The 279,721-nt window shown below is 48.2% G+C and overlaps 18 protein-coding genes and 2 long non-coding RNA genes across 45 annotated transcripts; 8 read left to right on the plus strand and 12 right to left on the minus strand.

Moving 5' to 3' along the window:
- Positions 1–2,114: 2,114 nt before the first annotated feature.
- LOC120835568 (Krueppel-like factor 15) lies at positions 2,115–10,489 on the minus strand. The gene is made up of 3 exons (XM_078092443.1): positions 10,268–10,489; positions 7,682–9,159; positions 2,115–3,808 (listed from the first exon to the last, which is right to left on the minus strand). The coding sequence occupies exons 2-3, from the start codon at positions 8,923–8,925 to the stop codon at positions 3,640–3,642; spliced, it is 1,413 nt and encodes a 470-aa protein (XP_077948569.1). The 5' UTR covers positions 8,926–9,159; positions 10,268–10,489; the 3' UTR covers positions 2,115–3,639.
- A 3,509-nt stretch (positions 10,490–13,998) lies between these two features.
- On the plus strand, positions 13,999–21,067 carry fbxo2 (F-box protein 2). 3 transcript variants are annotated; one of them, XM_040202801.2, is made up of 7 exons: positions 13,999–14,877; positions 15,773–15,878; positions 16,996–17,061; positions 17,332–17,458; positions 18,330–18,422; positions 18,511–18,649; positions 19,746–21,067. In XM_040202801.2, the coding sequence occupies exons 3-7, from the start codon at positions 17,025–17,027 to the stop codon at positions 19,878–19,880; spliced, it is 531 nt and encodes a 176-aa protein (XP_040058735.1). In that variant the 5' UTR covers positions 13,999–14,877; positions 15,773–15,878; positions 16,996–17,024; the 3' UTR covers positions 19,881–21,067. The 3 variants fall into 3 exon arrangements, with proteins under 3 accessions (XP_040058735.1, XP_040058734.1, XP_077948375.1); XM_040202800.2 differs by lacking the exon at positions 13,999–14,877 and adding an exon at positions 15,012–15,238; XM_078092249.1 differs by lacking the exon at positions 13,999–14,877 and adding an exon at positions 15,023–15,121.
- Positions 21,057–28,682, minus strand: LOC120834672 (zinc finger protein ZXDC). The gene is made up of 10 exons (XM_040202796.2): positions 26,054–28,682; positions 25,643–25,795; positions 25,249–25,327; positions 24,517–24,647; positions 24,170–24,340; positions 22,907–23,694; positions 22,443–22,527; positions 22,179–22,336; positions 21,961–22,062; positions 21,057–21,637 (listed from the first exon to the last, which is right to left on the minus strand). Exons 1-10 carry the CDS (start codon positions 28,035–28,037, stop codon positions 21,551–21,553), a joined length of 3,738 nt encoding a protein of 1,245 aa, XP_040058730.2. The 5' UTR covers positions 28,038–28,682; the 3' UTR covers positions 21,057–21,550.
- Positions 28,683–29,400: 718 nt separating this feature from the next.
- LOC120834673 (copine-9) lies at positions 29,401–84,842 on the minus strand. Of its 2 annotated transcripts, XM_040202797.2 has the most exons (20): positions 84,641–84,842; positions 78,384–78,424; positions 74,047–74,093; positions 69,377–69,480; positions 61,717–61,756; positions 60,947–61,026; positions 47,023–47,086; positions 46,219–46,322; positions 45,834–45,938; positions 44,913–44,954; positions 43,665–43,740; positions 43,369–43,422; positions 43,188–43,249; positions 42,382–42,428; positions 41,408–41,589; positions 39,951–40,078; positions 36,011–36,113; positions 34,827–34,884; positions 31,712–31,785; positions 29,401–31,560 (listed from the first exon to the last, which is right to left on the minus strand). In XM_040202797.2, exons 1-20 carry the CDS (start codon positions 84,715–84,717, stop codon positions 31,327–31,329), a joined length of 1,722 nt encoding a protein of 573 aa, XP_040058731.1. In that variant the 5' UTR covers positions 84,718–84,842; the 3' UTR covers positions 29,401–31,326. The 2 variants fall into 2 exon arrangements, with proteins under 2 accessions (XP_040058731.1, XP_040058732.1); XM_040202798.2 differs by lacking the exons at positions 74,047–74,093; positions 78,384–78,424; positions 84,641–84,842 and adding an exon at positions 61,320–61,374 and having other exon boundaries at positions 60,947–61,023; positions 69,377–69,399.
- A 1,599-nt stretch (positions 84,843–86,441) lies between these two features.
- mtmr14 (myotubularin related protein 14) lies at positions 86,442–100,919 on the minus strand. Of its 2 annotated transcripts, XM_040203309.2 has the most exons (20): positions 100,725–100,919; positions 99,016–99,954; positions 98,406–98,554; positions 97,729–97,837; positions 96,605–96,680; positions 94,951–95,005; positions 94,320–94,442; positions 94,019–94,092; positions 93,828–93,898; positions 93,669–93,743; positions 93,403–93,469; positions 92,919–93,004; positions 92,708–92,784; positions 92,390–92,426; positions 91,879–91,949; positions 91,628–91,686; positions 91,422–91,554; positions 90,320–90,496; positions 89,838–90,044; positions 86,442–88,990 (listed from the first exon to the last, which is right to left on the minus strand). In XM_040203309.2, the coding sequence occupies exons 2-20, from the start codon at positions 99,145–99,147 to the stop codon at positions 88,810–88,812; spliced, it is 1,959 nt and encodes a 652-aa protein (XP_040059243.1). In that variant the 5' UTR covers positions 99,148–99,954; positions 100,725–100,919; the 3' UTR covers positions 86,442–88,809. The 2 variants fall into 2 exon arrangements, with proteins under 2 accessions (XP_040059243.1, XP_040059244.1); XM_040203310.2 differs by lacking the exons at positions 89,838–90,044; positions 100,725–100,919 and having other exon boundaries at positions 99,016–99,834.
- A 17-nt stretch (positions 100,920–100,936) lies between these two features.
- lhfpl4a (LHFPL tetraspan subfamily member 4a) lies at positions 100,937–111,311 on the plus strand. The gene is made up of 5 exons (XM_040203311.2): positions 100,937–101,905; positions 106,425–106,661; positions 108,069–108,085; positions 108,505–108,558; positions 109,380–111,311. The coding sequence occupies exons 1-5, from the start codon at positions 101,500–101,502 to the stop codon at positions 109,431–109,433; spliced, it is 768 nt and encodes a 255-aa protein (XP_040059245.1). The 5' UTR covers positions 100,937–101,499; the 3' UTR covers positions 109,434–111,311.
- A 1,430-nt stretch (positions 111,312–112,741) lies between these two features.
- Positions 112,742–140,392, minus strand: setd5 (SET domain containing 5). Of its 9 annotated transcripts, none has more exons than XM_078092253.1 (25): positions 139,252–140,392; positions 128,546–128,807; positions 126,764–126,866; positions 126,154–126,416; positions 125,500–125,558; positions 125,222–125,409; positions 124,970–125,008; positions 124,317–124,607; positions 123,881–124,029; positions 123,654–123,771; positions 123,460–123,569; positions 122,993–123,227; positions 122,279–122,362; positions 121,982–122,143; positions 121,517–121,894; positions 121,168–121,428; positions 120,652–120,769; positions 120,261–120,490; positions 119,852–119,908; positions 118,945–119,430; positions 118,464–118,556; positions 115,096–115,364; positions 114,550–114,671; positions 114,351–114,439; positions 112,742–114,147 (listed from the first exon to the last, which is right to left on the minus strand). In XM_078092253.1, the coding sequence occupies exons 2-25, from the start codon at positions 128,614–128,616 to the stop codon at positions 113,623–113,625; spliced, it is 4,500 nt and encodes a 1,499-aa protein (XP_077948379.1). In that variant the 5' UTR covers positions 128,617–128,807; positions 139,252–140,392; the 3' UTR covers positions 112,742–113,622. The 9 variants fall into 9 exon arrangements, with proteins under 9 accessions (XP_077948379.1, XP_077948382.1, XP_077948381.1 ...); XM_078092256.1 differs by having other exon boundaries at positions 126,154–126,386; positions 139,252–139,924; XM_078092255.1 differs by having other exon boundaries at positions 126,154–126,407; positions 139,252–139,717.
- Positions 140,195–140,529, plus strand: LOC144388955 (uncharacterized). The gene is made up of 2 exons (XR_013453216.1): positions 140,195–140,286; positions 140,387–140,529. It is a non-coding gene; the product is annotated as an uncharacterized LOC144388955 (long non-coding RNA).
- Positions 140,530–141,369: 840 nt separating this feature from the next.
- On the minus strand, positions 141,370–145,989 carry LOC120834925 (putative peptidyl-tRNA hydrolase 2). Of its 4 annotated transcripts, none has more exons than XM_040203313.2 (7): positions 145,581–145,989; positions 144,650–144,763; positions 144,315–144,386; positions 144,129–144,203; positions 143,562–143,659; positions 143,051–143,165; positions 141,370–142,765 (listed from the first exon to the last, which is right to left on the minus strand). In XM_040203313.2, the coding sequence occupies exons 2-7, from the start codon at positions 144,755–144,757 to the stop codon at positions 142,679–142,681; spliced, it is 555 nt and encodes a 184-aa protein (XP_040059247.1). In that variant the 5' UTR covers positions 144,758–144,763; positions 145,581–145,989; the 3' UTR covers positions 141,370–142,678. The 4 variants fall into 4 exon arrangements, with proteins under 4 accessions (XP_040059247.1, XP_040059248.1, XP_040059249.1 ...); XM_040203314.2 differs by having other exon boundaries at positions 144,872–145,889; XM_040203315.2 differs by having other exon boundaries at positions 144,129–144,200; positions 145,581–145,856.
- Positions 145,990–146,175: 186 nt separating this feature from the next.
- plxnb1b (plexin b1b) lies at positions 146,176–207,082 on the minus strand. 3 transcript variants are annotated; one of them, XM_078092250.1, is made up of 39 exons: positions 206,742–207,064; positions 185,326–185,445; positions 174,957–175,048; positions 172,594–173,740; positions 169,419–169,601; positions 165,347–165,475; positions 164,948–165,048; positions 164,374–164,506; positions 163,068–163,224; positions 161,913–162,021; positions 161,170–161,278; positions 159,576–160,529; positions 159,010–159,144; positions 158,780–158,902; positions 158,574–158,667; positions 158,309–158,475; positions 158,049–158,200; positions 157,775–157,880; positions 157,547–157,683; positions 157,283–157,459; positions 157,001–157,196; positions 156,676–156,918; positions 155,889–156,068; positions 155,586–155,734; positions 154,268–154,368; positions 153,749–153,966; positions 153,480–153,658; positions 153,337–153,403; positions 152,734–152,880; positions 152,456–152,621; positions 151,794–151,897; positions 151,608–151,692; positions 150,879–151,045; positions 150,482–150,642; positions 150,177–150,324; positions 150,020–150,084; positions 149,118–149,193; positions 148,968–149,042; positions 146,176–147,845 (listed from the first exon to the last, which is right to left on the minus strand). In XM_078092250.1, exons 4-39 carry the CDS (start codon positions 173,728–173,730, stop codon positions 147,741–147,743), a joined length of 6,735 nt encoding a protein of 2,244 aa, XP_077948376.1. In that variant the 5' UTR covers positions 173,731–173,740; positions 174,957–175,048; positions 185,326–185,445; positions 206,742–207,064; the 3' UTR covers positions 146,176–147,740. The 3 variants fall into 3 exon arrangements, with proteins under 3 accessions (XP_077948376.1, XP_077948377.1, XP_077948378.1); XM_078092251.1 differs by lacking the exon at positions 185,326–185,445 and having other exon boundaries at positions 206,742–207,082; XM_078092252.1 differs by lacking the exons at positions 185,326–185,445; positions 206,742–207,064 and adding an exon at positions 180,106–180,322.
- A 3,803-nt stretch (positions 207,083–210,885) lies between these two features.
- Positions 210,886–214,221, plus strand: ube2v1 (ubiquitin-conjugating enzyme E2 variant 1). The gene is made up of 4 exons (XM_040204446.2): positions 210,886–211,035; positions 212,384–212,532; positions 212,977–213,102; positions 213,324–214,221. The coding sequence occupies exons 1-4, from the start codon at positions 211,014–211,016 to the stop codon at positions 213,468–213,470; spliced, it is 444 nt and encodes a 147-aa protein (XP_040060380.1). The 5' UTR covers positions 210,886–211,013; the 3' UTR covers positions 213,471–214,221.
- Positions 214,222–222,132: 7,911 nt separating this feature from the next.
- LOC120835614 (transcriptional repressor scratch 1) lies at positions 222,133–225,796 on the plus strand. The gene is made up of 2 exons (XM_040204691.2): positions 222,133–222,783; positions 224,529–225,796. The coding sequence occupies exons 1-2, from the start codon at positions 222,633–222,635 to the stop codon at positions 225,338–225,340; spliced, it is 963 nt and encodes a 320-aa protein (XP_040060625.2). The 5' UTR covers positions 222,133–222,632; the 3' UTR covers positions 225,341–225,796.
- Positions 225,797–233,067: 7,271 nt separating this feature from the next.
- Positions 233,068–235,352, plus strand: LOC120835615 (transcription factor 15). Its single transcript, XM_040204692.2, has 2 exons — positions 233,068–233,802; positions 234,214–235,352. Exons 1-2 carry the CDS (start codon positions 233,236–233,238, stop codon positions 234,277–234,279), a joined length of 633 nt encoding a protein of 210 aa, XP_040060626.2. The 5' UTR covers positions 233,068–233,235; the 3' UTR covers positions 234,280–235,352.
- A 5,605-nt stretch (positions 235,353–240,957) lies between these two features.
- On the minus strand, positions 240,958–242,282 carry LOC120834616 (uncharacterized). The gene is made up of 2 exons (XR_005714482.2): positions 241,555–242,282; positions 240,958–241,302 (listed from the first exon to the last, which is right to left on the minus strand). It is a non-coding gene; the product is annotated as an uncharacterized LOC120834616 (long non-coding RNA).
- LOC120834612 (casein kinase II subunit alpha) lies at positions 241,392–249,496 on the plus strand. The gene is made up of 13 exons (XM_040202687.2): positions 241,392–241,768; positions 243,007–243,336; positions 243,441–243,552; positions 243,646–243,747; positions 244,652–244,702; positions 244,881–244,940; positions 245,487–245,570; positions 246,090–246,200; positions 247,209–247,310; positions 247,440–247,540; positions 247,709–247,857; positions 247,950–248,039; positions 248,225–249,496. The coding sequence occupies exons 2-13, from the start codon at positions 243,236–243,238 to the stop codon at positions 248,335–248,337; spliced, it is 1,176 nt and encodes a 391-aa protein (XP_040058621.2). The 5' UTR covers positions 241,392–241,768; positions 243,007–243,235; the 3' UTR covers positions 248,338–249,496.
- slc2a10 (solute carrier family 2 member 10) lies at positions 249,466–255,539 on the minus strand. 3 transcript variants are annotated; one of them, XM_078092263.1, is made up of 6 exons: positions 253,996–255,539; positions 253,000–253,074; positions 250,841–252,102; positions 250,486–250,608; positions 250,184–250,319; positions 249,466–250,097 (listed from the first exon to the last, which is right to left on the minus strand). In XM_078092263.1, the coding sequence occupies exons 3-6, from the start codon at positions 251,802–251,804 to the stop codon at positions 250,001–250,003; spliced, it is 1,320 nt and encodes a 439-aa protein (XP_077948389.1). In that variant the 5' UTR covers positions 251,805–252,102; positions 253,000–253,074; positions 253,996–255,539; the 3' UTR covers positions 249,466–250,000. The 3 variants fall into 3 exon arrangements, with proteins under 3 accessions (XP_077948389.1, XP_040058616.2, XP_040058618.2); XM_040202682.2 differs by having other exon boundaries at positions 250,841–252,106; positions 253,996–254,328; XM_040202684.2 differs by lacking the exon at positions 249,466–250,097 and having other exon boundaries at positions 250,198–250,319; positions 250,439–250,608; positions 250,841–252,106; positions 253,996–254,327.
- A 144-nt stretch (positions 255,540–255,683) lies between these two features.
- Positions 255,684–257,342, minus strand: mrps33 (mitochondrial ribosomal protein S33). Of its 3 annotated transcripts, XM_078092269.1 has the most exons (4): positions 257,202–257,342; positions 256,922–257,094; positions 256,212–256,431; positions 255,684–256,043 (listed from the first exon to the last, which is right to left on the minus strand). In XM_078092269.1, the coding sequence occupies exons 3-4, from the start codon at positions 256,424–256,426 to the stop codon at positions 255,938–255,940; spliced, it is 321 nt and encodes a 106-aa protein (XP_077948395.1). In that variant the 5' UTR covers positions 256,427–256,431; positions 256,922–257,094; positions 257,202–257,342; the 3' UTR covers positions 255,684–255,937. The 3 variants fall into 3 exon arrangements, with proteins under 3 accessions (XP_077948395.1, XP_040058625.1, XP_040058626.1); XM_040202691.2 differs by having other exon boundaries at positions 256,922–257,282; XM_040202692.2 differs by having other exon boundaries at positions 256,212–256,448; positions 256,922–257,273.
- Positions 257,343–257,383: 41 nt separating this feature from the next.
- On the plus strand, positions 257,384–258,944 carry tp53rk (TP53 regulating kinase). The gene is made up of 2 exons (XM_040202690.2): positions 257,384–257,827; positions 258,015–258,944. Exons 1-2 carry the CDS (start codon positions 257,542–257,544, stop codon positions 258,494–258,496), a joined length of 768 nt encoding a protein of 255 aa, XP_040058624.2. The 5' UTR covers positions 257,384–257,541; the 3' UTR covers positions 258,497–258,944.
- Positions 258,945–259,744: 800 nt separating this feature from the next.
- On the minus strand, positions 259,745–268,147 carry serinc3 (serine incorporator 3). Of its 3 annotated transcripts, XM_078092264.1 has the most exons (12): positions 268,021–268,147; positions 266,757–266,833; positions 266,533–266,621; positions 263,799–263,960; positions 263,415–263,608; positions 262,516–262,595; positions 262,300–262,437; positions 261,916–262,085; positions 261,605–261,695; positions 261,327–261,528; positions 260,859–261,086; positions 259,745–260,744 (listed from the first exon to the last, which is right to left on the minus strand). In XM_078092264.1, the coding sequence occupies exons 2-12, from the start codon at positions 266,791–266,793 to the stop codon at positions 260,609–260,611; spliced, it is 1,527 nt and encodes a 508-aa protein (XP_077948390.1). In that variant the 5' UTR covers positions 266,794–266,833; positions 268,021–268,147; the 3' UTR covers positions 259,745–260,608. The 3 variants fall into 3 exon arrangements, with proteins under 3 accessions (XP_077948390.1, XP_077948391.1, XP_040058619.2); XM_078092265.1 differs by lacking the exons at positions 266,757–266,833; positions 268,021–268,147 and having other exon boundaries at positions 266,483–266,600; XM_040202685.2 differs by lacking the exons at positions 266,533–266,621; positions 266,757–266,833; positions 268,021–268,147 and adding an exon at positions 265,306–265,545.
- Positions 267,375–273,200, minus strand: LOC120834613 (P2Y purinoceptor 1-like). 3 transcript variants are annotated; one of them, XM_078092267.1, is made up of 3 exons: positions 270,861–273,200; positions 268,584–268,645; positions 268,025–268,102 (listed from the first exon to the last, which is right to left on the minus strand). In XM_078092267.1, the coding sequence occupies exons 1-2, from the start codon at positions 271,867–271,869 to the stop codon at positions 268,602–268,604; spliced, it is 1,053 nt and encodes a 350-aa protein (XP_077948393.1). In that variant the 5' UTR covers positions 271,870–273,200; the 3' UTR covers positions 268,025–268,102; positions 268,584–268,601. The 3 variants fall into 3 exon arrangements, with proteins under 3 accessions (XP_077948392.1, XP_077948393.1, XP_077948394.1); XM_078092268.1 differs by lacking the exon at positions 268,025–268,102 and adding an exon at positions 268,133–268,147; XM_078092266.1 differs by having other exon boundaries at positions 267,375–268,645.
- Between the last annotated feature and the right edge of the window lie 6,521 nt (positions 273,201–279,721).

Raw genomic sequence — 279,721 nt, forward strand, 5'->3', positions numbered from 1 at the left:
AAAAAGCTTGTTTTGTGCATTTGCTCCACCATCCCGGAAGCTGCTACCCGACTGAACTAAGACCTAGTAGCCCAGATGCAGTTTCTAAATTGTTGATACCTTTTGCATATGTGCATGAGGTGATGAGTTCAAAGCGAATATGGATTGTGAGCAGCCCATTGTCCATCTGCTTCCCCTCTAACAGGAAAACGTGGTTTCCTCGTGGAAGAATGGTGCGTCTGTGCCGGTGGAGGAACCTCACATCGCTCTGCAATCTTGTGGACACACACCGGTCCATAGATCACAGTCTGTGTCAAGTCCATCGATCATCTAGCTCCTGCCAACCGCAGCTCTGCAATACCCAAAGCCAGTTAATCAGCCCGGACCTCTGAATCCTGGCCCACTCCTCTAAATTCAGACATAAAGCACCAACCGACAGGCTATCAGCATGTGACCTTGAGCCTGTGTGAACATGAACACCATGAAGCCAGCCGGAGCACTGATAAGATACTACATGTTAACGTACAACATGCTGCGTGCCGGGCGTGGTGCTGGATGTAATGGAAGACGTTGATTTTTTAGTGCCAGTAATTGCTCCTTGCCATGGCGACCACTAAAGAATGACACTGCAGCCGTTGATACCTCCATGTATTAAGCAGCAGAGGACAAAAAACGACAAGACTTTTCGTACAAATGCACTTGAGGCCATCTATACTTCCCAAACGCAGAGAGAGGAAACATTTCAAGCGAGGATGATACATTTTGCATGTTAACTTATATGACTCTCATATTCTTCCATCCATTCGATCCATTCAATTGTTTCTTTAGAAAAGGACTTGTAGGAAAGCTTCTTTTGATTGTTAACTGTCATTGAATGCTGTCACTGAGACCTCAGACAGGTGGACACCCCTCACGAGTATATTTCAGTTAGCACAGACGTTAATAGCCTCAAATGTACAATAGCCTAATACATTTGACACCCAATTTTTTAATTATTATTATTTTAACTTACTGCGCGCAGTACATGCTAATCTTTGAAGAGATGTGCTGGGCAACTTCCAGTGTAAATGTCAGACAATTAGCGTGCACTGCTAACAAAATCATTTTACATACACTCAATAGCTGCAATCTGTGTAACGCGTAAAGAGCACAACTCTTGGTGCGCGCTTGTTTTGTGTGGAAGCTCTAACCAGGTGCGGGCTGCACAGTACGTCTTTTTGAGCTGTTGTCAAAGTAAATGCTTCCCCAGTGGGCCGGATCACATGGGATGAATTAGCTGTCACTTCCCCACCTCCCTGCATGCTGTGCTCTCAATAGTCCCTCTCCCTAAAGTTATGCACACACACACACACACACACACACAGATGTTTACCACTTGCAGACTGTACATCATTACCGATGTGCAGGCTCCAGGCGAGGCCTCTGAACCAGAGCCCATAACTAGTTGCATCAGTTGCAGCCTTCTTATCTAAGGTGAGTCAGCAACTTCTTTCATTTGCACCTTTAGGTGCAGAGTAATTGTCCTTGACTGTAGTATTTGGACTCTAGATGAAGGAAAAACAGACGGTAATATTTATTAATACTCATTAATATTATTTTATTATTTTCAGGAGTGTACGGATGTCTGATAGAGAAGGTTTGTACGGAAACCAAGTACTCAAAGCACCCTGGTGTGAATAGCGTACTAAATAAACAAATCAGAACCTAAATGACTGAAATGGAATCATTTTTGAATGGATAGTAATTTCTCATTCCTCCTCTTCCTGATATTAATCTTTAATTTCCAAGACACAAGTGTAACTATCTATTTGTGTTACATTGTGCAGCGACTAAACCTCGCTTACAGTTTTAAAGGTGGAATAAAAAATTGTTCTTAAAAGACATGACATATTAAGAATAGTGCAATTGTAACAATTTCTGTGAACACTGAAACGTGTGTTTACAGTGCTTCATTAATTCCATCTGGAGCAAACACATCCTCATATATTTTGTACTAAACAGGCGTGAATGGATGAGGGCCTCAACCTCAAAAATCATGCGACTCACTGTCAATGCAGATCTCATCAGACAACATAGACATGTGTTTTTTTATTTTCATTTTTATTTGTAAATTAATCTTTGATAGAACAAAGAAAAAATATATAATATATTTATTTGTACTGAAACGGTAAGTTATGTACACATTTAGAGTTTAGACTAGAAATCTTCACAAGCACTGATCCATGATGTGGTATCAGAGTCGTCTCTCTGGGTTTCCTGGATGCCACAATGTACACTGCTGAATATTTACATACATTCATAGGATGCGATAGAACACCTGTGTTCAAACAAGCATTCAAAATTCAAAAATTGAATGAAAGGAATGATGCGCAACGTTGTGTAGACCCCGGCCGGCCTCTTGCATGAACACATGCGTGAATTACACGTGGACAGCATTGTCATGACATAGCAATAGCTATCCGCTTTCCAGAGCGAGTCCAAGGCGTGCCGCCAGGAGGAATGACATGACTTCATTTCCCAGAAGCACACTGTCCGGGTTGTTCAGCACCACAGCGCGTCCATTGACGTCGCCTTAAAGTGACGGCCGGCTGAGGTCAAAGGCCGTCGGGGTCTCTCAGTAACAAATGAAGCAGAGATGAGGCAGATTCGTGTCGTCGCCAAAAGAATAGTCAGAGTGATTGTAGCAGACTGACACATTCAGGCTGTGCACCAAGCTACACGGGTCATTTATACGCTCAATTAAAATATGGATCACTGGAAAGTCTGCTTTCCCAAACGGTTTGGCTCTCCAGTAAGGACTTTGCGGTAGAGTAAGGCCAGAGAAGAGATACAGGTAGAAGACCAGCGTGGAGATACGCGTGACTTCATGAAACAAACCTAACGACGATCACATAACACTGATCCCAACATTCATTCCTCGTGTCACATCAGCTTTACAAAGTTTTTGTAACATCGCTGTGTGACTCTGCTGTGAGGGACACGCCGGTCTAGAACGAGGTTGGATGGAGCTTTGAAGGGGGGGGGGGTTGCTGGTTTTAGGACCAAATTTGAGTTTCAAGATTTATTCACAAACCCTTTTCTAAGGGTCAAATATTTGTAAAACCCATAAACACATTTAACCGGTGAGAATAGAAATCATGTATGAAAAATACAAAATACAAATGATGAAATCTGGAGATAAGAGCTTTCAGTGCCGAACCAGTTTAGACTTTGGCGAGATCCCACGGGTCTTGTCATGTAAATCAAAGTTTAAATGTATTCAAGTCTACTGTCAATGAAAAACGATACTGGTACTGATACTGATACTGATAACGACAATCCCAATGAACTTCCCTTGACTTCCTAAACATTGCGTGAGAGGAGGAACGTCCAAGACGTTGTCCGGTTCCAGGAAGATAAAAGGCAGTTGCTTTGATCCATGTCGCGTGTGCTGTTACCAAAGATATCAAATAATCCCAACAGGATGAAAAAAAAGGCACCAGCAGCACCAAAAACCTTCAGCTGGACTCTGACAGGACGGCAACCGGGCTGGTTTACTTTTTGGACAATAAATTATGATAAAACAAACTGCTGAAACAAAAAGCCGGGCCGGCTTCCACGCTCGCAATCGAGCGGACTTGCAGATATCTGCGGTGACAAATCGCAGCGTTCCCCGCAGCGTCAGTTCGCCGTGCGGACCGTCCTGCTGTTCCGGGGGAAGCGGTGGACTTTGACGTGCTTCGACAGGTGGTCGCTGCGGGCGAACCTCTTCTCACACACCAGGCACTGGTAGGGCTTCACTCCCGAGTGGGAGCGCCGGTGTCGGGACAGCTCGTCGGACCGGGAAAACCTGAGAGGAGAAGAGGAAGGAGTGTTTTAGTCAGTGACACGGGTGATGACCTCAGACATAACTTAACCACATGCATTTTGAATTTGACTTTTGAAACAATGTGTGACTTTACAGCCAGTAGCAAGAGGGAAAATTGAGCTGCTAAAACGTCTCTTGCTCTGCTGCAGTTGGCACATGTAAAAGCAGTTTCTAAATACGAGCTGTATTTTGATACTTTCACTGGGTTGAAATAGAAGCTCCGGCTGCTTTAAACTAAAAAGAAAGATGGAAATCTCAGTTTCTACAGTATTGGAACGTTCAAACACTCAATTATTCACCTTGAGCGAATACTTGCTTGTGACTTCCAAACCCATGACTTTCTCCCACCCTCTTGAGAAAGTGATCGATCCCTTTGTGTTCTTCTTGCCTTAAGCGCGTGATTTTATCTGCCACCCTAGTGCTATTATTTTCTATTTAGCTCTGGTAACTGTTGGTGCTTTGCGCTGTGCACACAAGTCAGAGCACTGCGGAGCATTTAGCCGCCATGAGCGTGGATCCTCTGAACGGTGAAGCTACAACTCTTTCGCCTGTAACTCATTTGCAGCAGCGTGTGAGTCATGAGCTACTTGGCGACGGCAGCTCCGGGGTGCTTCTTCCCAGTAACCTCGTGAAACGGTCCGTTCCCCGCCAGGCTCTGCATTCCAGATGTTGCTGCGCAGATCTGACAAGATGATGAATCGACGCAATCACACCCTGCAATTATGCCGAACGCATAAGGGCCTGAACTAAAAGAAGGAAGTATCGCAACGTAGACGTGCTGAGAAGCCGAGGAGGGAAGGAATTGCTGCGGCGCTGACAAGACATGATTAAGATGCAACATCTGACAGTGGTTTACACAGGGAGACGGCGCCGATAACACCTGAGGCAAAGATACACCTCGATTAAGTGTATAGAGGCACTTTGCTGGAGGAATCAAAAGGCTGAATGCCCGGAGAGAGAACATGCAAACTCAAACGCAGGACCTTGTTGCTGTGCGGCCAAAGTGTCTCTCTTAGTGTGTGGACACATTAGTCCCCCGGGAGTCACCAGCTTCATACCTCTGACAATTAGCAAGAAAGGGTTGAGCCTCCGTGAACGGGCTCCAACGTTTCACTTTAAGACCAAAATATGAACCCGACCACCCAGTGTGCTGGACATCTACGTGAATACGGCTCCAGGCTAACGATGAGGTGCTCATTACATCCCCTTGTTTTATAGCTCACCACTGCTAATTGTAATGTTATGAAATGGCCTTTTTCATCTGCTAACTTAAAATGAGTCGTTTTAATCTGTGAATATATCAGGTTTTACTGCTTAAACGGTGCCACCCAGTCCCTCCGAGTCCATGTGAGGGAACCTTGACCGATCCGTCTCTGTCCTTTCATGCAGGCGGGCAGCCGGGACGTTCCCGGCCCACCGTCATGGTAACTATTCAGCACTTTGTCTTTGTCGCTCCACTCTCTCACTGCTGCTCCCCTTCAAGTGATCGTGTGCAAAAGCCTCTCCAACGCCCCCAATCCCCCCACAAACGCCACCGTCGTACCTTTTCTCCCGTCTTTTCTTCAAAACAGATCTCAGTTACATTCTGCTTCTCGGCCATTCGCTTCTTTCCTTCACAACTTTCCCTACTTTTTTTTTTCTCCTTTGGTCGGCCCTCTCATTTACCCAAACACACACACACACAGGTTTTAATACACACTTCCATCCAAACTACATCCTGCCCCTTTGTGCACAGACAAGAGCCCTTTGTTTGGGGGAACGCACAGACTGGATTACAACTGCACACATTTCTGTGCCTCCCCCCGTTTGTTAGGACGCTCCCTGCATCACAAGTACAGTGCACGAGTGGTGGCGGGTGGCCAGGTCGGTACAAAAGTCCAATTGACCAACAGAAAACTTTTACATTATTGGTATAAGGTATATTAAGGTATATTATTGATCACTCAGTGGATGCATACAAACTGGAGTCCACCAATGAGTGGATGGTTAAAGGAGGAGGACCTTTCGAGACTAATCTCTGCAAGCTGTGGCAGCTGGAGCCCGAATTACACAACGGCAAGCTGGCTGTGGTTTGACTTATGTGTCACGCAGGTATACGCAGGCATTCCATTTGGATAGACGCACACGTAGAGCACGTGAAAAGCACAAACCATGTCAGTAGATCCTACCGAGGGGCGGGTCTTAGGGCTCTGTGTGTGTCTGTGTGTCTGTGTGTGTGTGTGTGTGTGTGGAGCGTTTAGACCAGTGTTTGTCCAATGGTCCGGTGCCAGGTGTCATATTTCACCTCATTCATTCTGAATTTAACTGGAATTTCCCTTGACATCGGAAATAACTTCCACTACCGATCCAGTCGTGTGAAAAAAACGTGTCTCTGGTCCAAATATCGGGTTTCACTGCAGAATGCAGCACTGACACACGGTTAACGTGTTTGCTGGGTTCAAGGAGCAAAACTACTTGGTGGAGTTTAGAAAAAACATCATATTTTTTTTGTTAAGCCTCCTATGTGACAACGCAACGTAACTGTGGCAACGCGCCCCGCCAACACAACAACGCAACGCATCGCATCGACGTGACTTAACAGCTCATGGGAACAACTCAATGGAACAAGCTAAAGGAACCCCTTCACCGAAATAACGTAACCGCCGGTCATAAAGAGCGGTGTTGTAGGTAGACGTGTTCCTTTGACCCGAGCTAAGAAAACGACAGAGACCGACTTGATGCAGCTCAACACTGGCAAACTCTGTGCTCGAGTCACACGCCATCACGCTCACACATAAACACGCACGCACACACACTGTGAGAGTGATGATATAAAAAGGCCCTTTCTCTAATGAGCAGTGAAACTGCCTTACTGATGAAGACATCCAAGTTATCTTTGTGCCTTTCTCCATTACACACAGCAGGCTCCGAAAAAAGATATGGCCGCATCATACTTAGCATACACAAATACACGCGCACACTCACACTGCCCCAGCAACCGCACAGCTGTCAAGACGCAACAGGAGGCGCCCATGTTGCGCTCATGTGACTGCAGCTCACATGCTCCGTCCCAGATTTAGTTTGCCTCCTCAAAACAAGGACGCACAGCTATTCTTGCACGGATCTGCCCGACGAGAAGTGTGATTTTGCAACCGTTGCTATTGTCGCCGCGCCACATCATTCCAAATAACGCTCGGGAGGCTGCATGAAAGCCATTAAGATCTATTCAGCTCCAGAGCTCGGAGATAATAAACGTCGATCTTCAATTACAGAACCGAGAATAACTGTCTCATTGCTTCAGCATGTGGCTTCAATGGTGATGAACCCTATTACTAATCATGACATTCGTGTGGTTGTTGACATTCATCTAATGTTTAGTTGTTTGGAACTTTGATAGCGTGTGTGTGTGTGTCGTGTGTGTGCGGGTGTGAGGGTGGAAGGATTTAGCTCTCAAGACGCTTTAAGTCCCCTCATCAGTGCTACTAGATGACCCACTGAAAGAGGTCAGTTCAAGTGTCAGTTTAAATCTGCACCACACTTGGTTCCATGGAGCAACATGACACTATGCAAAGCACAGACGTGCCCCACTGACATATAATTACTGCTGCTTCCACAAAGCCCATGTGAACAAATGGGGGATAAGCCCTTTTTAAATCATACAGGCGCATGCTATTGCTCATTCCTGCAAATAAACAAACATTTTAAACAGTCATAGCCAAGAATCGAATCTGGTAAGATAACGTAAGGTGTCCCTATTTTGACGGGGCAGAGACCATTGCGTCAATGAGGCGAATGTTTGACTTTGTCCCTCAGTGGCTTGTATGTTCAAATGTAACAAAAGGTATATTATTTCAGTCGATCAAAAACAATACCCACCTCCATCCACAGCCTTGCCAGTTGCAGGCAAAAGGCTTTTCCCCCGTGTGCCTCCTCAGGTGAGCTTTCAGGTGGCTACTCTTGGTGTACATTTTGGTGCAGCCAGGGAAAGTGCATTTGTGCATTTTGATAAGATCTGCCACCGGGTTCTTCTGGAACTTTTGACCTCCAATGAGTATCCCTGAGCCCTGGCCGGCTGAGCTATCCCCCAGTGGTTTGGCCGCAATGGGGACTGGAGCAATGCGTACAAACTTGGAGGAGACGTTAAGGCTAGTGGAGGGCAGGATGTGGGGCACCAGGGCAAAAGTCTGACCATGGATGTTGACCAGTAGCTGTGCAATTTTGATGTCTGAGGCTGGGGTGGACGGTGGGGGCTGTACAACTGGGGTAACAGGTGCTACCGTGAGCTCCTGCTTGATGTGAAGGGGCTGAATCTGTACGACAACGGGCATCCCGCTATCGTTTGGGACGCTGTCTTCTGACGAAGTTCTGTTGTCCGTTGACTTCCTGGCTGCTGTGCTGGATTCATGGGTGGGGTTAACTGATGTAGTCTTGGTCTCACTGGAGGCAGCAGTGGCCAGGCCAGCACTGCTGGAGGTGGGCACAGTTTGGTCTGAATACTTGGCCTCTGGCTCTGCCTTAGCCTCAGAGGAGGCATCCCTGCACCACTCCAGGTCAACTTCTAGACCAAGAGCCTTGTCCAGTCCAACTCCAACTCCCGGACAACTCTCTCGGATTTCCTGCTTCATCGTTACCACCTCCATGTTTTCCTCTAGGAACTCTTCGATCTCCTCCAGTGTGGGCTGGAAGGACCCTCCAAGTTGTTCCTCAGTCTCTACATTGGCCCAGGATAGAAAGTCAAAATGTTCCTCTTTCACAGGCTGGCGTTTGGGAAGCATGTCTCTCCGTGACTCCCGAAAGAAAGTGGATAATGGTATAGGTGCAACAGACCCCGCCAGCACACTGTTGGCACCCCCTAAAGAGGCCTGGGACAGCAGGTGATCCAGGATGCTGTCCTGGCTCTCGGCACTGGAGTTGCTACCGTAGCTGGAGCTGAGCACCTGGGAGTCGGGGCTGGAACAAGAACGAGGGCTGGATGACTCGCTCCGGTCGTCCTCCGAAAACGGTGACGGCATCACCTGGTAGGAGCTCAGGTCTGTCACCATGTCTGACAGCCGGTAGCCCAGCGACGAGACACTGTAAGGAAGAAAAGTCTCCTCACTAAATGGGGAGTTGTCCACCATCCTTGGACGGTGACGATCAACCAGCCGTCTGTGGTTGGGACGATTGGTCAGAAAATGATTCCCTCCACTGATGGGAAAGTAAGGCCAATTAAACCAAAGGTAAATTAGACCCCACAGAGGCCACACCTCCCAAATAGGGGAGATATCAAAACATCTGGTGTTTCTCTCTCAGAAAAAGTAGGCGTCGCGGAAACAGTCTTACAATCCAAGGTCTTCAGTCCGGATACAGTGTGTCTAATAGAAATAAACAGAGAGAGAGAGATGGTGTTAATCCCACATGTGCTTATTCTGCTCAAATTAAAAAAGGACAGTGCCTGTCTTTACAATAGTAGAGGGCAGGTGATTACATATGGACAGAAAAACGTGTCCTGCATCTGTCAACGTATATGACATGGTAGTTGCAGTCTCTTCATCCAAATCCTAAAAGGCTGCAGAGGAACGAGGGCCGCAGAGCATTTTAGGCGTGCAAGTTGGTAGTTGAACTATTGACGGTCACTTGAGATCAGCCACATGACCATATCGGTGACACACAGCGGAAAAATAACTTAACTTAATATAAATCACGGTGTCATATCTCATGTTCCGACTTCATAAGAAGGCTGAGGTTATTTTCCTGGAGTGTTGGTCATTCTCAGTCCCCTCCCGCCTCTTTCCGTCCACCCATCGAGGGGCCCCTGCACAGTAAGAGTGACCGAGAGTAAACCCGGCCGGCAGGGGGGGGGGGGACTGTCCACATTATTGTCAGAAAACACCGCCCGGGGCAGTCGGGAGCTGTGGACCAAATCACCTTGTCTTCTTGTTTACGGGACAATTAAAGGGCACTAAATCCGTCACACCGCGGCCTCTGTGTGGTTAGAAGATGTCATTAGATACCTCGTTAAACGTGTGTTACTGTCGCCTCCTGCAGTGCACATTTGGATTCATTTCACATGTTTCTCGAGAGGAAATGACTGACTTTTATATTCCTGCACAGCCGAGGCCTCGTGTTTCTAACTACAGCTCAAAACAGAATGTTATAGTTTTTATGCACATAATGAATACCGTCACATCATTGGATCACAAACTTATAGAAACCAAACGCGCGTCTGCGAGCAGGAAAACAAAAGTAAATTCAACTCAATTGGATCCTGCCGAACCGAACCGCGCAGTACCACTCCGTCAGCGTCGCGCCGTGTTTTCGTCCCCCCCGCGGTGCGTAACGCACGAGTAGGTGCGCGTCAACGTCAACGTGTTTTCGTCCAGCCTGCCGCAACTCGTACAAGCGCGCGCGCGCGCCCCTGAAACCCCACCGTTCCGAAAATGAAAAAACAAACAACAAAAAAACTCGAATGCACCGTCTCACCTTGTTCGATGAGGCGCGCGGCGTGATGTTTCCATCCGTTGCATCCGACGCGGCGGTCCGAATGCCAGAGCAGCTTGTGCCCGCGAGACTCGCCATGCAGCGCGGCAGCAGCGATCCGTCTGGGCTGGGAGCTGCCTGAGTTGTACTATATGACCGTCACTTGACTCCCGGTGTGCGTTACAGCGTCGGCCTACTGTAGCGAGAGACGCGGCGCCGCTGCTGAGGGCTCGTCTCCGCTCTGCAGCCCCATTGGTCCGTTGCGGTGGGGAAGGGGGCGGGCCTTGCGCCGCGTCACTCACAGCTCCGCTGCGTAAACGTGTGGGACGCTTGTCGGTGGAGAGCGGCGGTTCTTCGCTTTCACGGCCAGTAGCAGCCACGAGGGACTTAAAAACACTACTGTTGTTGTTTTTGAAATCGGAGGGGAAATATATGGATATATCTTTGACTTGAAAGTGTCCAAATAAAGAGCACGCAAAACTGAATTGACCGTAAGCAGCTCTCCTTAAATCAGTCAGACCAACTCGGATCTTAAAGACTCTGTTTCGGGTCACAAAAACAGGGCTTTTTAAATGTATTTAACTCACCATAATTAGAAACTATGAGGTTATCATGCTGAACAAGAAGTTCTTAATAGTGGCACAATATTGTCTCCACAGAGTGCTGCAGAATTAGTCCTAAAGCCATGGATATATAGAAGAAGGGTCACTAGACTTGCTGAATTTAATTAAATTCCTAAAAGAAGGAATTTAAAGAAATTTAACTCAGAAGGCTATGAAATGTGTGCACAGGGGACTTCCTCGGGTCGGGGCCCCTCACACCAGTACAGGAAGTTATCTCTAAATGTCTTGACTTCTACAAGCCCAACAAGGGTCACCATGATGTAGGAACCCTTCCTTCTTATTTGTTACCAAAAACCTCAAAATGAAACATCATTTTTGCACTTTGGATTTGTTTGTTTTTAAATGGGTTTTACTGAAATATACTGTATTATGATACCGTTATAGTACATATTCTATGATATTTTTTTTTAAATCAGTAAATACCCCTCCTGTGAAATATGAAGCTTTCAAACATCTTAGAGAAGCCGTATGCAAACAGGGGTTCAGGATGACTGAACGTCCTCACTACAACTTACTCATGTGGCTCAGTGGAGGTTACGTGAGGCATCGTGACCACGTCTACTTCCTTTACAGCCAAACATAAGCGTTTTAATTCTGCCGACATCATCAACTTCCAAAATGATAAAAGGGGTGTTTATTTGTGAAGGTTATCTTAGCGAACATGTGTATATACCCTAAATCTTTATTTTGATTATTCTCTGCAATAATCCAGAATCCAATGGAAAAAAAACAGTGGTCTTTTTTTGTGTCCCGTGTGGAGCTTCGACTTCCTCGTTGGGCCACACAAACACATCATCCCCGCGGCATTCTGTTGGAGAGCGAGATGTCTCGTACACTCGTGCTGCTGCCATGGGCCTTAAACGCTGGCCTCATTCCATTCGGTCCGCCAGATAGCTATCACACTCATCATTGAGCTAGATGGAAAAGGGCAAAGGTCACCAGAATACACAGGGGCCGGTTAAAGATCCCCATTCTAACAGGGGAGAGCTGGTGAACGGCCGCACAGCTTGAGGTCAGACGCACACATTCTACAAGCCAGTTTCCAATCGAAACCATTTACTGTGCAAATCAAAATTGCTTTTCTGTGAAAGGTCCGGACAGAAGGAGAGGATCTCTGTGTGAAACTATCTGTGACAAAATCAACATTTTTAATAAAAAAGGTATTGACACAGACTTTTATTGCATGGAAAATAATTGCCTCCGGTGTGCAACAAAATATATAAGAAGACAAACTAACGTCAAAGGCGTATTTCAACTTTGGTGCTTGATGTAGAAAATAGCAAAGACGTAGACGAGTCAAGGGGACATCACCAATAACAATCAATCTAATCCCATCTGGGTAGACGGCACCTCCAGAGGAACATCGTGTGATATCAGAGTCCAGAGAGCAGTTACATGTGATGAATCGGATTTTTGTTGACGGCTGTTTCAAGGGGTCAGAAATCAACCTCGGTATGAATCTGTCTTCCCGCTGCTTCTGTCCCTGCGCGGCCACAACGCAACATCAGCTCGCTTGCCGAGCGGTCGGCCGGCCTATCCGGAGCATTGGCTGGGGGGGGGGGGGTCACCAGGGGTCGTGGCGGTCGAGCATCGGAGTTGTTCTTTAACGCGCTCGAGCAGTTATGTCACGATTCTGACTTACAACATGACCACGGGGTTAGTGATTCTGGGAATGGCGGCTGAGATGGAGTTTGGCTGCGAGGTGGCAGCCGGTTCTTCCTCACACTTTCACATATTGCAGGAAAGGGTTGAAAATAGACTGTGAGGCGGCGTTTTGTTCTGGCTGCTTGTGTCTTTGTGATGGTTGTGTTAGTGACTACATGGAGAGTCTGTCTCTTCTGGTGGGGATTTGTTCTTGAATCCTGTAAGGTTAAATAAACTCAATAGAATAAAACATTAAACCACATTATACAGACTGAGACAGTATGCAGAATAAAATACGTTCTTATTTCATTTTATTTTGGTCAAAAGTGGTGTAACACTAATTAAGTACTAGTTTAGTCTTTGCGACATTTCTGGTGGGAATGTTTACTCCATCTTAGTAATATACTAGCAATAGTACCTGATTACTTTTCCAGATTGAAATTCTACCTGTCGAAATATGTGATCAGCTTGTTAAACATTACACAGGTAGTTGAAACTAGATACAGCGCCAATGTCAACATTAAAGAATGGGAATTTATATTCTAGTCAGTTCTCGGAGGAACGACATCATGCGCACGTTTTGGAGTTTTAATGGCAAAGCAGAATGGAATCCAACCATATGGAATCAGCGCTGAGCGGCATGAAACGTGGGCCGATACTTTCTGAATGACACGTGCAATTAAAAGACGCCAAATGGAAAGTACTGAAGACAGCACGCTGGCTTCAACCTAAGGGAATTACCCACAATTCATAGCAATGCGACGTTAAACAAGGGATGGAAGAACGGGACAGGGTGGGTCGAGGGTTTAGGGGTTGGACCTTTGATCGGGTTAGATGACCAAGGCAACCTTTGCTTCTTCTACTCTATTTCCTGCCGTCATGCAGCCATGCGGAGCCTTTAGCGCCGACCACGTACAGCCCGGCTCCTTCTCTGCACGCGCAGTTGAAGGAAATTTGCCCAAATCGGTTTGGTTTTGTTTTTCGAAATTCCACTCCAAATGTACTTGAAATGGATTGGAAACACTGGCTGGTGTGCTCTAGTTTTTGGATGACTGGTGCACGTCGTTCATCTCTACCGTTGCTCCTGCCCTCTGACCCCACGCCGTCTCCATCCATGGATAAAGGAAAGGACTCACTGTAGTGACTGGATGTCATTAAAGCGCCTGATCCCACTTGACCTCTTGATCCAACAGCTGGAGCCCGGAGCCACGAGACTGTCCCGGCAGTCTGGGTCCGGCTCACAGATCCGGGGCTCAGTCTGGACGGGAGCGATGCTGAATGGCGGACTAGTCGCGTGCCTTTGCCCTACTTCTTTGCCTCCATCCTCGCTCCCTGAGGGATGTGCTCAGGCTTTCATTTTTCCCATTTTCAGCTGGCGGATGTCACAATCTGGCTGCTCTTTACCTCTGGAGGAGTCTGGAGAGGTCAGCTTACTCTGGGATGGACGATGCTTCATTACAACCAGATGCATTTCTTTGCCCTTTGTACCACATTGGCGGTTCTATTGAGGAACTTCTTAACACATGTCTCTTAGTTTCAACACATAACTTTTTAATACTCTCTTTGTCTGATTGACTTAAGTTACCGTTCCAAGACACCACCTGTCATGCTCTGACTATGTTCCTTTCCATGAGGAGAGACTTTTACTGGAGCAAAACAATCATCTTCAATCAACTTCATGCCCACGATCGGACGAAGGGTTAGTGTTTGGAGTTTGGACTCCACGCTGATGGTATTTTAAAAGTGATGCTGTGCTTAAATCAGGGCTGATGGTGAAGATGTGACGATGGGATGAGCGGTGTGATGGAGCCAGGAGCCGGATGGGGTGGAGGAGGCTCTGAGGAGCCTTTTATAGTTTTACAGGAAGGATGTGATACGCTCGGGGGGGGGGATTGTGGCAGAATCGATCAGCAGTGCAGAATAATATAGAGAGCGTCTTCTTCAGGGGCCGAGCGACAACTTGACAGGAACCCATCACTGGTGATGAAGCCCCCCACACGTATCGCGTGCAGTAACCCGGGTTTGCTTCAGATCGCGTGGCGCCATCTAGTGGACAGGTTGCATCCAAAGTAAACATCAACACGCGAGGATTCATCTCGAGTCTCCTAATCAGTGTGGACTCCCACGTGGGGGAGGTGGTGAAAGCTTTTCCCGCTACATGAAGAGCAGCGACCTCATTGTGCCGGTAAACATGAATGTGTCCTCAGGCGAACTCCTGTGGACACAAACAGCTGATCTGACTGCAGACGAGCATGGACTTTGTTGAGTTGCCTCTCCGTCCTCTGCAGGCCGCGCGGCTGGAAACGACCTCCGTGTCCGTGGGACGTTTACGGGTCGGTGAAGTTGGTAAGATATTCACAGACTCCCCGGTTCAATAACCGGCTCACCAGCGGGACGCTGTTAAAACACAAACGACACCTCTGTGACCGCAGTGACGTCACCAGCCAGCGGCAAGGAGCCTGCGCATGCGCACATCTTGTGACTCCGCAGGACGTATCCGTACAGCGTTGAGCGGTTATGGGACTCGCGGGGAAAATACTCCGGTGCAGCTGATGGAAAAGGGGGGCAGGTTCCCTTTAAGGGAATGGAGGTAACCATGGTAACGCAAGTTAATGGGTGGGGTTTACGGAGGAGGTGACGTCAGCGTACCGGATGTTTTGCGAATGTGTGATTAAAAGGCCATAACGTCGATCCATGCGCTCCCACGGTACTACAGTTTTGACTTATTTTATAAATGTCCCTGCCGTCTTCATGTTTATTTGACTTTAGTGACATACTAAATACTAAAAGGGATGTGGCTTCTCGACATGCTATCAGGAATAAGGAAACCTTTATTGCCAAAATATGTCAAACATACAAGGAATTTGTTTGATTATAGTATGTTTTTTAAAATGTTATTTTGCAATACGATGAAGTAATGAAGTAAATGGTCATTTGTTTTATTATATACAGCCTTTTTATGACATAGGCTACTATGCATGTTTTTGACTGACTATACATCTCATTGTGTCGTCACAGATCTGTCAAGTTGACTTGATGTATAAGTGCATGTTTGCTCTCACTCCCATTTGTGCTGAGTGTGTGCATGTGTGCTTCTGCTGAGGTCTGCGGGATGGATGCGCTCACCAACCTGCAGATTGGGTGTTTTATGTCCTCCCCCCGCTCCTCCTCTAACTCTCTCCCTCCTGTCCTCCCCCTCCCTCACTGAATGTGTGTGTGTGTGTGTGTTGGTGCTCCCCAGCTTTAAAAGGTGCTGCTGTCTCGAGGGCGCTGTTCTGCAGAGGAGCTCAATTCCGAGAAAGACAGGCGAAACCGAAGAGTGTCCTCGCCCTTCCCCCCCCTCGGCTGTGAGTAACATGTTTGTCCTCTCGTGTGTTTGGATCGAGTGTTGTCCTTTACAGCAGAGTTTGGCCTTTAGTGCTTTTGCATTCCTCCTTTAATGGTTTCGTATGCGCGGGGGCCGGTGACTCAGCGGTTTTCAGGGGGGGCTTGAAGGGCGAAGGACGTAGTTCTCTGGGGCTCTGCTAAACAAACACCAACATCATCGTGGATACATTGTCTGTGTTTGGCTTATTTAAATATCACAATCCAGGAAGTACACAAATGTTGGGCACACAGGTGTAAGATGCATGTGGGTTTGCTGTCGTGGATCCGAAATGCTGGAATGAGCTGCCCGATGTCATCAGGGCAGAAGGAGCCACCTGGGTACCAGGTAGCACTTATTTATAGCACTTTGTAGTTTGGCTGTCTTGAAGAAATTGTGCTTTCTTGATTCTCGTTGTTCTGGTTCACACTTATTGGAAGTCACTTTAGATGAAGGTCTCAGCTGATTGAAAGATTGTAAATGTCATGATCGAAACCAAGAAAGTAAAAAATAAAATTCTTATAGTGAAATCTTTTCATTTCCTATATTGAAGCATGTCGAATAGACTGCATTACCCTGAGGAACCCGTCAAGGCCCTTGAACCTCGGCAACGTGCTCTCCAAAGTTGTTTTCCTGCTGACGGACGACGGCTTGATCCTCTGTGATGCCTCCTATTCAGCATGTTCATCCGTTGTGCTGTGAGTCAGCAGACTGGGCATTAGTGTTGTGGGGAGGGACTCGGGGAGGGGGGGGTTGATTTTGGACTCTTTCAATCCTGCTGGAGCCAAATTGATCCGGGATTTGTTTTTCATTTAACTCTCAAACATTTGAAACTTCTGCCTTTATTGTCCGATGATCCTTGTATGATTGTGAGTGTTTGGCGGGTTGAGGACGTGGTCACGTGTTCCTGCAGAGGGCAGAGATGCAGTTTGTACAGATGGGATCATCACACAAATCACACAAGCCACAGAACCGCTTCTGGCTTTCTCGCCCAGTGGACACGCTGCCTTTCAACTTGGCCATCATTTTAATCGCAACTACGCACAGTCATATTGCTGCATCTTCTTCTTAAACTAAGTTGCTGTTTGGTGTTTCTGCAGGCTCCGTCTTCTCTGTTTAAGCTGTAATCATGGGCAGAAACCTGCTGAAGAATCCCAGCGGAGAAGGTAAGAGGTCAAGACAATGGATCAGTCTGAGATCTGGACGGGTCGGTGGCCACAATTTAAACATTTAAACTACATTTAAAAGAGGTGTGTTCATCTTCTTGAGTCACTAACAGAAACTATTCTTGCGTACTGACAAATTGTTAATGATCGTCAAAAGCAGCCCCTCGAGATGCAGCAGTAAAGGTTAAAGTTAAAAGTATGCTGGTCAAAGTACAAGCCCAAGATCAAGGACGTGGTTATTGGCAGACTGACAGACCGTTTTCCTAACAGACCAGCTGGAATTCTGGGACATTACGGAGAATGGAGGGAGTCAGTGGAAGGTGGAGGACATGCCGGGAGACTGCAGCTACGACTTCCCCACGGACGGAGTGACCAGCTACTTTGCAACTTCCTTTGAGTGAGTGTTTGTTGCTGTTTGATGTTGTTCTATCCACCGGCTCTCTGCAGGCGTTGTTCATGTTCACAAGCTAACATTTTTATTAAAAATACAATTTTGAGATAAATAAATAAAGACTCATTGTACTCCAGAGATAACCATCAGAATGGAGTGATGTAAGTTTATTAATCAGTTTTAGATGTTAAAAATACAAACATTGTGTCATGTATATATACATGTATGTATATGTGTATATGTATACATGTATGTATATGTGTATATGTATACATGTATGTATATGTGTATATGTATATATACATGTATATGTGTATACGTATATGTGTACATGTATGTGTGTATACGTATATGTGTACATGTATGTGTGTACATGTGTGTATATATACGTACATGTATATATACACACGTATATGTATATATACACACGTATATGTATATATACACACATGTATATATGTGTGTGTATATATGTATATATATATGTGTGTGTATATATATATACGTGTGTATATATACACACGTATATATGTGTATATATACACACGTATATATGTATATATACACACATATATATATATACGTGTGTATATATGTATATATGTATGTATATATACACATATACATATGTGTGTATATGTATGTATATATGTATATATTTTTATGTGTATATATATATATATATATATGTATATATATATATATATATGTATATATATATATATATATGTATATATATATGTATATATATATATATATGTATATATATATATGTATATATATACATATATATATATGTGTATATATATATATATATATATATATGTATATATAAAGTTAGTTTTCTGAACGGAACCCGGCCCATTGTGTGTCCCAGGCTGTGTTTGAAGAGACAGGTGATCAACCTGCTACAGGAGGACTATTCCAGCGAGCAGCTGGACGCCCAGCCGGCTGTCACAGTGGAAGACTGGTGAGACGGAGCCAGACGGATGTGCACGCATGCGCGCACCTTCTACAGGCAGCGGAGGTCGCTGGTTAACAGGCGTCTTGTTGCACAGGTACTGCGGGAGGACGGATTGTGGCTGCATCTACCAGATGACCGTGTGTCTGCTGGATGAGAACGAAGAGGTCATACAGGAGTTCAAACCGGAGCCGGTGACCCTCGACCCCGATTGTGACGACTGCTCATGGAAGCAGGTACGCGCTCCACAGCCCTTTCAGGACAGCCAGTGGGCTCACATTCACTACAGGGGGGAGTAATAAGTACAAATATCCGCATACGGACAGAGACCATTGTCTCTGCGTAGGTAGACTTCACTCCACTACATCGTCGTTGATGCTGATACAATAATGCTCTGAACATGAACGGAGACCCAGAACACAACATTTCAATTTTATTTCAAAATAGATTTAGGGAAAGACTATAGCTTTTCTTTAAATGAAAAACCGCCCAAAGTTTATTTTCTTGTGTTGGTGTGACTACAACACAGGAAGTAACAGATTCATGCATCTATCTATCCATCTATCCGTTTTTCTTTCTATCAATTCGTTAATTCTTTGTATCTATCCAGCTTTCCTTTCTTTCTTTCCTTCCATCTTTCTTTTTTCTTTCATTCTTCTATCTTCTTTTCCATCTTTCTATGTTTCCATCTTACAGCATTGAAAGGTGTCCTGGTGGTAACTATCTTTCCTCACACCGATCTTCGTCAACAGCAGCAGTTTGGTTCCATCGTTACAAAGTATTCCTGCAGGAATGGACGCACACACACACACACACACACACACACACAGAGCTGTTTGGCCAGATGACCTTGTATTTGATGCCGTGCTTTGCTGAAGGACTGGCGCCATTGAGAAGAAAGAAAGCGCTGTGTGTTGTCCTTGTTCTTCTTGGTCTGAATGTGGCCTTTGTTAAACCCGCAGTCTGGAACTTTCAACCCCCCCGTGGCTGTGGCATTAATTACACAAACACTGTTTAATGAGTGCACAAACCGAGTCGGCCTCGTTCACATTCCAGAAGTTCAGCACCGGAGCCCCAAAACGCGAGGCATCGGCACGGCGCTTTGTATTAACGTGAGGATGCGAGCAGCGGCGTCAGCACGATACCCTTCACACCACATTTTGCGGACGTATCGCAAAACGGAAAGCGCGTTCTCCTGTATCTAGATTAGCTCCATCAGCAGAGTAGGCAGCCGTGAACGTAACGACTACGTCCACGTTCCGTAACGGGCCGTGGTCACGGTTTGACCAAAATAACGCTGTGCTTTTCTGTCTCTGTCCGTTTGACCTGCAGGTCAGCCACACGTTCACCGACTACGGGCCTGGAATGCGTTTCATCACCTTTCAACACGGCGGACAAGACACCAAGTACTGGGACGGTTGGTTTGGGGTCCGAGTCACCGCGAGCTCCATCACAGTCGACGTCTGAGCGGGAGGAAGCAGGCGGCAAGAAAGTTGTTTTTGAGAGGAGGAGGAAGGTGGAGAACTGGAGGAGCACGGCTTTCCAGGTTTTAAGCCTTGTGCTCATCGCCTGCACCTCTGTGTATCCCGCATAATGCTGAAGCTACTAATACAGTACTGACAAATACAGCAGCTTTACTAACTAACTAATTAAAATAACTGCAACAATCTAATAGTTGGTTGGGTGGAGGTGGTGCAGCACCCAAATGGAATTAAAATGATGAAATACAACCATATCATTGCCCGTTTATTCAAGCTGGAGCTGCTATTTAAGGATGTGGATGTTACTTCGTGATCAGTGGAGACAAATGTTTAGACATTTGTCTCCACTGATCAAGCTCCAAAGACTGGAACTCATTAGTGATTTTGCACGCAAAATATTTTAGTGTTACATTATTTTTTAACATTCAACTCTACCTTGAAGCCCTTCGCCATTATTCTCGTATGTAATCCAAACGACTATCGACTTTTCAAAGGTTTTCGCCTCAGATCTGTGGTATCATACGATGAACATAATCATACGTGCATTGATTACTGTAATTCACTTTTCTCATCACGGAGTGTAGCAGCCGGATTACTCACCATCACAAATCCATCTGGCTTTCAGGATTCACTTACAGTGTATGTACCTGATCTACGACGCCCCTATTTGGGGTATCCACATGCAAACCCAGCCCCTATGAGCTGTGATACTCCATCGGACAGATGTATTCAGTTTGTCAACATTATGCCGCCTCTGTCCCTTTGCAATAAACAATCACGGTGTGTTCTTATGTTAGTTTATTGTAATAATTTAAATGATTTCATCTTATCTCGAAGACTCTTGTTATGACAAGATACTTGCAAACGTTGTGATAATTGGAGAAATGTTCATTTTGTCAGAAGAGATATTTAAGACGCTTTTTTTGGACTCCACTTTTTAAAAATGACACCAAGATCACTTATCCACATGAACGTTCCCATTTGCGACCAAATGAATGCACTGTTTTTGCTCTTATGGCGTTTCATGCTCATTGAGTCTTAGAGATGTTTTTATCTGCAAGGTAAAAATATATTAATTATATGAGAGCTTTACTCATTTGTACTAATTACTGTTTATTAATTGATTTTGCTTATGAAAACACATTAAAGAAAGAAGCTGATGGAGAACTTCAACTGATTGTGCTTTAATTCAGCCGTGTTTGGCTCTGCCATTCTGTAAATACACAGCTAAACAATAAATAAAAAAACAATTATTACAAGAAGGTAGTAATACATACGTACAGAAAATGAAATCAAACAGGGCAACAGAAGTAAGCTAGAAGGAATGCACAGCGCAAGCTGTCTGTAAGGCAACTGGAGCGGAGACAGCGCACTGTGTGTTTGTGTGTGTGTGCGCATGTATGAGTGGCAATGTGACACCATGGAACAAACAGTTACTATGGATACCAATAGGAGCCCCTCGCATGTGTCTTTTGCATGAGAATGTCCTCAAGTTCGATTTAGGTACAAAGAGGACTTATAAACACTAAATACTCTCCTGAAGAAACAAACCCTTGTGTCCTTTTAGTCAAAGTGCGTTGTCAGTGGCCTCCGCCAGACGCGTGAACCACGCGTCCCAACCGGCGGCCGCATGTCGGTGTAAACTGAGCTTCGTCGTCACTCCAGGTCCTGAAGGTTGATGGTGCTTCCTGTGAACTGGGAGTTGTCGGAGCCGTTGTCGTCCTCCGTCATCACCGACGGTTCCTGTGGAGGAAGAACACACACAGCTCAGTTCCTCTCCATCCGAACATGGGAGGAGTTTTCCTCCACCCATGAAGGGAGCTCTGATAGACGGAAAAGGAAAAGGGAGAATGCTGAACTGATGTTCAAGGACCCACAGGTGCATAGCCCCAAATCCCCTTCCATGGGGGGTAAGGGAGGAAACCTCCGGGAGAACGTCAGAGGAGGTTCTGCCTCCCGGGATGGACAGACAACAAATGTCATGTGAACAGAATGAACCATGTAAAAGAACATACGACTCTTCTTATTCGTTTTCAAGTCAATTGAAATAACTACACTGTGCCCACCTGTAAGATGTTGACAGGTAGGTCAGCAGTGAGCTGAGAGTGGGAGCTGGAGGGCTGAGAGCTCAGCTGGAAGGCGAGGTCCCCGTCACTGGCGGAATCGTCCTGGAGAGAGACAGACACACACACACGGTACCAGGCTTAGTCAGCCGGTGCAAGCAGAAACACACGCGTACCTGTAGGAACTATTTGTATTATAGCAATATTTCTCGGGGAGTCACCTGCAGCAGCTGAATCTGGACGTACTGGGCCCCGGTGACGGGGTCACGCAGGGTCAAGCCCCCGTTGGCTGCTGCCGCTCCTTCACTATAACGGACAGCAGAGGGAGCCAAAGCTGCCTTCGGCCCTTTAGTCTTCCTCTGACTGGATCCCGAAGGCCCTGGATGGATCAAAAAGAGGACACCCCGATGACGCGCTGTAGCCCAGTCCCTTTGGTCTCCTGTCCCGTCACAGAGCATTAGATACGAGACGGGAGTGTGTCTCACCAGAAGAGGCCGAAGGACCGATTTGCTTCCTCTTTTTGGCCAGCTGGATGGCTCTGTAGTCTGTCCGAGCCGAGCCGCCACTCTCCTGACAGACAAAACGGGCCAGAGTCACTTCACTCCGCCGCCAATACCAACATCAGCCAAGCACACGGGTCACTTTTTACTTTCACAGGATGAAATACGACAACAGATGACACATTCCAGTGTTTCCCTTACCATTAAGGTGGGGGCGCGCCAACCCCCCCACTCCCCTGAGCTGTAAACTAGCATTTTTTTCCCCTTCAAATTGAACTATTACCTGTTTAATGTATAGTGTAAATATAAATAAATACAAAATACTTGGCATCAAACTTTTTAACTTCAAACTATGAACAATATATTAGCCGCGTACAACGTTTCCCTGCTGTAAGAGCCAGAAGTGTCTAGTGGAATATCACCAATATGCCGAGTGCATCAACACTCACCAGGAAGCTGCTCGGTGAAACTGCACCGAGTTCCTGTTCCTTCTGTGGGCTGAAGCTGCTGCCGTGAGCGGGGAAACCAAACTGCGTGAGGACTTTCCCTCCTTCCTGAGATCCAAGCACCTCCACGCAGCCCAGCAGAGGCCCCGCTCCGCCTTGGACCACAACCTCCTCCGCCTTGGAGGGCGAGGCCAGCAGCTGGGTAACAGGAGCCACCGCCATGGACGCGGTTGGCTCCACGCTCAGGGCGCTGGAGATGCTGAGCGGGTGCTGCAGGGTGGGGTCCACGGAGGTGCCGGCACCCTGCATGGTCAGAGCCGTGAGGGGTCCAAGGGCCTCCGGGGTAACTGTCTGCACGTCATTCAGATTGAGAGTGCCTTGTGGGGGCAGGACGTCACACACTGATCCTTCCAAACCGTGGTGGGGGCCCATGTCGGCATTGGCGGCCAGGATTAGAGGATCCACGGCTTTGGCCAGTGCCGTACTAGTCCCAGAGACCAGAGCGGGGCCGACAGAGGGGTCGATGGTGAGGATGCCTGAGCTGACCAGGGAGAGGTCCATGGTGAAAGGGCCGTTACAGCTGCTCCCCGACACGGGCATCCCCACCCCGATGCCGGCACAGGGTGCAGCACCACCAGGCACAGCAGAGAAGAGAGAGCTGAGGTCCAGGTTGGTCAGCTGGTCAACCCCCGCAATGCAGGGCCCGGGCCCGGCAACCGTTGTCGGGGTAGAGCTGATGAGCTCGCTGCTGGGGGTCAGGGTGGGCGTGGTCTCCATCTGGCTGAGAACATCTGGGATGGAGAGAGAAGAATGAATTCTACTCGTTTAATACGGTAATATACCGGCATGTGTACCACAGTAGACATTGCAATGAAGTAGAATTATTAAACGCTAATTTGTGGAATGATTATGGGTTCAATCATTATGAAGATTGACTTAAATATCCCGATTTCTATTCATACAACTACAACAACAATCCTTTTTCAAAAATATTATGTGCATCTTTGTGGCTGAGACGGTGTGTAAACATAGTGGTAATATAATCTCCAACATGGGGGGAATGGACGTGTGTGTAGATCCATCTGTCCAAAGTAATTTGCATACTGCTGCACCAAACTGATGATATGCGAATACCATGGCAATTATATCACACAAATTTTATGATCGTGATAATCCTGTAATGAAAATGAGACATTTCATTTCACCAATGCATGCGTGGGCCACCTATGAGCTGCACCCTTCTGCGTTACTGTGGTGGTCACTAACCAGGACTGAGGTGGTGGTGTTTGAGCATGTGGCTCTTAAGGCTGCTGCGGGTGGAGAAGTGCTTGGAGCAGTTGGCCACAGGGCAGCGAGTCCTCAGGGTGCTGGCGTCCTGCTTGTGCTTCTTGGAGTGGATGTACAGGCTGCTGCGTGCTGAGAACTTTGCATTACAGCCTGAAGAAACATAAAAGGAAACAAACGCCATGGAAATAAGCCCGCAGAGAAACTTATTAAATACAGTGAACAAAATAAAAAAAAACTTCTACATGTGCAACTGATCTAAGTAACTACTACCCACCTAAAACAATACAACATGTTTGACTTTCTCTCTGTGCGATTCCTGAACGTACCTTCTGCATGGCACTGGAAGGGTTTTGTACCCAGATGGGTGATACTGTGACCTTTGAGGTGCTCGGCCCGGGTGAAGGATTTCCCACAACCCTCCTCTGTGCAGACAAAGCGTCGGTCATCATCGTGTTTCCTGACAAACAAAGAAGGACACAGGTCAACTTGTGCACTACATTAAGACAACAAATCCTTCCACTTGAATGCGCCTGTATCTAAACTGTAACGACAGGTGATACATGAAACCTTCCAGTATAATGAGGACACATTTGGTTTCCTGAATCCGTTAGTAATGTCCATCCATCCATCCATTGTCAGACCGCTTATCCTGCACACAGGGTCGCGGGGGGGCTGGAGTCCATCCCAGCCAACTTCGGGCGATAGACAGGGTACACCCTGGATTGGTCGCCAGCCAATCGCAGGGCAACACAGAGACACACAACCATTCACACAACTACGGGCAATTTAAAGTCCCCAATTAACCTAATCCCCAGAGCATGTCTTTGGACTGTGGGAGGAAGCCGGAGAACCCGGAGAGAACCCACGCAGACACGGGGAGAACATGCAGACTCCACACAGAAAGGCCACTGGGCGGAATCGAACCCAGGACCTTCTTGCTGTGAGGCGACAGTGCTAACCACCACGCCACCGTGCCGCCCCCGTTAGTAATGTCAAAAAGTAAAATACTCCGACTTCAACTGATATAACTGTATCCACCCTGTTGTCTCAGCACTCACCGTTTGTGTCGGAGCAACTTCGACATGCTGGTGAAGGACCAGCCGCAGCCCTCCGAGTCACAGACAAATGGCCTCTCACCTGGAACACGGACGTTACATGTTCATTTATTAGGGCACGCCAGCATGGAGGGGGACTTTGGGCTTAACCCGGGCTTTCTGCTGTCACGCAATTATCTGGGCGGAAACGTAGCCCTCGCAAAGTGATCGCGCAGACGGCGTTTCCCACGTAGTTCCGTCTTAGCAGTTTACAGTGACGATGTTTTTGGTCAAATGTGAACAGCGGCTCTCATTTGACATGAGGGAACACATACATCATCCTTTAAGAAAACAGCCTCTCTGGGGAGAGTATTCTATCCCTCCCTCCCTCCCTCCCCCCATCCACCCATCAGCTCACCGGTGTGACTTCTCATGTGGATTTTGAGACGACAGGCCTTGTCATAGGTCTTGTCACAGCCCGGGTAGGTGCAGGTGAAATGGCCCGTTTCTCTGAAGTGAGTGCGATTGTGAGAGAACAGGGCACTGAAGGTGATGAAGGTTTTCTCACAGCCTGCACATGACAAGAGGGAAACATGAACCAAAACGATGGCAGACGGCCTTCGGCGCGGAGCATCAGACTGCTGAGACAAGATGAACACGGTGGGCTGTGTGCATCTTTAGTAGCATCATCAACCGCATTAGTGGCGGTTTTGTCTGCTTCACTTCCAACGTTAAGCCTTGTACTTGTACTGGTGTACGGGATAACATACAAGCAAAAATAGTTACAACAACAAAAGAAAAGAAAAAAGTAAACATTAAGTTGTGTTACCTGGATATTCACACTTGTGGGGCCTCTGCGGCTCAAAATGGACCCTCTGGTGATTGGTGAGTCGCATGGCACTGCGGAACCTCTCGCTGCAGATCTCGCAGATGAAGGCGTTGTCCTGCTCGTGGACTTTGACGTGAGCCTTGAGGTTGTAGACCGTGGTGAAGCACCGCCCGCAACCCTCGAACAGACAGGTGTGCGGCCGCTGCTTGTCGTGGGACTGCAGGTGGCGCTTCAGCTTGTAGGAGGTGGCGAAGGCCCAGCCGCAGCCCTCCACGGTGCACTGGTAGGGACGCGGGTCCTCGGCGTGGTGCAGGAGGTGAACCTTAAGTTTCTGGCGTGTATTGAAGATACTGCAGCAGGCCGGTTCGGGGCACCCGAAAGCAGCCACGGCCTCCTTCTTGGACCGCACCAGCGGCCCGGACTGGAACTCCCCGGTGTCGCAGTCTGCCACGTTCGCTTTGGGGGACAGTGTGACCGCATCAGCCTCTGTTACGGCGCACAGCGTCCCCACCTCCTGCTTAACCAAGGGACAGGAGTCCAGAGATGTTCCGAGCTCCGATAGCGAGCAGTCGTCCACCGGAGCCAGCTCGCAGTCACTGGCGGACAGGCCGGGCCGGGGCTCTTCCTGCTGGCCGGCGCTGGACACCGCCAGGGTGCTGATCTTCCCGATGGATTTAGAGCCACTGTCATAGTTGAGAAGAACAATGTCCTCGTGGTCTTTCATGCCCAGGTGCTCCTTCAGGCTCACCATGTCGTCCTCCTTGTGCACGTAACCCTCCGGCGGGGCCGCGAGAGTCAGTATCCCGTTCTCGATCGTCACGATGATGCTTTGGTTGTTGATGGTGATGGTGCCGGAAAAGGTCTCGCTGGCGGGCGGGCTCGCGGAGGCCGCGGCCGGGTTCGCGCCGCCCCGCGGCCCCGCCGACTCGAACGCGAAGTCCGCGGTGTCCATGACTTCCGCGGCGGCCGAGCCGCCCGAAATCAGGGCGCCGCTCTCGCCCACACGCGAGTGCTGCGAGAGCTCCCGGGCCGGTTTACCTCCATTGTTTTCGGTGCAAATCTGGCCACAGATCTTATCGCCATATTTGTTCGTCAAAACAACGTCTTCGACGGTGTGGTGAAATGCCGTCTGCTTGGCGGAACCCGCGGTGCCGCTGTCGTTTAGCAAGTTTAAAACATGGTCGGCTTTTTTCAGGTTTAGGGTCTCGAGACAGCTCAAGTTGTCATTGGCTTCATTAGGAATAACGTCGGTGCCGTTTACAACCTCCATGGAGCCGGAGGGACTCGCATTAGACCACCCGGGGGGTTTGACGTTACCTTTCACTCGGTCGCCGCGCTCCGGGGACACGTCCGGTCGCCGTTTACTCGCTTCCCCGCTGACATTAGAAACAACACACGGCTCGTGGGAGGTTTTATCCGCCCCGGTGAAGCTCCCGGGCACCGCAGCGCCGTGGCTCAGCAGGGAGGGCTGCTTGAAGGCGCCGTCCTCGCGCTGCTGCCGTAAAGCTGGATCCGGTAACGTGAAGCCTCTCTGTGGCGTCGGCTCCTCTTCCCCGTCGAACAGAGGCAGCGCCATTTGCATTACGCTGTCCCCGCTGTCCACCCCGTATTTCCAGGCAGTCCTTGCAAACGAACCGAGGAACGCATCCAGCTCGTTCTCTTTCTCCGCGTTCATGTTATGAAGTCCGTCATTCGGTCCATTGCCCGGTGCGTTTGTTTTATCGGTGGCTTGCGGTTTGCAGAAAGGCGAACCAGCCGCTCCGCTGCCATTTTCCGCCAGTAGGTGAAACGGTGACGTCCCCGGCCTGGTGGTGTTGTTGTTATTGTCACTTTGTGGCTCCGGCTGCCCCAATAGTCCATCCGCTTCGTTTCTGGTTGAAATAAAGAAAGGTATCGCTGATTGGAGAGGAGGCAGAGCGGTCCTGTGCAGGGCGCCATGTTGAATGTGAATGTTTGGGGCACCAGAAAGCCCCTGGATTTCCATCTTGGTATCCCTGTAGCAGCGGACAGGAAAGGCCCGCCCTCGTGCACGGGGGGCGTTCCAGAGAGCCTGCGCGCGGGTCACGGCAGACCGGAAGCTGCCTGTCAGGCGGCGGGGACGTTCTTTGGTGCCGGGTGGAGGGAAAACGCTGATTTATGAGAGGCGTTTACACCACTTTACTAACCACCAACGGCTCGTGAAACTGCGACTTTCCTGCCACACAATCATTCGTGGTAGATGTTTTCAATCTCTGATGTATAGGAGAATAATAACATCACTGACATCAACCATGTGGCAAAAAGCACACGTCTTTGTTTCAGTCGAGTCAACCTCAACCTGAGCTCCCAATAAGACACTGGTGATGCGCTGCAGACTGGTACACTGGGAAGGTTGGGCTGGCTATGTTGTAAATACTTCACAGAGACAATATTGACGCTTTTGTTTTTATTTTATTTTGACAGCGCTACTGTTTCCACTTCCGGTGGCGCGAATAATACACGCAACACGGACAATAGTGCGATCGAGTCATTGACAAGTGATGTTACTTCAACTCTGTACCTGTCTGCCAAACCGGTTAAGTTTGTTGGCTGTACACAGGTGTGTTTACTGTCAGTGTTGGTAAAAGCATTTAGGGGATACAAGATGCCTACGTACACAGCAAGTGGAAATGAAAACTTCCAGTATAAGGACATATTTGGTTAAATAGAAAAATAAATAGTAAAATAGTAAATTCCTCACCACGCTCAGAGATGTAACATTACAAAGTTTGAAATGTTCTATAATATGTAGGCAATTAACTGAGCACAGAGAAACTAATTAAAAAAAAAGTGGTAGATTTTCTCCACTATGTTTGAGGTTTGGTACCATATTAGTGCTCAGAATTAAAAAAAAATAGTACCTTCAGGCTGGCGTAATTAATATAAATTTTTTAATTAATACAATTAATTAATTTAATTAATTAATACAACAGCTACCAATGCAGCCCATAAATTACAAGAATTCACTGAACGTCCTATTTTTTGAATAAGCAAGAAAATAAAATGAGGACAAATAATTCTGATAGTTTACTTTTAACCCATATTTGACACAATGCAGATTGCACACTGAAATACAATACAATGCTGATGGCTGGATTCATAGGTGAATTGTTACCTTACCTGCAGTGCATCAACAGCTCCACCCGATGGCAGCAGACGTGTACAGGAGTGTATGCGACGCGCTTTTCGGGAAGGGATTGCTCACGTTAGTTACGTGAAGGTCTCTGAAACTCGTATCAAAGAGGATATAAATGTCGCTACTGGGTTGAGCAGTTTTGTTCTGTTCCCAACATGACCCTACTGTCAAAACAATAACAGACTACAAATGAACCGAACACATTATCTTTATTTTGGTTTCTATGCAAGCGCTATAAAACACTGACAGACCTAGAATTTAATTTTGACTGACACAAATCAAGACGGAAGGACATATTTAGAGTGTCTAGAGAGCAACAAAATGTAAGGAAAGGAAGACTTTCACAAAATATTCTGTACATTACTTTAGATGCATTATTTACATGGTAGCCGAGGAGGCCGTGCGGATCACACTGGACGGGGGGAAGTGGTGAGCAGTATTCCATCTGGGAGTGTCACTAAATAATACTGTGCACACTGTACACAAAGCTCCACATGCGTCATACAAAAGTATCCCGTACGTTTCTGTGGCCGTGTGTTGGCGTACTGACACACGCATGCATGTTTCAAACACAGTGTGCTACAAACCTAAAACTATTGGCGTGGCTTCTATATGTTTGGGCTCATCACATCGACAGTCCCTTCAAGTACGCTGCACGCAGTACAAATAGAGCGCTCCCGCACAGATCACTAGTCAACTCATGTAGGAAGGTTGTATGAAGTCCTGTTCCACCTGTCATCCAATATACAGTAAGTGTTTCCTTTTTTTCTGAACAAGTTCAATCATCGGCAGCATATTAGCACAACAAGCATGCAAAATAACATGTTTTGTCATATAAAAATCCTCCCACGTAACACACTTTTAGGATTATGACAGAAATAAGGCCACATATCCATTTCCTTTTCTGATACAATATGACACATGCTTGAAAATTCATTTACTATTGTTATATTTGTCTCTAAAGACTGGTCACTTATTTGCTAAGTGCCGAAGGTTTTAACCCGACTGCACAGTATGTGTGGATGTGAGGAAAAGATCCCCAATGCAGAAATAACACATTTAATAGAGAAAGAAAGTAAACGTCTGCGGAAAAAAAAGTCCAATTTGCAAATCCGTCTGTTTATGCAGCAGCTGGCGAAGACCAGACTGTGCACACATCTCACACTTTGGAGGAAACCAAACCTCACTCTCCTTTTGTTATCCACGGTGTAAGCGGTGACCTCTGATTCTTTCGCACGTTCTCTGCTACATACCAAGTATTCTGGGGCGTGAAATAAGTGCTGACCAGCTCCCTTTACTTTAAACAGGTCCAGACAGCTGGAGAACCAGAGGGCACCCACCTCATGAATGATTCATGCCAAAGGACGGCCCCACAATATAGAGGAAGAGGACGGGGGAGGGGGGGGGGGGGGGGCAGGGGGGCACGGGCATATTTAAGCTTTGCTTTGTGACCGGGGCAGAAGTAGTCTCTCGATATTGTTGAAGCGTACGGTGGCTTGTAGAAAGTGGGGATATTTCAGTCAGTTCTCCATCCCGAGCCAATTTCATGCTGGTATATATATATATATATATATATATATATATATATTTCAAGCTTTCAAGAGGGGCTCGAGCGCCTTCCCTTCCAATCCAACCGGGATTAGTTTCCACTCGCCGAGGCTCGGTGTGAATGTTGACCTTGAAACGTGGAGCCCCTCCACACAACACATCTAAACTTAACTTCCCGTTTAGGATTTTCACAAAGCAACATGAAAGAAAACATTGGCTCGCAGACGCCACAACCTGATATATAATATCGGACTCTGAACCCTTTTTGTGGCTGTGTTGACGAGTGAGGGAAACGCCTTTGATTGAAATGCGGTTTGTAAATTGTCGTAATAGTTGTTTCGTTAAATCGGTGCCGGGTGCTGGAATGTGTTCAGCACATTTCCAGTTCCGGTCTTCTTGGAAGAACCCATCCCCACCAGTTCTTCTGGTCCACGTCTCCTTCCATTACGACTCGGCTCCCACCCCCCCCCGCAACCATGCAACACATGTAGCAAATACACACACACGCACACAGACACACACATGTCACTTTGCCCCGATGTCAGGACCACCGTCCTCGCTGCCGTTCGTCTCAGGCGTGCCTGTTGCGCTCCTGGGGGGCCGGCTTGGTGGATGTGGTGGTGGTGGTGGTGGACATGGAGGGCGAGTCCGAGCAGGCGGGCAGAGGGGGCCGGGGTTCGATCCCTCGGCTCTTCATGAAGGACAGCAGCTGGTCGGGGATCTCCGCCAGGACGTCCTTAGCCAAGCGGGCCATGCTCAGGACCTGGTTCCCCGACCGGTCGATGTAGTCCCGGAAAGGAACGAACTGGAGGGCCGGAGGGGGAAAAACGGATGGTGAGATTTCTATTTTGTGAGTGTTTGGTTCCTTGTTTGTTGGTTACAGTTAAAAGCGACAGAGGCTCCGAGCACCAGAGTCCCTCTGAAGAACCTCAAATGCTTCTGCGGCAGTGTCTTACCTGGACGATGTCTCTCTCTGCGATGCGTCCCCTGGAGGACACCCTGACTTCATCCCCGTCCAGCTCCTCCATAGCTGCAGACAACACGCACATGGTCTCATGTACTACCGAACCACATTGAGTCCACAGCTGGAGTCCATTATTCCTTCATTTTCTTTGTCTCATTCATTAGTAGAACTCAGCACCAAACCGACTCACTTCAGGGGTAAACAAAGTTAATCGTGTCCCGCAGGACAAACGTCCCTCCTCCACCAGAACATCGTTGGTTGGGTTTATTCCTCTAAACGCTCTGCTGCTTCTATATAACAAACACTTGTACATGCACGCGGCTGCTCATGTCCGTATCGTATATAAAGGTACAGGAGAAGAAATCTCCGCGTGCAGACCCAGCTGCTGCCGACCTCAGGGACTCGCGTGGAGTTCACACTCTCTGAGGTTCAGACAGGTGAGCGCTTCCTGCAGCAAACAGTCCCTCGTTCTGTAAACCACCTCACGAAGTGAAGCTTATACAGGTGACAGGGAGGAAGAGAAGGTAAAGAAAATCATGAAAACAGAATCGTGCAGTATATTTAGAGTCTTCAATGAACAAAGAAAATCAGAAGAATAAAGGGACAAATCCGTGGCATTTTCCCCAGAGGGACTCTGAATTTCAAGGGGAAAAGGGGAAGGATGCTGATGGGAGGCTCACGGAGGAGATCAGATGAAGCAGCAGGGGAAAAGAGGAGAAGAAGAAGGAGCAGCAATGAGAATCATTCGATATGCTCGTATAAGAGGGGAAATAGTGAAGATATGTTAAAAGAACGTGGTAGTGAAGGAGGGTAATCCTGGGCATGTGTGTGTCTGTGTGTGTCCAACACATCGTTTGTAGATGACGTGTAACGTGGTTTACTGGGATCTTTTCACAATTGTTACTTAACATTATTGATCGTGAGAAAAATGCGAAAATTCCAATTTCCAGTCAGTAGTTTTCCTGAGACGCCACATTCACACGACGCACGACGCCTGTGCCCAGCAGGGAGGCATGAAAACAGAGAAAAGAACAATAAACTACATATCAGAAGCAGAATCCCCTCTGCTGGCCATGTGTGCGTCCGCATATCAGCAGTTTGCACATCCACACAAACGAGACAAAACAAAAACAGTTCAGTGTCTAATATTTGCAAATGGTTCCCATGAATCTCTTCAATTTCCTCCACGGTTTTGCCATCTAGCAGATGTTGACTTGACTAATGGGAAAATGAGGATCACCGGAGTCAGCGGGACTCCCCCTCCGGGTACCACCAATAATCCGTCCCTCTGTACAGACATCATGCTATTGATATTCCCTCATTGGGTGTTTGGATGTTTCATTCTGGCACAAAGTGGCGGAGGATCTGACAGGAGGCTCCCAGTGGGAGGCTGTTGACTGACATGGACAAGATGCGTATGATTACACCTCATCATCTGTGTGACGTTCCCATTCTGACAGCCACACAATCCCGGATGAGCGGCAGAGTTCTGGGGTCCCTCAGAATCCCGTGAGCTCGAGAGACGATTCCGTAGGACTGATATGAGGACGACACTGGAACTGATAGGCCGTGGAGGTCATCGAGGTCACAAGTGACTTTGTTGTTCTGACTCAACCTGGACTTGAGTGAGACGGGTGATGTCATCCAGGCACTGAAGTGCAGGAAATGTCTTCTTTTTGTCGGAGGGCCCCCAGACCCCCGTCAGTCTGATCCTCCCTCATTTTCAATGCTCCAAACTGCATAATATAAATATTAGAATATTCTTTTTCATTTCCTACAGTCCCAACGGTTTGTGTGTTTGTGTAATATCGGAGCCACAGACGAAAACCCTTGAGTAGCCTTGACGCAGGACATATGTGACAATTCTCATCCTTGCAAGTATTATTTAATAAATGTCATGTTTTATGATTTTACAACAATGTCGAGTAAGAATGTTCTATCAGAAATGTATTTTTAGCAATGTGGGGAAGAAAAGCAGTCAGGCTTGAGGGGGAAAAGGGGGGGCGAGGAGATGAAACAAGCCGGAGCAAAAGGGGTTATGATCAATTTCAATTTCAAAAGGCTGATCCCCCCCAGACGGGGATCCCAGAGCGGCTCGGCTGCGGTGGGGAGGGGGGGTGATGTAAGAGGAGACCTGTGCAAAAAGAAAAACAGGCTGAATACATTTCGAGCACCAAATCCAGCGAGAGGGGCGCTTGATTTAAACCTCTTTCTACTAGCGATGCGTCTCGCTTGCGAAAGCAAGACACGGGGTGGAAATCCGGCCGCATGAAGCCCTGCAGGTTGAGCGACGGCGTGTTTAGCCGCGGCCAGGCTTAGCACCGGCAGGAGGCGAGAACAAGGAGTGACTGAAGACGACCCATCAAGCACAGCGGCTCTTCAATCGAACGTTCGGCCGGATCCTTCGTGGCCGCCATTAAACGCCATCAGCTTCTTCTCCCGCAGGAGAAAAGCTCTTACTTGGAGCTCAGATGTGCACATCATTCTGTGTAACCAGTGACTGAAAGTGACCATATTGTAATGTCAAGATGGTCCTTGTGGCTGTGGTGACCTACTACATAGTGTCCTCGTCTTCACAGTAATCTAGATGCCAAGCAAAGCGATAGATAGATAGTTAGATATAAACTTGATTAATCCCCAAGGGGAGATTCGTGTGCAATGACAGCAAGAGAATAGCGCGCTCAGCTTGTGAAACAACAGGCCGTGTACTCATCCCCATTTGCATTCAGCAGGGAGATGCAGGTACCTGTTGGCTTTTCATTATTAACTGGTTGGGTTTTCCAGGGAGATGTTTTTTATTTTTTCAGGTTCTGCAGCTGATGCCATCTCTCCGTCCGCAGACTAACAAAGTCTCCGGGGCGAATAACCAAACAGCCTGCTGCACTGATTGACACTGCAGGCGTGTGAACGGTTTGGTGGGCGAGGGGGGGGGGTGAATTGAGGCAATCCATGTCTGCGCAGCGGAAGCTTTGAGTGGCTGACATTTGCACGTGTAGCTGACCTACTTCGACAATGCTGCAACGCGAGTGGCAAAAGAAAGGAGAATCCATGAATGCATTCTCTCTTTACTGAGCCGATAAGACACAAACACACACACACAGACTTACCATCGAACTCAGCGGGGCCCACTCCTACGATGATGATAGACATGGGCAGGGAGGCTGCCTGTGGAGACAACACAGCACGGGTGAGAGACGGTCTACTGCTCACCCTCAAAACACACACACACGCAACATCATGCTTGAATGTCCCGTAAACGGAGGACACGTCCCCGCAAAGAGAACAAAATATGCTGTGGATTCTTTTCATATCCAGGAGATACAGCGATGAGTAAATTCACATCCACTTTATGTTAGGAATTCAGCTGGCAAAACACAATAATAACAATGGTTTTATATATATTGCCATTTGAATGCACTGGTCAGTACGCAAATGAAGAATAGGTGTGAAGAAAGAATAAATAGTATTGGAACATCTCAGAGTATGATATGTTGTTGTCAGTTCTGCCGGCTCCAACTGATACAATTCTGAAAACTTGTAAACACCAATTTGACTTACAACCCCCTTTGTGAAATTATTTCATGTTCCCCAACTTAAGCTTGAACACAAGCCATGATATTGGCCAACAGATGAATACGTGTCATTGTGTTAGCTCTGTATTTGGTCTCCACCAACTCCACCAAAAATATCTCTAAAGATCTCTTCTAAAGAACTTCTAAATGCTCCGCTATGTCCAGCAGCCTGTTGTTCTTGTATGTTTGTCGCCGATGTACCGTCGGCCTATAGGAGATCTTTTGTTGGAAAAGCTCCCTGATGCTGCTGGAAAAGAAAAAGCTATTTTAGATTGACAAGCGGAACCAAAGCATGAAACGTTAAAAAGTTAAAAGACTCGTTAATTGTGCATTGATTCGTGCAGGTTTAAGGTGTATAAAAAACTAAAAAAGCAAATTGAGAGAATAGTACAAAAGTCTTAAGAAATTGTATTATCCCCAATTCAAACTTTGAATCCAATAAGTAATGTTGCATGGTTTATAATGAACTACAACTAGTTTCCATGCTTGCATTTCCTTTTACAGACATTTGCAGTTGACTCTTCTGTCAGCTGGTGAAATGAACTGTCTTCTGTTTTCAGATCGGCTGCAGTTTTTATCACATCTCTCCACAGTTCAAGGTGACACAGGGTGAGTAAATGATGTACAAAAGGTCATCTCGTGGATTAAGAAGTCCTTCAAGTTGATGGCGCACACACCCGTCAGGTGGAGGCGCTGCGTGCCGCGTTGTGTCCACTCACATTGACCACGGCCTCTTTGGTCTGAGCCATGTCCGAGATGACGCCATCCGTGATCATCAGCAGCACAAAGTACTGGGAGCCGTCAGTCACCTCGGCAGCACACCTGCCATCAGCACACACACACACACACACACACACACACACACACACACGCAGGATTTATAGGTTGTGCGTAGAACAAGAGCAAAGTAACATCACGTTTCTCAGTTGATCAGTGGCATATTTGTGTGTTTCGTTGACGCGTTTCTCTGCCTGACTTTGTTTTACTCTTTTTGAGTTTCTAATAAGTATTTAACAAAAAGACCAAGATCAGCCCGCAAAATGTTCTCTAACATGAAAAAAGTCCGTAATACAAAAGCTTGTGCCGGTGGTTCTGTTAGCATTAGCCACACACAGCATCCCAACCATGAATTCACCCATTCACACCCATTCATACCGCGGTTGCAGGAGCTACCTGCAGCAGAATGCCGGATTAGCCTTTAGACAGACACAGAGGTGGAACTTCACAAAAAATCAAATGCACGACCCCTGACGAAAACAACGACGCGGTGCATGTGACGAACGGGAACTGACACGCTGTCCCTGCAGGGTCGCGGTCACCGGGGGCACCGTGGTTTGAAGCGGGGGGTCCACCGAGCAACTCTTGACCCCGCGAGGTCTCTGCGCCGGCGCGCCCCGTTTTCGGGCCGTGTTTGATGCTCAATGTCCCGGTAAGCATGCGACCGTGTTTCAAAGGACCTCTTCTCCTCGTCGGTATCCTCCTCTGTGAAGGTGCACCTCGTAAAGGCTCCACAGAGACTCATAAAGGGAGGAGGCTCCGTCATCTCTTTGAGCTTTTGAATGGGGGGCACATGGTGCTCTGCAGGTCACTGTGCAAGCGTCAGATACTCGGGTGGCTTTGTGCCGGTCGTTGAGTATGAATACTTTGGTTCTGCATTGGTTGATGTGTGTGTGTGTGTGTGTGTGTGTGTGGATCCCAGCAGGGAGGAGGAGGACCTGCTGTCTGACTCTGTTTGATTGGCTCCTGCTCTCAGTCTCCCCCCCGAGGCAAAGCTGGTAAAATGGCAAAGTGTCTCTCGCTCCTCTGCACCTTCCTGTGCGCTGTATTGCCGTCTGTCCCCGTGCACGTCGGTTACCTGAACAAACACCTTTTCCAAACAAAGCCAGTGACGACAAAGTTATGGTACAGCTGCTCAACGCCGTAGTGAAGCCGGGTGAAGGGAAGGCGGTTCGCCCCAAAGTGGGATTTTAATAAATGTGTCCTCACATCACTGACATCCTTGTTTATGGACCTCTGGTTTGTTGGAAGTTATTTACAAGGAAATGGGAATTTATCAGAACAATAAATGGTAGCATCCATATATTTGTATATGCAAGAGATCAGAAGTATTCATTTAAGTACAGGCCTGTTGTGAAATGAAACAATCTGTGTTATTCATCTTATTTGCTCACAATGAATGGTTCATACGTGGACTGATTCCAGTGTTGTGTTGGTCAGACTGTAGAATGATGTATTGCTCGTGTTTAGGGAATAATAACACAGCAGCCGGCATAGTTTTAATCTTCCTGACTGCAGCACAAATCAAAAGTTATATTTAAATAGAACAGCAAAGAACAAAAAGTTGGACCAAAGAAGCAGTAAAAATAAAACGCGTTCAAAGTGTTGGAGAGGAGCAGCGTACTTTCCATTGGCGGTGACAATATGATCCTTGTTCCAATAAGTTACATGCGCTTACATGTGGCTGTGTGTATTTACGTATGAGTGGATGGAACCATGCCTCCTCCTCCTCCTCCTCCTCCTCCTCCTCCTCCTCTCTCCTCCGACGAGGACGAGACAAAGTGGAAGCGAGGAGAGCAGATGAAAGTGAGGATGAGAGGCAGCCGAGAGGGAGGAGAGACTCGTCTAAATTAAAACATAAAAAATGTATCAGATGCGACGGGAGAAAAAAGGACACGAGCCAGGAAATAAAGTTTGGGATCTCTGAGGCTTTTGAGAGGAGAGCAGAACAACACGACACTGCTACTCTCTGCTTGTGCAACCACAATCACACGCAACGCGGGCGCAATACATGAGTGATCCCCGCCGGGCTAAAAACACCGCAGCAGGTAATAACCAAAACCCACTTAAAACTTAACGCCGGCTTTTGTTGAAATGGAAGTCGCTTTTTAAAAAGTGCTCGACGGATGCCGAGCTGCAGGGCTCGTCAGGAAAACACCGTCTGATGCAAGATTCATGCCACTTATGTGACTTTGTGGGGGAGTCAGATCGGCTTCACATACTTCACGGCGCCGCTGCATAAGCTGCAAAGTGTAAAACAGGTCCAACATCAAATGGATCCCTAAATACAAAATGCAAAGGATCCCTGCGTTAGCTAATGGTCACTGCTGCCGTGACAGTGACTACTGACATTCAACGTTCCACGTTGGCAGTGGAATGGGCCCCGTCCCTGTAAGGTGGGCATCAGGAATGTTTGCCAGGGGTCTGTTACACAAATGGGTCTGGTGCTGTTTGTTTACCTGGATGTGTCTCACGGCTCCGCGCGTCTCTTTACCAGTTCATGTTGAATACGGTATTTGAAATGTGTTCCGATGAAATGCATGAGGGGAAAATGCTAAACGGATCCCCCCGCTCACACCCATTTATTCACCCTAACCAGCATTCACAGCCAAACAGCCACTAACGGACACGTCCGTACGGAGCCTTCAAATCCTCGGATTGAAGGACAAAACCGTTCTGCCACTGAGCCACAGGCCCCCCGCGAACGTCATGATCAGAATGATGTTTATGGGATGATAAAGAGGTGCCTTCACACGGGAATAACCTGTTTGCCATTTCAAAGCGGCACAAACCCGACGCGATGCCATTGGGGAACCGGTTGTGGCCCCCGGCGGTAAAAACCACCGGGGCTTTGTGTAGGTGATCTGAAGGCGTCGGCATATATTACAGAGCAGGGTATCATCGACCTTTACGGTGACACTGACACGCTCCACGGGGAGAGTGTCCGAGATAAGACACTGGAATGAGACGCGGCTTTCTGCAGGAAGCCACGGTGATTGTGGTGATGTGCACGTGTGTTAGAGGAGCTCGCTGTTCGTTGTACCCAAACACGCTACACGAACTAAGATCGATGGACGCAACCTCTTCTCTGTGCAAGCAGATGAATGCATTTAACATTCGAATGCACAAAATCCTCTTCTCGGAACCCCCCCCCCCCCCCCCGGCTGGGTCAGAGGTCCTGTGGGAAACACTGCTTCTAAGTGTTTCTAAGTGTGTGTCATTTATATTTCAGACCACACAACCAGGCAGGAAGATTCACAGAGAAAAAAACGTTTCTTTCTGGATAAAACGCCAAACGCTCCACCGAACACTGCTTTTCTGCACTAAATGGACATTGGAGACCTGTTGGAAAAACTGCAAAAACGTTAGTACGACATTAGAGTCTGTGCTTGATTGGCAGGTCAGAGCACAGACTCTATGCTGCTGACCTGAAGCAGAGAAACGAGACCTTGGAGGAGAATCCCCCACCAGGTAAACATGGATTAAAAAAGCTTCGGGTTGGTTCTCTCGTTAGTTATGAACTCTCTAAGCCTCTTATTATGAGCTTCATGGTTGCATCGCTGAAGAGTAAATAGTCCCCTGAGAGAGGATGTGGGTTTGTATGGAAGAGCTGGAAGGGAACTGAAGGAAACGGCGGTTTAAATTGGATGTAAATATAACGTGCATTGATCCTAAAGATAAAAGCCAGCAGTGATTCCTCTACAAAAACGAGGATGATTGACAGAGAGTTGCTCATCACGTCTGTGTGTGCATTCATGACGCGTAAACATAACCAGCTGCAGGAAAAGTAACGCATGCAGATGAAAGTCATGCAGATTTTTATGTATGAGCAGCATTATGCATGAATGGCTTCATGCGTGAGAAGGTGGACGCGTCTCTCACCGAGCCACCTGGTTGACCACGGGGGCGAAGTTGGTCGGGCCGTACAGCTGGACGGTCCTCAGGCTCTGGAAGTAAGCCTCCAGTACTCCCTCGATGCCCACGCAGTTTGGGGTTTCTGTGTTTGAGTTCTGCAACAAGAGGGAAGCGAGCGTAGAAGAAGAATAGAATCAACGCTATTGAAAGGAGGCCAATGACGGGTTCTTTGTCACGGCAGGATGAGCTCCGCTCCTCAGCACAGCAGGTCTGCTCAAATATCAGACCAAATATGAATTGCACAGACTGAGTCCAGCAGTTCTAGGTAGAAGAGCCCGGCCTCGTACGGAGCGCTTCATGACGGCTCCGGGCTGATTGTCCTCGGTGTGGAGGGCATTGACCTCCTCTCAAGAGCAAGAGGATTTGACACTTCTGCCGTTCATTTCATTCAAATCCCCCTTTAGTGTCTTCAGATCCTTTTACATTAAGGTGCCCTTGGTCTTCACAGCACGCGTCCGTCCGTCCGTCCGTCCACACTGAAACCTAACGAAGGTCTGTGAGGCTTCGAAAAGCTGAAGGGCGGAAACACATTTCTTCTTCTTCTTTCTGAAGAATAAATACATCTCCTTGATCACATTAACGCTCTCGCACAAAAAAGAGGCTCCTCATATGTGTAATAAAGGTCTGTTTAGTACAGCAATAATATCTTATATGTTACATATCTGGTAAACGTTCCTGTATCAGACATTTAAGTTAACACATTTTTGTAGAAATAATAGTAATCGCAATTTAATATATATATATATACAAAAAAGCTCTTCTTTTTGTTAAAGGCACGTTTGCGCTCTGTGGCTTTCTGTTATCTCCCTCGCTTTTTAATTATTTCCCAAGCGACTGTTTTGTTTTCTAATATAGATTTATCTAACAGTATCAAAAGCACAGTTAATTAAGCACTAACAGAGGAGCTGCACTGTAGGGAACTCTAACACAACCAATATTGGATCTAATAAGGTACATTTACTCTTATTCTATTCTTCATTCTTCAATTCTTCATTACGAGACAACACAGTGGAAGTTAGTGTTGGTGAATTCCTAATTAGAGTTGCCTCAGCATGACGCGTGTCACGCCCGGGTGAGCTTTAATTGGTAAAGCTGATTGAGCGGTCGCTCGCCTGGAAAGCTGCTTCAGAGCGATGAATCCAGACGAGCCGGATGCCGGCGCTGGTTTTTTTTTTGCTTCACATACATCAAAACGTTGACACACAAACTTTATTTCTCCTTCCAACCTGGACTGAGGCGGCGCGGTCCAGATTCACTGCTTCTGCTCTCCCCTTTCACAATAAAGGTCCTGCACATGTATAATCCAACGACGCCTTTCTGATCCAACCGATCGACGTACCTCATATTTAAGAAGATCATGTAATGTATCTGAGAGGAGGGTTCAGCGCTAAAGCAGAAGAAACTTCTCGCCCTGCGTCTCTCACCAGAGGGAAGGCGTGGGAGATCTTTCCGTCCGGGGGAAGCTTGGCGCCGAAGCCATATGCCGGGAAGTGTTTGTCGCTGTCGTAGTCCTGGATGATCTCCCCCACGGCCTTGAGGGCCATGGCGTACGCGTTCATCTGGTACGGACTCATGTAGTGCAGCGAGGTGGGCTGGGACGGGTTCCCTGGGGAGGGAAGCGCCACAGCAGTGACGTTTACTCAAGTTAACACACGAGTACAATAAGTCTACAGCGAGAATACAGGACGTTTTATGATATATGAATTATTAAAGAAAAAGAGAAAACCAAAACTATTCCTAGTGATGAATTGTTGTCTGAATATAATTTTGTACAGCAATTAAAATAGAGCAGTGTGGCAAACTTGGTGGTAACACCCACTTGGGACGGGCAGCGTGCAGTGTGCAGCCGGGTTAAACAGCCGTAAATGCTATTTCCTTTAACCTCCTTTAACTGGTCCCACCATTGCTCCTGGACTCATGAATGGATGAAGCGATGTAACTGATATATCTGGTCGGCATGTAAAGTTTGCTTCAAAGCACCGTGGTTGGAAACAAAGCTGAAAGCATTTACATGTTTCCTTCCAGATGAGCTTTGATCTTTGTGTATTAGCAACGCTGTCAATTCTTTCTTTTTGCATGCTGCATATTGCATCCTACTCTGTGTTTATCTACATGCACGTCAGCCTCTTATCGGCAGAATATGTATCGCCAGTAACAACCAACCCTGTAAAATAAGGCATAATCACAATGGAGAAAAACATCCAGATGTAATGTGCACCAATGACATGACACAGAGGTGCAGCATCTCAGACAACTTGACAGATATCTGTGCAGTAAAAATGACCCGTACAAAGATGAAAATGGGTTCCATAATAAAAGCAATAACTGTGACGATCACAGACGCAGTACGACAACATATGCGCGGACGCGTCTCGCATGCAGACGGACGCCGTCCTACCGTTGGAAGCTGTGAAGTCGATGGCCACGGTGAAATTGAGTTGTGTCCTGGCGGAAGATCGAGCACATCGGTGTCATTCAAAGCAGACACGCTAGGGCCACCATCAACTCCAGATGGGAGCACCTTTACAGATGTGCGGATGGAGAAACCCACCCGCGGCTCCCTGCTGTCCCCTCATATGTCACAAGGCGGGGGGCCCGCACAGTAATACGGTCCGTTACGTTGGCGTCCAATTCATGTGATCTATGTAAAGTAATCAATGCTTTGTGTACAAGCGTGTGAATGATGACGCGAGGTGCTAAAGCGCTTTGAAATGGTCTAGAAAACACTCTGATGATATAGGAACATAACAAATTGTAGCACTTAAATTGTACTTCTAACGCCACTCATCTATAGCAAATTGTAAATTGGCTTATTTGAGGAAATTGCACTTTCTTGTTTCTTGCTCTTCTGGGTTTGTGTCCTTATGGTTGAATGCACTTAATGTAAGTCGCTTTGGATAAAAGCGTCAGCTAAATGACACGTAATGTAATAACATTACTTGATATTGTGTATGTGGGATGGTGATGAAGTTGCCTCCCCCCTGAAAATCTAAATATACATCTAAGGATCAAACTGTGTTCTCTCCAATTGAAGAAAAACTTTGACATAATGAAGAAAATACAGACAAGCTTGCGTGCACGAGAGGTAGCGCGGCCGGTTAGCGTGTTAGCTCACCAGCCACACACAGTGTGACGAGGCCTGAACACCAGCAGAAACCCCCCGCTGAGTCACCTAAAGGCAACGCCGATGAAACGAGCTCTTACCCTCCTCGGATGAAGTCGACAAACGTGCATTCTGACTCCACTTTGAAGGACAGCAGAGTCACCTTGGAGACGGAGACAGAGTGAAGGGAGGAGAGGCAGAGCACACGGAACAGAGACGGATCACAACGAGGGCCGACGGCAGACAGCGTCCGTTTCACTGGCATGTGGCAGCAGCTCTTACCGTCCCCGAGTTGACGTATTTCTTCTTCTTGCCTTTCTTCTTAGGGTTCAAAACCTTGACCGCAAAGCAGGAAACAACAAATTAGTTTGCGTCGGTGCAGAAATGTTGCTCGTTCCTGTGGTTGGATGTTTTTAATAGATTGTCCTCAGGTGGGCGGATGGAATCTATAGCACAACAAATGAATAATATATAACACCGTAAAAAGAAATATTGATGCGGTGGCGAGTTCCCCCGAGGTCCTTTGCACATGCAGGAAAATAACGTTTTGATTCCGTTTTAATGAAGTTTCTTTTTACCTCGTAGACGTTGAACTGGCTTTGGCCTCTGGACACTTCTCTGTAGCTCGTGGTGAACTCTCCGATGAAGTCATGACTGCAAGAAGCGTTGATTTAGACGGGAACACACACACAACGGGGAGGGAAATCCTTATTAAACATCAGCAACATTATTTGTAATTAGCTTTAACAAAGAACAAAGACAAGAGAGAGAAAACAGACATACTGTATGTGGTACTTAATAAATAAAATAATTGATTCCTCAGAGAAAGATGGTTCAGCACATGATTCTTCATCAGAACAGGAAAACGAATCCACTCCCTCCCTGCAGGCCCCCATCATCTCTGCACCCAAATATATCCCCACCTGAAGCTGTGTGTGAGTATTGGTGTGTGGCATTTAGAATCATCAAGGAGAAAACCACAAGCAATCATCTCCCAGTGGGGGAGAAGGAGGGAGGTCGAGACATAAGGGTGAAGGAAAGGAGACGGTAAAGTAATGAGGCGTAGGTGAAGAAAGCGTCACAGAAGAAGAAAAGGAAGCAGAGGCAGTTTGTCTGTATCTTGTCTCTTCTATTGAAAGATGTGTCACTTGTACCCTTAGCATTTTATAGAATGATGATATTACTGCGGTATCCCAAATGAGAGATGGTCTGTGATGATACGGACTGATGAGGAACGATTAAAGATGCTTACTGAGAACACACATTGTGTCAGAGGTTTTTGGGGTGAGCGGTTGTATTTGGCCCGTCTGCTGAACCGTGGCACGATTTATTTTTTTACACATGTTAAATGCGCAGAATGTTAAAATGTTTGGCATAAAGAGGTTACTAAATGATAGTTCTCGTCACAGTTAGAATTCCCTCCAGGGGGCTTTTATTTTGAAACAATGTGTGTTAGAGGGCCAGAGGTCGGCGCGGGGGTCAAGGCGTCAATGTCAGAGGTCATTAGAAGCAGAAAGCTTTGAACGTTCAGGGAGATTTGACAAGTTGCTTCTCAGAGATTCAATTTAAAGAAAAGTACAAGAGGTAGAAACTTGAAATCGGCGACATGAGCTGATTAGACAGACAGCGTAACTAAGAGAGTGCCACCAAACATATGGAAGAAATAGAAGAAGTATGAAGATGTGAAGAATAATACTTGGAATGCTGACTCTTTATTATTCTAACAACGTCCTTTCACCTGCTGGTGATCTGTTACTCAGTGTGTGCCAGGCGGGTGGAGCCCTCCATGAAAATAAAAAAAAGGGAAAGCAAAAGAAAAGACTCACCTCCCGTCTCGGTCCCAGTCGTACACGTCCACCTTGACCGTCCTGCAGGGAGGTGACATGGACAGATGTAAGAATCACAGGGGGGGGGAGAGAAAGGAACACGTCAGAAAGGTTTGACTTTTTAACATATATCAGAAGGGAAAAAAAGGTCACGAGGGTTACAGCACTAATCCTTCTATACAGCTCAGGTTTTCTGTGGATCACCCTGTTCCTACTCGACCCCGGTGTAAAATCATTAAACAGGACAGGATTTATTACATAATGTCTGCAGGACAGGAGACGGAGTGGACACACAAGTCATGCGTCAAGGCTTCTTCTGTGTACTGGAAGGATGACGTGATGAAACAGGGGGGGGGGGCTTTGTGCACAGCCGAGGGCTGGAAAACGCCACCTCTCCTTAAGCGGTTATTGAATCCCGGCAGCGCTCGTCATGGAGGCTACAACACAGGGATAAATCATGCATCCTCTTGAAAATGTAAGCTGTAAAAAGTCCAATAATTCCTGATAACGTGACACACACGAGCAGTTGGCTGCTTGGCCTCCGTGTTGGACTCAATAACACCAGCGCTGGCCTGAGACGGACAGCATGGCCGACTGCTGGCATTATTCTGACCAGCACGGGCTCCCACCTGCAAATGGAAAATCACCAGGAGACAACTGTGGACAACAAGTCCCCCTCTGTGACTGGGGGCAATTTGGTCGCCTGCTTTTCCTGTTGACCTTTTGACCTGTGTCATCGGATGTGCTCACCCCGACATCCCCGTGTGACTCTCTCCAGTCAACAATAAACGCCTTGCAAACATTACGCTTTCCACGATCTTTGTTCCTACGATCTGAATTCACCACAAATCCATCTTTTTTTTTAGACATTCTGACGGATCACAATAGCATTGACCTCTGACCCCCGTGCTGTTGCCTCACCTGTCATAGTCTCCGTTACACAGAGCTCGGACAGGGATGGTGAACGGCTGCCAAACGGGGTTCAGATTGTTCTTGATCACCTCGGTCTTGTGGCAGATGGTGAACCTGGAAACACAGAAGAGACGGCTCAACGCTTGAACGCGAGCTGGGGCCGACGGGGGGGGCGGGATTCATCTCTACGTGTAAACTAAACGATCAAAGCGGCTCATTCGGACACAACGTCGTTGTCCATCGGATGTGCGGGAAGCCTCAAAACTCCCCGCTGGACTGGGACCAACGGAGGACGCCCGGCGACAGAGGAGCAGAACACTCGCTTCGACCCGAGGACGAGCAGACGTTCGCGTTCCAACAGACAACGCGCGCCTCGCCGGAAACGCACACTTACGTCCCATCCTCGTTGCTCCGATAGAAGACGAGGAAAGGGTCGGACTTGCCGAAGAAGTCCTTTTTGTCCAGCTTGTTGGCGCAGAGCTGCATGGTGGCGATGTCCTGCAGGACAACAACAGCTGACTGATGAGTTCACTTCTGTGTCCCAAAGCACACGGAATTAGTATAAAGTAGACTTCATTTAACTAACAGTGCATTAGAGTGCATTTAAAAGGATTCAGCAGCAATGATTGTGCCTGTAAAGACAAAGTGGAGTAATATCTCCCTGTGCAGAGGACGGAGTGACCTCTCTGTCACTGGTAATCAGTTTCTCTTTCTCTGTTAGCTTAGCCACGCATGCTTTAACTGGACGTCACTCATTTTGTGGGAACAAATCCGTGCTGCTCACCAATCAGCAGCAGCATTCATGTCACTGTGTGTGTTTGCATATAGAAGTGAGGACTGTGGCACCACAGGAGCAGGTTGGTCTGTGTGTGTGTGTGTGTGTGTGTGCGTGTGAGCACATCTCTCTGCGTTTGGTGTCTTATTATTTACCAACCGGGGCAAGAAGAGCGAACCCTAGACTCGGTTAAATGATTCATGAGCGGCTCTCATCGTCGCTGTGAATGAAAAGCACATATTCACTTTCCCTCCGTTTGGTGGCCACAAGAAAACGATTGTGTGTGCAGTCGGTTAAGCTCAGTTGGCGAACCTAAAGGTGGCAACACGGAAACTTGACCGTCGTGAAATCTGCCACACTTTCTGACCCGAGCGTCGGACTGCTTTCATCAGTGTGTGTGTGTGTGTTTATTCTGGTACGAACCCGGCAGTTGCTGAGCTCCTCGGCGGAGAAGAGGATGGTTCCACACTTCTTCCCTGGAATCCCACTGAGACAGAGAGAGACAGAGAGAGACAGACAGAGAGAGAGAGAAAGACAGAGAGAGAGATGTGCATAAGAGTAAATGAATTAAAACAACAACAAACCTTCAAAGTATGACGGAGTGAGTTTTAAAAAATGCTTCCAATATCCAACCCACACAAATCCACCCACTCAATGTAAATGATGCGAGATCCCACAATCAGATCGCAACCCTCCATCCGAAGCCGCTGACAGTTCATCCTGGTGATCTCAGCAGTGACAGAAATGCTGACCCCGGATCAGATCCCCTCCACCGGCAACTGTCATCTGCTCGCGAGACACCAATCGTCTGCCTGATCGCGGCTCCGCTCCCGGCCCCCGTGTGTCCCTCAGGGGGGGATTTCACTTCTCACTTGGCGGCGAATCACAGGACCTTCTTGGTAATTGTATTGAAATTGGACCTGGGTTAGAGAAAGGAGGGTTGGACTGGAGCCCGGTCCTGTTTCCACACTCATGGATCCGCTCCAGGAACCTTTCACTTCTCCGTGGACACAACGAAGCTGGTAGTTTTAACACGTTCATCTAAATGGATCAACGTGTTAATCATTAAACCTGCTGAACATGTGTGACCCGTGTGTTCCCCGTGTGTGACCCGTGTGTTCCCCATGTGTGACCAGTGTGTTCCCCATGTGTGACCCAAGTGTTCCCCATGTGTGACCCGTGTGTTCCCCATGTGTGACCCGTGTGTTCCCCATGTGTGACCCGTGTGTTCCCCATGTGTGACCCGTGTGTTCCCCATGTGTGACCCGTGTGTTCCCCATGTGTGACCCGTGTGTGACCCAAGTGTTCCCCATGTGTGACCCAAGTGTTCCCCATGTGTGACCCGTGTGTTCCCCGTGTGTGACCCGTGTGTTCCCCATGTGTGACCCGTGTGTTCCCCATGTGTGACCCAAGTGTTCCCCATGTGTGACCAGTGTGTTCCCCATGTGTGACCCAAGTGTTCCCCATGTGTGACCAGTGTGTTCCCCATGTGTGACCAGTGTGTTCCCCATGTGTGACCAGTGTGTTCCCCATGTGTGACCCGTGTGTTCCCCATGTGTGACCCGTGTGTTCCCCATGTGTGACCCGTGTGTTCCCCATGTGTGACCGACACGCCAACAGGACGATTATAAAAATAACCCATTTCAGACTAATTTGGAGCTGAATTTGGAGAGTTGGAGAACGTTTACCCCCCGTTTGGAAGTTGTTGGTGGCTGCGAGTCACACTCCGCCTCACAGCACTGACATTCGTTCCAGCCGCTCCGCGTCGGGCCATCGGCCCCGATGTGGCGCCGTGATTAAAACCACCGGCCCGAGGTTCAAAGACGCTGGAGACGTGCGCGGACACACCGCAGGCACGCGCACGTGATATCCATTACCGAGTAGCTTATTCCACACGCACAACATATTCTCCCCGAGACGCTGCTTCTGTAACCTTGAACCAGGCGCTCTGCCTCAAGTCGCTCTGCCGTGACGCCAGGTCGAGTGTGAAGAAGTAAAACAACTTCAGCTGAAACTAATTCATCTGTGCACTCCTGACTCCCCGTCACGTCGGGTCTCTCTTTAATCAATCTAAACAAGAACGCCAACAGTGATGTATGAGCGTCTGCAGGCTGCGACCTCTCCGATAATGACTTTAGCGTGGGGGGGCGGGGGGGGGCATGGGGATACCTGCACACACACACACTCACACCGCTCTCAGGGACCTATTCCCATTCCTGTCACAACTCTACTGCTAAAAGCTGCAGCTCCCTCGGACACACAGCAGGGCGGAGGAGTCGATGAGGAAGAAAATAACTCGATGAAGACGGAAGTCACCAAGGAGAACGCGTGCAGATGTGTCGAGTTCTTCAGCAGCAGTGTTTCCCACACATAACTTGTCCCTCCTCCCACACCTCTCACTGCCCACTCACGTTATACAAGCTCACACACACACACGCACACACACACACACCGCGGTTACACAACTCTTTAAGATGTACAAAACGAATCCAAACTCTTGCAACTAATCTAGTGGCGAACCAGAAGAAGACGTGTCGAGTGTCACAGTGTTTGTGTAGACAACCCTGTTTGTCAGACACACAACCGTTGCTCCCGCTGATGTAACTGCAGTGTGTGAATGCTGGTTGGTGCTGTATGTAGCTGCTGTCAGCCACATATGAATGGGTGAATGATGATGACATGCAGCGTGAATGCGACCGTTCTATCTTCATCGGCTTCATCGGCTCGTTATTCGATCGTCCTCATCAGCCGACAGCCACACTCAGTGTGTTTACATGGTGGTATAATTGGAATCTTTGCTTAGTGGGACTGTGCTCTCTTTCGGGGGGAGGTGCTCTTATCCCCATATACATGGCAGTGAATAAATCCAATCATTGGCCGAAAGCATATCGTCATATCCGGTACGATAGGTGGCGCTGTTTTCATTTCAACTAGTTGTGATACAGCCATTTCCGCTTGACCGCTTCACCACTACCAACAACAACCAACAACAACATTAGGAGAAAGATGGCGAGCGGAGAGCAAGGTGAAGCTACGTCCCTCTACTATGTTTGCTTCATCCGATTCACCGTTACATGCAGCAATAGTCGAACCATCACCTGGATCGGATGGAGTTATCCAGGGGTGTTAGTCGGATCGTCGTCGGACCGCACATAGTCGGACAAAGGTGTTTACGTGAAACGGATCATTCGATTTCAGTCCGACTGAGCCAGTTATTGGAATCCATGTAACCACGCTGTATACTTATAATATATAAGGTAAGCTCATTTAGCCACATGATGCCATAACAGACATTCATTCCACGGAAATGTCTTCAAGATGTATAATGTCAGAGAGATATTCATTTTTAGAGACTCAAAGAACAGAAGTCCTGTGGGAAATAAAGCACACATACAGTCTCCTTAATGTAGGTGTAAATCAGATCAGAAGGATTGTTCTATGAAGCAGAGAGACGGAGACGTCTCCCTGAGACGGGCTTCATACATCACAGCGGATCGTTAACAACGGCCATCTAATATTCACGAGCAAAGATTAAACATGACCTAAAATGCTACCAATGTGATATCGGTGCTGATTGCCCAGCGACTCTGGGCTTTCATCTAATAGAATGACGTTTATTTTTTTATGAGAGAGACTTTTAATGAAGATGACTTCAACACATCTTCCTTAACTGTTCTTTTTTCCTACAGGTTTTTAGGAAACATATTTTTCACTGAAAATGTTTGGAATATATAAGTTAATATATTCTTGATTTTACTATTCATCATATGTAAATCAGATGCATCATGTGAGTGGGAGTCCCCTGCTATTTTAACTTCAACCAGGTCATTTCCTGGGGGTTTTAATATAAATGTTGTTTTTGAAGGAAATCCAGGTCACGGCATCAGCATCACAATAATAAAGCTGATGAGCAACACGTGCACGACAACTTTAGCAGGCGAATGAGGTCAAAGCGACGGCAGATGGACGTAAAACATTTTCATTTGGCCAGGATGTCTGCCCATAAGATTCTTCATCATCATCATCATCATCATCCTGTGGAGGAATTCCTCTGCACAGTTCGCTTTGCAGGACAAAAGGTAAGCAAGAGGCAGCTTATCCTGCTCGGCTCTGCGCCACAGAGACGTGAACATGAATAGGATATGCAGGAGTACGTTTGCGTACACATACATGTGCACGCCGCTATGTGCAACAATCACATGTGTGTGCGTGTGTGTGTGTCCCTCAGTCAAAGTGCGTCTCCCCTCTGTGATCTCAACACGGGGAGGACGATGTTCACTTTGATTACAAGGCGGCGAATAGGGACTGACAGCATGAGCAGCTCATTCAATTAGACAGCTCGCTGATGGAAAGCTTTCATGTTCTCCAGAGAGAACACAGGATGGAGGGATGGAGACATGTCAGCCACGAGGAAAGTATCATGCTGTCTTAAACGGAGCTGTTTGAACTGTTCTGGAGGGCGTTTGGCCAGTCCGAGTAACACAGCAGAGAAAACCATTAAAAAGCGGCGTGGAACAGGTTGAGTTACGTTTTTATAGAATCAAATGCAATATGTCAAACGGCAAAGAATGGAATGTGCAATTCAGTGAGTGATTCATCAGAGCTCTTCTCTGTGCGTGTGATAGTTTTTGGATGAGATGAGAGTTAGAGCCGCTATCAGATTGTACATACAAAGGTAATGTGCTACTAGAATAACGATTCTATAGGTTTTGGGTCAGAAAAGTAAAAAAGTCGACCAAAGTCGACTCCTCATCTTAGTTCAAATATGTGGAACCTCACACAAACACCCCACAAACATTTGAAGGTTTGTTTAGTGTGTTAGTTGATTTATTGCTTCACCAGTAACATATATTTATATTTATATATGTGTGTTTACAGATCAGAACACTCAGAGAGGTTTCCACTTTATTGTACAAATAAATTGACAAATATACAAATTAGCTCCACTTATTGCACTTTTTATCATGCGTGAGCCATTTTCAGAGGCCAAAAAATACCACGGCAAAAGGTTCAAATGTTTTCCTTGCGGTAACTAAAAACATGTAAATGGGGAAGACACCGTGACACCGTCGGCATTGGTAGTTTTAGGTGAAGATTACCGACTTTAAAATGAGGGCGGGTCATTGATTGTGGCGGGTCGGGAGTGGATGTTAATGTGGAGACTGGAGAGAAAGTGGCAGGAGGCCCAGTGCAGCTGCTGTTGAGGTAACACGATGGTAAAGTCGCAGTGGAGTAGTGAATATCGTCAGATAGCCTCCCTGACCCACTGCCAGTTGGGTGGACGCCATCGAGGTGGGCAGGCAGCTTCCAGAAAAAAAAAATGGAGATTATCAATAAAAATCCACGTTTGAGGCCGCGCACGTTGACTCGGCAAGTCGTTTACACCCCCGGGTGTCTCTGTGCAGTGCTAGTAAACCTCATTCAGTTGGTTTTGCATGTAAGAGGAGCTACTGTGGCTGCAGCGTGACGAGCGTCATCACTGAACAGACAGAGAAACAACAGCACGAGCAGCTGCAATGGGATGAAAAGCACCGGGAACTCATGATGAATAACACAGCGGCTCTGCTGTGTGGATGTGTGGTCGGTCAGTAGCAAGTTAATCAGGTTACAGCATACTTTAATTACCTCCCTGCCTCTTTCCTGCTCTCCCTGCTGGTGATTAAGTAATAAGCAGCCACCTGCTACACAAGATGAAATGCCTATCGAGTGAAAATAGAGCACGAGAGCCGTGTTCTCCACCATCCAACCACAAAAGACCCGATTCAGGAATCATGAGAAGAGCAAATGCGCTTTGTGTTCCTGACGGTTTTTAAAGCCATTTCCAAATCACCTTTTTATCATCTTCATTTACTTTTATCAGTGAAACAAAAACATTGTGCACTAGTTTTTCATTTTAGACTCAATGTCCTTTTCATCGCAACTAGAACGGGGCCGTCGGCGGTCCGCCCTCAGACAAAACCCCTCACCGGTCTTCACCAACACGGCACGATGTTCGTTCAGTAATGATTAGACCGCGAAGCAGGGTTTGCTACGGAGTGTGAATCCCGGATGATTGTCTGCCCTGGTTTCTGCAGACGGAGCAGGATAGCGGACCGCGCTCACAGACTGAGGCTGAGCACACGTGTGCTGCACAGACAGTTCGTCTGTATTTAAAATTGAAATTCTTTCCACAAAGATGTGGGTGAGAGAGACGGAGCAGCAGCGGAGATTAGCTGAGGCCGCGCGCCCTTCTGCAGCCCCCCCCAGAGACGGACACGCAGTATAAAACATGTACATCGGGCTTTCTTTGTGTAAAAGTGAAGGAAGTGCATTATGCATGTTTGTGTGTTAACACTCTTGCAAAACGTGACAAGAAATTTCACACAGCAGGAGAGCTTTTCAATTTGCATTGTGGGTAATTGTCTTTACGCTGGTGAACCTGAATGGATTATTGAGGCGTTTCGGAGCATAAAACAAGAGGTGAAGCTAAGGAGATAAAGACATTTGTCGTTTTTCTGTATGAAAGCTTTATAATTTGTTTGGCCTGCAGACAAACACAAAGTGTTCCACGAGAAGACATTTTTATGAAAGTCAAAAAAATATATTTTTGATGAAACCGGTTCAATCAGACAAATGCAGCTCAGTCCAGTAAAAGCAGATACTGGTCCTGCCACGGTCATGGAAGCCCCACAGATCTTTATGGCAGATGGGCTGCTTTCCCTTTTGCATTAAAGAAACATTAGTTAAAATAACGTTAACATCTAAGAGTTTGTATCCAAGTATTTCATCGTCCAGCAGCACAATTCACTCGTTATACAAAACGCACCTCAGATCCAAAGAGACAGAGCCTTTGGTTGAGACACCATCTTATCTGGGTTGGACCCCCGAGCTCGGCGAGCAGCCATCGGCTGGCTTTCAATAATAAATGGCCCGTAGGATTGAGGCTGTGCGTGTAGGAGGGACTTTGAAGTAGCGCGTGAAGCGCTCACCGGTAAGCGCTGCGACCTCCGCGACGCTTATCACCCTCATTACGCTCAAGGAAATTGCTCAGCAATGGCTGAGCGGGATCGTAGAGGAGCGAGGAGCCGCAATTAACGTCCCCATGTGGGCAGCTGGTGTCATTTGAGAGCGTTTTAACTTTCGTCAGTTCCAGCTTAGCGCGCATTTACGTTGACTATTTTAGGATCAAGTCAATCAAGAGCTCAAGAACACATTTGGGTTTTCTGATGTTAGATGAAGAAGTCATCGACGGACTGCACGGCGAATGTTCGTGCTAACTGGAGGGTTATGAGGCGCTGGCGAGGAGCTGTTAGCTGGATGTGAGAAGACAGAAACGAAACTCCAGAGACGCTCTGACCTCCTTTAGCTGCTCCTGTGTGTGTGTGTGTGTGTGTGTGTGTGTGTGTGTGTGTGTGTGTGTGTGTCTGTGTGGTGGAAGCGTGACAGAGGGAGACACGGAACGAAGGTTCCCCTCTAATCCAACATGGATCTGGTCTCAGCCGGATCATTTTAGGTTCTCTATTTAGAATCCTCCGCTGGCCGGTCTGGTGATGAAATGACATTTTTAAAGAAAAGCATTTTAATTAAAACATTTGGACCGTTTCTTTAACTCATAGAAAAGTGTATTATTTTGATGATTACTCCTGTGAAATCAAAAAGAGAAGGAATGTTGTGTTACCTTAGCAGATGTCATAAGAAGACTCACGCATTTCCTGCATTGATTTTAAAAGGCTTTTCAAAGCGTTGTTCTTCCGTCCTCCCGCACGTCACGTCCCGTTTGGCCGAGATGGACGGCTTCAGTCTTCCCTGAGAGTGGATCAAACGCTCTTCCAGCTACGAGCGGACACGAGGAGCGCGCTGTTCTCTACCGAGCGGCTTCACAGTAACCCGAGCGTCGAAAGTGGCGACGAGATTGCTGCCTCGCTTGGAGCCGAAGGGCCGACGTGCACGGCAGACCGGCGGGTTGTAGATGTGTTGGGTCAGAAACCTCGCGTGTCATGTTTAACGCCCTACTCGTGTCCAAGCTGCAGGCCGCGTCGCGAGTAAACCAAGTAACTGGAGAAGAAGCCAGGATGCTCATCCTGCACGCAACACGTCACGATCTAAACACATGCTCTGGACATCTCCGCCCCACAGCCGCCCAATCGGGGGCCTGAGAGAAGACTCATCGGAGAACTGTCCTTTAGTTGCACATGCTGTCAAACAGCAGAACCTTTGCTCGTCTCTACGATGCTGTGAGAACTGCATTCTGATACTTGGTTCGACGTATTGAGCACATGATGTCATTGCAGAGCGGAGAGGAGCTTCAGAATCTGGTGGAAAAAGAGGCTATTTTTTTCGTTGTTTTGGTAATTAGGAAAGGTTGTACTGATTATACGAGAATCCAACGGACTTGTTTTTACCCGAGAGTGAGACAAAGTCCCATTAACTCCCCACCCATCCGCATTCATGTGGCGATGTGTAAAGAAAGCCGACTGAAGGACTCTCTCTCTCTCTCATAACTGCTCATAACTACATCGTACTACTCCCGCCCCTAATACTACCACTCATACATACCACTACTACAAATAATGTTTTTACTGCTAGTACTACTATTACCACTCTTATATGTATTTCGCTGCCACAATGGGAAAATGTCTCCCCATATTTCTGATCACTGCGTTGTGGACCAAAGAAAAAGCTAATGCAAGAAAGATGAAACACCTTTTCAAGTATTGGGTCACTTCTGTTTCCATGGGAACAAAGTTAAGATGAAAACAAAGTCATTATGAAAATGGGCCCTTCGGGATCAGCTGACAGAATGTGATGAATAGTTGTTTCATTGCTAATGAGAACGAATGTCACGGCTAAAGCATTTCACTGTTAATCCCGACGCTCGTGATACTCGTCAATCAATCAAATCATTTCTCCATCGCGTACCAGTTGTGCTGATTCTAGATGTTGAAATGCTCCCAGAGAGGACTTGTGATGTTTATAGTGCCTGCTAAGCCAAATCAGATGAGAACGTTGCCTCACGCTAACCAACGACCTCTTGATCTCATCCACCGACAGGTGGAGGCGTTGATGTAGAAGGAGATACGGTTCCTCACATAGTGATTCAACGGCGGGAAACGTACCTTGTGACAATCTGACTGACTTCTGGAAGGTGAAGAGGGGAAAAACAAGCCAACGCTTAAAAGTGACCCGGGGATTCACAACCAATCACGTCTATCAAGAAGGAGCATCTGATAATGAAGCAAAGCGTTCTGATGAAATCACTGCACAACACTCAAAGTTTACAGCTCTTTCTGCCAGAATCGTTGTTGGCGGTTGCCCTTGTGCCTCAAGGACGCCGCTGGATAATGACAGAACAACGTTTGTGTTAGTATTTGATATTACAGAGAGGTGGTAGGAGGCGTAGGCGTTTAGCGTGGACGTTCTGGGGATTATACACTAATGAAAACGTAGTTATAAAGATAATAAAGATAATTTCGTCTGAGTGATCATTCATTTCCGTTTAGCAGAGTGCCGTTTGTTCCGCCGTGGGTACAGAAACAGAGCGCAGACGGCTTTACTTGGCGACGTAGACTCTTTAAAGCCTTCCAGCTTCCAGCGAAAAACATATTTCTATTCTCTTTTCTGAAACAACCTCAGCAAAATGTCTCTTTTAAAAGGTTCACATCTTCAGTTAGAGCCAATGAGCGACAATAGAAACGTGACAATAGAAATATTGGATAATCCGAGGCATGTTCCTTAATGATTAATCAGTACGGCGAGGACGGGCTGCATCAGTTGTAATTAAAGTTTAAAAAAATCTCCACGTAGTACCATTAGGAAAAGATAAATGCTGCAACGGGAGACGGGTAATGACATATTCACAGTAATCCTCTGTGATTTCACTCAACATTCCAGTCAGCAGCACTTTAACAAGTAGGATATACATCAACGGCGGTCTGTAATAGTCAATAAGACGTATTCTAGGCTGGAAACCCCAAGAAAAGCAATGATAAAATCAGTTTCCTTGTGCACGGTAGCGGGCTGTTAGCCGCTCATTTAGTGGCTCTCGGGTAAGAGGCGGAAAAACGGCTCGCTGAACTTTAGCTGCTCCCTCACGCGCCTCGTAAATGACGAAAAGACGAACGTGATCCCAACGGAAGATACGAGGACGCAGCGAAGGATCATCCAGCCTCTGTACCACCCAGTCAGTCAGTGAGCGTAAATAAAATATGCTGATCACCTGCAGGGTAAATGCCGCTATAAATAGCCCGGAGCCGCCGCAAAAACCTCCACCCCGAAAAACTCTCAAGAAGGCCTCGAGATGTCTGCCGTGTCGGAGGAGCCGGGCCTGCTGATGGGAATGGATCTGTTTGCATCTACAGCGTCTCCTCGCAGCGCGGGTGTGAAAGGAGACCTGCTAATTATCTATTTGGAAACGGATCAAACATCCGACTGTAGAAATCATGTTCTCAGCATCGGATGTGCCAAAAAAAGTGTGCTTGCAGAAAGAAGGAAGGTCGGCAGAACACAAGCTGATGAGGTGTTACATGCAAAGTCCACTGCAAACGCTCTCTGGAGATGCAAACTGTTTGTCTGGATGAATCAAGGCCGGATTAAACTGTACGTCAATTCGTATCCGTCTCCTAAATGCAATGACATCATCTTAAACACGCTGGGCTGCAAATGTTTTGATTAAATGTGAGTTTATTTCATGCAACTACTGCCCCACTGCATATTATTCATAGACAAATAATAAGAGACACTTTTTTAATCGAATGAAAAATGGAAATAAATGACTGTGTTTTATCTCATGTATATTTTGCCCCAGTGGGGTCCTCTGGTTCTGCTGAGTAACGTCTCTTTAATGACCGTCAGGGGACGACTCCTGATTGAATAGAAGTCTATGAGAAACACATTATTTCTCTAATGATTTATTCCCCCAGTAAACATTGCAAACATTAGCTTATGTCTCTATTTTCAAGTCTTCTTCAAATAGACGGTAACGCGTGTTTAGGCCGGGTGTCTAATAGCAAATCTGCTAGTCCTTTCTAAAGAAATGTAAAGTGTAAAAGTGCACCTAGAACTGGCGACAAGATCAATCCTTATGAATATTTAACCTGCCGTGCAGGTGTAACATGTGTAAAACTCTCTAGAGGAATAGATTAGGCTTGTCCGTTGGGACAGGCAGCTCATCCTGCGTTCAGTGACCCGGTTGGAAGGCCCACGGTACCTTCTTGTAAAGTCGTTTTAAAACCCGCTGGCTGTTTCCATCCACTTCTCTCTCTGGCTTTGGGTTTTGTTATTGGGACACGGCTGTAATACCTTCAGTCACCCAGATTGGTACATCCACGTCTTCTCCTAACTGCAAAGACAGCGCGGTTTAATTAAAAGGCTCGTAGACAGCGGTCAGTGATGAGAGGGGGGGGGGGCACAACATACTTCACCTGAATCCTAACCTTATCGAGGCTAAGAGGCAATCACAGTGTGGAGCGTGATCACAGGCTTCTACCTTCATCTACCTTCTCCCCCCTGCGCTGATCCATCTCAATAAAGCACCTGCAGAGCTCATTCTGCTGTGAGTTGATGTTTGCTGGGTATCAGTCATTTTAGGAACGTGAGCCTGTACTCCGCATGTGCTGGGAATTATGGAAACAGAGGGAAGAAATATCCCTGAAAAGGTTCTTTACCTCCGTCGCCCAATCAGCAATTACACCAATTCAGCCTCTGCATTTCTGAGGGACGTCTTTCACAGAAACGTGATGGACGTGCGTGGCTGGCCGCACGAGTACAACTTGTGTATTTGCACCATTATTAAGCAGTTTGTTGTGAAAATAGAAAACGTTCCATCGCGCGAGTTTACCGCAGAAACTGTTAAAGCGAGAATCAAGGCCACCGAGCAACTGAGCGTTTCCTCACAGCAACAAACACAAGCATGACCCAAAATTCAGGGCGCACACCCAAACACGTATTCTGTGACGCCCTATTTTAGATCAGCCTGAGAAAAACGTACCACGCTGACGAGACGAAGACCCGTAAAGCGACTTTCGCGTCGCCCCGGAACCCCTCTGCCCCCCGGAGGGCTTGATTCCCGTCGCCCTGAGGCGCTGCAGCTGCAGGCGGACGACATATAACCCGTCCTACCCGCGCGGGAGCTCGAGTCTCCTTCGCCATGGCAACCCTCCTGCAACGAGCGCGAGTCAGACCGCCACGAGGACGCACAGACGACGACAGTCGCGTCAAATGTCAAAACGTGCAGCCCTGTCGAAGCCCGACCAACGTTTCAAAGACCCCGTCGAGGCGCTTTGATGTTACGCTCAGATTGCCATCGGAGCAGAGTCCTCACGATGGCGTCGGATGAGCTGACGTTAAACACGGCGCCATGCAGCAACGTGACAAGTGAATGCAGGGCTCCTGTTGACAGGCGGGAGCGATGGGGAACGATCAGAGAGCCGCGCGCACGCCATCAGTGGCACGCTGGACGGGAAAAACATCAAGCAGCCGTCTACATGTGGCTTTTTCATTTTTAATTAGACGGACTGCAGAGATTTAAATCGAATGGGTCAAGCATGTGACACGTGGGCAGCTTATTAATACTCATTTTGTCAAACCTCGGACGAGTGCACAGAACGGCACAACTGGGTCACGAACTGCTCTTGAAGAGCAAAGTGGAATCCGACGGACCCCCGCAGCTCAGCACCGAGAAATCAATCGAGTACGGCTCAGAGGGGCCCGGGGCTTCCAGAGGGGACGACGGGCTCAGAGCTGTCCTCCAGAGGGGACGACGGGCTCAGAGCTGTCCTCCAGAGGGGGCGACGGGCTCAGAGCTGTCCTCCTGAGGGGACGACGGGCTCAGAGCTGTCCTCCAGAGGGGACGACGGGCTCAGAGCTGTTCTCCAGAGGGGGCGACGGGCTCAGAGCTGTTCTCCAGAGGGGACGACGGGCTCAGAGCTGTCCTCCTGAGGGGTAGACGGGCTCAGAGCTGTCCTCCAGAGGGGACGACGGGCTCAGAGCTGTCCTCCAGAGGGGACGACGTTCTGGAGCAGCGGAGGCCCAAAGAGGACGACACCAAATGATTTACAAAAAACACTTTTACGTAAGCAGAAGGAAGGACGTCTCCGGAAAGGAAAATAAAATCTAAGTGATTTGAATATTTAAATCCTGTAAAGGTCACTTTTTGGGAGACGCCCGGAGTCACTGCTGCATTTCCTGAGAAAAGGAAGTCACAGGTGTGTCCTCCGTCTGCGTTCACGACTGCTGCGCCGGCGGACCTGATGGCGCTGGTTGCTATGGATACCACTCAATCATCGCAGGTCACGGCTCTCTGAGACGCCTCTTGATGTTGGTGGGTGGTGCAGTAAAAATAGAAACAGAGAAATTAAGTTTCCATGGGGCTTCTTATCCAAGACGTGCGCCTGGATTCTCCTTTCAAATCTGACATGAATGTTCATTCGTACGTCACAGTCATATGGGAAACATCCAGGTGGAATTTGGTTTTAGAGAAACCATTAAATAGACTTTAAAAACCTATTTTTTCAATCCACATCTTAAGAGTTTGATCAGTTTTGACTCATCTTGTCCTTTTCTTGCTTTGAGTTACTGTTGCAGGTTTAAAGTATTTCAATCAAATCTGTGAACCGCGTCGCGTCGGGGCAGATATATTATGGTCTGTTTGGATTCCCTAAACGTCCCGCTCACCTGTCCTTCACTGAGGAGCCACAGCTGCCTCACTACTTGTGCACAGCTGGACTGTTGAGTCCGCGGGTTCGGTTTAGCTCGGCCAGCGGCTGATTGCTGTTACCCAGCCGCCATCACTCAGCTGCCAAAACAGAGGGAGTGTGAGTCGTGACTCGGGGGGGGGGGGGGGGGGGCTCAAGGTGGGCTTCCCTTCCTAATCCTGTCCCCCCAGCGCTAAATGCCACGGCGCTCTCTGCCGCTCCCCGATTCAGCTTCCCAAAATAGATCCTCGCAGCGCTCCCGATGGCTTCTTAAGCGCAGCAGAAGAGGGACGGCTGGACTGCTCAGCACTCGATGCTCCCCGTTGCCCCGGAAACCCACGGACAACGAAAGAGCGTTAATGTGCTTTCATAACTTCCGCATCGTTGTGCTCGGTGTCGGTGTTCTGAAAGGCATCTGCTGAAATGCAGTTCGTTGAAATCTGCGTACGAATAACTTACAATATTTCCCTCCGACGAGAAGATCAACATGAATTCCATCTATGCCAAAGGGGGCTCTTCATGTTACTGTCACGTGACGCACACATGACGCCCTCTGCCAGGTTGTCTTGCGTGTTACCGCCAAAGCGCTCCAGCGTATTTTTTAAAGATGGACGTCAACACGATCTTCCCAGAGCACCCGGGGGTTTCTCCCACATGTGGTCACATGCTGTACTCACGAGAGAGTCCTTTCCAGCCGGCTGCCGGTGGAGCCAATAATCTCCCCCAACGTGCAGAACATCTGACCGAGGAAGTCCTTCAGAGGAGAGGAGCACATGGTTAGCGTTCTGAAATCTGTCACCAAATCCAAGTGTACACGTGCAACTCGACATCGGCCCATTGGTCCCTTTCTGGAAAGCATTGAACGGTGATCGGTGTGTATTTATTGAATTGTGGAACATTAATAATCCCGTCGTTTACACAGAAACCAGTTTATTTGTCGCAGAAACGCAATAAAAGGTTATCGCACATTTGTTCCCAATCATAATCTGTTTGGGTAAAGAGGACATTTGTGTTTGTGTGAATACGGGACTTTCATTGGGCGCAACTTACCTTCTGCTCATCCAGACGGGTAAGCAGTAAGAAAAGGTCAGACACGTGTTAGAGGCTGAAAAAACAACACAAAAAATATATACAACAATAATTATTTCTGTATTTTGTATCCAAAACTGAAGTAATTTACAATTTCTACATTGTAGTTACTCTGACAAAGTTTGTTTTCTTTCATATTCAATTTGTTTTTCCTAATTAAGAGTGCTGTAGTTTTAAAAAGAGTGCTTTTTAACAAAAGCATTGGACACTTTCTTTTTAAACTACATTTGAATTAACAAACAATATAATTCAAGACCTTTTTTTATTTTTTTTATTTTACCTTTGCAGTTTCAGGCCTCCAAACCAGTTTGCTTCTCATTGTGGAACATTTGAATAACATTTCTAAAAAGCTGCTTACATGTTTTGAAAGGTTGGAGCTCCTTGTGTCCACATTGTACCTGCAATGGAACCAAAAACACCAGACTTAACTAATGAAAGCCAAGAAAAAGACAAAAAAGAGAAACCTCTTGTGGTTAATAAGCATCGGGGATAAATACTGGCACGCTGAGAACCACGAAGGTCCTGGGTTCAGACCTTTTGGCTGGTTCGCACGTTCTCCTCGTGCCTGTGTGGGTTCTTTCCGCGTGCCGAATAGGAGAGCGAATGATTGACTTTCTCTCTCAGCCATTGACTGGGAGACCCGTCCAGGGTGACAACCCCCCCCCCCCACCCGCCCCCCCGAGGATAAGCGGCAGAGAAGGCGACTGGCACGGAGATAATGGATATCTCTCCTGGGAATACAAAGATACAAAGCTTATATGCCAATTCAATAATTGGATATGATGTACTTAGGGGGGATGAATAATACATGTGTGGATCTGCAGCTACATTGCTAGATGTCGAACCCTTGGATGCAGATAAATCCACTTCTCTTTCTCTCTTCAGCTTACTGTCTCCCCAAGGACGTCCTCTTGTGTCGTGTCATTTTTGAAAAAGCATTCCATTCACGTTTGACGCTACGCAGACGTCATGTACCCTTCAGCTCGTCGTCCCTCTTGTGGATCTCTTCCCCGGAGGACGACACCGAGCTCCGCTGGTATCTTTTCACCTGTGTTCTGGTCTTACACAGCCACATATTCAATGTCCCAGTAAAACCCATCCCGAGTGCTGCAGCAGCTCCAGAGCTGCAGTGTGCATCAGGAGGGTGTAGAAGTTCCTCGGTGTCTCAGAGGAGCAACAGCTCACAGGGTTCACAGCGAGCCGCCTCCGCTTTGGGGTGAAGATGCTCTGCAAATCTCGGCAGCGCGTTTTCTTTAAGCTTTTCAAGGCTACAGTACAACATCTTTATTTTAAATACACACGTGAAACTGGAGAAGTTAGATATTATAACATAAGGAGCTAAATATTGGTGGTAACCATATGAATTTGATCAATTTTGTTGGCGAATTAACTTACAATCAAAGTTATTCTCACAATCAAGGTTAGTTAGTTACTTATTTTATGTTTAACTGTACATTCTAAAGTAATAATGATAGTTATTATTTGTCATGACATTTCATAAGTGTCATTAGTGGAGGTTGTGTGACTTGTTTGAATGAACGAACACATGCGACCGTATCAACTAGTCACCTCTCAACCGGACCGGAGAGTCAGCGTCTGGAGCTCTGCAGCTGGACCACACTGGTTTGGACTGGAATCATTGGATGGTTTTCTATAAATTATGCAGAGCACCCACATGATGGATTGACATTTCCAGTGTGACCCTGGGGTGAAATGTTAAATGTGTGCATTACTCCGTTTAATGACCAAACGATGACAAACCAGAGATGCCAGAAAAACGCTCAAACGAATTAGCTCAAAGCACCGCAGGTCTTAAGTACTGCCTTATACTGCTATACATATACACAGAATCTATATATATATAATATATAACGTCAACAATTATTTTATCACACATCTCAACCAATGAATGCACCTGGGGGCGGGTCCTAAGACGGCTGCAGCGGCTCACATGAACACACATTACTCGCAGAGATTCATGCCATTAATTGCATTTTAGAATATAAGCTGTTCCCCACCACTAATATATATATGTATGTATATAATTATTGAGTATTTCTCTATCCCTCTGGTTCTGTTGGATATGCTTCTGTAAACTAGGCAACCTGCTGTGCTGCTTGTCAAGGAGCTTTGCAGTATGAAAATCGACTTCAAACTTACTGAATTTACTGAATGAGTTTCCTTCTTTTTGTTCGTTGTTCAGGTCCGTCGGGTTCTTTAACAACTAAACCCACACTGTTAAGACGCTATAGGTTTATCTACTGCGTGTTTGTTTCATTTCCACCCAAAGCGGCTCTATTGAAAACAAAATTTGAGGACAAATCTTTTTTATGACCACCTCCGTTGTTCTTTTCACCAAGTGGGAGGAATTGTTCTTGTTATAAATTCTTAGTCCCACCGACTTGGAATTAGAGCCACAGAAGGAAGCGAAGATCAGCGTGTCCTGTTCTGTGCTTTGTACATTAACACTGACCTCCTGACCCCGACCCTTCCTGCAGTAAAACACAAGCGTCCTGCTTCGCTATGAATATCATCCATGGATCTAATTCATGCAGCAATTATTTCTTTCCTCACAAAAGTATTTGCGTGGTCTTGCAAACACTGCTGGTTGCGCACAGTGGCTCCCGTCATCAGAGTGTGTGAACGGGGGTGAACTGATGAACTATGACATGAAGTGTGAAGACAGTCCTTTTACCATAAACCTTCCCTCGTCTCCTGGTTCTGTGATGGACAGAAAGTGGACCGCTGCGGCGTGACGGGACCGAGCTGCGTGACGAACTGACCCAGCTCAGCCGGGTTCTGCAGGAGACGGAAAAACCAAAAAACGGCACACAAAGGCTCTTTTCCCAGCTGCGCCGACTGAGGTGAAAGTTATTTAGGAGACATAACACAACCACAGCGCCCACTAAAATCACTCAGACCGCCTGCTGCTTTCCTCGTTTCGCCGCGTGCCAAGAGGTGGGTTATGAGAGGCGAGTAAAAGCCGGGGTCTGATGGAAACGCCGGAATTGAGAGGGAGCGTAAAAGAGCCGGCAGCTGCACGCGGCACCAAACTTGGCTTAAAAGCAGCGAATGCTCTCTGCCATTTAAAACGGTCGCTCCACGCACCCCACACACGCTTCCATTAAGCCTCCACGCTCGGCGTTTCACCACCAGTCTTCACACTGTACTCTCCTTTATTGCAACAAAAAAAAAAAATCTCCGCTACACCTGCTTCTCCGGCGGTGTCAAACTGAGCGCTGTGCCGAGCTCGGGTAATGAAGTACACACAGTCGGATAATGAGAATGAGATTTGAATGCGGAGAAGCAACAGAGTTGCAGAAAGATCTAATGATGGTCTACGTGGTGGGCAGCAGGAAGGCCGGAGGGCTCCTCAGAACAATAACGCTTTGTGTTTCAATCACCTTCATCGTGTTTTGTTTTTTGCGCGTATTTCTTTGTGCGGCAGGATTCAGATTTCACAGCGTGAGACTACGTGAGTCTTTTTTAGAATTGAAATGCACATATTTAGTCTGTACCAAATCAGAATATGCATCAGGGATCCTTCGTAGCGGAGATTCCCGAGGTTCTTATTCATGAAAAGAAAACGGAATTCCTTCCTCTTAATGGCCACACGGTTACTCAGACTCAGGATTCGCCGTTAGGAGCTTTACAAACGTGCGGTGAAGATACAAAGCGGATTCCTGCAGTCACGGTGGGGGTGACTATCATTATGTAAGTGTCGGGCCCTTGAAGGCAGCACTGCTATGAGAGGGGGGCTGTCTGTCATCAAAGAGGCCGTCGCCCTCCTTCAACAGTGGGCCAATTAAAAAAAGGTTGAAACCATTAATCACAAAAAAATGGAGGAATGAGTCCATGTTGAAAAATACCAAAGCGACTCTTTAATGATTCTCATCATCATCAGATGGGTCGTGTCACTGAGAAAAGGTGATGCAAGGAACAAGCTGACCCTTCCCACAATTAAAACTATTTTAGTTTATTCAAACTATAAGTGGGAAAGTCCAACTGTGATTACCAATCACTGAATATTACAAGAACAATTTCTTTCTGTTTCCGATTGGTTCTATGACCACACATGAGTGACTTTAAACATTCTAGACAATTATTCCAAAATGTACTGACTTTTGCGAGAAGGTCAATTTAAGCCAAAGGGCGAAAATGGCAGTTAAATAAGAATGTATTCTTACTTGAATAAGAACACCTATACATATGTGGCCTGGTGGAAATGAGAAAATATGAACATGGTTCATGGTTCTGAAACTTGCATTGCAATTACAGAAGAAAGATTGAGATTCTGGGTCCAATGGACAGTAGATCAAATGTGTACTGAAGATTTGAAAGAAAGCTTTTCCTTCCTGCCGGGTTCAGTTTTTTAAACGTTTAAATGCTTTAAACGGTTTGTCATTTGTACCGTACAGTCTGTGATTCTATCACGATGCTCACTCTTTCTTCCATTTGCTCCCCGCACGTTGCTTTTGTAAAGCGACGGCAAAAGAAAAGGGGACGCTGTATCACGTGCAGGTTGCAAAGCGAGAACAGTGTACAAAGAAAAACCTAATTACGTCCACCGCGCCGCGTAAGTTACGGTCGGATTCATTCCTTAAGGCTGCAGAAGCAAAATGTAGAACGGCATTAGTTCATTTTTCTACAATAACCAATGATTGCAACACCTGTGCTCTTCTTTGGTGAGTTGCATTGATTCATTTCTTCACCAGTAACATATAAACTGATGTATAAAAGTGATTTTTACGCATCAGAACACTCACAGGTCCCCTAGTTACAGAGTTATTACACTTTTCATCATCGTTATGTCATTTTCGGCGCAGAGGCCAAAAAGCAGGCCGGGGGTCAAAGGGGATTTATTAACAAAGCGCATTGGTGACTCAGAGATGTTTATAAGATCAATACCAGCGTAACCTGCGTGACGCCTTTTAACGGCTCCTGTAGGATCCATTTACCGTCCCGAGGAAATGAGGACAATTCTACGAGGGTATTTCATCCGCGTGCCTATTCTTGCCATGTTATTGTGTACAAGTGGTCGATGAGGACAGACATTTTTTTAAATTAAAGGAGGGCGCCGTAAATGGCGCGCTGCCACAGACACGAAAAGAAGAACCTCGTCGTTGCCTAGCGACAGACATGGCGGCAACCTCTATGCACCTTTACCGTCAAATCCCACCAAAAATGAATGTCGTTACTTACAAATATTGTATGTGTGTGATTCATTATTAATGATAGATATCTTGAATGCAATAGTAGATGTATAACTACAAACTAAATCTGGCATTCAAACAATTTATTCAATATATTCAATACTAATGACGTCCTGATGAGCTCAGTTCATTTATCGCCCATTCAACGCATCGCTTTGCTTTACATCCATCGTCTATTGTGACTGAGTGAGCTAGAAATGACCTATTTTGAGAGTTGTGTGTGTTTAATAATTGATTCCCTTCCCTTGAAATGCTCCCTTTCATTGGAATTCCCTCCTATGACTTCGCGTCAGGGAGAGAACAGCAGTCTGCTGGTCAGGTCCAGAGTCGCTGCTTTCACGTGAAGCTGTTTCTAAACGACGGATATGAAACGACGGCTGACTGCTTGACACGCAACACGCGCCCCATCCGTCAAACTTTTTCCATCTATAATAAATAGCAAGTAGTGACCAATTAAATATGTATTTATACATCCTCTCCTAGCATTAATTAACGGTGTTTGGTTGATTTATAGATGCCGCGAAGTGAAATGAGGGAAACTCACCTGTAAAATATTTAGTTTGTGGCACAATTCCTTGTGTGTGTCTTTATTTATTGCATGAAATATTTAGATGACATCTGGAAGGTGAACTTTGCAGGTTTCCCTTATAGGCTTTACACCATCTACCGTTTCCCCAATAGTCACTGCTGCTGTAGAGCCAACTCGTAACATATGCACATTCTAAGAGAGACTCAATAATTCAAACCACATTAAATTGTTTTGTCAAGAGATTCAGGGGCTAATTTAATATTAGAGGGCTATGAAGGTGAGTTTAGAGAATTGGAACCACAGAAGGAAGCGAAGATCAGCGTGTCCTGTTCTGTGCTTTGTACATTCACACTGACCTCCTGACCCCGACCCTTCCTGCAGTAAAACACAAGCGTCCTGCTTCGAGTTTAGAGAGTCTAATTTGTAAAAATAATGAAAAAGATATGAGTTGCCTTGAAGAATTATTTGCATTTATATATATATATATTAAATTTATGATTAAAACACCTCATATTTAGATAAATGTGGAAAATGCAAATAAAGTTTGACAACGCTTTCATCAGGAATAAATATTTTATAGTTTTATGTGATTAATCAACGATCCACTTCTAAAATTACGTAAAAATTGCTTCTCACCAATTTCCCTCCTGTTGGAGCACTTTGTGTAATGTTAGTAATTACACACGTAAGGAAAAATGTTTTCTGCAAGATGGACATAACCGCTAACAAACGATTTGGCTTTGGATTCAGGAAGCACCTACGATAGCGTGTGTGTGTGTGTGTGTGTGTGTGTGTGTGTGTGTGTGTGTGTGTTTTGACATTGTCTGACTTAATAATTCAGCACTAATGATTTACTTTGTCAGATTAAGACAAGTCCCGGAAAAAGAAGCCTCGACCCTCAATGCCATTAAAAACATAATTTCCACCTTATTCCTTTTCCCCTTATTTACTTGTAATTGCTCTGGAAATACTGCAATTAATATTTAAAATATTAGGTTTTCATGTCCTCAAGCTCAATGTGAGTATTTAGAAAAATAACGGATGAGAAAAAAGCACCACACATATTTGGATAACTAAACTAATAATTCAAAACAAACTTCAAGGTGTCAAAATTGGGAACATAATTTGGTGTGATAAAATTTTGAAACTGGCTGAAATTTTTTTTTTGTATTTTTCCCATATTGGTCATTTTGCATGTTCATTTTTTGCACCAAAAAACCAAAAGTAGTTGATTTTGACTTATTAACCGGTTAACATCCCTTTAATGAATCTCTCACTGGCATCTACACTGGACACAGATGTCCTTCAGACGCTCGGACTGCAGCGTCTCTCGTTATTGGCTGAGGATCAGCGAGCCGCTGTCGTTGATGTTTACAGGCATCCACCATCCGGCGGGTGGAGAGCAAAGCGTTCGACTCCTTGGCCTCTGGCAGGACCCGAGCCCATGCTGGGCCTCTGTGAGCCCCCCGTCGGGGCTTAGTGCTCCATAAAGGGGCTTCGATCCCCTCTGTGGAAGACCGGGTCTCCCTCCCCGTCTGCCTCCTCGGTTCGTGGCTCCAGGTCGAAAGTTACTAATGTAGAAACCGTTCAGCTTTTCGGGCAGCAGAGCTCGTTGTGCTGTGACTTTCTCTTTACGTGATCCTGATAAATACTCGCGTGAAACACTCGAACCAAGCAAACTATTTGGAAATGAATGAAGCTCAGAGGGAAAGTAGATTGGGCTGAATAAACACTGCGTTCTATTGAATGCACCGTGTATTTAGTGATGACTAACTGTGCCCCCGGGGGTGAACTCGGGGGGCTAAATGGGAACACAAATGGTGGGAAAGTCCAACTGCAGACCTTCAAAAGGCCTCAATATTCCTCTTTAATAGACTACATACATTTAATGAAAGGCGTAATTTCTATTCTTAAAGGCTTGATTAAAACTATTAAAAGTTTGATTTAAAACAAAGATGATATCAGAATGTCCATGACTCTGTAGTAGTTCTTGTACATGCAAGAACAAGAACGGCAAAAAGTAAAACACTGAAGGGAAAAGATTCATTATAGAAAACTGAGTTATCCAACATTGACTTTCCTTTATGGTTGCTGGGTGTTTTTCAACAGACAGCCAGAGCTACAAAGACACCTGTAGCTACTGAACGTTTACTACTACAGAGTCATGCAGTCAAACAGCTGACTGGAGGCCTCCACAGCGCATATGAGCCAGCAGGCCAACGGAGGAAACAGACCGCGGCGCTGTGGAGGGAAAAGACGGCGACGTTCCAACTTACACATCAAAGCGCAGGTTCTGCTTCTCTTCAAAGAAGAAATCGAGGACAAACTTCCTCACGAAATCGGGGTTCAGCGTGTTATCGATCACTTCTGTCCGACCGAACTGGTGGAAAGAGCAGAGAGAAGAGAAGCGTCATCACGGCGATCAAACACGACTGTTGGGCCGCTTCCTTTGTAGGTCTGCAAGTCGTCGACCAGAAAACATCTGAGAGGGAGAAGATCAGACGGAGTCAAAGATGAAGATGACCCAGTTACTAGGGGAGGGAATCTCTTGGCACCTCACGATTCGATTCCGATTCAGAGGTCAACGATTCAATTCTAAACCGATTATCGATTCTAAACCGATAATCGATGCATCTCGATTTTCTAAATTTTCTCAAATCTGAGTTTGCTACTCAGAGGTTGCTAATCACTTCCTACTTTATTTCATAATTAAAGAAAGTCAACAGATGAATTACCTTCTCTAATTTTTTATAAGAGAAAAAAAAATCTTTGTCACAAATATGATTTTCTATCAACAATGAACCAACGCAGCTTGCATTTCAACACAATATGAAGTAGCCAGTAGTTGTAATAAAAATATTAAACAGATTCATTATTCTTTTAAATGAAGAAAAAGCTGCTCTTAGTCTCAGACCGGCCCGTATTTGTAAAATACCGTAAAAAAGTCCAAATCTGTGAATATCTTGTCAACTTTCAATACGGATCGACTTTTTGGAAAATGTAAATAATGAGGGAAGATATGCGCAAGATCCTCCATAGTTCGGTAAATTTATTAGATATTCAGATTCAGACTGACAGACCGGTCTGCGAGCTGGACGCATTGGTCTTAATGTGCCGGTAATGATGGTAAATGATGGTTGTAGCTGGTTGTCGTCTACGCTCCACTACGGTTACCGAAGGGGGGCGTTTGTTTTTTGACAACGTTTTATCTCATAATTTCTTTTTATCCCCTTTCATTAGTGCGGAAATGGGCTTCTATGGTTGTGTGAACGCATCACTCCAGCCAATCCAAAGACGCGGTTTGTAACCAATCAGGTGTAGAGACCGTGGTGACTGGCTCCGCCCCCTTACTGTCAAAAAGAACAACAGCGAGCGCGTAGAAAACACCTTGGAGCGCGAGCAGAGACTAACCTCGAGCGCGAGCGAGCAAATATCTCGCGCGAGACAAACTTTTTTTAAAAAAAATTTATTCCGATTATTAACTTTTCTGAATCGAGACCGAGTCCTTCTAGAGACAATCGAGAGAAATCGAAAAATCGACCAGTTACATTCATTCGCTTTCCTTTCTCTCGCTGTAAATGTAAATGAGTCGGATGGTTTGGACCGATGTCACGGTTGCTCTGGATAAAGGCACATTTACATAATGAATTATCCCTTAATGAGAAAATGAGTTGTTGTACTTTCTGAGAGGATTGAGGTAAAATAAGGAAATGCAGTGATTTATATCCAACTTGCCATCATATCCAATCAACACCTTTGGTTCAGATCAATCGTTGACGTTGTATCACTGGAGCGTTAAAAAGGTTCCAGATACACCGGCGCTGCATCGGGCCACTGGAACAACCTACGATACACACTGACTTCCTCTTAACTCACTACTTCGGGACAAACTGCGCATGCGGACAATAGAACATCTCGTGATGAACGCACAATCACACACTCATTTCCCCGCCGGCCAGGTTGACAGTGATGAGCGGTCGATCGGACGGCTTCCTCCGGCCCGGCGCCACCTACGCTTTCTGCCCCCCGCGGCTCCGTCGGAAGGCAGAATCTCCTCCAGCGTCCACTTTCGACCCCTTTGGCTCAGCGGTTCAGAGTTAGCGAGTTTAGACCGTGACGCTACCAATGTGCCGTGTTTGTCTAACCGGTCGGTTGTTACCGAGTTTGGATTTGAGCAGAAAAGAAAGAAAGCACTTTTTAACCCACTTCACAACAACTTCTCCGAGGAGGTGCCTGTAATAAGCTGTCAGGGTTTGTTTTTCTTAGGAGGCAGAGAGAAACATCAGAGGGGAGTTCATGGGAGGCAATAAATGAAACCCGTAAATAAAAAGGTCTCGGATGCCTGATATTGGTTGAAAGAAATTAAGTAATTTCTTTTTTTTTTATCAAAGTAGAAAATGCATCACCAATTTCAAGTGGAGCTACGAAGGAAAAATGTAATAACTTCCTAATACAGCACACAGGTGTGTGTGTGTGTGTGTGTGTGTGTGTGTGTGTGTGTGTGTGTGTGTGTGTGTGTGTGTGTGAGAGAAGAACACGTCCACGTCCTCTTTGTTTGAAACATGATGTCTCTAATAATATGAAGGAAGCATAAAACACAGGTCATCTCACCAGTGACCTGATCCCAGTTTGCCGTATTGGTTAGAAAGACCCGGGTTCCATCACTAGATAGAAGCAAACTAAGCTTCTTCCCAGCTGTGATCATTGATAAAGTACATAGTCTGTAGAAGAAAAACTAACTAAATGGGAAAAGAAAATTGGGGTTGTAGTAATTTTGTCAAATAAACACTGCCTGATGTGTCAATATTGGAAATTGTAACGCTTAGGAAGGTATTTAAAATGTAAATTTAAAGATAAAACCATTCTGAATAAAAATGCACACATTTATTTCCAAAATACGGATATTTTTAACTTGTGTTAAGCACAACTTTTACTTTAAACCCGTCATAATTGTTTGAAACTAACAATTGCTGGAAATAAATAAACATCAATAATGTCTAACAACTAGTGACAACTAGTGATTACAGCAGGTATATATGCCTTAAATGTGTAACTATGTTGGATTGGTTTTGCCACGTGGATACTGGGAATGATTTTACCTTTTTACAGTAAAGTTTACAAAAGCAAGCGAGGAACCAAAGGGAGCAGATTGTTTCTCCTTTGTGGACTCGTTTGGAAATATCTCCAAACAGGTACAACAATCTGACTTTGTACTTACATCCCTTGATTGGATTTCCTTATAATACAGACTCAACACAACAAACCTCTACGGGATGAAAATATAAAGTGTGTCATGTAATAAGATGAAGGGGGATGAAATGGGCCATAAAGAGACAACTGCCCCCAATAAGCTAAATTATTTGCAGTTGGAGATTTCATAAAGATGGAATGTGAGCTGTGTCACACACACACACACACACACACACACACACACACACACACACACACACACACACACAAGAAGTCTTTCTCGATTCGATTCTCCTTTTGTTTACGTTGCATGTGCAGTTTTCACACACAACAGTCTTTGTTTTTTGGCAGAACTGGACAAATAAAAACATTCTCTGTATTCGTGTGATAAAATCTCTGCTAATTGCTTCAGAAACGTCCTCGAGCCAAATCCGCCGATGTGTGGACGCGGCCCACGCGCTACAAGCTGCTGACAATATGTGTGACACGGGGAGGAGGCCGGTGACGGGCAGCTACGAGCGAGGAGGAGGAGGAGGAGGAGGAGGAGGAGGAGGAGGAGGAGGAGGACCGCCGCGTCCTCGCTAACGAACCCGTGGAGACCACTCGCCCGTCACTGGGCTCACGCGCTCAGGCAACGGACCGCCGACGGGCCGGAGGGGACCAGATCTGGCCAACTGCTGAGAAGCGTGAAGCGTTAACGTCTGATGGGGGGATCAGGGGGGGATCGGGGGGGGAATCGGGAGGGGGGATCGGGGGGGGGGGATCGGGGGGGGATCAGGGGGGGAATCAGGGACAGCGCGGTGTCACTGAATCGGCATTGAAACAGAACAGTCAACAATATTGAGCTATTTTAACACTGCAACGCAACGCAACTGTTGTCTGATGGGGGGGGCTCACTGGGGTCCGCGGACGCGTTTGGATCCCTGCCGACGGGACGCTGATTTCCTCTGACGGCAAACAAACAACAAACTACCGCGTGACGGAGAGCGAGCGGCGCCGAGGAAGAGACGGAGGTCTCCGAAAGCGTCCCTGCAACTTTTGAGTCCCCGCGTTTGGCTGCCGAGGCTCCACAGCGGCGTTTTCGTTACGTCCTGTTTGCTACGAAGCTCCGTGGTCACTTCGCGCCGGCTCAGACGCCGCTGCCCGCCTCTTTGCGTCTGTGTGGGGAGCACGACGACGCCCAATGGGGTGACTTTCTTCTCATCGTTGCTGCTTTCATTTCGCCAGCAGCTAAAAGTGTTTGCGTGCTGCTTCTCACTGGAGACGAGCGTACCGGTGTCATTTCACACCACAAAGTGTTCATTTGGAAATACAAAACTTCCGACCGGAGCCATTTTGCAATTTATACATCTTACAAAGAGAATCAGATTAACTAGGTCACACTTTTAAAAGAAACCAATTTCTTTAAACTTGAGCTATTTAAGTATCCGTCTCATCTCCCTCATACTGTCGGGCCATTTCTCCTTTGTGAGGTGTCAACTGTTCTTAACTCAAACTATGTGACCGGCCTGCTTCCCTCTCTCGTCTTTAAAGACTGACGAGTTCTGCATTTCAGGATCAGGAATCAGGAAAAAGTTATTACCAAAATATGCCAAACATACAAGGAATTTGTCTTGGCGGTTGGTGCGCGACAGTAGACAGACAAGACAGCAGTGCACAAGTAATAAAATAAAGTAAAATGAAATGCTAATGCTATTTTAACACAACACCACCATTTCATCCAAACAGGAGAGAATTAAAAAGCTTCTCGACTCACCTCTCTCCACTCCTTGGTCCCCAGGCCCTGCACGTATAAAACCACCACTGAGAAGACAAACAAAGAGAATCTGTTCAGGAGCAAAGCACTTTTTAAATGTTCTGAGAACGACGGTCCACCAGCAGGCTCAGGGTGCTTCTGGTCAAAGAAACAACACAATCCTCGCTAGAAGCACAGAACTCCAACGTGTCTTTGGTTCAGAATAACACAGCGGCACACGCCATGGATCACACAAAGAAAAAAGATCATTTAACCAGTGTAGCCGGTGTAACCAGTCGCAATAGAGGAGCGCTGCATATGCTCCATAAACGCCGCGGCTCAGCGGAGAGGCCGGGTCGTCGTTTCATCGGGCGCTTCGATCTCTGACATCACTTGTTTCCATGGCGATGTTGCTCCTGTGGCTCAGATTGCGGTTTCCCGAATCGCGTGAATGTTAAGATCCTGCTGATGGGCGGGTGTCACTGTGTGTGGTAGCTCCTGTCATCAGTGGGTGTGGACGGGTGTGAATGGGTGTGAATGATGTAGCGTCCGAGTTTTAGTCACCTGACAAACTCACCAAAAAACCTAGTTTTTATGTTATTTTATGGTCCAAGTACTACGGGCTTCCTTCAAAAGAGCACATTGTAGGTTTGTGAGTCCTGCATTGTTTGGTCACACGTTTATTGGCCAGCAGTTCTCACTGTAACCAGATACCAGCGCCGCCTTCCATCAGCTGGTGTTGCTACGGAGAATGTGGCTGCATGGGGAAGAGAAATTGAAAAATCAAGCTTTCCGCGACACGGTCCGTTCCTCCTCCCACAATCCCCTCGCCTCCCTTCCCCGCCATCGCCATGGCAATGGCCGTCCTCCAGCACGCCCTGGTTCTGCACGAGCGGGACGGCCGGCCAGTCAACCACGACGACCCGTCTACCGCCGGGACCCGCACACATCCTCCTTTTCTGCAGGAGCAAAACAGGGTCACGCTAAATAAATAAATACCACTACGAGAAGAAAAAGGCTGAGATTTAGGGACGGTCGGCTAACGTGAAATATTGAGTGAGTGCGTAAGTGCGCCTGCGAGTGCCCGTCGGGACGTGTAGGCCACAGATGTATAAATATACATTGTGTGTGATGCATATCGACTCTGTTTGCAGCCTGTTCATAGTGTTCACAAAGATGAATGCAGTGAAGTTCATGGAAACCCCACAAAATGAACTGAAACAGGAACGTCATTCGCTTGTCACACAACTGACTTAAGTAATGTATTTTTCTCAAATTAAATTGACAGGCAAATTCACGGAGTAATATTAAGGCACTCAAACACATTATAGTTTCCATTTGCACTCGCCAGTGTTTAGCTAACAGCAAATGCTGCATGAAGCTGCATGAAGCTGCGTGAAGCTGCATGAAGCTGCGTGAAGCTGCGTGAAGCTGCGTGAAGCTGCGTGAAGCTGCGTGAAGCTGCATGAAGCTGCGTGAAGCTGCGTGAAGCTGCGTGAAGCTGCATGAAGCTGCGTGAAGCTGCTTGAAGCTGCGTGAAGCTGCTTGAAGCTGCTTGAAGCTGCATGAAGCTGCGTGAAGTTGCATGAAGCTGCGTGAAGCTGCTTGAAGCTGCGTGAAGCTGCTTGAAGCTGCTTGAAGCTGCATGAAGCTGCGTGAAGTTGCATGAAGCTGCGTGAAGCTGCGTGAAGCTGAAGCGGAGTAGATTGCGGGATCAGTTGACGGACTCCTTTCCTGTAGTGAACCAAAATAGAAGAATACTTATTTCTACTGTCTCCAACGCCAAAACTCAGTATTGCAGGATTGAGCTTTTCCTCTATTGCATCTATTGCCTATTGCATCCTTTCCCGTACGGTTCTGTGGTGTGCGAGTAGGCTGAGCAGTATTCCAGACCAAGAAATACGCTGAATGATGCACAGCAGAGTGAGAGGAGAGAATGATTTCACATTTCCTCAGGAGCAGCTCTCTCTGGCAGGTGAAAGCATGATATGCGATATATGATCTGTGGCGGACTCACAGAACTAGTCACCCGCAGGAAATCAGTGGCAGTAACTATACTTTAAATACGCAGATGAAGACTTGTGTGATGAACCATCAATGTGAGTGGAAACGTATCACGTGGGGCTGTGACCGGACCCAAAGGATTTGTGCAGACGAGACCGCATCTGCAATCAGGAACTGCGTAGAGACGTTATAAACGTCGTCTGGGGGGACGCGTCCCACACGGCGCACGGCCTGTGAGGCCCGTCCTCCCTCGGTCGTCACACTACAACTCAATTCATCCAATTCTGGACCTTAAAAGCCCGCCACAGTGCTGAGCTTGTAATAAGTCCCAGCTGATGTATGAATGGACTCTCAAGGGGGGAAATGGTTTATGAACTCTATTAAAATGAAGAGAGATAATGTAGACTCCCAGGGAAAGGCCTCCATTCAAGGTGCAAACCCTTGACCGCTAACGGAGAGCTAACAATTAGCTCTTAGCTTTCCCTGTGTGTTCATTGTGTGAGCCACTTCCTGTAGCTAGACAGTCTTGCCCTTTGATCTCTCCACTAACACAAAGTCGTATTTGAGACACGTTGACCTCTGACCCCTCTGACACACGGCCAGTCGAGTCACTCAGCCAATCAATCAATCTGTGGCTTTAAACCGAGAGGCGTGGATGGTGGACGGCGAGCGCTGCGTGACCTTATCGCCGCGCATCGAGCCGTCACGCCGTGGGTCGGGCGGAGGGGTCTGAGCGGAGGGGGGGGGGGTCATCAAAGGCCGGTACGCTGATCCCCTCTGAACTGGTTTGAAGCTCAGGACCCCTCTGACACGACCGTCACCCTCCATCGTGGTCCGCGACCTCTGGCCGGCGCAGGAGGGAAGGCTGATCTACGGGGGCGTGTCAATAAAGGATGAGCCTCCGATCACCAAACGGTCTCTACCCGGCGGCATCATCTACCAATAGCATTTCAGAGCTGAATATTAAACATAGTTACATAACATAGTTATGTAAAAGCCCCCACGCCAACTGATGGTAAAAACACCGCTAAAATGAAGTTAGGCATGAATCTGAGTTAAGAGACAGAACAATGATAAAAACATCTTTCAGTGTATTTTGGATGATGAGTGAAACATCAGCACATTATTATTATAAGATATCTTTAATGTCGGTTGATAGCTTCCATAGTTGTGGGAATGCATAATTCTAATGTTGGTTAGTGATGATTCAACTCAACGGAGATGTAATGAGTCTAATGTGAGCATCTGGGCGTCTTGCCGCTCCTTAACTTTCACACTTTACGTCACATCGACCATTTAGTTTTTCCCCCCTACAAATCAGACCCAACATCCCACTGTAAGAACACACAGCACTTCTTCTCACCCAGAGTGTTCTGACTTCCAAAAAGAGAAGCTCCAGCTCAGACAGATTCTAACGTGCTACAAACGTTCAAAGGGAACCGCTTTTATTTCCGCGTCGAGTACTTCAACACTGAGGCTCCTTCATCTGTGCTGCAGAGCGTGCACACGCACGCGCGCAGTGCACCGCGGCCGTGCACGCGCCCACTTACACATTTCTTCGCTGCAAGATGTACAATCAGAAAATGTTGGCGCGTTAAACCATATGGCCGGAGGATGCAGACAATCTGCTCCTCGTGTTCAGCTTGATTTGAGACGGGAGCAGAGGAGGTGTCAGCCATGTTCCCGCAGCGAGGACGTGGGGGGGGGGGGGGGGGCGGACGGATGGTTTAACTAAAGCTCACGCTGCTTTGTTTCCCGTATCCCACCTGCAGTGGACGCGGACCACGTGACATCATCACATGACCCCCGAGCACGGCGTTATCAATGGAACCGAGACAGCAAAGCTCCTTCAACGCGAAACAAAGTGGCTTTAACCACCACGTGTCCAGAAAGAGACGAGAGAAAATATCACTTTTAAAGATGCTGCCAATACTAATTGCAGATCATTGATTACCCACATTGGCAGATAAAAAATGATTTGTTTTTGTCGCAGCTCGTCTTCAAGGACGTTATCCTGCTGTGAAGTCATGTAAAGATTAAACATTTGAAATTAGTTTTACTTTCACTTTGTTATAATCACCTCAATGCATTTTAATAGAACATCCAATACAATAGATTATGAAATAAAAATGCTATACTAACATTTTGTCATTATTAGTTTTAAAGTGTAGCGTAATATACGCTGTTAAAAGCTACTGTTGGGAGATGTATTTTCCTTTTCATTAGTTTAAAAAATGTCTGATGAGGATGATGAAAAGGTGAAGAGCGTGGATGCTAAATGCTTCTCTCTCCGTCTCAATCACAACAAGTCATCGCCGCGTCAAATAAAGAACGAGAAAACGGCAAGCGGTTACCTGGATCCGACTTGGAGAAGGTGTCCATGTCCAACAGGTTTCTGCAACGAAAGGAAGGAGCTCGTTATCACCCGATCACTTTGCATCCGGTCATATCAGCCGATGAACGGTTTCATTCACGTGGGATCTGCACTGCAGCGGTTGGTCATGTCAGGGCGTCGCTTAATAACCACTGCCTTCCCTTCAACTAGCGTCCATGTTCCTTACTGGGAGGTCAACAGAACATCTCAAACATCTGGCTGTGGTATCTCATATCAAACGATTTTAACCAATAGCCCTTCTGCCATGTGAGAAACCCTCTTCCTAAAGTCTAAAACTGTGATGCGACCTCAAAAACACTTTGTTCATTGTGTCTCATTTAAAACGTTCCTGTGCTCCTGAGCTGAATGGCAGGTGGACTCGTGGTTGGACAGCGCCGGTCTTCCTGCCACACAGAGCCAGGACGTAAACCTCCTTCTGATGACGTCTGTCATGTGTCAATGGTTCAATAGAGAAGTCTTTTCTTTTTTTTGAAACATTGGCGAATTCCACTGTTCATTTTTTTTGTGAAATGGTTTATTAAAGCTCGTTATCTTCTTCATGGTTTATGTCATTGTGACTGGGTTATTCTGCCGTGTTTGAGTTTCTCTTTCCAGCGATGACTGATCCGTTTCCAGAGGTGCAGGATTTTTAAATTACAGCGAAAATTAAAGCGTCAGAGAGAACAGAGCAAAACAACGTGCTTTTGCTCAGACAGCAACACACCCCGGTATTGGAAAGGGGAGACTGGGCTTCTGCTCGCACCCTGGGTTCCATCATGTTAGTGACTTTTTCTCATTTTGTAGCCGCGTCGAGAGAAATGATTCATACAAGCGCAAACAAACACAAAGGGGCGTCACAACACAGACGTCAGATGAAACCAGGAGCATTTCCTCCAAACAACTTGACACATGAGTGAGAGTCGAGTGGGATGTGGGGGGGGGGGGGGCACACGTGAGATGTTCACGCGCTGGCAACTAGCTGCTCAATGACGTTTGAATTCGGGGAGGAGGACTGGAGACCCGTCGCCTCCGTTTGACACTAATCTCACTGAGGTGACAAGGTCTCTGCTTTTAATGTGTCCTCGTGCCTGAGACCGTGGGGACGTGATGTGAGGGAAGCTGGGTATCCAATCAGTGCCCCCCCCACGCCCCCCCACGCTGTGATTGACATTCTCCCACTGAGGAGTCCTGGCTCCCCGCGCTCGCTGACCTACCTGGCATTTCACTCGAAAAGCACAGCTGAAGTAACTTTTTAACCCCACCCGCCCCGACACACACACACCACCACCACCACCACCACCACCACCACGCTGTACAGCCGTCACCACTATGGAGACCACTAGAGACGGCGTCATACACTCGGTTACATCACATCCTTGAAGCGTGTACACTGCTTTCACAACAAAAGGGTCACGTCTCCTTCACTGGGTCTGTCCCACACAAATAACCGTCCGGGAACAGGACCCACGACTAGTTATTCAAAAGCTGGTACAGAATGTAAGTCCAACTACTGAGGAGTACTGTGAAAATGTGAACTCTTTACCGTTAATAAAACAGTCTGAACACAGTAAAATGTAACTGAATGCAGTTACATTTTAGTCATTGAAGTCATTTAGTCATTGACTGGATCTGCAGGAGCGGCGTTTGGGTGAAAGGTCGTCTGGCGGGCCGCTACTGTGAGCCTCCACATTGCCATTAATAGGTGATCAGATCACATTTGGTAAGTCTGGTGAACAGCGATCTGTTCCATGGGCGGCCGTGGTCGGGCTCAGCTGCACGGGGGGGGGGGGGGGGGGGGGGGGCGCGAGTGGGTCGGCCAAGAGGCGTGTGAGTGGCCTCAGCTGTAATCGGCTTTAACGAACGTGTTCCTCCCGCATTTACGCGGTGGGCTGACGGGGGACGAGCAGCGGGGAAGACGACGCCAGACGAGACCTGTACAGCCCGAGCATGGAAGATAAAAACCCTCATACCGAACCCAACGGGTAACAGGCATTTGTTACAAGGCTGGATGACGCCCCTACGGTGGGAGGACGCACGTGAACTGTTACATCGTTCAAATTGCGTTCCATACGAGGAGTGCGTTTTGTTTGGCGTCGGTGCCCTTGTGTGGCGGTAAATGGGCCAGAAAATATGTTTAAAAGGGCCGTAAGTGACATCCGGATCCAAGAGAACGTGATAAATAAACATTTCTGGCTTTCTGGCGACAAAACGCTGCAGGGTCTCTCTCGCTTTCAGCCACGACCCCCACGAGCCAACTTACACTAACTGATGCTGTGGCTCTTATTGTTTAACTGAAATTAGGCCGAAGCAAACACAAACATCTGGCTAATTTATAGACATGAAGTAGAGACGGGTATGTTTTAGTCTCTGCTAAGATATTCCCCACATGTCCTCGACATCACACCGTACTGCTGTTGTTTCTTTCCATCGTCTCTGGTGTCTCCGGTTCCAGACCTGTGACCAAACACCATAGATTGATGACAGATACTAAATGAAAGCGCTGCACAGATTTTCACCAGGACTCTTTTATTTTTTACTTTATCAAAATATTGTGGAAGAGGATATGATCACAGATGGCGTGCAGCTTTGAGCTGTTTGCAGTAACAGTACTCCTTTATAGATTTATTTTATTTATTTTTTGGCCTATTTTGGACGGTAAAGAAAACTGCGGTTTGTCGCCTCACCTCAGTGAGTCCAGAACACATCATCTATTTCTATTTCAGACGCTGCAGATTCTTCTTTCCATCACGTCAATACTCATTTGTGTTTTTGTTTATAAAATACTTTCAGGTTAAGGGAGTATTCTGATCATTTCAAGACTCGCTGTAAAGGTTCACTATATATTACTTACAAATAGAGATCCATTTTCAATAAGATTTAGGGCAGACCAAATTATAGAATTACCTTTCTCACCTAATAAATTAATGTTTCAAAAGGTCGAAAGATTTTTTAATTGAGCAGAAATGAACATTAACATCAAGAAAGAGAGTTAGGACACAAAGCGCTTGGCAACAGGGTGTTTTTTCCTCATCCTTAGTGAGTAGAACTCCTGAACTCTACAAATATAAATCAACATAAGCAGCGCGACGTGCAAAACACTGCCTGCTTCGACGTTAATAAGCTCATTCTGTGCAGGGACATGAATCCATCCGGCTCCCGCTTACTCTCACGGGCACCTTCTTGTCAAGTGGCTCGACCCAAATGGGGAAGCGATCCCCCTCACCACCAGCTGGAGTGGCTCTGGGCAACAACAGGACGTCCGGGCTGAAACCGTTAATGGAAAAGAGACGCAGGGCAATAGATCGAGTGGGACACGGCGTGCGTGGAGACAGAGGAGTCACCGAGCAGGAGACCCTTTCATAACGACGCTCATCCATTCCAAAGACATTTGGATCCAGATGTCAAGTTGCATTCTCATGCTCACAACGTAGACGTCGTCCACCTTCCGTACTGCTCACGTGCAACGTGCGCAGGAATGAATGCGCGTCATCGTCAGCGGCACCAGAGAACTCCACGTCCACTTAAAGTTACTCATTGGTCAGCCGACACAGGGGCACCCGCTGCCTGCTGTCAGATCAAGCCACACCTCATTAAACATCGGTGTCTCTCTCCGGTCAGGCTCCCTCTGGGGCCTTACTGAGCCGACCCCATTGTGTCAGCGTCGGGGAGCTGAACCGGTCCCTCTCTAACCCCTCCGGACTGCCGGGGCCCGGGGACACTGAGGACAAGCAACACATGTCACGTTCAGCAGCTTCCACCTCTATTCGTTCATAGACACCGACCAGGACTGGGAGGACGCATTTTGCATTGCATACGATGGTTGGGGGAAACGCTGAATTCGTGTGGTTGGGGAAAAAGCTGTGAGTTTGCTTAAATCCGTTATGTTTGTATGTTTTAGACATTTCATCTCCACTTGTGGTAATACGTCCTCTTTGATGCTGTATGTGGAATCTTTGCAGCGTTTCTGCAGCAGAACAAGCCGAAAAGACATACGGTTGCTATGGTGAATGTGTCTGCAAACGATCGCCATTCACACATGTGTCAAGACGCAGTGCAACCCCCTGACCTTCTAACTGCACCGCTATGTTCACCAGCGAGTCGCTAACATTAGCCGGCCTGCTGTTTGATGGCTGCTGCTGGGAAACCGCCTCTAAACAAAAGATGTTAACTGGAAAAAGGGCCAAACCTGTTGTTAAGTTGTTCAAATAAATGTCGTTCACATCTTGATTGATTGATTGATAGATTTTGTAAACCTTGACAGACTTTCTTCATTTTGGTGTAAAGGTAACAAGTCAGCAACGGGGTCTCGCAGTTCTCGCGTTGATTGTGACATTTTCGCTTTAGACGCAACTTAATGAGCGCAAAAGTACTGGTTTCCTCAAGTATGGCGGCGTTCTTTAGCTGTAACCGTTCTTTTTATTTACAATAACAATGTCGGGTTAAGTAACTTGTAACACTCTTTTGTAAAAAAAAATTATATATTTCTCAAACACTGCAAGTGGCTGTATTACTCCTTAAATAAGACACTTTTATTCTCACAAGTCAATAAACATAAGTCTTTGGGTTTAAACTGTTTAGAGTCTAAACAGTTTAAACCCAAAGATTTATATTACTCTCCTTCTTGATGTGAATTTTTGCACAATAAAAAAAATACTTCTATCTTTGTTGACCTTTTGAAACACTAATTTGTTAGGTGAGAAAAGTAATTCTGTAATTTGGTCTCCGCTGGCCAACTTGCTAACTAGCTCACAACTGGCCGGCGAGTTAGCTAGTTAACGTGTTAGCTACTTAGCGTGTTAGCGGGTTGTGGCTGCTTGTGTTGCCACCAGAGGCTCGACAGACTTTGAAATGCATTGTTTTCTGATCCAACGTAACTTACGCCGGATCAAAAACCCTCCAAACGCACGCAGCTCCTCTGGTGGGCACAAGCTGTGTTGGTGCATCTCTGGTCTCTCCTTGTTCCTCCTGTATCGCTCTTTTCCTGTTTTTATGTAGCAACAGAGTTACTTCTTGTGTTACAAATTGTTTATGTGTCACAAGCTGTTTTACCCTGTTAAACCGTGTTTATTGTGGGTTATTCATTGTCGTCATAGACTCACATAAGACAAGTAGCTCAGACCGCCGGCCGCTTCTCCAGGACGTGTAAAAATAAATTCTGCCGCCTGCCTGAAGAGCAACGCCAGTTGTTGTTATTGCGTAACACCGGTGTGAACGGCACGTGTAAGTCTTATACCGGTATGCCGTAGGAACCGGCACACCGTGCAGCCCTGGAGCCTCCTATTCCTGGTACAAATCAGCAAACCTGCATCCAGACCAGACGGCAACCTCGGGTTTTGTTAAGTGAAGCCGATGCTGAAGTGCATTAAAGCTGCATTCTGTATAACGTCCACCGGGGGGCGACTCCTCCGACTGCATAGAAGTCTATGAAATGACTCTTGACCGTCATGAATTATTCCCCCGGCAAACACTGTGAACAGGGGTTTAGTCTCAATCCCCAGTTTCAATTCCCATAAAGCAGATTATTTTATTTATTAAACTCATTTATTTTTATTTTACGACTGTATACAAGGAAAACATTAATTAATTTATTATATATATATATATATATATATATATACAGGCAGAGTAACATTTATATTTGATTAATTTATTATATATATATATATATATATATATAATTAATCAAATCTAAATATATATATATATATATCATAAATTAATCGAATCTAAATGTCACTCTGCCTGTGATTACTAAAATGAGTAACGGTGTAGTCCTACATTATTCGTTCCCTCTTCAGACCTTATTAAAATAAGCCTGGTCGTTCAAAGCACACTCGGATCTCTCCCTCTGTGTCTTTTCTTCATTGTCAGTGGGAACATCTCATCTCCACGCACTCGTGTGATCTCAGAGTTGCGCTCTCCACGGCACTCTGAATAAATCCTGCAACCCTCCCCCCCCCCCCCACGCACTTTTATACACCCACAGCACATGCAAATTGTAAAAGAAAAGCAGTTGCTGCATAAACGTTGAAGACACACAATGCTGATTGAAAGCGGGAGGAAAACTCTGACTCACACACACACACACACGAAGACGCACGAGGAGACCAAGCGACCTAAAATAAATGACCACGACAAAAAAAACAAAAAAAACTAAATGCAATATCAAGTGACCAGAAACGTGTGAACGCGTGAAACGAAAACGCGTGACAGGTGAGCGCGCTTCCTGCGACTTACCTGCACGAGACGGTGATTTCAATCTTCGTCGCAGGTACGGTGGAGTTGAGGGGGTCGAAATCCCTTATTGCCGCCATGGCTTTTTCTTTCCCCCTCTTCTCAAACGAGACTTCTCCTGCGCCGCGGTAAGTTTTCACTCAGCCGCTGTCACCGAGGCGCGCTGCTTCCATCCAGCCGGGAGGAGCGAGGAGGAGGAGGAGGCCGCCGGAGCGCGGCGCCTGGGCACCTGAGGAGGAGGCGTCCGTTCATGGCGAGGGAGAGAGACAGAGACACAGAGAGGGGGAGAGAGAGAGAGAGAGATCTCGCTTCTCTCCATCCGTCGCCAGGTGGAGGCAGAGACCTCCACGCGTTTAACCCGTGGCCCGCTGGGGGAGAAGATCAGGGAGAAGCAGAGCGGCACGTGGAAGAGGTTTTATTTCAAATGAGCCTTTACATCCTCACACGCTTTGATTTATTTTTTTTACACGTGACTCCACCACGTTGCAGATGGACGGACGCACGTGACCCAAGATGGCGAGAAGAGGTCGTGGCTCCAAGCGACGAGTTGTCATATGCGGTGTGACCTTTGACCCGAGGGAAGGCTTTTTTTGCGTCTCTTCTTGCGTTTTAGTTTTGGCAGAATTTCCTATTTTAAGCCGAGCCACGTTTCCTTCACACTACACAATCAACGTGTTTTAAAACCGCTTAAATCTGCAACTGTAGAGAATACGTTTGAATTGATCACCACTCGCGCTTTGTTCCTTATGTTTACATTAATGTTAGAAGCCCACACGTTGCATGTGATGGATCTTGTGTCGCGGCGAGAGGACCTGCTCCTCCTCGACGCCAGTTTAGGCCCAATAGAAATCTTTTCTTTTTTATCGAACAAAAAATACTAAATGTAATGTTTCTCCTGATGTTAGCGAGTTGTTGTTCCGGCCTGCGGGCCGACAGAACTGCTCCTGCCTTTGCAAACGCAGCGCTGATACTCGACCTGTGATCTGACAAATAAATCTCCCAGAACGAGAGAAGTCGTTTGGCTGAATCCTTCCAGATGTCCCCAACCAGGCTCCCAATTTTGTTCACCATCTTTCAATTATCTCTAAATGAATAACCCGCTCACCAAGAACACGGTGTTGACATTAAGGCAAATGAAAGATGCAGGAAAGTGTTCCAGAGCGGGGAGGCAAAATAAAAAGAGAGAAAGCTCACAAAGAACAAGAGGCAGCAGGAGGAGACGCACGAGGAACCCTCGGTGGAGGGTCGTGCCCTCGGGATGTCTCCCCCACGTCTTCAAGGCCATTACGTCTTAACAGTTTATCCACATTTCATAAGCAGCAAGAATAATTTAGGCCTGTCAACAGTCGATTAGCAGGATGAATAATTCATGAATCAATAATTCATGAACCACCGAAACATTTTAGCATTCACACCTCCGAGGCAGTGGGAAGATGCAGCGGATTAAATAACCACGAGCTGACTGGGTTCAGGCCGGTTCCATGCGAGCATCTGGCCCAATGGGGGGGGGGGTGGGATGACCTTTGACCTCAAGCTTTTGAGGGAGAGAAAGCAGGTCTTGGTCGTCCCCTTAGGTTGTGACCGTCCTTGAGCTTCACCAGGTTGACTTTCCTTGGAGGCTGAACATCTAGTTTCTGATCATGTTGCATTTGACCGTCTTGAATATTCCAAAGCGCATGTCGAGGTGTTAACAAAGCCCCTTTGGTGTCAGCTTAGGCGCTAAGGGCCGAATCTCTCACCACGATAAGGAATCAATCGGAAGCGACGTCATCGAGGAAGGAAGAAACAAGCAAGGCACGAAAGCTTCTTTAAATTGTCGTTTATTCACAATTGACACCTGCCGCTCGGTTCACTTTCCATTTGTCGCGCGTCGCCTGCAAACAATTCAGAGCAATTAATGACAAAAAAAAAAAAATTACTTAAAAATGCCTCAACATTACAAAAAGGACTTTTCACACAGATCAGTGCAATGCAGCATTTTCAAAAGAGATTAAAACAATTAAAATGAATTGGAGATAAACGTGGGAGGATGTCACGCAAAACCGGCGAGTGTAAAAGTATTTACCTCCAGAGAAGGGTTCTCTTTTCTTATAATGCCATTTTTCAGCAATGTGAAAATGACAACGTTACCACAGCCGTCTGGTGCCGGCGGACAGGAGACGTGACGCCAAAATAAAACAAATCATATGAAACCAACTGAATTAGACGTCCTGGGCAAAATATGTTCCAAAGAAAGTATAAAAGCCGGTGAAGCTGAGACTGAAAATCAGGCAGATTGCTTGTGTGGGATGTTTAAATAAAACCCATTTATGCCGACGACAGACACACGAGGCCATGAGAGCCAAGATGTCCTTGACGCATCAACAATACAGAGATGACGCCTCTAAAACACAGCAGATGTTTTTGGTACAGAAAACAGAATTTGGTTCAGAATGCACCAGAACAGAAAGAACACGCCGGCCGAGCGTTCAATACAGAGGCGGAGGTGGGAAGTTGTTAGCCTAGCTTAGCATAAACACTCAACACAAGTTGAGCTGGTTCGGAGCGGTTTGACTCTACGGGGAATTGGCTTCAAATGGAGCATGTTTGAATTGCGCTCGGAGTAAATTTTGTTTTGTGCGGCAAAACCACGATTAAGGAAGTTTGATCAAATTTAGCCGTTTCCACACTACTTTTCTTTTGCAACACCGCAAAATGTAAATATGCGAATGGAACCACAGCTTCAGGGACGTACGTGTCAATCTTCCCGGTGAACACATGTCGTCCCTAAAGGTCCCACTACAATCGTTCCTTAAGATATTCTTCTTTTTAAAAGGCAGAAATGAAAAAAAAAAAGCTCTCATTAACCTTTGCGGCCTGTAAGACTCGACAGCTTTACGTTATTGCAAAAGCTTCACTGAAAGGCCAACGCTGCTCATGCAACCCAAACTGTTACAACCATTTAAGAAATGCAAATACACCCGACCAGAGAAAGATCTGCCCCAGTGTTACTGAAGATAAAAAAAGGCACGACAAAAGGTCCTGAGGTACAGCAGCCATCATCACCGGTTTGGCAACACTGACAAGCAAGTTCCAGATAAAAATCTCACAACAGGATTCTCTTAAGAAAATTACTCAAATGTGAATCTACGCTAAAGCAGCTCAGATAGAAATGTCACGTTTTTTTTTGAACAAACCGCGGTAACAGCTGGGCGTCGCTTCACACATCTGCTACCAGGAAGCTCGGTGCCTCTTGTGCTACCAAGAAGAGACGGCCTGATACGGACTCAAGTAGAGGACATGGAGACGTTATTAATGGCGTGGAGCGAAAGACGGACGCCCGGGTACGTTCATCGCTTCACTTCCGGTTAGGCCATCGGGAAGAGCCCCTGCAGACGGGAGCGATCGGGTTAACGGATCGGATCTTCCCGACGCGCCATCTGGAATCCCGCTTTCCATACAGGCTCCTGCCACAGCCAAACCAAGTCTGTCACACCAACGGGGAACCGGCCAGGGACCTTGACGAGTCCGATTAAGACAAACCGCTGAAGCCTGATATCACAAAACTAGGGAACGAGGAGGTGCTGTAGGTCGAGTAGCCGAACATGTGATGGGATCCCTTCACGTGGATGGAGGGACAACTACCGCATGGACTGTGGGCATCGCATGAGGACAGACTTTTAAAAGCCCGTCCTCGTCCTTTGAGTCTGGACCCCAAAGCTGTGAAACGGACGCTCTTAATCGAACGGTGATAGTTCTGTCAGGAAACAGTAGGTGCAGTGTTTACCTCATTTTTAAAACCCACCATTGGTACACAAAACCACCATTTGAACCAGTAATGAAGCATAAGTGTACCTGGTCTCTGCAGGGCCTCTGAGGAGCAGAGAGGCTCCATGTTCTCACACAGTTACATCTTTCATATCCCTTTTTGATACTGTGGCTGAAAAAACATTTCTCTCCCTGAATTTGACTGACGAACATGGAAAATGAAAAGGAGAAAACAAGAGAAAAGGTGGAGCAGCATGGGAAAAATAAAAACAGAAGGTCTGAAAAACCAATATCAAAAAGGAACAGAAATGAATGCGTCACCCCTGAACTGAGCAGAGATGTTTGGCACTTTTGAGTCCAGGCGCGTCGCGTCGACTGCGGATGGATGGAAGCGGAAGGAGGGTCTGATGTCACATTCGGAGGGTTCAGACGATGGCGTTTGTTCCCCGCAGGCCGACCCCGCGGGCAAACTGCTCCAGCAGGCCGGAGATGGCCCCCGAGGGGCTGGGCGCCGAGGACTTGAGGCCCACGGTGGAGCTGTAGGCCGCCAGGAAGACTTCCCGCACCGCCTCTAGGCGGGCCTGGCGCTCGGAGGGGAAGGGACACCTGCGGAGGAGACGAGTGGGGGCGGGATTAGACAGGAAGAAAAAGGTTAGGGAGGGAAATCCCATTTAAACGTGACTCAGACGAAGCCTGGCAAGATTTCACAAGAACAGAGCGACAGAAGCCGCTTGGATCAACGCCGCAAGGCGCGTCTGGATTAACCACAGAGCTCTTCATCATCGTCATCAGCACTCGGCTTCCTTTCCTCCCAGTTCCCTCCAAATGAAGAAGCTTAGCGGATATTACTGAGATCAAGCAGACATTAAAGAGTGACAGTGGGAGGTGAGGGGGGGGGCAGAACCTGGTGCAAATAATGGCCCGGTTCAGTGAGGGGGGGCAGAGAGTTCCTCTCTTTTATGGTTCAGTGAAGCAGATGACGTTTTGGTGAAAGTGCTGTAGCGTCTTGGGTGTGGTAGCTCACTCACAACACGAAGGCAATTGGACGTTCGGGAAGGATTCCATTTATTCTTTATCATGCACAGTGAGAAGCCCCCCCCCCCCCCCACCCCACCCCTACTTATGCATCCAACAGATGTTCACTTCTTTGCTCTCATAATTGTTTGTGTCACCTTCTATACTGTACTATCCAAGTCTGAATGAATTCCAGTAACCGTACAACGATGGAAAAAGTGAATACTGATGCACGGCTCTACACATGCAGCATGTATGCTGATCCTGATCATCCCGTCGCAGTACTTCACTGACATTGAGCAATCGGGGCGAGCTGCTTTTCCTCAGTAGGAACAACAGAAAACATGCACAGGGTTCGCTCGGGAAACCTGGTTGGCCGAGGCTTGGGATGAACCGGTCGAACCTCAAGGCTCCAGCGGGGTGGAACAGTGCTACTCACATCCGGCCGCTGGGTCCCTCGTCCTGAAAGCTGAAGGGCAGCGGGGAGTCGTAGGCGGCAGCCACGGCAGAGGAAGCGGAGGAGGCCGAGGCCAGAGGCGGAGGGAAGTTGCCGTGGTCGTGGATGCTGCCGCAACCCGAAACTATCTGCCAGCTCCCGTACTCCGTAGAGAGGGAGGACCCGGACCGGGTGTAATCTGCCGCTAACCTGAGGGAGACGGAGGGAGAGGGAGTTGGCCACTCGCTGACCTGCCCTTCAATTAGCTCTGAGAGCAGCACATCTGGACCTGCACCACAGCGCTGGAGCCTCTCTAACCCGCCGACGGCGAGCTGCACGGGGAAGCCTCAAATGAAACATGATCGCCCGACCTCCTACTGTCCCGACCGCAGTGAGAATCACGGCGTCATTGTATTTCCGCCAACGCCGGCCCTCTAGGCGGAGCTGCGGTCTCCGGCCGAGGGCGTAAAAACGAAGTGACTGACCTCCTGCCGGGGACGGCCAGCGGGCTGCTGCCGGTGCGCGTGGCGGCGTGTTCCGACTGGTTGGAGGAGGAGGAGCTGGAGGACCTGGCCTCGCTCAGGGGATGGAAGAGGTGCTCGTCCAGAGGGTGCGGTTTGTTGCACACCACCATCTGAGGAGAGGAGGCGGGGCCTTTCCTCCTGAAGGAGAGGGGGGGGGAGAAGGGAGAATTAAGTGGTATATTTTACTTTTGTTACATCAAGCAATAATCATTATTCAAGTGTTTTTCTTACTCTGGAGGATTGAGTACTATTGTGTGTGTGAAAATCAATCGCAAATATTTGAATATTCTGCGTCGCAAAGCTCCAGCTTGTTCAGAACGCTGCTGCTAGAGTTCTAACAAAGACCAAAAAATACGAGCACATTACACCAATTCTTAAATCTTTACATTGGTTTCCAGTATGTCAGAGAATTCATTTCAAAATCCTACTGCTCACATATAAATCACTACATGGTTTAGGGCCAAAGTACATCACTGATATGCTTCCAGTACATAAGCCTTCAAGATCAATTAGATCTTCTGACACCAATCTGTTAGTGATTCCCAGAGTAAATACAACTCATGGGAAAGCATCATTTAGTTACTACGCAACAAACAGCTGGAATAAACTTCCTGAAGATTTAAGACTTAAACTCTGCCCACGTTTAAAACAAGACTGAAAACTTTATGTTCAGCTTCGCCTTCTGCTAAATTTGACCTACATTGCACTTTTAACCTCTGCTTTTAATTTAAACAATTTAAATAAGATTAATTTATAATTTTATTTGCTGTTTTTAATTGTCTTTTAATTCCTGCATTTTATTTCACTTTATTGTATGAAATGTTATAATGTGAAGCACTTTGAGTCTGTCTTGTGTATGAAAAGTGGTATACAAATATAATTGCCTTGCCTAGAAGAAAAGAACGTGACATCATGGCTGATTTTTTTTGTAAACTACCGTTTACCCCGAGACGCAGCCTTCAAAAATAATAAGGTGCATCTGTTAACTTTATTGTTAACTAAATTAAAAAGATTTCTAAGAATTCTGTGAGGCTTTCGGTGTGTGTGTGAGAGAGACGCTGACCAGCTGGAGGCCTGGGGGAGGCTGGAGAACAGGTCCGCGGCGTCGTTGGTGAGGCTGGAGGCGGCGCCCGTCTCCTCGGCGATGAGGGAGAAGTCGCTGCTCAGGCTGGTCACGCTGCCGCGATCCCTCGGCTCTGAAAGCACAGACGCGTTATGGTTGCGGGCGAGAAGTCGCCTGCGCGCGGCGCGGACGCAGCGGGAACTCACTTAGCTGGCAGAGGTCTTCCACAGTGAAATCACCGTCTTTGACGTGGGAGTTCTTCCTCCTGACAGGTAAAAAAAAAAAAATGATGTCATGTTTGCTGCGTATTCAGACGTATTTTCGGGTGTTATTGTCAACTTTTAGCAACAGACTACACTGCAGCTTTATGATAAATAAAGCTTTAAGATACTCAGATATCAGAGCAGAAATGTTTAGTGCATACAACACGAGAACGGAGGTAAACGGCGGAACACACCTCGGTTTCCTAACAGCTGAGAACTTCTCTGAGACGATGTGCTTCAAAAAATTGAAGCAAAAAAAGAAAATCTGTGGGAGTAGAGAACATGTTGGACCAGAGGTGAAACAGATGTAGCACAGCTGGCTGACTGGACTCCATGAAGAAGTCCTCTCCTTTTGATACTTGGGACGGATCATCATAAGAGAGTAATGTTGATGTTTTACCACAGACGACCATTATTCCCTCTAAGCAGGCACTGATTGGAATTCCTTCTTAATTATATTACTAACTACAGCTTTGTTTTTCACAGGATTCTGCCTATAAAAAGTATGACCGGGATGCTTTTCCATGTCGACCATGGAACTGGGATCCCGTTCTCGTCTTTCTCTTTTGCCCGCGAGAAAATGAATAATAATGGCGTCTGTGGAGCGAGGAGGTCGAGTCGCCCTGATGGCGAAGCAACTGGGTCGTCCGCCAAAAGCCCGTCCGACGGACACGCCCGAAGCTTCAACAAAAACATGAAACTTACCTCCTCCCCTTTGGAGAGTCGATCTGGCAGCATGTGACTGGAAAGAGAAAAAAAAAAGAATAAAGTTCGTCTCGCTCACATTCTTTCACGTGAAAAACTCTACAGAATCTCACATTCTCATTTGAGCAGCGAGTTTTAGAGACATGATAATCAAACAGATGTAACTAGGGCTGAGATAGAAAAAGGGGATTTTGGAATTATGGCAAAGCGGGCGTCTAATTCAAAGACCCCTCCAGGGATCCTGTTCCTGTAGAACTTAAACCAGAGACGCACTCTGAAGTATTCGCGCCGCGCGCGTGCGGTTTGTCGGTTTCTTACCCAAAGAGGAACCAGTCGTAAGCGATGGTCAGGTACAGGATCTCGGCCGGCTCCAGGCTGGCGTGCACGGCGCCGTCCTGAGAAACAAACGCAGGAGGAGAGCGAGTGAGCGCCGCGGGACGTTTCTTATTCCGTTTACAAAGCGGCCCAGCGGCACAGTTTCACGGCACGCGGCGTCTCGAGGGGAGGAGAAGAGGAAGCCGGGACTTACTGCCCACAGGGAGAGACGCAGCAGGGACACGAAGAGAGGCGTCCTGTCCCAGCCGGATATGCAGTGCACCAGGAGGCCGCTCTCGTCTAGAAGGACACACAACATCACCGTGGGGGGCAGGAAGACACTCGGAAGGCCAATGCGGGTCAAACCACCGACAGCGGGAACCTTTGGTAGCGTTTCCTCGCCAAGAATATTGGGGGGGGGCGTCACAAAGGTTGGTTTTGACAGCAAGTGTAGTACAATGTCTGTGCCGCCGCCCCCGACGTCAGCAACCAAATTAAAGATTTCATCCAAATAGTTTATCTAAAGGTCTCGTTTAAAATTGACTTTTAAAAAAAAGTAACTTGGACTTTATTACAACGACATATGAATACAAGTGCATGTATGATGTATTTTGACGCTAAGCACATTGTGCCCAGGGAGCAACTCCGGGTTCAGTGATGTTCACAAATGTACCACGATCCTCACAGACGCAACCTACCATCACGGTTGATGATGTGGAGCAGCAGCTTCAGGTAGTTCTGGGTCTGCTCCACCAGGTCCCACGACTGAACACACACACACACACACACACGTTAGGCAGCGTGAAAAGGTTCTCATCACACCAGAAGTATTCTGCGTGTGCTCATCTGAAGCCCTTCGCTGGTTGGGCAACAGATGGCGCTGACACCACAATAGTTAGAGACATAGAGACAGAGACAGACAGACAGACAGACAGACAGTGGGGGGAGGGGGGGGTGTCGGTACCTGGTATCGAGTCCAGTCGATGTTCAGGTTTGGCGTAAAGCACGTGGGGATTGTCAAAGGAGCGTCCACAAAGTCCTGGAGGAGGAGACACACTCGTCGTCACATGGGGACAGAGCCGAGCGGCCGTTAAAGGACGGGACGGACGGACAGACGCTCTACCTGATTCCAGTTGAACACCAGACCTTCCGCTGTATAGTCTCGGTCTTTGTAGTCCTTAAAAAACTCACACCCTGAGGAGGAAGAACAGTTTCTGGTTTCTGAATGAAATGAGTGAATGAACATTTAGCTGCCGTTTCAGCGCCAGCACGAGTCTACACATGGGGGCCAGCTGCTTCACATTGGGAGCTCACCTGGGTAAGGCACAGAGAGCAAGGTGAAGTCTGCATAGCGTTGGACCTTGTCGGCCTTCTCAGACGATGTCACGCTGCAGAGAGACAGGTGAGGTACATTGGGTGAGTGTTATAATACACAACATGCCCAGAGTCAAGAAAAACTTATTTACTGCTGAAGATCAGGATTAGACTGGTTCACGACCAGGTAGAAGTTCCTTGTATCAACTTTAAGCTACAGCACGGTGACCACTGAGGCCTCCACAGCGGGGCGGCAGATAGCACTCGGGATGTGGATGAACTGGTCTGTTCTGCTCCTTACTTTAGGCCAAACTTAACCTTCTTGTTCTCCACCATCAGGTCGCAGATGTAGCGGACCGAGAGGTAACGCAGCAGCTTGATGTCGAGGCCTCGGACCTTGTCAAAGAGCTGCGAGTCCCCGTTCCTGAGAGGGCGAGAGAGGCGGAGCGGTACAGTTGAATGAGGTACAACGGTCCAAGCGGTGTCTCCCGGTTTAGAAGCTCCCGTGTGACTCGCACGCGTTCGCTACTCAACTACATTAGTGACGTTGTGGGTTTTTCCAAACAGAAACGCCCACTGGGCCGTCGGCAGAAAGCACCGGCTTGGCTGCCAAACGCTAATAAATGAGGTTTCGTGTAATCCGAATGCCGGCGAATGAGCATTGACATGTTAATGTCGCGCGGCGCCGCGGGTAGTGATTTAACCGCTTCGGGTCGCCGTCAGAGGAGGCCGTCCGGCGCCGAGCACCTTTCCAAAGACAAACAAAGAAATGACAAGGACACAGATGTGACCTCTGCTGGGATGTGACTTTCATGGCGGAGCTTCAGTGGCCTTCGGAGAGTCTGAGAGTCAGGTGACGTTTGGTAAAATAGAACTTTGATCGGTGTGTAAATGTTTGTATGTTAAATACACATAAAAAAACGTTTGATCACCTGACTGCACTGTCGTCCTCCAGAACCTCCTCCGGCTCCGTGTCATCGCTGCCCCCTGGAAACAGCACAAGGACCGAAGATGAGCGTCTCCGCTCCCTGCGAGACTCAAACCGACCAAAGTACCGCGTCAAAAACACACTAGTACCACTAGTAGTGCTGCTATTTTTTCCCTCTTTTTGGGTCCTTATTTTTTTGCGCGTTTGTCGCTCTTAAAATGTTTCAAATCCTCAAACTAATTTTTATATTAGACAAAAATAACCCGAGTAAATACAAAATGCAGTTTTTATTAAAATAATATAAGTATCCAAACCTTGCTGGCCCTGTGTAAAAGAGTAATTGGCCCATAAGCCTGATAGATGGTTCAGCCACAAAGGTGTGTTTGAGCACAAACGGGTTTTCTTTGTCTAACGAGAAATGTGTTTGATGATGAAACATTTAAGATGACAAATACGCCAAAAAATAAGAAACCAAAAATCACAGCAATTTTTTATATATATATATATATATAATATTATATATGAGGGCCCAAAAATTAGTCAAAACCGTACTAAAAATCACAACACTAGTTTTGTATGCAATTTTCCCAAAAAGAATGACATTCGACAGGTGCAACCATAAATATGATCCCTTTGAAACAAATGAAAGGAGACATGTTCCCGCTCTGCCAGCAGAAAAGCTAAAATTTCTGTACTTTGGTTCTATTGGTCGATCTGTGACGACAAACAAGCGATCGAAGCCAACAGTTCATTCCATTGACATTTTTGCTGTTTTTTTTTTTAAATGTTAACTAGATCAAAACATTACCAAATTGATTGAGTAGATGAATTAATAACGAATGGGCTCACGTTGTCTGCAAACAACACTGGAAAACTATTGTCAATTTACTGATTCTCCGGCTGCTTTAGAGGCTGCGCGGTCACACTCGAGCTATTGATTTCAGGCTCCAATCCATTCTGTATAGCCTAAAATCACTCATTTGTCTCAGAGGGCTTTGCGGTCCGTACACACGAGACGGCCACTGTCCTCCTCGCCAACTGGTAAGACAACGTGAATATCCGTCCGAACAAACAGACTAGTGTTGCGTACTTCCCTCCAGCCGCAGCGCTTTACATTTCTGAACGCCAGAGTTTGTTTCAGGATATTACCGTACGTGCCGGCGAGACGCACGTCTTCATACTTGTTGTACTTGTGAATGAGGCTACGAGAGCGAAAAATGAGGAAGTGCGATCGCCTACGGAAAAAAATAGGTCGGCGTGAACTTCCCCTGTTCAGGCCAAATTTAACTCCTCACGAGACCCGAGACTTCCGTACCGAGTCAACCGTAAACGTCTACGTCTCGGGACGAGAGAAGACGTCGCTGGCAAGACTTTGTTGAGGTGAGCGGGACGAGGGGAAAGCGAACGTTGGCAGCAGAAAAAAAACGGCCAAAGCGCCAGTGTGACGAGTCGCTTGAGCCACGTTCATCGTGCAGATACGCTTTTCACTCCAGTTCTACTCGAAGGTCGTCGCATTGTGTTGGATCCATTCTCGTAAAAGTTTTGGAAACTCAAAGACTTGGCACATAATCACAGATTTTTACTCATTGAATTGGGTCATTTTCGTGTCATTTAGTTTTAGAAGACTAAAGCTGGTGTGTGTGTGTGCGTTTGTGTACCTGAGAAGATGTAGTTGTAGCCCGTGCGTCCGTACAGCTCCCCCCATCCCGCCAGAGTGGACGACCGGCAGATGTGCTGCGATGTGGGAGCAACAACAGGGGATCAGACCGTCGCCTCTTTGCCCAGAACAGACCAGCCGGAATAAGAAAGGAGGTTCTTCTACGTTCTGGTTCCAAGGCTGATATCATAGCGGTTTCACATTGCGTTGATGGTCTCCATCTAAAACACGCCCACGTCAGGAGGAGTAAACGACAACAACGACAACAATCTGACCGTTTCACTAGAACTGATTCCAGATGAAAAGAGGCCGATTGACGTTTGAACGCCACAGGCCACTCGTTCCTGAACGCATCCCTTCAACCTCTGTGCCTCAAACGCAACTTGATTTGTGAGTCGCTGCTCTGATTGGTGCATGTGACATTCCTCAGGTTGACCGACCGGAACCGGTTTGTGTTTCCCGTTTGGTTGCCAATGCGGCCTGTTGTTGTGCCTGTGTGTGTGTGTGTGTGTGTGTGTGTGTGTGCGTGTCCTTGTGTATAGTTATGGAAACCTACTGGAGCAGGAACTACAACTTATAGGCCTGTAGTTGTGATCACAATGAAGGTCGAATTCTAAGAACACACACACACATGTGTTGAATTTGGACATTACCAATAAACACACAGTGTGAGCGCTGTGCAAAGACTGCGTGCTGGATACAACAACACACAACACGGCTCCACCACAAAACGCCGCCACACCAGTTCACTGAAACCAGCAGCGCTGCGAACACAGATTTCCGTTGTTGTTGTTCACCCGTAGACGATCGTCTGGATTAATCGATAAATAGTTTGGTCAATAAAATGTCCAAGATGACGTCCATAAATTGTGTGTTCAGAGAATTTGGTCTTTTTTCCCCTTTGAAACTGCCGTAAACTGATCAATTATAAAAAAATGTCCTGTAATAGTTGAGGGCTAATTTGTTCCTGGACATTGGGGACATTGGGGACGTTGGGGGACACCCAAAAGGAAAACGGAGCCACAACATTCTCTGGACGGAACGGTAATCTGATAATACTCATGGAACGGATCCCGAGGGACAGTAAATTGGGCGGACTCCTTTGTGGTTGAGCAGCAGCGGTACCTTGCCGTTGTAGAGGATGACCGGACAGACGAACCTCCCTCTGCAGCGCGCCAGCTTACTCCGGTTCACCAGGTCCTGCAGCTTACCGATCTGCACGGTGCTCTCAAACCTGCAACACAGAGCCCGTGAGAAGACGGAAGAACCACCAGTTAGTCCTCAGAATCCACCCATGAATCTGGACAGGCGGCGAGCTGCTGACACGCACGGCCGTCAGAGATAATCATCAGGCATTTTTGTGGGAACAACGCGTCCACATTAGCACTCCCTTGTGGTCTTTGCGGAGACCCTCTGACCAGTGGACCATCTGAGCAACATCAAAACCACTAAACAGTCTTCTTCAACCGTCTTTCAAGCGGGAAAACTGAAAATGCATCCTCGCCAACATCTGGCAAGCGGCTGGACGTCGCCGGGCAAAGTTCAACACAAATCCACCAGCTGAGCGGCACCGTTTTTCCCACATCCGGCTACAATGTGACATGTGACTAACCCGCCCCCCCTCACACCCCCGTCGCTCTGACGTGATCACAGCGGCTGGTAGATGTAGGGTAACCTTTGCTCCCTGTCCCCCAGTAAGTTGTGCGTGATTGGAGGAGGGACGCAAACAAACAATGGGTAACCGAGTGGACTGAACTTTGAATCGGAGAGCGATGGTTGGACTGAGGGGGACAGGGGGGTACCTGTCTTTCTCCACATCCGTGCATTGGTACTCCAGGAAGACGATCTGCCGGGGGTAATGGCCACACACTTCTCCGTTGGAGTTGTCGATGATGCTGTACTTGTAGTCTCTGGCGAACAACTCCAGGCAGCGCTTCTCGATCGCCTCCACCTTACGAAAGCAAGAATGGGAGAAGATGACAAACGTGGGCAGTGTTCGATCATATGGTCAAACGAGGAGGGATTTGCAAGAAGGGTAAATCCACAAAAATAAATGACATGCAAACTCAAAACCAGTGCCCCCTTTCCACAGGCAGCATGGTGGCTTTCTCATAACAACACGACAGGCTGTCATATCAGTGAACAGCAGCATCACGCACATAATGTCCACGAGTTGCATAAAAACATTTATGAATATTACGTGCATCTTAGTGCACCATGAGAATGCCGAAGAGCTGTGCGTCTTTAAAGTTGTTAACAGGTAAAAAAAAAAAATTACAACCTACAATATATTTCGGGGGGAATATTTCCAAGATCACTTTAATTGCCTTGATTGCGTAACACAGCTCGGATCATCCAAAGAGACGATGAACGGCTGTCAGGCAGCCGACTGACCCCCCAAAAAAAACTTACCCGAGGAGTGGCTTCCTTTGCTCTGTACTGCATCTTGGAGAACAAATCTATCAAATCCGCTATTTCCTCGCTCTTTCTGATCGACAGCCCGGGGGCCGCGTGGCCGCCGGCCGAGGCGAGAGACGCGGCCATCGTTGCACCGCGAGCCGCGGTTGAAGCCTCCAGCCGCACTCGACCGCCTTCAAACACCGCAGAGCCGTGTCCTGTGGAACGGGAGGACCGACCAGGCCATCCCCTCCCGGCCAGCTTCTGCCTGACGGCCCGCTTGAGGGGGCCGGAGCCGGGGACTCTTTCTGGATTCAGGGCACCGGCGTGCGGCTCCGCTGCCCGAACACAACCCGCGAGCCAGCCCGCGCTGCCCGGCTGCTGCTGCCGCCGCCGCTAGCGGGGCTAGCGCCGCTAGCTAAGAGGCTAGCTCGGCTAACGGGAGGTTTCCACTAAGTCAAAGCCCCCGGTAGCGTCATTTGAGATTATTAGTATATATTATATCCTCCGCCACGTTACCACAGTTTAGTTTTCGTTTGTGACATCGGGCGAACCTGTAACTGAACCCGGAGTCGGGATCTCTAGGGGATCTTTCCCGGCCCTGAGCGCGTTTCCTCGGTGTCACGTCTCCATGTCTCCCTGGTGACCACGGCGATAAGCGGGCTAAACGTTGTACACAAGTCACTCGCGGGGCAGCGGCTCCGCGACGCAGCTCCTGTTGTTGTGGACGAAAAGCCCCCCCGGCAGCAGACAGCGGTGTCGCAATGTGTGCGCTCCGGTATGAGGGCGCATCGGGCGGTAAACAGGAAGCGGACCCGGTCACGTGACGCGGCCGCCTCCCCTTTAAATGACGCGTGTTGTTGATCCGGTGAAGTCGGAGCGACTGTTTACTCGGATCCGTGTCCGCAGCTGCTTCTCCCACACAGACACACACCGTGAGGTGGTCCTTCAAACCTGCCGGTTAAAAACAAACACGATGTGACGAGACACAAGAGAAAACACCCTAATTCCCTCAGCAACCCACCGTTTTTTCCCAAAGTAAAGTGAAAATGAAAGAATAAAGTTCAATTTGAATATTGGACAATATGTTTTTTTTTTATATTACAATTCAAGAGCATTAGAAAAAACAAATACAAAATTGTGTACACAAACTAAAACAAAAAACAATTCTTAGGTTTAAGAGACTTATAAGAGCACGATAATAAATATTGCAGTATAGTCTAGAAGTAATAAATGCACTAACTTAATTTTATATATATTATACGAGAAAAAAGGCAGTCCTTGTTTGTTAAAGGACCAAGACACGTGCTGCTGGACACCAGAGAAATTCTATCCATAGAAACTCACTAGATAAGTGACTTAAGGCGCTCTGGGACGCGATGGGATGTGAACCATAACACTTTCCATCCTTTGGACGAAGAGGCAAAGTTCTCGATGTGTTTGTGGGACATCCAGTTATGGTGCAGCGGCTTTTTTTTTCCAATAGCTGAAAACCTCATATTCTAGATCGGATATGGGAAAGTATGTGAGTCTATGCACCGATCTGATGTCCCGTTGTGAGTTAACGTTAGTCGCTCATCACGCATCGGAGAGTGACACTAATTATACACGAGATTATCCAGTGTTGGTGTTATATTGATAAGAGAATCGGTGATGGGCACCAAACGCTGCTGAAACTGAAAACATGCATTAATTACACCATAATCACACATTACATTGATTACCGTTTACGTTCCAACGTGCAACCGAAATACAGCCAAGAACGAAAGACCACCTACTTCCTCCCCCTTGTCACAAAAAGGGAAATATAAATATTTAACAGTCGTACTGTGCAATAAATAGGGTGTCTTTCGTATTTCTCCAATATTTAAAATGAGTGCGCGCCGGTCGTTCCTCGGCTGCGCGCACGTAGAGAAGCTGGAGGACACGTGAGAGAGAGAGAGACAGACAGGGAGGGAGAGAGAGAGACAGACAGGGAGGGAGAGAGAGAGTGAGACAGGAAGGGAGAGAGAGGGACGAGAGAGAGAGAGAGACAGTCTCCACAACCACAGTCACGAGGTTCGGTTTCGAGTCCTCGGAGCTTTTCGTCCATTCGTCCATTCGGCGCGGAACATGTGGGACGTGAAGCCGCGTCACGGCGCGTCTCCCCCGGATGCTTCGGGCTCGTCGGTCCGGCGGCCGGAGGGCGCAGCGCAGCCGGCCGGAGACGTCGCCGCTGGGCCGATGTGTGAGCTTCAGTCACGCGTCGCCTCCGACTTGATTGACTGATCGTCGGTGGGGGGAGGAGGGGGAGGGGGAGGCACGATCTAGTTGAGCGACTGGGGGGCACTGGACCATTTGCACTTGGGTTTGTGGTGGAGGTCTTCTTCCTTTCTTTTTGTCTAAAGATAACTGCATTCCTTCCCCCAGGTAGAGGGGGAGAAAGGTGTGATTGGGGGAGCGGTTGGGGCTGCTGTGCGTGGGGGGTGAGGGAGGGGGGTTGTGGGGGAGAAAAAAAAAATGCTGCCTTCGCAGGAAGCCTCCAAAACCTACAATGACACCTACACGCGCAACTCCAGGGCCATCGGGGTCCTTTGGGCCATCTTCACCATCTGCTTGGCCATCATCAACGTGGTGGTCTTCAACCAGCCCTACTGGATCGGGGACAGCGCCAGCACCCCGCGAGCCGGCCACTTCGGCTTGTTCCACTACTGCGTGGGCACCGGCAACTCCGAGCGGGAGCTCACGTGCCAGGGCAGCTTCTCCGAGTTCGCCTCCATCCCGTCCAGAGCCTTCAAGACGGCCTCCGTGTTCGTGCTGATGTCCATGGTCCTCGTTGTCGGCTGCATCGGCTGCTTTGCCCTCTTCTTCTTCTGCAACACCGCCGCCGTCTACAAGACGTGCGCCTGGATGCAGCTGCTGTGCGGTAAGGCAGGATTCATCTGTTATGAAGCCGGAAGCAGCTCCACGTGAAGACTGTACTCGTATCCGGGGGGGACGAGATGATGTGTTGCTCCACACGCATATATACACTCAGTTGTGACAGACAGGTGTAGTAGCCGTTACCTGCGTGTACTCATGCAGAGGCATTGAGCGTTAAAAACCCATTGCATCGGTTCAAAGTGTCTCCGGCAAACCCCGGGAGATGGTTTCCATCGTGAAGATGAGGCCTTTTAGTTGAGTTTTCCTCCTCTGACCCACAAGTCCGGCGTTCTCAGTGACGGGCCGCGCAGTCGCGTCGGGGCGGAGGGGGATTGGGCATTGGTCCAGAAGGGCTGACATTATCTGGGTGGAGGCTCTGATGGATTAGCGCGGGCAGCAGGAGCCTGCGTGGATGGAAGGACCTTTAGGAATCCTCGACCTCCTCAAGCTTATTTTTAGGTCGTATCTCAGAGAAGAACATTCATGTATTTAGAAAAGCGGAGTGATAAAACATGGTGTTGGTGTCTCCTTCCTACTTTTTTGAACCTAACGGGACTTTATTTTAGCATGATGAAGTCAAAGCTGCAGAAATGAGTAAACCGCGGCCAGCGCGTTCGCGGGGAATGTCACTTGGTCGTGCATCTCTACACCTTTTTCTTTCCTTTTAGAAACAGGAGGTGTTAAAGTCTTCATCTTCAGTACTTCACAGGATCTCCCACCGTTATTCGTAGTGGCTTCAACGTGAACTTGTTGGTGTTGTTTCCGGTTTGGAACACAAGGCATCGCAGTAGTTCATGGATATTCCAGAGGAACTTCCAGATGATTGTCATCCCTCCTCAACCTTTTGGCAACGTGATACACCGTTATGAGCCAGCAGTTCCGTTGTAAAGTGCAGAAGCAACGGGTCCTGAAGTCCAGAGCGTAGCTTCTGATGACGGATGGCAGTAAGAATATAATATACATGTTGTTATCGTATTGTGTCATATTGCGTCAAAATGAACAGAGACGCACTCGAAAACGCAAAAACAACCGTCCTAGTGAACGTAGCGAAGGGAAACGCCATCTTAACGGCTGAACGCGAGGCTGCAATGTTCCAGAAAGCCTCCGTTCACGCTCAGATGATTCAAAAGCGATTTTTCCCTGTCTTGCCCCTTTTCCCCCTCAACGGCGGGCAAACCGTGTCTTGTTTGGGACGATTTCTAAATGCCACACAAACTCAGCTGTGGACTCAGTGATCTGTAGATTAAAGGCCCCATAGGGGCTCAATGGGTGATTGCGAGTTAGCGCGGTTTAGACAAGTTCTGGTCATCAGAGTGACGTTTAAGCGCTTCCTGCTTGGATCAGCTCTCTATTTCCACGGAGACAAGCCACTTGTCTCATACGCAAATGTGAGATATTTTCATCACATGATTTGCATGTGAGCACTGCGGCTGGATTTGAATAGTCCTTTTTGCTCAGGAAGGTTCCTAACCGGGTTAAAAGGTCCAGAAGTAGTGTGAGTGGTAAGAGCTGTTAGAATTCTCTAATGCTGAGGAGCATTCCATGTCTTTTAGCATAGGAACCACTCGACCATCCTTGACGAAAGGAGTTTATTCCCTTCCACAATTCCTTTATTCCCATATTTAAATAGTGACACATGAACCAACGATCACGGCGGCGAGCTGTTGGCAAAACTCATTTATGTTGCAACCGTGTTATAAAACAACCAGGTAACACTGATGTCGTCTGCATGACGCACCACCGTGACAACACATGAAGGCACCTAAGAGGCTTCTTTGAACACACGCGTGTTCCGCATCACTGGTCTCAGCTGGTTAACATAATAAACCCATTGACCGTAAATGAACCTATAGACAGTAAAACAGTAACACAAATTAACCAATAGACACACATAGATATGTATACCGTAAATAAACCTATGGATGTAAATGTATCTATTCTCTTTAATAACCGAAAGGCCATAATTACATCTACAGATCATAAATTAATATATTTCAATGCAATTCAAGGCAAGTTTATTTGTAAAGACAATATACATAAAACCATTAAAAGCATTAGAACTAAATGAGGATCGTTCATTGAAACACCAACAAAGGTCACAAAAAACAATAACACGCTAAAATGAGAAAAAATAGAATAAAAGTGCAGTGCAATATATAGTAGTAAAATACAGAAATGCAATAATAATAAAAAGCCACCACAGTTTCACAAGTATGTCGGTGACCTTCAGGAAACCTTCAGGCACCGTTCCAGTGTTTGGTTTGTCCGCTCTGGGCTCCCGTAGAATCATGGCAGCGCTACATCGTGGCCTCGACCTGCTGTGTCGATATAAAGGGCTCAGCTCACAAACACACTATTCCTAGTTCACACTTATCATAATCCATTTTCGCTAATAGATCCCAAAAATACATAAATATTTGACCTTTAAAATGTGCAGTAAGAAAATAAAGCAGTGGGGTTTGGAGAAGTGGAAAAAGGGGTTTGAAATGCATTGGAGGTCAGTCTACCAACACGGGGAGAAGGACGTAGAATATCGACGCTAAGAAGGAACGCTGCTCCACCAGATGGAAGATGAGGCCGGTTTCTTTGTGACTGTGTGAATGTTTCAGCAGGGGAGCTGATGCTGTCTGCTGTGTGTGGCCGTCTCCTCGGAGCCTCTCGCGATCACGTGACTCCTCTCGTCCGCGTGACAAACTGAGAGAAACACACTGGCTGTCCGGCTCACCCGCAGTCATCCCCTCCAGCCCCCCCCCACACACACACACACACCACCATCCCTCCTTTTTCATTGGTCCAACCAGTTGCCACGGCAACGTCGCTCTGCTTCCCTCGCAGCCTTCATGTGCCTGTACCTTCTTATCCTCATCTCCTTCTCCTCCTCCCCCCCCCCTGTGGTTCATCTAGACTCCTTACTCACTCCCCCCTCACGCATGCTCCTCCTGCTCCTGGTTTCCCCTCTGTCCTCCTTCCCTATTCACACTCGTGCAGTGATGGATTTAACAGAGCGGTGTACTATACGGTATGTCGCACTAATTGAGCAGACAGACGTGTAAATCACACACACACACACAGCATATAATGAAGGGGATGTTGTTTTTTGAAACGCTAAACAGCAACTAAAGTGGAATAAAGAAGAACATTTCATTGCATATAAATGTGCTACATTTTGAAATGGTATCTAAATCTACACATGTGAAGAAATGAAACGTTCTTGATTCTTGTTGTTCAGTGTCTGGACCCTCTTTGTGTAACGCACCTATTGCAAGTCGCTTTGGATTATTTATTAATCACAATTTTCTTTTACGACAAACCACCTTAATCCTTCTCTCATTAGACAGAAATAGAGCACAATACAGCAAAGCAGGATCTGCTGGGAAGTTCAGTGATAAATAAGTCAATTTTCAGCTTACAATAACTGGGAAATTGGCAGAACTCAAACATGTCTGCAATGTTCTATGTTCAGCAATGCTTTTTTTCCTCCTTCTCCAGTCGTCATCTCGTATAGGAGGTGCATTCATTCACGTACACACTGGATTTGTGCTCTGAAATGTCTCCTTCTGACTTGTTTGTACACTATGAATCCTTGTTATATTTAGTATGTTCCACAGTGTGTTATGTGCGATAGTCCTGCAGCTCCCTCAGAGACTGTGGGCCTGGACGTCGGCTGGGCTCCATTCTGTGCTGCTCGGTGGAGTTAATATGGGATCTGTGTGCCAGCCTGGTCACTGCTGGAGCCCTACACATCAGTGCAGACTGCACACACACACACACACACACACACACACACACACACACACACACACACAGTCCTTCCAGAGAAAATGGGATAATAAAATGTCAAGCAAAGGCCACCTGATGTAATGTGGAAGCGTATAATACACACATTTGGAATGCAGTTTGTGAAGAGGAAAAAAAGCATCAGAAGGAATCAACTAAATACCAAAGGCAACATTAAGAAACAATTTGTGCTGCATTAGAAAATATCTGCTTCTTTCATAAAACGTACAACCTTCAATCTGAGTACGTAGAAGAAGTTGGGGGACATAAAATATGAATGCTTTTGTTCATTGGTTGCAATTTGCAAACAAAACAACATTAAACGCAAGTCTACAAACCATCACGACAACTCTGTGCACTTGTTATACTGAGGCTGTGGTTCAAACTGTACTTATGAATGGATGCGCGGTTGGAGGGGGAATAGAAGAATAATATTCTGTGTTCTCTCCTCTGCTTCTCGTCTTTTCTCTCACTTTCATCTCGCTGACTTCACGTCACCGTTTGCTGTTACACCTCAACCTCCCGTATTGATTTTCTCTCCCTGCTGCTTTTCGATGGTACACAACGGCATCACTCGCCCTGCATGTCATTGCACACACGGCCTGACTCGAACCAAATCCCATTACACCGCTCCGTGTGGGACCGCGGCGCCCATCCTGCCACTGTCACTTCAAAAATTCATCTTTCTCTTCACCACTCTGTCCTTTGTCTCCTCGCTCCTCCGTACTTCCTCCTCTGCGCTCCAGCCGTGTGTCTGGTGATCGGCTGCGTGGTCTTTCCAAACGGCTGGGACTCGGAGGTGATCCGGGACATGTGTGGGGAGGACACGGGGCGGTACGTCCTGGGCAGCTGCTCGGTGCGCTGGGCCTACATCCTGGCCGTCATCGGCATCTTGGACGCCCTGATCCTCTCCTTCCTGGCCTTCGTGCTCGGCAACCGGCAGAGCGGCTTCCTGCAGGAGGAGCTGAGGGCTCATGACAAGGGTGAGTGAAATCTTTGTCAAAGTGCACTGGAAAGAAACGCCAAGTAAGTGTGTTTGGTGGTGAGAAAACAATGCCTAATGTAACAGTGCCTAATGTAACAGTGCTTAATGTAACAGTGCCTAATGTAACAGTGCTTAATGTAACAGTGCTTAATGTAACAGTGCCTAATGTAACAGTGCTTAATGTAACAGTGCCTAAAGTAGCAGTGCCTAATGTATCAGTGCCTAATGTAACGGTGTTTAATGTAACAGTGCCTAATGTAACAGTGCTTAATGTAACAGTGCCTAAAGTAGCAGTGCCTAATGTAGCAGTGCCTAATGTATCAGTGCCTAATGTAACGGTGTTTAATGTAACGGTGCTTAATGTAACGGTGCCTAATGTAACGGTGCCTAAAGTAGCGGTGCCTAATGTATCGGTGCCTAATGTAACGGTGTTTAATGTAACGGTGCTTAATGTAACGGTGCCTAATGTAACGGTGCCTAATGTAACGGTGCCTAATGTAACAATGCCTAATGTAACGGTGCCTAATATAACAGTGCTTAATGTAACAGTGCTTAATATAACAGTGCTTAATATAACAATGATTAATGTAACAGTGCTTAATATAACAGTGCTTAATGTAACAGTGCTTAATGTAACATCCTCATATGTACAAAACTGTTACTTTGCAAGATACACAACGAAATATTGTTTTAGTTGTTGTGTCCTTATTTATATTTGGATACATGCATGATCGTATTTCACCAAAATGCTGCTCAAAGTTTTTTGGACCCACTTTTTGATCCGTCCAGACACAACTTGAGATTTCTTAAGAAAACAAGCTAATTAGGATAATTTTCACTGCTCCCTTTACCGAAAGAAAATCCGTTGATGCCATTTACTGGTTTGTTTTAAGTCTGTCGTTGCTTTTATGTGAAGTTTAAATCCAATGTATCCTGCATGATGATATTTATAGCTGGGGTCTTACAGGAGATGTTACTCATCATCGTGATGAGAGACAAACTCACTCACTTCCTCTGGATGTATGGAGTTAGTTACTATGGTTACTGGTTAGATGATGCTGTGGTTTCTGCTGCTTGCTCTTTAATGTGTTTGCCTGTCTCACCTTCTCATTCCATTCTGTGTAAGTTATCTGTGGTGTTATGAGAGAAAATGTTGAGGCAGCACAAATACATGGACAGTCACTCCACAGCCCAGTCGTTGTTGTTTCCCCTTTTCTACAGACCATGGATGGGTTGACTGCTGATCATGTGATCTTTTTTAGTCTTTCTCCACCTTTGGGCATCTGGGTTTGTAAATGGAAAAGTCTTTGGTGGAGAAAAGCCGTGAGCACAGCAGCCTTTGTAGTCGATTTAAATTCAGCTAAAGGTCAAATATTAATCCCACTCTTTTTGTATTTGTTTACAGATGTTGATGTTTCAAGGGTAAGTTCACGTTGTTGTTGTTGTTGTTGGTGTGCTTTGTGTGTGGCGTCATTATTTCCTGGCTTTAGCCACATAATAATAATATTAAGAATTGATATCAGTGTTTCAAGTGTATGCAAAATGTTGCAAGTAAGAAACGTTTACTGTGTGATGCTTTATCATAAAAAAATGTATTATATTGCACCATTTCCTTCCACTTTTGAGTAAAAGTTAATAGGCGGCGTCATTGCCTCCGGTTCATCGTCCCGTGATTTTGAGATTGGGATAATATTGAGATTATTCTCATCTCATCACACAGAGCAGCTCCCGAGGTCGACAGTGTTACTAAATGATAAATTCCATCTCCACTGACTGTACAGACGTTACCGAAGATCAGAAACACGCGGCGATCTAATGTTACGACTCCTTCCTCCCTTCAGCTCCATCTCGGCGCCTCTCTACGAATGGCCGCGGTGAGACCGACCCGTTTTCCCGTACGTCGATACGACATGTTGATCCAGATGTGCAGCGCGTCGCCTTTGCCTGCGCTTGCATCTGTCCTCTTGTTGTCCTGTCCCGTGTCTTCATACAGAATCATCACTAATCAGCAAACAGCAGCACGGCCAGCGATGTTAAATATGCAAAATACAGCGGATGCTCCCAATCTAGTTCATGCAAAACTCAAATAATCTGACCAATCAGATGGCCTGAACGAAAAGAAAGGAAGAATTGTTTGAGACGTTGTTCAGAGTCAGATAAGATACCCGGCAAAAAACACACCTTCCTAGTAACTGCTGGGAGTCTCACACATTTAATAACTGTCATTTTTGAAAGTTTGCGGCTGGTTGAGGGGGGAGGAGTCAAGTTCAGCCCTTTAACCTTTTAATAATTATTTATATATATAAGTCAATTCAATGCGCTTCATGTAAAACATTGTTAAACTAATTGCATAATAACCTTAAAAAACACATATGAATACAACTGGAAACAGTAATTTATGGAAAATGACAGAAAACGTGGAAGCTTGAAGAGGCCGTAGCCAGAATAAGTACAATTGAATCACAAAGGCAGAAAAAGGAGATAAATGTGTCATCAATCATCGATGTAGTTGTGACCCCGTCAGCAGTGTGTATTGAATGAGCATCCACCTGCGTATACAGCACACAGCGCATGAATGAGACCCGGCCGTGTCCCTGTGTCCCCCCTGTCCAACGTGTCCCCCCCCCCGTGTCCCCTCCCTCTCACAATCAGCCACATTTCTTTGTCGGTTTCTCTCGGCTGAGATGTTGACGCCGTCTCTGTTCTTCTCCTTCAGATGGAAATCCGGGACAGTGGGGGGCCGGGCTTTGGAGTCCAGCGGTTCCACTGAGAACCAAACCCCCCCCCAGTTCCCCCCGTCCGCTCCTCCGCCCGCTCCTCCCGCTGCTCCTCGTCTCTACGGAGCGTTTCAGACCAAACCCTCAAGGCCGAACTCCAGCAGCTTGTGAATTAGAACAGGGGGGGAGGTGTGTGTGTGTGTGGGGGGGAGGGGGGGGAGAGAGGAACGCATCCTGAGAAGAAGTGTCCCATTCTGGGATAAAACCAGTCAGCACACGGCGCGATATGAAGGTATTAATAATGTCGCTGTGCAGTGGGTGCGTTCTGTGCACATTTTTATTTTCATGGCTTTTTCCAGCTGTAAACTGTAACATTATATGCTGTGTGTGTGTGTGTGTGTGTGTGTGTGTGTGTGTGTGTGTGTGTGTCGGTGCTACTTCTGATAGAAGATGATTTTGTGCAGCCACAGTGTCATTTTGAGGTATTTTTCAGGACAATTTTCCACTTCTCTATGTGTGAGACTCGTATGTAACTTGTGAGGGTGAAAGCATTCACGTTAAAGCACTGAACATGAAAATCCCTGTGAGCTGTGGAATAGTAGAACAGAAGGTGTGTGTGTGTGTGTGTGTGTGCACTGTGACCTCTGACCTCTGTGAGCCACCCGTCCTCCTCCACTTCATCTTCGTCTCGCACAGGAGGCACAACCGAAGGGCTGAAGAACGAGCGAGCGGAGTAGATTTTATATGCACCTTTTTCTCGATTCAGACTCAGTGTGGAAACTCGTTGTAGTTTCCCGCCGGGCGACTCGTCACAAACGAGACAACTTTTCGTGACTGAAATCCTGATCAACCTGAATCAAATGTCTGCAGACACTCATCGTCTCTACACACTCTTCACACACACATGAAGGCAAACACGCGATGGAAAGCAGTACTGACCTCAAACCAGCAGCACCGAGGAAATGAGCAGTTCACCAGTTTTATGGAATCTCAGACACATTTTACCTTCCTGTCCATTTGGAAAAATGTGCTAACTCACATTAGCTTCAGCATCATCATTACCCTTGAAAACAGGCTCCTAAAGTTACAAATGTGCCTGCAAATAAAGCTTCAAGGGGTGAAAATAGTTTCTCAGGTGTGAAGTTTACACAGATGTCTCCCAACTAACTGCCGATTGGTCTCATGGCATTTTGTCAGATGAGCAAACATATTTTAAGTTGACTTATTGAAATAGTGATTATTGAGCAATAAGGACGACAGTTAAACCGACTGCGCCTGACACACTGATAGTTATGATGCTTCGGTATCATCTCTTCTATCAGCTGGATTTCACATCTGTCTCTTTAGACGCTTCTCTTCACCAGCGAATAACGTCTGAGGTAAAATAGACTCCTGTAAAGTCTTAGGTGGGATTTTAGTTTCACAAAAAATGTTTCCCTTTTCAACATTTTGAGCTTTCATTTGAGGTTAAAACTGATTATCCAAATATTGGACCTGTAAAATAAATGCATACAGCTTGTGACCCTTGTGAGGGGCTTAAGGCCTCGACTGGGAAACACTGGAAAATAGTTATTTCTGCCTTTAGCAGCATTAGACGTTATTGTACTGGTTCCTACGTTGCGCGCTGGCCCTTTAAGACGTGTGTTTGGTCCCCCAGTCGTCCCAGAGGACTCCGTCTCTGTCCTCGCCTTCTTTTCTTTTCGTATCTGCCCACAAATATGTTTATTTGTTCATTCAGTTGTGCACTATAAATATAAACTGAAGTTTGTGATTTGACCTTTAAATCCCAATATGAGCTTTTCAGTGTGTTTCTTTGTTGTTGTTTACACTGCTCTGCTGTTGTGATGTTTTGTGGTCATGGAGCGCTGTGATACACCACCTTATCGTTATCGGTGTTTTATAAAGCAAATAAACGAATAGATTGACTATTATTGATCCACCTTTTCAATGTCCTTTATCCGTTAGACAATGTGAAGGGTTCTTCGTCCTTTAGCAGCACTGAAGGGAGAAAACCGCCTTTTGTTACACGCAGAGGCAGGAACACAACATCTGTATAATCAATGTCAGAATTATTGCCCTCACTGGATGAGTATTTTATAAATTGATGGGAGTATTGAAACATCGATGGATACTTACTGAAAGGGTAAAGATTGGGTGTGATTGCAGAAGTAGAAACGGACGTCGTTGCAGCGATTGAACTACACAACGTTACTGTTCTCATATCAAAATAATGCATTTACTGCTTATGTTGGGGGGGGTTAGTGTTTTCCATGTGTAGGAGATCCGGATGTTCAGCCCTTCACTACTCACACACATTAGGGGTTTACTGTGCCACCTGCTCTAAATGCATGTAGACTTGGGAAGTTAAAGGAAAGCGACCATGATCCCATATTTAGCCATAATGTTACATGCAAGTAACCAACTGGTTACTGGTTTCGTGGGCACATCTGTAGATTCAGCTCGACAGATTATTTTCTATCAGAGCCCAGATCGTAAGGCATCACGGCCGTAGAGGTCGAGGTTCCTCTCCGCATGGTGACGGATTGTACTTTTAACTACAGGTGCAAAACACTTGGTTAAGTCGAGTCCCTCAAAATGACAAATCTCAATTGGCAGTTTATCAGAATACTTTACCATCATGATTATTTTATTATCAAATGCATTACATCTCTCGTTTCTTAGAACCATTTGGAGGGAACAATTTAAATAGTTACTAATATGATCTGTGTAAAAAATAAAACCAACTGACAGCAATCTTTACAAAACAAAGAGAACGCGGCGTCAGCTGTTTGGAGGAAAACCAAAGACGAACGACGGAGCCTAAAAACAAACGTCATGCGGTAAATCAGTGTCCTATGCTTCCTCCGTACGAGTCTAGATCACATTTCTTTCTATACAAGTACACATCATACATATTGCCCTGTGTTTCTCTTTCATTTTAAGGTGCTGGTTAATTTGGGGGCTATTTTTTTTTTAATCAACCTGTCAAACATTCATGTAACTCGAGTTCCCCTTTGTGTGTTGCCTGACTTGAGTGGGGTGTGTGCAGGGGGGCGGTGGGTGGGGTCCAGTCTTGTTTTCCACATCTGGTCCAAAATAATAAAGTCTCACGAGGGAGGGAGGGGGGGGGGGGTCTCCAGAGACATAGTGACACATCGATTACACAACGATGCCGTCATCTGATCAACAATCACACTCTGACGTCCCTCCCACGTTTCGCTTGATGTCCGATGGAATGCAACGTGCAAAGTGTACACAGCGGAAGGAGCTCGACACTGGGTGATCCTCTCCGTCACTCGGGTTGATGGAGGGTTGATACGAGTGATTTCAGCTGTAATGACACGATGAATGCAGCCATGTGTGGGGAACTTAACTGGATTTCAAATTTATTGAAAAAAAAACAAAAAACAAAAACAAGAATGCAGCACCATGAATCATAAGACCTGTATGTCTCAAGTACAATGTGAGGTCGACAGCCGAGGAGTCCTGATGTGAATCAGGCAGAACACGCAGAGACAGACAGAGAGGCTGTTTTTATGTTGGGGAAGCTGGCAATCATATGGAATGATGGTTTGCAGGGAGACCCTGCCCCCCCTCCCCCCCGCCTCTCTAATGCATCTTTAGAACGGATGATTAACAGGTCGCTCTATTCCCCCCATTACCATCAAATACTTATTTACTGCAGCACAGACTCGACCACCCGCCAAATCAGAAAAACTGACAAAAGAATAAAAATAAAACAACTCTTGCTTTCAGTTACAGATGCATCTTTCCAACCTGGGTACCACGGCGACAGGTACGGCTTCTTTAGAACTTTGTACAGACATTAGTGTGGAAATTTTTACTTTCCGACATTAAAGCGCCTGTTTGCACAGTCCGGCACATGAGGAAACACTGGGGACAATTTCAAGGGACACGTGATGTCTGCTGCGCTTTGTGTATCCAAATCACTTATTCCACTGATTCTGTGTGTCCAAAGTCACTGATTAGCTTTGTGCACGATGTGCTACTTTGTTTTATTTTTTTTCTGAAAATAAAGAAAGCGAAAACGGAAAATAAGAAAAAGGAGAAATCCGTGAAGTCCTTGCTCCTCTCAGGTCTGTACATCCCCCCCCGCCAAACTCCCTGAGCCCCCCGTTCCACCGCAGCTTGAGGGGTCGAGGAGGTACGCAGCTTCATACACACACTTACATACATACAACCCCCCCCCCCCCAAACACACACACACACACACACAAGGTCCTAAAAGCTCCCTGACTGTGTCCTAACTCCGGGTCCCTGGAGGGGGGGGTGCTGGAACGGGCCGAGGCTCGGCCCCCTCTGCGGGTAGTGTTGTGTGGGTCCGCTGGCCGGCAGCAACCTGGAGCCGGCCTGCAGCGCCGCCTGGCTCGGGCTGCCCGACTTCAGCCCGGCGACACTCCCTCTGGAGGTGGGGGCGCCCGAGTCCGTCTTAGCCTGCGCGTGGGGCCGGGCCCCCGGGCTGGGAGCCCCCGCCAGGCCGCTGTTCAAAAGGCCGGCTTTTAAGTGGCCGTGGCCGCCGTCCGCGCTACTGCTGCCGCCCTGCTGGTGTAGCGAGCCCGCCGGCGGCCGGGAGTCCGAGGAGGAGGCGGGGGCGCGACCGGGGTAGGAGGGTGGGGGGTGGTCCTGGGACACGTGGCGTGGGTAGAAGCTCTGGCCCGATGAGGGACTGTAGGAACCCCGGAATGGAGAGTTGGAGGTCTGCTGGAGAAACGACGGGCTGTCGGTCTGCTGATGGCTCTCCGATGACTGAACACAGAAGAGGGATTAAATCAAGACACTCAGACTTCGATAGAGACCAGAGGAGTCGCCCCCTGGTGGACATCACAGAGAATGAAACTCACGAAGCGCTCACTTCATGTTTCAGACTTTGGGTGAGAAATGCTGCCCAACACGTTCATTAAAACCAATTGAAGTAAATAAACAGGAGGCAGAGGGGGTGTGTGGGCTACCTGGTGGGAGTACACGGAGGGACTGTATCCATGCGGACTCTTCATGGGGGAAGCCGTGGACGCTGCCGGCACCTCATACCGATCTGCATCTGAGGACACAGGAAACACGTCAGCTCGAAGCACAACACCAGCAGCCGGAGGTTCTCGTCCATCCACAGGATTCCTTCTCCTTTCTGTCCAGCGGGAGGCGTCGTCGTACCCGATTCCTTCTCCGCAGAGCCGTCGCTCCTCCTGTAAACCCGCTCCATCTTGATGCTTCTAAGCACTCGCTCCAGAGCCCCCTGACCTTCCCTCAGGCGCTCGACGGTGGTGGGGACCATCCTTGGAAGAAACACAAACCCAAAAGGTCACCTGCCAACTCGGATCACAACCAAAGCCACAATCTGCAAAAACTGCATCACGCAGACCGTGAAGTCAACGGTGACCAACAACTGTACGATTTAATACTTTATTCTAAACAACTAATTTCCTCCACTCAGAAACACTCCACGAGGGAGGTCCACGGAGGCACCGAGGAGGAGACACGTTGCACAAAGGCAATAGTTCAAATATTCAAAGCAAACATTTGTTCAAAACATTGGTAACAAATGGAAAAAAGGTTTTTTTATTACTTTGATCACTGCAAGCTGTGCTAAACAGCCCCAAAGACACTCGTGTTATTTCCATAGAGACGCACAACAAATGAGGCGGAGCCAGAATAGATTGCGTTGTGTTGCGTCGGGGGGGTCGAGAGGCGCGCGCTCACCACTGGTTGTTGCTGTCCTGGTGTCTGGGCAGCGGCGACGGGCCCTGGTGGTCCGGAGGACTGACCTCCTCTATCTGAGGGATGGAGGGGGCGTGGGCCGCCGAGGAGAAGGAGCTGTGCGGGGGGGCCGTGGGCTGCATCGGATGGCAGCGGGGCTGGTGGGGGTCCTGGCTGTGGTGGGAGCCGGTGCGGGTGGGGGTGCCGCCGCCGCCTGGCTCCGAGTCGCGGCCGCCGCCCTGCTTCCTCTTGCGGTACTCCAGTAAAGACACCTGAGGGGGGAGGGGGGGGGGGCTATTAAACACCTGGCGCTGAAGGTCTCGCGCGCACACACACACACACGTCATTCACTCTGATGTCCGCTGACCGAGTCACAGCATTCACCAACACGGCACTGAGTGATGGGCAGACGGCATGCACCACGCCAGAGGACTCACCTGACCGCGCAGCACGACGGACACAGCCAACAAAAACACACACAGCGGAATCACCATGGAAATCACCGTTGACATGAAAATGACCCCCGCGTTCGCCATCGGTGGTTCCATCCCACCTACGGCACACTCGTGGCCGCGAAGCGCGCGCCGCGCGTTCCGAATGCGCCGTTAAGTGACATTTGACGACGGCAGGCAACTTTGAACGCACCACCACGCCATGATGCAACCACGCCGACACACACACACGCACGCACGCACAACGGGAGGCCACTCATCCCAGCACAATGTCGTCATGACAGAGAGGAGGCGGAGGGGGTTGGGTGGGGGTGGGGGTGGAGGGGGTGATGAGCAAACGTCAGGTACTGACGTCTGAAACTAGAGATGATTCATGGTGAAGACAGCAAAGCTATGAAGAAACACAAGAAGGGGTCCAACCAGAATAATAGATATCTTAGACCTTTTGCTGTGATGGACAGCTTCACCTGGAGTGCTTCTCCATAAACAGGTGGGTCTTAAGTTCATTTGTTTTGTGCCTCCTTAATGCGTTGCGTTGGAATATTATTATGTGAAGAAGCACAGCAGACCATCTTTACTTCAGGACAGGAAGGTCAGTCAAGCGGGAACATCAACAACTTTGAATGGATCCTGAGGAGCAGTCGTGAAAACCATCAAACGCTGTGAAGACGCTGGCTCTCATCAGGACCCCCCAGGGACAGGACGAGCAAGAGTTACCGCTGCTGCCCAGGAGGAGCTCATTAGAGTTACCCGCCTCAGATTAGAGCGCACATACATGACGGCACAGTCACAGACTGGATGTCAAACCCGTGGAAAGTCCAGTTGAGATCTTTGGTTCCAGTCGCGTCTTTGGAAGATGCAGAAAAGGTGAGCGGATGGTTTCCATGTGTGATGTTCCCCCCGTGACGCATGGAGGAGTGACTGTGTGTGGGGGGGATCGGGGGGCAACAGGACGTAGACCCCAAACACACCTCCAGGTTCCGTAAGCCCAGCTTCACCAAGGAGAGTGACTGCGTCACATGACCTGGACCTCCACCACCCCCCCACCTACACCCATTGAGGGGGTCTGGGATGAGTTGGTCTGCAGAGTGGCGGCAAAGCAGCCAGCAGATGCTGACAAGCGCTCGGCACCCGCGGACCTTCTTCCAGACGGTGGGGAAGCATCCAGGTGACCTCATGGAGCTGCTGGTGACCTCAAAAGGTCCAAAATATAAAACAGATTCTGGCTTGAAGGGGATTTTTTTGTTCACATTGTTGTATTGGCTCAGGTAAAAATACAAAACAGAAGGAACGTCTAAGGATCGTGTTACTTATATCTGGATTGGTGGATCTTTTCTTTCCCCGATCTGATCTGAAGCTTCTGTCTGGTCTCTGTTCAGAGGCTCAGTGTGGATCGGGTAGCAGGTGACGCTGGTTGTTCCTGTGCAGCATGTAAGAGCTGATCCACGACATGCGCGCGAGTCCCAGCAAGCACTTTGAGCTGTAATCAGCATTTGTGACCCCGGTGGGTGTTTTCTTATTCAACCCCCCAGCACTACGTATCAAAGACACTTTGACTGTCCTGCTAGACGCGTTTTACTCAGTACTACTTACTGTACACGCAGTACACATGCGGTTTTATGACAGATGGTTAGCCCGTTGCTTAGCGCGAAGAGGGAAACACCTTCGACACCGTGGTGATGGCGGCGTGATCAACGCAAACAGACGAGAACTCCACTACGCGTTTAGAAAGTGAACCCTAGCAGCTGGCTGCTCAAGGACACCTTTCGACGTCTAGAAGCGAACAACAAGAACGTATTTTAATATCGTAGTCGACTGAAGGCCATTCGAGCGAGCGATCCTCGACCTTTCAGGAATGTTGACCCACTGGTTTTCCTCCACCACCATCAATCTGTGGGTTTACCACAGCTGCCCCCCGAATGCAAAACAAAGCTACAATCAAGGATTGAAAAGACACAACTCAAGTAAAACATTGGAGGTGAGAAACTATTATGTGTCCAGTGCTGTTGGGTCGAATAGTGATAAACCGGGAACGTAACTTTTGATCATCCGTCGATTCCGGTGGATCTTTAGTCTTTAGTCACTTCCGGCTGATATAACAATAAAAGAAACAATACGTTGATTGAGCTTAGGTCTGACTGTCACACACGTGAATCCGAAACACAAAAAGAAAATGAGTTTGTTCATTTGAAAATGTATCTGAACTACTTATCCAGGCTCAACAACATGAGGCTTTCTGGGCCTGATGGACGTCATCTCACCTCGGTTATTTGGTCGGACAGATCAGAAGATTTGGGCAAAACTTCAGATTCATTTACAGAAATAATGGTTATAAATGGCAATTGCCATTTAGTCTTGGCTGTTATTAGACGACTGCTCGGGTTTCTGACCCTCTTCCTGACCGGAAGAGTGGAAAAAAAACCAAACATTAAATGATGACCCCTGATAATCAATTGTTATGCCCAGCAGCAGCCTTTAATACCGTCCACCTTTTAGGGAGGGTTGATATTTGAAATATCTAGAGATCTTTGGTAGAGCGGTTTCCTTCCTCTCAGCCTGACTGCCGACTCGTTACACGAAGAACATCCTTCACGTCCCCTGAGGACACGCACGTCTAGCAGCGCTGCGAGAGGTACAAGTGAATGGATGACGTAGATCAAGGAGACGTGGGCTTCACCTGCACGGCTCGTGACCCGTCGGCCCTCTAAGTCCGTTACAAGCGCCAATGGATTTGACTGAAATGGCGGAATAAAGTACAAACTGTAGCTCAAAGCTATTGAGTTGTAATTCAATGCAGGTGAGGTGGACGGGGGAGGGGGGGGGGGCTGTCGGAGCATGGGGTGGGTGTTGTATGCAGATGCAAAGAAACAATATTTACATGCACACTTCTAAAGATGTAGTTGTAGGGAGAATATTCACCATATTTTGTACTGGCTTGTATTCACTTCTTACAGCTATAGCCTGGTAATCTGGCTTCCCTGTCAGCAGACTAATGGTATGCTGGTTGGCCCTCTGCCTTGGAAGAAAAGTGGAAGAGAGACTTGGCAAAAAGTGTCAAGGAGCAGCGAGGGGGGGGGGGGGGGGTGGGGGAGGGAGGAGGGGGGAGGGGGGAGGGCGAGGAAGGGTCAAAGCTACAGAGTCGAAATCATTTCAGGTAGAAACATAAACGCCGGCGGCTGTTGGGTTGGACGACTTGACACAAAAAGGGACCAACTGGTAGATTTACGACAAAGCCAAGGAGCAAACACAGAGCACGTCATGAGGTTTGGCTTTTCAGTTGGCACATTTCACACTCAAAAGTCATTCGTGCTAGGAGAAAAAAAAAAGACAACCGCTCATTTAAAAAGGAAGCAAAAACATATTTCACATTGTCCTCGTCGTTACGACGTGGAGAACTTGCCTTCTTCTTCTGCGGTGGGTTGCTGGTGTGAGGAGGCGTGCCACTATCCGGGTAGCCTCCTCCGTAGTGAGGCTCGCCGTAGGGCGACGTGGAGCCGGGGCCGGCGTCTCCCAGAGGCCCGTGGCCACTTATGGAGCTGTGGAAGGACTCCGCTGGGGAGAAACCGCCTTCGGACTGAGAGAGGTGGCGGTCGGTGGCCACGGGGTGGCCCAGGTTGGCGTTGAGGGGCGAGCAGGTGTATATGAGGTTGAACTCTGTCCTGAAGGGCTGCTCCCTGTTTTGGGAGGCCGGGTCTGAGGGGGGGCACGACGGTGGGTTCAGGTAGCTGGTCCCTACAGAGGATGGACCCTGGGAGTCGTGGCCTGAAGGGCCTCCGGGGAGGGAAAAGTCATCTGAGGTCAGCGCCACCGGGCTCTCTAGGCTGGAGGGGAGGGACAGGTCGGGGAACTGGGGGCAAGGGATGTCAAAGTCTGTCTGGAGACACGGCTGGAGGGAGAACAGAGTACAGAATGAATGACTGGTTTACAGCCTGCAGCGGTTATGCTGCGTTCACACCAAACGCAACGCCAATGTTTTGTGTTTCAGCTGAAGTCGCATCGAACTGTTCGCTCTATAATAACGCCTGAGTGGCTCTTAAAAGAGACGCCTGGACGTGCTTGAGCACATGGTGTCCTGCCCCGGGACAGTTCCCTCAGCCGAGAAGTACGACGTGCAGGAGCCAACGAGCTATCAAACGGGCTAACGGCTAACGGCTAGCCTCATGTACGGCTGGACGCAGTTCATGTAGAAAAAAAAGAAAAGAACAAAAAGACGACGGCTGCGAGTTTAGAACGTTTGAGGCGATGCAGAACCGTTGCGTTGCGTTTGGTGTGAACGCACCTTTAGTGCCAGTGAGACGGGAACGTACCTCAGGAGAGATGGACTCTGACCGGTGAACAGGCGAGGCCTCGGGGGACGAGATGTTCTACACAGCAAAGAGAAAAAACATTTAAATAAACCCTAAATATACTCCAGGACATGTTCAACTACTTAATATACAAACATAGCAGCCCAAATAGACAAAAAAAGCACAGTAGCCAACGGTGGTGATGCGTTTCTATCCCGTTTTATTATCTTTCTATTGGCTGGCACAAAGCCTTGCAGCCACTCCTCTGCCCGCTCATGACATTATAAAGCTCAAAAGGTCATTGTGTCCAGCAGCAACAACCCGAACCAGGCTGAGCAGCAGAACCGGGGCGCACTTGGATTAGCTCAATAAAATGAACATTAATTGTGATTGTGTGATTTACCAACGCTGCACCGTGCGGCGCGCTCACCTCAAACTGCAGCGGCGTGTTGCAGCGGCTGGCGGGCAGCGACAGCAGGGGCGAGTAGATCCCGCCGTTGGGCAGCAGCGAGCCGCAGAGGTTGTGGAGCGGCGGGTGGAGGGAGTCGTCCGGGAGCGGGGGGGTAATGGGCGACAGCGGGCGCAGCATGTGGCCCGAGGGGGCCGAGGTCGTCTCTGACGCGTACTTGGAGCGGCGCTTCTTAAACGGGGCGTTGAGATCTGGGAAATGTGGAAATGACACAGGTGAGTTGAACAAAAAGACGGGAGGCGCGAGTCTGCAGCCTTCAGAATCGGTACCACCCAGCCGCCTCCTCCTGATCTAACGTTCACTCTGTGTCGGCATGAATGCATCGTCCAGATGGAGGGGAGGATGTACGTACCGCCCGACTGGGGGTTGGGGGTGGACCTGCTACTGGTACTTTGCTGGGAGGAGGTGGACTCTGTGCCGTCCTCCACACTCGCTGAACAGCTCTCATCCTCCACCTGCTTTATCCATCTCTGCATCAGAACAACAGTAATGTGGGGTTAAAGATACACAGGAGCTCATTTAGAAGACATCTCAAAACATCTTTAAACTCACCCCAACCGCTCGTTTCATAATATGGGTTTGGATCGAAATGGACAAAGTACAGGGGGATGAAGTTACAAGCTTCACAAGGTAAATTACATTAAGTGACCTGTTAAGAAACATTTTAAATAGTTGCGACAGGTCAACAGACTTTAGTTAAAAGGTTCAGACTACTCAGGCATGGTGGGGCAGTTGGAGGTCCTTCTCCATGGTCAACTTATGGTAATAAGTTAATAATGCTTAATACACATCTAACAATGTTCTGTCATTGGCACATTTAAACATCGGATAATGATTCCGCCAACATGCGACGTGCTGCGCGTCCCACCTTCTTGTAGCAGCCGTACGTGCCATCCATCTGGAGCGGGCGGGGCCGGTGTCTCTCGGGGTTGAACGGGGAGCCGAAGCGGACGTAGTGTCTGGGCGCCGTGCAGATGAGCGACGAGTGGGAGAGGCCCGGCAGCATGTTGAGGGTCGTGGCCAGCACCGTGGGGTCAGTGGTTATCCGTAGCGGACGCTCATTGAGCGCCTCTTGGTGGACCTTCTCCCCTCCGGGAACCTTGTCGTTCAACCACTCCGTCACCAGGTACTGAGAACAAAGACGGATGTGGGATTAAGTGGGAATGTACTTTTCTGGAAGCTACAAATCCTTCCACTGAGGTCTGACGTGCTCCAACCTTCTTGGTCTTCGGGTAACGCAAGTTGCTCCTGTTCATGCAGTTCAGACCATGGCCCTCTCCGTCCAGGAGGTGACTCCCCATGCCGCTCTCTCCGTGGCCGTGTTCGGAACCGTACGGGCCCTGAGACGCCTCCTCGTCCAGACAGGCCGCCTGGTCAGCCGACGCCGCCGCCGCCGCCATCGCAGCCGCCGCCGCTGCCGCCGCCGCCTGCTGCGCGAGGGCCTGCCGCTGCCGGCGGGCTCTCTGCGACGAACTCGACCGGTAGCGAGAGATCCGGCTTTTGGGGCGAGGCTTGGTGGGTCGTGCGGGTTTCGGGGGGGCTGCGGGAGCGGGCGGGTTGGGTAATGAGGGCTTTTCTTCAGCAGACGGCACTTCCTGAGAGGAATGAATGAATCATGAATAAAAAAGGGGGGAAAAGGGACGAATCAACACAGATGCACTAACTGGATTCTGCTCACTGACCATCACATAACTGGTGCGTCGTGTGCTGACCCCCACTCCGGCATTGGGGGGTGTGGGAGTGTTTCCAGCGGGGTTTCCTGCCCCGTCCTCACTTTCCACGCCCTCCTCCTTGACTTCTGCTCCTCCCCGGCTCTTGCGCCTCCTTTCCAGGCTGTTACAGGTCTATGTGAACAGGAGCAGGAAGGAGAGGAGTTACACAGAACATTCAATCTTGTGCGGATTTGTGGTGCTGGAATCTATTGTCACAGAGAGACGAGACCTGTGTGTCCGCGGTACTGATTGGTTCAAATGTCGTACCTTTTTACTGGAGACGGCGACTCCGTTTTCATCCACCTCTCCGTCCTCCCCCTCCTCCGCGTTCAGCTCCTCCAGCAGTCTCTCCTAACGGCACACGAGGAAAACATGTTACGTTTACACTTAAATCTAAGGATCTGTGTTTGACCGTCACAGGTATTAATGCCTTCATCTCAGGTACATCCACGGTTTAACAATAACCAAATCCACACTGGCATTTCAGCATTGTTCTAGAAATAACGGAAGAAGCCTGAAAACCAATACAACATCACTATCCACGTGCACTGGGCGTGTAAATAGGAAGTACAAACCATTATAGTACTCTATAATAATAAAAGGTAACGCTTGATAATTAAGATCTTAACTAGAATCGTCTTCTATAAACTCAAACAGTTAAAGCTGCAGGTCTCACTTTCTCTCACACATCAAATTGATATTTATATTGACACGTATAAATAAAGTTTTCCTAGATTATGAGTCAATACGTTTATTGAAAACACGTCTCTCTCGCTTGGTTCTGAAGCTTCTATTGTACTACTTATGTGCTGGTGGACATCATGGTACGCGATGCCTATAATTAGTCATCTATGTGGAGTAAACGCTCGTAGCCGATCAATCATAAAGGCTACCAATCAGGAAAGGACACGTTGGTGCGGCAAAGACCGAATCACGTAGGAAACGCGGTGGGTCTGCGTGATCACACACACACACACACACCTCTGCGTCAGGGCCTCCCTGCATTTCTTTGGCCTCGGGGTGCTGGTTCCGGTCACCAGCGAGGCAGTTCTCCAGCGCTCTCCTGGCTTTTCTCCGCCGGGTCTCGGCTCCTTCCACAGTAGAGAGCGGCGGCAGGGAGGGCGCGCTGAGCAAGCTCTCCCTGGGGCTGCGATTGTGCTTCTGCACCGGGCAGTTCTGGTTGCCCTTATGGCAGGCACACTCCACTTTGTAGTTACTGGAGGGGGGGAGGGAGGAGGGGAGGAGGGGAGGAGGGGGGGCGGATTACAATGGAGGACGGGAAACGAGACTTCCTGAAGCAGCAACTGCTCATGTAAAACCAACCACCTCCTGATACAACACGTGTTTCTAGACAGAACATTACCACCGGGGTTTGACCGGCGTTACTCTTTATGAGGCTTGGTCTCATACAGGTGGACGGACGGAAACGTGTTAGGAGCTGTACTGACCAGCTGTTGAACTCGTAGTCAAATCCAATGGTGACCTCAGCATCCTTTGCGATTTGACCGACGGCGTAGATACACAGATGAATCATGCCCTCTGCGATCATGTGCCGGACCTGCAGAAGGGAACACATGTGAGTGAGTTGACTGAGTTAAAGGACTCTGAAAGCTGCACAGCGAGGCATCGAGCGTTGGCTGACCTCGGCGTTGGGTGTACAGGACCTCCGGAGGAAGCGGGCGTCATTTCCAAAGGTCCTTGCATCGACACACATCTCTACGTCATTAAACTTAGAGTAGAACAGCACAAAGGGGTAAGGCCTGGGAAGAAAGAAACCACGAGGCATCAGCACTGGGATCTGTGAGAGCCGCTGCACCCCAGACATCGAAACGGTAGCGCAGAGAAACACAACAAACAGCGTGAACTTACTTTTTGAAGAAGTGCCCGTTTACTTCAAACTGCTGTCTGAGCATGACCTTCCCCCGATACTCGATGACTAGTGCGTCTGGTTCCAGGTTCTTGGCTGCACGCAGGATCTTCCTATGTTTCTGCACTCGTGTTACCCGCCCCAACTGGAGCTGCCAAGGGCACATCACAAATGACTTGCAGAGGCAGAACATTTTGAAACATGCCCTAATAATGCAGAATAACACAACTGTGAATGGTTATTATCCAGGCAGGTGGCAGGACATATGGGATGAACATTAATAGTTTGCCACTGGGTGAGTGGCCTATGGATACGTGTATGAGGCCTACCAGCCTCGCCTCAGGACAAACTAGTCCAAGTTTATATACTTTGCATTAAATGAAATATTTACACACGGTTATTGACAAACCAGCTGATAAAAGACATTCCAGGGCTGACCTGCATCTGTGAGCCCAGCACAGTGTTGTTGCAGGCCAGCTCGGTGCGGTTGATGGTGTCCATGGTGTCGACTGAGGCGTGGATCAGCGCGGTGGACGAGGGCGTCGCCGCGTGGCTCTCCGTCTTGGAGACGTTGGTGCTGGCGGCGCGGTGGAGCTGGAGGAGTGTCTGGACGTCGGCGCTGTACTGGTTGGCCAGAGCCTCCTCGTACTGGTCCGTCCACTGGCGGATCCTGCTCTCCCATCCCTCTGCCGTGTTCTCGTCCAGCACGCTGGCCTCGGTTGTGGAGTTCTAGACAAGAGGACAAGACGGAGCGGGTTGAAGCATGGGGCTGTAACTAAGCGCGAGCTTAAAGGAGACACGCCAGCCGCACTTACAGGTTCATACTCGTGTTTGGGGATCCTGCTACAACACGTCATGATATACCCGTGTTCACTCTGACATTCTGCTTTAGCGCCGGCCTCTTTCTACATACGTCTAGTACAGCTGTGACATCCCGACTTCAAGGAGGTCCTGATGCTCCATTTAAAAAGGCACCGTATGAAGATGCTGCGTGTTTCTCCTGGGATGCTACCTTATTCTTATAGCACCTAGACGGACTTTCGACAATATAGGACCGTTAACGTAAACGTCAGGTTCACTCCAGTCCTCACCTTCATCCTCATGGACTTCCTAGAACCCTCTCTGAAAGCCTGAGGGAAGGAAAATAAACCCATATCAATACATGGACATGATAAGCAGCAGCTGCTCCGCAATAAATAACACTGGTGATCTCAATGAGGCAAGTCCGTAGCAAATAAAATAACAGCTCCATATTGGGCTCTGGTCTTCGAATGCTCTTAAATCTGTCAGCAGACACGTTGCTAAACTCATCCTGATCCTCTCTGCGTCCAACCGTTGCATACCTTGACCTTCTTGCTCTTCTGTGTTCCACGGGCCTTCTCTGTGCTCTTCTTTCTTTTTTTGGACTTGCTCCTTTTGACCCGGTTGACGGTGAGTTTGATGCTGGTGGGCGTATGCTGGGTGGCGGTGTAGGAGATGGTGGAGGGCGACACCTCTTCGTCCCCACTCTCGGTAGCACTGCTCTCTCCAGCTGCGAAGCAACCAGCAAAGAGTCAGCTGGCGGCACTTTGCAGACTGCAGGGAGGAAATGATTCAACCAATGAAAAGACAAAAGACTTACCGGAGACATTTTCAGGTTTTCTGTGTTGGCCTTCTGCTCCTTTCCTCCTGTCGAGACCGCTGCAGATAGAAGCACATGACGAGGTTGAATATCCGTATGGTTGAATCCACTTTTTGGATGTCGCTTTGGATAAAAGCGTCAGCTAAATGATATGTGATGTAACGAATATAAGACCTGACACTCAAAACTGAAGTTTAAAACAGGTAGTCGGTTTTAATTAAACTCCGGTGCAGTTGCTTTCTAACACTGTAATCCCACTCAAGTGAACTCCAACAAACTGCTGTTTGCTGATCTGAGCCAAAGTCAACACATGGAAAGTGCTGAATAAGTGATAAAAATCATTTACGATAATACTAGAGAAAGGATTCTAGCTACAGCAACTGGGACTGGGAAAAGGTTTTGACAATACCAATTGCCTATATCTGAGAAAAAGGCAGGAATACTCCATACTTCATCATGGAAGGTTCGATGACATTCAGCAGTGGCCACACTACCCGAATGTGGAGTTTTGTATCTAATAAGAAGCAAACGGATGACGTTGATGCTGCTTCAACGGCGTCCTAATCCGCTCATCGGAAGGCCGCCTTGGGTCTCAAACCGAAGCCCCGATGAACACAGGATGCGTGAAACACGACACAACAGCTGGTCTCTGACCTGCAGCTGTCACACTTGATGAGCAGGCCGTCCGGCGTCAGGCTGCAGTGACACCAGCTGGCCACGGCCCCGTCCTCCTCGGAGGAGCTGTCGCTGTCGGCAGAGTTGTCCACGGTGGCGTCGTGGTAGCGGGAGCCGCGTACCACGCCGTTGAGGTCCATGCGGGGAATGATGGTTTGGGAGAGCGGGGAGGCGGGTGGGGTGGGGGGAGGGGGTGCGCCATAGTTGTGATCCTGACAACACACAACGGAAGACTGTTGCATCTTCAAACAACGTGGGTGTTCAGGCAAAAAGAAAAAAGGGAAACGGAAAATGGAGACGAATGAAAATGAGGGCAAAAAAAAAAAAAAAACACAGGTATGTGAAACAGTACAGCTGTTAACAACAAGTAGCTTTAGGTTACAGGACTAATAAGATGTAAAACCACTAGCCTTAGTATTACAATAGATCTGGACGTGATTAGAAAACCAGAAGATATTAAATGAGTCATTTTAGCTTTCTAAATGTTTATTCACATCCATCTTTGAGGAATAGCGAGTAATGCTCATGTTGTACGATAAGACATGCTATGATTAGAATTGATGGTTGGAGAAGAACTGTATGAACTCACAGCATATGGTAGTCCACAATACCCATGACCCTGTGCACTGCCGCAGCTGTGGTTGTTGTAGTTTTTTTCATTCACTGCAGGGCTTGCTTCAACTGACTCAGGGCTGGCAAAAACAAACAAACAAAGGAAACATTATTCTGAAGAATAACACATAACATTTCCTGGGAAAACAACGTTTTCAGAAGAAGTACATCGGCCGGTCACTAGGTGGCGCTGCTACCCTGAGGTTGCCTTGATCTTTGGGAAATGGAATGTGGTTGGCCATTATGTTATGCAACTCCTTCTGCCCTTTAGCTGAGGACCGGCCACAGAGCAGAACCTTCCGCTGCCCTTTGCCCTCCACATGTGGAACATTTCAAAACGCCAAAAGAAATGTGTCGTTTACACCCTTGGGTTTTGTATATTTAAGCATGTGGAACAGATTTTTAATTATTACAAAAAAGAAAAGAAAAAAAAAAGAGAAAAAAAACGGACCTGCGTGACGGCATGTTAAATACAATACGTTTTTTTATACGTTTTTTTTTTGCGCTCGCGGTGTGTAGCGTTACTGTTCCGCTTGGTTACCGCTATGTTGAATCACCGTCACTGTCCAGACAGATGGGAAAGTCTTAGTTAACTCATAACTCATAACTCATGCATTTATGGGATGTTTTATGAATAAAAGCAGTTCCTGTTTGAGTGGGTGATTATAAGCGACTAGCGCTGAAACCTGTTAGCATTATTAACAAAGGTTCCGTCACACAGTTGCACAAATAGCTGCCCAGGCCAGTAACACACTGGACCATTGAGACGATTCAACAACACATAACAGGATGGGATTACTCACTAACTTGATGTGTGTATATTGTGTAGCAGTGTACAGGAGTCAGTATTACATTGTTTCACAGCTCACGATGAACTGAAGCATCACATACTGTATTTCCTGTATTTCTGTACGGTAAAGTTCCGTCTTTGGTGGACTTCCTATCTTTCCTGCAGACTTTGTGGAGAGGACAAAAAAAAAAAAACTGCTGACAGGATATTAGAAGGAAGCATATTTATTACAACCCATGGTTCTGCAGCTGTAGAGAAACATAAAAAGGGGACGGATCAGCCACGTTGCATGGATGTACTGTGTTGCTTTGGATCAAATGAATGACTAGCTTTTTTTTGCCCAAGATTGGAACTGCTGAGTCTTCGAGGATGCCCACACCAGACCGCTAACGGAAGAGGAAAGGAGAGTCCCAGCCACTAGTTCACATTGAATACTTTTTATAATGATCCTAGAGAAACGCATAACAAACAAAGCACCACTTCCCACTACCCAAATAAAAAAAAAGGGGAAAGCAGATTCATATCTAGAACTCCAAAGAACCATCCAAAGCTGTTATATTGCTTTTGGCTATTGTTGGGCAATTTTTTACCCACCAAAAAAAAAAAACCTAAATGAGGGCAAGCGTCATAGAGGTGATTAACAAACCGAAGATTAGACATGTTCAGCACTTAATTACACATAACCCTCTGTTGTTGTTGTTGAGGTAACTGTAGGTGCATCCACAGTAACCTGCTGCTCAGCTCTGCGTGACGTTTTCCTTTGTTTACTTTCACAGTTCTTTCCTCTTATTAATAGCACCTGCATTGCAGCAGCTACACCGGTGGTGCGGGTACAACGGGAAGTTTGCTTACAACCCTGGACACTTGTTCTATTTTAGCAATGTTGAGTTAACTTGTGGGGTAACATGCTAGTGATGTGAGGGGCCATGTTGTAACCAAACGGCCACCACACCTGCAGCCAGTACTTACTCTGATCCAGCAGCCATATCTGAGTAAGACGTTTCGGGTGTGGTGACTCCCAGCGCGATTACTATGCTCATGACGTCCAGCACAGCGACGCGTGGGAGCGGGGGAAGAGGGGGGAGGAAAGGGGGAGGGGGAGGGGAGGGACAGGATGGGACGGGATGGGGGAGGCGAGGAGGGGAATCACAAAGTCCCAGCAACAGCGACGGACCACTCCAGAGGTGGGGCGCCGCCGAGCCGTATAGCACGGCTCACGGTCATGAGGGACCTGGGGGGGGGGCAGAAAGAGAGAGAGAGAGAGAGACGCCATCAGAGACCCTGAATGTTAAATAATAAATACATTTTATTATGTAAAACAAGTTCATACATGAGGTAATATGACCATATTTCATTTGATGCTTTATGACCTTGAGCAAAACACAGCAGATATAAATTTACTGGCACAGGTAGATTTACTGTAACAATAGCAGGGGCATTGAAGTGGACCTACATGGAGTGCAGCTGTTCCTCTCCTGTTCTTTTTATGCTATGAAATGTCAGCCATGAAAAAACACCAGACAGCCACTTATCAGACATAATGCAGCTATTGACTAAAAAATGGGTTGAAAGAAACAATGCCTGATCGAACTGGAAGCACCGTCACACGTATAAACTGGACTCCTTCACCAGAGGTCAGCTGTTAAACAGCGACACAGGAAACCATCCGCACACGTCTAATGAAGAGTCAAATTTGCTGACTCATGCTGACAATAAAGGCCTTAATACACGCAGCAGCATAGAGCTGCGTCTGAAACCATAACTGCACATGGACGTGGTCTGATGGACCTGTCCTTCCACACAGGAGGCTTCCAGCGTGGCGGGAGGGGAGGGGAAAGAGGGGAGAGGGGGGGGGGGCGGCCTTCAAAGAGCAGGAAAACAACTAGGGGCTTCACATCCTGTCCGGCTGCACCACCACGGGGAACCAGCAGGAGGAGCCCTGCTCCCAGGCGCCTGGAGGGTGAGTCATCCTACTGGAGGCCCAGCCCTCGCATCACGTGACCACACGCTCTTCCTGCCGATCCTCCCCAGTCAGACTGCGGAGCCCGAGACAGGAAGGCTGCAGAAAGGGGAACGGGTCCTCCTGCGTTCTCACAGTTCACACACACACACCAGAATAACACTTACATGTTTCAATAAATACATAGAAAAAGAAGATACTACAAAAGCAAAAGCCCAACAGCAGGACAGGGGCGGATTTCCTTGTAGAGAGCCAGGGGACATTTCTGTAATGGTCCCATGGATACAGCACCAGGGCAACCACAGCAAGGCTGGGGACTTCCAATAATGTCAAGGTCAGTTCAGCTGTGCTCAGCGTCCAACAGAATGTCAACCCCATCCAGCTGGGACAAACACACGCACACGCAGCAACACGACGTGTCAGCGACCCGGTGGTTACAGAAGCGGCACACTGGGGCCTCAGCGGCGACACAGGCGAGGACATACTGGGTTTTGGTCGTTCACGGGCCGGGCTTCTATAAGCGTTACTCATCGGTAGCGCTGAGCAGACGACGGTATGAAACAGAGCGTGAATGGTTGATGTGACGCTGTGACATACGTGATGGCGTGTGCTGGGTGCCCCTGTTCAAACCTCACATTCTCGTCGCGGTGACCGCTGGCTCACAGAAGTATCCAGCTCACTGCTACCTCGCTCACAAAGGGAGTCACTCTTTGGGCCTCTACCAAAAGAAGCAGACGGTGAGCTAGGGAGGTAAATTCCATACGAAGAAGGAAAGCCTTTCTTTACCTCGCTCCCTCCTCCCCCAACACCTCCCTCCCTCCCTCCCTCCCTTGTTCGTTCCTCTTGCCATGAATAGCAGGCTCAAATTACAAGCAGGCTCAACAAAGTCTTTTCACTTCCACTAGAACAGAGGCCATTTTGGAGACACGGCCAAGGGGGAGGGACATGCGCACAAAATGAGCAGCAAGAGGAGACCCTCTCTCTTTCATCATCCCTCACATACCTCGGCCCCTTGGCCTGTTTTTTTGTCTACAAACACCAGTGTTTCCACATGGTTAAGTACTGGATGGTGTGCCTACACTCACCTAAAATCAGTCGTTTATAGGGGTGTAACGATTCATTTTTTCACAACGATTCGATTCGAATCGCGATTCATGGTTGTTTGCCGATTCGATTCATGGACGATCTGGGTTAATTTAGAACGATTCGATTCGATTCAGCGACTTAACTGGACAGTGCAGGCAAAGTTTCTGAGATCCCTGTTGTTTCTTGTAAGGAAATCATGTTTAAATTAATTATGGATATTATAATCAAGCAAACAACAATTATTAGCAAATGTATTAACCTTTTATTTGAATCAAGTGCCATTTTCAATGTAAACATTACACAATAATTACACATGTTTGGATCAATTCACAGAACCCCGGATTTTCAACCACATTGTCAGGTCGCATGTCTTTACAGATAAACTTGTTACTGTGATGTTGAGTTTGGTGCTGGCGGCCTGAGGCGTCTGCAGAGCTGGAGTTACCTGCTGCTGCTGCAGCGGTGACGCTGCTAGAGGTCCTGACTGTCGGTGTTGTTTAATCCCACGGCGCCTTAGTAGACGGCCGGAAAGATTCGTCGTGTTTCCGTGGTTTTTATTTGTCTTCTACATATTCCGCAAACAGCGACCGACTTATTTAGAACACCTCCGTGTTTGCAAAAGCCTAAATGTTTCCACGCGCTGGATCGATACGTTGGTTAGTAAATGTCTCGTTCGCAGTCGTCTCCTCCACGCTGTGTTTTGTTGTTGTTCAGAGTTTCGCGCGGCGGCCGCTGCGTACTGATGACGTCACAGACAGGCAGACTGAATCCAGTAACGTGTAACGTGTCTAAAGTGCTAAAAAACAAACAAACACACATCCATACCGTTTTTGTACTTAAACCCAATGTGCAGTTTCCAAGTATCGATACAATCGATTATGTACCATTTCAATCGTTATATGTCGTCCGGAATGCCGATTTGCGGAGCACAGATCGATTCAGTTGGATCGCAGGAATATAAATCGATTAATCGATTCAGTGAATGAATGGTTACACCCCATGTCATTTATTATCCCAGGATATCTAAATGTACCTATAAGGCTCTAATCCATCCAATCCAAGTGGAGACAAATTAAAAAAAAGGTACAAACATATGAAATGTCACAACTCATCTGAGAAGACGCAAGTTTAGCAAGCACACTAAAAGACCAACAACAGGCGAACAATAATATGTTGGTCCTCACGACAAAGCCACACCATCTTCACAACAGTGAATAGAGCCATTTATTGTCCAATCAGCACATGGAATCACCACGCGTGATGAAGAAAACCTGCTGAAATCCACAATCCACCTCAACATCCGATGAGACAACAGACCCAAACATGAAGCTAAACACCTGAAGGTCCTTGAACCTCCCGTTGCACAACATGAGCACACTTATTCACAATGAGCTCCTGTTCAAGGTTAAGTAACAGGATGGAGGAAGGCACGCACTTTGCATCTGGTGATTCAGATCGGTGATAGAGAGAGCAAGAGGCTTCCTGACAAAATCCTGTTGTCAAAGACTTGTGTGTGATTTTGTTATTTCACTGTCGTGCTGCTTATTCTGAAAGAATTTGAGCTTTTATGGTTTATACAAAGAAAAAACGAACAACAGACAGGGCACATACGCGAAGAAGAGTTATATATATATATATATATATATATATATTATGCTTTAAAAGATAGAAGTAAGCCGATTGGCTGGCCGAGATGGTGCAAATGAATTCAATGCATCATGGGGAAGCAGTCAGACTACGATGTCCACGTACAGCTTGAGGAAGAACGCTAGCAGGGGTTTCCCATTGCCTTCATGAACACACACTTGGGCTTGAAGAGCAAGGCACTGCTCGCTGAGCGTCCACCTGGGCCTCAGAAAACCTCCACAACACATCCAGACCAGTGAGATTACACCAGCCCCCTCCGTCCTCCCCCGCACACATGCTTGCTGCAGAAAGAAAATGAATTTATCTGCCGCTCCTCGGGCCCGTGCAGGTCGGGCTGCACTCTGAGATACAGCAGAGGAAATTAAAGATGAAAAAGAGAAACGGGTAAATCAATGGCTTGCCTCTAAAACAAAAGGGATTATGTGGCAGGGAAAACGCGAGGCTCATTATAGCTCGAATTTCATACGGACCCAAACATATTTACAATGTCACAATGTGGTAGCAGGCGCGCATGCACGCACGCACACGACGGCGTAAAACACGTGCATTCAAAATGCTAATGGTAGCAAGTAATAGACACCTGATTAAAGTGCACTGAGAGTAGCGTCATATTAAGTTTCACTAGAAAACATTCAATGCAAAACAGCCAGGACATCACAGAGAGAAAAAAACGTTCCGTTGCACGAACAAACCCTGTATATTGCTCATAAGCAGCCAATCACATCCATCGATGGAGGGTGCTACGACGGGCACCTAATCATCATCTAAGGTGTCCGCTGCATCATCGTCACGCGCAATGCAACAGAATCTGTGATGTGATTATATGAGTGCAGACAGTGAGGGAATTGCTGATTTTAAAAAAGCAGAACGTGTGTGTGTGTGTGTGTCCCGCTCTGATTGGTACCGGAATACACAAATATTCATCAGTGTAGCCTGGTCTGGTCTGAACTGATATATAGATATTGTTTTTTGGCCATTGTTAATGGAGGTCTTTTGACTTATGACAGACGGGATTAAGAGCGGCATGCGATCACCACCAGCGACATCTTCGGACTTCTCAGCCACACCAAGCGCCACGGGAGCGGTCTCTACTGTCGAAAGACCTGTGCTTTACCATAAGAATAAATGAACCTCGATTCTGTTGATCATTTTCTCCAATAAAGCAAAGAACATTGGCTTCAATTGTCCTGGTGACATGAATTTGAGCACATCGAAAGAGACAAAACCCAGTGTGTCCCTCCAGCAGCGACCACTACTGTCCCCACGTTGTCTACGTTACTCTGCCTCTCTGAACCAGGTTCACTATTATGCCTCAACGGAACAAACCCCTCACTAGTGCAACGCAATCGGAGGCCCCTGCCACGATTGCATCAGCCATCTGTGAAAGAAACCGCAGAAAAAAATATATCAGTCTGGTCGGGCCAGAGGTGCAGGGTTAAAGGAGCGATGCAAACATCTGGCACCACATAAGACATGTTCGCCACATCTCAAGGCAGAAACACGGAGGCGGTGTGGGTGTTTTCAGTCCTGGGAACGCACTGTGTGCCGCCATTATCCCAGCAACGTCCAGCTGCCTGAATGGACCGGGACCAGACAGGGGATGAGAGACACAATGGAGAACAAAGGCCAAGTAGGTACTATGAGAGGTGGGGGTGGGGGAGCCGTCGACAGCAGGGCCAGCATGACACAAAATCAATCATCTGTTGGAGGGGTAACGAGCCGACCACTGTCCGTTTAAGGCTCAGTGACCTGCAGTGGAGAAAAAAGAAAAACTACGCAAATATTGCTGATGTCTGTTTGATTAACAGAGCGGTTCCGCAGCATCATACCAGATACACCTGTGTAGCTGCTGGGTCGGGTAACGTCCGCGCTCCGCCACAACATTCACGTCACTTATTAGCTCATTGACGTAGAACAGAGCGACAAAGCGCAATGTGACGTGTACATTCTAGCCAATGGCTCCTGCACAATGGGCAGCTAGTTAACGTTACGCTGTTAGGAGGATGGGCAGCAGCAGGGCCATGAAACTATATTATGTAGGTTTAAACAAAGGAAAATGATGCGTTCAAGAATGAAAATATGATATGGAAGATTTTCGTAACAATATAAAAAGATAGAGACGACGGTTGACCCATTTTTACTTGTTTTGTACGTTACGCACTGGTCTCGGATTGCTTCTCGGTATCGGCTGGGATGGAAGAAAAAAAATGTGTGTGATCTCGTTTTAGAACTTGAGAGTGAGCCACGTCCACTCCCACATGTGGGATGGGATGTTTTTCAAGTAGTGTTCTCACACGGGGCACAAAGGCCAAAACAGCCATCTTGATGTTAGATGAGGTCACCCTCTGGCATAACATTAACCAGACAGCCTCTGCGTCACGTGATCTCACTGCATGACAAACACATTTACATGACATTTCCATTTCCTTTCTGGCCGACAGTCTTATCCAGAGCCACACGGGGGCTTGCCGTCAGAAGAAAGAAAAAAAAAAAAAAGCATTTGGAGCGCGACACATGATTGTGAGGTGTCACACAGAGTCAAGTCACTGCAGCCATTTTGAAATGCTGGAGGACTTTAATGCCCCACTCACTGTTCCACATGAGTCCCCACCTTCTTGAGGGAAAGTGCCCTACAGGAACCACTGGCTCGAGGTGATAGAACAGGGCCCCTGTGAACTGGATACAACCGGGCGCTGCTGCTGTGCATTACAAAACAGGGCAGCTGGTTGGTGCAGCGTGGCTGGACTTTGGTGCAAACGCTCTCGCGGTTGTTTTTCTCCTGCCTGGATCCTTATTTGCTCCCTCTCTCTCTGCCTGCCAACACCCTTTGAGCAAACACACTCGCGTTTTACAGCCTGGGTTTCACCTTAAACAAAGTATTTGAATAATTTAATCACTATTTGGCCTTCTTGGTAAGGCTGCATGAAAGAATGAGAAAGGCGGCACGGCGGGCCGAGAAAAGAAAGAATGAAAACAGCGGAGGGTTAATGAGGAGAAGCCCAAAATGTCTGCCAGCAGACGGTGGACGGACAACTCGCAATATTGGTGAGCTTTTTCTCCCGCTGCATAATCGGCCAAGTATGACAAGTGAGGCAGTGTGACAGTGAGAGAAAGAAAAGGAAATGAAGGACAAAACCTACGGGTGCAATAAAACAAGAGCGAGAGAAGAGATGATTACGTAGATTGCCTGCCTGCCTCATCCCCCCCCTCTTTTCTACACGAGCCTCCTCCTCCTCCATTATTCTCCCAAGAAGCATTTCTTCTCGGCACAAAACAGAATTAACCAGCATAGCCCTCTGCAACACCGCTCCCCCAACGCAGAAGGAAATGTTGCGCCCCATTGGAGCAGCTCCAGAGCTCCTGCACCAATAGGAATGCGGCAGTGAGGCAGGCGTCGGAGAGACTTGTTTTTAACCCCGTTGTGCAAGACAGCGAGCCACACAACGCACACAACACAACACACACACATCACACGGGCAGCTGCAGAGGGGGGAGTCGCAGAGAGGGGAAGGTGGATAGACCGGGGCTCTGTCCCCAAAATGAAAAGGGAAAAAGGGCAGGAAGTATCTCATAACAGACACAATCGGAGGATAAAATAAAAATGACATAATCTAAAAAGGCATTACTTTTCATACGCTATGAAAATTACAAAAATGTGTGATTGAACGTCTTTATATTTGGGGATTTAGTCGTTTTATGCTAATAAAATGTTGTGTGGCTCAACTACGTTCTGGAGACAACAGAAGTGATTCTCCCTGATGAGAATTGGATATTTCTGCTTTCACAGAGGTGAAGATTCACAGAACTGGCTTGGTCACACAGGCACAACACACGCAATCCGTATTAACATATCAACAGCTACACCTGCCCTCCATGTTATGATAGAGTGGCATCAGCATGCAAATGGGAGCTAAAAGGACAGCCCCCCCACATTCCTATTCCCGACAGCAACACCCCGTTTCCCTCTTCACCAACCGTCGGCATCGAGACACAATTCTGTCGTCTTCTTTTGGGAATGGGCCAATATCCGGATTCACTCAGTCACTCACACAAGATCCACACATCCGAACGCAGCACTCAGTCTAAATGTGTTTTCAAGGGCACAACAATTACAGTTCTGGTATTATAACAACTGTGGGAACACAAATTAGACTTTTATTTCCACAGTACACAAGGTGAAAAAACACCCAGTCTAACCTTGCTTGTTCATGTTCAGATGCCCAACATTTCAGAGGCCAATAATGGGAGAGATTAAGGGTCCATCCCGCAAACTGATCCACACTCAAGGCTCGCTCACCAATTGGTGTAATTCAACACCTCTAACACATGCATCTCATAATAGGAAGCCGCTTTAGAGGCCTGGAAAAAAAACAACATGGCGAGGCAGAGCAGAAACATTCAGCCGAGCAATTCATTCTTAGCTTTCCCAGGGTGGCAGGGGGGCTTAAGAAGGCCCACCAGGGTCAGGGGAAATGCTGGAGGGGCTCGTGTTTCTGACGGGTTCCGAAAGGCCAGGTTTGCTAGCTGCAGCCCACACATTCTATTAAAAGATGTGAAACATATTCAGAGAATGTCAGTCGCAACCAATCGAAAGAAGGCTGCGCGAGCTGGGATCTGGCTTCCAACAGGCATCGAGAGGATCCATCCAAATACTTGGTGCTGCCTGCACGGCCTCAGTAGGGCACAGGTAGAATCTCTGTACTCTTGGGGAAAGGTCAACTCCGGCTCGAGAAACAGCTACTCGACGCCACACATACGTTATATTATTTTCAATATCTCACATCAACTCAAGTGGATCTTCCTTAAACCACATTTGCTTGGAATGTACCGGATGAGTGAGTGCGGTGCTTTTAGAGAGAACCCAGCCTGATAAATAGGACTGCTACCAGATTGTGTAATATCAAAACAAAGCGTTTTGCCGAGTAGATAAAGTGTCTGAGAACGATCCGCCTAAGTTACGACACAAATATCCTTGCGGAGAGGTCGTCACACATCCGGTGAAACGTGTTTTGACATAACCGAGTCGGATAGAGCAGAATCCAGTCTCTTCTCTCCGTGCTGCGTGTCCCCTGCCGCGGACTGCGGGGCCGCAGCGCGGTGCGGCAGCGCGGCTCCTCGGGCGACGGGCAGGGCCGCCATTAGTGCGAGGCAACGCGGGGCTACGTGGAAAAGAAGCGCACTGGCAACACCGCCACATGCGGGACACGGCTCTTTTCAAACGCAATCTCCCCGTGTCGTTTGTCGCTAGCTCGCGGTGTGCGTTCCCTCGGACCAGGAAATGACTGTGTAAATAACCGGGTCTTGATTCCTGAAATCAGCCGCGTAGAGCGGAAGTTGGAAACCTTCTCTCCCTACGAAGAAAAGACCTTAATGAACATAACAGCTGCGACGTCTCTAGCTTGCTGGAGACGTGCGACTGCTCCATTTAGAAAAAAATGGAGGCTAAACAAGGAAACAGGAGGCCTCTAAAATACCTCTCATTTCTCTTAACCGCCACCGAGGCTGGGGGTTGGTAGGTGGGGGAGGTGAAGAAGAGCAAGTCACTACCCAACAGATCTGCTTTTCCTACTGCTGTGCGCGTGCACGTGCGCGCGCGCACACACACACACACACACAGAAAGGGAAACGGGGAAAAAACAACAAGCATAACCGCGCTTTCAGCTTGATTCACACGCCGGGGCGAAGTGAGGAATGTTGCCAGAGACAAATGCATTAACGTTATGTAGCCAAGCACCACCACGATGCAGACGCCGTTAAACTACACGTATTCGTCAAAGAAATCCACTACGATGGCTTACAAATACTTCACCACACGCATAACTAATCGGGTGTGCGCTCAAGCCCCGTTCGCAGACCAAGGACACAATCAACCAGAACACGTCCATGAAGTTAGCTTAACGGCTAGTGTAGCATTTGTTGCCTGTAGCTCGAGAGCTAACGTTAACCAACACGGCAGCTGGTTGCTCGGCTAACAAGAGTAGCAAATAATGATCAGATTGCAAGTCGTGTCATGGGCGGCTTTTACAAAACTCGACAGTTTTGTGGTCCAGGAGCAACATTTAGTACGTTGCGGTCAAAAGAGCACTGCCAGATACATGTTTCGGTTCTAACAAAACAAGTTTACATATTACCTTACGCGGTCTGGTTCTGAACTTCCTTGCCCGGTAGAGCTGATATGAAGGTCCAACGTTATTCTCTCAATTCAGCCTAATAATTACCAGTTTTCGATGTGCCGCTGTTTTTATTTTTTTCTTGGAAACATTAGGGAATATTGAGCCTCAGTGGGAGCACATTATAGAAACTTGCTCAACATACCCAGGGGACATTTATTAAATGTGAACTACTGTGTAGCTTATAGGGACAAACATAACATATCTAACTTAGTTGTCTCAGTTCACTTAAAAGCCATAACTGTGCATCAGCGGATAATTCCTGGTAGGAAAACTGAACTCAGAGCGAACCTTCATGGACTAAACGCTACGAGTCAAACTATGGGAAACTTGCATTGTGGCGTGGAGAGCCTTTGGGACACGGTTGCTGTAAATCGGCGTTATAACGTTCGTTTTTAATACAACTAGCGTTAACGTTGGTGACCGCGGTGAACCCCAAACAAGCTAAAAGCTAGCTACACAGACACACAAAAAGAAAACACGAGGAGCTGATCAAAAAGTGATGGAAGACCAGTCCGGACGGAGCTCGGAGGCAGACCGCCGACAAGGGGAGCATTTAGCCTGCCGAGCAAGTCGCTTCAAACAGGAACCATCGTGTGGGAAACTTGTTCAAATAAACTTAACGTTAAGTGGACGCCAAGTAGTTTAGCCAAGTTGGTTAACGTTAGCTTCATAGCGGTGTTTGGTTCACTGAAAATATGCATCAGTAACGTTACGTGTCTGTCAAAACATTACTTATGTTAACAGTTGAGTTACTAACTCAATCTAAAAAGGAGGGTGATAAACAACTCATTTATATTTAAATTACTCACCTAAAGAGGCATTCCAAATTTGAACAAGCAAGGCAAACGCATGTACAGTGGGTCCTTAGAGTATCCCAACATCAGATCCAAACAGACCAGTAGGCCCGTAGGTCGGCCTCGGAGTTTCCTGTATCCTTTGCCCTCAAAAGTAGCTCCCTCTCCAGGGGTAGGAAACCAACTTCTCAGTGTCTCCCAAACGTAGAGGAAAAGTTAAATTCCATGTCCTGTTCAGGTGCACTGCATCCATTGACTGTCTTTTATAGATCCCCGGTGGATAGATCCATGTATTTTTGTGTATTGTATATACTATCGCTATTTATAATGGGGTATATGCTGCTGTATGTGATACAGGGCTCTGATTCTGTCTCGGGTCCTTGCATTCGCCGAGGCGCCCATCCCCCTCCTCACCGGCATCGACCGCGGGTCCCAGCGAAACTGACACACAACCACGCCACGGGGTTTCCCTGGCGACAGTGCAGGGGCTCTCTCCCTGGGCGGCCCTTGCTGCGATGTCCCTCCTCTCACCACTGATTCGTCGGCAAATGTGTCAGTCACACTACCATCGAGCGACGCATGCAAGTCGTAGGTAAATTACAGCATTGCCTTTTTTTCCCCCTCACTCCACCAGCTACGTCAAACGGGGCGGGCACTACTTAAAGGAGGGGTGCGAATTTTCTGTTCCATTATAAGTGCGTGCTGTTGGCGCAGGAGGAGCAGCGCGATTCGGGGACGACTTGACACCGTATCAAAGGATCTGTACCTTTAAAGGTTCCGGGAAATGCTCGTTGTTACATTCAAATGCCATGGAATTCATTTGATTCGTTAGTGGGATTTATGATTTTTTTTATTCGAGGTTTAAATTAATCTATTTAACGTCGAAGGAGCTTTCCTACACGGGAGCTAGCATTAGCTACACGGGGTCTCCGGGGCCCAGTTCCAGGGACACAAGAGGCAGGGTTAGCCCACTGGGTCAGCCCCACCTACTGGTTTGTCAGATGAGTGGAGGAGGAGCAGGAGGAGGTGGTGTCGCTCTTGGAGCATCTGGTAAGGGGCTGAACCCGGTCAGACGGGGAAATTGACCCCCGCTCCTGGGTTGCATCTACTTATCAGTGGTCCCTCCCACTTCTGTTCCCACACTTTGCAGACTTTGAACAAGCGACACACCGACAATACCCGCAATCAGCAGCTGTTCGATAATTATTCCTGGAGGCTCCATCCATCGGTTACAAACACGGTGGTCCTCGCTGAGATGATCGAAGTTAACGTTAAATAAAGTTTCCAAGCAGCTATCGTGTCCTGTTGAACGTGTCACTGGTTAAGCACCAGGTTTATGAATCTTTTCCATGTTCAATAAACATGTAGCCGGTCGCAGTGACGTCATTGGTTTCTCGCCCTGCCATGAGAGGCGGATTGGCTGCGATTATAAATGCCAACGTCATTTGCTGCACAGGTCTCACAAGCGACGAGATTAGACAACAAAACTGCTGCAGATGTCCGCATGCGGACTACCATTGGTGAAGACCCCGAGCGTCATAAATCAAATGTCGGAAACCAGGACGGAAGCTGGTGGCGCGTTGGCGGATGGATACACGGGGTGCGGTGACGGTAGACGCCGGATGTGGGGGGGAGGGACTAGGCTTCTGTCCCTTCTGAGACCGACGTGCCGACACACCGTCTAAACGGCACGGTAACAATTACAATTAATCCGCTTGAGTTCAACCGACCTGCAGGGGGTCGAAATGTGTGTCAGCGCAATCGCGCTGTAAATCTTTTTTTCTTTCACAAGTGACGACTTCCGGTTTCTCCAGTCGCGCCGAGTGTCCACTTCGCCGTCCCATAAATGTGGCAACTTTCTCGGCTTGTGCGCCTTTAGAACCATCGCCACTTCCCACGGAACGTCGCTCGGTGGGGAAGCGGGGACCCGGTTACGCGGCTCGGTGGGGAAGCGGGGGCCCGGTTACGCGGCTCGGTGCTGCCGCTGTTATTGCGGTAAAACGCGCCGTCACATGGCCGCTCACACGAGCGCGCGCGCTGCAACATGGTCTGCGCGCGACCCCCCCCACCAGCACATCGTGCGCGCGCTGTGTGTGTGTGAGATGTAAAAACACGATTCAAGAGGCGGGTGACTTAATCTGGAGGCGTTTTAATGGTCTCCATAGTCTGAAGCATTCACACAGATGACTATAACACAGGAGGTATCAAAGTGTGGACATGTAACTAAAAATCAACATAACTTTGGGATTCCGACTTGTCAGTCCAAATATACATTTCATATTGCGTGCATGCCACTGCCTTTTTCTTTTAACAATTTGTTACAAATACAATCTTTGACAATAAGATAACACTTTTGGGAGAGGCAGCTCATGCCCACAAATGTTAGTGAGAACATAGACACCACGGCTCACACGTCCATCTGTGTGCGATAAGATTATTAGTGTTCACCACTACTCACCAGGTCCATAACGGATGCTATACACGGCTGTGTGTCCAGCTGGAAATTGACCAACTTTGGAAGTGTAAACTATCCACAACAGGCAGTCTGAGTGTATAAACTTGGGCCCCGCACACAACTTTACTACATGACATTTTGGCTCTACACAAGTTAGCGCCCAATGTCAAATTCTACCATAAATCAACACAAAGAAAAGATAAACAATGAGTAAATCCAGTAACTGCTTAGGATGGCACACCACAGATTATACATGATATGGCCCTAACAGGCATAATGCATACAAAATATAGCCATTTACCAATAATGAGTAATGTGTTTGATTCTATAGGAGAGGGATCTTTGGGAGAGTAGTTGCATACAGACAAAAGATCATTAAAATGTCAAAAATGAGTGTTGACGTATAATGAGTTAATAAATTACTCTTCACTCAGGAGCAGTGAATTAAACAGGTGTTTACTACATCTGCTATGGCTATAATTAGAATGACATTAGTCTACAGTATACTACACCTTAAATAAGCATGACAGTAATATTAGTCAGCCACCAAGAACTTATTTTACTTTGCAAAATCTCAAACTGGACAACAGACTAAATGTGTTTGAAGATGAATTAAGAATCTAATCTTAAGACTTTCCAATAAGTAAAATGAGGTCACCAGAAGAAAAGAAAAAAATGGAACTACCATGGCCCGGTTCCCTGGTAACAACTTCTCTCCTCTACCTACCTACCCCCCCCACTCTACACTCAACGGCCGACGAAGCGGCTAAGACAAAGAATGAAAGGGAAACAAATGGCTGAGGGACTGTGTGTGTGTTCTGGTGTTGGGACATGTCTTGTTTTCCCTTTTCTTCAGGTCTTCTTTTGTTAAAGGTTGTTACAAGCTTGCATGCCAAGACCCTCCCTGCGGCTGGGAAACGCTGCCCTCTGCTGGAGGCCCCGCGGCCCTGCAGAGCAATGGCTTCCCCCACAGGGGGGCGGAGCCTCTCAGAGCAGCTTCAGACTCCCAGTGACGTTGTTCACCATCTCCTCCTCGCCCATGATGGCCAGCACAGTGCGGGACCCGGCCTCCACCTGCGAAGACAACATAAAAAGGGGGAGGGGGGGGGGGGGGGGTGTAGATTGTCTTCATGCCACTTTTCTTGTCCTTTGTCTTGTTGTCTCATTGTCCTACTGTCCAATGTTATGCAACAACCACCATGTCAAATTGCTTGTATGTCTAACATATTTTGGCAATAAACGTTCCCGATTCCTGATGTGCCAACCAGATATAAAATGACCAATATGTAGGAGATAACTACAGATGAGTCAGAAACCTACATACATAGAAGATAACTGGTAGCGGCCTGTTTCTCTCACCTGGGTCATCCCCGCATCCTGGACCAGGTAAGTGGGCAGGCTGAGGCTCATGGCCAGGGCCTGCAGCTCCAGTAGATGAGCTACGTTGGTGCCCTGGACCACCACCTTCTTGGACCTATATCAACACAACGCACATACATATCCATTAATAATGTTATTGCAATTCTACAGCGCAAACCATGACCGAGTGCTCATTTATATTAATTATTTACTGTATGTACGTATGGTCACAAGTGGCATCAATCTACCGAAATTTAGCCAGGACGTTTTCCAAACCACTGTGTTTTAGGGACACAGTGGTGGTCCTCTGCAGGGTAGATATTGACATGGAAGCCTAGCAGCTAGCTTAGCCTACAGATTAACGCGTTAACTTTCCCATTCCTTGTAAAAATCTGGAAAAAAGGTTGACATTCACCGTTTCCGTACAGTGCAAACAACTCGTCTTTGTTTGAATTACACGATACATAACAAATGGCCAACTTGTCAGTGCATCTCTCCTCTTGCAACATACCCGCTGTGGTCCCACTTCCAGGCCATCTCCCTCCAGCTGTTCTTCTCCTGCAGAGCCTGGTACAAACCCACGGCAGCATGACCCACCTGGGCGGCAACCTGCACAAACGCACAGCACAGAGTTCACACAAGCAGGAAGCTGGTAGTCCTCTGCTGTACTGAAAAGGGCTTTTATGTGCCTCTTGTGACCATGTGCAATAAAGTTGATTTTTTTTAAGAAGCATTATTTTTCTATTAAAATGCAGACCCAAGCTGAAAACAATATTTGCATGAAATCAGCATTTCTGTGGGATGGATTACTTCATAACCTACTCAGAGCAAGCAGCGCAGAACCTGGCAGGTATCAATGATTAGAAGGATGTACAAAAAGGCAGACTAATGCAAATGTATGAACATTTATAGCAGCTTTCCATCACTGTAAAAACAGAGATAGCCATGCATTTAATCACCACTAATAGCTGATATTTTTAGTGGGGAGACAGGCCGATTGTTAAACATTCGGACACGTTCTTTAAGATGAATTGCAGGATGCGTCACACGCAATCCACACTGGCGCTGCTGGACATACCTTTCCAACACCCATAGCAAGGTCCATGTTCACCACGAACACCATCTTGAACATGAGGTCATCATCCCCTTCCTCCTGGGGGTCAGAGCAGACAAAAGGAGACACTGAGATTTGGCTTTGGACAAACTCCACGAGGTCTTAAGTACCAAGGTGTACCTGTGAGGACTAAGGCTAGCTTATGGGCACCTCATTCTCCAGCTTGTTGAAGTAGTACATGGCCGCCTCCTCTGCAGACACATTCCTTGTGTGTAGAAGTGCCTGAAGTGGTGGGAAACAATGACAGAAGGTCAGCAACAAACAACGGCGGGGTGACGCCTGACATGCAGAGCAACTGACTGATTATTTTGCAAGGGCAATAAGGAAAGCCCAGTCCGATGTGGTGATGTAGCGGAATACTTGGATTAAACTCATTTTCGCCTTTGCTATGCTGCGTTTTCCCACGGACATGATTCCATGTACATGCAGAATGAGTCGGTTCCGGATAAGCTTCTGGCCCCGGTGTGGACGTAATGCAGGCCCACCTGTTTGGCTGCCTCCTCGGGGATGTCCAGCTCCCTGAGCTGCTGCAGGAACACCGGGTTGACATCCTGAGGGCCGGAGTCCGGGCCCGACTGCTCTGCTGGATCCATTCTCGGCTGTAATGAAGACAAAGATCAAGCAGAACGCTCAGCGCTCAACCGCGTGAAACACGATACCATCGGCAACAAAGCGGGCCACCGTGAGCCTAAAAGCGACCGATCTACCTCGGGTCCGACGTCGATCTTTCCGATATCAGTGTGCAGTTTAAAGAGCTCTTTAAATCGCGTTCAGCTTCATTCCTCGGGCTCGTAGTTAACAGCGTTCAATAGTCCCCGCTTCTCTTAACACGCGGGCGGGTGCGCGGCGCACGCGGAGCATCACCAGCTAGCGCGATGAACCGACGGGAGTCGCCTTAAAGCAGCCGCCGCTAAACGGCACAATGCGACGGTTACATCCATTCACCGCGTCGCTAAACGTCGCACGCTGACGTTACACCTCCAAGCAATGTCGTGGTGACACTTCGACGGAGCGCGAAATAACGTTACGTTAAATATGCAGATAACCTAAGAAAATAATAAAGCGCCATTAAACAGGTTAACGTTGGACAACGTTCAGCTAACGGCTAGCGAAGTCGGCTGTGGTCAAGTGAGCTAACGTTAGCTCACCACACACACGTTAGCTAACTACACATCATTCATATTAGCCTGGCGAACAAAGCAGCTATCGTTAGCAACGAACGTGTTCTTTTAATTTAAGATTATGATGGGGGGGTAGAAAGAATATGATATAAAGCGGATGCTTCCCCGACTTGGCCTTAGCATTAGCGCCAAATTAACCTCCCTCACGGCTCTTGTCACATCACTTGCTAACATTAGCATTAGCCGCTATCGCTAAACGGGGCTAGCTCCGGCCCAGCTAGCCGCCTGCAGTTACCTGTTCAGCGCAGCTGGCTTGACAACAGGAACAACGGAGGCGGTATTTCTCGTCCTACGTTTCACCTGCGACAGATACAATTTCTAGTTGAATGTGAAATTACATCCAGTGGGATGCCCGACTGCGCCGTCTGCAGCGTTACTCCATCTTGGGACCGCTGTGTTTGTTAGCAGGGGATGCTGCCCGCTGTGTCGACTGCGGTGTTTCCGATTTTCTGGTGCTATTAAAAATGTAGCGATGGGTGCATAATGCAGATGTGCATGATGCAGATGTGCCATAGTCACCACTAGTATACGCGCGGGGAGACACTTATAATCTCATCACACTTATTTGTTTAAACTTAAAACCCACAATGATAATTTCTTGCATTATTTGAGAATGTGTCTAGATTTTTACCCCGTTGCACTGCGCACGCGGTAATTAGTTACTAGGACACACATGGACATGACAGGGTCGCGTCCACAGCGTCTCCATGGTAATCTCGGCCACACGAACACGCATAGATAGCATTGGATAATCTGCATGCTGCCCCCCAATAAATCAAAGACTCATTTTTTGAACATTTTATTACATCCACATCTGTGAGAATTTGCACTTTCTCTTAATTAACAGGTTAACGCTACAGTTACAATTTTTGAGTCAGTATGTACAATGATATTAACACACAAAATAAGAAACATCCCTAAACTGCTCCTTGCAGAGCCTGCTCTACATCGCCAAATTTATACAGCCTAACGACAGTTATAGTTCTCCCTCAAACGGATTTCCTTCATGCCTTTCTCACCCGACAGTGTACGACAGAACAAACCCTCCATACGAGTCATTAGTTGCTTGTGTGTTAAATAATGGAGTAATAAACCTTAAGGCTACATTGTCATGTGTTTTCGGTCACTGATTCCAGTGGCTGGGTGACTTTCTGAATAGAGACGACACCGGGTCTGCAGCTCTGACTACACATCGACCCGACAGAAGCCCAACCGCGAAAGGTCGTCCCACGGGAATCCAAGAGGTCAAACAAATGTCCAACCCTGTTAAGCCTTAAGGAGCCACGACCAACCAGGTTCATTGACATAAGCAAACATTAGCTCGTCTACATAAGGTCTCTGTGCTGTGGGAGAAAGTGAACCAGTCGTAGCAAAACTTGCCCGCAGCACGTGAAGCGGCGCCACCGTGTGTCCACCAGCAGAACCGTGCACCGACCACGACGTCCACGACACGAACACACACAGAAAACAAAGTACCATGCCCCCGGCTTGGAGTGGAACGAGGCAAACCATGATTTCAATACGCCGTTTAAAACCCAAAAGGAATGTTTAAAAATGTATAAAATAAAACTGCTGACACATTAAAACACTGCGGTGCGCTCTAGGATTCTGCTCTCGGAAGCATTTTTTGCTTGTTCCTCCAACATCTTTCCAGTAATTTGCACACTATAGAAACATGAATAAGTATAAAAGCAAGGAAAGTAACAAGAACAGGGTACACTGACTCTCCGTTGGGGGGGTTTGAGTACCAAATAACTGAAAGGAAAGACAATGAAGGTGTAAAAAAAGTCTCTACCGCTGCGGATGGGAGCGTCCAGCTGGGACTGGACGTGTGAACGAGGGCGAGTCGGTGCTGCTGGCTGAAGTGAACACAGTGCTGCTGCTGTCTGCAGAACAGGAGGCTGATTGCTGACTACTAAACTCTTTGTGACTACTTGTGAGAAATGGGACCAGGGCGGGTCCATTTCAGAGCATTAAAACTCAGGTTTTATGAATACTGACAACTTAAAATAAAACAACCGGTAGAAGTTTGTACCAGGAAATGTGACAGTACAAGGTGCACACACACACACACACACACAGAAATCACTTCTGATCATACAGCAGCGAGAAGCACACAAGGCATAAGAGGTACCGCCTCATCAAATGGACTCAGAGGGGAGAACGGGACATTTAGGTCACTTCGGATGAGATCAGCTGACTGTAGAGCAGCTGGAGGAGGCAGACAGAGCCGCCGCGAGCCGTCCTGCTTCTAGCGTCCGGACCGAAGTCGTAGGCAGCACGTCACTCCAACCCCCCCCCCAAAGAGGAACTGGTTGTGGCTCTCCTGCTTTTCAGTTCGAGCTGTCCGTCTGTTGACCCCCCCCCCCGCGGCTCTCGTGGGTGTTTTCCTCTGTCACAAGTCGGTGACTTTATTCTCCACGGCGGCCGCGATCTGCTGCAGCCGGTAGCCCAGCTGCATCTTCTGGGCCGTGGGGTCCTCCTCCAGCGCCGTGATGATCTGAGCAGAGAGCAACACAAACGCAGGATACATTAGCTGTGCGCATAAAATGACACACATGAACCACACGATCAATATTACAGAAAAATCATAGACGTTTTATTTTCCTTTTCCAAGCTGTGGATTGAAAGAGGGATCCTAACTAAATGAAAGCCAATATAGTGACTGTACTACACTGTCCATCCCCTGAAAGGCTCCCGCGTGTCCTCCTGACACGTTCCTTCTGGACCCTGGTCCTGACACCTGCCGTGGCCATGCTGACGCCTGCTGCTGCCATCATCATCATCATCATCATCATTATTTTAGATATCATATTACTGTACTCATAAACCGACATTACCCTCTCCTAAAATCTCTGTGCTCTCCCTCCCCACAGGCTTCTGTGGATGGTGGTTCTATCTGATGGTGGTCCTGCTGTGCGCCTGGCTTACTACTCACAGTTACTTGAATCATTTCTGTCATATAATTGCATGTATTATACATTGTTCATTCTGTACACATGGCATCCATTGTAGTCTGTCCATCCCGGGAGTGGGATCCCTCCTCTGACGTTCTCCCTGAGGTTTCTTCCCTTTTTTCCCTCTTGGAAGGGTTTTTTCATTTTTTTTGGGAGTTTTTCCTGTGCCGATGGTGGGTTTCGGGGCAGAGGATGTCGTATGTGTACAGACTGTAAAGCCCTCTGAGGCAAATTTGTAATTTGCGATTATGGGCTATACAAAATAAAATGACTTGACTTGACTCCTGACCAACTGATCATTTCAGTGGCAGTTTGAGCTTCAACTACCACTTTATTTAGGTTTTATGTCAACACATCTACTTCGGTATTAGTTCAGCTGTTTATATTATTCATCTTTTTGAGATTCTAAATTCACTTTCATAATTGTTTGATGAAGATGACATTGTGTAACCACTCTTTAGTGGAGTCAAGATGCTAAATACATAATTCCTTAATTGCTTATTATTGCAATAATAATAATAATTAATAATAATTCAGCAGAAATGACTGAGCCAGTGAAGACGCACAATATAAAAAGCATTTTTCTACAATGATGCCCGCCCGGTTCGGTGTAAACACAAACGAGTGCTGTAGGCCCGCCATGCACACCATCGCGATAGACACACCTGGTCGTAGTACTTGTTGATGTACTTGTAGAGCTCGTGCAGGGCCACCAGGTAGTTGAGTTCTCCGGAGTAGTTCTGAAACACAGAGCATGCTGGTTGGACTCGGGCCTGCGGGCCGCTGCGCTGCGAGCGGAGGCTGCATCCACTCACCCTGGACAGCTCCGCCAGAGCAGAGTTCATCTCCTGGTCGCTGGCTGAGATGGTCTGCCTGATGTCGGCGTAGTACCTGCAACCAGGGCCGGAAACCATCAAATCCACATGCACGGCTCAATAGGATCAACGCCACAGCAAAACATGTGCTGACTGATACGTACAAGTAGCACAACACTTATTTCCAAGTTCTCTCCCCGGTACGTTTTTACAGTATCGTCCCTCTTGTAACATTGTAATGGATTATTGTTCACGTTGTTTAATAAAATAAGGAGGTATATAGACCTGTTCCGTCGTAAAAGTACCTTAAATGAGATCTACTGCTTTCATGGAGGTGGGAGCCCCCCCCCAATATGATATGTTGGGAAAACACTAAATGCTCCTGTCGCTAAGAAGGTGCCTGTTATAATGGAACTTGTTTTTCTAGAACAAAATAGAGAAAATAGTAATACCCAGGCAGTATGAAATAGCTGTGGGTTTTATAGATTCTAGTTGAGATTTTATGCACTACTTTTCAACAATTTATTACATTTTGTAATTAATCGCAAATCAACATATTTTGCTTTACTTAAAGTAAATGCATTACGATTGAAATGTATTACCACTATAGGATATTATAGTATAATGAAGTATTATGATACCTGAGCTCGTCATCCAAATATGCTTTATAGTGTGTTATACGTGTGTTTAATGTTTTAAACATGGCGGTACGGAGTATTATTGATTAATGCATTATAAATGCATAAGTGCTACCGATCTATATGTAACCAAACTGCTTCAAAAGAAATGCAACTTAATGGAACGTATACTAGAGCATCGATGATGCTTTGTGTCCGATGTGCAGGGTCCATTCTTAAAGGAGCGGTTTTAGCTTGAACTCCACCCGGACCACCCGGACCCACCTCTCCACCATCTGCTTGTAGCGGGGGATGTCTCGGGCGTACAGCAGCTTGTTGATGGGAGAGTCCTGGTCAGAGAGACAAGAGGCCCGAGTCAACAAACAGCCTCAACGTCTCGTACTCGTCCTCCATCATGTGTGTATGTGGAGTCGCGCCTCACCCGGCCCAGCTTGTGCTCAGCGATGGTGCAGGAGTCCATGAAGGTCTGGGAGATGACAGTCAGCACGGCGTCCACGTGGTCCGACGCCTGCACGTCGAAGATGAACTGAGGGTTCTTCACTATGTTGATCCAGAAGCGCAGTGGGAGGCTGGAGGGGGGGGGGGCAGAGGATACGTTAGAGACATCAAACATCACTCATTTCAAACATGAACTGATCAGCAGGTAAAAGCCCGTCCAACATCCCTCTGAAGCCCTCCCGTTGCTGGAATACGTCCCCCTCATCTCTCCGCGTGTCCATGCCGTACCTGTTGGTTTTCCAGATGTGTATAGTCTCCGGGTCGGAGATGCCGTGTTTGGCTGCCTGGTCGTCCAGCAGGTCGAAGAAGTATTTGACGGCCAGCGGGACGGGACGACTGGTGCTGAGGATCACCGTGAACAGATCGTCTACAAACTTCTGCAGCGTCCCCTGAAGAAGCAAGAGGAGGACAGCGGAAAGGATTCAGCGCTCAGCGATGTGCACATTGCAGGGCGGAGGAGTGGCGCCATGTGTTACTGTGGGCGGCATCCCTTTATATACAAGACAACAGGCGTGTTTAAACAACGCACACATGTTAGCTGTGTGAGAACATAGAGCGAGAGAGGGAAGGGCCAAACAAACAGGACTGTGTGTGTGTGTGTGTGACTGTGTGTGTGTGCGCGTACCTTCATGGACAGCAGGCGGGTCAGGTAGATCTCAGGAATGGCCTTGGCCCTCTCTCTCTCCCTCAGGCTGCCTCGCCGGTGTTTGGGCAGCTCGGGCTCCTCGCCGGCCTTCACCAGATGCCACAGCCTCACCCCCCCCTCATCTGCGTCCTCCAGCATCGGGGTCTCTGCACAGAACGCCGTACCAAACAGATCACTGACTAGTGGGGCTCTGACCTCCCCGTCGATATACAACGGCAGCCCACTTGTTGGGTTTCGATGTTTATTGATTTAAAGTGAGAACAACACAAGAACCTTTTATCGCCCGTGGAAGAGGATCCAGCTGTAACGCCAGAGTCTACACGAGTGAGGCGTGTTCAATACGCAAACTAAGAGAGGTGGGCGTGGCCCCTAATGCTTTCTTACTCCTGTGCGGCCCCTTATTTAGGCAGAGGTGTGTCTGTATACATCATAACTAAAGGCTGGTCGAGGACAGAGCAGGAAGCCTCAAACAGCTGTTCTTACTCGTCCCTGTAATTATTAATAGGATAATATGTATCGCAAATGTATGTAGACATCCGAATTATTGAAAGAAAGTGAATCATTCTGCGACATCCGGTGGGCCCGTACAGGCTGGATGGAACGACCCAACGCCGCGTCGGGACGGTCGTCTACTAACCGCCACCCCCTACAGGCTGGACGCGCAGAGGCCTCCCGTTTCACCACAACGCTGTTCCCGTGCAAACTCACTCTCTCCGGCGACGTAGTCGTGGTTGTCGTGGTGAATGTGTTTGGTGTGGCGAGGCACCAGCGCCACTGTCGCACCGTCTGGGACCTGGTGATCAACACAAAGCGTACGGTTGTGTTACCTCATGGACCACGAAGCCGCCTTACACGTTTAAAAGAGCCATGGTGCAGTGAAGGGTGACCTCTGACCTTGTAGTGCTGCAGCGTGTTCAGGCGTTTCCAATTGCCCTGAACCACCGAGGTCAAGTCCTCGTCGGACAAGATGAGGTGACCAGCAACACCCGAGCGCCACTCTGAAGGACACACAGCAGCCAGAAGGTCAGAGTGTGTGAATCCTTCACGGTGTTTGGATGTGATGGTTACCTGATTAACTAAATGTGGAACATTTACGATGGAACTTGTGCGAACACACATACAGATTCTTCTCCAGTAGCTATTCCTGCTGGGGTTTGGGTCAGTTTGGGTTCTGTTATTAACCGACTGTCCTTGCATTAACTTGGCCGGGGCAGTAGGGGGCACCACAGCTCAACGAGAAAAGCCCTTGAAAGCAAGTGAACGATTCAAAATGTATCTCACCAGTGAAAAACATTCAGAAATGGAAATGAACGGCCAGTCTAGGATTTAGTAGCATGTAATAGCAGGAATGAAATAAAGTAATCATTTTTATTTCTTTGTTGATCACCTGAACCTGGACAGGTTTGGACGTTACCCGAAGACCACACTGTCTACGCGCTACTAAAGGGAGGCGTTGGTGGACGCCAGTATTCAGCTGGCTGCAATCTACAACGTCACCACCAGATGCCACTAGATCCCACACGCCGCTGTGTGACGCGGTGCGCGCGGCCTCTCACCCAGGTCCAGCGAGTCGCCGTGGGGCCGGTGGGAGAAGGAGGTGCCCTTGTACACCTGATCCAGCAGCTTCTCTTTCACCTGTGTGATTGTGTCACAGTCCAGCACTTTGGCGGGCAGCGGCTGGCTCTCGTTCACTCCGCCGCCCTGCACCAAAACATTCAGTGTCTGCGGGAGAAGAGCGGAAAAGACGGGGTGAGAGGATGAACGGGGGACAAAGTTCCCGGAAAGGTGGTGCTGGATGTGTGGGACTCTTAAACCAGATCGGAGTGCTCCTCACCAGGGTCTTGTACTCCACGTCCTCTCGCAGCAGGCGGTTGTCGTTAAGCGTGTACTTGGCCTTGCCGGTCACAGCGTCCACCGGCCCTTTATCTACCTGGTGCTTTATGGCCCTGAACAGCATGTAGAGAGACTCCCCCGCTGAGTCCTACGCACAAACACAGCAATCATCAGCAATGGCCTCTCTGCAGGAGATCATGTCCTGAAATGACAAGGACGTTCTTTTTTCTTATGAATAACACCATTAACTCTGCATTTAAATATTCCCTGGCACTAAACAGATGTCAGTACTTTGGACTGCACATTAATCCGCTGCACCGGAAAATGAATGATGAGGATACATCACATCACTTTTTAAATATTGCGAACACAGTAATCCTGCAAACATGAACGTATACAAGCGATTCCCCTGGATCACCTTATATAATTCCCATTACCAATAACAAAGCCCTTTGAACTGATGGACTAAACCTGCAGGAGACGAGGGCCAAACAGACCAGACCAACAGAGCCGGTGAGGCTGCTACTGAAGCAGGTGTTCATCCCTTGTTTGCTAATAAAATACACCTGGTCAACGCTGGAACTAAGAGGTCATTGCGCCTCACCCTGAGGAAAGCGTAGAGGCAGATGGACATCCAGTTGGTCAGCAGCTTCTCCACCACCGTCTCCGTCCTACAGGGGACGAACACACGGTTTGAATCCCTGCCGGCCACCTGAACACCGTTTACCCACGACCTCGTCTTCCTACCGTCGCAGCATCAGCTTGGGGTTCTTGGCCACGTACTGCTCCACCAGGTCGTTGAGGAGGGTTTTGAGGATGTCTGTGAAGTACTCCAGTTTACCGTGCAGCGACACCGTCAGCAGGGAGGCCACGTAGGCCCGGTCCCTGGGCGAGAAGGTCCGCTGGCTCTCCAGAGTGTGAATGAACTGAAGAGCGAAGAGGAGAGCGGCGCGTTATCCCCGCGTCCTGCGGCCTCACCACGCCGGCCGGGGGGGGGGGGGGGGGGGGACACATACCTTGGTGAGGAAGAGCTTGCTGTTGAGCAGGTTGGACAGCTGCACCAGGCCCTGCTCCACCGTCTGCCGCCGACACTCCTGGACGTCCAGGTCTCGCCTCAGCGGAGACTCCCGGTGGCCGGGGAAGAAGATCCGCTCGGCGTACCTCCGGTAGTCGAGGAAAGGGATGCCGGAGCCCACCAGGTCGCTGGACATGTCCATCATCTCAGTCATCAAATCTGAGGGGGACGGGTGAACGATCAAGAGGTGTTGCTACGCGCCCTTTTGTCTTCAACCTCGGACACGTGTCGGATCCAAAGTGTGTGCTGGGAGGTCTGAGATGGTCAATATTGACCCTGACTGGCTAAGCTTAACTCCTGGACCATAAGCCGCGTGTGATGAGGGGAGCGTTTCATCCAGCAGCCGTGATGTAATGGGATAAATGCAGCGAGTGTGAAAACAAAATCTGTTGGCCTTTAAGAACTGAACAAACGTTGTCTGCGCCCCCCCCGCCCCAAACCTCGGAGCAGGTCCTTCTACCTGTGAACTCTTTCTTGCAGCGGTCTCTCACGCTGGTTTCCAGGTTCTCCAGCTGGATCTGCACCTTCTTGTAGTCTCGCAGAGCCTGCTTACTCTTTCTCCTGATGGGGGGGAGGGAAGGGGGGGGGCAGGGAGAGTGAACACAGGACAATACCACTTTCACACCGGATTAGTGGGAATCCAGTGAGTGTCGACTCGAGTAATTTGACCCAACAAACGCCCAGCAGCAAGGATCAGGGGACTAGTCTGATCCCACTGTTCCCATAATGCTCTGGGAGATGCAGGAAGTATAACGTTACCGTGGATTCAATGAGCGGGACAATTCTTATGGAGCGGGGCAACACTGCTGACCACTTCCTAGAAGTATTATACTGTTAATCCCCATCTGCTCTGGCCAGTGTTTCTCCTTTTACCAAATGTTGTTTTTGGCATTAAAGATGATCGGAGAGGCCGGTGCTTCACTTTTGAGTTGCACTCCATGTTTAAAGGGCATGATGCTCATGGAATGAGTCAGACAGAGAAGTATTGATGCTTAGTAACAAGCCCTAATTAGTTCTCACTATCACACATTGATCTTTAGCTCTACCAGAGGTCGCATAGAGGTCATATATATAACGCATTGAGACGTCCCCGGTCTGTCAGCGGGGTGGTGGACAGTAGAAGACACATCAATGAAAGCAGCCGCGTCTCAAATCACAAACATAGAATTTCATGCACACTTATGTCTTTTGTCACACAAATGTAACCGATTTGAACTCCTAGCAAAGTGATAAAAAGGGTGAACACATTAGGGCACCAAGACCAAGTGATAGCGATTACTTGTGGTGTGGAACATTCTCAGAAAGCCCCTGATTATCAAGCAGGCAGTGACGTCCCAACAGGCCGCTTTGTACCGCGACGTTTCAAGTGGTCTCTCTACAATGGAACTGTGAGGACTCACTATAACAATCATTACAGCCGTGCTCATCGGATTCATGGGAGGCTCAGCGTTCCATTCAAACTCAAATTAAGCAACTCAAGCCTGTTTGGGGACCCCAGTGTGCGGTAATATATCTAAATACACCCTTTTTAGAAAGGGCAAAAATGCAAAAGTTGAAGTGCATGTGAGGATCATGAGGTGGTCCTTAAAGGGAGACTCGTGAGTATTACAGCACCCATTTCTATTCCCATAGCTCAAGGCGAGAGGACAGTGAATATAACGGCAGTCACACAGCATCACCGGGCTTCCTTCCCGACAAGCTGCCATGATATTGTTGTCACTAACAGGTCAACTTGTGTATCACTTCTTTTTCACACACACACACAGAAACACACCGACCTGTAAATGAGCACGATGATGAGGACGATGAGGGCTACTATGGACGCCCCGACCCCGACTCCGATCTGAGCCTCCAGGGGGAAGGTGGACAGGCTGAGGCTGTCATACTGAACCTTCCCCAGGGAGAAGTTCAGGTTGCCCATTTGGACCTGAAACACACACACAGTCCGTTAAGCAAATGGCCCGAAGAGCCCGAATGACATTAAATGTCTTTAAATCACATTTACATGACATGACTTTTTTGAAATGCCACCACTAACTCTGCGTTCAAATATTCCCACGACGTAATCAGCAAAGACTCACTGTGAATTCAGGCAGGTTGTCGGAGCCCTCGCGCCTCTTGCCGTTGGGGGCTGGTGGCGGCTGCTGGGGGGGCGGCTCGCAGTACAGATGGTTTCTGGTCAGGGTCTTTACGGCACAGACGCCCTCGCCGACCAGCACCACCACCTCGTCCTTCGTGATGGCCAGGTCCAGGTCTTCCCCCTGAGCACACACAATTCAGCTTTTATTTCCACCTGCACTTACTTTAATAAGCTACTTTATTACACGGCTGAGCCTCAATACTGTAGTGAGGAGGCCGCGATAAAGCAGCAGAGCATTCAAGCACTTGTTAACTTGTTTTTTCAGACAGACAAACGGCTTTTGTCCCTCTCGTCATTCAGACATAAATTTAACTCTTGAAGGCCGCATTGACAGCACAGAGGGAGAGGACAGATGTTTAATTACACCTTTACGCATCAAGGCGATACCATAATAACAGGATGCACCAAGAGAACCTCCCACACTGTCAACGGCAGCTCGCTCCTTCTGTGGAAGGAAAGAAGCTCTAACCGCGAGTCAACACAATCGCTCCCAGAAGCCTCAGCGGGTGCAGCGAAGGACAGCTGGTGGACAAACTGCTATTTGGATCTGGTTTTCTTACTCAGATGGTTGTTTCTGGCTCGGGGCTGTAGGCGGGCGGCTAGCTGCTCTGAAGGAAGCCAAAAGGTCGTCTCTGCGACTTCAGTACCGACAACAACAACGCGACCCGGAAAACTAAATCTGCTGCGCGTGTAAAAGCTCTGCTGCCAATCACAGCCTGCGCTCTGACCTCCAGCTGGATGAAGCTGCCCGGGTTGTAGCGGTAGGCCTTCAGCGGGTCCTGCTGGTTCAGGGGCCGCAGGACGGGGTTGGGCTCGTAGCCGAAGGTCTGCGAGTTCACGCGGCTGAAGTCAAAGCGCAGGTTGTCCAGCAGGAACTCCGTGGTGACCTTTGACCCCCGGACGGAGGAGTCCACCATAGGAGAGCGGCACAGGATCAGGGAGGAGGAGTTCACCTCACAACGCTCCGTGAACTGGTGAGAGGCAGCAGGGAAAAGGCTTTCAGCAGAAGGAAGGGACACGTTTTTATTTTAGAAAGGCGAGGCGGACGCGCACCTGTCTGACGGAGCAGACTTGGTCTCTGGGACAGATCGGCTCAGGCACCATCCTGGCCGGCCTGCCCAGAGTCCTCCTCCCCCTCTTCCTCCTTTCATTCCGGCTGGTGGAGCCGAACGGAGAGGCGGTCACCACCATCCGAGGCTCCTGCACCACGTCCAGGTCGTGGCCCGACACGTAGATCAGCCGCCCGCCGCTAAACAGGCAGAGGAGCACGCGTGAGACGAAGCGGAGGAAGAAGAAGACCGGAGAAGGTTGTCGCGAGCCGGCGATCAGACTCACTCCAAGAAGCTGTTGGCCGGCGCGGCGTGGGTGATGTTGGGGTTGCGGGTGTAGCGGTAGGCGGCGGCGTGGAGGTGGCGCTGGCTGCTGCCGTAGTGCAGCGTGACGCGCTGGTCTCCGGTCTTGTTGCTGCTCCCGGTCACGCACTGAACACTGGAGCTCTGCACCTCTGACACGCTGAGGGGAGACACGCCAGTAAAATAGACGCTTTAGTAAACGACGGGACTCTTGAGCGAGCGCCGCCCCCATTTCCCTCTGTCTTACATGTCACACAGCACCCCTCCCACGGTGATGGCGAGGTCAGAGGGACGTCCCGTCAGCAGGTTTCGTCCGATTATTGTCAGGGACGTCCCTCCGGCTTTGGGCCCCCTTTCAGGGGTCACACCCATCACAAACGGGTCCTGAGAGGGAGCACAGGACGGACGTTTTGTCGCTGATTCCAAACCACAACTGGTCAACAAACGCCTCCTTATGGCGCCGAAGGTGTTGTACCTGGTAGCTGAATGTCTGGCTGGACCGACCAAACTCTCCGCCGCTCACTTCCACAGACATGGGGCCCACCTTCTCTCCACCGCTGGCTTGGGTTCTACACACAATCCTGGAAGAGAGGAACCCACACATGCATCCTGGAGGTGTTTGGTTTAGCCCATGACGGGACGCCCCTTTAGTGAGGACCCACTTATTTTTAAGATAAGATACTTTAAATATCTAGAGGGTAATTTGGGTGCATCTGTCCCAGTGTGAAGCAGGAAGATAAAACAAGTACCTGGAGGAGACCTCGTAGAGGCCGGGGATGACCGTGCAGGGGACCCCGGCCACTGACACCGAGTGGAGGATGTCCTCTGCCTTCTGGCCCAGGTTGGAGCCAGAGATGGTCACCATGGTTCCACCTTCCAACAGGCCGGAGAGTGGCTCAATCTGAGGGGAGTCAGGCGGAAGCCCTCCATCAACAAGTGCCAATATATTCCTTAACTTGAATCCAAAGATCAAAAACACAGAGCAGAGAGGTGAAAGGTCAATGCTCACGGAGTGGATGACGGGGGCGGGGCATGTCTCCTGTACAGGTTCGCTGCAAGAGTCCACGTACAGGCAGCTGGCCTGAGCGCCGCCGCACCACACGCAGCCGTACTTGCTGTCGGCCGTGTGGCAGCGGCTGCAGTCGGAGCGGCCGACGGCGCAGTTGTACAACGTCACTGAGGGAGACACGGGCGTCACTCAGGGTGCAAGTCTGACAGCGGGGAGTTTGTTTGGAGAGATGGTAGCAGTATGACGATGCAAAGGATGTTCTCACCATATAAATCAGGGGAGCTGTCCACGTGGAAGGTGTCCCTCCTCTTCACGTACACCATGGCATTGTATTCCTCCGCTTGAGCAAAATACGTGTACTGGACAAAAGAAAAAGAAAGTCAGTACCTAAACTTAACCCCTGGAGTTCAACGCCGAACCGAGACTGAACTCTTAGGTTGCCGCTTTGTGCTGGAGAGCACATTTACAGACCTGGTGTAGTTGACAAGTGATGTCGAAGTTTGACGGATTCACGTCATCAGCCTCCACGTACGCGTCCACCACCACCGTCTGCCCCTCGATCACCAGCACGCACTCGTAGTCCAGCTCCGTGTCCTGAACACACACAGACTTGCGTTTGATGCAGGAATCACCAGCCAGGCAGATAGAATCATGCTTGACACGTGTTGAGGCTCAGAGTGTGTGTGTGTGTGTGTGCGTACCTGGTACAGGTGCAGGTTGCGGGCTAGCAAGGTGATCTTCCTCTCCACCCTGATAGGGAGCAATGATGAACCCTGGACCTTCTCCACGCAGGGACAAGTTGAAGACCCCCAGCTGAAGTAGGAGCCCTCGTCCCCCTATAAACACAGACAATGCATCATCATCCAAGCCCCCCCCTCCATCAGCTTACACCGACGCACAGTATTCCCCTCTGATCCCGGGTCAGTTGTAGCTGGAGACGAGTTGGAAGAGACAGAAACTAGCCCACGTCTCCAGCTGCTCATCGCCGCTGCAGGCCACATTCGTTTAACAGACGTCACGGATGTAATGCATAATACTGATTACATGTGTGATGTACATGTGTAAGAAGCAAAAACAAACAGCTGCAGCAGCTCTCATGAGAAACAGCAAAACCAAAAGAGGCTGCTAGCACACAGTAGAGGAGGAGCAGGGAACCGGGGGCAGGAGGGGAGTCTAGCGAGGAGCTGGGAGGAGCACCGGGAGGCCGGGAAGCTTTCAGATGAAGAAGTAAGAGAAGAGGCCGGAGGAAGAGGGCGGCTGAACTCACCGGGAGGAAGGCGTCAGCTGGATCATACTGATAGTCCAGCTCTGAGTCACTGTCCAACAGGTGGGGGTAGGAGGGGGGCGCGTGGTCGACCTCGCCGTCGCCGGACAAAACGGTGCCAGCGGAAAATGTGGCGTTGTCGTTTTCTGACTGGACGGCGTGGACGTCGTCTTCTTCTTCTTCTTTAGGGTAGAGGAGCAGCTCAGGGTCGCTGCCTGGCACCCCCGCCACGGTGTGGGGGTCTTGTGTGGGCACCAGGGTGGGCGTCCGGGTCATCTCCAGGTAGAAAGGGGGCTCGGGGGAGTAGCCACGCTCATCCAAGGGGAAGGAAGTTGGCAGCGGGGAGCCGGAGGAGGCCGGGGTGGGCGGCTCCACCAGGCTCAAGGCTCCTTCCGCTTCCGTCAACACCTCCAGCGGGTAAGAATCCGGTTCATGGGGCGGGATTATCAGCGGCACCACGGGGTCCAGACCTCCACCGTCCGCTAAGGTGACGGGCACCAGCTCCGGGGCCTCGGCGAAGGCCGTGGGTGTGGCAGCGGCACCGTCCGCGTCAACGAGAAGCCCTCCTGCTTCCGTCTGCTCTTGCTCCCCGGCGGCGACCTTTGGGGGCGGAGTGGGTGCTGCGGAGGTGAATGACAGGGTGCTGGGGGGCTGCGCGGGCAGGGTGGTGGGTGGGGCTGTCGGCTCAGGGTTGGCGGTGGTCACGGGTGGGGCAGTGGGGGGAGGAGGGTTGGTCGGCTGCTGAGTGGTTGCCACAGTGACGGGGGCCGGCGCCGCCGTCGTCGTCGTTGTCGTTGTAGCGGCTGCAGTAGACGCCGGGGGGCGAGTCGTTGTGGTTGCGGGAGTCGTTGTGGTGGTTGCCATGGTACTAGTTGCCAGGGCAGCCGCCGTGGTAGCGGCTGCTGTGACGACCTTTATCGGTTTGATTGTGGGCGGAGCCGAGGTGGGGAGTTTAAACTGGGGGAGGGGAGCGGGGGAGATGAGAGGGTGAGAGAAAAATAATAAAACACTAATGGATGAAGGAAAAAAACAATAAGTGAACTTAAAGGGACGCGACCGGCTGTTACTGCTGCTTGTGACACATGCACAGAAATGACGTCTCTCACAGATAAATGGTATCAATAAATGGAATATGAGGTGATGAATGTATCCAAAAAACATTCATCCATTCAGTCACTTACCAGGTTCTCATGAATTACCAATACTCGAGTGCAAACCAACCAATACATTTTAGTGCTTTTATCTTGATAAGAAAAAAAACACTGACAGCAACCCGTCACCAAAGATGTGTGCGTTCCGTACTTGTTTTATCTCAAATCCTAAATGAGAGAATAGCTTGTGCTTCACGTGGAGATGATGGCGGGAACAGAATCAAGCAGACGGCTCAACGCGATTCCTCTGATCCACTCGCTCGACTCAACACTTTCCCAAAGTAACCTGTGTGTAACGTCTTATACGTTCACCAGCTGCGGTTGTGTTGTCATTGTGGGGGGTCGATGTGCGGTGGATAAATTGATCACCCTGCGATCGGATGCCAATACGAGCGTCCCGAACTCTCCCAGAAGGAACGTCTGCGCATTCTGTCTGAGTGACTTACATGTTGGTTGTAGATGATCACCCCCTCCTCACAGGTGGGCTTGTGGGTGCACAAGTGCTGGTGAACGCACCAGTTACAGCCCCATCGGCTGAGAACGCAACCGCGGCAACTGCAAGCAGAAAGGACGTACAGATCAGACACATGGGACGGGAGAAAGACGCAGAGAAGTCTCCTAGAACTACTGCAGCCTTTCTATCTGGAGATATGGAGAGAACAAAGAGGTTCAGCTTCCACTGTGCCACACGGAGCAATCCAATTACTGCCAATGTGGCCCCAGTGGTTGCAGAAGGTCAGCGATCTAATTGAATTGAGCTCCTTATCACAGCAGAGGAGGGCGGCGTCGCGTGGAGACGGAGACAGAGACAGAGAGCTTGTGTGGAAACACAGACAAGGTGAGAAAGGCCACTGAAGCAGTATTCCACAGGGTGTTCACACGGCACAGCGCGTCGATCAGGCTCATCACGACGTCTCCGCTCGCGTTCTCCTCACTTTTGGTTACTGTGAGTTTATCCCCACCAGCAGAGAGGCCGGTTCACAGTGAACTGGGTCGTAATCACAGTATTGATATGGTCACGTGACCAGCTCTTCTGATGTCATACAAACAATGCTTTTAGGTCTCGAGTCTACTGAAGATGTTGTCACTTTTTGAAATCGATCCACTGCAGACGGCAGCTACTAAAGAAGCGGACTTCATTACGAGGTGCTGCGCAGGCAGGAGAGCAGATGAATCACGGTCAACTCACGGCACGCTGCCAGACAGCTGCTTGACAGCCGTACAGTCGTAGAAGGTGAAATCCCTCGCTGTGACGGCGACGTCGCCGAAGCGGAGGGACAGGGTGACCGTGACGTAGTCTGATGAGGACACAGAAACAGAGGAAGACGGCGTGAGAAGGTCCTACAGACCACATCGTGTTTCACCGACGCGGCTCCGCAGATACTCCTTTAGCCAGAGTCTCAGATGAATACCACGTTACCCAAAACACTGAGCCGGTTCGGTCCAGACTACGTTGTGTAGACGTTGAAGACTTTTGCAAAGTGTTGGGGGTCCAACAGTCCATTTTATGCATTGTTTTGGTTGTCTTAAAAAGCAAATCTCACCCGTATTCCTGGTACAATACATCATCAAACAAAGCCTGCACAGAACTTATCGCTTCCAAATCAGCAGCTTTCATGAAAAGGCAGCAGTCAGGTGAGAATCTGATCTTCTCCTTGAAGCAACAGTTGGCCTTTGTTGTTTTGAAGTAGGCGCTGGCACTAACCCTCTTTAAGCACAGGTAAGCAAAGGCTACATCCTTAAAACAGTCCGTGTGTCCGCGTCTCAGTAAACGCCCAGGTGGGTTCTCCCTGAAGCCTGCACCCTGAGAACTACAACGAGATGGAAGTTTCAGGAATGCAGGCCTGGGAATCAGTCTGTGCGTGCGTGTGTGTGTGTGTGTGTGCGTGCGTGGGAGAGAGAATAACACAACAAACACACATCATGTGAATGTTTTGCTGAGTGTGACCTCTGTAGAGCCTTCGGTTTTTATTAACAAGCTCCTTAAATCTTCTTTTATCACTGCAACAGAAACGGCTCTCCGCTCGCTAAACAATCAGCCAAACCAGCGGAACCAGAGCAGAAAATCCCTCCCAGAGATATTGGGAGTCGTATTTGCTTTAAAATACAGATTACTCCCTGCTGTGTAAGCTGGTTAGGGGGGAAATGGATTGGGTTAACCTACATTCACGGGCGCAGGGATTGAACTGCGTGTGTGTGCGTGCGTGTGCGTGTGTGTGTCTGCCTGGACACGCAAACTCCCCCGCGCACACAGATTAATCTCATAACAGAATGCATTCAAATCCTCAAAGTTCAAAGCGGTGATTAAAGTGCAGCGCGGTGGCTCTTGCTCTGCGGCGCTCACCCTGTCCCGGAGGCACGGCCGGCACCCGGCTGCTGTCCGGAGAGTGGCAGGTGACCCCGGTTTGGGTGACCACGGCAGGGCTGTGGCTGTCGTGGAAGAAGCAGGAGTACGACTCGACGTGCTCCAACACCGGGAGTCCGGGGAGGGACAGAGACACCTGGCGAAAGACGACGGACGTTCAGATTCAGAACTCCGCCGGGAGCGCTGGGACGTTTGTCACCTGTCCTCAGTGTGTCCTTGGTGTCGTTCGAGGACAGAGACGCTGGGTCTGTCTCAGAGGACACTGGAGGTCACAGTGAGAGCGAGTGACTCATTTCTCTGCACACTTGTAAATGTCAACGTGGAATAATCTGATTCTAAAACTAAATTGGATTCCTTGCTGAAGAACAAACTCCTTGATTTATTGTCACAACTATTTTACATCTTCATCTCCACCGTCCTTCTTCATGTGGTGTTTGTGCTCTACAGAGTGACAGCCCCGTCAATCAGAGACTAAAGAGCTAAATTGAGTCCCACCCACCCGGGGGGGGAGACAACTCCTCGCTCTCCACTGAGGACCAAAGTGAGGAGGACTGACTCTGCACGTCTAAAGGTCTAAAGGTCTAAACCGCCGGCATTCTGATTGAAAGACTGGTGGACGTCGGTTGTTAAACTGATTAATGATTTGGTTCATAGAATTTCAGGGAAAAAATACTTTTCTAAAGACGACAACAAAATTTCATGAGACAATAAAAAGCAGAACATTCAGAGTAACAATGGACTTTAAATTTGGACCGGAAACAGAAATCTGAAGAAACAAAAATGGGATTGTTGTGTGTATCCTTGTAAGCTAATTGTGTGACTTTATTTCACCTGCTTCTCTTACGCATTTGATCAATTGTCACCAGATTTGGGACAGAATGACAGTGGATCAACGCGACCTCTTCAGATGGTTGATCCTCCGTACGGTCTTTGTGTCGGAGTGACATGAGAATCTGGAGCCATTTGGCTGATGGGTGTAAATAAGTAAATAAAGGGTATTTATATGGCACTTACGCCCACTTAACAAAAGAGGGGACATACAAAGTGGCCGAACACGGGAAGAACAAAGCCATGAAATACACAACAGAAACAGGCTAAAACTGGTCGACAGCGTTGATTTACCTCAACGCTAGTCTGGGCAGGAATGTTTTGAGCTGGTTTGTACCCGAGCGTCTCTTTGATATGGGGGCTTAGGTTGGTTTGGTATGTGGGGACGATGTAATCATTTGGAGGGACGTGTATTTACCCGCTGCAGGTGTGTGTGTGTGCTGTGCCGCAGACTCACCTTCCTGCTCTCCTCCCGGCTGACGTTGGAGGGGTTGAGGTCCTGGATGGCGAGACACTGCTGCTCCATGTCAAAGCTCCACAGCCACTGACCCGGCTGCTTCCCACGAGAACAATCCGACTGCAACACACACCTGCGCGGAGAACACACGGGCTGACAACCATCGTCGCCGAGTGTTGTTCCTCAAATGACCGTTGCTTCTTAAACTCTAATGTATGAAGTGAGATTAGACGCGGCCTTCATGAAGGTAAGAAGAACCCAACAGAAGGAGTGAGGCTGGTAAGAAGGTCTCTGTCGAGAATAGGATTCTTCCTCTGATAAATAAAAAATCATCATAAGCAGCAGGAGGGCCACTACAAGCTGCAGCTTACAGTCTGGGACAGAACACTCCCTTGTTCTACGTGTCACACTACGTCTTAGCAATTAGCACCCACTGTAATTCATATTTGTAGCCATAGTAGCCGCTGTATACTAATATACTTTTATACTTCTTTTCCGTTTCGACTGAAGGAGGAAGTTGGTTGTAACTGAATTGGGTTGCTCAGCCGGCCTGACTGGCGGTGGCGGATCTCACCTTCCCTCCAGCACACACCAGCCACAGTACGGGTCGTGGGCCTGCAGGCAGGAGTGGCAGTCTGGGTGCTGCTGGCATTCAGCCACGGGCCTCTTCTGCAGCTGCAACCAGGGAAACGCAATCATGGTGAGCGGCGCAAATACCGTGCTCACTAAGCCTCTAGAAATCTGATTAAAAAGAAAAGGTGGCCCACTTTTTCCCCCCCAGTGGAACAATGGATAATGGAAATATGCTCGTTAGAATAATCCTAACTACAGGCTGCTATTTGGGGCAGAAACAAGAGCGGCTGCATTATTTCTCTTTAGCTGTGCAATTATATGACAGGAATGGATGCGTTGAGAAAACGCTATAAAGCATGAAATGAGGCTGCAGGAGTGCAAATTATCCGCGTGCATTTACCATGTTATGGGTCATAATGAAGACATGTTCCTCTTTCTGGTCCAGGATGAGGTCCGAACTAATGGCTGTGTTCTGCTGAATGGACATGACGGAGTACTCCTCCACCTCCCCGTTTGGGCCCAGGAACACCTGAGGAAATGTACACCAGCACATGCATGTTGGTTTAATTGACATGTAAACATCCACTGAGCTGCAACGCACAATTCTTTCTTTTATACCCTCTCAGGATTTTGAGCGGGTACAGAGACAGTAGTAAAAATGAGTTTGATTGTTCAAAGAAAGGCTCAATATCCAGGAACTGGTGATCTGTGCGTTTTTATGCTCGTAGCTCTTGAATGCGGACGTCTGGTTAAGCCAGTTTTTTCGTACTTTTCAAATGTATTGCGAACGCTGACTCAAGAGACATCCCTCATCTATCAGACGTCAAACTGCTCCGTCTGCAGACACTAAACCGTCTCACATACAGTAGAACAGTAGACGTTGGCGCTACGGTTATCACACATTTAATGTGGAATCCACCTTTGACTGCAACACGAACACTGACCAAGGAGGTTCATCCAGAATAGTCGGCACCACCCGATGAGCCGAAGGTTCGACAACCTGTGGGCCTGAAAAAGGAAGCATTGTCTAAAGGGTTCAACCAGAGACAGCGAGGCTCTCTGCAGCCACTGTGAGTGACTCTGTATGTAACTGACCCATTTCAATTACAGTAAGGCTCAGAGTTGTGCGTAATTGAGCTGATCCTAGAGGCAGATGGGTGGTCGGTGCCTGTGCTTTTGGTGCGGGTGGACTTTCACATGCAGCTAGAATACAAATCACAGGGCTCGATGAGCAGTTCGCTCTCAGGAGTCGGCTCTTGTTTCTGCTCAGTCCTTCTCCGATCAACATCACATCTGGCGCTTGCTGGACTTTGCACTTGTTACGCTCGCGGTTCCTGGCAGCCCACTTTTCACAGCTGGGCCGTCTCGTCCAAATATGTTCACTTTTGACTCCAAAACCAACAAGTCTACAGCCGACAGGTTCCACAGACCGACGGGTGACGTCCACCTTTATTTACTGTCTAAAGTGCACGGCCGACTGCCCAACATCAACCCGGTGATGTATTTTACAGGAGACTGGATATCAGCTTCAGTCCATCGAATGTCGTCAGTGGGATCCTTCGCTGTGAAAGGAACCATGCTGGAAAAAAGTGTGTGTGTGTGTGTGTGTGTGTGTGTGTTAGCAGACTATGGAGGCTGTGATGAATGTGACATGGGGAGACGGCCTGGATGTTGGCAGGCTGATCCCAGTCGTCTAGGTATGTGGAGGACTATGAAGCCTGACACTCTGATCCCACAGCTCCGCGCAGACAGACTCTTCATGCTTTATACATCCGCCCACTCAAATCATATTCCACGCTTCAAGCACGTGAGAGACGACGAGAAGGGACCCGGGAATTCAATAAGTTGAAGCCTTTTGACAGCCAGGTCAAGAGCGGAACACAAAATATGGAGAAAAAAACAAAGACGGCCGAGGGAGGAGAGTCTGTGACAGCCATGGCATGCCAGCTGCACAGACCTCCTTTCATCCACCACGACGCACCGAGCTGACCTCCACCAAACAAACATTAAGAGGCGGGATCCTCCCTGGGCAGCGGCGCGTCTTTAAACCACCATTAGACCGCCGAGGTCTCAGGAACTACACTTCCCCCACGTGTCAAACGGGCCCCTGCGTCTTCAGCCTAAGCTGTGCTGTCCCGTGAGACCGACGCGCTGAGGACAGTAACTGACAGTAACTTCCGTCACGTCAGACAGCAGAAAAGTCCCCAATAACACCAGGAAAGATCCGATTGGCCGAGGCTCGTCACGTTCAAGATGTTCTGTTGCGAGGATCACGACATAAAAAGGCTTCGGGTCTCAAGATTCGCGTCGATGACCAATTTTGATTTCAAAACAGCGCATTTTTCCAAGAGCGACACATTTACAGACATGATTGACAGGACAAACTACTGGATTATACATTTGGGAATGTGAGCATGTAAGAATTCTATTGAGGTCAGTGCAAAATAATGGGAACCGATCCTTTGACGTCGGCACCACAGTTCACAGCAAAGTGTCGAATAGCTGCGTGGGATATTCTAGTCAGCAGCAGAGTGGTGGAAAGATCAACAGACGTCATCATCCTCACGATGGGCTCGCACTCGGCAGGGGGTCAGGGTGACCTCGCCGGGGATTAACTGAATGGGATCGGCTCATCCTCGAGTCTCCAGGTGGACTTTTTGGAACCAAATTAGCTGAAATTTCCTTCCTGTGTTCCTGGGATGTGACGTTGGTGAGAAAGGGCCGGCGGGCCGTGGAGATCAGGCCCTGCAGCACGGTTGTTGGCGACAGGAGGGGAACGACCTCAATAACCAGAGTTACTGGTGAGTTTTTGAGCTGTGAAGCAACGGCACCACTGCTATTCCCAGAATTGGTGTGCAGGAGGCAGATGGCGTGGCAGGTCGACAGGTGAAGGAGGAGAATGTGGTTAGCGGTCTTTAGCTTACAGCTAACAAAATGGTTTCCAATGAATCAACACAGTTCAACGGTGATCCGCCGCCATCTCCAAACAAGTGACGCACTTTGCCTTCTGTCCTTGAACACGAACTTTACTCCTTTTTTTTTGTCCACTCTAATTCTGACAGCCACCAGAGGGCACACGCTGACTATACGGATACAGAAATGAATGAATGAAAGGGAACAGTGGAATAACAACCCACATGTGCCCATAGCGTCCTCTCTGCGGCCGTCCTTCCGCTCGCCAGGTGGACAAACCGACATGTGCACCGACTGAGACTTGACTGTGCAGCGATACGTTAATGCCCGTCGTTGTGCCATTTCTGCATGCGCAGGGGGGGCGCAGCCACGAGCCACACAAAGGGACAACTGTATGGACGAGAGTTCTTGGTCTGTAAGCCGAAATCAAGGGCCTCCCAGACCCCCCGACGGCCTTCTAGCCAAGTCAAATTATTACTGATCAATATCAAAAGCATCGGCTGTAATTAACAGGCTCAACACTGCTGCGCTGTTTACACGTTCTTCATTCAGAAGCACATATTCCTGTTCTGCGCTTTGCTTTGTCCTCCACATTAGGACATTGCTCGCATCTCTTTGAACGCCATTGGGACTCCAGCGGCACGCTGCATTCCACTGGGAGACACGTCAGGAATCAGAATGAACCCGAGGAGCTTCAGGCGACGCGCTCACTGGGACTCAAAGGTTCACACGTATCTGGCGAGTGGCCCCCCGGGGTCAGCAGGGGCGTCCCGCCCAAAAGCAGAATGAGCTTCTGTTGTCCAAGGAGAAGTTAGAAGTTACTACTTCCTGTCCTCCATACGGTCACCAAGCTACTGAAGGTAAATGCTGTCCACTCTTGGCGTAATTTGGTTTGGTGTCAACAAAACCTGAGGAGTTTATTTGCAGGAACAAGACGACGACAAAAAACAACATGAAATGTACAAAAACATTAATTTGCATTATGTTTGACACATTTGTATACAGCATTTGTTAGTCTATCTAGTTATCTTATTTTCAGGTTCATACTTTTGGTTTCTAATGCAGCACGTTTGTGCTTCAATGTTAAAATTAATTTTATTCTCATTTATGTGAACTCATATTGTCAGTGCGAATAGAAACGACCTCACAGCATCACGGCATCCCAGACCTGTCGGTCGGGTCAAATTCCCCGAGTTTACTTCTACCAACGAGTCGCCTCACGGTCAAACAAGACGTGGACTTCTCACTGTCCACATTATGTCCACGGTATTCAATCATTATTTAAACTAAATCAATAACTCTTCACAGGTAAGTTTCTATTGGGCATCATTAATGAAGAAAACGCTGGATTACCAACCAGGAAGAAACGTTCTTCACCTCAGGCCCCTTAACACGTTCGTCAGGTCGTGGTGGTCGAAATTATGGTTTGGAACCATTAAAGACAAAGAAATGGTGACTGAATACTAAAGAACAGTGTTCAAATCAAACTACTTTTCTAGACGTTTGCAGAGAACAGAGAGCACAACAATCGCAGCTAGCGCACGTTGAAGGTACCTCACCTTGTGCAGGTTCCCCCTGGAGTCTCCCAGGAAGGCGATGGTGTGTCCCGGCCTCACGCTGACTGCCACGGCGGTGAGCCGGGCGGACGGGCTGTCCAGTATGGTCTCCGCCTCCACGGCCATCTTGCTGGCCATGGGGCTGGGTGTGTGGTCGGAGCCGCAGGGGTACGCGTTCAGAGTGTTCTAGTAGCGGGAGAACAGGTGACGAGTCAGACGACACGTGAAATGCAAACTGCAGCTGCTTGTTTTGTGCAAAAAAAAGAAGCCATCCAGGCATTCGTCGTCCATTCGGTCGGCCTGGAAGCTCGTTACCAGAAATAAAGCAGCCGTGTTCCTATTGTGGTCAGTCAAATCCCAGAGCAGTTTAAGTGGTTGCGGTTTGGGAGCAAACTCACTGGATTCAACACTCGCCGCTTAAGAAGCTTACAAGGCGTTTGTTTGCTTTGATGAAGGGGCTGTTGTTGTTGTTTGTTCGGGGCAAAGCATTCTCTAAACAACATGGTTGGAAAGCAATAGGAAGTAAAGGCAATGAACCCTGGCGCTCTGGCCGTGGAAGGCTCCCTGTTGTGATGGATGGCGTGCGGTCGGCTGCCTGGTGGCTTGTTATGGATGGACTCCTTATATGGGCGTCTCCAGAGGAACAGAGGCCCTGATATGCAGCACAAAACCATCCAACGTGAAGCTGGGTTGTAATAACATCTATATAATGACCAAGCTATCCCTGGGGAGTGAAGGACAGTTTATTCAGCCAGTGAAGACCACATCACGAGCCTCCACCAAGCAGAGGTGACTGCAGGCCGAGAACGTCCCCAAGTCCCCTCAGGATGGCGACGGAAATAGTTCTGAAGTTATGACGTCCGGTCAAGGAGCGAGAGCCTTGCAAGGCTGATCTGACTGATGAGCCTGTATTACTCCACTGTACCACAACCCTGTATCACTGCTCGGTATTGCTGTATTAATACACTCTACCACTGTATTAATACTCTATCACTGCTTTATCACTGTATTAATACACTGTATCACTGCTCTATCACTGTATTAATACACTGTATCACTGCTCTGTAACACTGTATTAATACACTGTATCACTGCTCTGTAACACTGTATTAATAAACTGTATCACTGCTCTATCACTGTATTAATACACTGTATCACTGTATTAATACTTTGTATCACTTCTCTGTATCACTGTATTAATACACTGTATCACTGCTCTGTATCATTGTATTAATACACTGTATCACTGCTCTGTATCACTGTATTAATACACTGTATCACTGCTCTGTATCACTGTATTAATACACTGTATCACTGCTCTGTATCACTGTATTAATACTTTGTATCACTTCTCTGCATCACTGTATTAATACACTGTATCACTGTATTAATACACTGTATCGCTGCTCTGTATCACTGTATTAATACACTGTATCACTGTATTAATACACTGTATCACTGCATTAATACACTGTATCACTGCACTAATACACATTTGAAATGATTGATTTCTTTGGTGAGTAGCCGTGTAACAGACGGGACGGCGAGCAGGTCATGAAGACCTCTCTGCAGAGGACCGTCTCCCTGTACAGCCTCCCTTACGTGACGTACACCCCAGCCACTGAAGTAATAACCACGAGTGGGATGATGCTACAGGTGGCTGAAGGCGCATTTGGCCACTAGTATTTTGAAGGAGTCCAAATCCCCGAGCATGTCACACAGCTGAGGAGAGAGCCGGTCCCTGGTGCAGATGGACTCTACTGGCTGGAGCTGCTTGGCTTTTGTTTGCCTGCAGGGATCCAACAGAGATTTGACATCTTAATGACGCTGTAAATCTTTACAGCTCCAAATCTCTCCCTGCCGTTTCCCTTCCAGCCATAAGATTGGATTGGTTCTTTTTACGTTTACATTCACAAACGTATATTCACAGCAAACCTTTCCTCGTGTCTTCCTTTTCTTTCACTATTTGCTCCACTGTAATCTGGAACTCTTAATGTCTTTTTCTCCATCAGTCTTGTCCCCGCCTGGAGTGTCTTTCTCCGTCCTTGTCAGGGCTTGTTAAACATTACCCTCAACCCCATACCCACTAAGTATGGCTAAAGCCACCCATCGATCGCTCCCAGACCCGCGGCATCATTACATTAGGCTGCCCGCACTACCTTCTCCCCAGAGCCGCTCTGCTGTACGGGGCTGCAGAGACTGAGGGGTCAGAGCTGTGATAATAGAGGAGGATGTCAGACTAGAACGCGGTGTCCATCCAAAAGCAACGTTTACATGCAGGAAACACCTTAATGCACGTGATGCGGCTAAACCTCATGCATCCGTCACATGTGTCTGTTAAAATGGTGTCTGATACAAAAGACGTTGCTGGAATAGGACAGTCCAGTGGAGCTTTTATTTAATGTAAATCTCCATAGAAAAAAGGCTGCACTCTGCGGCGGCTGTAGTGTGTGATTGATGGAATACAGCCCACGACCGGCCAACCATCCGTCTCGACTGTGAAGTGTATCACATGTGTTTCTCTCTTGCACTTCTTACACAACGCTTTAATATTAATGTTATGCACAACTGCACCGGCTCTGTGCATCTCGGCTGTGTCTCACGTGTGTCGGTGGGGGGTATAAGGAGCCAGCAGTCAATCTATTTCCCATATCAAACAATTAAAAGGTGTGCAAGTCACTGCAAACACAAGTGAGCACCAACAACATTAGGCAGCTTGGTGCAGCAGAATGCTAAATTATCAATGAGCAGATACAGTGATGCACACAGACACAATAACATTATCCCTTTGCAAAGATATTTTAAAGAAAACTTGGACTCAACATCTACTTGTATAAAAAGAACTGATGAAGTAAGGAGAATGAAGTATTTTGGATTATTTACAGTGACACGTTCCAGAAAACTCACCTGTTCATTATTAGCATGCATACTGCTTTTCAGTGACAGCCTGTCACACAAACATACAATTACGCGCACTGACACACGGGAGGCGTTTACCGCTGTGTGCTTCCACTGGACAAAGTGAGGCTTAAGCGCTTTCTTAGCTCTCAGAGGTCAGAGGTCATATGTCCGAACCGCACACCTGTTTTAGTCAAATCAATTATGGATTGGGGCCCATTTGTTTCCACTCTTAGTAGTTAATAAGTGATAACAGAAAGAAGCAAACTGCTGAACTCACCTCTGGCAGGTTGGCACAGTTGGATTTGACTTCATACTCGATGTAGGCCGCTTCTAGTCCTGCTTCCCGACCCATCTGGGTGTAGCACAGGTCTCTGGTGGAGTTGATCCTGCGGTCCACGTCTTTGAGGTTGAACATACAGAGGGCCGAGTCCTCGCTGGGCAGAGTGGATGAAGGCAAACGGGTGGAGAAGACGCCGAGAAGAACCTCTGAGCCTTGAGTCGCCGCGCTGTCCTCAGTGAGGCCGAGCTGGACGGCCTGCAAGAGGTTGTAAATCTTCCCCGCCCTGGAACGACACGTCAAGGGCACTTCCACGTAGGAGTAGTAGGCCTGGTCGTCCAGGCAAACGCGAGAGACGTAAGTGCGGTACTCCCGTGACTGTGACTTCAGGTCCCGCCTGTAGAAGAGGAAGTACACGTGCTGGCGGTGGGCGAACGACGCCACGAAGTGATGGTCGTATTCCGAGAGGCGGCCGGCCACGGCCAGCTTGGCGGTCTCCTCGTAAGAAAAGATGGGGGCCTGCGCAAGGTTTCGGGTGGAAATGGGCGGGTGGCTGCTGGTGTAGCCCCGCCCCACAAACAGCACCGGCTGCCTGTCGGGATGGGAGCGAACCACGAGCCCCACGGTGCTGACGCTGGGGTCGTTCGCCGCTACGTACTGAGTATCCACGGGCCTCTCCGTAGAGAAACGGACCTCGTCCACAGAATCCAGGTTGCGTTTCTGGCAGATCCCCTGGTTGACACTCCCGCAGGTGATGAGCTCCATGGAGTAAGGGTCGACCAGCAGGAGCTTGTTGTGGTTGCTGGTGAGCCTGGCCTGGGGGCAGTTGCTCTCGGTTACGGGGGGCAAACACTCCCGGCTGTCTGTGACCGGCCCGGTGTCCGCCTGGCGTTCAGGCTGGAGGAACCGGTCCAACTGGAACAGGTGATCACGGGCCCCCACGTAGATCCGACCCGCGCTGGGGTCGGGGTGCAGGGCCAAGTGCTCGAACAGAGTGTCGTTGCGGATGAAGGTGGGGTAAAGACCGGAGAGCGGCGAGTCGGATCCTTGGGCAAACCCGCTGCGTAGTGACAGGAGGAGCGACAGCAGCGTCCGTACCGCTAACCCTGAAAGACGACGCGCCATCCCCGGAGGCATGGCAGCAGAGCTGACGGACAGAAGACGGGGCTAGTTGTTAGGAGTCGTGGATTCCCACACAATCCGACCGTTAGTTCCAGTTGCTCATGTCTGCGCTGTATTATGCTGATAAGCTGAGGTCTAACATTCACACGGTTGTAAATTGTACTAAACCTGTACATTTCCTGTGGAAGGGCCCTCTACATCAGGGGGACCACAGTTTTCCGGCTCGCAAGCTACTTTTCAAATTGACCAAGTCGTGGCGACAAGCAGTGGGATGAATCAGTCTCAGACGGAGGTGCTGAGGGCCACCTGCTTGATTTTGGTGTGCTGTGTTGCTATAGCTAGCTAGCTAGTTAGCTAATGCTGGTTTCAGGGCTTTTTTGTGCAACTGCCACTGACGTAATTTGTGCACACGTTAGAAAAGCTGTATGGCAAAATAAAAAAAAGTCTTCAATTGTATGAGCGTTCTTTGCGCTAGCTCGAGGTGGTTTTTATTCAAAAAACAAAAAATTAGATATGGAAATGCCTTAGCCAAATGAATGTTGACGTATTGAAATGTAGCTCCCATGGTGGAAGGCTGTTTCCGTCTCGCCGGATATTCTCATGAACCACAAATGCTCGTCTTTGTCCACGAAAAACAGGGAGCATGCTAATAGCTGAATTATTTTTTTCTTTTTGCTCATGTTGAAAGTCAGATGGTCTGTGACCTTTACATTGACGCATAAAGCGCAGCCTACATCGCCAACCTCAGAGTCAGTTTTAGTTCTGAACTAAACGTCCCTTGAAAAAAATGGTCGATGGTAAAGTCATGAACTCTGACACACGGCAGTGGACCCCAACCAATCACAACCTGCACTTTTCCATAACTTGCATGAGGGAGACTGTGGGAACGCGCTGCACTGTTTACCTGGCAGCATCAATGACGTCAGTGCTCTTTACTTTCACCATATTTACAGTCATGCCGTGTGCTCTTATAATATCTGGTAATGAGTAAATCACCAAAGCCAAAGTCACTTGAGAGTTCCTTCAGAGGAAGTCGGGTAGACTTCCATCACTGTGAGAAAATAAACTCAACCAGTTGGTGAGTTTGTCCATCAATCATCCGTGTGAACAGGAACTTGACCAGAACTAAAAAGGTTTCCTTTTTTCCCCCCTTGGTCCGGACCAAATGAACCCGGCTACGAGTGTGAAGCCCCCTTGAGCATAACAAACTCTCTGAGACATGTGGACCATTGACTGCTCACCATTTGTTTCCAGTGGCGTTTTACAAAGCGCATGTCACCTCTTGACCTCCCAGCTGCTCGGGTTTAGGAGAGCACATCCTTCTGGAGGCAACCTGCAACACAAAGAGAGAATATACATCATACTCCGTACCAAGGCTCCCCAAAGTGGAGATGACTAAGGGCCGATTTAGGGGCCCAGCATATGACAGAGAAAATGCTGTCGCGAGCAATTTTTTCATGGCAAATTACACCCACCAACTGTAAGTAAGAAGCCTGCGTCTGTGTTTGATGCACGGAGCTAGCTAACGTTACAGCTCCGCCGTGGAGGACTCCACTCTGAGCGCCTCATGCACGGGTAGATCAGAGGGTGTAGTCGGCTACAAGGAAACACAACAAGCTTCACGCTGTTGCAGAGTTGTTCGGTGTATTATGCAGAGACGGGCCGACATCTCGACTGTGCAAGTCACACCGACATAATGTAGATGGAAACAGTTCGGGGGAGCAGCATGTGTTTGGAGCTGCTTGGACAGAATGGTCATATCCGAGCCTCTAGCGCTCGGACATCCAGGGTGATTTAGTGCAGCCCTGAACCCTAAAGGACGACGTCCCCGGCCGACTAACAGACCGTGATGTTCCAACACCCCGCAGCCCAGTAAGAGTCGTGGGAAGCTCACACCCATTGAAGCTTCTGTCAGACCCACGTCTGACTGGCTACATCCGTTTGGGGTTTCTTTGCGTGTAAAAAGCCCACAGCAGAGGCCAAGTCAAGTAGTGTCTGTCCAATAGGCCTTTCAGTGCCCCCCCACACAAACACACACACACACACACACACACTGTCCAAGTATACAATCCTCCCTCATTGCTAGGATACAAGGTACAAAACCATCTGCTCTAAGAGTCCGTGCCAGAAAAACAAGTTGCCGTGAGGTAAAAGAAGCTGGCGTTGGAAGCCAGAGAAGGGGTCGAGTTCCCTTGAGCCCCTTGATCTGTGGTTTCATGTGTACTCTGTGAAACACTGAGCAGTCGGTTATGACAGAAGCATCTCCCTTTGCTCCCCATGTACAGTAAAGACCCCTCTTCCCCCCCCCCTATCGTCTCCCCCTTTCCTTTCATCCACCGCTCCTCCTCCATCGCTAGCACACATGCAGGATTATCTGCAGGGTCTCCAGTGGGTTTATCCAAACGGGGTGTTGGGAGGGGGGACTGAAAAAGACACTATTCAAGCCCCTGAACAGGCCGGTCCTCATCAAGTGTACACACACACACACACACGCACACACACACACTAGGAGCCCTGGAGAGAAGCTTTGTTGGTGGCCATCTCCTGCATGTGGGAACGAGGGTAAAGAACTGGCAAGGTGCCAACAAGGGCAGAAAAAACCCCCTACAAACTATAATATATATATATATATATATATATATATATAAACAATAACCATTATTGTTCTTTCTCTATAGGATTGAATGAAAATGTAATTGAAATCTAAAGCCCATCAGTGGGAACTTCCTGATACACGTTGTGTTTTTTACCTTTGACCCGCCGACCGGGGGGAGAGTTTTCATTTGGCTGCTGTAAGTCACGACTCTCCGGCGGGAAGGCGCTTTGTGGCCATTATGCGGATAATCCCGGGAAAGCACAGAGACAGGAATGACAAGCACGTTAACCCTTAGAAGCACACAGCTTCTCCTGTTGCCTCCTCTCAGACGCAGGAGCACAGGGTGGTGAAAGCATGCAGGCCGTGTGCAGCCATAAAGTCCAGTAAACAGGACCTCCGCCGCTCAGTTTCCCTTTCCGGCCGCGTGAAATCAAATCAGGATCAACCATTCGCTGTTTCAGACACACGAGAGCGAGAGAATGGACCCGTGATTTGATTCTCTAACGTTAAAATCAAGAGTGAGTTGCGCCTTTAGTGAGTCAAAAGCTTTCCGTGTGATGAGGAGGAAACGTGTGCCTGCATGTAAGTGAGTTTCCTATAAGTTCCCCCTCTGGACTCCACATCCTTCCAGTGCTTTCTGCAGAAACCAAGTTGACTCAAGTTCATTTAATGTCATATGTTAAATTCACATTTCATAACTATACATATACATATAAAAGATATATATATATATAAAATATATAAAAGAGATTGTGCAAAATGTGTGTAAGGCATATATTTGAGTCTGGAACAATTTAAAACTAGTTTAAATTATCTAACTTTTCAGTGTTTTAAAAAGAGTCAACGGCATTTGTTCACAAGCTAATAAATGTCAGCTGGAACAACCACACATTTGTAATATATATGTATATATTATCTAACATTGCTCTTTTGTGGTTGTAGTTTATTCATAGAAATGTGTGCTTTACACTTAAACCAAGAAATATAACACACAAGTAGAAAATACATTAATTAGAATAGTTCACAATAACTTTTTATAGTAATTAAATAATTTATTAGTAGGACACTAACATTAGCTTTAGATCTGGTGAGCAACTTCTTTTATATAATGTTTCAATATAATAAAGAGTTTAATAAAAATAACCTTTTATTAGTTTTACATGGCGTGTACCAGCCTATAAGTCTATAAATCTATGAGTTAATTTAATCGAAATCTGAACATTTTCACTCAAAGGTCAGTTGAGGTTTTCACTGCTCTGCACTTCAAAAGAAAAGTACCTTAATCATGATTTTGCAAACCTGGAAACTGGACAGCTTTTTGAAAATGAAATGATACGAGTCATGAATTAATACAATTAGCTTAAAATGACACAACAATAAGATGTCCTGTCATTAACTCACGCACACCTGCGCACACACACACACATCGAACACGCACCCCCTAACGTGTGCTAACGTGTTGTGGCGAGGACACGGAGTCGCCGCCCCCCCCCCCCCCCCCCCCGACACAACACCAGCAAAGACTCCACACGGAATTCCTCAGAGCCACATTCAATTGAGTCATCGCCCGCTTCGCCGAGTCCGGCCATTCACCCCGTTTCAATTCAGCCTCTCACACACACACACACACACACACACACACAACTAGAGGACAGAGAGGGGCAACAGATGGGGGAAGGGGGGAGACATTAGTGGACAGAAACAGGGTTACAGGGAGACAATGGTTGGAAGGGGAAGAGGGGGACAGAGAGAAGGGGGGCGGGAACGAGCGAAACCGCCACAAAACAAGTGCTCGCAAGCCTCAGTGCTCAGTGGGTACTGATGGAATGTGACTGATGATAAGAGAGAGGGGGGAGGGAGGGAGGAGACGGGGGAGGGCACCAATTCCAGTGTCTAATCAAAATGCCCCATTCAACAGCCTCATTCTCAGTACGGGGGGGGAGAGGGGTCAAATAAAACACGTTGTAATTAGTGACACGATTGGGAACATAAACACACACACACACACGGCTGTAATGAGAAGTCCCTCCTCTGTACTCTTTACACAAATAAACACATCCCAGACTGCCCGCGCGCACACACACACACACACACACACACAGACACACACAGACACACACGCAGACATGAATGGAGGGAGTCATGGAGGCCCTGAGGGGGACGCAGCGCTCTGCCGGGAGCGACCGCCCTTCCATCAACAAACAGGTTCTGCTGCCATACAGGAGGTGTGTAAACCATCAGGGACGTCCTGTGACACCCAGCGCCGGGGACATCCTGGGACGTCCTGTGACACCCAACGCCGGGGACACCGGGGCGCGTCCCAAGACCGTATTGTCCGGTTTTGAAGCGCATAGATGGATACAACTGCTTCACCCCCCCCCCTCCCCCATAAATGAGATGAAACTTGTCTACTCGAGCTTGGACCATAGGACGAGACACCAGAGGGGACAGGAAGACTGCAGGTGGAAGTGACAAAGCCTCCAGGTCCAGGGGTGCACGAGCAAGTCCCACAGGGCTTGTGTCCACGCCGAGCTTCAGTGGTTCCTGGTCTCTGAACTCGCCTGCTGGCCGACGAGAAGTTATTTATAGAGAAACGCGTCCATGATCCGCCCCCCCGTCTAAAAGAACACATTCCTCCTCGACTGATGAACTTCAGACGGCGCGAGCAAAGAGAGGACGGGGGACGAGAGGGGGGAGACACACCGTGCGCTCGCTTTTGCAAAACACGTCCTTCAAGAGATGAAGACATAGAACGTCCCTCCATTACCCCCATCGGGTCCTTTTAAGGGACGAGGTCGGGTGGGTTATCAGATTTATAGTACCTGATATTCATACTACATAAGTACGACAAGCTTCTAGCTTCAGATTTCCATCCAGCTTCCTCAAAATGAAACCTACTCATTTTAGAGTTTCAGCACGATAACTCTGCCTATTACAGTGTCACAGGACGGGGGGAGGTCATCCTGGTAAAGAGGCATGGCTGAGCGCGAGGAGCGACTCATCGGCAGGAAGCCATTAACTCAGGAGCAGACAGGTGTGGCGGCCTGAGAAAGGAACTACCGCAGGTGTCCGCTTTACGACGCCACACAACCGAGTGTCTCACACAGAAGAAACGCAGATTGAATGTGAAAGCTGCGGTTGCTAGTGAAAACATCTGGTTCCTCTGCCTCCTCTTAGTGCTCCTGGTAGGAGGAAGTCTCGACAAATCAAGCATGTTTTTCTAATGACAATCAACTCTGTTCCTCGCTTGCTGGAAAAGGTAAAAGGTGGGAAGTATTGCTCGTGTCTCTGGCCATGTGTGCAGGAGTCTGTCTGCTGTTGCACGTGTGTAGTGTTCACAAGCACAGTTTTAAAGCCGGTAAATGTAGAGGTGCATCAGTGTGGGGAATAGTGGGGTATAATTCCAATGGTTGGGCCAATCACTGTGGATGGCAGCTGTCCAGGGGGACGCCACTAAAACACACACACGCACACACACACACAGGTTATGATTACCAACTTAACAAACACACAGACTACTTTGTTGACGCCTGCTGAGTGTTCTCCCACACACGGCAGTAAGGGACGCTTTGCCAGTGATGGGGTTTGGCCAGAGGTGGAGTCCTTGATGTCATAAGTCAGCCACCATGCACCACTTCCAAGCCTCTAGTTCTGCACTTTTGCCGTCGCCATCTTGTTCTTTTAGAGCTCCAAGAAGCGACCTTTGTTGGACGAAAAGGTGCAGCTGGAGATTAACAAGGCCCCTCCACCCTCCTCCACCAGCAGCAGGACAGGCAGCACACAGAAAACGCCACCTTTGACACCGGGCTGCTGCGTCTCCGCCCACAGCAGATCCTGGGCCACTTATGGACACAAGCGTGTGGCTACAGCCTTCCTTGAGCTTGGGCCAAGTGGACTTCCACACTGTCGGCCATCTTGTTCCTGCACAGGGGGACAGGGAGGACCAGCTGGTGTGGATCTGCTGCAGACTGCTCCGCAGCGCTTTGCTGTTTCTCAGTGGTAGAAAACTGTGATGGTAGAGAAATTGCATGTAGACCTTAAACTGCTGTCCAGCACCAACCATGACGAGCGTGCATGTGAGCGTGCATGACGAGCGTGCATGTGAGCGTGCATGACGAGCGTGCATGACGAGCGTGCAACCTGCTTCCACAGCCAAATGACCGCTTGTGTTTTGACATGCCGATTATGGCGAGCAGAACTATGCACCACATTATCAGAAAGAATGTTCCTCTGACAGAGAGAATTATTTTTGGCCTTTTTTAATCACAGATTGGGGCACAGAGCAGCAGTACCGGGACACGCGGCACGGTGAGCAGGGCTGACGCACAACGTGCTCAGTTGGGACTTTTTAATGGGTGAAAAGCACGGCCTTATAGAATTACTCATATGCATTTAAGGTCATCTCACCTTAAATGATCCTAAAGTACTGACGTTATCCGCTGCTGTACAGGATTTCTTGCAGTCAACACAATGCAGAAAATCAAAACCAACAGTGAACAGAAATGAAGCATAATTGGTGCATGTTTCCTAGCAACAGAACTGATGACGACATTCCCAGCAACATCCACACCAAAAATTAGACTTTCCCGTCTCCTCCTGTGTGTGTGTGTGGAGCTCAAGGGCCAACAAGCACACACTCCAAACCCCGACCCGAACGCACTGTTTACACCATCTAACAGATATTCAACTGAGCTGTGGTCTTGGCTGTTTCAGACTCCAACGCAAAACTTGATACGTGGAGTCAAAATCCTCACGCACACGTTACATTGGACATTGTCACAGCAACGAACTGTGTTCCTCTTGGGGCCTGTGTGCACCAAAGTGATGGTGTTTACAAGCACCAGACTCCATTTAGAAAACGTGTGATTTAAATGCAGAGTCTGGAGGTCTGTGGTCTGTCCCCGGTGGGCTGGTCTCTGCTGGAGCTGAAGGCCTTTCTGGTCATTGGTTGATTGTCCCTGTAGCGCTGCAGAACATTCATCATTTCCAGAGCCTCGATGGGGGGGATTTGTTGAATTACTTTGAGATGAAGCAGAGGAAGCTTCGTAACGGAGCCATTGTGACATTTCCTCATTGTTTTCTGGGATAATAATGGCACATGTTTAAAATGTCTGGTCCTCTTTCCAAATATGGAGGCAGCTCTGGGATTATCCAACAAAATAAAAGAGGCCTAACACCACAGAAGCGCTCCGCAGCGAGCATAATATAGAGGGAAGAGGGGAGCAAGAGAATGCGGTGAAAGGCTGTGTGTCGAGGATTAGCTTCCCTGGCAGCATAACCGGGTCCATTTAAATGATTCTGATTTATTCTTAATTATCGTTGTCATTTTTTACTGTTGCTCCACGTTAAGGAGCTTCAAGCTTGACAATGATCCAAATTATCCACCGTCTGTTGCTAGAAAGCGGCATATTCATTGGTATTACCAAACAATATCTACTGTGTATAAATAACCAAGGCAGCATTATATTTTAGAATGGACCTCCGGACGCTCTTAATATCCTTCAGTATACTGTGTGTCACTGAGGCATTCATATTTAAGATGACGTGCGATGCTGGCAGCTGGAAGGTGCTTTTGGAGCCTTGAGATCTGAGAGACACCACCAACGGCCGGGTAGTGTTTCCCTCCAGGCTTCCCCTCTCCACACTAAAAAGACTTTAATTAGACGTTGTTGTGAAAAGTTGAATATTTAATAGACACTTCCAGGGATGATTACTGCTCACTGCTAGAATCACCGTATCAGTTTATAGCAAAATGTCATCACCTTTCGACGGTTGGTTTCCTCATAAGACTGAATTCTGAGTTCAAAGTGCCCTTGAACTACGACCCCCAAACTTTAATCAGGTCATCCTAGATCCAGTTGGACGCTTGTCACATTTGAAGAGACTCTCCCCACAGGCGTTCCTGAGATACTGTGTCACAAGGCAAACCGGCCTGGAACCCGATGCTGAGGCCCGGTAAGAAGACGTCAAACACTTGCCAATATCACTGCGGGGAAACACAACGAGGCACTGAGGGGTTAACGACTGGGGGCACGAGTGTCAGTGAAGGATTAGCCTCCAACGGACCTCTGAAACAGGGAACCTCCTGACATGGTACCAACACAATGCCCCCCCCCCCCACCCCCATAATCCTCTTTCCCGTACAACACAGGGCTGTTCTGTGGCAACCGGAGGATGATATTAGAAAGGCAGTGTTCTTGAAAGACGGCACGCAGAAGTGATTTTTGCAAAGAATGGATAGCGTGGGAGGGACCGAGGGCCGAGCAATAACACGGGCGAGAGGGGCGGAGAGAGCGAAGGGTAAACGTTAGAGGGTCGGCCGTGTTGTCTGTGTGTGTGTGTGTGTGTGTAAAACACACTAACCTAACAAAGGGCCTCTTTGTGGTCCCACGCCGCTAACGCCGCTCTCCCAAGGTTAGGCCTTTAAAAAAAACGTTTGGGTGTGCGTGGTGCTAGTGGAGCCCGGCTCGTTGCATAACACACAGGAGGTGAGCGTGAAGCCGTAAAGCAGACGGAGGGCCACTGACGGAGCTCTATTCAGCGGACTGCAGCGCTTGGGCCTCGGAGGCTCCGCTAACGGGATGATAGATGGGTTGGTGACCGAGACAAAGGTACAATGAAGCGCTAACGCTGGGGGGGCTAAACCAAATAAAACTTGGATTACTTGCTTTCTCTTGCTACTGGATCTCTCTCTGCAGGAGCAACTCCACCATTTTTTTCAGGGGCGTTCTTTTGGACGTGGTCACCATGACCTCACCCGTTGCTTTGTGCAGGCCTCCGGTTCGGCGTTTTGGCCGACTGCCTCTTGGTTTGTGGCCCGACCACCAAAATGTTCAAATGCTCGGCTTTAACGAATCAAAGACACACTGTAAGAGGGTTCTGGTTTGAAGACAAAAACACGGACCACTGCCAGATTGAACAACGCTGCGATAGCAACGTGTCAATCACAAGGTGGCCCCGTCCTAAGGCTGTATGGTCCGTTTCACTCTAAATGGACTATTGTTTACTAAATGAGCATCAGGCTGTATTGAAGGAGACTTGACATTAGAGATTGAGACCATAAAACACGTTTACATTGTTTACTGAGGGAATAAATCAAAGAGAAGTAGAACCTCATTGACCTCTATGGGACCAGAGGAGTCTCCGCTTAGTGGACGGGAGAGACAAGGCAGCTTCAACACAAAGATTTAGCTTCTCTTTCCTGGATCTCGCCAACTTTGGCTTCTTTCCAGAGCAAACACGGCTTACAAACACACACATTTGATCATTCAGTACCCAGCACTGTATTTGAACAGACTCGGAAAAAGTGTCTGTAACTTACTATAATATGTACAATTATACCGAAGATTAGATGTACTAATGTTGTTAAAGTATCCGGAAAGGAGTCTAATCAATAACTCTACTCTACAAAGGCAGTAAATGACAAAGGCTGAACGCTGCCTCCTCACTGCTCCAACAGCCAATTATTATGTAGTTAATATTGCTGCATTTGTCACAGGGAGGGTAGTCAGTGTGTTTGTCAGTAGGTGTGTGTGTGTGTGTGTGTGTGTGTGTGTGTGTGTGTGTTCAGTGCGATGCAGGCTGAGACTGGCGACTGTCTGAAGCGGTGAGTAATCTCAAACAACAAACCTGCTCTGCCACAGCGGACCACCCTGAAGGTGGACGTGCCATCGTGGTTTCTGATCACCTGTGGCGAGCGCGCCCGGCATGCTGGTTAGACTGTGTGTGTGTGTGTGTGTGTGTGTGTAGAGAAGGACCGGTTGATCCATAAATCTAAAATGAGGAGTTTTCTGCACTGCACCTCAACTCATTTAACAACAGAAACCGGCTAGCAAATGCTACCATTTACCATTTAAATTAAAATATTCCTGTCTGGCTCTGACCCAGCGGCCGGTGGAGGCCCGGTGGAGGCCGGGTGGAGGCCCGGTGGAGGCCCGGTGGAGGCCCGGTGGAGGCCCGGTGGAGGCCCGGTGGAGGCCCGGTGGAGGCCCGGTGGAGGCAGCACTGCAGTAAAATGGGGTTGTGTAGGGACTTTTGTTCACAAACATAATTGTAGCGGCTTTAAATAAAAACACTTTCCCTTACTTGTTCCTACACCATCAGCCCGAGCCATTGCTCACTGCTCCTCTGTATTTCAGAGTGTTTCTATACAAAAGTGGTCTTTAAAAAAAAAAAAAAGAGCCCTTAATGTATCCGACAAACGAAAAACATGAGGTAGAAAACCTCACTTTATTAAATGTAGGATATATGTCTAAAGGTAAATGGCATACTTTACTATGTATGAAAAATACAATTTAAAAATGTAAACATACTTCAATCTGGTAATTACCAATATGCCATTTGCACAGAAACTTGCTTGAGAAATGAATTTAATTTAAAACTGCAGGAAATTAAATTAAGTGAGGTGTGAAATGACCCCAGCCAGGTGTATTTTATTACCCGCTTTACAGCCTCTGCTGTGCATCATCAGGATCTACTGTGCACATGCAACAGGTGGTCAAATGTTGCACAGGTTTAAACATTAATAAACCGTTTAGCTCATCAGAGGAAGGGACAGTTTGTAATAATTGGCGTGTTTGTACGAGTGTCGGTCAGGAAAGCTGTGCATCATATCTGCATCCAAACCGTCCCAGTGGAGCGTCAATGGAAGGAGAGAGCGACGTGTTCATGCACAGGGAGTGTGTTGTGTACCATGTGCGTGGACACGGAAAAGAAATCCAGTCAAGTCTCACACCTTCACTCCAACACTCATTCATCACTGTGCACGCACGCACGCACACACCTCATTATACAGCCAGCAGATAACGGCGACCACTGCCTCTGCGTCTGAATTCACCCGAAAGCATCAGTCACATCCCAACAAGGTCTAAGTGACCTGACCTTGTGAGGCAGCCAGCAGGCCGGAGCACAGGTAGAACCCAGCACGCAGGCCAGAGGCTGCCAACAGCCTCCCTCCCCCGCGCCGCCTCAAACACACCACTATTCAGTCCAGAGCTGGAGAAAACAAATCTGACCTGATCCACCGCGTTCCACCGCTGACTGGCTGAGGTAAGTCCCTGACCACAGATGAAGACGGGATGTCGGGTCTGAGCCGCGACGGCAGGAGAGGACGACCCTCAACAGCGACAGGTGACCTTTCGCATAGAAGACAAAACCTCAATAAGTGTCACTACCACAAAAGAACTCTTGGCTAACATGGCGAATGAGGGTCGAGACCGGAGGCCTCTTCAAATGGGTCCCAGAACTTGAATACTACACAACCAAAACATTAACATGGACTCTCAAGTCCAGTCGATGACGTAAACACAACGTCCAGTTCATCCAATAACATTCAGACATGCAGTTTGCTAAAATGGTGTTTGGTTCCTTTAAAAGAAAAAGGGGGGCAGCTCCCCTTTGACACCAGTGTAGGACGACCATTGCTCTTAATGGGGCCAATGGGATTACACAGCGTCAGGCTGCCCAGCCACTGATAAGCGTGTGTGTGTGTGTGTGTGTGTGTGTGTGTGTGTGTGTGTGTGTCACAACCTCCTACTGGAGGGGGCTGATGGTGCACCTCGTCTCCTCCATCTGCGTCACAGCCGACTCCCAGCGCCGCCAGTCCAAACCAAATTTAAGGCGAGAGGATGTGGGGGGGGGGGGGGGTGATTGGGAGCGTTTGATTTATGACTCATCTCAACCGTCGTGGGGCAATCAAAACGCACCAGTGGTCCTATTCTGCCTTTCACTTCCTCCTCCTCCCCCACCCGGGGGGCAGGGAAGAAACAGTGTGTGTGTGTGTGTGTGTGTGTGTGTTGGGGGTTGCTTGGTACTGTGTGAGCACCTCTTCTGTTTAAGTGATGAAGAGCTACTTTAAAAACACAAAAGGTTTTTAGCCTCCACTAAAGCAACAGCCTTACTAGCTTGTCCCTTTTCGTTTTGCTACACTACTCTACACTAGAAGGCCCGAGACGAGGAGACGTGTGTGAGAGCAGCGGCGACCACGTCAGTTCCCAGGTGTGCGTTTCTGTCGGGACGGGCAGAAAACACCCGAGAAAGTAACGACACAGGCGCACAAATACACTTCCTGATTCCTTTGCGGAGGAACAACGGACAGACTGGAGCGCAGAAGCTTTAATTCAACGCATGCAAATAGAGAACAAAGCCCCGCCGCTGCTCCCCCGTGTCACTCCGTGCCCCCTGCAGAGTGATGTGCAGCTGCACAGCCTCCTACAGAGTGTGCACCTTCCTCCTGCAGGTTACAACAGGAACATTGGTGGGCAGGTTGGAGTTGCTTCCCGGGCCACAAAACACACAACAATTGACCTCCAGCCGCCATACGACCACACCCTGACAGACACCGTCTGCTCCCTCAAAGTCACATTTCATCAGAGATCCAACTCAGCAACACCTCCTGGTTGAAGATGAATTGGTCTACAGGAGCAACACAGAAGTTCTTCACTTTGCAACGCAGACGGCTCTGGGTTACGATCTCTACAATAGAGAGACTTTGGGAGACATAATTAAAAAGGCAGCCAGCGCACAGCAGCACTTCCTCTCGCTGATGTGGTTCAGTCCCACACCACAAGAGAGGGAAGGGGTTCGTTTTCTTCTGCGGCCCTCAAGGGACAGAACATATTTGGGTTGCCTGGTTAGAGCTCTACAAACCCCCCGTACTGTATCTCACCCCGTGTGTGTGTGTGCGGTACTGCCGTGGCTACGGGAGACATATTGAAGGATTGACAGTGTATTCCTACTGTCTCCCCCGCGCTGGTATCAGCGCCGCGGCCTGACAGCTGCCTAAACACATGTCACCACGGCGTCCCCCCCCCCCCGCCCGCTGGCCGCCTCAGATAGGACCCGACTCACAGCAGCCGCTCTGCGCATCACCCCGACTGACGCTGCCCGCCACAGCAGCCACGCGGCGCTTAATTACCCATTAACGCGGTCATTTCACCGCTTTAAACTCCGATCGGCTTTGTTTACGCGGAGGCTCCGTGCGGCGGGAGAGCTGCAGCTCCGCTGTCGGATGTGTTCGCGCCGCGAGTAAACAGCAGATGAACATATAAAGCGTGTTTGGTTTCACAGGCAGCTGCCGCCGCTCCTTTGGATGTGATGGCTCTGAAGGAGTCGGGTAACGGATGCCCGAGCCGACGGTGAATTACAGACGGGTGATTACACACTCACACGCACTCGCACCCATTCTGCACAAACGCAGAGTCAGACTGCGGAGCGCTGCTTCCGTTCCCGAAGGCCTTCATTAGTGGCTCCTCTCTGCCGTTGTCTCCGCCCCTGCAGCCACAATCAAAGCTGCTCCACGACTCCAGAGGACTTCCTTCATCGCTAATCAGCTTCCTTCAGGCCACAAGCTTCTCCTGTGAGGCTGCTGGTTTCATATTTTGTTCATGTTCCGGCTGATCTGGTGGATTCGGAGCTCAAGGTCGAACATTGTATGACGTGGGTACCAGCTACCCGTGGGGTTGGAATGAGGACATCATGAACTAGTGTTAGCACGTTGTTGCTATGCTAGTCCCTAAACATGTCTACGCATGGTGCGTTCCCCCGGGTGATGTGCTTCTTTTTTTTAACCTTTGACATCCTGGATATACAGAATAGCCAGATCGGGCGCCCTGGTAACGTGGCTCTGAGGTCATGGCGGCGGGGGGGGGGGCGGAGCTTAGCGAAGGGTTAATTGGACGGTGGTTTAAAGCAAAGAGAAACAGTGACGACAGGTTCCAATTCGTCAGCCTCCTCATCCCCCCAGAGAGCAGCGATGGGGTCTGTGTAAACGTGTAGGGGGGAGGGTGACAACGGGCTTCCATCCCTTGAGGTGAGTGTGTGTGTGTGTGTGTGTGTGTGTGTGTGTTATTGATTGTGTTGATATTGGTGTGTTTAAACCGTACCCTTCCGGGTATCATCTGTCTCTTTCTATCTACTCTCTCTTCATCTCCCTCCGAGCTTTGCCGCTGTCATTTAGCTTTCCATCTCCCGGTCGCTGCTCTTTCTCGGGCGGTCTGTTGGACGGGTGGAGGGGGAAGGGAGTGCCGAGGTGGTTGAGCGAGAGAGGTGGGGGTACGGGACAATTGAGGGGAAGACAAAAATAAGGGGCCAAGACGTGTCCAGAAAGACAAACTAACTTTCCTTAATCTTGGTTAGAAACAGAGGCCGCACACCGTTTTTGCTCCGGGTGATATGAAGGATTTCAAGCCGCTGAGCCGAAACGTCCCCAACGAACAAGCAAATAATCCAAACCAAACAATAACCACAGCAGAGCATTAAAATTGCATATCCTCTCATTTTAATAGATTTGAATAGCAAAACGCAGAGGCCAAGGCCCAGCTGAGAGTTCCTAATTAGGGCTGAATCCAGAACCAAGGCTCATGCAGCGCTGCTCCGCTTGCTTTTTGTCTCCTTTTTTTTTTTTTCTCAGGGGTTTGGAAAAATTTGCATTCCCAAATTTGGGCAGAGGATCAGACAAAAGATTAAAGACAAAGTTCTCTGCAGTGGTGCTGTGTTGAAGACCTCGACAAAGCCACGGCGAACCTCCCCGTTCAGCGTTTTCCTTTCACAGTGGCTCACAGCGCGGGAGGGAAAACCTCCCTGACCCACTTCACCTTTTCACAGCCTCCCCCACTTTTGACTGCGCAGAATTCCAACATCAAAAAGCCGTTCAAAGGCACACAGCCCTGCTTGGGTGTGAAAATGCTTAAGTTCTGGGGCATCTTCAAGCGAGGAGTGGGGGGGGGGGGGGGGGGGGGAGCTAACGGCTGGTGAGAAACCACAGTACGCGAGTGGATGTGGGGAAAAATGGTCAAGCAGGGATTGGGATTCCGCACCCTGCTCTGCTCCTCCACGGAGCCGAAGATGAATGTAGGTGACTTTAGATTTAGAAAATGAATAAATACATTTTTTAAAAAAGGACACAATCAGTGAGATGGGTCGAGGAGCCCCTACTCTGCATTCCTCGTGGAAGTCATGTGACGACGCAGAGAAGATAAATAAGAAGGTAAAAAGGGCTTCGAGAGAGGACGACTACATGACGTGATTTGATCATCTTCTCCTGTGACTTTGGTGGAGCACTAACAGCCGTCTCGCTCCACCAAAGTCACCTTGTCTGGCCGAGGAGACGAGCCGGGTTGGTCCTGCTCGGCGTTACGTCACTTGTTTGTTAAAACGCTTTCCTCCTCCGCCGCCGCCGCCGCCGGGGAGACGAGAAGAGGAACAGAGGTGGACTTGATGGGAGGAAGTGAACAGACGGGCCTCTGACCTACAGGCAAAAGCAAAAGGGGAAACGCTCACCTGAGAATACTTCACATCTGAACCAATTCTTACCAGCAGAGGAGCGAAAATGCCAGAGTTGAAGCACATTCTCCATAAAAGGCCGGATTGGGTTCCTGCAGGTGGAGGACCAGGATCCTCTGGACTCAGTCTGAGCTGATCTGCTGCAGAACCTGAGCTACTGGAAGATGATCGAGGGGGTTTCCTTTGAGCCAAATGCCGAGGTGCATTCGGTAAACGGAAGGTGTGGCTCTGCTGGCTTTGTCAGAGTTGAAAGGATGAATAAAGTTTGCCGTTGTGATTGTGACTACGGAGACCTGTGTTGTGGTACACTGCAGCGGCGGTCTATAACATGCGCGAAAACTGGTTTCCCAAAAGAAGCTTCTTTGTTCCACTTAAATATTCCCTTTGTGTGTGAACGTACAAAACAACTTGGTGGAAGAAGGTCAACAGCAGAGGCCTTCGGGGGGGCGTCTCTGCGCCGGTGATGTGCGGCTGCGCTGGAGCCCGACTCCATTTAGTCCCGAGACCAAAATGGTCCTCGGCTGATTTGCAGTCCTCTGGAGAACGGATTTATGATTAGCAGCCACTTTTCAGAGATGACCAGGTCCTCCTGGCACAACAACACGCGCACGCCACGTGATAATGGACGCACTACCAAACGACTTCCGGCCACTAAGGCACTAATTGCCAACGGCATTACGTCCCATTTGGTCACATCTGGGGGTTGGTTGGTTTTGATGACCTCCTCTAGGAGCTGAACAAAATGTGTTAATCCTCACAGGCTTCTCACAAGTACCATCATTTGCTTCACTAGACGGACAGCGACAAATCAGAGGAATGCATCGGTTCGTAGGGTTTAACGGGAACCACCGTATTGGCCTCAGAGAGCTGGACTGGTTTGTTACGAGGCTACAGAGAGTTTGCATCAGTCGCACCGCACTCTGCTGGGCTATGATAGTAGTTTATATTGCATAATTACAAGGTAAACAGGCAGGTTCAGGAAGTGACATCAGCCTCTGCTACATGAAGGGTCCGGAGTTGGCGGTTCTGCTAGTGGTGCTTCAATAATAACTCCCCCGCATACGTATTTTCCTCAGGGTAGACAAGGAAAAAGCCCCCCAAAGTAACTCTCTCTTACGGGTAACACACAAGTGACCCGGAATGACACCCGTCAGGCGCCGAGGAGCCAAAGCTGCCAGCGAGGCTCTGATGACTCGCTGTGGCTTTAGTTAAGCAGCGGACCCATTTAATCAGGTTCCTTTGGTATCACTCAGCATTCCTAATGAAAACCCCTTATGTTAGTTAAGATGTCTGATGCGCTTAAAAATAGCGCTCATCCCCCCCCAGCAGAGCTCCATACATATATGTCGTCTGTTTAATCAGGACTCGGATCATTTGGTAGTGAGACCGTGTAGGTGAGGCTGCATCAGCCTGAAGGTCCAACAGAGATTCGTGTGCGTCGGTTTCAGCCTTTTTGTTTTTGTTCTATTGAGCTCATTTTAAATCAGCCAAAGCTGCACTGCGCTTCAAAGGAGTTATTTGGAGAACTACACCCTTTATGGGGCAGCAGAGGAGCTGCGGAGGCAAAGCAAGGCGCTTCCAATAAGTGCAAACGGAGGGTTAATCTTTAATTAAACACGTTAGGTATCAGAAGGTGAGAACGTTGGATGAGACAGACGATGCATGTGAGAGTTGCTCTCTGCTTCCTGAATCGGATCACGGTGGCTTCCACCTCGCTCACAAACACCGCCTCGCTCGCTTTGCGTGTAGAGGCAGCTGAATCGTTAGCGGACATATTTCGTCTTCTAGCAAACCGAACCGTGTTTTAGAAATGAAGCCATTACACGCTCGGCTCGTTTCTGCCGTGCTTCCCGTCCACCCTGGCCGATCATTTCCCTGTAATCTAATGCTTGGTTGCTCGTCTCCGGTTGGCCTCAGATGAGTGTGTGGCACCATTTTACGAGAACAATAGCAATAATCACGACGGCGGCAGGCGCTGCTCAACTTGAACCCGTTCTCAAACCGACTCACCTATTGAAGTGTGTGTGTGTGTGTGTGTGTGTGTGTACTCGCCAGCTGGGTAAAGACCATACTCTGTATATGAGAAGTTGACAGTCATCATGACATCACCAGCTGGTTTGTAGGATATTTAGTGTATTGGTAATGTGAAGACGCTGTGCAGCGCTCTGGAAGCAGCAGCAGCCTGCAGGTGAAGGAGTGATGAGCTCCAGGCAGCGGTACAATGGCTTCCTGCTGTCCTCCATCCGCCTTGTTGATTTGCACCCCGTAATTAATCCACTTTTCTTTTGCAACAGATAAATGAATCCAGAAAGCTCTGCATTTCAACACAGATGATTTGAATTTGACACGACCATGTGATAAAGCACTTTTTTTCTCCTGTCCCGTTTTACATTTTGAACCCTGTAAACCGCACTTTGCAGTAAAGATCGGGTTGAAATTCAATTCATACGGGAACATATAATTTGGAGATGTACTTCCATGTATCGGACCACAGCTCATTCGGCCGGGCCGAACAGTCCACTATGGAAGTAAATCTGTGGCATCGGATTTTGAAAGAAAAAGGTGATTGAATTTCTTCTTCTTCGGCTTTAGCGGAGCGCGTGCAGACGCATAACCCCGACAGTACGTGCAGGATGTTGCGGTTCAAATTTTTTTGCATTGAATTTTTGCATTGAATATTTTGCGGTTGAATTTTTTGCAGTTGAATATTTTAACGTTGAAAAACATTCAGATACATGATTTCAATGCATAAATATTGAGTGCTAGAAATTCAATCACCTTTTTCTTTCAAAATCCGATGACACAGATTTACTTCCATTTTCCAATTTAAGCAGAATTGCATTGAGCTCTATTGCATCTCCGTTGAACGCGACTTCCCTGAACCAAAGCTCCGCTGGTGGGCGGCGGCTTTGCACCTTCCCACCTCGCCGCGTTCCTGCTGCCACGCTCACATTCAACCACCTTCAGCGGGGCCTGGGACTTGTCCTCCAGCCGAAGGACGATTGGATGCCGCCTCAAAGCGCCGGGCCAGTCTGCCGCCCCGTAATGACGGTGGGCCGTGACCTCGGGGCGTTCTGCTTATTTGAAGCAGCTGGCTGGATGCGCGACCCACAAAAGATTTATGAGAGTTATGAGAAGACACAAAAAAAAAAAGTTCACCCCACCGTCACCATCCGCCTGACTCGACCACAAAAGCCTCCTGGCTACTCCCTCTCCGGCTTATCCTCCAACCAGATTCTCCGCGCTGGGAATAAATAGTCCTGGCTCCAATTTCACAATGTAATCAAAACACTGGGCTTTGTGGGAGCATGCAGAGGAGAGGAGCCGGCAAAGCCGTGGGACCGAGAGGAGGAGGAGGAGGAGGAGGCCGGGAGGAGTATCAAGCAAAGGGGGATCAGCCCTTAGTTTATGTAGCCAAGGTCAGTCGGAGGAAAAACACAGTGATCCCGGGCGAAGAGCAGCAGAGAGGAGGCCGAGCGAGGGAAGGGAAATATGAAAACAAACAGATAAAAGTCGCAGTGGCGAGGCCTGAGCTTCTGGTTTGGCGTGGGGAGGAGTAATTGGGAGCAGCCGCTGACACTTTAAATAGCTTCTGAGTGTGGCGGGATGCGGTTTTGGGAGGAGGGGGGAGGCTTGACACTGCAGGAAGAGGAAACAAATCCCAAGTGCCATTGCGTAATTCAGACAAATAGAAGGGAATACTTTGACAAAGTGATTGCCCAGTTCATCGTCTGGCTTTTTGGGGATAATACATCAGCGCTGACCGATCAGAACCAGCACTTTCACACTGCTGCACATTCTATAAACGTTGCACAAGCAAAGGCAACATTTTAATCCCCTACCTGTTGGAAGTTCAGTGCTCTTTTGCTGCCGCTTGAAAATTGATCGCCGGCTTTAGGTCAGATCGTCACAGGCCAACTAAATAAAAACCCGTCACCAAACGTCACTGAATACTTTCCCAACTCAAACAACAAACCTGCATGGGCTCCATTCTGAAATGAAACTCGCTCGGCTTTCGCAACCCCACTAAATTCTCCTGTCCTCCACCACCAGGTGTCCTGAGGCTACAAAGCAGAATGATTCCGTGGTCATGGAATGTCTCCATCACTCGGAGGCAGCTCGGTGAGACTTGGCCGTTGTTCCGGTCCTCCCTCCAGCTGGTAAAAGAGAAAGGCGGCGCTCTGCCAGCTCATTCCACGGCTCCAAAATGTGCCCTTTGGCCCGAGACGCCGAGACGCGCTGGCTCTTGTTGCGCAGATCGCCGCAGGAGAGAAGACGGCTCGGTTGACACACTAACTCATACGATTCCTCTTCGACAGGGCGGCGGCTCAACACACGTTTGAATTCCATTTGGTGGAATTGCGGGCAGAGATTGGCGTGTTGATAGGATTGATGCGACAGGAACAGGAAGGATTTTGATTTCTCTGCTCTGATGTTTTTTTCCTATTCAGGGATTAGAGTCGACTAGTGTTGCACAACGGCCCGTCGGGTTGAGCAAACAGACGAGGGATGGCCCGAGCTCGCCGCGTCTGTTCACAGACAACAGCGGCGGCCACGTTCCGCTTTCTCAGGCCGGAGGCGGTGACGGCGTCTCCTTCAGCCAATGGCTCTTTTTACACCGGCACGAATGAAGGAAACCTTATACAACAGCACTCGCACGGCAACAGCCGAGGGCGTCGTCTTGGCAACTTGGAGCCGGATGTGTTGGAGCCCTTTGTGGTTATTAAAGGGCACTGTGCCAATTTCAGCCAAGCCTCCCATTATTAGGAAATGCACACTGACTCAAGTGGTCGCCTCGCCAAAACCCGTGAGTCACGGGCCGAAAAAGGTGAGCGGAGATCCCCCCCCCACAGGGACTCTATTAGGACGGACGTCCCACTCAAATACGTCCACGCCCCCCAAATAGAGAGTGACCCCCCGACAGCGCCGGGAGGGAACCGACTAAACCCAAATCAGGTCAGATTAACGTGGGAAAGGAAAATACCACTGGCAGAGCGCAGTGGAGGCGGGGGGGAGGTTGTTGTTGTTTTTACATGTCCTGCAAAGTGACTAAAGTTAAAAAAAAAAAGAATTCCTGTGAGAAAACAGACTTTAAGACGACGGCCTTCTCCAGGCATCCTACGGCGCTGAAGTGAGTGGGAGCTTTCGTCCTTCCCGATGTTGTGAAAAGTCCGCGTACAAGCTTCACTTTGTCGCTTCAACGGAGCCGTATCCTAAACGCATAAAGAAAACCCCTCAGGGCAGGAAATGACGGCGTCACCACGACCAGCAGTGGCCCCGCTCCCGAGGTCGCTCACGTGGCGGCTTTAAGACTACCGTGAACAGCGTGCCTTTGGCTGCAGTCGCTCTGTAATTAAAAACACCAGAAATCGCTTTTATTCCCCTCGCGGGTCCTCGGAAAAATATATACCGGGTCTAAATACAACTCCTGCCCTGCCCTCTCTAGCATGTGCCACCCTATCCGAGGTCGTAGAAGAGGCGGCCTGCGTTCCACACTGGAACCCAAACAGTGTTGTGGTTTAATTCCTTTAGAGTCAAATGTGTCGCCGCGTCCAAACCGTAGAAATCTCTCTCGGGGAGGTAATCTTTCCACTTCGCAGCGGGCTGATGCGAGCCTTGATGAGGCGGAGGATAAGCACTCTGCAGCAGCCGCTTGGTCATTTGGTCGAACCGGGTTCTCGCGCAGAACGTGGCGAGCCATTCGTGTGCGTTCTGACGCACAAACAGATGAGCGCAGCGTCCTAATCCGACAACAACATATGCCGTGTGTGCCAGTTCGACTCACATTAGACATGATTGAGTTTTTGTTGTTGTCAGTGGTGGAAGCGCGCGCGCGCGCACACACACACACACACACACACACACACACAGTGATCATCGGCTCTTTAACTCTTTAATTAACAAAAACATTCCTGCACAAAAGAAGGCTTGAGAGGTTTTAACAACCTCTTATCCAAACACAAACACTCTTCCTCATCGAGTGGAGATGAATTCAAACTTAAAGCCTCAATCCGCTCAGAACACATTGATCCCTTCAACGCGCCTTAATTGCATTCAGGGCTTTGAATCAGTTTGTTGAAACATACCCAGTACATAAGTTGAATTTAGTATTTAAATGCATTAGCCCCTAAAATGGATAATAGACGCTGAACTACTTTAGTGAGTACGTCGTTATTATAAGTGATGTTGCAAAAAACGCATAAGGCTCATTGGAAATGAGGTGACGTTGTTACAGTGAAGCCCAACAAGGCCCGAGCGTTTAACACTTATCCTCATGAGGCGACATGCGCGCTCCAACAACGCCCACAATGACCCCTGGTGCTGCGTTCACACCAAAAGCAAAAGCCCATTTTTCACGCGAGAAGATTCCTTGCAGACACCCGACGCTGTCCTGCGAGAGCCAATCAGCGCTGTGATGCTCCGCCCGTCATCCCCACCGTGCGGCTGTTGAATCAGAGACAATGGTGGACACACACACCGCGTCCGCTTGAGGACGTGCCGAGCTCTACAACATATTTGCAAACTAAATCACCGAGCTGTGTGACGGGTGAAGGCGTTTGAGGTCCCGACGTTGTTCTACAACAAGCACAGAGCAGAAATGGTGGTTATTTCCATGGTGGACAGCAGAAATTATGACATTGCCCCTTTTTCGGCCCGAATGAAGCGAATAGTCGGGCGAGTAAACTCGCGAATAAAGCAGGGGGCGAATATTGGCTTTAGGTTTTCATCAAAATAAAATGATATATGCATCAATCTTTTTTGGCAAACCTTTCATATGTCCTTTGATGTGTGACCATCTCCATTCCTCTGCCATATACATCTTTAGGTTTAGGAATCCCAACCTGCAGGAGGGTTTGTTAAAATTGTGCCGTCAAATTTTCCCCTTTCCAGCATATGCAGGTTTTTTTGCAATTCAACATCCAGGGGGATTGTGTGTCAGGACCCGGTGTGACGGGTCACACTGAACGGGTCAATGCACATCACCTGGTACCGCTGCCACTGATCAATGTGTGACTTTGGTTAAACGGGCTTTGTGATAGCAAATAGCAATTGAATTTCTGGAGGTCCAAACATCGCAGCAACTTCCTGACTGGTTTAAAAGGAGAATTGAGGATCTAAAGATGACTTGTGTTGAAGACGAGGTCAAGCTTTAATCCAACAAGCGGACTAAAGTTTCCCTGTAGCGCCCCGGGCCTCCTACCTCCCTTCAACGCAAAGCAGAATAAGCAGTAATTGTGAACTTGTTGGTTTTGCTTAGAGCGGACACGCGATAATGAATCGGATATGCAGCTGCGGAGGCAATCAATGAGGATATCCCCCACTGATACGGTGCCAAAACCCACGACGCCTCCGGCAGAGAGCGGAGCTGCTCAACGGGCCGCAAAATCACGACGCATCAGTTTTGCGGAGCGGCGTCGGCTGCGCCCGGACGGTGTTTCCATAAGAACATTGCGTCAAACTGAAATTATAAAATAGTTCTTGGGCTGTGAATCCAGCCACGGGTGACTTAATCTGTCGGGCCGACGCCTCGTTCGCCGCAGGCCATGGTTGTGTGATTTTAATTTTTTGCTAATTAGGGCGGGAGGAATCACATTACGTCCACGCAGCGTTTCCATCGCATTCAATCAGCGGGGGCAGCCAACGCTGCGATGGGATTATAACCTCTAGTTACAACATTTAATACAGCATGATATAATCCACCACAGTCCAACAAACGCACTCCTGTCGGCAAACTATCAAACTAATTGCGAAAGCCATTTGGAAACGAAGAAGCAGCTTCTGCGTCTCTGCCGTGGCCTTCTACTATACAGGCCACCGGGTCATCAGGTCACGATGGTAATCCGTTTGTTGCGGATGATCAATAGGCCGCAGACTGAACGCGTCGTCAATAAAAGGGGCACTGCGTTGCCGCGGTGACGTCAACAGTAGGATATGGACCCAGCAGCTGGCTTTTAGGATTTGGAGGAGGAGCAAATACATTTAAAAGATCAAACTAGACTTTAATATAATATTTTCATACTGAAATTATAATGCCGATGGATGTGGCTGAACGTTCTTATTCATTTATTAAATAAATCTGAAGCATCGGACACAAGTTCGGCGTGACGAAGATGAAAAGCTCTCAGTGTAGTTGTCACAGATTGAATATGAAATAGGATCTGATATATGAGGGCGATTTTAAAACCTTTCAGCAGTAACAAAAAGACATCCGTTGTTGTGAGGAGCGGATGAGTGCTCGTGTGACCGCTGTGGTATTTGGTCGTTTCTGGCTGAGAAGTGTGCAGCCGTGTTATTTCCACCTCAGCCTACCTTCAACCTGAGCAGAGGTCTCATCAGCCCACTGAAACCCCAAAATCTTTGCGGGTGTGCAGTGTGTACAGAATGAGACGACAACAGGCAACGTGCAGGTGACCGAAGCTCACGGCGGTTAAACGCGCGATGACGATGACGATCCGTCTCCAGCTGCTCCAGTGGAAACGATGTCTGATGTGTTTGTGTAAAACGCAGCAGCAGTGTTCAACACGTAGGCCTCTGTAAACCACCAACACAACCCCGACCTGCTCTTTTACTGCGCACAAAAACGCTGAGCGGGGAGGCGCAGCTAATTTTTAAATCGTATTCCAGATCATTATGACGACATTTTGATTTAACTTCAGCAGTGCCCTGTTTGGATTTGGACTCGACGCAGTTTCCATACGTCTGAAGTCTTGTTTGGCTTTTCTGCGTTCACGCGGCGGCCTTCAGTCCCAGTCACAGTAAAAAGGTGACTGGTTTGGTTGGTCCTTTGTGGGCTGCCGCGGTTACATGGGTTAGTCACCTGGTTGACTACACAAGGAGGACCGGATCACTCCCAGCTAAGGAGAACCAAATTCTTAGTTTCAGGTGATTCTAATGACGGCAAAGAGGAGTTAGACGCAAGTCGTATTTCCAACATATTGATGTGTATATAATGTTGGAACCGGTTGTGTTATCTGCAGGTTTCCAGGACGCGGCTGTGTGGAACGCTAACGGCTCACAGATCCTGAAGCGCAGATAAGAACAAATTCATTCGTTTTTTGTTACATCATTTACAGGATTTCTTTGTTTACAAAATATATATATATATATATATATATATATATATATATATATATATATATTGCTTTATAATTTTAACAGTATTTGTATTAGTTATTTGTTTCATTCATGCGGTTGGTCACTGTGATCTCTGTAGGTGGCTTTTACAGGGCTGCTAGAGCTATATGAACACACACACACACACACACACACACACACACACACACACACACACACACACACACACACAACCACCCCCCTTCCAAGAGTGCTACATAACCCTGGAAACAGAGGCCTGGTTCATTTGCAGCCAGATTAAAGGCTGCGTGGGAGCGAGTGGAAAAGATTATTCCTAGTAAGCAAGAAAAAGCGAAAACCCTTAAGCTCTTCATTAATAACATGAAGAGAGCATTATTTACAAAAGCTGCCTCGAGGCTCATTGGGACAGAAGTCCAGTATGTTGGAAGCCACAACGTCACGACGTCCACGCCGAGACGGACCCCCGGCACGCCGCGCACACACACTCCAGACTGGATCCCCGGCACGCCGCGCACACACACTCCAGACTGGATCCCGGCACGCCGCGCACACACACTCCAGAGTGGATCCCGGCACGCCGCGCACACACACTCCAGAGTGGATCCCGGCACGCCGCGCACACACACTCCAGAGTGGATCCCGGCACGCCGCGCACACACACTCCAGACTGGATCCCCGGCACGCCGCGCACACACACTCCAGACTGGATCCCGGCACGCCGCGCACACACACTCCAGAGTGGATCCCGGCACGCCGCGCACACACACTCCAGACTGGATCCCCGGCAGGCCGCGCACACACACTCCAGACTGGATCCCGGCACGCCGCGCACACACACTCCAGAGTGGATCCCGGCACGCCGCGCACACACACTCCAGACTGGATCCCGGCACGCCGCGCACACACACTCCAGACTGGATCCCCGGCACGCCGCGCACACACACTCCAGACTGGATCCCCGGCACGCCGCGCACACACACTCCAGACTGGATCCCGGCACGCCGCGCACACACACTCCAGAGTGGATCCCGGCACGCCGCGCACACACACTCCAGACTGGATCCCCGGCAGGCCGCGCACACACACTCCAGACTGGATCCCGGCACGCCGCGCACACACACACTCCAGAGTGGATCAGAATTACAGCACAGTGAACGAGGAACGGAACCAAGAGTTTGCATCGGCTTAAGGAATGTCTAAATGAAAGCCTCGTAAATCCAACCCAGTGGGAGCCGCGGTGCAGCCGGTATACGGCGAGCGGCAACTCGGGTTGCCAGGAAACGCCGCGGGCTCACGCTCGCACACAAACGGGAGCCCGAGTGCCCTCAGTGGACCAGGAGAAAAAAAGCATTGTGTCAACGCAAGGACGGCAGAGCCCCGTGACCTCTGACCCCAGTGGGAGTGAGAGCCACCCGGAAATGTTACAGGATATGCAAGTTGTTAAAAACAGTGTCCGTATGTCCGTCTGTCCGTCCGCAGCCCCCCCACACTAGACTTCTGGAACCTTTCTGGAAACAAGTAAACAAGTAATGGCTAAACATGACGCCTAACAGGCTTAATCATTTCCTACTGTGGTCACTTACAGCTCATACTTCTCTGAACGAGTACATGAGCCACTATACGCTGGTACAAATTTACAGCCTGTTGCTTATGAGCCCATTTTAAAGGCCGGGGTCTTTCTTCAGAAGGGCACAGCTCCTCACGACACCCACGATTCCTCCTGTCCCAGTGGAGTCCACCGCCGTCTGAACTTTTAGCATGCCTGTCCAACATTCGTCTTTGGCCTCGTCCTAGCAACCCCCCCCCCTTTTCCCAGGACACAAGGACCCGCCCCCAAGGGAGTTAGTGAAGGGGGTGAGTCGATTTAGGGGGAGCTGTCTTGAGGGGAAAAAGGGCGTTTCTAAGGAAACTGAGCGCTCACTGTTCTTCAGGAGCTTTCATGGTTGCCACTTGGCAACAGTCAGCTGTCGGTATTTCAAAATGCTGCTTTTCACGCCTGCCTGCGGGCCACGAAAAGCCACTCACACACTCTCACACCGAGCGGAGGGAAAAAGCGGAGCGTGGCGAGTCCCCGCAGGAGATGCCTCCTGCGTTGTCGCCCCCCGGAGCCTGACGTCATGAAAATTGTATTCAATTTCCAGCCGGCTTCTCAGTCCATTCGTTTCAAATCATAATCCCAGATGAACGGCCACCTGTCCGTATGGAACGCGATTTCACACAACTGCCAGTCCCTGAACCGGCCCGCCACGAGACCCAACCAGCAAACTCCTCAGCGAGCTTTGAGGTAACTTCAAAAAAGCTGATTTATCTGGACGGAGGAGGTTATCTCCCAGATGCTGGACAATCCCTTTTTAGCCACACTCGCTCACCTGTCCGTCCCCTGGGGAGACAGTGGATGAGTCTGCAGAAAACGCCAGCTGTCCTCCAAGTGACAGACCGGCGAGGAGACACCCTCCTCCCCCCTCCTCAACATTTGCCTTCACCTCTCGTACCCCCACAAACCCTCTCTGGTTGGCTGGTCCTTTCAGCCTCATCTCAAACAAAAGAAACAAAAAGTTGGTCAAAACTCTTTCCCTCTCTCCCCCCCTGCAGCCAGAAGAGGAGGGAGGGAGGGGGACAAGACCTGCAGACCACCTCTTCCATGGCTGAGGTCCAAACATAGCAGAGAGGCTCCACCATCAAAATTCTTACGCAAAGAACATGCATAGCATCCTAGCTGTTAGCAACATCTCTGTGGACTCATGCGCAGTCCAGAATGAACGAACCAACGTATGCGAGAGTGTGTGTGTGTGTGCGTGTGTGTGTGTTTGTAAAGCGGTGGGAGTGTTTGGTCGGGTGGGGCTGTATTGCCAGCTTTTCCCGTCCAGCTTTTTTCCAGCGTGGTGCCGTGTGATGAGGTCACGCGGCGCTTTCCACTGAAGGGACCTGACAACACGTAACATGTAGCCAATGTTTACTGTTTAGTGACGAAGACGTTGGTCTTCATCCACATTAGGAGGGTGGTGTTTGAGGCCCGTAGCCTCCAGGTGATATCAATACCAATGGAGGCGGCAGGAACGTGGGGTACTAATGTTTGAAGCTTCCTGAATGTGAACACTTTGTTAACTTCCTCCTCTGTGACAGTAAAACTGAAACTAAACATCTGGGAAGGCAGATAAACATTTTTGCCCATTTTCGGACATATTGTTAAACAACAAATCAATTCCCCGGGAAAGTAATAAACGCCAATTAAAATGATCACGAGCTCACGCCTCATGTATTTATCTAAAACAAGACTTCAAGCTGTGACCGTGAAGCCAAGTGCAGAGACGACTTATCCCATGTTGTGTCTGCATTATCCGGGTTTAGAATTAGGGTCCATTGGGATCAGATTTGGATTAGGCTCGGCCTTGAGGCAATGCAGCGCACTACGTCTTAGGTTAAGAAAAGAGACACCGGCGTCTCCCAGTCAAGGACTCGGGGCTCCACCCACCCTCATCCACCCCGGGTGGAGGTCTCATCTTCACAGAGCCATTCTCATTGCAGGTCACCCTATCTCACCAGCCGGGCCTCCTACAGCCCTGCAGACCGCTGGCAAACGATACGGCGGCGCGACTGCAGGCGCGGGCGACAACGCAAGCGCTAAAGTGTCAAATGTTGCGCTTGCAGCCGTGAAACGAGGAAAGGAACGGCAGGATGTTACTGCATTTTCACCGAATCAGAGTTGTAGCTAATTTCGAATGCCACACTAGAAGTTGGTACGAGGTTTGTGCAGCATTTCATCTTGAGTTTTAACAAGGTACTGAGGGCTTTGGGCCGGGTGGTTCTCTCCATGGCGGCCACGGCGTCTCTGCCGAGATTAGCACTCAGGATCTTGACTAAATCCTACTCTCCAGATGTGTGTAGAGCAGGTGAACTACGCTCGTAGTCACGCTGGTCTGTTGAACGTGACACAAACACTTTTCAAGCACGCGTTCAATTCAATTTTGATGGTTCACCTCGTGTTAAACGGAACAGACAGAAAAATAAACTTCAGGTGCAATGTGTGTCGCTGTTAATAGAAGGTAGAGGAGTTATTGCCAGTAAACACTCACGTCGCGGGTACCAATTCAACATAGAAGAACACAGCAGCTTCATTCATGGCGGAACAATTGTAGAGCAGACGCACCCAACATGACGCGCGTGTGCAGGACAGTTAATAATTCACTTCTCCCGCTGCTTCAAAGGGGGTTTCGACATGTAAATCTATTTCACAATCCACACCACAGTTCCCATTTACATATCTGCATAGTGAACCGGCTACGCGCTCTAATTAAACCCTCAGAGGATCCTGACGAGCGTTATCTCGCTACTAGAGGAAATCCCCCCCCCCCCGAAAAAAGATCCAAGGCTTTGCGTCTTGATATATAGATAATTCAGATAACGGACCCTTCCTCCGGCTCGGGGGCTCGGAGCGGCCATCAATATGCAGGCACCTCCTCATACCAGCACGCCCAGTAGCCCAGACGGGAAACCATCATGGATTCATTGTGCTGCTGGGACTTCAAGGGCCTTTCGTTCAAATAAGCCTGAGACGACATCAATATGCAGAAAAGAAAACATCCCCCCCCCCCCGGAGTTGTTTTTTTACTTTTATCTCCACGTCTGCGTGCGTGATCGCTGGGGTCACGGAACAAACGCACGAGTTCACTGACAAGAAGAGTAATGTCCCCGTATGACGCTGTGTTTACAGTCTGCGCCTCGCCAAGCGTCCTCCAGGCTGCTGGTGGTGTCTAGTGCAGGAGGTGTGGGGGGGTGGGGGGGGGGGGGCACCTGGTATTAGATTCTGTGCCCGTCTTTTATCTGCTCGGGGGTCTGCACCACCAGCATATTGTCCCTAATCTTGGTGCATCTGGTAGCTCACAAAGTCCCATTAAACTGCCAGACCACTCTGATAAGGTTACCGACTTAATGCTCAGTGACATAATTAAATTGAGTATTTAATCCGACCACGGGAGAGGAGGAGCCCTCGACCCCCCCCAGCCGGGCAAGCGCAGCGCTCGCGTTCTCAGTCCAAATAGCTGGTACTCTGATCCGCTTTGAGGTGATGGTGCTCCCCGACGGGAGAGAGCCAACAGCGGGGAGCAGAGAACGTTCACGTTGACGTCCCCCTGGTTGCTTCTGCTCCAAAATGAACCTTTCAGGAAATAAGAGTGAATTAACACCCTGAGATACACGGGAAGAGGCTGTGGTCTGCTAGTTTTTACAAAACTGTGCTTTGACTGTATTTACAACGCGAAAATGAGACAGTGGATATTATGTCTGGGGCTTTTATTGTGAAACGTTAGAATGGAGGGAGTGCATCTAATGCCCCTGGGCTTTGTCTATGTGGAGTATTGTTTGCCTCTTGGTTAAGACTGTGAGCCTCTTGTTGTTTTAAACAAAGCGTAACTACACCCGTTCTGCACAACGTGATTAGTCAATGTTTTCCTTCTTAGTGCAAAAGCTCCCAAAAAAACTAAATCGCGCTCGAGGAAAAGAGAATTCACTTCGTAATCTCTGCATTCTCTGTGCAGGCGATCCGCTAAAATAAATAACGACGTGTGGATCACCTGACGGTTAAAGGCCCTTGCGAACGTTGGGATCCGCGACCCACTGGACGAATGCACCAAACGCCACCGCTGAGCCGAGGGGGACAAAGGGGGGGGGTTGGGAGACGAGCCGCACCTGGGCACACCTGGGCACACCTGGGCGCCGCGTACCCTTCAGGTTCAGACGCTGTTTGATGAACAGTGAGAAAGAAACCGATGCTGTGACTCTTCAAGAGGATCAACGGGTCTTAACTATCAGAGATATGTTTATTATGGAGGAAGGGGGCTAAGCTGCCCCTCTGCTTCATCAGCATTCCCTCCACCCACAGCTGGGCCGCCCCAGAACTCAGGAGGGGGGCTTTCTGAAACCCCCAAGCCCTCATTCCCCCCCCCCATTGCATTTTGGTCACTGGCTCGTCCTAATGAAACTTTAATAACAATGAAAAGATGCAACGGTTATCTCGCCATCTGAACCACGTCGGTCCAGCTTCACACACACGTTTCCAACTGGGTCGGATCACGAGCGACACCTTCTCTCCGTCACGCCCGCGACGACGTTCACACGTACTCAACCAGAGACCATCACATGTCACCGGAGGCTTCGACGCGTCCTCGACGTCTCGCCGCCGCTCCATCACCACAATAACAGCACAAATGACGCGGACAGCCCGTCGTCCTCGCTCTCGCCTCATGTTTCCATCACTGCATTTGAATGGAGGGTGTTTGCTTGGTTTTGGGGGAGGGAGGGAGGGAGGGGGAGGGGGAGGTGAAAGGTTTGACACGGCGTGCTTCCTGCAGTCCCTCCAGCTGCCCGCCAGAGAAAACACAAGCATTTCACACCCAACCCCCCCTTCACCTTTTGACCTTTAGCACATTGACTGTGGCAGTAACCAGTGAGGGGGGGGGGGGGGGTATTTATTGGAGAAGGACTTTAGCGCCAAACACGTCGGCGAGGCTCAACGCTGATGGCGCTTGGTGAACTGATATGAATCGCTTTGAGCTCAACGGTGAAAAATGACAACGGCCGTTGTTGACTTTTAAAGTCTTCTGCTTGAAGGGAAGAATATGTGAGACGGCCCAAGACGCGACCGGCGCGAAGCCTGGGCGCCGTAACGCCACCAATCTGAAATAAACGAGCATCCTTTTCATCATCTGCGGGAGGCCGTCTCACTCCCCAGCTTACGCCACAGCAGCAGATGGCTGCGTTGAGACGGCACCAAACTGCGAGAGGAGACCGTCCCCCCGTGAGACACAAACACAAAAAACACGTCGCTCTCACTGGCCGTCCCGTGACGGGGCGCCAACTACGACACGTGTAACCAAGAGACATGCAGAGAAAGCGCCTGTTGTGACGTCATTAAGTCCCCCGTTATCACTCAAGTCCTGCTGCAAGGACGCCGCTCCATCGGGACGACTTCTGTGGACAAAAGTCAGATAACGTTGGCTGAGCTGTTAACCAAACACTGCTCCCTCCCCGACAGAGCCCATCATGTCTCCGTCATGGACACCATGTCTCCACGAAGAACATCATGTCTCCGTCATGGACACCATGTCTCCACGAAGAACATCATGTCTCCGTCATGGACACCATGTCTCCACGAAGAACATCATGTCTCCGTCATGGACACCATGTCTCCACGAAGAACATCATGTCTCCATGATGGACACCATGTCTCCACGAAGAACACCATGTCTCCATGATGGACACCATGTCTCCACGATGGACACCATGTCTCCACGAAGAACATCATGTCTCCACGATGGACACCATGTCTCCACGAAGAACATCATGTCTCTGTGATGGACACCATGTCTCCACGAAGAACATCATGTCTCTGTGATGGACATCATGTCTCTGTAATGGACACCATGTCTCCACGAAGAACATCATGTCTCTGTGATGGACATAAGATCTCCATGAAAAACATCAGGTCTCCATGAAAAACATCAGGTCTCCACGAAGAACATCAGGTCTCCGTGATGGACCTCATGTCTCCACGAAGACCACCACGTCTCTGTAATGGACACCACGTCTCTGTGGTGGACTCCACGTCTCTGTGGTGGACTCCACGTCTCTGTGGTGGACTCCACGTCTCTGTGGTGGACTCCACGTCTCTGTGGTGGACTCCACGTCTCTGTGGTGGACTCCACGTCTCTGTGGTGGACACCATGCTGGGCCCGCTTGGTTTTAAATAGGCCGTTAAATGACGGCCCCCCACTGCGCATCAGGCCCGCTGTTGGCCGCTGGCCGCCGGTGAACAAGTGCAGTGAGTAAATTCAGCGAACTGTAACGCTGAAGAACGTGAACTAACGAACTAAACATGACAGGAGAATAAGTTCGCGCGTGCACGCGGTTACCGGGCGACGCGGCGGCTTCATTGATACTTTGTGCTCGCGCGAAACACGCTTCGCTCTTCAGAGGGAAACGAGTGTTTGTGATTCCCACAGGGCGAAAAAAAAGAAACACCCGGTAAGTTCCGCCTGCCGGTCCCCTCTCCACTCACCTGGTCCCGCTCGGTCCTCCGCGTCGTCTCAGCCGAGCGGACCGCGTTCATTCAGTCTCCCAAATCCACCGCGGCTCCGTCCACGCAGGACATCAAACTTTCTCCGGTTCACACAGCGCGCGCCTCGGGGAGACGGAAGCAAACAGCACGTCCAGCAGAGGAGAGAGCACCGCTGTGTTGCGTGTCTGTCCTGCGCCTGGTGTCCCTCGGCACGTTCCTCCCCCACACGGAGCCCTGAGTGGAGGGTGAGGGAACGTTTGGTTCAGCTCTCCGGGAGGTTTGGCGAAAGAGAAGGTTTAACGTGCTGCCTTCAAGTGCTCCTCGGATTTTCCGACTCCAAGCTAGAGAGTTAACAACTGTTCAATGAGAAGAAACAGTCTAACTTCAGGTAGTGCGCCTTGAATCAAAAACGATATTTTCTTTAATACAACAACGAGGACTTTACTTGCTGACAAAAAAACAGGCACCGAGTGAAGCAAGTTAGAAAACGTTGCACAGGTTTGGAGGGGAAATCGCGTTCTTGCAATGTACCGACTTTCAGAAAGAAACGAGACGTTATTTCGCAGCTCATCGGCGTCTTCGCCCTCGCATCACTTAAATACAACATATGTGTTATTTTCTGGTCGGGTAACCAGTAGCATTTACTGACATCACGTCATATTTAGACGTCTACCGTGGTGTGGTCAGCGTGTGCTTCCAATATTTCCCGCAGCACGCGAAGGCAGCGTTCGCTGCTGGGCTGAAAGCTGCGCGCTACAGACTCCTGCTGGCCGAGCGGGGACGCGCGTCCCCCCCTGCTGGTTGACCCCACGCGGTAAACCACGCTCCTACCTGCTGACAAGCCGTCTCCATTCCTCTGCAGTAATAACGCGCAGTGATCGGAACTGAAGCTGCACATATTCCCTTGTGCTCCGCGACGTTATCCGGGGCCCAGTCCTCCTCCAGCACTCCTCCATTTACAGAGGACATGTCCCCGGTCGGAGACTTCTGATGCATATCAATGGAGGCCACACAGAGATAATAAAACCACACACTTGAAAACTGTGAAAAGAAGCCTTTCATCTCCAATGTCCTGATTCTCCCGTATTGAGGAATGGGGCGAGATAAGCAACACACACACACACACACACACACACACACACACACACACACACATGCAGTTCAAAGGCAAGACAGCAACACTGGAGTCTTATCTGCTGCTTTTACAATACAGTAGCATCAATGTTATGATATTTTTTATAAATTCTTGTCAGTAAACATTGTTATCAGATATTATAAAACAATTTCTCTAATGTTTCAGCAGAAATATATCATAGATAAACTGAAAAACATACCGTCATATATCTTAATAAAGAAAATATTAAGTAATATTTAAGTAAATTAAGCTTCATGTCATAAAACGAGTTACAATGTATTCTGGATTGTACAAAACTCTGGATTCTTTTGGATTTCTGAGAAAGAGAAAGGGGGAGGGAGACACACGGATGCTCAGCAACAACAGTAACACGCAAATAAACATTAGACTAATGACAAACATTAGTATTAGTGTTGGTGAATTTGATGAAATGATGGTCAAGATAATAGCATAACTGATAGCAGTATGACCATGACTGCTACTGCTAATAAAAAGAGTACAGCAGCACTGAGTTCAAAAACATATGAATAGCAGTAATGATAATACAAAATAAAATAATAATGACAGTAGCCGCAGGTGCTACGAGAGGAAAGTGTCACGTGCGTGTAAGAGGGTGGACACAGAATGTCAGAAAACCAAAGTAACAAGAAGCGGTAGACGCTGTGTTCGACTGGCCGATTAGCTCCAGAGAAGGAATTACGCCAGCACACAAACAACACAAACACATGCTATTAATACAACATGTTGGGGACTATTCAGAGCATAACAAAAGCACCACTGAAATATGCATCTAAATACAAAACACTGTATGTAATTTATTTGGAATTTGATGATACCATCACAGCCAGGATCCCGTAGGGACCCCTCAGTCTGTGCGACCGGCAGTTCGGTTGCGTACGTTTCCCAGCACAGGTCTGTATTCACAGCACGCTGACAAAGAAGTGAGTTTGAAATGTGGAAAAGCTGAGTGTGAATGGGCCTGCCTGTCCCCGTGAAAAACACTGGGCCATTCATCCCCCCCCCCCAAGTTCATCCACTCTAAGAAGTAACTTGTCTGTAAAGAGGAGGGAGGAGCTGGGCCGGGGGCGAGGGGGCGAGGGGGCGGATGGGAGGCTGGGGGGAGGTGTGGGTCGGAGTGAAGCGGACGTTCATTCTCACGTACCCAAACGGGGACAGACTCTCCAGTCTCATGGTCTTCGACACATAACTGATGGGAATAAACACTCACCCTTCAAAACATATTTAACTTTTTCTTCCATGCATGAAGATTAATGCATTTAGGAAAAGTTCTGTAGAAGGTGCAATAATATTAACAAGACTTTATTTTAGAAACGGTGGATATGCAGCCAATTTCAGTAGTAGTAGTAGTGCACGCTAAGACGGGCCTTTCTGTACCCTACTATCCCCAGCGTACTCAGATGAGGCCTAGGGAGCGATATCACGACGGCGCCTGTAGTGCCCACTGATGTGATGACCCCTAGTGACCCTATTAGGACCCCACTGAGACAGGCCCAATGCACGCTATTGAGACAGGCCTTACTGCACAATATTGTGTGCACGTTATCAGGGTTGTCTGAGATGAGATGCTCCTCCCTGGAAAGTGGATTCTTTAAGTATTAAACAATAAGCATGAAGTTAAAACATTTTCTTACACTGTGAGATTCGGTTATTTACTGTGTTTGTGAGCAGTAAGCTACTGCAAAACCATCTCACGGTAATTTATTGTGTATTAATTTGACAGTTAATTACTGTGATTCTTTTCACAGTAGTATACTGTGATTCATTTTGCAGTTAGTTACTTTTCACCAGCTGCCAGTTAATAACTGTGAATTTAACTGTACGTTTGTTACAGCATATCTTAGCATTTTTGGGCCTCTGCTCAGGAAATTGAATAGCCAAGATAAAAAGTACTCAGGAACTACTTTGTCTATCTGGACAATTTATTTTCTGTAGGATAACGAGGAACCTCTGTGATTGCTCTGATGTGTAAAATAAGTTTATACGTTACTCGTGACATTATTGACCACGTGTTTGTGTTGTCAAAGAAAGTTGGGATAAAGTCGGACACAAATGTAACTCTTATCCCGTATAAAGGCAAATTCTTTCATAATAGATCGTTGGTAATGTGATTCTGATCCCCAAAACGTGACATGCAAGATATCAAGATTCAGCAAATCTGGTGGTGCACACCAAAGCCGGGAGACACGCGATAATCCCCGCAGTAACAATCTCTAAACCCGGGCAGTTAACGTGAGCTGGTTGTTGTGTACTTGTGTCCTCATGACGAAATGAGACACAGGGGTTAAATGTGATAGAAGCTCTTTAGAATAAGCTGCACTGGAAGCGAAGTAACAGAGGGAGATGTGCAGTGACATAATAAGCTGTTGGGAAAAGTATTTAAAATAGATGCTGTGTATTTATGAAAAAAGCAAAATGATAACATAGCTATACATATGATACCTGTTTAGGCCCAGCACTGCTTAAAAGGACACCTTCAGTTTTTTCCCCATGTGTGTTCAGTGAGATATTTCCAGATATCAGTGTTCATAAGGCCTCTATCCTTTTATCAGACACTATCCGCGATGTCCAGCAGATGGCAAACCTGGACCTCAGTAACCATCACTGAGTACCACCCGAGGTCATTTTTAAGAACCTGTAGCACCACATCGAAATCAAATGTATTTCAACAAGTTTTTGCATTGAAGCTGGACTTGAAATGTATTGCGCATCATACTTAAATGATTCATATAAAAAGTGATGCTACTTTTGCCATTCATGTGCATTGGCTTTCAGATTCAGGGAACGATAGCGCTTTTATATGTCTGCTCTCCCATTGTTACAAGCCACAACTGTATATTATGAATGAAAAACCATTGCAGATATCAATTATGTGTATTGATATCCGCAGTATATTGTGAATATGAAATATACATAAATATTTAATATATATGAAATTGTGCATAGGACAACGGTCAGCATAGATAGATGTGAACGGTTCTTTTAGACCAGGAATAATCAAATGGCAGAAGCGATAGGCTGTAAATCCAGTCGAGCTATTTAAAGTTGAAACCGCAGCAACACAACAAACTTCCGATGGTGACGTCATAGGTGCGCGCTTCCGCGAAGCTGTGATCAAGATGGCGGCCTCCGCCGCACCAGGTAAGCGGACTTCACCAACTATTCCGACAGTCCATTTTCATTCATTTTTCTGAAGAGTTACACTTTCCAGGCTAACACATTAGCTGCACAACGGCTTTGCAAGTCCAAAAGTCGGGCTGTGGATGAGTTTTAACAGTTTGAAACATCGCATGTAGCTTGAGGAAATGCTGTTACTGACAGCGCTAGCTAGCTAGCTAGCTCTTTGGCTAGCCGAACTGGCCCACGGTATTCGAGCAGCACTACGCACGTCTATTTGGAACTATTTTTGATTTACAATTATGACGTTAGTTAGTCAGAAGAGAAGGCTACGCTCGTGGTGCCACCACATCACCAATCCCATCTGTACAGGGGGATTGGTGACTTTCTCCGTTTGCCAGGCGGTGACGCCCCTGACTAGCTTCATGGGGGCGCTTGTTTGCTTAGCTGTCGTTTTTTAGGGGGCACTAGCTGGAGATGCGTAGCTGTCCGAAAGAAAACCTCCTAAAGAAAATGCTGTTTTAGTTTTGCTTCTAATCTCACGTGAACCGTCACTACATACTGCCTGATTGACATGTAATGGAAGAAACTCCGGTAAATGGCGACCAATGGAATTTTAAGCTTCTCCCACTGGTTAGCCAACGCTAATAACTGCACCAAAACATGAACTACTGTCCGTCTGAGGATGACCATGTCACTGATGAAGGCTCAACGTACTAGTTTGTTATCGACATATTCGTGACAATTTGTTGTAAACACAAGAACGTTTTCCTGAATGTGTGTGAAGAAATATAATTTCCTTAATGTTGTCGTTCAGTGTTTCACACAATGCATACTTTTATTTTGAATGTGTTTCCGTAACAAAATGACGTCATAGGCGTCAAAGTGCTACTGTGACTCAGAGAAAGGACATGAGACAGACTTCGTCCTCACTGCTGCACCCTTTCATGTAGCCGTGTCTGTGAAACAGCCCGATGGCAAAGGTGGGCTCAGGTCTCTTTTCTGGCACAACCTCTGGAGGAGGGCTGCACCCTCCCGGTCGTGTGCTTCCTTCAGACCTGGGCTGAATTACTGCTTTTTTTAATTGTGCAGTGTTCTACTCTCACAATCCTCTAGCAAGCTCGCGTCTACAGTAGTTACTGATTCTGCGAGGCCATATCTGCAAAGCGCAGATGTATGTAACAAAATCCAAAGGAGTCAGACACTTACTATTGACAGTGTGATTACATCTTTTTGACCTGACCTGTTAACACTTGGACAACTGTTTTGTTAATCTAATCTATCGTCACCTTGAGGAGGTTAGCAGGTTGAAAGCATGTTATTGTAGAAATGACTGTTTGGTAATTTAAATCGTGTGTGTGTGTGTGTCTAGGCGTCGTCGTTCCCCGCAGCTTTCGGCTGCTGGAGGAACTGGAGGAAGGTCAGAAGGGAGGTGGAGACGGCACAGTGAGCTGGGGCCTCGTGAATGATGACGACATGACGCTGACTCAATGGAATGGCATGATCATTGGCCCACCCAAGGTGAGCCATAGGTAGAATATGAAGTAAAAAAAAAAAAAAACGTGGCTGGACGTTCCTCGTCGCGGTGATGAATACACCCGCGTGATGCTTCCAAACGTGTGTGAGCATGTTGTTGTGTGCAAGATTCTCTAAGGTGAAAATGTGCATGTTTTGTTGAGAGGCAACACTGTGGGGGACTATGCTTCCTTTGAGAAAAGAGAAGAAACCGAAGGCTTGGACTAGTTTGTGTTTCTTCAGTATTGAATGTGGCAGCCCTACTTTAGCGTTTGTGGCTGTTTCTGTATTTTCAGCAGAACTTTGTCAGCCAGACACAATTACCCATTCCTCTCCAGTTCTCCTTAATGCTCGCCATCGCTGCCGGTCAGATTGTGAAATCCTGCTGGTTCACGTCTCCACATTTTCCTCACTCCGTGATCTAACGCGCCCCTCTCTCTCCGATCGCAGACTGTGTACGATGGACGGATCTACAGTCTGAGAATAGAATGTGGATCCAGATACCCGGAGCATCCCCCTCATGTCCGCTTCGTCAACAAGATCAACATGAACGGCATACACAGTTCAAACGGTGTGGTGAGTATCCAGATTGGGGCCCTTTGATCAAGAATCATTTCAAGTGTTGATGGGTGTCCTTTGGAATCAGTCCGACATCATGTACAGAGTCATGCTCTGCTAGTAGGAGGCTACCTGTTGGATTTTAGACTGCTGACCCAACGTTTCCTGTGTTTTCTATGAGAAAATTACCAGCAGTGGAGAATTGTCAACGTTAAAAAAGGATCTCCTTCTCTCCTCAGGTGGACATAAAGACGCTGACGGCGCTCTGCAGGTGGAGAAACTCTTACAACATCCGGATGGTGCTGCAGGAGCTCAGGCAGCACATGATGTTGAAGGAGAACAGCCGGCTTTCCCAGCCTCCAGAAGGCCAGGTCTACAGCAACTGACCCCCCCCCCCCACACACACACACACACACTCCAGCCTCCCATTGGACAGAGAGAGGGGTGTGCAGACCAGACAATACCACACAATTCCTGTTCATCTCAATAATGTTGTTTAGTCTTACCTCCGCGCTGTGTGTGTGTGTTCTACATCCAGATTGTCAAATAACCAATGAGCTGATTGAGTGTACCAGTTATTAATTTCCTCTTTTGGGTATTGCGGTGAGGGATTTGAATCTACAGCAAAACCTATTGACTCGTGTAGGCCACAATATCAAATATTCACAACATTTGCAGTTATTTTTAATCAGATTCCTTGAAAGTACCCCTCCCGCCTCCCCCCCACAGTGCTTTGCTAGGTGTCCCGACCATGTGAAGTAGACTTGTCTTCTCTTCATGTCCAGTACACACAAATGAACCGCTACTAGACATTCACTGTATGCAACAGGGCGCTGCTGCCTCTAGTCTTCTGTGTGCCATATGGTTCCTAAACCTTTATGATGGTGGTTGATTGTTAGCAGCCAGGTGGAGGGGATTTGGGGGGAGGAGAGGACACCTCATCACCACTGCACTGTGGCGAGCAGCAGCAGGAGGAGCGTGCGTCTGTCTGCTGTTCTTCGGTGGAAACGCTCCTCTCCCCCACAGTGAACGCCCGCTGAGCTTTGGATGTTTATTTCTTATGACGGGTTGAATCTAATCAGGGTGATGGTGACCGGTTGCATGGTTTTATTTGAATTAAACATTATTACTTTTGCACGTGTTTGTGTCGTGATTTCACAAGGGAGCTAAATATGGGAATTTGTCATGTTAATGTTTCTAAAGTGAACAATGAATATGCCAAGCTTACTGCTTACTATAATTAGATGAGGAAACATGTGTAGTTTCAGGTGAGCAACAACTTTGTCATGTTAAGGGACTTCCTTCAGAAGTCAGCAAGCTGCGTGGCGCTCGACCGCTCAGCCCTTCTGGTCCGTCTCTGCGCCGACAGCGAGACGCTGCAGAGCGCAACCAGACGCAGCGTCCCCATTCTGCAGCTGTTGGTGCGTCCCTTGGCACCTCCCCTCTGCAGGGGAGCGGGACAAAGAGACGCACGTGACCCGAGGTTGGGGCAGAAAAGATGAAGTGAATCAGTCTCAGCGGGCGATACAGCTGGGCGCCCTTCACTCCCTCACGTACTACACGCAAAGCTTTAATGGACTCTCGAGGAGAAACGATGCGATAGGTTCCTGGCAGTAGGTGTTTCCTCATCGCCATGGACGAGTCACTGAATGACCCCACGGGCTCGGAGGGTCAGAGCCTTCGCCCGCAAGGTGCCGACTGGAAAGACGCACAGAGAGACCAAAACTAAACACCAGAAATTACTACAAAGGGACAGAACAACATAAAGACAAAGCGCGACTGTAAAGCTGGTACAAGGGGTGGTTTCTCTCTTCTGAAGAGACCAATCGCAGCTGTAATACCCGACAGTACAGGTTACGATCTGTGACCAGATCACCTGCCTCACACGTCATGTCACAGCCTTCAGTTCCTGTGTCCAATAAAGGGTTTTGTAGACCAACGTTACTGATCTGATCTGTAGATGGAAGTTATATTAACACCTTATGAATGATTGATGATTTTGTAAATAATATCTATAACACTATCTAGTTTCCATCAATGTTAAAGACACCTTCTGACTTGAGTGGCACCGTAAGCATCTACTGGTGATGTGATGTGGGTAGTGGACTGGGACACCACGGGTTGAACGGGGCTTTTCAGACGTCTTTCCCTCTTCAGGCTGTGACTTTTGCTCTTAGTATCAGTTTGTCATTTTCCTCTGAATGGAAGAAACTCTGATATTTATTTGTGCTCCATAAAAGAATCAAACAGTATTTAATGTCACAGTAATGAAAGCTGTCAGATAAATGTATAAAGTATAAAGTTACATTGCAGTTAGTAAAGTAGCATAAAGTGGACGTGTGTGTGTGTGGGGGGGGCAGTGGAGGGAGGTGTCAGATGGTCGCTGACACATATACCCCCGTATCCTTTCTGCCACACGACCGGGTGTGTGTTCAGGACCAAGCATCTGCTTAGGGGGTCACTACCTCACACACACACACACACACACACACACACACACACACACACACACACTCTGAGCGCGCCAATTAGCCAAATGAGACACATTTTTCCTGCGCGGTCATTTGCATTTTTAAGGGAGTACACATGTTTTTTTATAATCACATTAATGGGCTGAAATATAACATTCATTTTGCTTTTTTCATTAAAACAGTATTACTCAACTTTGATGCCGGACAAATAAAGCGGTGAAATGTTTTCATTCGGTCCTCTTTGACTTGTTGTTGCACATTTGCTACTTGACCAGAAGCCCAACGTGCGAATGTGCAACCTCCTTCCCCAAAGTCATAAACACCCACCGTGGCCGAAACAATGGAGTCCAACTGTCCTTTGCAATTCATTTACTTTACTCATTTGTTGCTGAATAAGTGAGTAAAATAATTATATTTCCGCTTATTATTTACGTAGGCAGCCGTGGCTGATAAGGACGCATATTAGACTATTAAAAACAACATCTTTGAGCTTGAGATAAACACTAAATGTGTCTATAACGCATTGTGTTGGGGCATTCCCAGTGAAACCAGTATAACTGAGTCCATGTGATGACTGCTTTCAGTTACGTTAAGAGTATTTCCCACATGGAGGGGAAAACACGGGTCTGACAGCAACACACACATAAATGTATGTATGTGTGTGTGTAAGTGACGTACGATTACAGTTATTGATTTTTTTTTTTGCTGTAGTGTATTTAGAACTGCTGTTCAATGTTTCTAGTAATTGAAACCTGGAAAACAGAATCCACATGTACTTTAATGGTGTTATTTCATTTTATTTACTTACCAATATTATTTTTTATTTACTGTTCATCTTTAACACATATTGGAAAATAAGCTTTAATTTACCCTCCAAAAGGATCCAGTCCAAATGGTGTTGTGGAATCGGAGACATTTCTGCCCAGCAAGCAGCACGTGGCTGCTCACATTCCCGACAAAACACTAAAAGCACATTTGCCGAGAACCCGTCAATCTGACGAATGGAATCCTGCAGATTGCCGTTGCCATTAACAACTTCTCCGGCTCCTCCAGCAAATGACCAATAAAGGCAAGTGAGCGTCTGGGAAATGGAGAGCGATGTGAGCGCCGTCACCCCCCCCCCCCCCCCCCCCAGTGTGACGGAGCGCCTGCGGCCTCCGGTGAGCGGATGGTTAGAAGGTGACGGAATGTATCGCCCCCCCCCCCCCTCACACACACACGTATTATGAAACCCCAGCAGATGGCCAGGAGACAAAGGGCGTGTGAGGGTGAAAGGCCCCCAACAATACCTCCCCACCTCACTTTTCCTACCCCCCCCTCCTCACCCTCGGGGCCCCCCTTGTCCCACAAGAGGTCGGCAGTCTGTTGCCGTAGCGTTACAGCTGGAGCCCACTGAGCCCCCCCCCCCCCCCCCCGCCCAGCACACACGCTCTTTCCTGCGACGCGCTTCTCAATTAAGACAAATCGCCGGAGCTTGATTGGTCCCTTGTTTTGGTGCAGATGTGGCGGTTCAGCCTCCATTCCTCACTTTTAATGCGGAGACATTAGCCTAAATGATTCCCGGCGTCCTTTATCAGGCGAGGGCCCCCGTTCAGGGGCCCGGCGGCAGGTAATTCTCCTTTTGACAGTGCAATTGAAGCGGCCGGCGCTGGAGGGCTATTTGGCGAAGAGCCATTTAGTGTAAGTGCTCTCAAGGCCGGCAAATGACACTTGTAGAGACAATGTCACCCCCACTGACACCATCACTTGATTGTGTATTGAACAGAAAATGGAGGAGCGGTGTGTGCCCCCCCCCCCCCCCTCCTCCCTCCCTCCCCCTTCCTCCCCCAGAAACCCGCTGCACTATTGGCAGGGTGAAGTCCGAGGCGGGTGTCCGAGGTATAGCTGTCAATACCGGGGGGGGCAAGGACACCAGGACGGAGGCCGCGACGCATCACATTGGCGAAGACGCGCCGCATGGACGGTGCAGGACGGAGGGCCGACACCCGGAGATCGGATTCTGGGGCAAACAGCAAGCGGTGCTTTTTAAAACGACCCTCTGCAGCTCACAGTGGAATCGCATCTCGCTGTGAAATAGTAAAACACGCGTTTTTGTCTTGACGTTTCTTTTAATTTACAGGTTTATTATTCAGCTGCAAAGGTGTTCTGGACCAAATCGGGAAAATCGATTCCCTGTCTCTATGCTAAGCTAGGCTAACAATGCCTTGAGGCCAGCTCTTTAATGCTCATCTGACGTTGGGAACATACGCAGACAGGACAGTAAAATCTCAGACTCATTGTTTGTGTAAATAATGATGCACCTGTTGTTTGTCTGTGCGTCTCGTCCGACGCGCTCGCCGTACTTCTCTTCTGCAGCTGTGTTTTTCTCCATTTCGGACGGCATCTGTAGCTCCCGCCCTCCCCCCCGAGACCCTGTCATCCAACCGGAGCAGCGGCCGTCGACTCCAGTGATTGATGACCCGCAGAATGGGGCCGGGAGAGATGGACAGATTCCTTTTATCAGGATTGAGGTCCGACTAGATTAAAATGCAGTTGAACACCGTCTCCTCCCCTGTTTTTTGGCGTCCCGGTCGGCCTCATCAGCATCCCCGCTCCATCTATCTGTCAGTCACCCCGGCTAACGGCCTCCGCGCCTTTCCCTCATTTCCTCTGCTGTGACCTCCCACCCCACCTCCCTCGAGGCGCCGGCTGTGTGAGACTTTAACCAGCCACTTCCAAATTGACTTAAAGGGGTTTCGTTTTTTGCTTCTGCGTGTGAGACGAACCTCAGTGGAGCGACGCTAACACAAACCTGGTTGCCTTCAAAATATATTTATATATATATATGAAATGTGTCGGAACATAAATCATAAATCACTTTACACGGCGAACTGCAATCAACCCTTGAAAAAACATGCAGAGTGAAGAGGGGGGATTCTCCTCTTCCTCACTCACTGAGTGCTGATTAAAAGAAAAGAGACAATCACTGTCATTCACTGGCGTGCAGCTGCCTCATTGTAACGCGGCGTAGTGGGAGATTTTTTGGGGTGAGGTGCTGAAAAGATGCCTCGGTGAAAAGGACCTGCGTTTGTTTTTCAGATGGCTCTCTAATGACTGGATGTGATTAACACAAATTATCTCACTTATCGCAGCTCAACAGGCTCAGACAGACAGACTCCGGGCGGATTCTCCGCAACGCTACTTAACATGCATTTAATCAGAGCCGGCAATCAGTATCACGTACGCAAGAGCGACAGCGGGCAGAAATAATCCATGTCTGTCTGTGTGATTCCTCTTTGCGACTTTAAGGCAAACATTGTTACAAATTCAAAGAATTATGGAGGCTTTTTTGTGCCAAAACAGGCCTTATTTTGCTTTGTTTGATGATATCGCACCGATCTTCTGGGATTTCTCTCTGACATCACTAAGCAAATTCAAATGTGTATGTAGGATTAAAAAACACGTGAACGCAAGACAGGAAGAGGATGAAACATCTTGGCGGGCCTGTTTGTTTGTGCCTACAAACAAAGGTACGTTTCATATTGTTCACAGACCTCAAAGAGAAAACTCCAACCACCAACGGGTCCATCTGGTTTCCAGGATGCATTCAGCAGAAGAGATTATGTACTTCTTTAAACCACGTGATACTTTGAATTACGCAGCGTCCGAACCCAAAATACGTTTCATGAATAAACTCAAATTAGCCTCGAATCAATAATGCAGAAATGCACAGTGACACGTGGTTACCGACCAACAGAACCACTGTGAAAGTGTTACAACCGCACAACATCACATCACAGCAACGTAACAACTCAACGTATAACGTACAACATTAACATAACAACACAACAGCACAACATCACTTCATAGCAGCATAACAACTCAACGTACAACATTAACATAACAACACAACAGCACAACATCACTTCATAGCAGCATAACAACTCAACGTACAACGCACAACATTAACATAACAACACAACAGCACAACATCACTTCATAGCAGCATAACAACTCAACGTACAACATTAACATAACAACACAACAGCACAACATCACTTCATAGCAGCATAACAACTCAACGTACAACGCACAACATTAACATAACAACACAACAGCACAACATCACTTCATAGCAGCATAACAACTCAATGTACAACATTAACATAACAACACAACAGCACAACATCACTTCATAGCAGCATAACAACTCAACGTACAACATTAACATAACAACACAACAGCACAACATCACTTCATAGCAGCATAACAACTCAACGTACAACGCACAACATTAACATAACAACACAATGTAACAACATCACATCACAGCAACGTAACACAATTTTTTTAGTAGTAAAAAAATAAAAAGTTGTATAATGTGAATACTCATAGAGACAAACCAAGGGTCACAGGAGGTTGACTTGGGAGGGGATCACCTCGGATCGCAACCAATGAGAGCTTTGGAGGGCGGGGCTAAAGCTGCGTTTCAAGCTTAACTGCGGGAGGAATGGAGAGAGGTAGCTAAATCTTACCTTTTAATTCATTACTATTTTCATTTTAAATGGTTTTCCACACAGAGGAGTTGATAGAACCAAAGTGATTAACAGATAGATTCAAGAAAATGCAAATGTATGTTAATGCTGGCACCTGTTCAGACACAAAAAGAAAACGATGTAGATTAATATGTTAACTTGGCTAGCTGGTAACTTAGGCAAAGGTAACTGGTTTTGTCATAACAGTCTTGATGGAACATTAATACCCTGGCAGTGGCAAAAAGCTTTGGTTTTATATTTGATTATATTAATTTAAAGATTTGCAACAAATATTTTAACAGCTGTTGTGTCGAGGGAATTCTGTTATTGTTTGCATAACTTTCCATGAATTCATCATGGAAAGTTTGCACACAATAATTAAAATCATGTGATTAACCGCGATTAAAAATTGTAACCGATGTCCAGCACTAAATTAGATTGTTTGTTTCACAGGTTAAGATGGATGTTGTTTAACATTTTTCAGCATCTTTGATTTTCTTTAACTTTAGAGTTTCATCATACGTGTTGACATCTGTCATGGGACGTTAAATTTCATTTTTTATGGTCCAGCCTCACTCAGCTCCATCTTGCAGAGCCATCTGCGGACGAGGTTTGATAGCCGGACGTCTCTGTGGCTAACCAGAATGTGACCTTGTGACCCTGCAGGCACACGGAGGTCGGCCTGTCACAGCTGACAGACCGGAAGTCACTGTGGGGGTCACTTTTATCCCGGTGAGGGTGATATGGCTGCGGAGGCCTCAGGGGTCTTCAGAGGAACATACACCTGTCAGAAACAGGGACAACAGAGGATGGAAGTGAAAAATATAAATGTTTAAACTGCTGATTTCTATAAAAGAAAATACAGTTCAAATAAAAAGATATTCCTTTGCATGTTTGAATGTGTATGCCTTACACATACATACATATCTTACACGCTGCTGTGTCATGCCTCAAAATCCTTGAGTAACTAATAGCAGGATGAACTGCAATGTTTAAAAATGAAACTGCAGAAGCAGCTGAGGTTCTGTATTTTTAAGACACTGCTCTTCCGCTTCTTTTCATATATGAAAATATCATGTAAATAACCCCAGAACCTTGGAAATTATTTCAGATAAACAGCCAATGTTACAGGCTCTTTCAATGCTTCCCTGCTTTAGATTTTAAAAGCAATTAATTTGCCAAAAATATTATAGTTTTTTATTATTGTTCTGTAGGTATTGCAATAATATCTGGCCTCAACAAAAAAAACATCCAAATAATAAAGAACTGTGAAGGATTTACATTTATATGGCAGATATCCCTCTCTGGGCTGCATCTTGAATACGACATTTGCAATTATAACAATAATGATCACAATAACATGAACAATGATATGAAAACATATGGATTTTGTTCATAGTCAGCAAAACGTTCTGAATCGCTGGTTTCATTAAATGCTTTGAACAGATACAAATACAAATAACAAACAGATAATCCTGTTAAAACAATGTTCAGTACATGACAGGGTTTAATTCCTGCCACTGCAGACGCCGTTACTGTTTAAAGTTGTGATATTGCGCACAAGAATACGCATGAGGGGACGTGAATGCGTGTGAGTGTCTCTGACCCACATCTGACGAAAATGCACAAAACCCAATCCCGTAATCTGAGGGACACACCGAGACTCGCTTCCTGCCGCTTCACATTTCCACAACGAGCTGCGTGTGTGATGATGAGGATGATGAAATATGGGAGGCGGTGGCGCTGTTAGCGGTAAGGGGTGTGTGTGTGTGTGTTTGGGGCAGCATAAATTGTGTTAGCTACTTCATTGAAAGACAATGGAGGACAAGATGTTGTGTGTAGTGTCACCCACGTGCTTCTGCACCACTATTGTCTGCCCTCCCTCCCTAGGAGAGGGGAGGCGAGGGGCGAGAGGAGGAGGAGGAGGAGGAGGAGGAGGAGGAGGATGTGGTGGGTTAGTTGACTGCTCTGTGTGTGTGCGTGTGTGTGTGTGTGTGTGCGTGCGTGGAGAAGCACAGACGGCTCGTGGTAATTTGATGTGTGTCCCCGGGGATGTTTGATGGATTAATGCTAAGCAGCTCCCTCTTCCAAAGCACCACCTGATCTTTGGGGCTTGTGCCCCACATATAAAAGGCTGCAGTAGTGCTGAGCTCAGCTCGTCCGGCCGTCTCTCCCTCTCTCTCTCTCTCTCTCTCTCTCTCTCTCTCTCTCTCTCTCTGCCTCTGTTTCTCCTTCGCCACTTTCTGTCTTCCTCTCCATCCTCCCTGTCCTCTGCGCTCTCTCTCTCTCTCTCTCTCTTCCTGCTGCTTTCACTGCATTTCTCTCTCTTCTTCTCCCCTCTGGCTTTAGACCTTTGAGTGCAGATTTCTCTGTAAACCTTTTTGGATTTGTGCTTCAATCCTCTGGCGTTTGGCCTTTCGGGAAGGCCGCTCGCGAGCTGAGCACGTTTCTCTCTTCTTTTCTTCCTTTTTTTTTTCTTGTCTTTTATTGTTTTATCCGTAGCCCCGATTTTCTATGAGGATCTAGCAACAGCTTTTTGTTTTTTTTGTTCTTAATCAAGAAAATGCCACGTTCCTTTTTGGTGAAGCAGCCGAAGGTTCACGATTTCTCGTCTTCCAACTATTACCACCAGCAGCACTGGGACGACTCGCACACCGTCACGCATGCCATCACAGAGTCCGCCACCAACTTGGCGGTGCGCTTGAGCGAAAACGGTGAGTTCACTCTCTCCACTTGCGTCTTGAACTTGTTGTGTCTGCTGTCTCCTTCTCTGGAGACGATCCGTCTCACGAGCAACAAAAAAATGGCATGAATCGACAGTCAGGGATCCATGCAACGCTGTTCGTGTTGTTCTCTTTGCTCCCTAATCGCTCTTGGAAATCCCCCCCCCACCTCCCCCTCCCCCCTCCTCCCTCCACCCCAAAGAAATGAACCCACAGACGCAGCTCGCTCCCCCTTCCGTATGCCTCGGGACTTTTGTTTTCTAACTCGGCGGATGCTAAATAGTATTCAGGTCACGCCGGCTCAATCTGGTTAATGCTCCAACCAGATCACACGGCGGCCTTTGGCTTTAATACTATTGTGCCCCCGGATGATGAGACGTACGTGTGCACGCGCATTAGGCCGCCGTCTGACGCGAGTCTTTGTCAGGTCCGACAGAGAGAAGAAGAAGAAGAAGAAAAACAACGCTGGGGAGAAAGCAGATAGCCACATGGGATTGTGTTGTCCTTAGATGGTGCAGTTGCCCTTGAGTCTCTCCTCTCTCATCCCCCCCCCCCCCCCCCCCCCCCCCGTCCTCCTCCTCCTCCCCCAGTTCATCTCTTCATCTCTCTCCATCTGATCCTGCAGGATGTTAGATAGCCACAGGGAGTAGGATTGCAGCAACACAATCCATATGCGGAGCAGCGAGAGGTGATGGAACAGGGTTTTTAGAAGATGGGTATTGACTGGGAAATAGAGAGTGCTGCAGGTAATTCAATAAAGTGCAACATGAGCAGTGCATCGGCAGACAGTAGATTTGGCTCCTCGGCGGGACGTCTGCGGGGGAGGCGGGGTGTGAAGAGCGGCCCCGCAATTCAAACCATATTTTGTGTTTGTGTGCGTGTGTGTTTGGCTTTAAGAAACATCCAAAGAAATGTGCGCTTTAAGCAGCCAACCAATACACACCCCTCTCCACCACCAGCATCACACATCTTGTGTTCAAGTTGAATCATTTGTCCCCCAGATTTAGGATGCCAGCTGTCTGCTTCCCTTTGTGTTCCAGTGTGTGTGTGTGTGTGTGTGTGTGTGTTGGGGTGGGTGGGGTGGGGGCAGTGGGCTCAATATACCATTGACTGCTGTCAAGATCACCCCCCCCCCTCCCACCCCCCCGCCACCAAACACACACACACACTCTCTCTCCCATCCCTCTTTGCCTCCCTCCACCTGTCACTCAATGCCCCCCCCCTCACCACACTCATGAATGCTCTCAAAAACGCCACAGATGGGGAATGATCTGATTAAAATGATTTAGTGATTGAGGGGATTTCACTGCTGAGACGCTGTGTTTTGATCCCCCCCCCCCGGCCCCCCTCCCTCCCAGATTTAGATGTGCTGCTGCTGCCAGGCGGCGACAGGTGGATCGATGGGCAGCCAAAGTACTGCTCCGCCGGCTGTTTTGTCAATGTCAGCACATTGTGCCGGACTTATATTTAGCCACAATGCGCCTTTCCCCCGTTACTTCCGACCCTACGATAGCACTTGTTGAAGCCAGTGGACGTATTGATTGGGTTCAGAAATGTGCACCCAAAGACTCATTAATATTTCAATCCTGAAGCTTGCTGAACCTCGCTCTTACAAATAGCTTCCTGTAGGATTCCTATCGATTGGGCGTTTGGGTACGAAGGCACTTTTCATCAGAGGTTATCGGGACGATGGCGACGGTGCATCTCTTGATAAATTGTATTTCGTCCTTCCCCAGGATACATCCACGATTACATCATCCCGTCAGTGCTGCAGGCCACAAAGGAGCCGGGTCATGAGCAGACCGGGCTCTCCTCGCTGCCCCTGTACTCCCCGGGTGGCAGCGGCGGGGAGGAGTTCTCCGACCACGACATGGAGCACCCGGACAGTCCCGTCTCCAGCGGCACGGCGGAGTCGGACGCCAGCAGCCCCGGGCTGGAGTCGTGCGGCATCGGCGCCTTCCTCGTCTCCGACGGACGCTCCCGCCGGAGGCCCAGCCGGAGGCGTCCCCGCAAGGGGGGCAGCCGGTCGGACAGCAGCGAGGGCGTCAGCTCGCCAGACCGCAGCCCCGTGAAGGGGAAACCCAAAGGCCGCTACGTGTGCAGCGAGTGCGAAAAGTCCTACGCCACGTCCTCCAACCTGAGCAGACACAAGCAGACTCACCGCAGCCTGGACAGCCAGCAGGCCCGGAAGTGCCCCACCTGCCACAAGGTGTACGTGTCCATGCCGGCGCTGGCCATGCACATGCTGACCCACGACCTGAAGCACGAGTGCACGGTGTGCGGCAAAGCCTTCAGTCGGCCCTGGCTCCTGCAGGGCCACATGAGGTCCCACACCGGGGAGAAGCCGTTCGCATGCGCCCACTGTGGCAAGGCCTTCGCAGACCGCTCCAACCTGCGCGCCCACATGCAGACGCACTCGGCCTTCAAGCACTACTCCTGCAAGCGCTGCTGCAAGAGCTTCGCCCTCAAGTCCTATCTGAACAAGCACTACGAGTCGGCGTGCTTCAAGGGGCAGCAAGCGGAGGACGACTGCAGCTCTGAGGACTGATGGCCATGCATTCCTCTTTTTCATTTCTATTTATACGCTTTTTAATAGTTCATACAAAGAAAGTCAGAGAAAAGCTTCTTCTCGGGCTTTCACCTGCATGCATCGTAATCCTGCCTTTTGATATAAGCAATAACCTCACTTGAAATTATTCAGGAATTATGTATGAAATTCACAAGTATAGAATATTTTATATTATTTTTTATAAATTGAAATTGCAATAATTTAAATGTCAGTATTATTTTATATGCCAACGAGCTCTTAATTTACCTCAAACATATCTTGTGCGTTTACAAAAAGTATTTGTGTATTTATTAATTTATTTAACTATTTATTTGTCAATTCGGAAGATTATTTATTTATTATTGGTTGATGTATTTGTGAATTTAACATGGGTTCATGAAAAGCTGTGTATTGGATTCGTTGAAAACAAAAGCCAAAATATATTCTGACACCCTATATTTCTCTGTCTGATCAATTTGGTGATGACAATAAAACGGATTGAAAAAATAATTACTTAAACTCTCTCCTATGAATGAATACATGCAAAGATCAAACGCACTTTTAAAGCTGTTTAATTGTTGAGGGCAGTGACCTCTTGACTCATCAGTTTGAACTGTACAGACCAGCAGGTAAATTTAACATCGTTAAATTTTCAGTATTTAGGTCTTTTGGGTTCTAAAGTGTAGATGTAAAATGCTGAATAAAGATACGATAGTCTGAAGATTTACGGGCTGGCTGCGTACCGAGTGTAGCTGTGACCTCTCTCAGGCCTTTTCCAAGTCAGCTGACTCTAGTTAGTATCAAAGACGATTTAATAACTAACAGAAGTGAATCACGCTCTTAATATTGCTATATTCCACGGAATAGAGACTCCTCTTCCTCGCCTCTAGATCATCTAGTCTAGTCAGCCCAGCGAGTCCGTTGCCTGTTGTTCTCGTTCCCTCTCGGGCGCCTTCTTGAGGTCGAATCTGAAAACCGTCGCTCGCCTAACTGATTTTTATTCACTTCGAGAGCACAATACCTTCAATGAGCTACTTCAAGTAAAAATAATATGGCATATAATAGATTACATTCATCATCTAATATCTACCGCATTCTAATCATAACATATTTCATATAACATGACACGATTTTACTAATATCATATCCATAATATTCAACTCATTTTGTACAGCCCAAAATCACAAATTTGCCTCACAGGTGTGAGTGCAGACAAATAAACCTGTTAATTACACTGAACATATAAACCAGATACTAGAAGCTCTGTTGGGGGTCTTAAGATCTGCATTCTCTCTGTTGACCACCAGGGGGCGACTGCTACGGGGGCAAAAAGAAGTCAGGTTGAATAGAAGTCTATGAGAACACAACACCACATCTTACATGACGTATTCCCTTAGTGACTCTGAAATCTACTTTCATAATTTAAGAAATAATGACAAATAGACCATAAAGCCGAGTATATTACTGTGATTGACAGCTGGCTGGTGACATGTTGTGTCTGTGAGATGTTCAAAGCTCGGGATATTCTTTTATAACATAAGTCTGCTACAGCTTCCTCGCTGAGCTGTTTGGTGAGCTCCTCGGTCTTCATGAAGCTCTTGGGTCAGTAATTCAAACTGAGTCCTTCACAGAACACCTGTATTTATGCTGAGATGAAATTTCTGACAGGTGGACCCGATTTACCGATTACGTGACTTGCAAATGTGACTTAGGCGATTTGTTGCACTAGAACTTTTTTAGACTTCCGGTTTTTATTTGTAAATCAATGTAATCTTTCAGCATACTTCAAAATGATGACTATTTAGCGTTGGTCCATTACATAAAATCCCAATGAAATAAATGTTAATCTGTTGTTATTACAAACAAAATGTTGAAAAGTCCGAGGGGGTGAAGGTACCAATGCAAGGCACGTCTATGTATGTCAGTGAGCCAATAAATGCAGCCAACATTTGCCCATCGTGATCAGTTATTTAATGGTGTGTTCAGGCTAATCTCACCAGCTGTAGATCACAGGAGCACATTCTCTTTACCAGGTATTTAGATTACCACTCACTAGCACAGAAACCACATGAGATGGACCAATGAGAAACCTTGCAGGATATAAATAATACAGATGTTTTGTAGACTATTATAGTCACTAGGAGCCTGTGCAACTCATGCTGTACACTCAGCATTTGATGTCACTTTGTTTACCGCCTGCAATGCGTCCGCTGACCAGCAGAGGAGGCCACTACACAAACACCGCAGGTGAAATCCGACCTCCTCTGTGATCCGGACTAAACGTGAATGCTAAAGCTGCCTAGCAGGGGGCCTGTATGTCCTCCTCCCTCCACGCCATGTTTGGAGATTCCTCGTGAGCAGATCCAAGGCCTCGGCAGCACAGCGCTGCAGCAGGACCACAGGATGTGCTCCGGGTCAGGTGTCATGAGAACCAGGGCCGCTGGTCCGGAGCAGACTGGGCCGAGCTCTCGATGGCCCCCCGGCCAACAACCCCCTCACGGGGGAATGGAAGAATGCGTCTCAACAGGCCGTGGACATGGCTATTTTCAGACAGAAGGGCCACCATTTAAAACACGTATTCATATCAGTACACATGCACACATGAGACATGGAACACGCACACGTGGGTCATGATGTGTGACTGAACAATGGGTAAAATGACCCTGCGTCGCTCAACGTCACTTTCTGCTCCTGCACCTGGAATCAGTGGGACTCGTGTCCGATGGAAACGGGGCTTTAGAAACAGGGGTCGATGGTGGCGGATGGGCAGAGACGGTGCGGCGGGAACCGCAAGGTTGGCGGTTTGAGCCCCGGCTGCTCCATGTCCCATGTCGAAGTGTCTCTGAGCAAGACACTTAACCCCCTAATTGCTCCCCGGGCAAAAATGTAAAAAGCCGTGGGTTATAAATGGATAAACGCGTCAGCTAAATGACCTGTAATGTCACATTTCCCTCCGGAGTCGATCTTGAAACCTGTTTCTTCTGCACACTGCAAACAATTAAAGTCCCAACAATGGATCCACGTAATTATGTTCATTTAGAAACCCCGAAACACAATTATGAAAATTAGCATAACATGTGCAAGTTCTCTGCCAACTAAAACGGCTTCACTGAAGACTCACTGCTTCTTTCGGTTTCATGTTGTTGTGAAAGGACAATGAAAATGAGCGTTGTTTGCATCTCACTTTTATACACATTTATAGGACAACGGGACTAAAAGAAAGATCTGGCTCGCTTGACCCCTTTTCGCCCCGTTGCCAGACTGTGAAAAGGATACAGTCATAAAAACAAGCAATCATGCTCCGACTGTACATGTCGGCAAAACATAAAACCTCGACCAGAGACAAAGGAGCGGACCTCCGCAGCGGGTCGACAGCCAATCAGCGCGGAGGATATGAGCGCTGCAGAATGACCTCAGGCCAGAAACGGATGAGACTTTTTATAGCCCTTCATCGGACCTGAAGCCGTGTGTGCCGCATCGTGTCGGACAAGCTTTTATAGCCAACTTGTAGATTTCTCGGCTGTGATGAACCGTGTGACCTCTTGGCTCAGGGGTCCCGGGCGGCTTTGAAGGAAGACCACAGACGTGGGCCGGAGGAACCTTAAAGCCCAGCAGTGGGCTCCTCCCAAAAGAAGCATCGCGTGTGAGTCGACGTCCTGTATCGCAGGCTTCGGCTTGATGCTCTGCCGGTTTGGGGGCCTTTGGGGGTCCCATGGGAGGATGATGACACAGTGGTGCACCAGCCCCCCGTGCAGGATCAAAAAACAGCTGCTTCTTTTAGATATCTGTCCCATGAAGCGGCTTCAGGGTGTTTATGTGAGATCTGGTGTTACCTTTTAGTGTAACGCGAGAAACATTCACCCATAAAACATTTCCCTCTTGGAGCCAGGGACAAGGTCCTAACAGTGATGTCATCTGATGTGAAAAGACAACTTGGCATCTCCACACGGAGGATTTCTTCAATTCTTGAGGTGGGACAAGCAGCGGATGTGGCTTGAGGCCAATCCTTCAACCTTTAATGAAACGCCGCTCCACCTGCCTCCGCCGCTCAGACTGTCCGGAGCTGTGAAAGACGATCGGCGTCTTCTTCAAGGGGGTGAAGGCGTGGGGTGGTAGGGGGGGTGCTGAGTCTTATCTTGAGGTCACGTTGAGGGTGGAATGAAAGAGGACACTGGTGCTTCCGTCCTGAGAGGTTTACAGCAGCTCCGCGCCGCACGAGGAGCGGCAACTGAATCACCAGGAGAGACGACTGGGCGGATGAATTAATTATCCGGGTTAACCGAGGGTCCGAAGAGCTACTAGCTCACGGGAGGCATCGTGCAAAAAGCATCCCCTTCTTTATTGTCTCTAAATAGATCATAATTGACTAAATGAATATCGTGCTGCATTGAAGGGATTTCGTCATTGACTTCTATGCAATCGCACATCTTTTTGCAATCGGGAGGAGTCGCCCCTCCTTTTTAAGACAGTCATGATTTAAGACACTTCAGCATCAGCTTAACTCTGAGTCTTGGTTGCCATCTGGTCGCGACCGACATGACAGCCATGTGGGAGGCGTGACAGATCTGGAAGGAACTTCTCACAACGACGTCTGTGGATTTCTGAAGACATGCTGTTTTCAGATATATGTTGTTGGCCCTTTGACCACCACGGTGCCACATAGCTCCTTAGCTGATATGGATTGTATTTCTGTAAATAAATGTATGTTCTACCACTGTTCATGGCAGATGGCCATTTCTATTTCCTGCTCTCGGTCTATATGTAGCAACGGGCTTTTGTGAGGCGTTTGATTGGTCCATAAAGCCCTTGTTGATGCTGCTGTTGGTTCCCGGGGCTGCTGCTCATCGCTCGGATGAAGAGAAAAAGATGCCAAAGATGAGGAGGACCGGTGAATTTCTAGATGAAGAGAAATTCAGTTCACCGTTACGGCAAAAAAGAAACGTGATTGATTTGGAGATACTCCAAATACACAGTAGCTGTGCAGTAGAAGTTGTTGTACTTGTACTGTAAACTCTCGTCGACATCATTCAGAGCAGATAAGTCATGCACGGCCTCTGCAGCAGGCGGCAGCCGGCCTCTCTCCTCAGCACAGCTGTTTCCGATGAGTCAAGTTATCTGACCGCGGTGTCTCCCAGCAGATAGTTAACAGCCAAACGCTCACCGCCTCGTCACTCGCGCCGTGCGGTGGGGACTCTGCAGAGGGGAGGATACCGTCTGGCACCTGCATGGTTTCAGGGATCCGTTCTTTACTTTAGATGCATCACAGCCAACATGAAATACCACTGGTCTACTCGCGTTGGTCTTTTTAATAAAAGTAAGATATTACTATATGCTTAACCGTGGTAACGGCGCTGACCTCCCTCTGAGAAACAAAGTCAAACAGCCCTCTTTTGCATTGTGAATAAAAAATAATCATTACCTCAAAGGCATCCAACAATGGACAATTGGCTGAGAATTAATGAGTTAATGAGAAGAACAACTGTTAATTCCTAAAGCGCATGTCCTGTGGCATCGTTACAGCGCTTCATTACATTAAATGCTATTTGCTCTCAGGTTAGGAGGACATATTTTGATTCTCAGCATGACATGTTTCCAAAGTCAATGTAGGAAAAAAGATTCTCTCTAATTTTAGCATGAGGAAACAGGATATTACAGATTAATCAGGATTCATAAGACTAAACTCAAAATGACTGGAACAATGACAATGGGGAACAGCATGGAAATAGAATGATTGATTGATTGAGTGTTAAAGGGTATTTATCGAGGGCCAAGACAATGCATTTTAAATTTGAACGCGAGTGAGTAGCCAGGTAATAAAGGCACAGTATTTTTATGTTTACATCGCTTCTGTAATAGTAAGAATAAGATCTTCTCTTTAGAACTCGAGGGAAGGAGAAGCATTCAGCACATTTCCTGTGACCAACCTAAAGTGATGTCCTAACTTGTGGACACACGTTGACCATCCAGCAATAGTCCCGTTGCTATTTCACAATATTAGTTGGCAGCTTCCTGCTATGATGCTGATGTGGAGCAGCTTCCAAAAGGCCTTCAGTGGAACATCACGCCGAGGTGAGAAGATCTCATTGAGCAGCAGTCTCACATCCTCACCGACCCGCACTCCCTGAGGACTAATCACCCCACCAGGCATGTAATGGCATTCCTCTGAGTTGATGCTGGGTGTGTGTGGGGGGGTTAAGTATTTACGGTTCCAAACAGCGCAGCGTGGCGCTGTTGGGGGGTGGGGGGTGAGGGGGGAGGGGGGGAGTGCAGCGGGGTCGTGTTGCTGGCCGGCCCCGCGCGTGGTAAAACACCATGGTGTCCCTGCTTTATGGGTTCAACCAGGTTCCACTCGGGTCGCCGTTGTTGGTGCAGCTGAGCCGGGGGGGGCCGGGTTTGATGTGTCGAGGGGGTCGCGTTTGTATAAACACACCAGCCGATGACACTCTCTCACTTTTACCAGCCCCCCCCCCCCCGCCTGCCGACCCCTGCACCAGCGCCGGCCAATCTGGAAGCCATTTGCTGGGTTCTCCACAGAGAAAGTTCAGGCTTGATCACCTCCAGCATCTGCTGAGTGTTTATTTACCCACAGCAGTTAACCCATTAGGCAAACTGAAGCAGGGCAACTGCAGAGCCACCGCTTCCCCGGGCCCTCTGAGCGCCAGGAGCCAGCGCCAGGGGCCGGCCGTGCTGTGCCCACCGGCCACGATGACTTTCTCAACTCGATCGCTGGATTCATTTACTTATTTGAAATGTTTTGTCGTCATCAGACTCAACGACTGCAGACGCGCGTCACGTTCAAATCGCACTCACAGAAGTCACGAGAGCCTCACGCCATATGCCAGTTTATGAGGAGCGCCTCGGTCTAATGGGCCGTATGAGAGGGACGGGTCCGGGAAAGGGAGACGGTGGCGTCTCTCCTATTTGTTGAAGGGAGAGTGGTCTGACCTTTTAGGTAAAAAGCGTTTGGCTTTGCCACAAGGCAGCACGATGCACGTTTTGCCATCTTTTGCAATATGGCCGGGTTGTTTGTTTGTTGATCCAGTAGCGCGGGGATCGGCTGTGCACGCGTGGAACGCGTCTCCTAGCAGAACAGTCTCCGTGCTGTCCGTCGTTTGGAGTAAAACTGAGGCTTTAATCGCTCAGTGTGTGAAAGCAGATGTGCTGCATGCAGAACCAGAGCTTACTGCAGATGGTACGAGCGCCTGGTGAGAAGTAACAGAGCCGCGGGGACGCAGGGAGCGCCCCTCAGCCTTTAGCTTCGGTTACACTTTTCGACTCTCGTGGATGTATGAAGAGCACATGCAGGACCCACTCAGCACTGACAGACATGTAGGCAGTATGCTCGTTTTGAAGTGACGTTCGTGACATATGAACGTATTTCTCGTACTTACATTTGCTTATTTCTTTGCAATTGTTTGAAACCCAGACATAACGTACTTACATAAGCGGCTTCACGTTCGGCACAACCCGTCCAGAAGATACACAGTACACCAGTGGAGTATTTGTACTCTCCATTCAAGTAAATGTGCTTCGTTACCTGCTGACAAGTGAACCTTTCTCATGCTATCTGCATCCGAAGGTCACTATCAACTATCGCCCCAAAGGAGACATATCTCCACGAGGTAAGGCTCGTTTGGGTGGAGGTGCCCCCACACCCATCCCGACTCTGAGGACCAAAACATTTGGGAGGAACCCTGGGAGCCCCTGCGTGTGCCCCACCCACCCTCTCCCCCGGCCTGCGGGGCTCCTGCGGGCCGCTATAAGAGCGCGCCCCGACGCGCTCCCCGCCACACCGAACCATCCACCCCGCGGGGAAGCGTCCGCGCGCACGGGGGGGGGCGAACTCTGGCTCTCACTGGTCCTGCGGCGACTTTGCACGTGGCGCTCGGGTCTGCATGCAGCTGTTTTCTCACTTGAACATCAGGGATCGGCTCCCCTCCCCCCCCCCCCTCTCCCCCCCACTCTCCCCCCCTCCGGGAATCACTCGCCTCCACATGATGGCTTTCACTATGCGGAGGCCGGTCTCCACGCATTCCTTCTCCCACCCCGCTGACCTGACCTTGATGTCGGACGACGAGGAGGAGAACCGCAGCGAGAGCGACGGCAGCACCGACCAGGGCTACGGCTGCTGCGGGATCCCGCGGGAGTCGGACGGCGCGGTGCCGCATCGGAACGCCGCGAACGCCAGGGAGCGGCACCGGACGCAGAACGTGAACACGGCCTTCGCGGCGCTGCGGACGCTCATCCCCACGGAGCCGGTGGACAGGAAGCTCTCCAAGATCGAGACGCTGCGCCTCGCGTCCAGCTACATCGCGCACCTGGCCAACGTGCTGGTGGTCGGGGACGGCAGGGGGGACGCGCAGCCGTGCCTCGGCGCCGTCTACAAGGAGCTGAAGGCGGCCGGAGGAGGCAAGAAGCCCCGCAACATCTGCACGTTCTGCCTCAGCAACCAGCGCAGAGGGGTAAGACGCGCATGTGAAGACGCGCTCACACTGAGATCCTGTGTAGTCACTTATTTCATTTATAATTTAGGGATTGGACACATGGGTGTCATCGGGACACTTACTCTTTTCTATGCTGAGTTTGGGTAAATGCACAGCTCCTCTTGGTTGGACTGTAGTGGATCTGTTCCTCTTTAGAAAGGAGAATAGGGGGTCAGGGTGAAATGAACTGCACGCTCCTCAATAAAACACACCATTTAATTCAGTGCATGGAGAGAACTACTGTGATTAATCCAGTTTAGACATGTAATCACACTGAACATGTCAATGTGCTCTTTGCAAAGTAGATCTAAGCATCTGAAGTTGCGTTTAGGTCACCAAATATGTGTCCCAGAGACACGCAGAGACGGAAACATCCCTCTGTGTTCACAGGTGAAGGACAGACGAGACTGCGTGAAGATGCACGGAGGCGGCGTGAGACAAATCAGTCGGCGGTGAAGTTGTCCGTGAGGAGGGTTGGATGGACTCATTGGAGCGGACCGCTCTCAGCGCGGGGAAGCAGTCTTTGAGGACGACGCAGACTTTGGGCCTTTGGCCTGGAGCATCACCACAGATCCCACGTGCCCTAATGTCAGAGGGCACATCGTAGGAGAGGGAGAGCGACTGTACATTTCAATGGAAAACACATTCAGGTGATTGTCTACGTAGACATGCAGTGGAATTCTACACAATTCACTCTCTTTCAGGGGCAGAATACATATATATATATATATATATATATTGATTCGTTAAGCATCATCAGTTCATATTACACCAGGAAGTGAGTAACGTCACATGTTCGTTGCATTGTGCATTTGTACTTGGAGACCACAGAATATACAACATCACTCGCTCTGGATTACCAAAAGGTTTATTACCACGGAGCAGCATGGAAAATGATGTGCAAGTGCAAATCAATATTTAAAGGCACAGGTTATAATCCAAATGTAAATAAAAAGATGTATTTGCCACTCTAAAACAAATTATATAAAGCAGCTACCCTTTTTAAATGAGACATTTTACAATAGATGATCTGATGATAAACTGAAACCATGTGGAAAATGACCTGCAAAATACCACTCTGAGAGACGTGTACTCAAAGAAAACCACAGAAAACCACAAAAAGTCCAAAACAACAGCAAAAAGGTGCTTCACTCTGAAGAGAGGGAGTCCTGAGGGCCCCCCGCCTGTCGCACCCCTGTGCCCGGGACACATTGTCCCATAATGCAGCCATGCGTGTTCATAGAAAGTGTCTTTTTATTCTGTAGGTCAAGCCAAGCCTTTGCATGACTACTGGACAGATAGAGGAGTCGGGGACATGGACGTGGTCTCTGTGCCGGTCTGTTGGGTAAACGATACTGATGAAATAAACTCCCATGAGCGTTTGCTTCAGGGTTCTGGGAGCTCGGCTCACTGACAGACTGAGGGGAGACCACTCCGTCCCCCAGAGCGGGCGCTGCAATCTTTGTGGGACACTTGCTTTTATTACATGTTGTGATTATCCTTTGAAATTAAATTTATTTTTACATAAACATGGCTCCATTTTCTGCCTGCACAACGGCTTCGCACCCGGAACGATGGTTGTTAAAGTAGTAATCCATAAATTGCAATGATGGAAACAATGGAATATATTTTCTGTTGAAATCTATGCTTCAGGTTTTCAGTATTTGTGAGCATTGTTCCAAAAAATGTCTTTGCAGGAATATCACCACAGACGCTTACTGATATTGCAAAATGTTATTATTGAAATATTCAATTTGTAGATTAATAGTACGGATAGTTTAGCATTAATTTATCCAGCTTTTGTGATTCCTGATACAGCAGAGGCATTTCTCTCTGCTCAATTACCTTCTAATGAAGAAATAATTCGGCAGAAAAGGTTTGACAGCTGCTGTGGATTTATGGGGGAAGGGGGGCAGAAATCTTACATGCCATGGACAAAAGCAAAACGACCTAATGGTGGGGAAGCCTTCATACGGAGCCTTTTGCAGGGGTTATAACGCGCACGCAGAGTTCACGCGCTAAGGATCCGTAATGGCGTCCGAACCCACTCACGGGAGGAAACCCACGCGGGGAATTCCGATGCACGGTTTGCCCCCTCCGTCTGAGCGTTGCCAAGGACTCTCAGCAGAGGAAGTAATGGATCTCTGCCTCCGCGGGTCTCTCTCTGGACGGGTTGTGTCCCAGCAGCGCGAGGCCTTAGACAGCGCCGTCAGTGGGTGCACGGTGCCAGTTAGGAAGGCATGAATCAAGAGTGCACTCTGGGAAAAGGTAACGGCAAAACAGGAAGGACGCAAATGAGCGTTGTTGGATCTATTGTGGTGACTGATGATTACTCATGGGGGCCATCGGGGGGGTTGAGCACATTATTGGAGCCGTGCCAACCAGATCAACCCCGGACAGGATGAGGCCCAGCTCGGACTTTGGTGTTGGTGCTGAGAATTTCATTTTTGTTAACGTGTACGAGTTCACAAATGTGTTTGCGTGACAAGTCAAACTCTGAATCTGGTTTTCATGAATGCAATTAATATTCCGTTTCCATGAATAACATTTCATTCAAAGTGGTGGACATTTGGAAACTGTATCCAGGAAAATAGAGAAATGAGGCCTGATCTCTGCTCTGATAGTCCCTCTCTCACGTTGGGATCCACATGTGGTGTCGATCAGTCACAGCTAATATCACCCAGCACCCTGTGTGCAGGCAAACGCAGCTGCCGATGAGCGAGTACAATCAGTGTGCATGCAGAAACACATCGATTGTTCGTTTGGGGCCAGCGTGCAGCATCATGGGTAATCTATTAGCAACATATTTCATTAAAGGAGACATATAGTCTCCACTATAGTGCACGTAAGGTTGGTATCTGGACTACGCTAACCAGCCCAAAAAACTGAAGTAAGACTAGCTAGATATAAATTTAAACTTAGAAAAATGTAATTTAACATGCGAGTCGTGTTAGGCGCTTCTTGTGGACGGAGAACTAACCTCGCAAAACTGCACCATGTGTTTCCCACAATCAGAGCAGACTCTGCGTTTTCCATCAGGGGGGGATTAAAGTGTTTTTTACAAACATTAAAGTAAGTTAACCTGTTCTAGTGCAAGCACCAAATTCAAATATGAACCTACAAAATGACCGTGATGTGAGGCCTTTAAGTGTGTACAATTTATTGTTTAGTGGCGTCATGCGGGAAAAGGGGCCAGCTGAAAGATGCAATGGTCGATTTAGGGTTTCTGGATTTTGGATTTCCACCATTACAACACGCTGATGTAAACATACATACAGCTGTGCTTTCATAGAAAACACATCTGTGCATACATCTCTTTTTGTGTTTATGTTGGGAATATCCATGTACACTACAATACTTTATGACGCCCATAGGGGCTCCGTATTTCTGCAAGTAACTACACCTTACAAGCAGTCAGCGGTTACTTATTATCACATTGTGTGGTGCAACAGCAGAGTCACGGCCAGCTGGGAGCTCCGTCACAGATTGGACAACACAGTTATGACTGAACTGAACCCTTTAAATCACCCCCCAGCTGATGTTTGGAGGTCCACCCTTCTGGAAGCAAGTTATTGCACTCGCAGCCCTCCGGGGCGGCACAAATAACTGCACACTTGCATAAGGCTTCACGACCCCCCCAGTACCCCCCACACACCTGTCAGAGCTGAAGCCTCATTACAAGTTGCTGCGTGAGCTTATCCTGCAGCTCCGGGGGGCCCCGGCGGAGTCCCGCCCGATGGCTCCCAGAGGCCCCCGCAGGCAGGAAGATGTCATAGAGGGACAGAGAGGGAGAAATGGCCGAGTGCTCGACCCTGCCGAGCCCCTCCCCGAGGGGCCCCGGGCTCTAGGTCAGTGCCGGGTTTCATCATCAACGGGGGGCCCAGATGACCCGTCCTGTTCAGCTGATATTCTGATTTCTGCGTAGAAAAATACACACATTACTTATAAATATCCGTGAATAGCCTGTTTTGCATTTTCACACTGAATTGTTCTATGAGTGGATAATTATGGTGCTGTAGCTCAACTGTCTGACAGGACAACGCGGGAGTCTCAGAGGCATCGCCGTTGGACACCGCGGGGCCTTTTCGTGGGACGGCGGACAGCGATAGGCTGCTTTCCATCGATGGGCGGAGCAGGAGAGCAGTGAGCAACCAGCCAAACAAGCACAACCAGACGCCGCAGGATGTGCTTCTACTGAAAGGACTGTTTGTAGGCCGATATACATACTTCTTTAGGTTAAGGTGCTCATTGAAAGGCTACAAATCAAAGCGCATTAAATGTCAGTTGAACAACGACAGAGACCTGATCAAACGATCCATTTCTATTCGCACCATGTGTATATAACTGACAATCAATTAAAAATGTACTGACGAGCAATTCAGAACAAAACTGAGATAGCGTGAAGGGTTTATGGGCGCAGCAAGTGATTATGCTCCACACTGTAAACTGCCTTCAAATTGGACGTGTGAGATGGTTGTTTGCGGCGCGTGAAGCTGCTTGGTGTTCAGGTAAAGTCCCCAGAACATCACTGCTTAATGCACAGCGTCGGCGTCTAGGAGCCATAATTTACAGAGCGGGTTACGTGACCCGAGGAACTGCAAATGCGTGATGAGGGAAAAAAAGACTATCAACCTGTCCCGCAGCCCTCCTTCATTTGAAAACGTTCTCAGCGGAATGAGGTTCTGGAATCTAGTCACATTGATCAGAAAGGTCTCACACACCTCACCGGAATTTAAATGTCCTCATCTGCACCGGTCGTTTTATGGTAAAGGTGATAAATTAAGGCAAAGGGAACCTTCACTTCCAATCATTTCATTTGGCCCGTTGACAGCTGTGAGTGCAAAGCCATGTTCCCTGATTACTGTTCCAATGATCCCTTCTGGGGTGTGGCTGTTATTTTGGCCAACTTGTTGACGTCCATGCCAGATTTAGCAGTGTCTGTAGCTCGGGCTGCAAGCTGCTCTCTTTGGGAACGACATGCACGTACTCGGGTGGGTTTGCAGGTCGGACCATCATGTGAGATCAATCCACTATATCAACGTTTGGTTTGACGTAACTGGTTTTAAAGAGCAAGTCTTACAATATGAAAAATGCATTATTGATAGCACTGTTGGCTGCCCCTGCCTGCCGGTGCCCAGCAGAACCAGTATCCCCGACATACTGGTGGGCCGGGCCTGGGCCGACGCGCTCTGCTCTCAGCAGCGGACTCTCCCGGGACCGTTGCTTCCCTCCCACGAGGAAGCGGTGGAATGAGCTGAGACATTGGCCCCGACAACACCAATCCACCGGGGCGGAGCTGTGATCGCTCTCCGCTTGGCTCCCGCTCACCGCCTCAGTCGTAGGGCGGCGGTCCATAACGCGGAGGTGAAAGGTCACTAATCTGACGCCTGATTCCTGCCCGTCAAAATAATACTACAATACAATATGTAAGTGAAGGAGGAAAGAGGCAGACTTCCTCTGCATCGCCCAAAGTTTTCCTAGCGGAGGCTCTGTTTTCTTGTGTTATCGTTGCTTAGAGAAAAACATGATCCCCATATGTTTTTAAATCAAACTAACTTACTAGCCGTAAAGCTCAGTTTCAGAAGGCCGAATACGCAAACCATCCCATTTTAAGCCCCGCTGTGCACTTCCCCTCGACCCTGCAGCACAGACGTGCCGCAGACATATCGCAGGTACCCTTTGTTTGGCAGAGAGCTTCGTGGGACGCAACTGGCCCCCTGATCCAGAAAAAAAACGCACATACGAGCCAACGCCCCTCTGTATCGGGGCTGTAGATCTGCCTTTCAACGAGACACGAAGAATGATTTTCAGAGCAATAAAGGCAATTGTTCACTGCTCGGAGGCTCTTGTAACTGGGAGATGGATGGCAGGAACTTTGAACCAGTTTCGACACCAACAGCAATTGTTTAGAGGATATCCTCAATCAAGGCCCCAAAGAGCACAATGAATGGTCTCAGTGACAGAGCCCTGCTGCCACTTACCACCTCCTGGACCCGCCTCCTGCGTGTGTGTGTGTGTGTGTGTGACATGTGAACTTTGTTTGTCATTGAGCGATACCAAAAGAAGTCTCCTGGCGTATTATACGTACGGAGATAAAAATCTCTCTACTGGATTCAGACACAAGAACCACTTTGCCAGATGTTGTATCCTGCAGGAGGCTCAAAGGCAGAGAAACTCAAATCAGCTTCATGTAAAAGTATGTTTGCTGCGTGTTCACGCAACATATCGATAGCTCACTAAAAGTTCCTCCTCACTATGCGATGATTCCAGTCTCACAGCTGGATTTTTTTACAGGTCTCCAGCATTATGCCTACATCTTCACAGCTGTATTAAATAATAAAAGTCAGAGTCTGAATTTCTACATCAATTAAAAAAAATGTCTTCATGGAGGTTGACAAGAAATGAGCAGGCTGAACTACGGCGTGGTTTCTGAAGGTTGGGGCGCCCCCTTTTGGAAATAATAAGAACCTTTTTTTTAGAGAATTTGAAACTTCAAATAAAGGAAATACATCTTTTTTAGATGTTTAATTTGAAGTTGGACCTGGAAGTTGATAAATAATCAATCCAATGAGAATCTAAAGACATATGAATGGATGCTCTGTGTCTATGGACTTAGGGGATACACACAGTAGCAGGTCTCTGACTGCTTATTTGGGCTAAGGCCCATACTACACAATATATGATACCATTAACTGCTATTATCTTGCACCATTTATCCTGTTCAGGGTGTATCTGTCGTTGACTGACAATTGGGTCATTGAGAGTCTTTAATGGACCGAAGCAACATGTGTTTCGACGGTTGAAGGAAGGCGGAGAACCCACGCCGGCGGGATCATTTTCTTATAACCTTTGAATTTCTACCTGGAATCTGCTCCTCTTGGCAGGGGTTTCTAGAGTAAATGTTTATTGGATACCGCTGTAGTAACGTTTAAAGAGGTAATTCCTCTAGTTAGCTGTAGAGCGATCACACCACAGATTGGCTATTTCTGAAAATCTCCGGGACATGTATTGTTCTTAAGCGCTCCTTCAGGAATTATCGTTATATGGACGGAATATGGATTTCCACTATTAAGCAACAAATGCTGAAAGGCAGTTTCCTCTCACTACCATGTTGGTTCACGGAGTTCAACAAGGTTCAGTGCTTGGATCGATTTTATTTACCTCATAAATGCTTCCTTTAGGCAATATTATCAGGAAAAACCCTCAGAAAAAAATTGTTATGCAGACAATCAATTGTATCGATAGATCAAGCCTGATGAGACCATGTGTTAAGGACATCAAAACCTGGATGACCTGCAACTTCCCGATGTTAAACTCAGACAAAACAGAGGTTATTTCATTGGGCCCAGAAGGCCTTTGAAGTCACTCGTCTAGTGATACAGTTCCTCTGGATGGAATTTCTCTGGTATCCAGCAGCAACGTAAAGAATCCCGCAGTTCTCTTTGACCAGGATGTGTCCTGTGGGCCGCCCTTTTCCACCTGTGCAATATATTTAAAAGAAGGCACTTCATCAAAGTTATGCAGAAAAAAATTCTTGCATTAGTCACTTCTAGACTAGAATACTGCTTTTCGGTATTATCCAGTTCCTCGAATAGCATTCTCCATTTCATTAGAATGCTGCAGCAATTGTATCAACAAGAACTAAAGAGAAGTGGTCATTTTACTCCTGCACTACTTTCATGCACTGGTTTCCTGTTAAATCAAGAGTCGAATTAAGGTACTTCTCCTCACCTACGAGGCGCTAGCTGGTGGTCGGCAATCGCGCGGCGGTGTGTCCCTCGGCGGCCTCCGTCGCAGCGCTACAGGACGTAGGCGGCGGTGGTCTGCCATATTGCCTCTGATACAGCAGAAATCACACACCGGTGACGGAGGGAGGCGAGGACCGTTGGCTTGACGAAACTCAGCTGACGGGGGAAGCGTTTCCGTCGTGGACTCATTCAAGGGGGTAAATATCTACTCCAGCCTCCCGTCGCAGACGCGGGCTCCCGTTGTCCGGAGTTCTTGAGCTAGCGCTCGCGTTAGCCACGCTACGGGCTAGCGGGCTAGCGGCTCGGGCCCGCCGACAGACGATAAGTTACGAGCACCGACGGCCGCTGGAGCCGGTTGGCCGACGCTAACTCGCGGGCGTCTGCTTCGATGCGAGTCATGGTCCACGTCGAGGTCCACAAGCGCCGTGTCAGGTCCTCTGGTCTTCGCGCGGATATCCACGTTAACGTTACGTCCTTAGCTTAACGGGCGATGACGTTAAAGCGCCCCGCTCGTTGGGTTCTGATCCCGTCGCGGTCGCTTTCTTTTAGACTTCCGTGGGAACTCCGGTGACAGTTGGGATTTGATTAATTCGGTGACGCTCGCCGGCGTTTGGCGGCGCACAACACGGCGGGTTAGTTTTTGGGTCCGACTTGACCCGGACGGGCTGTGACGTAACGAACGCGTGGTCAGTGGTTACCTTAAGATAGCGCGCGACCCCGCGGCATGATGGGAGCCGCGTGGCCGACGACAGACACCACGTCCTGTAGAAAACACTGTTCGTTTTAATGATAGATTGTTGGTCCCCGGTGCATGTTGTGCAATGCAGGTTTAATCTACACAGCACGTCTCACAGGCAGACAAACTGAAGATCTATTCATTGCAGATAAACGTACATGACTGTATTTTTATAAACACAAACGAATAAGTCAACGGACGCCTTGGTGTAGTCCAAAATCCCTCATTTGCCTCCCAGGGCTACCTAAGTCACTTTGACCCATTCACACACTGATGACAGGAGCCACCATGCGCAGTGACACCTGTCCATCAGGTTCACGCCGTAGTCACGGCTGCGGGGGACATTTGGGGTCACGGGTCTTGCCCAGGACGCATCGACGCGCAGACTAGTGGAGCCATTGATCAAAGCGCCGACCCTTAAATCCATGGACGACCTTTCCAATCACCCACGCTTGTCCCTACGAGAAGCGCTCCGACATGCGTGCTCGGGCGCTCGGAGGTAAACAGGCCGGCGGCAGCATCTCATCGCTTGGCAGCAAGTAGTTGGGCGAACGAGTCGGCCACAACTGCCTGAGCGGGGGGGGGACAAAAACAATTTGCTATAATGGCAGGAAAACACTGCAACGTGTGATTTACCAATATTCATCATGAATTCAATTTCTCTAATCCTCAACTTCCTCTCCTCGCCATCTTTTCCAGCTATCCAACTGAGCCCTTGGTGGCCTCTCCCCCCGTCATCAGGCAAAGCCCTCCCCCCCCCCTCCCTCCCCCACTCTCCTTGAACCCCTTGCTCTGTTGGGATCAACCCTCCTCAGCCCTTCCCTTCCCTCTTCTCACTCCCTAACCACCCTGCCGGTCCTCCCAGTACTCCAACCGTGCGCCTCCGTTGCAGTGAGATCTGCCAACCGTCTCTGCCAAGCTGTCGGACATGTCAGGACCCGTGCCGAGCCGGGCCCGAGTGTACACAGAGGTCAACACTCACCGGCCCAGGGAGTACTGGGACTATGAGTCCCACGTGGTGGAGTGGGGGTAAATACATCCGTGGTCCTTACACAACATTTGCAGCATGCTGCTTTAGTCCTCAACCCAGCTGATGATCGGGCACCTTTTTTATTTATTTTCCTCTCTCACAGAAATCAGGATGATTTTCAGTTGGTGCGTAAACTTGGGCGTGGCAAGTACAGCGAAGTCTTTGAGGCGATCAACATCACCAACAATGAGAAGGTGGTGGTGAAGATTCTCAAGGTAAAGCCATGCAGAGACTGGTTCTTGGATCGAGTTAGTGGTTCTGGTCGAATGGTTTAATCCCATCTGATAAAGTCTTCCTCTTCGTTCTAGCCCGTGAAGAAAAAGAAAATTAAGCGTGAGATCAAGATCTTAGAGAACCTGCGTGGAGGCCCTAACATAATCTCCCTCATCGATATCGTGAAAGACCCTGTGGTGCGTATGTCGTATGTTGTGCATGTGACCCTAAAGGGGACCTGTTTAAATCCCAAGGTTTTGTTTTCTCATGACTTCTATTTTGTCAGAACAAGCTTGTGTTGTGCATGTTGAGGTTCTGAGGTTTCTTCACTGTGCCATAGCGCGGGGAGCTCACCACCTGTGCGAGCTTGTCGTTTTCACTTGGGAAGTATGTGTCTGTAAGTACTCTACGTCAGATCCCTGCTGTGGATGCCAGGGCTCACTTTAACAATAGAGCAACAACGCTAGTTGGAATATTAGGATGCAGGATTGCCACAATAATCATCCGTTTTCAGTTTGACAAATATATTGGAATACATGAACCAAAAAAAGTAACCTTTTGTTTGAGGCATTTTAGTTAATGTGACAGACACAAAGAGTGGGCAAATTAGACCGGATCAAAATACGGGCACTACATAATCATCCTGTCTTTGGTAATTCGTGAAGTTTTGCTGACTTCATAAAGTGAAACCACTCTTCTCTCCTCTCAAACTAAATGCATTCAACATCACATGAGCTCTGGCAACTTTAGACGTTAAAGGCTGATTATAGACTAGAGGACCGTCGGTCGATGAGTGGTTGATTAGCTGCAGCTCTAGTTCACACCGTAAGCCACCAGGCACCACTTTGTGGGTCAGCTGACTACTCCAGCGTCTTTCAAACATTTGGTGTCCTCATTCTCGATTGTGGGGAAATCTCACCAACGATGAACGTCTACGTTTCCATCCGGAGACCTGGCCGCCGCGTCGCTTACGGTGTGGCTGCGCGGTTGGTTGGTTTGTTTCGCCTCCATAGCTTCGTGCAGCGGATGGATTGAAGTCGTGGCAGGTATAGTCTGTTGAGGCTGCAGCACATTAAAGACACACACCTTTTGTGTTTTCAGTCCCGGACACCCGCCTTGGTCTTTGAGCATGTCAACAACACCGACTTCAAGGTAGGTCGCTTCTCCTTCACTCTGGAAAAAGTTGTTAGGTGAGGTCATGGAAACCTCCTCTCTCTGCATTCTCGTTGTTTTCTTGTGCTTGTGCGGTTGGTTGTGTGTGTGTGTGGTTGTCTTCTTTTACTGTAGGACGATTCCACACAAAGCCCAATGACAATGCTTTTGTTTCCAGCAACTGTACCAGACCCTGACAGACTACGACATCCGCTTCTACATGTATGAGATCCTCAAGGTGAGTCCTTCTGGGTTCAGCTGTCTGCTGTTTAACCTCTAAGTGTCACGTGGGGGGGGGGGTGAAGCACCCAGTCCTAGACAACACGGTCTGATTTTATTTTCTCTGCCCTTTTGTACTTGCTGTTAAATTTAAAACTCGAGAAAACTCGAAAAGCCAAAAGCCTGTTGGATCACAAACCAACCACCAGCTAACGACGAACACGTTTAAAAGTCCCCCTCACGGTTCAGCACGCATGCAAACTGCCAATGAATGATGTTTAATGTTAACCATGACGATGTGGAATTCAGCTTCCCTGCTGTGAATCGACAGGAGAAGAACGAGCGACATCATGACGCGTTCAGTCGGAGTTCACCATGCGGCCACATGGAAACTAGTCAAACTGTTTCATTGAGAAATATAAATAAATCCAGTTCTTTTGAAGGACATGTCTTCACATTAATCCCAAGATTCAATGAAGATACAGGACCATCTCTACTCCACACGCCACGCTTCCCCCTTTAGCAAACCGTGTGACCGATGGATGACCGAGTTGTGTGTCCGTAGGCGCTGGACTACTGCCACAGCATGGGGATAATGCATCGAGATGTGAAGCCACACAACGTGATGATTGATCACGAGCACCGCAAGGTGAGCGATTCAAGGCTGCCGTCACAGACGACTCCTGCGCCATTACAGCGTGTTTCCTAACCCGGGTGCACCAGCTACGATTGGCCTCAGCAGGACTCGTTCTGTGTCAAATCTGATGAATCTATGATGGTATACTTGTCTAATTAGAACGTGGGGGATAATTCACTGGTGTTGCCATTGTTTTCCCGCGCTAGTAAAGGCATTGCTTACTTTTAGAATTAAAAGTATTTAGCACCCATGGTCAGAAGTTACATCATATAGTTTTATTGCAGCGTTGGCAAAAACTGTCCGAGTTAGCAAACCGTGCCGTTATCATATTAAGTGCCCTTTGTAAGAGGCACCAACGGCGTATTGTTTTCAGTCACACTTACTGAGGTTGAGAGTAGAAGCATTCGGCCGAGTAGCAAACCAGTGGAATCCCTTTCCACCGTTGTCTTGGACTCGGACTCGTCGTCTTTGGTTTGTGCGCCGTTGCCGGTTTGTGGCTGCTGAGCGAGCGCTTGCTTTGTGCGCCTGCAGCTGCGTCTCATTGACTGGGGTCTGGCCGAGTTCTACCACCCGGGGCAGGAGTACAACGTCCGAGTCGCCTCCCGCTACTTCAAAGGACCCGAGCTGCTGGTGGACTATCAGGTACGTCTGTGGGCGGCTTTGCTTAAATTTCCCCTAACCCTCCCCAACGGGGCCTCTGGGAGGAACTCACTCCACTTTGCATTGAACTTGATGTTCTGAGACACTTTTACGAACAAAGGATGACATCACGTTATATGTCTCTTCCCATCGTGCGGCGTCGTCGCCTCTTATTGGTTAAAACGTGCTGCTGTCTGATTTACTATAACGGTCCATTTTGTAGTTCTAACGAAGTAGCTTCTTTTAAAAGGAGGTTTTGTGCAACTTGGTTCCTGGTACGGCCTCCAGTTTACTGAGGGGCCCTTTTCTAAGACTTCTTCCCTAGTGAGGTAATAAAAACTACTTGGAGCCTCTCTGCTGTGATACAAATGCACATTGTCATTAGGGTCGCTCCTCCTTCTTGTTGAGATCCTTCTAAGCATCATAATTCAGACATTCTTTGATGCCGACTGTGTTCATAATAAACTCATGCACTTGTAGTGTAAATAAACACCTTTAATATCATGTTTTATAATCATGCATTTCTACAGTACATTTTAATAGCAAGTGTTTACAGTACATTTTAATAGCAAGTGTTTACAGTACATTTTTGCACTTCCACAGGTATCATGATATTTATATCAAAGTCTTAACGTTGGCATCATAACAAGCCCACTCTTGACCTACATTTTTGTATGCATTTTAAAATATTTCCATAAAATACCACTTGTAATGATGAATCATTCCATCTTGAGATCAAAGCAGCCTGCAAAGCCAAACTAAGCCAGAGGCGTCGAGTGGGGGAGTAATGGCCCCTTCACATCTATCAAACTCTGCCTCCATTTTGATCTCAATTACTCAACTCTGTAGTTTCTGACTGCATGTTAACCTGTTGTGACTCGGCCCCACGATGTCCTACACTACGTCATATCAGTGTGAGTGGATCGGATGTTACTTTATCCATCGCCATGATGTACCCTCCCTCGTTTCATGGATTTGCAGCTCATTGAAATGTTGCCGTGTGTGTTGCAGATGTACGATTACAGCCTGGACATGTGGAGCTTGGGCTGCATGTTGGCCAGCATGATCTTCAGGAAGGAGCCCTTCTTCCACGGCCATGACAACTATGACCAGGTAAACTCTTCCTCCCTCTGAAGGCCACGTCGGTACTGCAAAGGACTGGAGCGGGTTCGATGCGGATTCTTATCCGAGAGGTGGACGTTCCCTGTACGAACGCTCTGTTCCTGTCTGCTGTTCCTGCAGTTGGTGAGAATAGCGAAGGTCCTGGGGACTGAAGACCTGTATGACTACATCGACAAGTACAACATTGAGCTGGAGCCGCGCTTCAATGACATTCTGGGAAGGTGAGAGATGATGACCCCCTCTCCCGAATGACATTTTTAACCGCTAAGCAACTTATTTCCTGATCATTTGAATTGTTTTCCGTTGTGTGTCTTCACGTCAGGCGTCCCCGTGTCCACCGTCTTCAGTGTAAATGGAGGTCAGAATGAAGTGTGCTCTTTGGTCTGCAGGCATTCCCGTAAGCGCTGGGAGCGGTTCGTCCACAGCGAGAACCAGCACCTGGTGAGCCCCGAGGCGTTGGACTTCCTGGACAAGCTGCTGCGCTACGACCACCAGGCGCGGCTCACCGCCCGCGAGGCCATGGATCACCCGTACTTCTGTAAGGGCTCGACGGTTGTGACGCTGAGTTCACTTTCTATTGTGCCACTGAGGAAAATTAAGGGCGTCCTCCATTCTCTGTTGTCCCCGCAGTCCCCATCGTGAAGGACCAGTCTCGCGTGGGCGGAGCCACTCTGCCCGGTGGGAACGCCGCCGCCGTCAGCTCAGCCGGCATGGTCACTGGTGAGGGGACGCGCCACACAGCGACTCCATCATAATTCCCGATGTTAATACTTGAAGTGCAGGAGGAGGAGGAGGCGTCATCGTAGTCTGCGTGAACTTATTCCATTTAATGAACGTGTGCACCCCCCCATATGACGATCGAGGGACTGTCTGAAGTTCATCATGACCTGTGTGTCCCCCCTCAGGTATCTCTGCCTTGCCAGCGTCCACTGCCCTGGGCTCTCTGACGGGCTCTCCGGTCCTCTCTGCTGCCACCAACGTCCTGAGCACCCCAGTGCCCGCCGGTGCCCCCCAGTGACGCCCCCCCCCCCCCACAACCCAACCGCCCACCCTGTCCTGCCTCGGGGCGGCTTTTAAAGGGGGCGTGGCTCTGCCCGCCCTCACTACTTTGTCCCCACCGACCTCCCGGCTGAAGGACGCCGACGTCTTAAATAATTTATCCCGCCGCTCCTTTTCTTCCTCGAACTCGTTAACCTGACATCTGAAATGAATGTTCTGTGTAGTTTGGAATATACAGGTACTCCTTTCATCATTTCCCACGGGCCGTAGTGACTACAAAAGTGTGTGTGAGAGAGAGAGCGAGCTATGGTTCTTCTTTCTACTAGTTTGTTTGTGAAGGCAGTGGTCAACAAGTCCGTCAGCAGCAAGTCGTTGGACCGAAGCGGGCTCCTCCTGTAAGGTTTACTACTGCAGCGTTGTCAAAAGCCACCCGATGACACTTAATCAGTCTGCTCACAAGTCGACAGCCTCCCGATGCGTTTGGTGCTCCAGGTGTGTGGACACGATGCCGCTGGAACACTTTCTCTGCCTGGGTAGGTGCGTCTAGCCTTTTTTTTCTAACCAAACCAGATCACCAGTCTTCTTTTTGATACGCGACTCCGTCATGAGCTTTTGTCAAGTGTCCCGGGCTGTCGGACAACTCCAGTGTTGTACTCCTGGCTCTTCAAGGAGCCAGCTGAGGTTCATTCAGGTTCTCAAAGAAATGGTTTCTCAAAATGTGCTGCTGCTCCACTTCCTTGAATTACTTCAAGTGGCTTTTCTTGAATGACTTCAAGACACAACCAAAGTTTACTCAGCCGGTTGGAAGACGAGGCTGACCTAACCTAGTTTTGTTTTGTGGGAGTGACCGTACTGTAACGCAGGCTGCTCGCGTGTGATGAAGACCTGCGGTGAGTCCTCGGGCTCTCTGTCCCTCTGAGGACACCGGGCGTCCCCAGAGGTCAGGTGTTGAATAGCACTTGAAAAGTTTAAGTGTACGTTTTAGTCCCTGCTCTGTCATGCGCAACTTTTTTTTTTTTTTTCAATCTTGCAAAATGCAAATGAATCCAAACATGGATACGTTGACCCGAGAACGGAGCAGTTGCAGTCCCTACATCACTGTATATATTTTTATGTCCTTATGTAGAAGACTAGTATTTGAGAAATATTTGTGTAAATAAACGTGTTTTATTTATCAAGAACGTGTTCTGATTTATGACCCACATTCAAATACACCACATGATACCAATACAGTGAAGACTTTACATGTAATATTCATTGATCCGTCCGTACCGGCTATGACAGTCTGGTTGCTTTAAATATGAATAACAGGACTCCCAATGTCTGCCTGAGAGCTTCAAAACGACGACTAGACCATCAGACAGAACCAAACCGACGGGAGACAGCGGGTTTAGTTTAGGCGTTCGGGCGCTTTGAAATATGGTCCCTCATTCTGGAAATATGTAGTATTAGGATCAAGTTGGGGAACAAGACAGCTGCTCCTACTTACAACCCACCTAACGTGTAAAGGTGCACAGCAGCTTCTGGTGTTGAACCTAAAGCTGAACTAATCCATTCTTAAAAATGGAAAAAACACCTAAAATGTTCACACAAAGCATCAAAGGTAACAGTATATTCCAATAGCCGGTGCCACAGGTGAGCCGAACATCGGTCATGTCCGTACGTATCGTACGTGTAAGCAATCACCCTGACTCGCTGACTTGACAGCGCACTCTCTGGTACTGTGGGGACGGTCCTCTCCAGCTCCCGATGCAGCAGCACTGCTCGCCGTGGTAAAACCTGCAGAACGAGGCCAAAGACACACATGAGGGTCTCGCGCCGCTGCACAGGACGCTGCGTATCACTCAGACAAATACAGGCGGTACTTGTTCAAACGCAGCTCCTCGTCGATCTCCTCCAGAGTCTTCCCTTTGGTCTCTGGTAGCACCAAGTAGAAGAAAAGCCCAGCGGCCACAGCGGTGATGCCGTACAGCAGGAACGTCCCCGACAGGCCGACGGCGTCTGTTGATGGAAAGCACATCCCGGAGTCACTTCACCTTTCTGTTGAAAGCTACAGTTGGTTGTCTTAAAAATATTTACATCCCAACATCTGTAATAAGCCCGTCCAATCGTTACATAACGACACATCTCGCCGTCATCTATCTGCGCGGTCACCGCGGTCACTCGCCGATAAAATCCAGGAAAGTGAATGTGACCAACAGGTTGGCGGCCCAGTTGAAGCAGTTGGTGAATGCGAATGCCCGTCCTCTGATAGCAGCTGGAAATATTTCACTCAGGAGAAGCCAGGTCACTGGTCAAAGATAGAAAATAACATAAAAGTAGTAATACGCTTGACAAGCTCCATGTTGGATGACGTTATTCTTAAAGATGAGAAAGCTGCATTAAGATTATTTGCATGCTATCAAAATCCACATCAATTCAGGCTTATATTCAATATTTACATCTCGTATTATATTTAATGCATCTTGCCACGTTCGGCTATAAAAACACAGAAAGGCCCGCTATGAAAAAAGTATACCAACTTGGTCCAAATCCAACAGAGTATGCACTGACAACAGCCATCATACACAGGAGGATGATCCAGTTCACCACCGAGCCACGGGGGGGCAGAGGAGGTGCCGAAGGATCGCCTGGCTGAATCTGCACAGCCCCATCGAGAACCACACCGTCGCCGTGCGTGTTGTGGTCCAGACGTCTGTGGCTCTGGTGTAAAGGAATGTCCAACGCCGATTGATTGCCAGGAGTTAGAGGATGCAGCGTCGTCCCGTTGACCTCGGAGCCACAAGGCCTCCCGGCATTCATCGCTGAACCTCCACTGAGGAGCCCGATGGTTATCAGGCACAGCGCCATGACGGAGCATCCGCCGATGAGCAGGGGCCTCCGCCCCACCCGGTCCGAGAACACCATGGACAGCAGAGTGACGACCACTTTGACCGAGCCCAAGCCCACGGACGCCAGCACCGCCGAGGCATTGCTCCGAAACCCCACCGCGTGGAAGATGGTGGAGGCGTACAGGAGGACATTCGGCTGGCCGGTGAACTGCTGGAAGAGCACCAGCCCGAGGCCGATGAGGATCCTGGTCCTCATGTTGTCTTTGCGCTGGAAGAGGCACGTGCTGTTGTACTGAACCGCCCTGCTTTCCGCGCGGAGACCGGCTCTGGGGTCACCCGCTTCCACGGTATTCATCGCGCCGCTCTCAGTCTGAAAGCCGTATCTCGGGCTGGAGGTCTCCTCCGTGCTGGACGGGAGGAACCAGATGGCGACCAACTGAATCGTAGTCGGTACTATGGCTAATCCGAACATCCACTTCCAGCCTCCTTCAGAGTCGGACAGGATGTAGTTCATGGCGTAGGCTGCCAGGATGCCCACGGTGATCCCGGCTTCATACGCAGTAACCAGGAGGCCCCTGCGATCCGGGGCGACCATCTCGGACACAAAGATGCAGCAGGACATTGAGGAGATACACATGGCGAAGCCCACCGCCATCCTGCCCACCACCAGTGCCGAGTAGGAGTCGATGAGCAGCACCAGGCTGCCGGTCAGGATCAAGACGTTGCCCAGGAGGATGGAGCTCCTGCGGCCCCGGTGGTCGATGAGCCAGCCGCCCACGATGGAGGCGAGCAGAGCTCCTGCCAACAGAGAGCTGACCAGAGCCTCCTGCTGGACACAGGACAGCCTGAACTCCACCTTGATGAGCAGCAGAGCTCCTGAGATGATGCCCAACTCGTAACCGAAGACCAGGCCGCCCAGAGTGGACACCAGGCTGGCAAAGCGGAGGACGGAGCTACCTAGGGGGAAGGAGAAGAAGGTTTAACATCTACACACACAGTATCTCTAGATTTCTCTTTAATTAGAGTTTCCACCAGAACAAGTGGATCACTTCGCAGAGAGATTCAACAGGCTGAATCTGAATTGCCAAAAGATGCCAAGAGATGAAATACCAATAATGACCACTAGATGTTAACCCCCCAAAAACCAGCATGAAAAAAAATGAATACAATCGGTTCCTCTGCGTCTAGTGGTAGCGAGGACCATCACAATGCTTCAGAGAGCTGTATTTACAGGAACACACTCATTAGATCAGACTGTATGTGCTCCTGTCTGTCCTATATCAGAATGGCCCTTTTATAACACTTCTCTTACAAATAAGTCAAGTTGTTGCAGTGATTTCTAAGCTCACGGTTTATACCACGTACATCCAATCACAGGCTGCTTCATACATTATAGTTTACAGTATGTATTCCATGTGAATTATATTTGTTCCCTCCAACCGGCCTGCAGATGCCTCCCTCATTGACCTGAGAGTCTTTCATGTGCAGAATCCTTTGACAGAAATGCAAATGACAGCTGCTCAACCTCCCTACTGACTGACAATTACACTGAGGTCCATTATATTAGGAATATGACGCTCAAAACGGCTCCGCGCGAGGTCCACGAGTAAAAGCGTTAAAGCGTGCTATTGGATTGGTGGATTACAGTGGAATAGTTTGGTGATTGTCCGTGGCCTTTGGTGGTCTTCGCGTAGCTTCAGCGGTCTCTCGTGTCCACGCGTGTATCACAGATTCACAACGGAGCCCCGAAGTGCGTTTCGTGCCCACGTTACACTTTGCTTCTCTTTACACCCGAGCAGAACTAAACGCGCTGTCCGTACAGAGCTGCATCACGTTGGACCATCACTCACCCATCGCAACTGCTGCTACCTTCACGCGTCAGTCAGGCTGTGCAGGTCTGGGTTCATCTCTTGGCAGGACGTCCTCTGTGAGCAGAAGTTAAAGTTAATATGGTAATGACGACGTTAGGGATAATGTCCAGGCCCAGCAGAGCCTTCCTGGTCGGGCCGCCGGTGGGGTTCTTGTGTCCTGCCTCTCATGGGAAAGACAAGGGAGCCTGTTGCATCCCCGTCTCCATGACAACCCTTTTGTCGATGATTTCATGAAGAGAGTCTACTCTAGATGGGCTCGACGCAAATAGACGTCGGTGTGGCCATCCGCCATCTAGTTCACCCTCAGATCATCATCATCATCATCATCATCACCATCGTCACCTGCAGGGGTGAGGACGAGCTGTGCGACACCAGACAGACATCTGAGCAACTGTAGCCAACACACAGGGACCGGCAGAGGAGCCAAAGCACCGAGGACACACGTTGTTTTTATAGTTTGGGTTTTGTGCTGAATGGACAATAAGCCTTATAGCATCAGAACCGAGCAGATGGTTTAGATCCAGTTCAACCAGGAGGAAAAATACAATTTCCCATTTCAACCAGTGGAGGGTAGTCTATGCATATTTATAACATGTAGAATACAAATACCATGTTCTGAAATGTCAAGTTTAGGACTTTCACCAACTACACTGATGATCAGATACCACTGGCCTTTAAGCTGAAAGACGGGTATTTCGGTTTAAGGAAGCATTATTATCTAAATACTTTAGTATTAAAGGCACGATGCAGCAGCAAAATTAAACCATAAAGACGTTTGTTCAGTGCAACAGTTTAATGTCCACATAGTAGTTTAGTTCCACATAACAACACTTGAGCTTCGGAAAGGAAAGTCTTTATCTCTCAAGTATTTGCTGTCATACTAAAGTTGTCCCTCGAAACGGTTACGGAGCAGTAAGAAGCCTCCAAGGGACATGCAAAGAAAGCGATGTAGCTACACGGAGTAAATGTCCTTACCGGGTCCTCCTGACCCCTGGGAGAGAAGAAGCAGAAGGGTTCCTCGGATCCAGACACCGTTATCCGTCCTCTCCGGCCCGGGCCGAGGCGGTGGTTAAGCGGGACACACGCGGCGGTCAGTCCGCCTCCTCGCTGGGGGAGTCGGGGGCTCCGGGGACATTCGGGGGCTCCGGGGACATTGACTCGGCCGTGCGGTGCTGCGGTGTTTTCCGCTACGGGGCGGACTCCCCGTGCAGCCGGAGGCCCCCCGCGGAGGGACCGGGTCCCTGCAGGAAGTGGGAGCGACGTGGCAGCGGTGTCGGGTTACACGAGGAGACACTTGGTCCTCACGTCTCCGACCGTAGGGTGTAGGAGGGAAGGACACGGAAAGATACATGAGACAACGTGTCAAGGAAATAAACACGAGTCAATAAAATAACGTGAATATGGAAATGAGAACATAAAATGTCCCTTCATTTAGTTAGTATTGAATTAAATATACAGTTTTATTTGAGTACTGTTCTACTTCTTTGTACCGAAACCGAATCGATGGAGAAATGAATTACTTTTATCGAACAGCTGTATTTATGGAGATTCACACTGTAGCACAAAAAATGAACAATGAACAATTATTGGCATCAAATTATACTGAACTTACCGGATACAAGCTGCTGGTAGCCTTCAGTTAAACAAAGAAAACCCCACAATGGTCACTGAAACAACTTGAAACTGACTGAAGCAATAATAAATAAAAATGAACTAATGGAAATCAGGCATTGCTTTTGACTTTTGGTTCAACAGAATCATTTAAAAAAAGAAACTAATGAAAATGGCCTGGACAAAATGCTGGTGCTCCTAGAGAGCAATAATTTGACCACAGGGACGCGTTAGACCGAGGTGTGTCCTCTAATTAGCAGCCCAGGTGTCTTCAAAGTTGTAACGAGTCAGTCTGCCGGTAGGTTGAGAGCAGGCACCGCGCTCTCAGCCAGCCGTCTCAGGAGACCAGAAAGAACTTTGCAGACAAGCATGTTAAAGGTGAAGGTTACACCAAGAGATTAGAGGCAAACTCCACGGCCGAGAAACATCTGTGTCCGGTCGCACCGTCCCTCGCTCGTTTGAGCCCAAGTGGACTTTGAGGAGGACCGAGGACGAATCACAAAAAAAGCAAGACAATTTGCCAAAAGCCAAAACCGGAGCTTTCTGGCAAGTCACGCATTTCCTCCGTAGCATCTAGCCAACAATACAACATGGAGTGGTCCCGTCCAATACAATACTGAATGTTTTGGCTTTTCTCCTACTGCTTCCATGGTCTTAGTCCTCCTCCGCTAACTGAATTGTTTAAATAAAAAAACATCAATCTAAACTCGGCTTTGCTGTTACCCCTCAATTATTTTCCTTATTTTGTTGTGATCAGGGCAAAGGTCATATTACAGATAGCAAACTACCAAGTTCATAGTCAACTTAATATCTAATTAAAACATTTTTACAATTAAAGCTTGAAACATTTGACTTAAGTGGTCAAGTGGTGTAGCTACATCTTTGAAACTGTTTTATGGCTTAGATTCCCAAACAAGAATACATCAGCAGCAGAGTCCGACTACACTAAGGGTACAAATGAAGCAGCAGTAACACCTTATAGTACTCCTGCTAGTAACAGCAATATAAAGTAGTATCAGTACTATCAGTGGTGATAGTAATAACAGGCACTCTAGAGGTACCAGACCATCTTTATTGACATTTTGAATCTTATGTCCATTACGTGTGGTGATGATTATTAGTTTTTGTTTCGGGTCTGTGGTGACACTCTGCGTCTTCTCGTTTCTGCCTCGTCGGGGGGGGGGTCTGGCCACAGTAGACCACCAAGTAGCAACAAGTCCTTCCTGTCCCTCCCTGAGGATCGCATGAAACAGAATGTACACAGTTCCATCCTGTCAGCCTGCATTCGGGAAGAAAAGAAAGCAGCTCATTTCTTCTTGGCCGCTCTCTTTCCTTCTCCTTTCTTCGGTTTCCCTTTTCCTCTCAGTTTCCTCAGACGGCGCATCTCCTCCTTGAAGTCCTCATGCTCGTCTCTGAGGAGGAGGAGCAAACATTTGATCAAACAGACATTCTCCCTTACTTTATAAGTGGGGTATTGTACAGCTCTCACGCTCAATATAAAGATGGATAGATGCTTCACGTTGAAAATCCTTCCAGCAGAACTAAGGGCACAAATGATGAAGCACGCTCAACTTCAGTACCTGAACAGCCCCATGAACCGGAGCTTCTGGGTCATGGAGTAGTAAACCTTGTGCTGCGGGTACCAGTCGAACACCTCCTTCTTCTTGGCCATGGGAGGCTCCTGGAAGAGCTGGACCACCTTCATGGACCTGGAGTCCGTCGGACGCACCACCCCACCGAAGATCTGTGCGCTCAGCCGGGCCATGCGCACCGCGTAGCTGGACAGGCTGGTCATGACCGCTGGGCAGAGGGACGAACTTCAGATTGGTGCCATTAAGTAACAAGACATGATGTTGAGCTGATGAGGTTTCGGTTATTTCTCTTAAAGACCTCATCTCCTTTAATTCGAAAAACACTCTAGAATGTTAGAACCAGGTTTGATTGACCAGAATAACCACTGAGGAGACTCGGCGTGCACTGGCATTAGCCTGCTTCGGTCACGTGATGATGAACCAATATGGAAGGTAACCTGTGTTCGACTGACCGACCAACTGTGCTGCTTGAACGATGGCAGCCACGACATGAACACCTCACGGGATGTAAACATGGCCGTGTGTATGGAATGATGTAACGTTGACGTTATATGAATGCGTACGTTACATATCCACACACACAGTTAGCTAACGCTAACGTTGTATACGTTACATATTTACACACACACACTGTTAGCTAAGGCTAGCGTTAGCATTCAGCGTCCTTAGGTCCCCCGCTGTGTCACCGTGGTTCTCACCTGTAGGCCGAGAGGACGTCCCGTCGCTCTTTGGTGAAACCCGGCGGAAGGGGACGACTACTGGTTACTGACGTTTGTGCGCTCGTTCACCTTCACGCGCGCCATACTGCCATCACAAGCGCTGCTGCGCATGACACGTTCCGTGTCCCTGGTTGGTTAGTTGCCTTCACTTCCTATTCGATAACAAAGTGATGTTTGCCACATTCAATAAATCACACACTTCATAAATAACTCGTTATTTATACATTATACTTTAACTCGTTATTTATACTTTAGTTACCATAGACTTTTCTTGTCATAAAGTCTGTGCTAACTTTAATTATTTAGCGACAGACGGTCAGCCGGAAGTCCGTCGCTCTTAAGAGGTCCGTGAGTTTGACAGGAGTTGCACAAGGTTCCGGCTATCCGTCGGCTGAAGTGCACTCACCGTGGAATATATAACCTGAGAGCGGTGCAGGGCTCTCGGTTTATATAGGAATGTGTCACGCCCTGCACCGTTTCTGCACAGTCATGTATATGCGTATATGTAGCCATGAAAACGATAAGACCTTTCTTTTTCGCTGCGTGTCTCTCTGCAGTTGGTGTGGTTCACTAAGTGGCCGCGAGGTGGCAGCCTGTCGATGCGCAGCAGAGGAAGCAGCGGGGCAGCAGACCGTAGAAGAAGAAAAGCAGCAGCAGTAAACATGTCACAGGAAACAAGCATGGCGCTGCAAGAGTTCCTCAGTCAAGCAGAGCTAGTAAAACAAGGAGCAGAAGCTCGCGTGTACCGGGCACAGTTCCTGGGGAAGCCGACTATCGTGAAACAAAGGTTCCCGAAGCGCTACAGACACCCGCTGCTGGACGAGAAGCTGACCCACCGCAGGACGGTCCAGGAGGTCCGCTCCATTCTGCGCTGCCGCAGAGCGGGTGAGTTCTACCAACGGGCCCGGTCCCGACCAGTCCGGACCCAAATCCATCACGTTGGGCCCGTGGGTGTTTTTTTTGTCTTCCCATGAGAATTGTCAATCTAGAACAATATCATCCTTATCATTTGGAACCAGAAAATGCAGGTTTCTCGTCTCCTCATGACGTCCCCGTACCTTTCTGTCCTCAGGAATCTCGGCCCCTGTGGTCTACTTTGTGGACTACGCTTCCCACTGTATCTTCCTGGAGGAAATTGTGGGTTCCTCGACAGTACGCGACTACATCGCCTCCACTCGGCGGTCTGACGCCAGCGAGGACCTGGGCTGGCTGGCTGAGCGGGTGGGACAGATCCTGGCCAGAATGCACGACGAAGACGTCGTCCACGGGGACCTGACCACCTCCAACATGCTGCTGAGACACGGCCTGGAGGACGGGGAGTCCGAGCTGTTCCTCATAGACTTCGGCCTGAGCTACATCTCCGCCCTGCCGGAGGATAAGGGGGTGGACCTGTACGTGCTGGAGAAGGCCTTCCTGAGCACCCACCCGAGCACAGAGGCTCTGTTCCAGAGGCTGCTGAAGAGCTACGCCGCCGCCTCCAGCAAGTCCTCGGCCGTCTTTAAAAAGCTAGATGAGGTTCGGTTGAGAGGGAGAAAGAGGTCGATGGTGGGATGATGATGATGATGATGATGATCAGTGCTGTATTCAGGGACAAGTCTCCTTGAAAATTTTGAAAAGTTCTTCTTAAGGACATAATAATAAAAAGATGGTCTTTGTAATGATGTTGGTACAGTTTGTTGTGACGTCTACACACGTTTGACGCAGAAAGTCGGTCTCAGTGCTCTTTAGTGAGACATAAGCTTCCTCACATCCTGTATTGCTCATATTTTGATGTAGAAATATGCCTTTTTAAACCTCCAGATTGCAACTGAAACTTTTGTACTTGGAATCCTGCACATAAAATGCAGATAATCACAATGTGGCTCATGTTCTTTAAAGATTTCTTTTTTTTTTATGTGAAAGACACTGAATGAATCAATTTATACATTTATTTCCCAAATATTTGTGTCAACATGAAACAACATTTGTTCCAATAAAAGGCTGGCACACCAGGGTCACTTGGCGGACTGCGTGAACGGTTGTGGCTTTATAGGCGGGGCTGGTGATTAACTGAACTCTGGTGTGGCGGAAACTGAACAAAGACAGGAAGCAGCTTGTGACGGCTAAGAGGTAAGAAAATAAAACATGGTCCAGGAGCGACGGGGAGCCAGTCTGCAGCGTGTCTCACTTCGGGCCTTTCTCACACCACGGCGGCCTCTCCGGCGGGTGGAGTGAGATTCATCTGCGCACGTCCAGAGAGGACGAGAGAGGCCGTCTACGCCTGCCCGGGTTCGTCCCGGCTCCGGGGTACAAAGGTGCCCCGCGTCAAACACGCAAGGTAGCGATGGAGAGAAAGAGACGCCACGTCCCGAGGTGCATGGGGGACATTCCAAACGTGTTTTGCGTTATTTAAAATGTCCTCTGTAACGTGGCAGGTGTTCGAGAGAGTTTGTTTTAGGTCAAATTCGGTAGCCTGTTTATTCACGTCCAAAAGTCCCCACAGAAACCGCTTAATGAGACTTCTGGACAGGGAGACCTCCTGATGGGATGCTCATCGACTGCGAGCCACTGCGCCCCCAATGAAGAGTAAAGGTTGACTAAAGATGGAGAGACGGTGTCCTCGGGCCTCTTCAGCACCCATTTGACTGCATTTAAGCATTTGCAACAGTTCATGGAGTATATTTGTCATTTGCATGTCGGTGTGAAGCTGTAGTTTGTACAGTGTGAATATATGGAAACACTGCATTCTCTGCGTGGAGGGGCATCAGTGTTTGTTTTCCACTTGATGATTCTATTCTTTATCATGAAACAAGGATTCATTGGTAAACGTATTCGCTCATTTATTGGCGTTAAACTTTGCACAGAGAATCTCAAAGCAAGGCGTGAATAGCATTTACTAACTCCGGTGGATCACTTTGGCTTACAAGGCATTTGGTCAGCGTCTGTATCATAGAAGCCGGGTTTCGTTCATATTCTTAAACATATTCTCATTAGCCTCCCCCGACATTTCTAACAAAACTTCATTTTGGATTAAAAAAAGATGACATTCTTTGCAAGTGAAAACATAATAAACATTAAGGCTATCGTGCACAAAGAATAACAGCGTCACTCAGCAGAAACCTCTCGGATTGTCTGTTCCTGTGAGGATCTATTTACAACCTCAAACCACCGTCGCGCCTTTACAGTGAAACATTGTTAGTCCATAAATATTGGTCAGAAACATTTTGAGACATATCGCAGGAATGTGCCAATTTTACCAACAACGGTTTGACTTGTGTACTTTCTAAAACTATGACTCTATTCACACATTGTTGTACATACTATAAGTCATTGGAAAGTATAGCAGTAAACTATATTGTTTTACCAGTTTACATTATCATTATTACTGTAATACACCTATATTTATAACAATATATTTGTATTTAGTCAAATCTGACTAATGATGAATTGCTGCGTTTAGATTGTTGGGAGATTGTATTTTAACCTTGTAGTTGATTCACAGTTGATAGTAGTATTAGTAGTACACACACAAATAGGTTGCTTTCACTATCAGAACTTGAAGCAGCCACTTTGGCACCAGACCCTGAAATAATTACACTAAACTCCGATTACATGTAAAAACTGTCATTTCATTTTGAGGTTTAGGCAACGTGGTCAGAGTCTTTGGTGGGTGGCGGACGGAGTTGATCAGCTGAAGTCTCGGTCGGTGAGGATCATGGGGGCCACCAGGGTCCACGTGTACAGGCCCAAGCACACCCAGCTGGAGGTGATCTTCACCCACACGGCCGGCCACTTGCTGGTGACGGCGTAGTCTGCATCCGGGCTGGCGACAACACAACACAACAGGTTTGGATAATTAAATGGACTGTACCTGTAAAGGGCTTTCTAGTCTTCTGACCGCTCAAAGGGGCCCGTGTGGAAAACGGGGAGGACTGACCTGTACCAGTTGGTGAGGGTCATCATAATGTAAAGTGAGGCCAGGAAGAGCATGAAGTGGAAGAAGGAGTAGCTGTACTGGACCATGTCGCGCTCATTGTCCTCCAGCCGCCTGGGTCCTGCGGACTCCTCCGAGAGGTCGGGGCTGCTGCCGCCCTCGGCCAGGATGGTCGAGTCTTTGGAGGCCATGGTCAGCTTGTTCACCTGGCTGGTGCTGGACGAACGAATGCTGAGGAAGAACAGAGGCATGAGCGGATACCGTGTGTGTCCAAACGGACTTTCTTGCAATGGCACCTCACTGTCACAGTTCTAATGATAACAGTTAGTTTGTTACTTTCGTAGAGGTTCCCTGACTTTTACTTTTTAAGTCAGGGAAAAGTCAACCCCCCCACCCCCTCCCTCCAACTCGGATGACTCGCACCGATCGGAGTCAGCCAATGACGCATTCCAACTAAAAAGAGAGTCTCACCTTGAGTAGAGGATGCACAGGACAAATATTGCGAGCCCCACGATGCTCTGAGCATCCCACCACTGCAGGTACGGGGATGTCCGGACTGGTTCCTCGGTGCCGATGATCACCACGGCTGTCTGGTTCTCTATCTCCAGGGGGGCAGGGGTGGGGACCGCGATTCGCTGGAAGATCCTCAGTAGACTTGGGTTGCATTCTCGGTCTGAATGCAGGAGAGAAAAACAAGTTTAATGTGTGAACGTGGAGCTAGAAAAGGTGCATGATTGTTTCACCCTCACCAGGCTCATTGGTCATGGCAGACCAGGTCAGATACATGGTGTACAGGGTGATGACGGAGGACTGTAGAAGACCCGAACGGGTCTGCGAGTCCTGTGGACAAACAGGTACAATTGTGGGAAATCAATAGACTTGATCTTCGAGATCTTCAGTATCAAGCACAGACTTGTATGTTTACATATGAGTATAATAATCTCTTCTACTCCCCTAACGCCCAGTGTACCTTCTTAAAACATCACAGTGCACTAAAGCGTTCCCTGCTCTTTCCCTGGAACGCTGAGCGGCTGCGCTCGCCTGACACCGAGGTGCTCACCTGCACTTTAGGCAGCACAGAGATAACGGAGACTGTGATGCAGAACAACATGTTGAAGCTGATGAAGAACTTGTTGATGGAGCATCCATCAGGCTTGGTGTAGAACACAAAGAACAGCGCGACAGCCGTGAATGACAGGATGTAGTTGACAATTGTGACCGCCAGCAAAGCTGAAAGGCAAAAAAGGTAGAAAAGGTAAATGATCAAAAATATCCCAAAACTACAAACTTTATAAGTATTCAGTCCCAGCAGACCAAAAGGTTTCTTCGCAATGGGAGCAGCTTTCCATTGGCGTCATGTCCGTCAACATCACATAAGAAAATCGTAAATTGTTGTCGTTGCAAAGTACACAGTTGTGTTTGTGCCGCAGCTGGAGTCACTGACCTGCATACCAACCCCTGGAGCTGCCCGTCTCCATCCGGTCCACCCAGGACTCGTTCCAGGAGTGGGCAAAGTCCACCAGGAGCACCAGCTGGATCAGAATGAAACAGAAAGCTCCAGCGGAACCCGCGACGAACCACGCTGAGGCGACAGACAGGGTTCATTCGGTTATTCATCTGCCACTGAGATGCAAAGAAAACTCCAGTATAAATGTCTTACTGTATGTAAAAGGCCCATCGGGAATGTAAAAGGCACCGACTGTAATGGCCACCAAGGCAGCAAACTTAAAGAACCAAAATCTGAAAACAAAACGAAAGAGTAGCGCGTCATTAAACACACACAGCTATAAATCATCGACACTTTCCACATTACAACAGCATTTTATATTTCTTCTTTCTTTCATTGTTCTTCAACCGAACTATCACTTAGTTCTACCGGAGAGGACGACGCGGACGGAGTGGTTAACTAATATTGTGTGCGGCTGACTTAAGAAACCAGTCTAACCTTTGAATCTAAGGCGTGTGTGCAGGACAAAGGCCGTCCGCTGAACGACATGTTGTGTAACAACACATCTGGTCCAGTGAGACGCTCGGGGGACATCGTCAATGTGATCGATGTAAGTGGTGGAAGAGTTTCTCATGCGATCAGGAATCAGTCATAAAGTCTCTCGTGAATCAAAGTTGTATTTTCCATTTATTTCTTGCGAGGAAGAAGAAGTCGACGGCGGGCAGTGGCAAGCTTCTTCTCGACGTTTGAGAGCAGCACAGATATATATATTCATGCATTGACCGGGTTATGCTAAAAAGACACGGAGACGGGCAAAGAAGTCCCAGACCTGTAGGAAGACTTACAACATATGTCTGATTAGATTTAGGACTAGAAACGGAGAAATTCACACCTCCTCCTTCCTGTTACGCATCGACAGATGGGAGGAAAGAGGAGAGGTGCTCTGATTCATCTGCTCACACAACAAGTATCGTGGAACTAAGCTCATGATTAGCTCTAGACATTAATCTAATAAAACATTATGCATATATTTTATATTATATGGGCCTGCTCTGTACCTTCCACATATTGACTAGTAAGTACGGCAGCGTGCCGGTAAACGCGGTACTCACCCATTGTGGATGGCGGCTCGGGGGTCTCTGCTGTTCTTGGTGTTAATCGTGAGAAGGGCGAAGCCCAGGAACCACACACTCATGCCAAAGCAAATGCGGTACACTGCCTTGTAGCCCACGAACATTTGACAGTTGACGTCGGCCTGCAGGCCGGGGATAGAAGACCCGGCCCCGTCTTCACAGAAGCCCGGGACCTACGGCACAGAGTCAGTACACGGCCATGACGTGGCAACAGATCGCTGTGCAGAAATGCCAGCGAGTTCATCTGAAAGCAGCACTGTGCAGAGCATGTGAGTACACTGCATGACTGATAGGATTACACTGTGAATGAAGCCATCGGCTCTACGGATGCATTTTCTGTATCGCCGCAGTCGCGGCTCGTACCCTTTTCAGCTGCTCGTCCACACCGGGCGACAGCATGACGCAGGCGACGATGGTCCCCAGCAGCAAGATGGAGGCGTAGATGATCCTGGTCACCGAGGAGTTCCTGGTGCTCGGGCAGCAGCTGCACATCAGACACGTCGCGCCGCTGCACAGGCACGGCACCTGGGGCACCACGGAGCCAAAGCACACGCTTCGTTATCTGCCTGTAGGAGCAGCTGGTAGAAATCCTCATTCAACTTCCGACAGCGACCTTGTGGACAGGAAATGTAGTCTTTTTTTAAGTTGTAAGCTCAGTTTCGGTGGGGCCCTTTGACGGTAGAGTTCCTGTATTTTTACAATGAATCAATGCAATCGGCCCGTGAAAGCACGCGAGGAGCAGTGAGAGATCGCAGCGTTAAAAAAAAAAAAAACCTTCCCATGTCCTCTTGCTAATTGGCCGGAGGCCGAGGCTAATGTCTTCTCTCTGCTTGTCAGTACGGTCAATCCGACCCAACGTGAGAGAAAAGAGCATCACCTGAGAGTCATCTGCCGAGGCGACTCCGTCTGGTGACCTCTCGGTCCGTGTCTGAACTCAGAGATTCCACCTATCTGCTATTTAGTCTGGCTTCCTTCCCCGTCCTTAAAATAATAAAGAAGGCATCTCTCCCTCAGTATGTTTCACTTCAATGAAAAGACAAAACAAGCTTGCGATTGTCTCCCAAACACCAACATGAGCACAATCAAGAGATAAAGGAGGCCTGGGAGGATCGTCAACAAGTTAATACCCCAACCAGCCAGACAAGGTCAGCTTAGCACGAGCTGTGTGCCAGAAAACACGCAGGCAGCACATGACCAAACAGGCCGAAGAAATTGCTTTTATTTATAAGCGCCGTTCGCTTTTGCTTGAACTTCTCAAACGTGAAAGTCCTCCACTGAGAAGCAGACAGGATTTATATTCACTTGTATCTACTCATCAAGTAAAAGCCCAAATATTTCCTGATCACTGCGGAGAGAAATTATTATTATTATTATTCTTTCTGTTTTAAAATACCCATGAAACTGAACCCAGGAGTATCCCGTTACTGTAAAGTTGTGACGTTTCCATTGTTTTTGCATGAACCCTGAAGCACCGCGGCCTTTTCTTTTTGGAACCTTTCTTTGGTAATTACCTTTTAACGTTTCATTTATTACACTTTCCAGTCTGCTGCTGTGTCCTCGTTATTTTATGTCGCGTTGTTAGATGGACAAACAGCCTGAAAGGACACGCAGCGTGCGACAACACAACGCGCTTAATCCCATTAACGGCGTGTAAACAGACTATACGTGTGTCCCCGTTGTGTCCGCAGCACGTTTCGTCTTCACCGGGGACACCGACCGACCACAACGTCCCCTTCGACGAATTACAGAAGACCATTTACGCAGAACGTCCCTCTGAATGTAACGTTCTCTCGTCCCAATAATAATAATAATAATAATAACAATAATAAACATGTCATGTGAATATATCACCGGCACCGTCACAGCTCACCCAGCTCGCGAGGGAAAGGGCTCCCAGAACGGCTCCCATGTCTCTCCAGGTTCAGTACCGCGCGGGAGCGGACAGCGCGCGTGTCGGATCCGTCCAGGATGCGACCACGAGCCGGGGGACGCGACGGGGACGCGACGGGGACGCGCAGAGCGGTGGAGCGCGAGCACGCCGTCTAACGAGCGGGAGGGCGTACGGCTGCTGACGTCATCGGGCGCGCGCCACGTGGTTGGACCCGCTTAACTAATCGTAACACAAATAACATGAACTTTCATTTAAACGTATATTTGTTCGTAATATTTTACATTAAAATAATAATAATAAAATAATAACAATAATCATCTTATCAATTCCATCATGTTTCTGCTTTTATACTGTGTATGATATGATGGAGCTGAGGGAAAGGACTGTTTCTAGCTCTTTCCAGACATGTTTAGCCAGCGTATTAGCAAACACACCAACAGCACTATCAAACTGTCCCTCTGCCTCAGTTCTGGACTTCTGTCAGCAGATGGAGGCGTTTCACGGCAGGCTCAGCCTTTGCTGTTCCACAAACGATTCCAATCTGGCCTTTCCTTGGTTTCCTTTCCTTTTGTTTGTTAGACCCGCAGCCTTATTCCCAAAGAACACCAGAGGAAGTTGTCTTGTTCGCTTGATGGTTGGGATTACGAAATAAGACATTATTTTTCTATGATGGAATCACTAGCGTTGCACAATATCTGAATTTCTGGAATGCGCTTACGATTACAATTTTTAATGGCGATTAATTGCACAATGTTTTGTGCGCGCGTGGGATTTTGCCGCCTTTCTCTCTTTCTCGGCCTGTTCTTCCGTTTGGGCTCATGTGAGCTCAAAGACCCGTCCTGGACCCGCCTCCAAATTCTCTCATAGGTTAAGATGCGTGATGACGCGTCTGCCCAAGACAACACCTTTACCTACACAGCACTAGATTTTTTTTTTAATTCCCCCTTTAAACTTTAAATTGGAGGAATAATAGACCAAACACAGTGTAAGTGAACCGTGTTCCTGTCAGGCTGAGCGCGACTCGGCTTCGGCAGATCTGCGTGGTTCTGCGGGTTCTGTGAGTGAGCGACAAACGCAGCATGAGAACCGTCTCATTGTGGTGAGAAACAGGCAGCTCAGCGGTTCTGTCCCGCCCAGCGAGCCGTTGTTATCTTACCAGCCGATGATTTGGAGTATTTTGGGCAGAATGAGTCTGCGGTTACATACTTCATGCTCACTGCATCTATTTCCAGGTCCATGTAAAAGCCCGGTGGTCGGTCTCTGGTGGACAGATGCTGAGAAAGGACTCAGGTTGACTGTGAGGGGAAAATGCAAAATCCCTCATGATGTTAAACAGATATATGTTGAAAATACATTCTCTAGTGGGCTGTGTTGTGATGCTTTCACTTCACATAATTCCAATGCACATTCAGTTGAATATAACACAATACCTGAAGTGCAGTTTAATCTGGATGAATCATCTATCATCAGGCTTCAGTCATATCTTTCACCACCGTGTAGATGTCCTCTGGAATGCAAGAACATTCAGAGCTGCTTATATGCAAATAACATTTTTAAAATTCAGGGCATGTTGATTGTACCCTGTCTATCGCCCGAAGTTGGCTGGGATGGACTCCAGCCCCCCCGCGACCCTGTGTGCAGGATAAGCGGTCTGACAATGGATGGATGGATGGAGGGCATGTTGATTCTTTCACAGACTCCGGAATTTTCCCAGTGACATTTTTTAGGAAGATTGTGATTCCTATTAGATTTTGCTGATGTTTTCCCCTGTTTTTGCTCAGTTCACAGGGCTGTGGTTGACAGGTGGGTTGACAGGTCCCTGTGATCCAGTGGTTTAGCAGCTGGGACACAGACAATAATAATATGTGATCTCATGATCTCATTGTTGGAAAGTAAACTTAGCTGATCGGAATAATCTTATACGTCTGCAATAGTGCAAAGTTCGTTTCACTCAATTTCAGTTTCGCTGTGAATCCTGATATGTAAAAACAAGGTAGGACACATATGATTAACACAACAGTCTAATAAAAAGGTGATTTCATATATCATTTTTGATTTGAGGTTTCATATCTCTTCTGTGGGTGCAAATGGGAGTTCAACAAGAATCTCAATGTCATTACGGGCGGGAGACAGCGACGTTAACTCGATTCTCTCACCGGCCAGATGGAGCACATTAGCTCATTAAACTAGGCTTGATTTATAGATGAGGACGGCCTCGTCTCCTCAGTGACAATTTAGACAAACAAAATACAACAATATATGTATTGTTATATTTGTCATCCTTGTCGTTCCAAGATGTATTCATTCAGTGTGTGTATCACCAGGCGCTTTACATGTTGACGTCTCACCAACACGACAGAACTCATTTTATCCAAAAACAGTTGACTGTGTCGGATCAGCAGCTGCAGGCTGAGACGTCCATTCAGTGTGCTGAGGTAAATGGTTTGGGGCTTAGTAAGTTCACCTTGAGAATGGTACGTGAGAAAGTGGTGGAAATCATTTGACAATTTTAGCAAAATGCAACCAACACTCGTGAGGAGGGAAAGAAGCAAAGTTGGTAATGTTGGTTTATGATGACAGTAACAGTAATGTGACCAATAATAATGCCGATAGCAGGTGTCAGCAGGGAAGAGAAAGCCCCCAAAAAACTAAAAACAAGTCTGCACTCCTCAAAGACACAAACCCGCATTGTACCTCTGATTGTAAAGGACGCTTCGTTCCAGCTGGACAGCGACAATAAACGCTTTCCACTTCCCCAACAAGCACCACGTCTGGTCTGGAGAGATTGAATAAGTACAGCAAACAATCCAAAGAATAGCACCTGTAATATTTAAACACCCACAAAGAAATACTCATCTTATGTTTCCCCGTGTTCAGATTCCTACGTCATTCGGATGTCAACAATTACCGTCTGCTTTTAGTTTTGAACGTCTCTGTTTAGAAGAAGATTCTGGTTCTGGTGGAAATTGTTATTTTTTTAAGCTTAGGGAACACGCGTTTTCATGTTGTAATAGTTAAGATCTGAGGTTCAGGAACAACTGTTTATGGGGATTGACACAGATGTACATGTTGGCACAAGTCGAAATAACAACTATACTTTCATTTACTCTTTACGTAAACGAATGGAAGCGGCGCTGCAGCGGGACGACGTGAGGAAGGCGGCGTCGCTGATCTTCTAACCCTTGTTCTCCGGGCTTAGCTGAGCTTTCCTCTAAGTGCTTGTGCAGATTCATCATGCGGCTCTGTGTTTTTCTCACCCGACTGCAGTTACAGGATCACAAAACAAGTGGGAGGAATGAATGAGCACGATGGCGTTCATCTGTGGAGACAAAGCAGGTTTGTGTCAGGAGTCCTGCTGCAGAAGAAGAAGGCACTCGGGTTGAGTAAGCGCTCAGTCAAGCCTTTGAGACAAACTGAACAAGATGGGAATATATTCAGGGGTTCTGGTTCAGAAAGATGAAGTTAAATAAATCTTTGACCTCTGCAGGAGACTGATTTTGCCTTAAGGAAACGTGAAGGACTACACTGTGTTCCTGTCGTTACATCACACACTGTTAACACAAAACAATTTTGCTTTTGGCGAGAAACCGGTTTGTGCACAGCGTATTTATACAGAAGAAATGTTGGCCGGCTTGTGAATTATTTTCTCTGCGCCTCTGGTCCAATAACAAAACCCCTTTCGCCTTTCTGTGCACACTTTAATGGGCCGGACGGAATGTTGGACCAGGAGTGATATATTTTCCTGTTTACAACACGAGCCTGGTCAGATTCGCGAGCCACGGCCGTTAACCCCCCAACAAACCAGGAAGCCGCATATTGGCCAGCTCACTTGGTCCCTCCGGCCCCGCGGCCTTCCTGGACCTGGTGCTTGGAATTGCTGGAAGGGTTCCCGCTCTGCTTCCCTAATGACGCACTTACAAATCACCCTCGATTACGGGTCCATTCTTGTTAAATGCAGTCGCAGAGAGGTGACTGGATTGCTCCCTTTCCTGTAACGCCGTGTATGACGCAGCTGAAGGTGTTGTGAAACGTCTCTGTTACTGACCGTATTCCACTTTTCATTCAGTTGCACAATAACCAATGCAATACTCAAGAGTGTAACATGTTTCTGTTATTCTCAAACGCCGATCTGTTATGTGCCTGGTTCATAAAGGAGGCCGGCTGTGTCCCCGAGCTACATTCTTTTTTTAAATGTACTTTAAATTGAAAATAAAGAAGTCAGTGTTTCGGAATGTGGACTTGGTCCAACATTTAGTAACGCGTTGTAACAGGCCTCGCACCGAGCAGAGACTCTCAGCCGTGTGAGAGGTTTGCCGCAATAAATAACTCACGCATGAGCGAGAAAGAAAAAGAATTCCACTCTGCAGACGCCCTCAGTCAAGACGTGCTTATTTGAGGAAACAAAAACACACGTGTGCACTTTGAGATAGCACCATTATTTCTCCCTTATCAGCTGCGTGTGAGAGAATAGCCCTGCTGTTTCGGTTGCAAATCAGTGAGCGCTATAAGCATTCAGAATATGGCTCGTTTTGGCAGAGAAGATGTTACTTCGCTCCTTATGTCTTCAATAACTGAGTTGATTTGTGTTTCCTTTCCATGTTCAGTTTCCAAACCGGAGGTGTCCATTTACTCCATCACTTTACTTCAGTAGACTTTTGAATTCCTCAAAGTCTGTATGGTAGCAACACTCATTTGTTTCAAACGGCGAGCAGGAGGAGCTGTTGCGACCCGTCGCGTTGTTATGGCGACCCGAGCATCAGCGCTTGGTAGCGTGTCATCACTTTTGAAGGCCAAAGAATGTATTAACAGTTTGGTAATAACATTCGTACAGTCAGCTTGAAAAAGTCAATACGTTGCAAAAGGTTATATTGATTTAATCAATATATAAATAGGATATCGTACATCAACTTTAACACACTATATGAACCAGCGTAGCAGGACAACGCCTTCCGTTACAGGACGTGAACACAGTGTCGTCGTGTCATGAATGACAATGACACTTGTTGTAACAAATCATTCTGACGGGTGGCATTCTGCACAACAAGTACTTTATTCATTACATTGTGTTAATAATACTGCTTTGAGGAAGTAAACACCGGTAATACAATGATTTTGCTTATTTTACAGTGTGTCAATGTACTTTCACTGTTCTGTGTGCAGCAGAGTGGAAAGAAAGATGTAAATCTATGAGGCCTGCACGTCCGCGTTGCAGTTCCTTATTTACTTTGTGTTTGTTGTCTAATAAAAGAGCCGAGGGAACAGTTGCAAACCTTCTTTGTGACATAATCCACGGGAACAGCCTCACGTGTAACAGTGAAACACGTCCTGAGCGCTTGGAGCACATTGCGTAAACTGGACTTCCACTGCGCAAAGCGATCACATTCAGCAACAAGGTGCAACACATGAACACATGAACGCACGAGCGTTAAAACCACGCGAGAAACACCAGCACCGGCTGCGCAACAGCCGTCACGCAGCGGACAACAGCGAACCCGAGTGCGCGTCCCGTGCGTTCATTAGCTCCGAGTTATTACCGGGAGTCCCGCATGGCGAGTCCGGGTCCGCCTCCATCGGCCTGCGGTACAGGACGGCCCCCGTCAGGCCGGCCAGGGACAGCCGGGCCCGCCTGCCGATGTGATGGAGCCTCGCGAGGAACTCGTCGTTGCCCACGATGTAAATCAGCGGGTTCAAGGCGCTGTTCAGGCACGCCAGGCACCTGCCCACCTGGTGCGCGACGTAGATGTCGTCGAAGCTCGCGTCGCAGACGCCGCTCCGTTTCATGATCCTGGTCTTCAGGTTGAGGTTCCGAAACACGTGGTACGGCACGAAGCACACGGAGAAGAGGATCAGCAGGATCGCCACCAGCCTCAGGCACCTCTGCTTCAGCAAGGGGTTCACGTTGGCCTTCGTGGCGAGGACCACGACCACGTGACCGTAGCAGACCAGGATGACGACCAGCGGCACGGCGAAGCCCGTGACGGCCCAGCCGACGCTGTACGGCAGGTAGACGCGGATCAGCTCGTCCGACGTGGTGTCGTAACACGAGTCCGGTGACCCCGGGCTGTTCTTGTCGAAGAACATGTCGGGCAGGATCTGGATGAAGACGAGCAGCCAGACCAGCGCGCTGACGGCCAGCGAGTGGCGGCTGGTGATCTTGCCCATCACCCACATGGGGTGCACGATGCCCAGGTACCTGTACACGCTGATGCAGGTGAGGAAGCCGATGCTGCCGTACAGGTTGAGGTTGAAGCAGAAGCGCGTCACCTTGCAGAACGTCTGGCCGAACGTCCAGCGGCTGCTGCGCGCGTAGTAGTGCATGAGGAAGGGCAAGGTGGACAGGTACAGAAGGTCCGCCACGCCGAGGTTGAACATGAAGACGTTGATGCTCCCGATTTTGCTCCAGCTGTTGTACACGCTGCGCAGCCCCCAGATGTTGGACAGCGTCCCGACGACGAACACGGTGACGAAGACGGGCGGCAGAAAGGCGTGCGTAAAGTTGATGTTGATGCCCTCGCAAGCTCCGGGCGTGACGTTTGCAGCCATGTCTCGAGGTGTTTAACCTGAACCGTTCCACTGAGAGAGCAGTCGGCCAGTGGCAGAGCGCGGCGTGCGCGCCGCGTACAGCTGCACTGGAAGCGGATGCGGAGGCAACTGGGCACCCGCCCCACTTCCCCGTCTCCACAGGCAAACCGAAAGCAAGTCAGAAGAAAACACTGCGACGCCTTAACGAGACACCACCCATCCGGTGAGATGATCGGACCACCTCGGTCTGCGTGGCGGAGGCTCTGCGCCAGCAGCTGACTTGTACCAATGACTGCTTTTTAAATAGAAACGCTGCAACCAAGTGTGTGACCTTTAAGTATCGGCGCTTCTTCACTCATATAAATGATATTGGCTGGTTGTCACACTTACTTTAGTGCAACGTGTATTTCGAACGATTTTAATTCATGTTTCCAACGTGAACGTAATTCAGTCATGTAGGATTTGCATGAACTTCAAAAACATAACATTTATTAGATCCATTCATGATAAACTGAGACAATCGAGTATCTGACATGACCGGGAAAAGCAAGGCCAAGGCCGTCTGTCACAACCAGATTAAGAAAGCACATGTAAAAGGTAAGGAGAAATACATTTCCATCCGTCTAAATGTAAAACAATTATATGTGCATTATTGTCTTCATATCTTTGCTAGTTGTTCTGTTGAGGCTATTTGTTATTTAGTGTTATTTTCGACCAAATTTAAAAAGCCGACAGTCCCCATGTGCATGGCTAGCTATGCTTAGCGTTAGATAACGTTAAGATGTCTCCTTTTTGCAACCTGCCAGATAACCTGCAGATCAGTGCTGTAGTGGTAAAATTAGAGGTGGGTAAACTCTGAATTTTGTGATCATACAGACCTCGACGCGATGCGAAGCAACGCAACACAAAGCGTCGCGACTCTGTAAGGCTGTCCTGGCTATATTGCATTGAGTTATCAGTAAAAGTCATATACAATCAATGACAATGAATACATGTGTTAGTAGTTTGTAGTTTATTAAATCTAAGAAAACAGTAAAGAAAAGTATGTCAACACAACATAACAACACAATTGCAGATTAAGAACTATCTACATACGGAGTCTCCTTTTCACAGTAGTGCCCAGAGGGCCTCCTTGTCCTCCACGTCAGGTCCTGCCTTGCACAGAGGAGCCATGAACCCCAGAACACGTTCCTCTGTGCTTCTCTCTCTATTGGACCTGGTGTTTCTCTCCCTGTGCTCTCTGCATCATTGCCTGTCCTCTCACTGCCTGAAAAAATATGTTGAATTTAAGAGTTAACCAGTTAAGCAGCCTGTCAATTACACTGACAACATAAGTTCAAGGAACACTCATGTACTACCTACGTCATCATAAATAGCCCATACAACATGTTTTTTTCACATTGATAACTGACTTCTCGTCTAATCTACGCGTCACCAGGCGTTTTCCGTCGGACCTTCTCGACCGGTCAGCGAAATATTGTCTGACATGAAACCGGTCCGTGAGGTAAGAAAGGTTGGGGACCACTGGGCTGATCCACAGCGTGTATGTTTACACACCTCCTGGATCCTGATTGGTCGCTGCTGCAGCCGCAAGGCACTGATTGGATGCTCACAGACCGTAATACAGCGCAGATGAACATGATTCCGACTACGGCGTTTATATGTTCAACAAAAGGAAACGTAGTCTTAGCTGTTTTAAAATTACACCAAGTTTATTTCGGATTATTCCAACGGAAGAATACAAGGCGCAGGGAACTTTGAGGTGCGTAAACGCCACTTAGAGGTGCATAAACGCTATTTATAGGTGCGTAAACGCTATTTCCAAAATTCTAGACGCACGTAAACGCGTTTACGTGCGTCTAGAATTTTGGAAATACCCTCCACTACAGCCCTGCTGCAGATGTGAACGGTGAGCTATTGTTAAGGACGTGGTAACGTGTTAGCAATATATCCTGCGCTGTTCGTGTTTGCAACAAGCTAACGTCGACTGAAGCCTAGTTTATGCTTCTGCGTTTTCAGAGAGACGCAAGGACACGCAGACGCAAGCCCCTTGCGTGTCCCTCGCATGTCCCTTGCGCGCCTTTTCCAGCCTGATCCCCAAAAGCTGTTCGTAAAAATGTATACGAAAATCTTGAAGATACAAATTCGTAGTGATACATACTAAATAAATACAGACTGGCAACCGATGATGTCACCCTATTCAAAGTGAATGGGGAAGTCTAACGATGTAAAATAAACGTGTTATGATTGCATTTTTAACGAGAAATCAATGTTAAATTGTAAGAGTACAATGCTAACCCTAACCCCCTCAAAACATCCAACATGGAGGAGAGACGTTCACTCAAGGGGCATGGTTAACCACCGCCAGTTAGTATGTATTGTGACGAATATCTATATACATTTTTAGGTTTTAGGTTTTGGAGATCACGTTGGCCTTTTCACACCTCCTTGTGTGCTTGCGTGCGCCGCGCTGTGAGCTCTGAGGACAAACAGTAACAAACTGTTTGTTGGCGCTGACGTGTGTATTTTACTCCATAATGAGGTGTTAACAACCGGTTTAAACCACTTTGTTGGTGCTAACGCGTGTATGTGTCACAGTGTGGTTTATTTCCTGTCTTATTTTGTAGTTTTCTGCCTCTTGTCTGCCTGGGTAACTTCACTTCCTGCCTTGTCCTGTCATCCCCTGTGATTGTCTGATTGTTTCCACCTGTGTGCAATCACCTGCACCTCCCTAGTGTATTTAAGCCGTGTGTGTCTCTTGTCATTGTCGAATGTGTTAAGGTTTCGGAAGGCTCTCGAGGGAGGACTCAATCCTTGTTCTCGTCCCGGCCGGAAACGAGGACACGAATGAGTCAATTCGTTTAAATTCAAAATCAAAAAGTATTTAATAACTGAACAATGTTATAAGGAATGCAATTACAAAGTGAAATACTAAGCGAACAGTGGAATATTTCGCGAAATAGAGAATCCTCTGAGCAAGTCTGAAGTGACTTATCAACGCGGCTGCAGGAGAAAATCTAACAGTCTTTCCCCCGCCATGGCCCTTTGAAACCTCTTGAGGTGTGTCTTCCTTGGTGCATTTGAATGTCATTGGCCTCTTCTCCAAAGGGTCACCTCCTCCATTGTCCCTTCCACGTCGAGGTGTGAAGCTGCAGCTGTAACCTGAAACCTCACTGTACTAGCTGTCCCTCACATTCCAATGCACTCAATGTAGATACATTCGGCTTTATGCCTCAATGAGTGAATTTAACAAAGCATACATCGTTTAAGTCTTCATCTTATAACTAGTACACTTTCATTACAACAACCCATCATTAATGATCACCGTTCATCACACTTCATCATAAGATCTAAGACAGTTCATGTGGTCCAATTCTCAAGACATTTGCCTCAGTCGGCTGCCTTACATGAAGTTGTTCATTTACTACCTGACAGGAGAAAAAACTCCCAAAAAACCCTCTTTGGGGATAAAATTGGAAGAAATCCATAAAGAACGGCAATTGGCATCCGTCCCCAGGTTTTAACATCACATTGTGACAGAATGTTAATGTGTACAGTGTTTATATGATTAACATGACTATGAATTGTGTTTGATTGAAATTGCATTCACTTCATCTAACATGTTAATGTATTAACTAATATCTAACATCACACAAACTATAATTCTAACACTAAACATTATTACACGTACTATAATTTCCTGACTAGGGGTGCACTTCTGGCTTAAATCCCTAACAAATGTCCTGCCGGTTCTTGGTTCCTGCCTGTGTTTTTGCCTTTTTGCCCTTTTGGGAGTTTTTGACTATTAAAGTCCTTTTGTATTTCGTAAAGTCTGCGTGTGAGTCCTGCCTTCCTCGCATCCCTGACAGTTGTGATGGCAAAGTGAAGCTTTCTGAACCAGTGAAGCTTTCCAGCCAATTGTATCGGAAAAAGGTTCATTCATTCAATGCATTGCAAACTCTATGATGACCTCTGCTGTTGAAAACTTGTAGTGCAAATGTATCGAACAGCCTACCAGTATATTTTGGCCCAGTCTCTGATTATGAAAAGTTGAACCAATAAATCTAATAAATACATGTATTCCTATATGAATAAAGCTATTGTTTTTCAGGTTTGAATTGTGTTCTTGTTTGTGTATTTCAATTCTCTGTACATTCTCTGTAAGTAGAACAAACACTTATCTATGTCTTTCTGCACCTTTGTGCATGTATGTTTGTGATCATAATAGCAGAATAATTAATAGAAGATATATTTATATTTATAATATATATATATTTTTTTGTAATATATAATATAAGTTGGGCGGCACGGCGGCGTGGTGGTTAGCACTGTTGCTTCACAGCAAGAAGGTTCTGGGTTCGATTCCGCCCACTGACCTTTCTGTGTGGAGTCTGCATGTTCTCCCCGTGTCTGCGTGGGTTCTCTCCGGGTTCTCCGGCTTCCTCCCACAGTCCAAAGACCTGCTCTGGGGATCAGGTTGATTGGGGACTTTAAATTGCCCGTAGATGTGTGAATGTGAGTGTGAATGGTTGTATGTCTCTGTGTAGTCCTGCGATTGGCTGGCGACCAATCCAGGATGTACCCTGTCTATCGCCCGAAGTTGGCTGGGATGGACTCCAGCCCCCCGCGACCCTGTGTGCAGGATAAGCGGTTTGACAATCGATGGATTGATGGATAATATAAGTTATTTGTAAGCAATATAATTTTAAATACCAGCAAGTGCTTCCTACTGCATGTGTAGTTCATGGTAGATTTGCAAAACACTAAACACACTTAACATACATTACACACAAAAATCTATCACCACCACCTAACCTAAGTTTGGTTAGGGCGCCTTGACCGTGTGCCAGGTAGAGATTATGTTTTCAATTGGGGGTTAGTACAGGTTAGGGGTGGGGACCTTTTTGTTTATTTCTTTGTTTTGGTCCGGCCAGCCCTCCCCTTTTCCCAGAAAGTTATTGTTTATTTATGTGTATTTATTTTGTTAGATAAAAGCGTTGTACTGTATTTGGTGTTTGTCCTTTTCTCGCACCGCGACTCCGTACCCCTTTTGCCGGCACTGGTGGGCCGGAGCAGTGGGTTGTCATGTTCCCCTCCCTTTTGGGAGCTGGAACGTAACAATAGGGAAGTAGAAGTGCTAAAAGTGTTTTAGGTTTATCACAGCAGAGGATATCACTCCAGATCAGTGGGTGGTGGTAATGCACCCGAAAGCTGTTTGCCAATCGCCATAAAAAGCACAACGTGTAATGGCTACGTTGTGGAACGTGGTATTCTCACGCTTTTGGGGAGAAAGCGTGTCAATACAACTCTAAGAGCCAGTTTTGTTCTTGTTTGATTGTTGACTCCACCTCCTTTTAGGTGGTGGGAGGTTGTTTCAATGTTCCTTAAACATCAACCCCATCAGGTTGACTAGCTGGCGCAGGGGGTCGCCTCTGAGGTCTTCGTCCATTTCTATTTCGTCTTTCATTTTAAGGATGTCCATGGTTGAGCGTATGCCGCCGACTAACCGGCGCTTGAAGCTTATTCTCTCTGTTGGCGTTATGTAATCTTTGATGGCAGAGATGGTGTAGTTTTTTACTTTGATTTCCCCTTTTTTCAAGGAGAGCAGCACCATTTCTTCATTGCCAATCATCTTAGACAGCTTCTTGAGAATAGTCTTGTTGAGGTTATTGAAGTTTTTTTGTGTGCAATCAAAGTGCAGGTTGACTCTTTCCACAATTTTTTCAACGAGGCCCTGTTTGAGGACCAGGATTTCACTTTTACTGATGCACCCTTCGCGGTTCTTTAATAACTTTGTTAAGAGCATCTCAATGATTATCTCCGCCTTCACTGTTTCCATCGATACAATGTCCTGTGCAGGGCTTGCAAGAGTCTCTAGAGAACTGCTGCTCTGGCAGTCGAAAACCGGTGGCGGTGTCAAACTGTTTTCTAAAGCACGTCTTGTCCTCCGAGCCAGTGGGTCGACCTGAGTTTTCTGCCACCACTGCAAAAGCCTTGTGAAATTCCACACGGTGTCCCATATCTCATTGTACATGTGAGCATTTGCCCAGAATGCGTTCGTGGTGCCGTCAGAACCCTCATTTCTCCTTAGTCCTGAGATGTCCTTGATCGGCAAACTGCCCACCACCCGTTGGAAGAGCATGTTGGTCAGATCCTGTGTGATGACCAGGGATTTGCTTCTTGGAATTCCCTTCAACATTGGAGGCGTACACTTCCGTTTTCCAAATTGTGCTTTGTCATCATCCAATGTTAGCAGCTCGGGGATGATGTCCTCTATGTGCTTCATCAATACGGGGCTGCATTCCTTGTCTGAGTCCTTCCTGAATTTTCTCTTCATTTCATTCAGTATGCGATTTAGCCATGCTTTACTAAAGTGCAGTGCAAAAAAGCCCTTGACACTGCTCCATAGTGTTTTCTTGTCTGTCCCCTCCGATTCCTGCAGTTCTTCGAGAACTCCCCGAGGAACAGTTGTTTCAGAGGGGCTGTCGACTTGCAAGTTCTGAAAGTCAGCGCCCGACATGTCGTCCAAGAAAGGAAGCATGCTCTTATTCACCTCCCTCACAATTACTGCTTCCGGAGATTGAATGCTTTCCGTATCGGTCTGGCTGCCTGACGGGACGTTCTTATGGTTGTCAACGGCGTTTGAGGTTTCTGGAGACTCGTCATCTGTCCCATTCAGGTCAGGCACCAGCCTGTCTCTGAAATTGGTTCCCTGTCTTCCTTCTCGAATTGTGAATTTCAGCTGTGTTGTAAGACTTTGTATCATTTTTGTGGCATGATTAGCCATCTGGTTGAGTCTTGTGGGTGGAGTGATGTCCCCAGACAGTAAGGCTTCAGAGCTGTTAGGATTGACTCTGACTCTAACCTCGTCATTGATCATGCTACTAAACATTTCTGAGCCATGATCCTTGATATGGCCTTCGACATCCAGGACATCTTTGAAGTCTTGCATCACAGCGTCACCCGCGTCCCTGACTTCAGACATCAATTCATGCATTCTTTACCTAACGTCATAAAACAAAATAAGAGGCGCAGCAGTTAAATCGGAAGTACGCACGTTAGATTTTCAAAGTAAAAGCAGACGCAACAGAACGTTAATATGATAGAAATTCGTCAGTGATGCAAGCGTAAGAAGAAAAGGTATTTTATGGATATAAATAAATCATTTGTGGCCAATGGGAGTGCGTCAGCAACAGTTGTTGACTACACGCAGATTAATTTTCATTCCGCTGCACAGCAATACTCATCTTCTAATCCACTGCCATGACAGTTGTTGTTTAGTTGATAGCGCCTGGAAATCAATATATAACGATGATTGATCCTGAATACCTGGCGATAGTTATAGAAACATATCAATGTAGAAATGGATCTATAACTCGTGTTTGGTTTTGGTCCAGCCACGTATACAGAGTATACGTAGTATAAGCATTTATTAAAATTATTTATATGGTTATTATATGAAAAAGAAAAATGTACGCATGCTGTTCGTGGCAATGTCCGTTAGATGGCCGTGTATTCTAAGCAAATGCTCTTGAAATGAATCAACGCCACTGAATTGTTCAAAGTTTTTTGTGATGTGCATTTTGTTTCATGGAGAGTGCAGCCGAAGCTGATGGATCCACACAGAACCTTCTCTGCCACATGATCATTTCTGCAGAGATGTAGTCTACTTTTAACCGTTCTATTTTGGATGGAAGTGTGACAAATACACCAAAATGAATGAAAACAAAAGTCTCTATTCATAAACTGTCATTACTTATTGCTTAAAATGGCTCAGTCATACTCGTAAAGTGGCGTAATTGTTGGAGTCCAAGTTCAGGCATTAAAAACGACCTGGTGAAAGATGTCCTAATATATTTTATTTAAACAGCAC

The sequence above is a fragment of the Gasterosteus aculeatus genome, chromosome 17 (genome assembly GCF_964276395.1).
Source record: "Gasterosteus aculeatus chromosome 17, fGasAcu3.hap1.1, whole genome shotgun sequence".
Taxonomy (NCBI): domain Eukaryota; kingdom Metazoa; phylum Chordata; class Actinopteri; order Perciformes; family Gasterosteidae; genus Gasterosteus; species Gasterosteus aculeatus.

What these genes read in the sequence shown, in the direction of transcription:
- setd5 (XM_078092253.1), bottom strand. Translation starts at nt 128,616, where the DNA reads ATGAGCATAGTAATCGCGCTGGGAGTCACCACACCCGAAACGTCTTAC. An exon ending in CCTGTACACCCAACGCCGAG is followed by an intron (nt 123,570 to 123,653) that starts GTCAGCCAACGC and finishes TCCCTTCTGCAG; the next exon opens with GTCCGGCACATGATCGCAGA. An exon ending in CAGAGTCCATCTCTCCTGAG is followed by an intron (nt 119,431 to 119,851) that starts GTACGTTCCCGT and finishes TTCTCCCTCCAG; the next exon opens with CCGTGTCTCCAGACAGACTT.
- lhfpl4a (XM_040203311.2), top strand. Translation starts at nt 101,500, where the DNA reads ATGCTGCCTTCGCAGGAAGCCTCCAAAACCTACAATGACACCTACACG. An exon ending in CTGGATGCAGCTGCTGTGCG is followed by an intron (nt 101,906 to 106,424) that starts GTAAGGCAGGAT and finishes TCTGCGCTCCAG; the next exon opens with CCGTGTGTCTGGTGATCGGC. An exon ending in TGAGACCGACCCGTTTTCCC is followed by an intron (nt 108,559 to 109,379) that starts GTACGTCGATAC and finishes CTTCTCCTTCAG; the next exon opens with ATGGAAATCCGGGACAGTGG.
- plxnb1b (XM_078092251.1), bottom strand. Translation starts at nt 173,730, where the DNA reads ATGCCTCCGGGGATGGCGCGTCGTCTTTCAGGGTTAGCGGTACGGACG. An exon ending in TGGTGTGTGCTGGAGGGAAG is followed by an intron (nt 164,507 to 164,947) that starts GTGAGATCCGCC and finishes TTCTCCGCGCAG; the next exon opens with GTGTGTGTTGCAGTCGGATT. An exon ending in CGACTACGTCGCCGGAGAGA is followed by an intron (nt 151,046 to 151,607) that starts GTGAGTTTGCAC and finishes CGTTCTGTGCAG; the next exon opens with AGACCCCGATGCTGGAGGAC.
- LOC120835568 (XM_078092443.1), bottom strand. Translation starts at nt 8,925, where the DNA reads ATGGTGGACAACTCCCCATTTAGTGAGGAGACTTTTCTTCCTTACAGT. An exon ending in TGGCAAGGCTGTGGATGGAG is followed by an intron (nt 3,809 to 7,681) that starts GTGGGTATTGTT and finishes TTCTCCTCTCAG; the next exon opens with GTTTTCCCGGTCCGACGAGC.
- LOC120834673 (XM_040202797.2), bottom strand. Translation starts at nt 84,717, where the DNA reads ATGGCGGCAATAAGGGATTTCGACCCCCTCAACTCCACCGTACCTGCG. An exon ending in GACTGGGACCGAGACGGGAG is followed by an intron (nt 43,741 to 44,912) that starts GTGAGTCTTTTC and finishes CGCTTCTTGCAG; the next exon opens with TCATGACTTCATCGGAGAGT. An exon ending in AATACGTCAACTCGGGGACG is followed by an intron (nt 43,250 to 43,368) that starts GTAAGAGCTGCT and finishes TCCGTCTCCAAG; the next exon opens with GTGACTCTGCTGTCCTTCAA.
- mrps33 (XM_078092269.1), bottom strand. Translation starts at nt 256,426, where the DNA reads ATGACCAGCCTGTCCAGCTACGCGGTGCGCATGGCCCGGCTGAGCGCA. An exon ending in CGGTTCATGGGGCTGTTCAG is followed by an intron (nt 256,044 to 256,211) that starts GTACTGAAGTTG and finishes CCTCCTCCTCAG; the next exon opens with AGACGAGCATGAGGACTTCA.
- LOC120835614 (XM_040204691.2), top strand. Translation starts at nt 222,633, where the DNA reads ATGCCACGTTCCTTTTTGGTGAAGCAGCCGAAGGTTCACGATTTCTCG. An exon ending in GGTGCGCTTGAGCGAAAACG is followed by an intron (nt 222,784 to 224,528) that starts GTGAGTTCACTC and finishes GTCCTTCCCCAG; the next exon opens with GATACATCCACGATTACATC.
- LOC120834925 (XM_040203313.2), bottom strand. Translation starts at nt 144,757, where the DNA reads ATGGATCCAGCAGAGCAGTCGGGCCCGGACTCCGGCCCTCAGGATGTC. An exon ending in TTGCTATGGGTGTTGGAAAG is followed by an intron (nt 143,660 to 144,128) that starts GTATGTCCAGCA and finishes GCGTTTGTGCAG; the next exon opens with GTTGCCGCCCAGGTGGGTCA. An exon ending in TGGAAGTGGGACCACAGCGG is followed by an intron (nt 143,166 to 143,561) that starts GTATGTTGCAAG and finishes GTGTTGATATAG; the next exon opens with GTCCAAGAAGGTGGTGGTCC.
- serinc3 (XM_078092264.1), bottom strand. Translation starts at nt 266,793, where the DNA reads ATGATAGATGATTCATCCAGATTAAACTGCACTTCAG. An exon ending in CGAGCCGCCATCCACAATGG is followed by an intron (nt 262,596 to 263,414) that starts GTGAGTACCGCG and finishes TTTTGTTTTCAG; the next exon opens with ATTTTGGTTCTTTAAGTTTG. An exon ending in CGATGGGCCTTTTACATACA is followed by an intron (nt 262,438 to 262,515) that starts GTAAGACATTTA and finishes CTGTCGCCTCAG; the next exon opens with CGTGGTTCGTCGCGGGTTCC.
- tp53rk (XM_040202690.2), top strand. Translation starts at nt 257,542, where the DNA reads ATGCGCAGCAGAGGAAGCAGCGGGGCAGCAGACCGTAGAAGAAGAAAA. An exon ending in TCTGCGCTGCCGCAGAGCGG is followed by an intron (nt 257,828 to 258,014) that starts GTGAGTTCTACC and finishes TTCTGTCCTCAG; the next exon opens with GAATCTCGGCCCCTGTGGTC.
- ube2v1 (XM_040204446.2), top strand. Translation starts at nt 211,014, where the DNA reads ATGGCGGCCTCCGCCGCACCAG. An exon ending in TGATCATTGGCCCACCCAAG is followed by an intron (nt 212,533 to 212,976) that starts GTGAGCCATAGG and finishes CTCCGATCGCAG; the next exon opens with ACTGTGTACGATGGACGGAT. An exon ending in TACACAGTTCAAACGGTGTG is followed by an intron (nt 213,103 to 213,323) that starts GTGAGTATCCAG and finishes TTCTCTCCTCAG; the next exon opens with GTGGACATAAAGACGCTGAC.
- fbxo2 (XM_040202801.2), top strand. Translation starts at nt 17,025, where the DNA reads ATGGGCAGAAACCTGCTGAAGAATCCCAGCGGAGAAG. An exon ending in GAAGAATCCCAGCGGAGAAG is followed by an intron (nt 17,062 to 17,331) that starts GTAAGAGGTCAA and finishes TTTTCCTAACAG; the next exon opens with ACCAGCTGGAATTCTGGGAC. An exon ending in TACTTTGCAACTTCCTTTGA is followed by an intron (nt 17,459 to 18,329) that starts GTGAGTGTTTGT and finishes TGTGTGTCCCAG; the next exon opens with GCTGTGTTTGAAGAGACAGG.
- LOC120835615 (XM_040204692.2), top strand. Translation starts at nt 233,236, where the DNA reads ATGCAGCTGTTTTCTCACTTGAACATCAGGGATCGGCTCCCCTCCCCC. An exon ending in TCAGCAACCAGCGCAGAGGG is followed by an intron (nt 233,803 to 234,213) that starts GTAAGACGCGCA and finishes CTGTGTTCACAG; the next exon opens with GTGAAGGACAGACGAGACTG.
- slc2a10 (XM_040202682.2), bottom strand. An exon ending in CTCTGTTGGATTTGGACCAA is followed by an intron (nt 250,609 to 250,840) that starts GTTGGTATACTT and finishes ATCTTTGACCAG; the next exon opens with TGACCTGGCTTCTCCTGAGT. An exon ending in GAGGAGCTGCGTTTGAACAA is followed by an intron (nt 250,098 to 250,183) that starts GTACCGCCTGTA and finishes CTCGTTCTGCAG; the next exon opens with GTTTTACCACGGCGAGCAGT.
- LOC120834612 (XM_040202687.2), top strand. Translation starts at nt 243,236, where the DNA reads ATGTCAGGACCCGTGCCGAGCCGGGCCCGAGTGTACACAGAGGTCAAC. An exon ending in ACATGTATGAGATCCTCAAG is followed by an intron (nt 244,941 to 245,486) that starts GTGAGTCCTTCT and finishes GTGTGTCCGTAG; the next exon opens with GCGCTGGACTACTGCCACAG. An exon ending in GCCATGACAACTATGACCAG is followed by an intron (nt 247,311 to 247,439) that starts GTAAACTCTTCC and finishes CTGTTCCTGCAG; the next exon opens with TTGGTGAGAATAGCGAAGGT.
- mtmr14 (XM_040203309.2), bottom strand. Translation starts at nt 99,147, where the DNA reads ATGGCCGCGTCTCTCGCCTCGGCCGGCGGCCACGCGGCCCCCGGGCTG. An exon ending in ACGGATGTGGAGAAAGACAG is followed by an intron (nt 97,838 to 98,405) that starts GTACCCCCCTGT and finishes TCTGTGTTGCAG; the next exon opens with GTTTGAGAGCACCGTGCAGA. An exon ending in TACGACTGGTTCCTCTTTGG is followed by an intron (nt 92,427 to 92,707) that starts GTAAGAAACCGA and finishes TTCTCTTTCCAG; the next exon opens with TCACATGCTGCCAGATCGAC.
- LOC120834613 (XM_078092266.1), bottom strand. Translation starts at nt 271,869, where the DNA reads ATGGCTGCAAACGTCACGCCCGGAGCTTGCGAGGGCATCAACATCAAC. An exon ending in CTCGCCATGCGGGACTCCCG is followed by an intron (nt 268,646 to 270,860) that starts GTAATAACTCGG and finishes TTGTCTCCACAG; the next exon opens with ATGAACGCCATCGTGCTCAT.
- LOC120834672 (XM_040202796.2), bottom strand. Translation starts at nt 28,037, where the DNA reads ATGGAAATCCAGGGGCTTTCTGGTGCCCCAAACATTCACATTCAACAT. An exon ending in CCACAAGTGTGAATATCCAG is followed by an intron (nt 25,796 to 26,053) that starts GTAACACAACTT and finishes TGTCATGTGCAG; the next exon opens with GCTGTGAGAAAACCTTCATC. An exon ending in CTTCCAGTGCCATGCAGAAG is followed by an intron (nt 24,341 to 24,516) that starts GTACGTTCAGGA and finishes ATGTTTCTTCAG; the next exon opens with GCTGTAATGCAAAGTTCTCA.